Source organism: Ranitomeya imitator, chromosome 1, assembly GCF_032444005.1.
Source record: "Ranitomeya imitator isolate aRanImi1 chromosome 1, aRanImi1.pri, whole genome shotgun sequence".
Lineage (NCBI taxonomy): Eukaryota > Metazoa > Chordata > Amphibia > Anura > Dendrobatidae > Ranitomeya > Ranitomeya imitator.
This window is the reverse complement of record NC_091282.1, coordinates 542,064,934-542,353,291: the sequence shown is the minus strand read 5'-3', so window position 1 is coordinate 542,353,291 and position 288,358 is coordinate 542,064,934. Positions and strand designations below refer to the sequence as shown.

The window sequence follows — 288,358 nt, the reverse complement described above, 5'->3', positions numbered from 1 at the left end:
TTAACAAGAAACTGGAGTTTCCGTCTTGAAACACGAGAATCCAAAATATTCTCCACAATATACTCCAACTCCCCCTCCACCAAAACCGGGGCAGGAGGATCAACAGATGGAACCATAGGTGTCACGTATCTCCGCAACAATGACCTATGGAATACGTTATGTATGGAAAAAGAATCTGGAAGGGTCAGACGAAAAGACACAGGATTAAGAACCTCAGAAATCCTATACGGACCAATGAAACGAGGTTTAAACTTAGGAGAGGAAACCTTCATAGGAATATGACGAGAAGATAACCAAACCAAATCCCCAACACGAAGTCAGGGACCCACACAGCGTCTGCGATTAGCGAAACGTTGAGCCTTCTCCTGGGACAAGGTCAAATTGTCCACTACATGAGTCCAAATCTGCTGCAACCTGTCCACCACAGTATCCACACCAGGACAGTCCGAAGACTCAACCTGCCCTGAAGAGAAACGAGGATGGAACCCAGAGTTGCAGAAAAACTGCGAAACCAAGGTAGCCGAGCTGGCCCGATTATTAAGGGCGAACTCAGCCAAAGGCAAAAAGGACACCCAGTCATCCTGATCAGCAGAAACAAAGCATCTCAGATATGTTTCCAAGGTCTGATTGGTTCGTTCGGTCTGGCCATTAGTCTGAGGATGGAAAGCCGAGGAAAAAGACAAGTCAATGCCCATTCTACCACAAAAGGCTCGCCAAAACCTCGAAACAAACTGGGAACCTCTGTCAGACACGATATTCTCTGGAATGCCATGTAAACGAACCACATGCTGGAAGAACAATGGCACCAAATCAGAGGAGGAAGGTAATTTAGACAAGGGTACCAAATGGACCATCTTAGAGAAACGATCACAGACCACCCAAATGACTGACATCTTTTGAGAGACGGGAAGATCTGAAATAAAATCCATATAGATATGTGTCCAAGGCCTCTTCGGGACCGGCAAGGGCAAAAGCAACCCACTGGCACGAGAACAGCAGGGCTTAGCCCGAGCACAAATCCCACAGGACTGCACAAAAGTACGCACATCCCGCGACAGAGATGGCCACCAAAAGGATCTAGCCACTAACTCTCTGGTACCAAAGATTCCAGGATGACCAGCCAACACCGAACAATGAACCTCAGAGATAACTTTATTCGTCCACCTATCAGGGACAAACAGTTTCTCCGCTGGGCAACGATCAGGTTTATTAGCCTGAAATTTTTGCAGCACCCGCCGCAAATCAGGGGAGATGGCAGACACAATTACTCCCTCTTTGAGGATACCCGCCGGCTCAGATAAACCCGGAGAGTCGGGCACAAAACTCCTAGACAGAGCATCCGCCTTCACATTTTTAGAGCCCGGAAGGTACGAAATCACAAAGTCAAAACGGGCAAAAATCAGTGACCAACGAGCCTGTCTAGGATTCAACCGCTTGGCAGACTCGAGATAAGTCAAGTTCTTATGATCAGTCAAGACCACCACGCGATGCTTAGCTCCTTCAAGCCAATGACGCCACTCCTCGAATGCCCACTTCATGGCCAGCAACTTTCGATTGCCCACATCATAATTTCGCTCAGCAGGCGAAAACTTCCTGGAAAAGAAGGCGCATGGTTTCATCACCGAGCAATCAGAACTTCTCTGTGACAAAACAGCCCCTGCTCCAATCTCAGAAGCATCAACCTCGACCTGGAACGGAAGCGAAACATCTGGTTGACACAACACAGGGGCAGAAGAAAAACGACGCTTCAACTCTTGAAAAGCTTCCACAGCAGCAGAAGACCAATTGACCACATCAGCACCCTTCTTGGTCAAATCGGTCAATTGTTTAGCAATACTAGAAAAATTGCAGATGAAGCGACGATAAAAATTAGCAAAGCCCAGGAACTTTTGCAGACTTTTCAGAGATGTCGGCTGAGTCCAATCATGGATGGCTTGGACCTTAACAGGGTCCATCTCGATAGTAGAAGGGGAAAAGATGAACCCCAAAAATGAAACCTTCTGAACACCAAAGAGACACTTTGATCCCTTCACAAACAAAGAATTAGCACGCAGGACCTGAAACACCGTTCTGACCTGCTTCACATGAGACTCCCAATCATCCGAGAAGATCAAAATGTCATCCAAGTACACAATCAGGAATTTATCCAGGTACTCTCGGAAGATGTCATGCATAAAGGACTGAAACACTGATGGAGCATTGGCAAGTCCGAATGGCATTACTAGATACTCAAAATGGCCCTCGGGCGTATTAAATGCAGTTTTCCATTCATCGCCTCGCTTAATACGCACAAGATTATACGCACCACGAAGATCTATCTTGGTGAACCAACTAGCCCCCTTAATCCGAGCAAACAAATCAGATAACAACGGCAAGGGGTACTGAAATTTAACCGTGATCTTATTTAGAAGGCGGTAATCTACACAAGGTCTCAGTGAACCATCCTTCTTGGCTACAAAAAAGAACCCTGCTCCTAATGGCGACGATGACGGGCGAATATGCCCCTTCTCCAAGGACTCCTTCACATAACTCCGCATAGCGGCGTGCTCAGGCACAGATAAATTAAACAGTCGACCTTTTGGGAATTTACTACCAGAAATCAAATCGATAGCACAATCACAATCCCTATGCGGAGGTAGGGTATCGGACTTGGGCTCATCAAATACATCCCGGTAATCAGACAAGAACTCTGGAACCTCAGAAGGGGTGGATAACGAAATAGTCAGAAATGGGACATCACCATGTACCCCCTGACAACCCCAGCTGGACACAGACATGGATTTCCAATCTAATACTGGATTATGGACTTGTAGCCATGGCAATCCCAACACGACCACATCATGCAGATTATCCAACACCAGAAAGCGAATAACCTCCTGATGTGCAGGAGCCATGCACATGGTCAGCTGGGTCCAGTACTGAGGCTTATTCTTGGCCAAAGGCGTAGCATCAATTCCTCTCAATGGAATAGGACACTGCAAGGGTTTCAAGAAAAACCCACAACGCCTAGCATACTCCAAGTCCATCAAATTCAGGGCAGCGCCTGAATCCACAAATGCCATGACAGAATATGATGACAAAGAGCAGATCAAGGTAACGGACAGAAGAAATTTTGACTGTACCGTACCAATGGTGGCAGACCTAGCGAACCGCTTAGTGCGTTTAGGACAATCAGAGATAGCATGAGTGGAATCACCACAGTAGAAACACAGCCCATTCAGACGTTTGTGTTCTTGCCGTTCAACTCTGGTCAAAGTCCTATCGCACTGCATAGGCTCAGGTTTAAGCTCAGGTAATACCGCCAAATGGTGCACAGATTTACGCTCACGCAAGCGTCTACCGATCTGAATGGCCAAACACATAGACTATTATTATTATTATTATTATTATTTATTATTATAGCGCCATTTATTCCATGGCGCTTTACATGTGAGGAGGGGTATACATAAACTCATTAAGACCAGCAGGCATAGGAAATCCCACCATGACATCCTTAAGGGCTTCAGAGAGACCTTTTCTGAAAATAGCTGCGAGCGCACCTTCATTCCATTGAGTGAGTACGGACCACTTTCTAAATTTCTGACAATATACCTCTATCTCATCCTGACCCTGACACAGAGCCAGCAAATTTTTCTCTGCCTGATCCACTGAATTAGGTTCATCGTACAGCAATCCGAGCGCCAGGAAAAACACATCGATATTACTTAATGCAGGATCTCCTGACGCAAGAGAAAATGCCCAGTCCTGAGGGTCGCCACGTAAAAAAGAAATAATGATCCTAACTTGTTGAACTGGGTCACCAGAGGAGCGAGGTTTCAAAGCCAGAAATAGTTTACAATTATTTTTGAAACTCAGAAATTTAGTTCTATCTCCAAAAAACAAATCAGGAATAGGAATTCTCGGTTCTAACATAGAATTCTGAACCACAAAGTCTTGAATATTTTGTACTCTTGCCGTGATCTGATCCACACATGAAGACAGACCTTTAATGTCCATTGCTACACCTGTGTCCTGAACCACCCAAATGTCTAGGGGAAAAAAAAGGCAAAACACAGTGCAGAGAAAAAAAAATGGTCTCAGAACTTCTTTTTTCCCTCTATTGAGAATCATTAGTACTTTGGGCCTCCAGTACTGTTATGATAAGGTAATTCAGTACCACAATGGACATAGAGGTCAGAGCACATACAGTGACCTGACAATAACCCAAAAACATAGAACGAGCTCTGAGACGTGGGAACTCTGCTGACCGCAATCCCTAATCCTCTCCAACCACACTAGAGGCAGCCGTGGATTGCGCCTAACGCTCCCTATGCAACTCGGCACAGCCTGAGAAACTAGCTAGCCTGAAGATAGAAAATAAGCCTACCTTGCCTCAGAGAAATACCCCAAAGGAAAAGGCAGCCCCCACATATAGTGACTGTGAGTTAAGATGAAAAGACAAACGTAGAGATGAAATAGATTTAGCAAAGTGAGGCCCGACTTTCTGAACAGAGCGAGGATAGGAAAGGTAACATTGCGGTCAACACAAAACCCTACAAAAACCACGCAAAGGGGGCAAAAAGACCCTCCGTACCGAACTAACGGCACGGAGGTACACCCTCTGCGTCCCAGAGCTTCCAGCAAGCAGGAAAAAACAAATAGACAAGCTGGACAGAAAAAAACAGCAAACAAAATAGCAAAGCAGAACTTAGCTATGCAGAGCAGCAGGCCACAGGAACGATCCAGGAGGAAACAGATCCAATACTAGAACATTGACTGGAGGCCAGGATCAAAGCACTAGGTGGAGTTAAATAGAGCAGCACCTAACGACTTCACCACACACCTGAGGAAGGAAACTCAGAAGCCGCAGTACCACTTTCCTCCACCAACGGAAGCTCACAGAGAGAATCAGCCGAAGTACCACTTGTGACCACAGGAGGGAGCTCTGCCACAGAATTCTCAACAGGAATGGAGCCTCGTGTGTTAATGTGTGTGGATGGAGCCTCGTGTGGTAATGTGTGTGGACGGAGCCTCGTGTGGTAATGTGTGTGGACGAAGGCTCGTGTGGTAATGTGTGGGGATGGAGCCTCGTGTGGTAATGTGGGGGGATGGAGCCTCCTGGGGTAATGTGGGGGGTGGGATTATGTATGGTGATGTGGGGGGGGCGGGATTATGTGTGGTGATGTGGTGGGGGGTGGGATTATGTGTGGTGATGTGGTGGGGGAGCGGGATTATATGTGGTGATGTGGGGGGGCAGGATTATGTGTGGCGATGTGGTGGGGGGAGGGATTATGTGTGGTAATGTGGTGGGGGGCAGGATTATGTGTGGTGATGTGGGGGGGCGGGATTATGTGTGGTGGTGGGGGGCGGGATTATGTGTGGTGATGTGGGGGGGTGGGATTATGTGTGGTGGTGGGGGGCGGGATTATGTGTGGTGATGTGGTGGGGGGTGGGATTATGTGTGGTGATGTGGTGGGGGGCGGGATTATGTGTGATGATGTGGTGGGGGGGTGGGATTATGTGTGGTGATGTGGTGGGGGGGCAGGATTATGTGTGGTGATGTGGTGGGGGGTGGGATTATGTGTGGTGATGTGGTGGAGGGGCAGTATTATGTGTGGTGATGTGGTGGGGGGGCGGGATTATGTGTGGTTTTGTGGTGGGGGCGGGATTATGTGTGGTTCTGTGTTGGGGGGTGGGATTATGTGTGGTGATGTGGTGGGGGCGGGATTATATGTGGTGATGTGGTGGGGGGCAGGATTATGTGGGGTGATGTGGTGGGGGGCAGGATTAGGGGTGGTAATGGGGTTGGGGGGCGGCTTTATGTGTGGTGATGTGTTGGGGGGTGGAATTATGTGTGGTGATGTGTTGAGGGCAGGATTAAGTGTGGTGATGTGGTGGGGGGCGGGATTATGTGTGGTGATGTGTTGAGGGCAGGATTAAGTGTGGTGATGTGGTGGGGGGCAGGATTATGTGTGGTGATGTGGTGGGCGGTCAGGATTATGTGTGGTGATGTGGTGGGGGCGGGATTGTGTGGTGATGTGTTGGGGGCAGGATTATGTGTGATGATGTTGTGGGGGTGCGGGATTATATGTGGTGATGTGGTGGGGGCGGGATTATGTGTGGTGATGTGGTGCAGGGCGGGATTACATGTGGTGATGTGGTGAGGGGCGGGATTATGTGTGGTGATGTGGTGGGGGGCGGGATTATGTGTGGTGATGTGGTGGGTGGCGGGATTATGTGTGGTGATGTGGTGGGGGGGCGGGATTATGTGTGGTGATGTGGTGGGGGGCGGGATTATGTGTGGTGATGTGGTGGGGGTGGGATTATGTGTGGTGATGTGGTGGGGCGGCGGGATTATGTGTGGTGATGTGGTGGGGGCAGGATTATGTGTGGTGATGTGGTGGGGGGCGGGATTATGTGTGGTGATGTGGTGGGGGGTGGGATTGTGTGTGGTGATGTGGTGGGTGGGCGGGATTATGTGTGGTGCAGATGTGGTGCAGATTGTGTGTGGTAATGTGGTGGGGGTGGGATTATGTGTGGTGATGTGGTGGGGGGCAGAGCTACTGTGCAGGGGGCGGGATTAGCGAGTAATCACGATGCCTTTTATATATATATATAGATGAGTTTCACTTTTTGTGTTGAGGAACTGAAATAAATTAACTTTTTGATGATATTCTAATTTTGTGAGGAGCACCTGTAATTATATCATACATTTTTGTACTTTTATTGACAAATACAGTTGCTCTCAAACGTTTACGTACCCCAGCAGAATTTTTGCTTTCTTGGCCTTTTTTCAGAGAATATGAATGATAACACCAAAACTTTTTCTCCACTCTTGGTTAGTAGTTGGGTGAAGCCATTTATTGTCAAACTACTGTGTTTTTCTTTTTAAATCATAATGACAACCCAAAACATCCAAATGACCCGAACAAAAGTTTACATACCCCATTTTTTAACCCCTTAATGACTGCCAATACGCCTTTTAATGGCGTCAGTTAAGGGTACTTAAACCACAGCGCTGCTTTTTAACAGCGCTGAGTTTAAATTTATTATTAGTAAAGGTATTGGCCTGTACTCACTCTGTCGTATGGCGTGGTGCTGGTGTATTACCCTTAGTCCATTCAATGAAAATTCACCGCACACTCTGTATTTTTGTGGTGATGCCAAAAAATAATATTTATTTACAGTTCGTGGGAACAGAAAAAATAAAAATAGGCAAAGCGCAGGAAAAATTCTAAAACGACTATATTTGAGTGGAGTTTCGACCTGTCCAAGGTTTTATTCAATACGTCGTTGATAATTCCTTATTCGTGGAGATGAAGATAGATGCAGTTTGTATGGGGCTATTTCCCTGATCAGGGTAATGTGCAAAGTGAGCTGTATAGTCCCCAAGATGAGAAAAATATGGCACTATGCTTTAAATTACCTTACTGGTGGCGCTCCGGCACCTTGTCTGGCCTCCTGCTGCTGGTGTGACACAGAGAAGGTGCTATTTTTTCTGTTCCCACAAACTGTACATAAATATTATTTTTTGGCATCACCACAAAAATACTGAATGTGCGGTGAATTTTCATTGAAAGAGTTTAAGGTTATAGCGACCCCCAACATAGGAATTCCTCTGGGGTCTTGGCTGCCTGGGGTAGCTGAGACCCCCAGAGAACATGATTCGGGTCGGTTTTTACTGACCCCGGTGTTGCGATCGCTGTTATTAATGGTATAACGGCGACCGCAAAATAAAAGAAAGTGTGATTTTCCATTAAATTTCTCTCTCTTCTGTGATCGCACATCAGAGGAGAGAGAAATAGGGTCCCCCGATCACCCCCCATGTACCTCTGGAGTCCCTTCCATCCGCCTGTGATGTCCCGCCAGAGTCTTCTTCCAGGAGAAAATGGCTGGCGCACTGGGCATGATCTCCCGGCTGGCACCCGGCAACAACAGGACATTTTTCCTATTGGTTCATTTTGATCACTGTGATAGACCCTATCACAGTGATCAAAATGAAAAAAAAAAAATAGTAAATAAAACCCCCTACTATCACCCCCTTAGTTAGGGAAAAACTAATAAAATAAACCAAGTATATTTATTTCCATTTTTCCATTAGGGTTAGAGTTGGGCTAAAGTGAGTTGGGCTAAAAAATTAGGGCTAGGGTTGGCGTTAGCATTAGGTTTAGCATTAGGGTTAGGTTTAGCGCTAGGTTTAGCGTTAGGGTTAGTGTTAGGGTTAGTGTTAGGGCTAGCGTTAGCGTTAAGGTTAGGATTAGTGTTAGGGCTAGGGTTAGTGTTATGGTTGGGATTAGGATTAGGGGTGTGTTAGGGTTAGGTTTGTGGCTAGGGTTATGGTTAGGGTTGGGATTATGGTTAGGGGTGTGCTGGGGTTAGATTCGTGGTTAGGGTTATGGTTGGGATTAGGGTTAAGGTACCTTCATACATAACGATATTGTTAACGATATCGTTGCTATTTGTGACGTAGCAACGATATCGTTAATGAAATCGTTCTGTGTGACAGCGACCAACGATCAGGCCCCTGCTGGGAGATCGTTGGTCGCTGAACAAAGTCCAGAACTTTATTTCGTCGCTGGACTCCCTGGAGACATCGCTGGATCGGCGTGTGTGACACCGATCCAGCGATGTCTTCACTGGTAACCAGGGTAAACATCGGGTAACTAAGCGCAGGGCCGCACTTAGTAACCCGATGTTTACCCTGGTTACCATGCTAAAAGTAAAAAAAAACAAACACTAGATACTTACCTACCGCTGTCTGTCCTCCAGCGCTGTGCTCTGCACTCCTCCTGTACTGTCTGTGAGCCGGAAAGCAGAGCGGTGACGTCACCGCTCTGCTTTCCGGCTCACAGACAGTACAGGAGGAGAGCAGAGAAGCAGAGCGCAGCGCTGGAGGACAGACAGCGGTAGGTAAGTATCTAGTGTTTGTTTTTATTTTACTTTTAGCATGGTATCCAGGGTAAACATCGGGTTACTAAGCGCGGCCCTGCGCTTAGTTACCCGATGTTTACCCTGGTTACCGGCATCGTTGGTCGCTGGAGAGCGGTCTGTGTGACAGCTCTCCAGCGACCAAACAGCGACGCTGCAGCGATCCGGATCGTTGTCGGTATCGCTGCAGCGTCGCTTAATGTGAAGGGGCCTTTAGGGTTGTGGTTAGGGTTAGGATTAGGGTTAGGGGTGTGTTGTGGTTAGTGTTGTGATTAGGGTTGTGGTTAGGATTGGGACTAGGGTTAGGGTTGTGTTGGGTTAGGGTTGGAGCTAGAATTGGGGGTTTCCACTATTTAGGTACATCACGGGGTCTCCAAACGCGACATGGTGCCACCATTGATTCCAGCCAATTTTGCGTTCAAAACGTCAAACGATGCTCCCTCCCTTCTGAGCCCTGCCATGCACGCAAACAGTGGTTTAACCCCACATATGGGGTGGCAGCATACTCAGGACAAATTGCACAACAACTTTGAGGGTCTAATTTCTCCTGTTACCTTGGGAAAATAAAAAATTGGGGGCAAAAATATCATTTTTGTGTTAAAAAATATAATTTTTTTATTTTCACAGCTCTACTTTATAAACTTATGTGAAGCACTTGGGGGATCAAAGTGCTCACCACACATCTAGATAAGTTCCTTTGGGGGTCTAGTTTCCAAAATGGTGTCACTTGTGGGGGTTTCCACTGTTTATACACATCGGGAGCTCTCCAAACGCGACATGGCATCCGATTTCAATTACAGCCAAATCTGCGTCAAAAAAGTCAAACGGCGCTCCTTCCCTTCCGAGCTCTGCAGTGTGCCCAAGCAGTGGTTTACCCCCACATATTGGGTATCGGCGTATTCAGGAGAAGTTTAACAACTTTTGTGGTTCATTTTCTCTTTTGACACTTGTGAAAATAAAAAAAATGGTTCTGAAGTAAAATGTTTGTGAAAAAAGTTAGATGTTCATTTTTCTTCTTCCACATTGCTTTAGTTCCTGTGATGCACCTAAAGGGTTAATAAACTTCTCGAATGTGGTTTTTAGGACATTAAGGGGTGCAGTTTTTAGAATGGTGTCACTTTTGGGTATTTTCTGTCATTCACACCCCTCAAAGTGACTTCAAATGTGATGTGGTCCCTTGAAAGCCATCATCCATGTGGACTTTGGAGAAGCTGAGGGTCAAGATCAGACTCTTCGAGAATAATTCATAGAAGGTGTGTTCGACAAGACTTTGAAGTTTCAACTAAAAATGCTGTTCGTACCTCTTTCCTGGAATTCAAAAAATTGGCTATAAAGGTCCTGGAGGAGAAGCCTCAGTCTGAGACCTAAGAAGATTCTAGGGTTTTGACTGACTCTGAGTTCTCCCTTTTAAGTCATATTTCTGAGCATCTTCATAAGATGAAGCCACCCTGGCTGGTCAAGTCTCTGGTCTCGCTGCAAATCTCGAAAAGGTGAGGAAGCAGTTGGAGAGACTGGAGTATCCCTCTAAGAGGGGAAGAGAAGATTCCCTAAGATTAGATCGGGAAAGGCCAACTCCAGGACCAAGAGAGAACAGACGCCGATCCCCAGAGAGGTCTTCAGATATTTCATACAAGAGTATCCAAAGGCTAGAATGCACATACTGCAATCGATATGTGCACCAAGAAGAGTATTTCTGGCAGCTAAATGATTATCCCATGAGGCAGAGGGACATCACTCACGAGGAGAGGCCTTATGTCCCATAGATCTAGCCTGGATGTTGAAGTACATGGGCTCTCGCCCCATGGTTGAAGTCAGAATTAATGGAGTGAGTTTCCTTGCCTTGATTGACACAGAGTCTCAAGTGACCACTATCTGGCTTACAACAATTAAAAAGTGCAGAAAAGGAGCCCAGCTGATACAGCCTCCAAAGGCCTGGCTCCGCATTATAGCTACCAATGGAAAGTCAGCAGCCATACGTGGCTACTGGGAACACCTGCTTTAGATTGGAGAGACCGAACTCTCATGTCAAGGAGTAGCAGTGATCTAAGTCCCAGAAAGTACAACTTTCCTGGGATTCTAGGCACTTATGTTCTCCAAAACTGCTATACCAAAGTGCTGGAAGCCTTACGACAGGCCCTGCCATAAGTAACCAAAGACTCTCAGAAGGCTATCCATGAGACTGTGCAGGTGTTAACAGCTCAACAGAAGTTTATCAACAAAAGAGGGGAAATATGTCGCGCCCACATCAAGGATGCCCAACCTGTCCGGTTACAACCTGGAACAGACAGACTCTGGTGTGGTGCACAGCCTGCATGGGAGTGCAGGGAAAAGACTACCAGGCCCTTGTTGAGCCTTTCTTGCTTTCCCTTCACTTTTCTTCATGTCCTCTTTGTTTACTCTGCCTGTGATATGTCCTGCATCTGGCTCAGTTCTACCTATTTAATGAGCACATACCTCTTCCATTTGCTTCACACCTGAATGCTTTCGTTAGCAATTATAATGTGAGTAGTTTGTCTGCATGACGTAGTCGTCCCGTGCACCATCTAAATGCAACACTTAAGTGTACTGAAATGAATTAGACCAGAATTTAACCAGAAGGGAACTGAATACAGTATAACTGGATAAACAGTCATAGTAAACAATGTTTCTGTTTTCACTCTCACCCCTATAATTCTCCACTTTCTACTAACCCCCCTAATCCATACACACAGTAATGAACTGATCATCTCCCCCTCCATCTTCCCCATCCATCACACCTCCTCAGAACTGTTCCACAACATAAAATCCTCTGTCTCCAAACACACACAGCCACCTTATGCTCTCTCTCCTGCTCCCACCTACTAAACACTGTCTCTGCTCCTCCTCACTGGCGGCAATATGTCTCAAAATCTTGGTCTTCCTCACCATATCTACCTCCCATCCAGGATCTATCACAAATTTCCACAACTTTTCTAGCCTCGGATAGAGGAGTCTCTCTCAGCTTTAGGGGCTTGCGGCCTACTTCTCCACTTTAGACCTGACTAGTGGCAACTTGCAAGTCCCTATGGCCCCTAAATACAAAGAGAAAACTGCCTTCAAAACACCAATGTTGCCTCTTCGAATACCGTTAGGGCTGTGCAATGCTCCAGGGAAGTTTTAGAGATAGATGGAGTGGTGTCTTGGACACTGGAATGTTGAAACATTTTTTCTATACTTGGATGATATAACAGTGTGCTCCAAGTGCATGAGGAACATCTGAAACATCTGGTGGGAGTATTCCAGACCCTGGCCTAACATGGATTGAAGATAAAACCTACTAAGTGCTTCCTCCAGAGGCGTAGCTAAAGCTTTTGCCACCCGGGGCTGCTCCCGAGTTTGGCGCCCCCCCCGCTCAATACACGCAAAGTTTACCAAAAATAGTTTTCCTGTTTTGTAGAACTTAAACTGGGCCTAATGGTGTCACCCTCACATGCCAAACCTGTGACTTTTAATTAATTAATATCAGAGAGAACAAATGACCGCCATACACAACAGAATCCACTATACCAAGACCAATAATATCACATACAGGAAGAAACACCACCACACCATGACCAGACCACATAGTGACCGAATAATACTATATACAAGGGACAAACACCGCCTCACCATGACCAGATCACATATTACCACCACTTGGTGACCAAATAGCACATACAAGGGACAAATACCACAACACCATTTCCAGACCACATATTACCACCACATAGTGACTAAATACTACAATACTGATCAGTAATAAAAAAAACAAAACACAATACTATCACCATAAGTGCCAGTATTCACAGGAGATCTGTACTTAGTATGCAGTGTCTGTGTAGAGGTAATACAGAAATCACTGGTGGTATTACACACAGGAGCTCTGTATATAATGTATAGGTAATACAGTGATCACTGGTGACATTGTACACAGGACCGCTGTATATAGTATACAGTGTATAGTGTCAGTGTATAGGTAACACTGACTCACCAGTGACATCTCTAGATGAAGTCCTTCATTCATCTTTCATCCAGCACAGACCGCCATCATTTCTCCCAGCCAGCACTCGTTTCTGCAGGAAATAACAGTTATCTCGAGCTCCGCTTGCAGAACACATTACTTAATTTTTAACAACTTCTACATTACACCACATGAAGAAAAAAAGGTGATATAGTGTCACTCTGCACACTAACAGGACCGCCCCCCCATTTAAAACAGTATACTCAAAAAATTAAATAAATACATCACTGCAGTAATAGCATCCCTTAATTAGCCCCTATGGTAATATTATTCCCACCCTGGCCCCGTTTATCTCATTCCTGGCTCCAGCCATATGTTCTCGCATCCTGCCCTCATGAGTATCCATTCTACCCCATATGATCTCCCCATCCTGCCCCATCTGTCTCCATCGTATCCATCCTGCCCCACGTCTTTCATTCTGCCCCGTGTCTCCAATCATGCCCCGTATCTACATTCTGCCCATGCCTCCAGTCCTGCCCCCAGTGTGTCCAGCATATTACCCCCAGTGTGTCCAGCAACCTGCCCCAGTATGTCCAGCAACCTGCCCCAGTATATCCAGCATATTGCCCCAGTGTCCAGCAATCTGCCCCAGTGTGTCCAGCATTGCCCCCAGACAGTGTGTCCAGCAATCTGCCCCAGTGTGTCCAGCAATCTGCCCCAGTATGTCCAGCAATCTGCCCCAGTATGTCCAATTGTCCAGCACTGCCCACAGTGTGTCCAGAAATCTGCCCCAGTGTCCAGCATTGCCCCAGTGTGTCCAGCATTGCCCCCAGTGTGTTCAGCAATCTGCCCCAGTGTGTCCAGCATATTACCCCCAGTGTTTCCAGCAACCTGCCCCAGTATGTCCAGCATATTGCCCCAGTGTCCAGCAATCTGTCCCAGTTTGTCCAGCATTGCCCCCAGACAGTGTGTCCAGCAATCTGCCCCAGTGTGTCCAGCAAGCTGCCCCAGTGTGTCCAACATATTACCCCCAGGTTGTCCAGCAATCTGCCCCAGTGTGTCCAGCATATTACCCCCAGTGTGTCCAGCAATCTGCCCCAGTGTGTCCAGCAATCTGCCCCAGTGTGTCCAGCATTGCCCCCAGTGTGTCCAGCATTGCCCCCAGTGTGTCCAGCATTGCCCCCAGTGTGTCCAGCATTGCCCCCAGTGTGTCCAGAAATCTGCCCCAGTGTGTCCAGCATTGCCCCCAGTGTGTCCAGCATTGCCCCCAGTGTGTCCAGAAATCTGCCCCAGGGTCTCCAGCATTGCCCCCAGTGTGTCCAGCATTGCCCCCAGTGTGTCCAGCATTGCCCCCAGTGTGCCCAGCAATCTGCCCCAGTGTGCCCAGCAATCTGCCCCAGTGTGCCCAGCAATCTGCCCCAGGGTCTCCAGCATTGCCCCAGTGTGTCCAGCATTGCCCCTAGTGTGTCCAGCAATCTGCCCCAGGGTCTCCAGCATTGCCCCAGTCTGTCCAGAAATCTGCCCCAGTCTGTCCAGAAATCTGCCCCAGTCTGTCCAGAAATCTGCCCCAGTCTGTCCAGAAATCTGCCCCAGGGTCTCCAGCATTGCCCCAGTGTGTCCAGCATTGCCCCCAGTGTGTCCAGCATTGCCCCTAGTGTGTCCAGCAATCTGCCCCAGTGTCCAGCATTGCCCCAGCGTGTCCAGCAATCTGCCCCAGTGTCCAGCATTGCCCCAGCGTGTCCAGCAATCTGCCCCAGTGTCCAGCATTGCCCCAGTGTCCAGAATCTGCCCCAGGGTCTCCAGCATTGCCCCAGTCTGTCCAGAAATCTGCCCCAGTCTGTCCAGAAATCTGCCCCAGTCTGTCCAGAAATCTGCCCCAGTCTGTCCAGATATCTGCCCCAGTCTGTCCAGAAATCTGCCCTAGGGTCTCCAGCATTGCCCCCAGACAGAGTCAGACAAAGAAAAAAAAAAAAAGTAAAATCCTCACCTCTCCCGTTCCCAGCGCAGGTCCGGTGCATTCAACGTCTCTCTGGGTCTGCAACGCTCAGGACAGAGGCTGAGCGCGCAGTGATGACGTCATCGCACCCTCTGCCCTGAGACGTCGCAGAGTCAGAGAGCGCTGAAGACGCTGCAGCTACCGCGCAGCCGCAGGAACCAGGAGAGGTGAGTATTAGCGCTGGCAGGGGGGGGGGGGGGCGCCCGAAGATTTAAAGGGCACACATTTTTTTTTTCCCTCCTCCTGCAGCGCCGGCCGTGACCCGCCCCCCGCAGTGTGCCGTCCGGGGCGGCCCGCCCCCCCGCACCCCCCTTCCTACGCCACTGGCTTCCTCCTGAAGCCCCAAGTGAAGTATTTAGGCCACAATATGAGTGTTGCCTGAATCCAGCCGCACCCAGAAAAAAATAGATGCAGTGAGAGACTGGCCTGCTTCCACCACAATCAAGGAAATGAACACTTTCCTGGGATTTGCCAGTTGGAGATTGATCCCGACATTTTCCCAGATAGCGGGTCCCCTCCAAGAGCTCCTAAAGGTGCAGTCTAAAGGCTGACAGAAGTCCAGACTCCTGGTGGATTGGACTGCTGACAGAGAAGCAGCACTCCAGTTACTGAAAGAAAAGCTCATTCAGCCATCGGCGCTGGGGTATCCAGATTACAGTTTACCCTTTAAACTATACACGGTTTCCAGCAAAAAAGTCTTAGGAGCAGTGATTTTGCACATGCAGGAAGAAACTGAAGAGGTTATTGCTTTTGCCAGTCATTCAGTAAGAGAACCCAAGCAAAATGATGAGAACTGGGCAGTAACAGAAATTTAAGGACTATCTAGCATTGTCACCCTTCACCGTGTACACGCACAACAACCCGTTGGTGCATTTAAATTCAGGCTGTCTGGGAGCTTTGGAGCAGAGATGGCCCTCTTGATTGGCCAACTTCAGCTGTACTATAATATACAGGCCGGCAAGGCCAAAGATAAAGAGGATGCCTTGTCTAGGCTGCCTGCTCGGATGGAACTCAAATCCCCAGACAATCAGTGGGAACATACCCACTTCTTACACCCGGTTCACCGGCAGGACGCCCTACAGATCAGACTGAAGATTCCTAGGACTATTAGTGCTTTAAAACCATATGATTTTCAGCCTCCAGTTGGAAAAAAGTTCTGGCAGAATCACCAGGCAGAGTCATTAGTCACTGGAGAACTACTGGATTACGTTTCCAGTGAGTGGGTGCCAGAAAGAATCCATAGGAAGAGAGCTGATGCAGAGCTGGGACATCACTGGTGACAGAGAAAGCAGTTCTTCCTCCAGCAGGGCCTATTGCATCAAAGAACCTTGGATCCAGTCACTTATGAGAGAATCTTCCAAGTGGTGGTTCCCTGAAGAGATGCTAAAATGGTTCTGGATATTTATCACAACCAGTCTGGTCACTTTAGGATCCAAAAGACAGAGCCTCCATCATGCAACTGCTTTATTGGATCAACATTAGAGCTGACATTGAGGCTTGGTGTCAAGAGTGCCCCACCTGTGCTGTGGCCAGGGGTGAAAGGCATAATCAGCGTGCTCCTCTTCATCCCATCATGAGCAAGAGCCAGTTGAAGCTGGTACGATTCTCCATGTCAAACTCAGGGTATACGAATGCTATGACTGTCATTGACCACTGCGCGAAGTTCGTGGTGGCTGTCCCCATGAAAGACCTTACCACCAGGACCTACGTGGCCAACTTGTGGAAAAGTTTCATCTTACCCTATGGAAGCACTCGAAAGATTCTCAATAATCAAGGGTGGCCTTTGAGTCTCAGTTGTTTCAGGAGCTGTGTGCACTATATAATTGCAAGAAGCTGAGAACTGCAGCCTATCATTTGCAGGGAAATGGTCTGGGTGAGAAAATTAACCTAATCAGCATGCTCAAGGCAATTCGCTCACAAAAGCAAACGGACTGGCCAAAATTTCTCTTGGAACTGGTGTATCTCTATAATAATACCACACACTGCTCTACCAGATACACCTCTTACCATCTGATGTTCGGGAGGCATGGACGCTTGCCTGGTGACGTTGCTTTGAATATCTCTGGACCTTGCACAGTGTGATTGGGTGAAAATGCACCAGAGATGCTTGGAAGATGACAGAGGAATTGTGGACTCAAGAATTAAAAAGGCCCAACAAAGACAGAGGCAATCCAAGTGTGGCTAAAGAAAAATTACCCTATCAGTAAGCTAGATAGCAGATGGGAGTGTGAGCCATATGTAGTTAGGGACAGTCTCTCTCCTGAAGTCTACCTGATTTATCGTTTGAGGCAGTGACCAGTGTCACATATGAGGGGTCGCTGTGTGTTCCCCCAGGATGCACACAGAGGTGTATTGAGGCCATGGGAGCGCATTACAGTCACAGGTGTAGCTGTGATTGCAATGCAGAATAAAAGTGAGTATACTGTAGTTCTTGGGCAAGCTATTTGTCCAGGGCAGATTTAAGAAAGCCTGCTGGGCTTTTATTCTTTAAATGGACTACAGGATATTAGTGGGGCAGTACGTTTCCTCCCCTGGCCTGGGTTTTCCATGTGGCCCATGGCCACAGATTCCAGTCAAAAAACCCTGCAGCTAAGGGTTTGGGTGTGTCAGGGTCGGTGTCAGTGTCAGTCTCGTTTTTGCAGGAGTGCAGAGCAGGCTCTGCAGAGATCCACCTGTGTGAGGCAACACAGACAAGCAGAGCCAAACAGCCAAGGGAGCTGAAAGGCCTGGCAAGCAAAGCATACACAGCGGATCAGTCACCCATGGCAACCGGTCTTGGAGGTGGACTGGCGAGTTTATTGGCTGCAGTCCAGAGGATATGGTTACCGTCTGAGATCCGGAGGATATCGTGTGCTGTGTTTTTCGGACTTGAACATTAAATAGACGTTTTGCTTTGAACTTTCCTGGGTCACTGTCTGTCTATCACACTGCACCAACCCCGCTGCACTACAATCGAGAGGACGGAGGTACCCAAAAAGCCCACCATAACCAGCTGAAAAGGTGCCTGCAAGAGTCTATTCCTATCTAGCTATCAAGAGAAAGTGAGCCAACTGGGCCATCATATTATTCAAGGGGGTCTCTCTTCGACAGGTCTCTTCTACCTGACCTGCTTCAATTGTCCTTGGTGCCCTAGATTCTGGTGAGGATACCTATCCTGGCAACCACTGTTCGGGTGGGGTCTCGGCATAAACCTCTTGCCCCTTCTCCATCTTGAATTGAGGATATTATCTCCAGAGAACTGGGTTACTTCGCCTAGAGACTCTGAACCTGAAAGAAGTCCATTTCTGGTGGAGAATTCACAGGACACTCGGCAAAGGTCTCAAAGGGAGAACAAGAGACTTCTTCCCTCCTATCTGCACAGTTATGAGCTGTACCAAGAGGGGAAGAAAGTTCCTCTTCCTCCAAAGCTTAGACCAAAAGTATAAAGTCACCTCTTCAGCAATAAGTACCCCACCCTACTGTAGTGTAACGTTTGAAGCCCTGTGCCCAGGTTAAGGACTCAGATGAATTCTTAAGCTCCCTGTTCGTGGTATTTCTGGTTTTACACGTTGTTATTATTATTATTATTATTATTATTATTATTATTATTATTATTAATAATAATTATTTATTTATTTATATAGCACCATTGATTCCATGGTCCTGTACATAAGGGATTACATCAAAATACAAATGTCACTTACAGTAAACAAACTAACAATGACAGACTGGTACACAGGGGAGAAGACCCTGCCCTTGCGGGCTTACATTCTACAGGATTATGGGGTAGGAGACAGTAGGTCTAGGGTTGCAGTAGCTCTGATGGTGTTGAAGTGGCCGTGTGGTCATTACAGGCTGTAAGCTTTCTTGAAGAGGTGGGTTTTCAGGTTTCTTTTGAAGGATCCAAATGTTGTGGATAAATGGACGTGTTGGGGCACAGAATTCCAGAGGATGGGGGATATTCGGGAGAAGTCTCGGAGGCGATTGGGTGTTAACCCCAGTTATTCTGTTTAAGTACTTGTGCCCATTGTGTGGACTCCTTCTGCTGTTTGGGATCCTCAATGTGATGGTTCTCAAAATCTATTGCACTTCACGAAAAGATGGAACTCATTGCTCTTAAAAATATGGACTCTTTGCTAACTATGGGTTTTGTAGACTAGATAGGCTTTTCAGGTCCTAAAGAAGATGAAACCATCGTTCCAGTGCTGAATGTCTCAAGTGTCCCAGAAAGCTACTTCCACAGAAAAGCCAGTCTCTGAGGATCAACATGTAATGGTTTTATTTCACTATGTTTTTAGAATCCTAGGAAATTTACCTATGTTGCATATACTCTTAAAAGGAACCTGTCACCCCCCCCCCACCCCCCATGCCTATTAAGGTAAAAGAGACACCTTCTGCAGCACTAAGGCTGCATTCTGTGAAGGTGGCTCTTATGTTTTTGATCCCTAATAACGTTGATATTTTCACTTTTATAAATTGCGTGCCATACCTGTATTGAGTCCGGGGGGTACGTTTTCTCCCCGACTCAACCACCTCGCAGCCGTCCATCATCCCCTCAATGCACCGGGCGCTGCCTCCTCTGTGTTTCCTCACGTCACCGGCGCCTGTGCTGTGCTCTCATTTTTCGGGCATGTGCCGTGCACACTGCCCTGGAACTCACATCAAGTGATGTACTGATATCGCACCTGATGTAGCGGAGGCCCGAGATCCCGCCCCGCAGTGTGTTATGATTTATTCACACTGTGGGGCTGGGAATCTGGCGCTGTGTGCAGGCACGATCTACTTACATCACTTGATGTAAGGTCCAGGGCAGCGCGTACGGCGCATGCCCAAGAAATAATTTCAGATCACAGGCGCCGGTGACGGCACAAGACAGAGAGGAGGCGGTGCCCGGTGGGATGATGGACTACTGCGAGGCGGCTAAGTCAGCGGGAGAAAACATACCTCCCTGACTCAATAGAGTTATGGTGCGCAATTTATAAAAGTGAATACTTCAGCGTTATTAGGGATAATAAACATAAGAGCCACCTTCCCAGAATGCAGCGTTAGTGCTGCAGAAGGTGGCTCTTTAACCTTAATAGGCCCTGGGGGGGTGACGGGTTCCCTTTAACCAGAGGTCTCCTTAAATGGAGCTGGAGCAAGCAGATGATTTGAGTAAAATGTGTTGCGCACCAGTGAGACCTACACACTAGGTCACATGCAGGCACAAATATATACTAGAAGGCATCACGTTGATGAAGCTTTCGGAGTAATTACAGGCATTGATGGACTTGAGGGGATAACTGTATCATGACACCCTTCTAAAGGTAAATTGGTTCAAATGGTTACGTGGTTGGGATGACAATGTCCCCACACTCCTTGTGTTCTTAAGAGCTCAAAAACATGAGGAGTCTGCTAAACTAATCTTTGTCATATAGTACGAATAGTAGTAGGAAGGAAAATACACTTTATTCAAAGTCTAGTCAGGGAACTGGGTATGAGTCAGTGGTACTTAGCATACATGGGAGCTGCAAGCAACATGAACAGTAGCCACGTGATCTCAAGTCAGGTTCTAGAAGTTAGAACACTAGTAACCAGAATACCCTAACGTTACACTACAATAGGACAAAGTCATTCTTTTAACCCCTTCCCGACCTTTGACGCACCGTATGCGTCATGAAAACCTGTGCCATTCCGACCTGTGACGCAGCATATGCGTCATGGCCGGATTGGGCTCCTGCAGGCCGGGTGAAAGGGTTAACTGTAATTTCACCCGGCCTGCAGGGACAGGAGGAGTTATACTTTAGCCCAGGGGGGTGGCTTCACCCCCCCCATGGCTACGATCGCTCTGATTGGCAGTTTCACTTTCAACAGCCAATCAGAGCGATTTGTAATATTTCACCTAAAAAACTGGTGACATATTACAATCCAGCCATGGCCGATGCTGCAATATCATCGGCCATGGCTGGAAACACTGATGTGCCCCCACCCCACCGATCGCCCCCCCAGCCCCCCGATCTGTGGTCCGCTCCCCTCCGTCTTGTGCTCCGCTCCCCCGTCCTCCTGTCCGCTCCCCCCGTGTTCCAATCCCACCCCCGTGCTCCAATCCAACCCCCCTGCACTCCGATCCCCCCCACGCCATCATACTTACCGAGCCTCCCGGGGTCCGTCCGTCTTCTTTCCTGGGCGCCGCCATCTTTCAAAATGGCGGGCGCATGCGCAGTGCGCCCGCCGAATCTGCCAGCCGGCAGATTCGTTCCAATGTTAATTTTGATCACTGTGATAAAACCTCACAGTGATCAAAATAAAAAAAAAAAAAAACAGTAAATGACCCCCCCCTTTGTCACCCCTATAGGTAGGGACAATAATAAAATGAAGAATTTTTTTTTTTTCCACTAAGGTTGGAGTTACAACTAGGGTTAGGGTTAGGGTTTCGGTATGTGCACACATATTCTGGTCCTCTGCGGATTTTTCCGCAGCGGATTTTGATAAATCCGCAGTGCTAAACCGCTGTGGATTTATTGCGGATTTACCGCGGTTTTTCTGCGCATTTCACTGTGGTTTTACAACTGCGATTTTCTATTGGAGCAGTTGTAAAACCGCTGCGGAATCCGCAGAAAGAAGTGACATGCTGCGGAATGTAAGCCGCTGCGTTTCCGTGCAGTTTTTCTGCAGCATGTGTACAGCGATTTTTGTTTCCCATAGGTTTACATTGAACTGTAAACTCATGGGAAACTGCTGCGGATCCGCAGCGTTTTCCGCAGCGTGTGCACATACCTTTAGAATTAGGCTATGTGCACACGGTGCGGATTTGGCTGCGGATTCGCAGCAGTGTTCCATCAGGTTTACAGTACCATGTAAACATATGGAAAACCAAATCCGCTGTGCCTATGGTGCGGAAAATAGCGTGCGGAAACGCTGCGTTGTATTTTTCGCAGCATGTCAATTCTTTGTGCGGATTCCGCAGCGTTTTACACCTGTTCCTCAATAGGAATCCGCAGGTGAAATCCGCACAGAAAACACTGGCTATCCGCGGTAAATCCGCAGGTAAAACGCAGTGCCTTTTACCCGCGGATTTTTCAAAAATGGTGCTGAAAAATCTCACACGAATCCGCAATGTGGGCACATAGCCTTAGGGTTAGGGTTGGAATTAGGGTTGTGGTTAGGGGTGTGTTGGGGTTAGGGTTCTAATTAGGGTTATGGCTACAGTTGGGATTAGGGTTAGGGGTGTGTTGGAGGTAAAATTGAGGGGTTTCCACTGTTTAGGCGCATCAGGGGTCTCCAAACGCAACATGGCGCCACCATTGATTCCAGCCAATCTTGTATTCAAAAAGTCAAATGGTGCTCCCTCACTTCCGAGCCCCGACGTGTGCCCAGTGGTTTACCCCCACATATGGGGTATCAGTGTACTCAGGAGAAACTGGACAACAACTTTTGGGGTCCAATTTCTCCTGTAACCCTTGGGAAAATAAAAAATTCTGGGCTAAAAAATTATTTTTGAGGAAAGAAAACGTATTTATTATTTTCATGGCTCTGCGTTATAAACTTCTGTGAAGCACTTGGGGGTTGAAAGTGCTCACCACATATCTAGATAAGTTCCTTTCGGGGTCTAGTTTCCAAAATGGGGTCACTTGTGGGGGGTTTCTACTGTTTAGCCACATCAGGGGCTCTGCACACGCAACGTGACGCCCGTAGAGCATTCCATCAAAGTCTGCATTTCAAAACGTCACTACTTTACTTCCGAGCCCCGTCATGTGCCCAAACAGTAGTTTACCCCCACGTATGGGGTATCAGCGTACTCAGGAGAAACTGTACAACAACTTTTGGGGTCAAATTTCCCCTGTTACCCTTGGGAAAATAAAAAATTGCGGGCTAAAAAATCATTTTTGAGAAAAGAAATTTTTTTTTTATTTTCATGGCTCTGCGTTATAAACTTCTGTGAAGCACTTGAAGGTTCAAAGTGCTCACCACACATCTAGATTAGTTCCTTTGGGGGTCTAGTTTCCAAAATGGGGTCATTTGTGGGGGATCTCCAATGTTTATGCACACAGGGGCTCTCCAAACGCGACATGGTGTCCGCTAATGATTGGAGCTAATTTTCCATTTAAAAAGCCAAATGGCGTGCCTTCCCTTCCGAGCCCTGCCGTGCGCCCAAACAGTGGTTTACCCCCACATATGGGGTATCTGCGTACTCAGGACAAACTGGACAACAACACTTGGGGTCCAATTTCTCCTATTACCCTTGGCAAAATAGGAAATTCCAGGCTAAAAAATCATTTTTGAGGAAAGAAAAATTATTTTTTATTTTCATGGCTCTGCGTTATAAACTTCTGTGAAGCACCTGGGGGTTTAAAGTGCTCAGTATGCATCTAGATAAGTTCCTTGGGGGGTCTAGTTTCCAAAATTGGGTCACTTGTGGGGGAGCTCCAATGATTAGGCACACAGGGGCTCTCCAAACGCAACATGGTGTCCGCTAACAATTGGAGCTAATTTTCCATTCAAAAAGTCAAAAGGCGCGCCTTCCCTTCTGGACCCGGCCGTGTGCCCAAACAGTGGTTTACCCCCACATGTGAGGTATCGACGTACTCGGGAGAAATTGCCCCAAAAATTTTAGGATCCATTTCATCCTATTGCCCATGTGAAAATGAAAAAATTGAGGCGAAAAAATTTTTTTGTGAAAAAAAAGTACTTTTTCATTTTTACGGATCAATTTGTGAAGCACCTGAGGGTTTAAAGTGCTCACTAGGCATCTAGATAAGTTCTTTGGGGGGTCTAGTTTCCAAAATGGGGTCACTTGTGGGGGAGCTCCAATGTTTAGGCACACAGGGTCTCTCCAAACGCGACATGGTGTCCGCTAACGATGGAGATAATTTTTAATTCAAAAAGTCAAATGGCGCTCCTTCCCTTCCGAGCCTTACCATGTGCCCAAACAGTGGTTTACCCCCACATGTGAGATATCGGTGTACTCAGGAGAAATTGCCCAACAAATTTTAGGATCCATTTTATCCTGTTGCCCATGTGAAAATGAAAAAATTGAGGCTAAAATAATTTTTTTATGAAAAAAAAGTACTTTTTCATTTTTACGGATCAATTTGTGAAGCACCTGGGGGTTTAAAGTACTCACTATGCATCTAGATAAGTTGCTTGGGGCGTCTAGTTTCCAAAATGGGGTCACATGTGGGGGAGCTCCAATTTTTAGGCACACGGGGGCTCTCCAAACGCGACATGGTGTCCGCTAAAGAGTGCACCCAATTTTTCATTCAAAAAGTCAAATGGCGCTCCTTCCCTTCCAAGCCCTGCCGTGCGCCCAAACAGTGGTTTACTCCCACATATGAGGGATCAGCGTACTCAGGACAAATTGGACAACAACTTTCGTGGTTCAGTTTCTTCTTTTACCATTGGGAAAATAAAAAAATTGTTGCTAAAAGATCATTTTTGTGACTAAAAAGTTAAATGTTCATTTTTCCTTCCATGTTGCTTCTGCTGTTGTGAAGCACCTGAAGGGTTAATAAACTTCTTGAATGTGGTTTTGTGCACCTTGAGGGGTGCAGTTTTTAGAATGGTGTCACTTTTGGGTATTTTCAGCCATATAGACCCCTCAAACTGACTTCAAATGTGAGGTGGTCCCTAAAAAAAATGGTTTTGTAAATTTCGTTGTAAAAATGAGAAATCGCTGGTCAAATTTTAACCCTTATAACTTCCTAGCAAAAAAATTTTGTTTCCAAAATTGTGCTGATGTAAAGTACACATGTGGGAAATGTTATTAACTATTTTGTGTCACATAACTCTCTGGTTTAACAGAATAAAAATTCAAAATGTGAAAATTGCGAAATTTTCAAAATTTTCGCCAAATTTCCGTTTTTATCACAAATAAACACAGAATTTATTGACCTAAATTTACCACTAACATGAAGCCCAATATGTCACGAAAAAACAATCTCAGAACCGCTAGGATCCATTGAAGCGTTCCTGAGTAATTACCTCATAAAGGGACACTGGTCAGAATTGCAAAAAACGGCCAGGCCTTTAAGGTCAAAATAGGCTGGGTCATGAAGGGGTTAACGTGTACATTACCACATACCTGGGGGGTACAAGATAATGCGCCATCATCTATCTAGCAGAGACCTCTTAGGCAAGCCAGGAGCGGCTTGGTTCTTCTTCAAGGGAGTATTATGTAATGACCAAAAGGGGCCATTACAAATGTTTCTGCATTCAAAGGAGCCTGTGAAATGATTCATGCTTTGGTGTATTGAGTAGTGTCATTCTGCCATGTTAAACGTAAGTTGTTGCTCTGTAATACTGTCATGACCACAAGGGTCGGTCCAGCGGACAGCACAACAAACACCAGCAACGGGATGGGAAAAGGGGAAGGATGGCCCTAATAGTAGGGAATGAGGGATGGGGCACCTCCTAACTCAGCCTGTGCCTATCCCTAAGCTCCCCTAACGCCCTATGCGGGTCTTACCTCCCACCGCCGTCACGAACCTAGTCCCTAGCTGTCACCTCAGTAAACCCTGGCTAGTGCACTCATTGGCAAGGACGTTAGCTCCACAACTGCAGATGGTACAAACATAGGGGATAGTGACAAGCACGAGACAGACAAGGTAAATAAAAAAGTAACTTAGCTCCAGGCACCGCTGCCAAGCTCCACACCGCAGGATACAGAAATAGGACCCACATACATAGAAAACTCTATTACCAACAGTCAACTGATGCGTCACGTGACTTTTTAAAGGATGGTGTTGAGTAGTCACCACCCACATCAGTTGACCTAGCAACTCAGCAGCTTGCAGCAAGGAAAACTGAGATTAACCCTTGATGGCACAAAAGCAAAAAACAAAGTTTAAACTAAAGCATAGCCAGAGCTGTCACGAATCCAAAAATGGATAGTGACTAGTGATGAGTGAGTGTACTCGTTGCTCGGGTTTTCCCGAGCACGCTTGGGTGGTCTCCGAGTATTTGTAACTGCTCGGAGACTTACTTTTCCTTTCCTCAGCTGCATGATTTACAGCTGTTAGCTTGAATACATGTGGGGATTCCCTAGCAACCAGGCAATCCCCACATGTATTCAGGCTGGCTAACAGCCGTAAATCATGCACTTGCGTCAACAAAAACTAAATCTCCGAGCAGTTACAAATACTCGGAAACCACCCGAGCGTGCTCAGGAAAACCCAAGCAACGGGTACACTCGCTCATCACTAATAGTGACAAATACTACTTAAGACCAGCAGGTGGCGTTATAAGGGTCAGCAAGTGACCGTATTGGAGAATGTCTGATCAATGTCCTCTATAGTCTGGTCACTATTGTGACAAAAGTTGTTGGCAGTTAGAGAAGGTCAGGCCCGACTAGAGGTGAGAAGTAGGGTACAAGGGCTGCTTGGATTGAGTACCTTACTAGCCTTTTCAGAGCCCTGACAACCCAGTGTCAACAACAGGAGAAATATAAAAGCATGTTCCTGCCTTATGCAGAGAATCTAAATAAAGAACCCAAAGAGGATTGGACAATGGCGAGTGGCACTTAGCATTCTGCCTGCTATAGTAGGTAGTCCAAGAGACTGGGGGTATAATCCAAAAGCTACAGAGACCATTGCAGCAAGGTCAAACCTCAATAAGGCTAGTTTCACATTTGCGTTTAAAAACGCAGCGTTTAAAATGCAAACGCAGGTGGTGAAAAAAACGCATGTAACATAGTAACATAGTAACATAGTTAGTAAGGCCGAAAAAAGACATTTGTCCATCCAGTTCAGCCTATATTCCATCATAATAAATACCCAGATCTACGTCCTTCTACAGAACCTAATAATTGTATGATACAATATTGTTCTGCTCCAGGAAGACATCCAGGCCTCTCTTGAACCCCTCGACTGAGTTCGCCATCACCACCTCCTCAGGCAAGCAATTCCAGATTCTCACTGCCCTAACAGTAAAGAATCCTCTTCTATGTTGGTGGAAAAACCTTCTCTCCTCCAGACGCAAAGAATGCCCCCTTGTGCCAGTCACCTTCCTTGGTATAAACAGATCCTCAGCGAGATATTTGTATTGTCCCCTTATATACTTATACATGGTTATTAGATCGCCCCTCAGTCGTCTTTTTTCTAGACTAAATAATCCTAATTTCGCTAATCTATCTGGGTATTGTAGTTCTCCCATCCCCTTTATTAATTTTGTTGCCCTCCTTTGTACTCTCTCTAGTTCCATTATATCCTTCCTGAGCACCGGTGCCCAAAACTGGACACAGTACTCCATGTGCGGTCTAACTAGGGATTTGTACAGAGGCAGTATAATGCTCTCATCATGTGTATCCAGACCTCTTTTAATGCACCCCATGATCCTGTTTGCCTTGGCAGCTGCTGCCTGGCACTGGCTGCTCCAGGTAAGTTTATCATTAACTAGGATCCCCAAGTCCTTCTCCCTGTCAGATTTACCCAGTGGTTTCCCGTTCAGTGTGTAATGGTGATATTGATTCCCTCTTCCCATGTGTATAACCTTACATTTATCATTGTTAAACCTCATCTGCCTCCTTTCAGCCCAAGTTTCCAACTTATCCAGATCCATCTGTAGCAGAATACTATCTTCTCTTGTATTAACTGCTTTACATAGTTTTGTATCATCTGCAAATATCGATATTTTACTGTGTAAACCTTCTACCAGATCATTAATGAATATGTTGAAGAGAACAGGTCCCAATACTGACCCCTGCGGTACCCCACTGGTCACAGCGACCCAGTTAGAGACTATACCATTTATAACCACCCTCTGCTTTCTATCACTAAGCCAGTTACTAACCCATTTACACACATTTTCCCCCAGACCAAGCATTCTCATTTTGTGTACCAACCTCTTGTGCGGCACGGTATCAAACGCTTTGGAAAAATCGAGATATACCACGTCCAATGACTCACCGTGGTCCAGTCTATAGCTTACCTCTTCATAAAAACTGATTAGATTGGTTTGACAGGAGCGATTTCTCATAAACCCATGCTGATATGGAGTTAAACAGTTATTCTCATTGAGATAATCCAGAATAACATCCCTCAGAAACCCTTCAAATATTTTACCAACAATAGAGGTTAGACTTACTGGCCTATAATTTCCAGGTTCACTTTTAGAGCCCTTTTTGAATATTGGCACCACATTTGCTATGCGCCAGTCCTGCGGAACAGACCCTGTCGCTATAGAGTCACTAAAAATAAGAAATAATGGTTTATCTATTACATTACTTAGTTCTCTTAGTACTCGTGGGTGTATGCCATCCGGACCCGGAGATTTATCTATTTTAATCTTATTTAGCCGGTTTCGCACCTCTTCTTGGGTTAGATTGGTGACCCTTAATATAGGGTTTTCATTGTTTCTTGGGATTTCACCTAGCATTTCATTTTCCACCGTGAATACCGTGGAGAAGAAGGTGTTTAATATGTTAGCTTTTTCCTCGTCATCTACAACCATTCTTTCCTCACTATTTTTTAAGGGGCCTACATTTTCAGTTTTTATTCTTTTACTATTGATATAGTTGAAGAACAGTTTGGGATTAGTTTTACTCTCCTCAGCAATGTGCTTCTCTGTTTCCTTTTTGGCAGCTTTAATTAGTTTTTTAGATAAAGTATTTTTCTCCCTATAGTTTTTTAGAGCTTCAATGGTGCCATCCTGCTTTAGTAGTGCAAATGCTTTCTTTTTACTGTTAATTGCCTGTCTTACTTCTTTGTTTAGCCACATTGGGTTTTTCCTATTTCTAGTCCTTTTATTCCCACAAGGTATAAACCGCTTACACTGCCTATTTAGGATGTTCTTAAACATTTCCCATTTATTATCTGTATTCTCATTTCTGAGGATATTGTCCCAGTCTACCAGATTAAGGGCATCTCTAAGCTGTTCAAACTTTGCCTTCCTAAAGTTCAATGTTTTTGTGACTCCCTGACAAGTCCCCCTAGTGAAAGACAGGTGAAACTGCACAATATTGTGGTCGCTATTTCCTAAATGCCCAACCACCTGCAGATTTGTTATTCTGTCAGGTCTATTAGATAGTATTAGGTCTAAAAGTGCTGCTCCTCTGGTTGGATTCTGCACCAATTGTGAAAGATAATTTTTCTTGGTTATTAGCAGAAACCTGTTGCCTTTATGGGTTTCACAGGTTTCTGTTTCCCAGTTAATATCCGGGTAGTTAAAGTCCCCCATAACCAGGACCTCATTATGGGTTGCAGCTTCATCTATCTGCTTTAGAAGTAGACTTTCCATGCTTTCTGTTATATTTGGGGGTTTGTAACAGACCCCAATGAGAATTTTGTTACCATTTTTCCCTCCATGAATTTCAACCCATATGGACTCGACATCCTCATTCCCTTCGCTAATATCCTCCCTTAAAGTGGACTTTAGACAAGACTTTACATAGAGACAAACCCCTCCTCCTCTCCGATTTTTACGATCCTTTCTAAACAGACTGTAACCCTGTAAGTTAACTGCCCAGTCATAGCTTTCATCTAAAAGCGTAAAAGCTTTCATGTAAACGCGTGCAAATGCTGCGTTTTGTTAGACACATGCGTTTTCGCATGCGGTTAAAAAAACGCGGCGTTTTTACGCGTTTACATGCGTTTTTCCTGCGTTCGCGTTTTTGGTATGCATGATGAGAAATTTCACAAGAGAAAAATCAAGATCCAGACACCGCCAATGGGACTACAGAGGGCGTGTGACATGACTCTGTGGACCAAAATATGGAAAAATTGTAGCTCTCAAAATGTGGTAACGCAAAAAATATTTTTTGGAATAAAAAGCGTCTTTAGTGTGTGACAGCTGCCAATCATAAAAATCAACTAGAAAACCCACTATAAATAGAAATGGCTAGGGTTAGGGTTAGGGTTTGGATCCCTAGGGTTAGGGTTTGGATCCCTAGGGTTAGGGTTGGGGTTTGGATCCCTAGGGTTAGGGTTAGGGTTTGGATCCCTAGGGTTAGGGTTAGGGTTTGGATCCCTAGGGTTAAGGTTAGGGTTAGGGTTTGGATCCCTAGGGTTAGGGTTAGGGTTTGGATCCCTAGGGTTTAGGGTTAGGGCTTGGATCCCTAGGGTTAGGGTTTGGATCCCTAGGGTTAGGGTTTGGATCCCTAGGGTTAAGGTTAGGGTTTGGATCCCTAGGGTTAAGGTTAGGGTTAGGGTATGGATCCCTAGGGTTAGGGTTAGGGTTTGGATCCCAAGGGTTAGGGTTAGGGTTTGGATCCCTAGGGTTAGGGTTTGGATCCCTAGGGTTAGGGTTTGGATCCCTTTATCACCTTGATGGTGGGGGGTGTCTTATCAGTGTGTAGACTTGTTTTTTTCTATAAAAACGCATGAGTTAAAAAACGCAACCAAACGCATGTGCTTAAAAACGCATGCGTTTACATAGACAGCAATACTTTTTTTGCCGCAAAAAACGCATGCGTTTTTTTGCGGCAAAAAAATGCCTCTAGAAATTACTACATGTTGCATTTCCGCAACAAAACGCAAGCATAGAAACGACGCATGCGTCGTCAAACGCGGCAAAACGCATACAAAAAAAACGCATGCATTTTTAATGTTAAATATACTAAAAAAAAGCATGCTTTTTTTGCGCTAAAACGCAGCGGTAAAAAACACAAATGTGAAACCAGCCTTATACGAGTGGATATGCCATATCAGAGTATGGGCAAGTTCACACTGGCCAACTTTGCTGCGTTTTTTTCTGCAGCAAAAACCTGATTTCTTGGCAGGAAAGAAGCTCTGGCAAAAAAGCATGTTTTGGTGTGCTTTTGTTTGCGTTTTTGCTGCGGTTTTGGGGCTATCTTGTGCATGCTAATAAAGTTGAGTGTCCCCAGAGAAAAAAAAAAAACACTTCCTGTAGAACCATACCTCTAGATCCTTTGATATGCCGGCAATTCATGTGCCACATACAGTAAAATCACACTGACAGGTTAGAATAGAATAGATAGAATAGATATATACACATAGAATACATAGATATATAGATGTCAGTGACACATAAATATAATATATATATATATAATGGAAATAAATAAACAAATGAATAGATAGATAGAAGAAAAGTCAGGAATTCATGTGAATAGAATAGATAGAGTATATATATATATATATATATATATATATGTATATAAATATATATATATATATATAAATATATATGTATGTATATATATATATATATATATATATATATATATATATATATACATAGAAAACATAAATATATATATCCAGTACAGACCAAAAGTTTGGACACACCTTCTCATTTAAAGATTTTTCTGTATTTTCATGACTATGAAAATTGTACATTCACACTGAAGGCATCAAAACTATGAATTAAAACATGTGGAATTATATCCTTAACAAAAAAGTGTGAAACAACTGAAATTATGTCCTATATTCTAGGTTCTTCAAAGTAGCCACCTTTTGCTTTGATGACTGCTTTGCACACTCTTGACATTCTTTTGATGAGCTTCAAGAGGTAGTCATCGGAAATGGTTTTCTTGCCTTATAAATGGGGTTGGGACCATCAGTTGTGTTGTGCAGAAGCCTGGTGGATACACAGCTGATAGTCCTACTGAATAGACTGTTAGAATTTGTATTATGGCAAGAAAAAAGCAGCTAAGTAAAGAAAAACGAGTGGCCATCATTACTTTAAGAAATGAAGGTCAGTCAGTCTGAAAAATTGGGCAAACTTTGAAAGTGTCCCCAAGTGCACTGGCAAAAACCAACAAGCGCTACAAAGAAACTGGATCACATGAGGACCGCCCCAGGAAAGGAAGACCAAGAGTCACCTCTGCTTCTGAGGATAAGTTTATCCGAGTCACCAGCCTCAGAAATCGCAGGTTAACAGCAGCTCAGATTAGAAACCAGGTCAATGCCACACAGAGTTCTAGCAGCAGACACATCTCTATAACAACTGTTAAGAGGAGACTTTGTGCAGCAGGCCTTCATGGTAAAATAGCAGCTAGGAAACCACTGCTAAGGACAGGCAACAAGCAGAAGAGACTTGTTTGGACTAAAGAACACAAGGAATGAACATTAGACCAGTGGAAATCTGTGCTTTGGTCTGATGAGTCCAAATTTGAGATCTTTGGTTCCAACCACCGTGTCTTTGTGCGACGCAGAAAAGGTGAATGGATGGACTCTACATGCCTGGTTCCCACTGTGAAGCATGGAGGAGGAGCTGTGATGGTGTGGGGGTGCTTTGCTGGTGACACTGTTGGGGATTTATTCAAAATTGAAGGCATACTAAACTAGCATGGCTACCACAGCTTCTTGCAACGGTATGCTATTCCATCCGGTTTGCGTTTAGTTGGACCATCATTTATTTTTCAACAGGACAATGACCCCAAACACACCTCCAGGCTGTGTAAGGGTTATTTGACCAAGAAGAAGAGTGATGGGGTGCTATGCCAGATGACCTGGCCTCCACAGTCACCAGACCTGAACCCAACCGAGATGGTTTGGGGTGAGCTGGACCACAGAGTGAAGGCAAAAGTGCCAAGTGCTAAGTATCTCTGGGAACTCCTTCAAGATTGTTGGAAGACCATTCCCGGTGACTACCTCTTGAAGCTCATCAAGAGAATGCCAAGAGTCTGCAAAGCAATCATCAAAGCAAAAGGTGGCTACTTCGAAGAACCTAGAATATAAGACAGAATTTCAGTTGTTTCACACTTTTTTGTTAAGTATATAATTCCACATGTGTTAATTAATAGATTTGATGCCTTCAGTGTGAATGTACAATTTTCAGTCATGAAAATACAGAAAAATCTTTAAATGAGAAGGTGTGTCCAAACGTTTGGTCTGTACTAGAGTTGAGCGACCTTGACCTTTTTAGAGTCGAGCCGGGTTTTGCGAAACCCGACTATGTCCAAAGTCGGGTCGAGTGAAATCGGCCGATTATGACGTAAAGTCGGGATCGACCGAAACACGAAACCCAATGCAAGTCAATGGGGCAGCATAGTCGGCAGTGAGTGGGGGCCAGGAAAACACCTAGAGTGGCCATTTTAATGTCAAAACCATCCATTCTTCTTAATGAAGCTTGTCAAGCGTAATTTACCTTATAATAATTGGAAGGCATTTGAAATTGGGGGTCATTTGGCTAAAGTTGTGGGGGGTAGGGCTGGTTCAAGTAATTAGTGGGCCCAGGAAATCTGGACCACGTCACGGCAGTGGAGCAGGGAGAGGTAAGTATTTCAACTTTGCAAGTGCTGTGAACCTGAGCAAGCAGGGGGGGCCCACTCGTTGGCATTGGCACTGGCACAGGGCCCCTCAAAGTACAGCGGTGTGTTTGCACGGCGGGGGCGCCTCCCACCGGCAGCAACACTTTTGCGTACTATGAGAGGCCCTGTGCCAGTGACGTCGCCAACTAGTATTCCTCCCCCCACCTGATGAAGGAACCTGCACTTTCATCTGCACCTTCCTCTTTGTCCCCGTGTAAGGTGGTATGGTATGCGGGAAGAGCAACCTGACTTTCAGCAGGGTCACAATGTTGTTGTGTAGCGTGCACGGGGAATGTTGCGTTATGGGTCAATGTACCAGCAGACTCATCTATCACTGGCTGGGCAATGGGCACGATGAAGTGGAAACACAGATATAGGCCCAAAGAAGAAAGTGGGCTAAATGCAGTTCAAAATTGGTAACACAGGAATAACCAGGGGGCATTGCAGTGGAGGACAACTGGAATGAGAGGCTGACACAGAGAGTAGGGCCAAATCAGTAAGTAGTCGAAATGCAGTTCAAAATTGGCAACCGTAGTAAACAGGCGGCACAGCTTTGTTCAGTGGAGGAGAACAGCAAGGAGTGGCAGACACCGATAGTAGGCCCCAAACCAACTAGTACGCCAAATGCAGTTGTTCCATTTAACCACAATTTAATGAGAGCCTGAAGATAGAAGCTCAGGAAAGGCAACCTGGGGAACACCTTGGAGTGTAACACACCATCTCTCTCCACCCCATACCCATTTTGTATGGCCTAATGCAGTGTACTTTTCTACAACTACTAAACGAGAGTCGGAAGACCGAAGCAATGGCAAGGAAACCTGGGGAACACCTTAGAGTGTAACACACCCTCTCTCTACACCCCATACCCAATTTGAAGGCCTAATGCAGTGTAGTTTCCAAGAACTACTAAACGAGAGCCGGAAGATCGAAGCTCAGGAAAGGCAACCTGGGGAACACCTTGGAGTGTAACACACCCTCTCGCTACACCCCATACCCAATTTGAAGGCCTAATGCAGCGTAGTTTCCAACAACTACTAAACGAGAGCCGGAAGATCGAAGCTCAGGAAAGGCAACCTGGGGAACACCTTGGAGTGTAACAAACCCTCTCTCTACACCCCATACCCAATTTGTAGGCCTAATGCAGCGTAGTTTCCGACAACTACTAAACGAGAGCATGAAGATCGAAGCTCAGGAAAGGCAACCTGGGGAACACCTTGGAGTGTAACACACCCTCTCTCTACACCCCATACCCAATTTGTAGGCCTAATGCAGCGTAGTTTCCGACAACTACTAAACGAGAGCCGGAATATCGAAGCTCAGGAAAGGCAACCTGGGGAACACCTTGGAGTGTAACACACCCTCTCTCTACGCCCCATACCCAATTTGTAGGCCTAATGCAGCGTAGTTTCCGACAACTACTAAACGAGAGCCGGAATATCGAAGCTCAGGAAAGGCAACCTGGGGAACACCTTGGAGTGTAACACACCCTCTCTCTACACCCCATACCCAATTTGAAGGCCTAATGCAGTGTAGTTTCCAAGAACTACTAAACGAGAGCCGGAAGATCGAAGCTCAGGAAAGGCAACCTGGGGAACACCTTGGAGTGTAACACACCCTCTCGCTACACCCCATACCCAATTTGAAGGCCTAATGCAGCGTAGTTTCCAACAACTACTAAACGAGAGCCGGAAGATCGAAGCTCAGGAAAGGCAACCTGGGGAACACCTTGGAGTGGAACACACCATCTCTCTACACCCCATACCCAATTTGAAGGCCTAATGCAGAGTAGTTTCCAAGAACTACTAAACGAGAGCCGGAAGATCGAAGCTCAGGAAAGGCAACCTGGGGAACACCTTGGAGTGTAACACAACGTCTCTCTACACGACGGAAGGGCTGATTCTTAGGAAGGAAGGCTGTTGGAAATAAGCATTGCGCGTCCGAGGGTGATTATATTCTTATTAGGTATATACTCACCCTCGGACGCGCCCTGCTTCTTTATTTGGAATGAATGTTTATTTGCAATGTGGTGTTGACTTTCTCTATTATTTTGGTAATTAATGATTTTATTATTTTCATTATTTTGCATCTTCTCGGCAATAATATAAAGAAGACGCGACAGGACAACACTCGGTGGATGCCATATGTGTGTTTTCAATTTAAAAAAACTTTCAGTTAACTACTTGCAGGAGAAAGTAATTGTAGCTGGTGGCCATTTTTAGTACTGTACCAGATTAGAGTTGTGTGTTTGTTTTTAATGTTAAAATGTCTGCATTTGATATCTCACCAGTATTTTCTTTTTTATAAGCAAAATACTTATTTTTATATTTTCTGATGTTGGTTCCAGGGGTACACGGCCAGCAGTGCCCTGGTCAGTGTAGTAGTAGTTGAAAGAATGGACCGCAGACAGGCATCGAAGGCCTAAAATAATAACACATGGCTGTAGGCAATTTTAAATTGGTTCCAGGGGTACACGGACAGCAGTGGTGTGGTCAGTGGAGGCCTAGTGGAAGGAGTGACCGCAGACAGGCATCGAAGGCCTAAAATAATAACACATGGCTGTAGGCAATTTTAAATTGGTTCCAGGGGTACACGGGCAGCAGTGACCTGGTCAGTGTAGTAGTAGTTGAAAGAATGGACCGCAGACAGGCATCGAAGGCCTAAAATAAAAAAATTGGGCTGGCTGTAGGCAATTTTAAATTGGTTCCAGGGGTACACGGGCAGCAGTGGTGTGGTCAGTGGAGGCCTAGTGGAAGGAGTGACCGCAGACAGGCATCGAAGGCCTAAAATAATAACACATGGCTGTAGGCAATTTTAAATTGGTTCCAGGGGTACACGGGCAGCAGTGACCTGGTCAGTGTAGTAGTAGTTGAAAAAATGGACCGCAGACAGGCATCGAATGCCTAAAATAATAACACATGGCTGTAGGCAATTTTAAATTGGTTACAGGGGTACACGGACAGCAGTGACCTGGTCAGTGTAGTAGTAGTTGAAAGAATGGACCGCAGACAGGCATCGAAGGCCTAAAATAAAAAAATTGGGCTGGCTGTAGGCAATTTTAAATTGGTTCCAGGGGTACACGGACAGCAGTGGTGTGGTCAGTGGAGGCCTAGTGGAAGGAGTGACCGCAGACAGGCATCGAAGGCCTAAAATAATAACACATGGCTGTAGGCAATTTTAAATTGGTTCCAGGGGTACACGGACAGCAGTGACCTGGTCAGTGTAGTAGTAGTTGAAAGAATGGACCGCAGACAGGCATCGAAGGCCTAAAATAAAAAAATTGGGCTGGCTGTAGGCAATTTTAAATTGGTTCCAGGGGTACACGGGCAGCAGTGACCTGGTCAGTGTAGTAGTAGTTGAAAGAATGGACCGCAGACAGGCTTAGAAGGCCTAACATAACAAACTTGGGCTGGCTGTAGGCACTTTTAAATTGGTTCCAGGGGTACACGGGCAGCAGTGGTCTGGTCAGTGGAAGTCTAGTGGAAGGAGTGACCGCAGACAGGCTTCCAAGGCCTAACATAACAAACTTGGGCTGGCTGTAGGCACTTTTAAATTGGTTCCAGGGGTACACGGGCAGCAGTGGTCTGGTCAGTGGAAGTCTAGTGGAAGGAGTGACCGCAGACAGGCTTCCAAGGCCTAACATAACAAACTTGGGCTGGCTGTAGGCACTTTTAAATTGGTTCCAGGGGTACACGGGCAGCAGTGGTCTGGTCAGTGGAAGTCTAGTGGAAGGAGTGACCGCAGACAGGCTTCCAAGGCCTAACATAACAAACTTGGGCTGGCTGTAGGCACTTTTAAATTGGTTCCAGGGGTACACGGGCAGCAGTGGTCTGGTCAGTGGAAGTCTAGTGGAAGGAGTGACCGCAGACAGGCTTCGAAGGCCTAACATAACAAAATTGGGCTGGCTGTAGGCACTTTAAATTGGTTCCAGGGGTACATGGGCAGCAGTGTATGGTCAGTGGAAGTCTAGTGGAAGGAGTGACGGCAGACAGTCTTCGAAGGCCTAACATAACAAAATTGGGCTGACTGTAGGCACTTTTAAATTGGTTCCAGGGTAACACGGCCAGCAGTGGCCTGGTCAGTGTAGTAGTTGTAGAAAGAAGGGACCGCAGACAGGCTTCGAAGGCCTAACATAACAAAAATGTCAAAACAATGGTATTGTCAGTGCCAGGCATTGAAGGATGTCAGCGGCTAGACTACACATTGGTGAAGCTGTGAGAGATAATTTTGCTAGTGGTAGAGCACTGTTTGAGCTGGGGGGGGGAACTGTCTTGTGGCCGGCGGTACAGGCACAGGGCCCCTCATATTACAACGGTGTGTCTGACGTTGGGTGCGCACCACCACCGCCAGAGACACTTTATTGTACTATGAGGGACCCAGTGGCAGTGCCGTCGACCAAAAGCGGCCACACCCACCTCTTCAGACAAACAGCACTCTCAAGGGTCCAAGCGCAAAGTGGCGATAGCACGGCCCCGTGTGGGGAGTTTGGCCATTTCGTGAGGTGGAAACATGTCGTATGCTGGACAATCAGGTGAAGAAAATTACGAGATTGGAAAAGTCATTCAGAATAGTCCACAGGCAAGACCTTTTCATAGGAAAGCTAGGTGTCAGCCGGGCAGGGTGGGGCAAAAGATTTTGAAATCCAGTTGTGGTTCATTTTAATGAAGGTTAGATCATCTACATTTTGGGTAGCCAGACGAGTCCTTTTTTCTGTTAGTATTGAACCTGCAGCACTGAATACTCTTTCTGATAGGACACTAGCTGCCGGGCAAGCAAGCTCCTGCAATGCATATTCTGCCAATTCTGGCCAGGTGTCTAATTTGGATGCCCAGTAATCAAATGGGAATGACGGTTGAGGGAGAACGTCGATAAGGGATGAAAAATAGTTTGTAACCATACTGGACAAATGTTGTCTCCTGTCACTTTGAATTGATGCTGCAGTACCTGTCCTGTCTGCGGTCATAGAAAAATCACTCCACAACCTGGTCAGAAAACCCCTCTGTCCAACGCCACTTCTGATTTCTGCCCCTCTAACACCTCTGGTCTGCTGGCCCCTGGAGCTCGTGTGAGAACGATCACGGGCGCTGTGTGCAGGGAATGCCAGAAGCAAACGGTCAACAAGAGTTGATTGTTTTGTTGCTAATATTAGTTCCAAGTTCTCATGTGGCATAATATTTTGCAATTTGCCTTTATAGCGAGGATCAAGGAGGCAGGCCAACCAGTAATCGTCATCGTTCATCATTTTTGTAATGCGTGTGTCCCTTTTGAGGATACGCAAGGCATAATCCGCCATGTGGGCCAAAGTTCCCGTTGTCAAATCTGCGGTTGTGCTTGGTTGAGGGGCAGTTGCAGGCAAATCTACGTCACTTGTGTCCCTCAAAAAACCAGAACCCGGCCTTGCCACGCCACCAATTTCCCGTGCCCCCGGGAAAGCTTCCTCATTAAAAATATACTCATCCCCATCATCCTCCTCATCCTCCACCTCCTCTTCGCCCGGTACCTCGTCATGTACACTGCCCTGACCAGACAATCGCTGACTGTCATCAAGGCTTTCCTCTTCCTCTGGTGCAGACGCCTGATCCTTTATGTGCGTCAAACTTTGCATCAGCAGACGCATTAGGGGGATGCTCATGCTTATTATGGCGTTGTCTGCACTAACCAGCCGTGTGCATTCCTCAAAACACTGAAGGACTTGACACATGTCTTGAATCTTCGACCACTGCACACCTGACAACTCCATGTCTGCCATCCTACTGCCTGCCCGTGTATGTGTATCCTCCCACAAAAACATAACAGCCCGCCTCTGTTCGCACAGTCTCTGAAGCATGTGCAGTGTTGAGTTCCACCTTGTTGCAACGTCTATGATTAGGCGATGCTGGGGAAGGTTCAAAGAACGCTGATAGGTCTGCATACGGCTGGAGTGTACAGGCGAACGGCGGATATGTGCGCAAAGTCCACGCACTTTGAGGAGCAGGTCGGATAACCCCGGATAACTTTTCAGGAAGCACTGCACCACCAGGTTTAAGGTGTGAGCCAGGCAAGGAATGTGTTTCAGTTGGGAAAGGGAGATGGCAGCCATGAAATTCCTTCCGTTATCACTCACTACCTTGCCTGCCTCAAGATCTACAGTGCCCAGCCACGACTGCGTTTCTTGCTGCAAGAACTCGGACAGAACTTCCGCGGTGTGTCTATTGTCGCCCAAACACTTCATAGCCAATACAGCCTGCTGACGTATGCCAGTAGCTGCCCCATAATGGGAGACCTGGTGTGCAACAGTGGCAGGTGCGGATGGAGTGTTTGTGCGACTGCGGTCTGTGGACGAGCTCTTGCTTCTGCAGGAGGACGAGGAGGAGGAGGAGGAGGGGGTGCGAACGGCTACAGACAACTGTTTACTAGACCGTGGGCTAGGCAGAACTGTCCCAAACTTGCTGTCCCCTGTGGACCCTGAATCCACCACATTTACCCAGTGTGCCGTGATGGACACGTAACGTCCCTGGCCATGCCTACTGGTCCATGCATCTGTTGTCAGGTGCACCTTTGTGCTCACAGATTGCCTGAGTGCATGGACGATGCGCTCTTTAACATGCTGGTGGAGGGCTGGGATGGCTTTTCTGGAAAAAAAGTGTCGACTGGGTAGCTCGTAGCGTGGTACAGCGTAGTCCATCAGGTCTTTGAAAGCTTCGCTTTCAACTAACCGGTAGGGCATCATCTCTAACGAGATTAGTCTAGCTATGTGGGCGTTCAAACCCTGTGTACGCGGATGCGAGGCTAAGTATTTCCTTTTTCTAACCATAGTCTCATGTAGGGTGAGCTGGACTGGAGAGCTGGAGATCGTGGAACTAGCGGGGGTGCCGGTGGACATGGCAGACTGAGAGACGGTGGGAGATGGTATTGTTGCCGCCGGTGCCCTAGATGCAGTGTTTCCTACTACGAAACTGGTGATTCCCTGACCCTGACTGCTTTGGCCTGGCAAAGATACCTGCACAGATACAGCAGGTGGTGCGCTAAATGGTGGTCCTACACTGCCGGAAGGGATGTTGCGTTGATGACTAGCTTCATTGGCCGAGGGTGCAACAACCTTAAGGGACGTTTGGTAGTTAGTCCAAGCTTTCAAATGCATGGTGGTTAAATGTCTATGCATGCAACTAGTATTGAGACTTTTCAGATTCTGACCTCTGCTTAAGGAAGTAGAACATTTTTGACAGATGACTTTGCGCTGATCAATTGGATGTTGTTTAAAAAAATGCCAGACTGCACTCTTTCTAGCATCGGATACCTTTTCAGGCATTGCAGACTGAGCTTTAACCGGATGGCCACGCTGTCCTCCACCAGGTTTTGGCTTTGCCACGCGTTTTGGGCAAGATACGGGCCCGGCAGATGGAACCTGTGGCGATGTTGATGCCTGCTGCGGCCCCTCCTCCTCCTCTGCTTCAGAACTGCTGCCGCCTGCACCCTGTTCCCCCAATGGCTGCCAATCGGGGTCAAGAACTGGGTCATCTAATAACTCTTCTTGTACCTCCTGCGCAACTTCGTCTGTGTCACCGTGTCGTTCGGTGGTATAGCGTTCGTGATGGGGCAACATAGTCTCATCAGGGTCTGATTCTTGATCAGCACCCTGCGAGGGCAATGTTGTGGTCTGAGTCAAAGGACCAGCATAGTAGTCTGGCTGTGGCTGTGCGTCAGTGCACTCCATGTCAGATTCAATTTGTAATGGGCATGGACTGTTAACTGCTTCACTTTCTAAGCCAGGGACGGTATGTGTAAAGAGCTCCATGGAGTAACCCGTTGTGTCGCCTGCTGCATTCTTCTCTGTTGTTGTTTTTGCTGAAGAGGACAAGGAAGTGACTTGTCCCTGACCGTGAACATCCACTAACGACGCGCTGCTTTTACTTTTACCAGTTTCACGAGATGAGGCAAAAGAGCTAGAGGCTGAGTCAGCAAGATAAGCCAAAACTTGCTCTTGCTGCTCCGGCTTTAAAAGCGGTTTTCCTAATCCCAGAAAAGGGAGCGTTCGAGGCCTTGTGTAGCCGGACGACGAACCTGGCTCCACAGCTCCAGACTTAGGTGCAATATTTTTTCCCCCACGACCACCTGATGCTCCACCACTACCACTACCCTCATTACCAGCTGACAATGAACGCCCCCGGCCACGACCTCTTCCACTAGACTTCCTCATTGTTTTAAAAACGTAACCAAACTAACGTTATTTGTTGCAGTCACACAACTTACACGGTGAGCTATAACTTCAGTATGATTTAGCTACCCCTTTACAGGTTGGTGAGACCACAGCGAAAATCAGGCCCAATGTTACACACTCTTTTTTTGGTGGCTGCAAATTAGAGAGATGCCCCACACGCAGGACTGTCACTGAAGCACAAATGTTAATATTAATGTCACACTATTATTTTTTTTTTATTTTTATTTTTTTCAGGAACACTTTAGAAACCCCCCCCAAAAAAAAAAATAGATTTTTGCAGGGAGAATTTAGAAAACAAATGTAACAAACTATATGCTTTCTATGGGCCACTGAGTGAGAGATGACGCACACAGGAATCAGGAGTGGCACACAAGCCCAGAGGCCAATATTTTTCTACCAATGATTGATGGAGTTATTTTCTCTGGTAGATTTTGGAACCCAAATCAAGGAAAAAAAATGTAGGCTTTCTATGGACCACAATTGGAGAGAGAGAGAGAGAGAGATGGCACACCCAGGAGTCAAGACTGGCACACAAGCAGAAAGGCCAATATTAATCTCCCACTGTTTTTTTTTTTTTTTTTTTTTCAGGGAGACTTTAGAAAAAAAAATAATAAAAAAAATATGATTTTATCAGGAAGAATTTAGAAACCAAATAAAATAAAATGATTTTTTCAGGGAGAATTTATAAAACAAATAAAACCAAAAATAGGCGTTCTATGGCCCACTGACTGAGAGATGACGCACCCAGGAGTCAAGACTGGCACACAAGCAGAAAGGCCAATATTAATCTCCCACTGTTTTTTTTTTTTTTTTTCAGGGAGACTTTAGAAAAAAAAATAATAAAAAAAATATGATTTTATCAGGAAGAATTTAGAAACCAAATAAAATAAAATGATTTTTTCAGGGAGAATTTAGAAAACAAATAAAACCAAAAATAGGCGTTCTATGGCCCACTGACTGAGAGATGACGCACACAGGAGTCAGGAGTGGCACACAAACCCAGAGGCCAATATTTTTCTACCAATGATTGATGTAGTTATTTTCTCTGGTAGATTTTAGAACCCAAATCAAGGAAAAAAAATATAGGCTTTCTATGGACCACAATTGGAGAGAGAGAGAGAGAGAGAGAGAGAGAGAGAGAGATGGCACACCCAGGAGTCAAGACTGGCACACAAGCAGAAAGGCCAATATTAATCTCCCACTGTTTTTTTGGTTGTTTTTTTTTTTTTTTTTTCAGGGAGACTTTAGAAATAAAAATAATAAAAAAAATATGATTTTATCAGGAAGAATTTAGAAACCAAATAAAATAAAATGATTTTTTCAGGGAGAATTTAGAAAACAAATAAAACCAAAAATATGCGTTCTATGGCCCACTGACTGAGAGAGAGAGAGAGATGGAACGCTTAGTACTGGCACACAAGCCCAAAGGGCAATATTAATCTCCCTTTTTTTTTCCAGGGAGAATTTCTGAAACCCAAAAAAAAAATAAAATAGGCTTTCTATGGCCCACTATTTGTGAGAGAGATGGGACGCTCAGGACTGGCACAGATGGCACGCTCAGGACTGGCACAGAAGCCCAGAGGCCAATATTAATCTCCCTTTTTTTCTGGGAGAATTTATAAAACCAAAAAAATATTTAAATAGGCTTTCTATGGCCCACTATTTGTGAGAGAGATGGCACGCTCAGGACTGGCACAGATGGCACGCTCACAACTGGCACACAAGCCCAGAGGCCAATATTAATCTCCCTTTTTTCAGGGAGAATTTCTAAAACCCAAAAAAAAAATAAAATAGGCTTTCTATGGCCCACTATTTGTGAGAGAGATGGGACGCTCAGGACTGGCACAGATGGCACGCTCAGGACTGGCACAGAAGCCCAGAGGCCAATATTAATCTCCCTTTTTTTCTGGGAGAATTTATAAAACCAAAAAAATATTTAAATAGGCTTTCTATGGCCCACTATTTGTGAGAGAGATGGCACGCTCAGGACTGGCACAGATGGCACGCTCACAACTGGCACACAAGCCCAGAGGCCAATATTAATCTCCCTTTTTTCAGGGAAAATTGATAAAACAAAAAAAAAAATTAAATAGGCTTTCTATGGCCCACTATTTGTGAGAGAGATGGCACGCTCAGGGCTGGCTGGCACAGATGGCACGCTCAGGACTGGCACACAAGCCCAGAGGCCAATATTAATCTCCCTTTTTTTCTGGGAGAATTTATAAAACCAAAAAAATATTTAAATAGGCTTTCTATGGCCCACTATTTGTGAGAGAGATGGCACGCTCAGGACTGGCACAGATGGCACGCTCACAACTGGCACACAAGCCCAGAGGCCAATATTAATCTCCCTTTTTTCAGGGAAAATTGATAAAACAAAAAAAAAAATTAAATAGGCTTTCTATGGCCCACTATTTGTGAGAGAGATGGCACGCTCAGGGCTGGCTGGCACAGATGGCACGCTCAGGACTGGCACACAAGCCCAGAGGCCAATATTAATCTCCCTTTTTTTCTGGGAGAATTTATAAAACCAAAAAAATATTTAAATAGGCTTTCTATGGCCCACTATTTGTGAGAGAGATGGCACGCTCAGGACTGGCACAGATGGCACGCTCACAACTGGCACACAAGCCCAGAGGCCAATATTAATCTCCCTTTTTTCAGGGAAAATTTATAAAACAAAAAAAAAAATTAAATAGGCTTTCTATGGCCCACTATTTGTGAGAGAGATGGCACGCTCAGGGCTGGCACAGATGGCACGCTCAGGACTGGCACACAAGCCCAGAGGCCAATATTAATCTCCCTTTTTTTCAGGGAGAATTTATAAAACCAAAAAAAAAAATAAATAGGCTTTCTATGGCCCACTATTTGTGAGAGAGATGGCACACTCAGGACTGGCACACAAGCCCAAAGGCCAATATTAATCTCCCACTGTATTTTTATCAGGGAGAATTTATACACCCCACAAAAAAAAATACAGAAAAATGAAAAGGCTTTCTATGGCCCACTATGTGAGAGAGATGGCACACACAGGGATGGCACTCTAGCAGAAATGCCAAATTGCCAATCTTAATCTCCCACCAAAAAAAAAACAAAAAAAAAAACAGGGAATGTCCTACAATTACTATCTCCCTGCCTGCAGTAATCTCAGCCAGGTATGGCAGGCAGCTACTATCTCCCTGCCTGCAGTAATCTCAGCCAGGTATGGCAGGCAGCAATAAGGAGTGGACTGATGCACAAATGAAATAAAAAGTGTGGACAAACAAAAAAGATAGCTGTGCAGAAAGGAAGGAACAAGAGGATTTGTGCTTTGAAAAAAGCAGTTGGTTTGCACAGCGGCGTACACACAGCAATGCAGCTATCAGGGAGCCTTCTAGGGCAGCCCAATGAGCTACAGCGCTGAGGGGAAAAAAAAAAAAAAAAAAACTTCCACTGTCCCTGCACACCGAGGGTGGTGTTGGACAGTGCAAATCGCTGCAGCACAAGCGGTTTTGTGGTTAATGGACCCTGCCTAACGCTATCCCTGCTTCTGACAAAGCGGCAGCAACCTCTCCCTAAGCTCAGATCAGCAGCAGTAAGATGGCGGTCGGCGGGAACGCCTCTTTATAGCCCCTGTGACGTCCCAGACAGCAAGCCAATCACTGCAATGCCCTTCTCTAAGATGGTGGGGACCAGGACCTATGTCATCACGCTGCCCACACTCTGCGTTTACCTTCATTGGCTGAGAAATGGCGCTTTTCACGTCATTGAAACGCGACTTTGGCGCGAAAGTCGCGTACCGCATGGCCGACCCCGCACAGGGGTCGGATCGGGTTTCATGAAACCCCGACTTAGCCAAAAGTCGGCGACTTTTGAAAATGTTCGACCCGTTTCGCTCAACCCTAGTCTGTACTGTATATATATGCCAGTGACACACATATATATATATATATATATATATATATATATATATATACTGTAGATATGTATATTTTGCATCAAAAAGAAGAAAAGGAGGCACTCACCGATCTGTAATGTTCTCTTGCTTTATTGAATTTCCATAAAAAATTCATGGCCGGGAGAGTGAGGGAAGGAACTCGTATGGGCAGTACTTGACGACGGCCGTTTCGCGCTCTCTCCGCGCTTCCACGGGTCAATTGACCCGTGGAAGCGCGCCATGAATTTTTTATGGAAATTCAATAAAGCAAGAGAACATTACAGATCGGTGAGTGCCTCCTTTTCTTCTTTTTGATGCAAGTGAATTACCTGTGGTTTTCTGGAAGAGCACCCGGAATCTTTGAAGTACAACGTAACCGTTCTTATAGATGAGTACAGCTATGGGACATACAGGCTGAGGGTCTTGCCTGGGGCAGTGCCGTCCACAACTCTTTTTCTTTTCACTCAAATATATATGTATATATATTACATACAGTGGGTACGGAAAGTATTCATACAACTTTAAATTTTTCACTCTTTGTTTCATTGCAGCCACATGGTAAATTCAAAAAAGTTCATTTTTTTCTCATTAATGTACACTCTGCACCCCTTCTTGACTGAAAAAAACTGAAATTTAGTAATTTTTGCAAATTTATTAAAAAAGAAAAACTGAAATATCACATAGTCATAAGTATTCAGACCCTTTGCTCAGTATTGAGTAGAAGCACCCTTTTGAGCTAGTACAGCCATGAGTCTTCTTGGGAATGGTGCAACAAGTTTTTCACACCTGGATTTGGTGATCCTCTGCCATTCTTCCTTGCAGATGCTGCCCAGTTCCATCAGGATGGATGGTGAACGTTGGTGCACAGCCATTTTCAGGTCTCTCCAGAGATGCTCAATTGGGTTTAGGTCTAGGCTCTGGCTGGGCCAGACACGAATGGTCACTGAGTTGTTCTGAAGCCACTGATTTGTTATTTTAGCTGTGTGCCTAGGGAACCTTGAGCCAAGTCTGAGGTCCAGAGCACCCTGGAAGAGATTTTCATCCAGCATGATGCTGCCACCACCATGTTTCAAAGTTGGGATTGTATTGTTATTATTATTGAATTATCACCGAAAAGGTCTGTCTTTGTCTCATCAGACCAGAGAATCTTATTTCTCATAGTCTGGGAGTACTTCATGTTTTTTTTTTAGCAAACTCTATGCGGGCTTTCATACGTCTTTCACTGAGGAGAGGCTTCCATCGGGCCACTCTGCCATAAAGGCCCGAATGGTAGAGAGCTGTAGTGATAGCTGACCTTGTGGAACTTTCTCCCATCTCCCTACTGCATCTCTGGAGCTCAGCCACAGTGATCTTGGGGTTCTTCTTTAACTCTCTCACCAAGGCTCTTCTCCCACGATTGCTTAGTTTGGCTGGACGGCCAGGTCTAGGAAGACTTCTGGTGCTCCCAAACTTCTTCCATTTAAGTATTATCGAGGCCATTGTGCTCTTAGGAACCTTGAGTACTGGAGAAATTCTGTTGTAACCTTGCCCAGATCTGTGCCTTGCCACAATTCTGTCTCTGAGCTCCTTGGCCAGATCCTTTGACCTCATGATTCTCATTTGGTCTAACATGCACTCTGAGCTTTGAGGTTTTCTAGACAGGTGTGTGCCTTTCCAAATCAAGTCCTATCAGTTTCATTAAACACAGCTAGACTCCAATGAAGGAGTAGAATAATTTCAAGGAGGATCACAAGGAAATGGACAGCATGTGACTTAAATATGAGTGTCTGAGCAAAGGGTCTGAATACTTATGACCATGTGATATTTCAGTTTTTCTTTTTAATTAAATTTGCAAAAAAAATTCTATATTTCTGTTTTTTTCAGTCAAGATGGGGTGCAGAGTGTACATTACTGTGAAAAAATGAACTTTCTTGAATTTACCAAATGGCTATAATTAAACAAAGAATTAAATTTTTTTAAAGGGGTCTGAATACTTTCCGTACCCACTGTAGATAGATAGACAGGATAGAAGAGATGGATTACACATAGTAAATACATATATAATAGGTATATATACCTGTATCTGATAGATATGTGTGTCAAATACAATTAGTACAGTGTGTGTGCAACTTACAGTACATGTATTTAAAGGGAACCTGTCACCTGAATTTGGCGGGACCGGATTTCGGTCATATGGGCGCCTTGCACAGGCGTGTACTACGGAGGACATAGAATGAACTTCAATCCAATATTGCGGCCAGCATGCAGCCAGTGGGTAAGCTGCGAGCTTACATTACTAGCCTAGGAAGCGACCATGGATAATGCCCTTCCCCCAAGGCTAAAAACATCAGCTCTCAGCTGCCCCAGAAAAGGCGCATCTAAAAGGTGTGCCAATTGTAGCACTTAGCCTTGCTCTTCCCACTTGCCCTGTAGCAGTGGCAAGTGGGGTGATAGTGGGGGAGGGTTGACGTCACCTTTGTATTGTCAGGTGACATCAAGCCCCGAGGTTAGTAATGGAGAGGCGTCAATAAAAATGCCCCCATTACTAACCCCATAGTCACATTGTATGGAAACACAGACTCCCAGAAAAAAAGGCCTTTAATTGAAAGAAAGACAAAGACTCCTTTAATAATCTTAATTAAACCATACTTACAACCTCGCCTAATTCCACCGAAGCCCTTGTTCTCCTGTAATAAACCAAAAATAGAAAACAACAATATCCCTCACCTCTCCGTCATTCTGTCCCAAGCCATATTCCATGTCTGGGGGATAAATAGTGTTCAACCTGGATGGTGCCAAGCTGCAACCGTTGAGGCTGAGAACCAGTGGCGAATGAGCTGCTGCGAGGACAGTGTCAGTGACCGGTGGTGACATCATCGAGGTTTACTCTGGTCACTGAGGCTCCGTTCCCAGCCGGGCTAAACTGTGGTGAGATCCCCTCTAGCACCGTGAGAAAGTCACATGGTGCAGAGGCGAGGTCACTGCAGTGAAATTCTCCCATTCAAGTCAATGGGTGAAAAACGCTGAAAGAAGTGACATGCTCTTACCTCAAAAAAAAAAAAAGCTGCTAAGCACAAAATCCTGATGACAAAAAAAATAATGTGTGTGCATCAGATTTCTGAAATCTTATAGGCTTTGTTAGTATTGTAAAAAGCAGCTGAAAATTTGAATAAAACATGCAGCAAAAAACGCCCAGTGTGAACTTACCCTATCAGTCCCCTGGCCATCCAGCCGGGACCTGTATCGAAATCCAGTGAATCATTGATCTGTTATCTAGTAAACCATTTGAATTGTTCATACCAAGATCTTGTCTGCCTTCCTCTTACTTCTAAATATTCTAGATATATCCAGGAAATGGGCCTGGGTTGGCAGGAACAAGGTAGGAGCACCGTCACACCCTAAACTGCACAACACCGCAGAATGGCCATACTGACGCTTGGCACCTACGTCTGGGCCTAATTGTGTCTCCTGGCCTTACTACTCGGGTGTGGCATACATTACAGATGCAGCTGGACATTGGCACCTGAATTTTTTTAAATCAACCTCTTAATAACTAGACATTTTTTTAAATTTTGTATGTGCTCATTCAACAGTGAAACATTTTTGATTTTTGTGACTACACAAGTGCATACCTCTCAACTTTTGAAGAAAAGAAAGAGAGACACACAGGGTCGGTCTGGGGCCCACCAGGAGAAAGGACTCTAGGGGCCCATCCTACAGCTATATGCAAATATCTGTAACCCCATTATAGTGGAGCATCGACTGTAAAACACAGGGGGCTCCTGCACATCTACTGTGCGCCCCCATAACTGGGATGTATAATTACTGTATTTTACATTAGAGGTTCTATGGTTAAAACAAGTTATCACTGATCCATGGGCTTCACAGGATAAGTGATCGCTTAGGTCCGACCATTAGAAACTGCACTGATCAGAAGAATGGGGAAGTTTTATCCATGACAGGACAGTATTTTACATCAGTATTTCTCAGCCAAAACCAGGAGTGGGTGATAAATGCAGAAGTGGTGCATATGTTTCTATTATACTTTTCCTCTATTTGTTCCACTCCTGGTTTTGGCTTACAAATACTGATGTAAAATACTGACCAAATACTGCTAGTGTGACGGCAGCCTAATAGGGATAAAAGTTCCACATTCTGGCGACTTGGTCCCAGCAGTCAGACCCTCCCAACACCATCAATCAATACGTTATCACTAATCCTGTGGAGAGGTGATTACTTTTTTCACAGGAGGACCCCTGTAAGTGCATCTCTGATGCTGTGATCCAAGTATCTAATCTCTAATGGAAATAAAAGAATCTTCTCCTAATTAATATCAAAGAGAACAGATGACTGCCATACACAACATAATCCACTATACCAAGACCAATAATGCCCCATACAGGGAAGAAATACCACCACACCATGAACAGATCACATAGTGACTACATATTACCAGCATATAGGCACAGAAAAATACCACATACAAGGAGAAATACCGCCACACCATAACTAGACTACATATTCCACCACATAGCGAATAATACCACATACAGGGGATAAATACCGCCATACCATGACCAGACCACAAATTACCACCACATAGTGACCGAATAATACGACATATAGGGGATAAATACCACCACACCATGACCAGACAACATATTACCATCACATAGTGACTGAATACTAGAATATTGACCATGAATACAAACCACAATACTAACAACACTGTTATTACCACCAGTAAAATTATGCACAGGAGCTCTGTATATAGTGTCAGTGTACAGGTAATACAGTGATCACCAGTGACATTATACACAGGAGCTATATATATATAGTGTTGGTGTATAGGTAATACAGTGACCACCAGTGACATTATACACAGGAGCTCTGTATATAGTGTCAGTGTATAGGTAATACAGTGAAAACCAGTGACATTATACACAGGAGCTCTGTATATAGTGTACAGGTAATACAGGGATCACCAATGACATTATATACAGTAGCTCTGTATATAGTGTCAGTGTATAAGTAATACAGTGACCACCAGTGAAATTATACACAGGAGCTCAGTATATAATGTACAGGTAATACAGTGATCACTAGTGACATTATACACAGTAGCTCTGCATATAGTGTACAGATAATACAGTGATCACCAGTGACCTTATACACATGAGCTCTGTATATAGTGTCAGTGTACAGGTAATACAGTGATCACCAGTGACATTATACGCAGGAACTTTGTATATAGTGTATTGTGTGCAGGTAATACAGTGATTACCAGTGACATTATATATAGGAGCTCTGTATATAGTGTCAGTGTACAGGTAATACAGTGATCATTGGTGACATTAAACACAGGAGCTCTGCATACAGTGTCAGTGTACAGGTAATACAGTGATCACCAGTGATATTGTAGACAAGAACTCTGTACACAGTATATAGTGTATAGTGTGAATGTACATGTAATACACTAACAGACTGGTGACGTCTCTAGTTGAAGTCCTTCTTCTTCGCTTTTCCTCTTTAGCCAGCACAGACCGCCATCACTTCTTCCAGCCAGGACTCAATAGCTGATCACTTCCAGAGCACTTTGCCCACTTTTTCCCTGACTTCTACACTATGTGAGATGAAGAAAAAATGCACAGTAACAGAACCTCCCCTTTTGTTCCCTCTATGGAAAACAGGTTCCTAAAAAGTAAATTATATTACAGTAGTAATAATGTCTCTAATTGAACTCTAAAGAAATTGTGCTTGTGCTGTTCCATGTATGTTCTTCAGTTTCTATGTATGTTGTTATATTTTACTCTGCTGCCACCCAATGGCCTTTTTACATATGGCAGCTTGTTATTCATTATTTCTTGTGGGCATGTCTTTCACTTCCGGTTCAGGGGTCAGGTCTTCTCTTCCTCTGGCAGCCATTTCATTTTCAGTTTTCTTGCTGTTGTGAGAGGACACGTTTTAACCGGGCTAAGGAAGGCATCAGTCTTTCGACCTCTTGCTGCTCACACTTGCAGTCATACTTGGTGCTACATCTTACTGTACCCTGTCTACACCTGCATTTCTGGAGAAAGTACTGTATTACCAGTTATACGCTGTATGTCCAGATTTCCAAATAAACAAGTCTGGATTGCACAATCCCTGGTGTGCATCATCTCTTCGGACGCTGAGCAGCAAAGTTCCTGTCTGCCCTAAAGCGAGGAAATACTGAAGGTACGATTTTCTCTCTCACAACCCTTAATAGTCAACTACACATCCATTCACCTCATGTGGGGACAGAACAGTCAAAAGACTGCCTTGAAGCCCGGCCAGAATCATCCTTATATCCTTATCCATGTGCCCACGCTCTGCCTGCTCACATACTGCAGCCCTGCTCTAGTAAGAAATCTTCTGCAGCATCACCTCAGACCGCATTGCTCATAAAGACTCTCTGTGTATTATACCATATCGCTGCAGACTGTCGGACTGCAGAACCCCACAATTCTCCAAAAACACCTTGGGAATCTTATCAGGGGGTCGCAACTAAGCTGCACCGTGATTTTCAGCCCCCAATTCAAAAGTTCAGTTTCTTAAAGAGACAGCGCATCTTAAATCAAAATGGCCAAAAAGGACCTTACGCAGTTCCCCAATGCTGAAGACTGGGAAGCAGAGCTCGCTTCCACAGCAGACCCAGATGCAGGACCAGTACGCTCCCACAAGTCAACACTAAAGGTCCTCGAAAATTATCGTTCCACAAGGGATGAGTTCAATGACAACCTGGATGACGTATGGGAACGATTTGCCTCCCTCATGTCAAGCGTCCAATGCCACAAAGATGATGCAACGAGTTTACAGGACACTATAAGACAGGTTGACACGGCTCTCGGCAGATACAAGCGACTGTCCGCAAAGCACGCCGCCTTCCTAAAAGACTCTAAAATTGACGAAGCCCTATCAGACTTAAGCAAGGCAGACTCCACAGACAGAGAAAGGGACGCCGCCGTGCAAGTCACCAAAGATAAAGCGGAGCTTCGTATCGCTGCAAGAAACTAGATTGCACAGGTCTGCCTCGTCTAAACACTCTGTTCGGTCATATAAATCATCCTGCTCAAGAACTTCACCCCTCAGCGCCAGAATCCTAGAGGCCCATTTAAACGCAGAGCAGTCCAAACTAAGATGTTCATACACAGAAAATAAAGCAGAAGCAGAGGCTAAAGCAGAAGCAAAGAAAGCAGAAGCAGAGGCTCCAGCAAAGATTCTTCAAACAGAAGCAGAAGCAAAGAAAGCAGAAGCAGAGGCTAGAGCAAAGATTCTTCAAACAGAAGTAGAAGTGAAGAAAGCAGAAGCAGAGGCTCAAGCAAGGATTCTTCAAACAGAAGAAGAGGCTAGAGCAAAGATTCTTCAAACAGAAATGGAGGAAGAAATCGCATTAGTCAAAGTAAAAATACTCGAGCAAGCATTGAAGCATAACTTCGACCCAATTTGCCTGCCACCACAGGAAGAAGACGACCCAGCTGTTTGTACCAGCGACTATATGCAGAAACAGACACCTGCAGTGCACACCTTCTCCAGCGACGTTCAACCCAACATTGCGGAAACGTCCAAGTCAGCCGAACCTATGGTGCCAGTATCGCCCACAGCCCCTACAGAGACCCAAGACCAACGCCATGATGCACCCCCTCAGGAGCAGTCATCACCGCAAGATGACCGCAAGGCACACTCCAGCCTGCCTCCACAGTTCAAGCAGCAGTCATCAGAATCTCCAGAGGTTAAACCACAGCTCTACCCTGCAGCGACATCATTCTACCCGGGAACAATTCACCCTTCCAAGCCACACAGCTTATACGCCCGAGGGGCACCCCAAGCTAACACGGTAACAAGGAGTGAAGGATCAGATATGTCTGAGTTTGCCAGGTTCATGGTGAGCAGGGAGCTAATCGACACCAGCCTCTCAAAATTCGATGACCGTGCAGAGAACTACAGAGCCTGGAAAGCAACCTTCAAGGCTGCCATTGCTGATCTCAACCTATCCACAGAGCAGGAGCTCGACCTCATGATAAAATGGTTGGGTCCTGAATCCACAAATCATATTAAGAGTTTTAGAACCGTCTATGTGGGGCAAGCCGAAGCAGGTCTCGCTGCGGCCTGGCAGAGACTCGAAAGAACCTAAGGTAGCGCTGAAGCCATAGAATCATAGATCAACCTTAAGGAAGCCCACAAACTTCTTGACTTAAGTGATCTGCTTATGGAACAGGAACTTGCTAAAAGAGACCCTCATCTGTCTGGACTGTGCTACCTGGACACTGCTCATGGGGTGAACCCAATCGTCTCAAAGCTGCCACATAGTCTGCAAGAGAAGTGGGCAGTGTGCGTCTCCAGGTATAAAAGGTCACATGATGTCACCTTTCCTCCGTTCATTCACTTCTGCAAGTTCATTGACGAACAAGCCCAAATGAGGAACGACCCTAGCCTCGACTTCCTGGAGTCTAACACTGCAGCTCCAGCAACACCTTTATCAAGGTATGAAAGCGTCGCATATAGACGCAAGGACTCGAGGAACAGTGTAAGCATCAGAAAGGCTAACCTGCCATCACCTGCAGTACCTGCCGATAAACAGTACACTATTTTGTTGAGGGATAAGTCTTTCAATCGTGAGTGTCCCATTTACAAAAAACCACACTCACTGAACAAATGTAGAAGCTTCAGGTCCAAAACCATGCAGGAGCGCAAGAAAATCCTCAGCGAACTTAGGGTATGTTTCAAGTGCTGCGCTTCATCAGAACATATGGCCAAGGACTGTAAATCTGCCATTAAGTGTGAAGAGTGTCACAGCGACAGACACCCATCAGCCTTGCACCCAGCCAGGGGTGGATTAAGGGTAGCCAGGGCCCCGGGCTGTTCAGACACTGTGGGCCCCCCGGTCATGTGACGGGGTCATGTGACGGGGGTCATATGACGGGGGTCATGCGATGGGGGTCATGATATACCCGAACCAGATTATTCCAGAAAAATGGATGGGCCCTACTCTACTGTAACCTATTAAATATTTGTTAAAATCTGCAATACAATTTAGGTATATTTTGACCAATAATATCACATACAAGGAACAAATACCACCGCACCATGACCAGACCACAAATTGCAACCACAGTGATCGAATAATATCACATACAAGGAACAAATATCACCGCACCATGACCAGACCACAAATTACAACCACAGTGATCGAATAATATCACATACAAGGAACAAATACCACCGCACCATGTCAAGACCACATATTACCACCACTTGGTGACCAAATAGCACATACAAGGGACAAATACCACAACACCATTTCCAGACCACATACTACCACCACATAGTGACTGAATACTACAATACTGATCAGTAATAAAAAAAACAAAAACACAATACTATCACCATAAGTGCCAGTATTCACAGGAGATCTGTACTTAGTATGCAGTGTCTGTGTAGAGGTAATACAGAGATCACTGGTGGTATTATACACAGGAGGTCTGTATATAATGTATAGGTAATACAGTGATCACTGGTGACTTTGTACACAGGACCTCTGTATATAGTTTACAGTGTATAGTGTCAGTGTATAGGTAACACTGACTCACCAGTGACGTCTCTAGGTGAAGTCCTTCATCTTTCATCCAGCACAGACCGCCATCATTTCTTCCAGCCAGGACTCGTTTCTGCAGGAAATAACACAGTTATCTTGAGTTCCGCTTGCAGAACACATTACTTAATTTTTCACAACTTCTACATTACACCATATGAAGAAAAACAGGCGATATAGTGTCACTCTGCACAGTAACAGTACCGCCCCCCCCCCATTTAAAACAGTATACTCAAAAAATAAAATAAATACATCACTGCAGTAATAATATCCCTTAATTAGCCCCTATGGTAATAATATTCCCCACCCTGGCCCCGTTTATCTCATTCCTGGCTCCAGCCATATGTTCTCGCATCCTGCACTCATGAGTATCCATTCTACCCCATATGATCTCCCCATCCTGCCCCATCTATCTCCATCGTATCCATCCTGCCCCATGATCCAATCCTGCCCCATGTCTTTCATTCTGCCCCGTGTCTCCAATCATGCCCCGTGTCTGCATTCTGCCCATGCCTCCAGTTCTGCCCCCAGTGTGTACAGCAATCTGCCCCAGTGTGTCCAGCATATTACCCCCAGTGTGTCCAGCAATCTGTCCCAGTATGTCCAGCATATTGCCCCAGTGTCCAGCAATCTGCCCCAGTGTGTCCAGCATTGCCCCCAGTGTCTCCAGCAATCTGCCCCAGTGTCTGACTCCAGCATATTGCCCCCAGTGTGTCCAGCAATCTGCCCCAGTGTGTCCAGCATTGCCCCCAGATAGTGTGTCCAGCAATCTGCTCGTGTGTCCAGCAATCTGCCCCAGTGTGTCCAGCATATTACCCCCAGTGTGTCCAGCAATCTGCCCCAGTATGTCCAGCATATTGCCCCAGTGTGTCCAGCATTGCCCCCAGACAGTGTGTCCAGCAATCTGCCCCAGTGTGTCCAGCATATTACCACCAGTGTGTCCAGCAATCTGCCCCAGTATCTCCAGCATTGCCCCCAGTGTGTCCAGCAATCAGCCCCAGTATGTCCAATTGTCCAGCATTGCCCACAGTGTGTCCAGCAATCTGCCCCAGTGTGTCCAGCATTGCCCCAGTGTCTCCACCATTGCCCCAGTGTATCCAGCATTGCCCCATTGTGTCCAGCATTGCCCCCAGACAGTGTGTTCAACAATCTGCCCCAGTATGTCCAGCATATTGCCTCAGAGTATCCAGCATTGCCCCCAGTGTGTCCAGCAATCTGCCCCAGTGTCCAGCAATCTGCCCCAGTGTATCCAGCATTGCCCCAGTGTGTCCAGCATATTACCCCCAGTGTGTCCAGCAATCTGCCCCAGTTTGTCCAGCATTGCTGTCAGTGTGTCCAGCAATCTGCCCCAGCGTCTACAACATTGCCCCAGTGTCTCCAGCAATCATCTGTCCCAGTGTGTCTAGCAATCTGCCCCAGTGTGTCCTCCAGCATTGCCCCAGTGTGTCCAGCATTGCCCCAGTGTCTCCAGCATTGCCCCAGTGTCTCCAGCAATCTGCCCCAGTGTGTCCTCCAGCATTACCCCAGTTTGTCCTCCAGCATTGCCCCAGTGTGTTCAGCAATCTGCTCCAGTGTCTCCAGCATTGCCCCAGTGTCTCCAGCAATCATCTGCCCCAGTGTGTCCTCCAGCATTGCCCCCAGTGTGTCCAGCAATCTGCCCCAGTGTCTCCAGCATTGCCCCAGTGTCTCCAATATTGCCCCAGTGTGTCCAGTAATCTGCCCCAGTGTCTCCAGCATTGCCCCAGTGTCTCCAGCATTGCCCCAGTATGTCCTCCAGCATTGCCCCCAGTGTGTCCACCGTTAGGTTATCAAAAAACAAAACAAAAAAAATCAAACCGAGTTCTCCTCACCTGACCAGCGCTCCAGGCGGCGAGCTCCCTCCAGCAGCGCACACTCGCCGGCGACTGACAATGACGTCAATAGGAAACCGCCGCAGCGCCGGAAGGGGCCCGGTGAGCAGATGAGACGAGACCCGATGCGGGCCCCCTTTCTCTGCTCACCGGGTCCGGGGGCCCATAAATGCCGGCAGGCATTCACAGTCACACTCAGGGGCAGATTATCAGAGGGTCAATCTGTGCGGTAGCCCAGGGCCCCCCCACACCACTGGGCCCTGGGCTACCGCCCATATTGACCCTCTGATAATCCGCCCCTGCACCCAGCCTCAGCCACCAGCGATCCAGCAGTCGCAGTTACCTCTAGTCCCGCTACAAGCCATGGCCGGGAGCCACAGAATCACGCCAAGTCCACCACAGCTGCTTCCTGCTCATGCTCAGAGGTATGTGGGGAGAGTCAAAGTGCTAAATGCTGTGCCAGGATATGCCTAATCAGAGTTTATCCAGAAAGGCAACCAGAGAAGGCAGTAAAAATGTATGCCATCATTGATGATCAGAGCAATCGATCCCTAGCTGGACCTAAGTTCTTTGATGCCTTTAGAATTAAGGGACCAGCAATGCCCTACATTCTAAATACTTGCTCGGGGCGCATAGAGACTAGCGGCAGAAGAGCACAAGGTTTCATTGCTTCTCCCGTCAATGGAGACGTAGAAATACCCCTACCTATGCTAATCGAATGCGATCAAATACCAGACCAAAGGGATGAGATTCCTACCCTGGAAGCTGCTTTCCACCAACCACACTTAGGGCACATAGCCAGCGTTATCCCACCTTTGGACACAGACGCCGAAATCCTACTTCTGCTCGGCAGAGATAATTTAAGGATACATAAGGTCTGCCAACAGTGTAATGGTCCTGACTATGCCCCCTATGCCCAGAGACTTGACTTGGGGTGGGTAGTCATAGGAAATGTATGCTTGGACCGAACAGGAGTCCATTCCTTTAAGACCTACGTACGCCGAGACGGGCGCACTATTTTCTGCAAACCATGTCCTCATCACTATGAGGTGAAGGAAAAGCTTCCAGATCCTGTACAGCTGCCTGATGTTATCCCTTCTCCCTATGCAGACGACTTGGGAAGATCGGTGTTTTGTACAACTAAGGATGACAACAAAGTAGCCCCGTCTATGGAAGACAAGGAATTCGTCAGGATAATGGACAATGAGTTCCTTAAGGACGAGACCAATCACTGGGTTTTTCCCTTACCCTTCCGAGCTACCAGGGTAAGGCTCCCGTACAATCGTGAACAAGCCTTGTCCAGATTCAACTCTCTCCAGTGCACACTAAGCAATAAACCGGAGATGAAAGAACGCATCATCACCTTTATGGGTAAAATATTCCATAATAACCATGCGAAGCCAGTGCCTCCCTTAAAGGAAAACGAGGAGTGCTGGTACCTACCCTCATTTGGAGTATATCACCCGAGGAAACCTAAGCAAATTAGAGTTGTCTTTGATTCAAGCGCCAAACATCAAGGCATATCTCTCAATGATGTCCTCCTCACAGGTCCTAATCTGACAAACAACCTAGTAGGAGTGTTGATGAGGTTCAGGAAAGAGCCCATTGCCATCACTGCCGACATTGAACAGATGTTCCACTGTTTCATAGTCAGAGAGGACCACAGGAATTTTCTCAGGTTCCTGTGGTATAAGGACAATGACCCCAGCAAAGTGATGGTGGAGTATCACATGCAGATGCACGTATTCGGGAACAGCTCTTCACCCGCAGTGGCAACATATGGCTTACGGAAAACTGCACTAGAAGGAGAGTCCGAGTATGGAACAGATGCCAGAGACTTTTTAGAGAAAGACTTCTACGTAGATGATGGACTAAAATCTCTACCCACAGAAGAAGCGGCAATCGACCTTCTTAAAAGGACCCAACGTATGCTGTACCAAGCTAAGCTTAGACTGCACAAAATTGCTTCAAACAGCCCGGCTGTCATGAGAGCCTTTGAGTTAAGTGACCACACACCTGGATTCAAGGACATAGACCTGGGACCAGACCGTCCGCCTGTGCAGAGAAGCTTAGGTCTGAGGTGAAATCTGTCAGCTGACACCTTCGGTTTCCAAATCAACTGTGCAGACAAACCATTCACTAAACGCGGTGTCCTGTCAGTGGTAAATAGCCTATATGACCCACTGGGATTCGTAGCACCAATTACCATACAGGGTAAATCCCTTCTGAGACAGCTTTCCGAAACCGTCAAGGACTGGGATGCCCCACTACCTCCTGATAAGGAACCAAAATGGGAAACCTGGAAGCAGTCTTTGTGTGCCTTGGATAAAATCCATATACCGAGATGCTACGCTGGAATCTCACTTGCTGCTAGCACTAGGACGGAACTCCACGTGTTCTCGGATGCATCCACGGAGGCCGTTGCAGCTGTTGCCTACCTGAAGGTGACGGGATCCGACAATCAAGATCATGTTGGTTTTGTTTTCAGCAAGGCTAATTTGGCTCCCAAGCCTGACCACACTATTCCCAGGCTTGAACTCTGTGGGACCGTGCTTGCAGTAGAACTTGCAGACTTTGTTCAGCATGAGCTGGACACTCACATAGATGACATACAATACTACAGTGACAGCAAAGTCATCTTAGGTTACATCTACAACCAAACAAGGCGCTTCTACGTGTATGTCAGTAGCCGCATTGAGAGAATAAGAAGGTCTTCCAAACCTGAACAGAGGCCCTATATCCCATCTGATCTTAATCCAGCTGACCATGCCACTAGACCTATGTCTATAAATTCTTTTGCTAACTCTTCTTGGTTTTCAGGTCCAAAGTTCCTGCTGGAACAGAGGGGAAGTAAATGCGTCCAGGAAGTCTTCAGCCTCCAGGATCCGGATGATGATCCAGAAGTCCGCTCCGAGGTCAGTGCTCTAGCAACGAACGCTAAACCAACCTACACCCTCGGTTGCCAGCGCTTCGAACGCTTCTCCAATTGGATGAAACTCATTAAGACTATGGCAAGGTTAGTCCACTTTGCGAGATCTCATCACAATTCACATGGAGACAAAGACTGTCACGGTTGGCACGTCTGCCAAAAACCACTCTCTGCTGAGGACATTTCTCACTGCGAGTCCCTTATAATACTTTATGTCCAGCAGAGTGTATTCAGTACCGAATGGGAATGCTTATACCACAAACAGCAGATCCCTCTGAAAAGCCCCATTGCCCATTTGAATCCACTAATGGACAGCTTCGGTTTGTTGAGAGTCGGTGGTCGATTAAGTCGAGCCAAGCTAGAGTCTTCAGAGCAACATCCTTGCATCATTCCCAGTAGACATCACTTCACCGATCTACTGATTCGGCACTTTCATTGTTATGATCTGGTGGCCTAGGAGCAGCATGAGACGTACTCTGGAGAAGGTGGTACATGTACTGACCGCAGACCCTGAACTTAGCACCGCAACTAGAAGTAGCCGTGGGATGTACCTAACACTCCCTAGACACCTCGACACAGCCTAAGAACTAACTTCCCCTAAAGAGAGAAACAGGAAAACTATCTTGCCTCAGAGAAAATTCCCAAAGGATAGACAGCCCCCCATAAATATTGACTGTGAGAGAAGAGGGAAATGACAAACGCAGACTGAAATCAGGATTTAGCAAAGGAGGCCATTCTAGCTAGCATGTGGACTGCAAAAACAAAGCCAGAACTTATCTTTGTTGAAATGAACAGCAAAACAGGAGAGACCAGGTAGGGATGTGAATCCTCCAAAAACAATGGACAACTGGCACTGACTAAAGAATCAAGCAAGACTAAATAGCCCAGTCCAAATTGCAACAAGTGGACACACCTGATGAATGCTGCGATCCAAAGACAGCAGCACTACCACTCATAACCACCGGAGGGAGCCCAAGAGCAGAATTCACAACATTTCATGAAAAAACCGAACACCAAGGCAGGCAGATCACAGAGGGCAAGTTACGGTCTGCAGGACTTTGGATTATAGGCATGAAAAGACGTGTAGCGGGATCAATACATCGCTGTGTGCAATGTCGCAAAACTAGAGGAAAACAGGTGAATCAACAAATGGCCGACCTACCCTTCGACAGACTGAGTGCCGAACCGCCTTTCACCTACGTTGGCCTAGACGTCTTCGGGCAATGTATGGTATCTGCATGCATTACTCGAGGAGGTCATGCCAACAGCAAATGTTGGGCTGTACTATTCACTTGCATGAGTGTCCGTGCCGTTCACATAGAAATGATAGAAACTATGGACACATCCAGCCTGATAAACGCTCTTTGGCGGTTTCTAGCGATCAGAGGACCAGCGAAACAGTTAAGGTCCGACCGCGGAAGCAACTTCATCGGTGCATGTCGAGAGCTGGATATTGACAGCAAGCCAATTCAGGATCAACTGGCAGAGAGGTTGCACCTGGATCTTCAATCCTCTGCATAGTTCTCACATGGGAGGTTCCTGGGAAAGGATGATCGGGATCTCACGCAACATCTTGAACTTTATGCTTATGGACATCAACTCTTCAAGACTTACGCATGAGACTTTGGTTACTCTTCTGGCTGAAGTTTCTGCCATAATCAACTCAAGACCCCTTGTCCCAGTGTCAATGGATCCAGAAATGCCAACTATTCTTACGCTGGCTACTCTTCTTACCCAAAAGATCGGGAACCCGCTAACAGTCAGTGGAGAGTTTACTCACGCAAACTCCTACCAGAAGCAGTGGAAACGCATACAGTACCTCGCCAATTACTTCTGGAACCGGTGGAGAAAGGAGTATCTTGTGGTTCTGCAAGGAAGAAGAAAATGGCGACAGAGTAAACCGAACTTGAAAGAAGGAGATATCGTGTTAATGAAAGAACAACAAGCTCAAAGGATCGACTGGCCTATGGGAATCATTACAGAGACTTTCCCTAGTGAAGACGGTAAGGTCAGTAAGGTGGAGCTGAAAGTCCTTAGGAAAGGTGAACCTAAGATATTTCAGAGGCCAATCCACGAGCTCGTATTGGTACTACCGATCGAGGACATTCCGGTAGGATAAACCATGAACAGAACACTGCAGTAGCACTTGTCCATTGGATTACAGTTGGGTCGGAGATAGTTTGGCCTAGTGCGGCTTCTCTGATCTGAAGATGGGTTTTCCTTTGGATTATCTCAGGAACGAACTTATTTTAATGTCTTATCTTGTTTAAAGTTGTTGTTATTGCATTGCATGCATGTTTGGTTTCATTTTCTAGGTTGTTAGACTTTATTTCAAGGACATTAATATAGTGAAATCCCTTATGGAATTTCAGATGGGGAGTGTGCTGTTCCATGTATCTTCTTCGGCTGCCACCCAATGGCCTTTTTCCGTATGGCAGCTTGTTATTCATTATTTCTTGTGGGCATGTCTTTCACTTCCGTTTAAGGGGTCAGGTCTTCTCTTCCTCTGGCAGTCATTTCATTTTCAGTTTTCTTGCTGTTGTGAGAGGACACGTTTGAACCGGGCTTAGGAAGGCATCAGTCTTTCGACCTCTTGCTGCTCACACTTGCAGTCATACTTGGTGCTACATCTTACTGCACCTTGTCTACATCTGCATTTCTGGAGAAAGTACTGTATTACCAGTTATACGCTGTATGTCCAGATTTCCAAATAAACAAGTCTGGATTGCACAATCCCTGGTGTGCATCATCTCTTCGGATGCTGAGCAGCATTGTTCCTGTCTGCCCTATAGCGAGGAAATACTGAAGGTACGATTTTCTCTCTCACAACCCTTAATAGTCAACTACACCTCCATTCGCCTCATGTGGGGACAGAACAGTGCTCCCCACTTTTCACCATAAACTAATATAGCATGTTCCTCATTCTGGCCCCCAAACAGTAATTAAGTCCCTTATCCTCGCCCCCTTTATTTAATAATCTTGCCCAGCCTGGCCCCCTTTATTTTATAATATGCCCCTCCTGGCCCCCAGATACCCATCCTGCCCCAGCTATCCATACTGGCCCTCATATGTCCCTTGTTCTGCCCCCTAATAAATCCATCCTGGCCCCCCTTTATATCCATCCTGGTCCCAGATATATATTTATCCTGGCTCTCCAATATAGCCATCCTGGCCCCCCATATATATGCATCCTGGCTCCGCCATATATAACCATTCTGGCTCCCCCATATATACATATTATCTGCATCCTGGCTCCTCCATGTATATGTATGCATCCTGGCTCCACCATATATATCCATCCTGGCTCCCTCATATATATCCTTCTTTGTCCTGCCCCCCATATATCTTCCTGGCCCCACATATATTGATCTCTCCCCCCCCATATATAAGCATCCTGGCTTTACCATATATCCATCCTGGTCGCCCATATAGTTAGGTCCATATATATTTGGACAAAGACAGCATTTTTCTAATTTTGGTTATAGACATTAACAAAATGAATTTTAAACAAAACAATTCAGATGCAGTTGAAGTTCAGACTTTCAGCTTTCATTTGAGGGCATCCACATTAAAATTGGATGAAGGGTTTAGGAGTTTCAGCTCCTTAACATGTGCCACCCTGTTTTTAAAGGGACCAAAAGTAATTGGACAATTGACTCCAAGGCTATTTCATGGACAGGGTGGCACATGTTAAGAAGCTGAATCTCCTAAACCCTTCATCCAATTTTAATGTGGATACCCTCAAATGAAAGCTGAAAGTCTGAACTTCAACTGCTTCTGAATTGTTTTGTTTAAAATTCATTGTGGTAATGTCTATAACCAAAATTAGAAAAATGTTGTTGCTGTCCAAATATACAGTATATGGACCTAACTGTATATCTGCATTCTGGTCTTCCACATATATGCATCCTGGTCCTTTGTCCTGCCCCCCCATATAAATATCCTGGCCTTCCCATATGTATCCATCCTGGCTCCCCGTGCCCCATATGTATCCATCCTGGCCCCACATATATATCCATCCTGGTCCTTTTTTCCTGCCGCCCCACTTATATCCATCCTGGTCCTTTTTTCCTGCCCCCCATATATCCATCCTGCCACCCCCCTTATATCCATCCTGGTCCTTTTTTCCTGCCGTCCCCCTTATATCCCTCATGGTCCTTTTTCCCTGCCCCCCATATATCCATCCTGGTCCTTTTTTCCTGCCCCCCATATATCCATCCTGCTGACCCCCTTATATCCATACTGGTCCTTTTTTCCTGCCCCCCATATATATATAACTGCAGTTTTTTACATGCATTCTTTTAGACTCCACATAGAAGACAAGATACAAGAAAAAAAGCACCAAAACCGTACAGCTCAGCAGCGCAGTTTTCATGAAATTACATCCACTTTGCTTGGACAGTTAAACAGCAGAATTTTTGTGCAAAATAGCAGCAGAAAATACACAGCATTTACACTACATGTGAACACGGTCTAAATTTCCAAGCAAAGTGGATGTGATTCCATGAAATCTCCACTCTCTGTGATATGAAGACACTGCTGAACTCTGCCGTTTTGGTGCATTTTTTCTCTATAGGCTTCTTCTGAAAGAAAACACATGAAAAAAAAAAAGATGTTGCATATTTAAGTTCAGAATCAAAATCAGAATTAAAAAAGCTTTAAAAACTCTCTTTCATATCTGCCCCAAAATTGCATCAAATAAGCAGGAAAAAAAATACATAAAAGAAATGCGGCAAACACGCAACAATCAGAGAAGATTGATATTGCGTTATAGAAAGAACACAGCATTTACACTGTTCTCCCCATTACATCATCAGAGCTTGTGGCTCAGTAGCTTAAATGCCTACTTGTAATGATAAGGTTATGGGTTTGAGACCTGGGGAGACTCGTAGGGAAAAAAAAAATGAATTTTTTTATAATAGCTTATTTCTTTACTTATTTTTTTAGGAAGCAAAAAAAAAATCTTTTTCTTCCTCTAAGTATACAGGAACAATAGAAATACATTGATATATATCTTAACATATACTTACCTTGTAATGTCTTTGTGGCACCCCAGAGTCCGGTTGCCATGGAGACATTGCCTCCCTCTAAGGGGTGATGTCATGCCTGGAGGCAAGAAGGAAGGTCCTCATGCCAGGTAACACCGTGTACATGCCAATTCCTGCTCCAGGCCAGAAAGGGGAGCTTGCTTAAAAATTCTGGCCAGCAGGTGGGGATAGTGAGTCAGAAAGAAGTCAGCTGAGAGAGTAAACGGGAGTTGTCATGGAAATAGGAGAAAGCTGGAGCTGGTGACAGGACAGTGAGAGAGGAGAGTTGGCAGTTGGTCTGTGGAGAGGGAAGGGACAGGAGCCGAGACAAGAGCTCAGGGGAATAATAACTGTGTATAGGTGACCCGGAGCACTGAAAAAAAGGGACGCCAGAGTCCATGGCTGGGCGGGTGCTGTACGCCCTGACAGCCGAATCTGGAGGGCGGGGACTGCAAGTTCCCTGGCCACACCGAACACCTGAAGGCACGGTAGCAGACCAAGAGCCCCGGGGCTGACAGTGAAAAGGACAGTGCCGGTGAAATAGGCTCACGCTGTCTGCCATACCGGTTAGAAATCATCACATAGGAGAGGGCCGCAGCTTAGCTACAAGCAGCAGGGACCCTAAAAGAGAGCGCAGAAGGAAGGTCCCCAACCCCACCTGGCAGGGTGGGTCCCCTGAAAGCCTCCAGGCAAGCCGGACTCAATCCGTCATCTGTAATTGGTGCCCCAGATTCATCTATTTTCAAGTAAAAGGTAAAGAAACCTGCTCCTCTCTGTGTCCTTCACTTATTCTCTGCACCCCAACGTTCACCACCGTCTGAACAATCAAATATATTTGCCCTGGGGCCCCGCTCTACCCGTGGGGAGCTGAACCATCTTTGCTGCGTCACCATCAGCCCTAGTGGATCTAAACCGCAGCGTCGGCCACCCATTGCAAAACACCACAGGTGGCATTAGAGCGCGAGCCATGGCCTAGGGGTACTCGGTACCGGGTTCGGTGGTCATTAAAGGGGAGGTCATGGTGGCAGCGACCCGGTCCGTGGCCCTGGGTGTTCAAATAAAAGGGACTGTCTTTAAAGGGGTTTTTAGAATAAGAAATGTTCGTGACGCCACCTGTGGTATTCAGTCAGGGTTGACTGACGCTGTTTAAAGGGGTCCTCTGGGGGTGATGACACTGCAGCAAACATGGTATGGCTTCCCACAGGTGAAACTGGGGTCCCCAGGGCTCCCGGTGTAGTAGGGACAGGTGGTAGGTGGTGGAGAAAGAACCATAGGACACAAGTTGCAGTCTCTTTACCTCTTTACTGTTGCAAGGCAGCCACAGTCCAGGGTCCAAATCACGAGTGCTGTTGTGGTCTGGCCGGCCTGGAAGCAACTCAGGAATCCCCCTAACCAGGTGGGGTTGGAAGCCTTCCACTATGTGCTGCGTTATAGTCCCTTGCTGCCTTAGGCCTCACACAAGGTCCTCATGTTCTCTCTGTCCCCCTGGTGGGTAGGACACTACCCGCATGACAGGTAACTCAAGCCTTTTTACAGGGTCTCTCAGATGACTCCGGGCTCTATCTGCTACTGTGTCTTTGGGTGTTACTGGTGGACAGGTGACTTGAAATCCAGTTGTCCGCTAGTTTCTGCTGTGGGGCATGAAATTACCCTCCACAGCCTCGGTCTTCCGGCTACCGGTATTCTGCGCTTCAGCTTAGAAAGGAGCCCAGTCAGAGCTCCCTTCCAGTTTCTCAGTTTTTCCTGCGCTTCTCTTCCCCTTCCAGTCTCTATAGACTGTTCTGCTGCTCTTTCTTTCAAGGAGCTGCAGCACCACATGTGGCTGCACGGCCCAAGCTTTCCTTTCTCTCCTCTCTCCTTTACTGTCTGCTACCGACTCCTTCTTCTCTGGTCTCCCTGGACCAACTCCCTAACTCCTCCCCCAGGTCAGAATATATATTTATATCTAGGAAAGATCCCCTGAAACAGGGTTCAGAGCTCCAGCTTCTGGCCTGGAGTCAGAACAGTGTTGTATGTGCTGATTACCTGATAAAGGGATCCTTCCTCGCTTCCAAACATGACATCACTCTCCCCGTGAGGAAAGCAATGCCACTGTAACAACCAGTTACCTGGGGAGTTACAGCATTATGACCAAACACCACATAATTGTCCTCTATTTTATGACACGGCCAGGTCCACGGAAACAGATCACAGCCCCGTGACCTCCCCCATAGAACTCTCCAGTCCAATTCCAGGTACCCTACGGCCCTGGCGGGCTCGTCATTTTGGCGTCACGTACAGGATTTTCGGAGCCAGGCATAGCCAGGTACTGTGTGCCAGAGACTTTATTATATTGGTTGCCAGAGCCTTTAATGAGCTTTAAAATCACTGCCATAACTGTGTCACATAGTGCACGTGAGCAGAGAGGGGCGTGCCGTCATGGGCGGAGCCAGAAAAAAAACAAGAAGCAAAGCCCTGCCCGCGCTCTGACATCAGCGGGCGAAGTGAAGCGGGAGCTGCACTCGATTTTGAGCGAGTGAAAAGCAGGAAGTCCCAACTTGGAGACCAGAAGGAGCTCAATCCAGCCCATCGGAGAGCAGCTACTTATAACGATAAAGGTAAACGGAGCTTGGCTGAGGTTCACTGAAGGGGAAAGAAAATGCCCAACTAGGGTGGAGATTCAGCGGCTGTCGCAGCCGCAGCCCCCATAGTGCAGCAAGATCCAGCGGCAGCCGCAGCCACAGTGCCCATAATGCTGTTATCAATGCAATATATACCAGGAGCGGCCTGGTTACCACAGTACTCAGGAGAGTCGCACACCCTGAGCGACTTCAAGGAAAGACTATGTAGTTTTTTCAAAGTGTACCCCCTGTCTGAAAGTAAAAAAGTCAGTAACCTCATTGGCCAGTTAACTGGTGCGGTCCAGAGGGAAGTAAAGTCCTGGCTGGACACTAATAAAGAACTGTCAAACAAATCTTGGCCAGGCTGAAGGACACTTTTGACACCCGCACTGCACCAGAGATAAAAATGAGATTCTTTGGGTGCAAACAAAGGGTGCAGGACAGTATACAGGACTATGCTCTTAACCTTCAGGAGGCGCTACTGGCCGTAAAGTAGGTTGACCCTGACAGCGTGCAAGATGAAGATAGATTACTAACGGAGCAGTTTATAGAGGGACTCCAGTCTAACAATCAAATGACACAGCTGCGCATAATGGCCCTACAAAATCCTGAACTGGACTTTACACACTTTAAGGATAGGGCCATCCGGGTGCTGCGTGAACCAAATCCTAGCGGCACAGAGCCCTCTAGGTGACCAGCAATTACATACCAGCAGGAGGCAGCATCTTTTCCCCAGACCCCTATTGAGAGAGACACGCTGGCCAAAGATGATGACTCTGCTGCAGACCTACGTCTCCAGGTCAAGGAACTGACCAAAAGTGCGGCTGCACTCACAAAAACTGTTCAGTCCATGTAAGTGGCTCCAAAGAAGAAGATCCAGCTGGCCTCCAATCTAGATGACGTCCCATGGTGACAGCAGAAGAGAAGCCCACCGACCAGAGGGAGAGATAGTAATTGTTACGACGATGATGGACAGCTCATCTGTCGTCGCTGCAACAAGGTGGGACACATTGCAAGATTTTATTATTTAAACAAGCAACCCCTGGGGCAAAGGGCCGACACTCAGGAGTAAGATGACCTGGCCTACCAAGTTAGCGAGACAAGTACGTGGGAGGACGGCCGGTGCTGCCCGTCGTGATTAATGAATTCCCGATGAATGCCTTACTGGACACCGGCTCCCAGGTGACAATGATGCCATATGTCCTCTTTAAGCGGTACTGGGCTGATTCAGACATTACTCACAGCCCAGATAAAAACCTTGCCATCTTAGCCAGTAATAGTCAGCCCTTGCCTCAGATGGGATATAAAGAGGTGACCATCAAGATTGGCCAAGTAGTATTGCAGTCGCAAGGTTTGATTATAGTTGATATTGACAAATGAGAATGCCATCCTATGATCACTTTAGGCACTAATGTAATTGAAAATTGTCTTAGAGAAATCATTGTTTTGTTACAACAGGTAGCTGAGACCGCCAGCTCAAGTCAGTAGCGGGTCCTGCAAAAGGAGATCAGAGCAATGATTCAGAGACAACAGGTAGAGCTCTCTGGTGGAGAGGTCGGCAGTGTCAGAGTAAGTGATCCGGAAAGGATCCGGAAAGGATTGCAATACCCCCTAGAGTGAAATGTTAATCTGGTGTCGGGCAGCAATAGGCCTCAGGGGTCAAGACTACCAAGCCCTGGTAGATCCCATGTAATCTGATAGTAGGTCCACTATCCTGACAGCCAGAGGGATAGTTGATGTCCGCAAGGGGAGAGTACCAATACGCATCTTGAATTGTGGGGAGAGAGAGGTCCATTTACCCCGGTATGCCACCCTTGCTAAACTGTTCACTGTCAGAAACAATGCAATAGAGGCAGTAGAATTCTTGCTTCCGTCCGATCAGGTGGAAGACAATGTCTCTGAAGGGCAGCTGGACGATTGGTGTCAGCAGCTACACGTAGGCACTGACTCCACCTCTTCGCACCAAAAGTATGGGGCTTACCAGGTGGCTTGAGAATTTGAACGGGTCTTCAGCAAACATCCTCTAGACTTTGGACAGGAAAAAGGGGTCCAACACCATATCCCCACCAGAAATCATCCACCCATTAAAGAGAGGTATCAGCCTGTACCTCCAGCACACTAACAATGTGTCAAGCGTATGTTATGAGAGATGAAGGAGGTTGGGGTAATCAGAGATAATTGTAGCCCCTGGGCAGCTCCGTTAGTCCTTGTTAGAAAGAAAGATGGCACCATGAGAATGTGTGTTGACTACAGGTGAATTAACAGCATTACACGCAAGGATGCCTACCCATTACCTAGAATTAAGGAGTCACTAGCTGCACTGAGATCCACTGACTATTTCTCCACCTTAGATCTCACCAGTGGGAATTGGCAGGTTCCCATGATGGAGGCGAATAAATAGAAGACCGCCTTCACGACACCAATGGGCCTCTTTGAGTTCAACTACATGTCATTCGGGCTTTGCAATGCTCCAGGGACATTCTAGAGGATGATGGAATGTTGCCTCGGACACAAGAACTTTGAAACCGTTCTGTTGTACCTGGATGATGTCATCGTCTTCTCCAAAACCTATGAAGACCACTTGAAGCACCTGGCCAAGGTATTCGAAGCCCTGTCCAACTTTGGTTTGAAAGTAAAGCTGTCCAAATGTCACCTTTTGAAGCCCAAGGTGCAGTACCTACGCCATATGGTAAGCGCGAAAGGTGTGGCACCAGACCCTGACAAAGTCACCGTTATCCGGGACTGGCAAAGACCCAGCACCATTCATGAAGTAAGGCAGTTTCTTGGGTAGGTAGGCTACTGCCGGAGATTCATCAAGGACTTCACCAAAATAGCTGCACCCTTGCAAGATCTTCTAGTGGGCGTATCCAAGAAGGCCAAGGACAAAAGTCTTCTGTTTGAGTTGAACAAAAGGATAGAAGAGTCCTTCATCAGGTTAAAATTGGCCCTCACCAGAGATGAGGTCCTGGCCTACCCTGACTATGACCAACCATTTTTACTTTACACGGACTGGGAGCAGTGCTGTCACAAGTGCAGAAAGGCAGAGAGAGTGATTGCCTACGTCAACAGGAAGCTTCATCCCACTGAAAGGAACCCCGACAATTACAGTTCCTTTAAACTGGAGTTCCTCGCCATAGTCTGGACGGGAATGGAGTGCTTCAAGCACTGCCTGGCTTCAGCGAAGTTTAACATCTATACGGACAATAATCTGTTAACCCACCTTGAAACGGCAAAGCTAGGTGCACTTAAGCAGCGATGGATGGCCCGGCTGTCCAACTATGAGTTTTACCATCAAGTACTGAGCGGGACATAAGAACGCTAATGCTGATGCGCTGTCCAGGATGCCCAATTCACCAGATGGGTGAGAAGAACCAGAAGAACTTGAAGAAATTGAGTTACCAGCCTTCCACCATACAGTTGCGTCCCAGTGCTCCCAAGGGGTGAGGAATAAGCGCTATATCGTTAATCGTGAATGGGCCACACAGGAATAGTTAGGTTAATGCGTTGAGGTGGTAGGCCAGTCTGAACAAATGAGTTTTTAGGGCACACTTAAAGCTGTGTGGATTGGGGATTAATCGTATTAACCTGGGTAGTGCATTCCAAAGAATCGGTGCAGTACGTGAAAAGTCTTGGAGACGGGAGTGAGAGGTTCTGATTATTGAGGATGCTAACCTCAGGTCATTAGCAGAAGGCATGGGTAGGGTGGTAGGCTGAGACGAGGGAGGAGATGTAGGGTGGTGCTGAGCCATGGAGTGCTTTGTGGGTGAGGGTGAGGGTAATAAGTTTGTACTGGATTCTGGTCTGGATGGGTAACCAGTGTAATGACTGGCACAAGGTAGAGACATCAGTGTAACGATTGGTGAGGAATATGATCCTGGATGCAGCATTCAAGACAGATTGGAGAGGGGAGAGTGGTAGAAATTTTCATGACATATCCACACCCAGTCCCAACCATTTTGTCGAAGCTGACTGAGACTGGCACAAAAATTAAGTTAAGCAAAAATATTGTCATATTTGAAGGTGTTTTACACAAGAAAACTGTCCAAAAACACCTTTATGAATGGAGTCATAGTCCTTAAATGGGTTGACATTTTCACTTATAATACATATGGTTTTAAGAATCCTATTGGCTGAGTAAGTGGTGGTTTTTATGCTTTATTTATTTATTTTTAACGCTCCTCCCTCAGTAACTCTGATCTCTCACAATACTGGTGTGGGTCTGACATACTTTGCGACTTCCAACATGGAGGATAAACTGACTACAGAGAATCATGTATTAGGACATAGACAGAACCGTGTTGTCACCATCAACTGGGCACTCACAAAGTCACATGTCTCACACAATGGGGCACTTCGAAAGGGTTCGCTCACATCTGCGTATAATATTGTTGAGTGCAATGTGAGAAAAAAAATCACATTGCACTCGTTCCAATGTTATTCAATGAGGTAGTGTTCATCTGTAAATTGTTCCTCACCTGGAACTGGGTTGAGAAACAAAATCGCAGCATGTTACTTAATGGCTGAGACTCACCAATGCAAGTGAGTGGATGTAAGAAAAAAAACGAACAGCACAGGGATCATGCATGTGCCGTCCAATTTTCATGCACCCATCTCAAGGGAAGCCGGACATTTCAAAAGCCAAGTACAGTATATTCCCAGAACTGTCAAAATAGAATATATACATAGAAATATGTCAGCAACATATATAAACAGTGCTTTGCGTGTGTAATTTACTGTACATGTATTTAGCTAATAAAAATGGAGCGCCCCCAGACACAGGGCCACGAGTTCTCGGTACCGGGCCTCTCTGGTTCGGTTCTGAGGCTGTCACGGTGGCTAGACCCGGTCCGTGACCCTGCTAAGGGGCGTCCAGACAAGGGATTTGTACAGTCAGTCAATGGTTCGTGATGCCACCTGTGGTGTTCGGTCAGGGTGACCGACGCTGCTGTGGGGTCCACTGGGGTGATGAAATGGCAGCTGGATGGTATAACTTCCCACAGGTGAAGTATGTCCCCAGGGCTTCCCAGTAAGGTGGATGGTGATGGTGTAAGGCGCAGTCAATAACGAGGACACAAGGTTGCAGTCTCTTTACCTCTTTACTGAAGGCTTCAGGAGTTTAACAGGGCTCTCAGAGACCGGCCGGTCCGATGGGCACATCCAGAGTTTCCCTCGCAGATGGAAATCGTTGCCTACCAATAGCGCCTGTGTGTTGTAGTCCTACCCTGCTGAGCATTCGGAATAGTCCTCACAACTGCTGTTCTTGTCCGTTCGTTCTCTACAGCTCTCTCTCTCTCGTTCCAGATGTTGCTAATTTCTAACGTCCCCCAGATATGTTATGGCTAGGACGCCACCCGTTTGACGGGAAGGCTTGGAGGTCTTCCGGGACCCTAGAGACGCCCCTCTCCCAATGTTGCCCCCTATGTCTTCATAGGTGTAGAAGGTAGACAGCCAACCTATAATCAACTGTCCAGCGGAATTTGAAGTAAGGCCTGAAGTCAGTTACTCCTACGGTGATCCGGCCACCGACTACGCGCCTCAGTAAGATGTTGCCTTCCTCTCTCGGCACGACTCTTACTGGCTCTCCTTTGTGCTGATCTCGTTTACACTGTACCACAATATTCTTCCCCTCTTGTCTCTTTCTTAGGATACCGCCGCAAGGTGTGCAGGTGCGGTTCCGTTACGTTCTGTTCTGTCGCTAGGCACCTGCCAGGTTCCCACGCCTGACAGGGATCCCCCTGTGCCTTCTCCCTGCAACACCCCCTGCCACGGGATGTTGCCAGGTTCCAACCCAGTCAGCTTCTGACTAACTTCCTCCCCAGCCTCTAGTTTTACCAGTGTGAGGAGTGGCCCAATAAATAAAGCCTTTTGCTCCCCCTAGTGGCCGGAGTGTGAAGTGTAATGTGTTCTGGTGATACCTGGTCAGGAGAACTCTTTAGTGCCATCGGACGTACAGCTACTCGCCTTGGGGCCATACTGCAACGACCAGGTCTCTGGGGCGTTGCAAAAATAACTGGAAAAATGGCATGGGGTCTCCCATATTTTTAATACCCAGCCGAGGGAAAGCAGACAGCTGTGAGCTGGTGTTATTATTCTGGGAAGTGGCCAATATTCATGGATCTTCCCAACCTATTAATATCACCTTAAAGTTGTCTGCGTAGCCTTTACTGATTATTAAAAAGGGGGAACCCCCCAAAAATGTGGGGTCTTCCTTATTTTTAATAACCAGCAAAAGCTAAGCAGACAGCTGTAAGGTGATATTAATAGGTTGGTAAGGCCCTTCCCAGACTAATAACACCAACCCTGAGTCGCCCCAGAAATGACGTATCTATTAGATGTGCCAATCCTGGCGTTAAGCCTCAGCTCTTCCCAATTGCCCAGATGCGTTGGCAATCCGGGTAATGTTTTTGGGGTTGATGTCAGCCGTGTAATGTCCACTGACATCAAGCCCAGGGGTTAGTAATGGAGAGGCGTCTGTCAAACATTTTATTGCTATGGATGGCATATGGACGTAAAAAACGGGCATGCACATGGTATACGGAAGTAAAAAAGACACATGATGTGGGGATATAAAAACTGGTCACATGGATGGCATATGGACGCAGAATCTTCAATTTTTTTTACTGGATGAAAACCAGAAAATGTTGCATTTATTTGTCCTAACCCAGGAATAAAGTGTTTGACCTCTAACAAGATGTGCCAACTCCACCCCACAGCGTGCCAACCGGTGAAAGTGGCTCCACACCAGCCTGCCCCGACTACATTCGTGGCAGAACCTGCCAGCCATTGTATTGGAAACTTTATGGTGTTACTGAGAAGGTCCTCAGACAGCTGGCATTGCCCTGGGGCATCTTCTTCCACCCGGATAACGCCATTGCTTGCACCATTCACCACACAGGATGCCACCCTCACCCTGTAATCCCAGAGGGCGAGCTGAGGTGTGCAGGAGTGGCAGACATGTGCCGCCTGTCCTCACACCTCTCCTCCTTCTCTCCTGCATAGAGGAGGCCAATCCCCTCCTCCTCCTCCTCCCCGTGCTGTCCTCCCCCATCCGCTAGGCGCAGGCGCAGCTCACAGATTCGGCTCTCCTCGGCACCATTCGGCTATTTCCGCCTCTTTGTTTTAAACTCCAACCGGAATTTTTTTCCTCCTCATTTTTCTGTCTTCTTATTTTAACTAAGGGGGGACTCATTGGGATCACGGGAGCCCCCCTGCCCCCATCTCCACCCCCCTCCTTGGCTCTGCCCGCTGCACAGCCAGGCTTCTCCTCTTGCCCTGTGTGTCTGTGCTGTGCCCGGTGGTGAGAGCCCCTCCAGCAAGGAGCAGCGGCGGCAGCAGCAGCTTCACCTCCAGAGACACCAGACCCAGCAAGTCCGGCAGCAGCTCCACCACCACCACAGTGGGAACTGCAGCAGGTCAGTGAGAGGAGCTCCCCCATGAGATGGCACATCATGCCCCTGCATGTGGGAGCCAGGAGTGTGCCATGCCTGCAGCCCTCATGGCTCCTCAGTCCTGTACTGTCTCAGCCTGTCCTTTATCCCACTGCTCCCCCTCCCCTTCCTACTTTCAGTCCTTTCCAGGGACCCCCTGGCTCATGGCCTCCAGGGGGCATTCTGCTTCCCCCACCTCTAGTCATGGCATTGCCCCTTTACCCTTCACCCACCTGCCATTCCTAGAAGTTCTCCTGCACACAGCCCTCCTCAAGGTCTAGGTGCACTTTTAGGCTCTAGGATACCCATGATTCCTACCTTGCTTCATTCTAACCTGTCACTTTTTTTTTTCTTCCACTAGTACCACAGATTTGGGTTCAGGCAGCCTAGGTTACTCTTGGTGGCACAATTTTGCCAGCCTACATGCTCCTGGCGCATTTCACGTCCTTACCACTCCAGTCCAGTTCTGCCTTACTGAACCAGCACAATGAAATGTTCTAGGTAGACCTTGTTGGAGCCTGTCCTGCTGATGACCAGCCACCTGTCACCACCTTATGTATGTGGCCACTGTGTCCCGGTGTTGGACCCCAATGCCCCGCGTTTACCACCTATGACCAGTTACACCTCAACATTGGCCGCGTCCATGTGCTATACTCTACCAGCCCAGTATACTCTACATTCATGGCCAGTGGTTTCTGTTAATTTTCCATTATTTTGTCTTTGCATTGTTCTCTGGAAGTTCCTGCAGGCTGTTCATACTTTATTCCCCCATCCCTAATGGCACCCTGCCCTGGTACTTTTTCTACTATTTCTACTTCTAGCTTCTCTCATTTTCTCTTGGTCTGTAAATGTGCCTTTAACTTCCCTTTTATCATTAATTTATATATATATATATTTTTCCTGTTTTTATTTTCCCATGGTTGTTACTGACTGCTTACTCCATTAAAAGCTTCCGCAATGGTAGATGAGTGATGCTGATGACCCTTGTGTGCTTACCTGCCAGGACCTACGTGTGCCAGCTGCTCCATACCTGCTGATCATGCATGGTGTCCTGGCCAGTACGTACTATGGCAAGGCCATCAGTGGCTCTAACCTCTGGATGTGAGTGCCTCTCGATTTAGGTGTCCTGAGCATGAACTCCATTTCCCTCTTAAGTCATTCTTGCAGGGGTCTAGGGTTTACACTGATTTTTGCGAGGGTTGTTTTGAAGGGTAGCTGCTCCAAAATCTACACCTCAAGAAATGCTTAAAATACTCCATTTATTTGAAAAATCCCCTTTGCTGTTGTACGGCAAGTTCTTTATTTCCAACGAGTTGTTGCAAACCCTCCAATAAAAAAAGTGAAATGTCTCTTGGAAGTGCAAAGTCATGTGGGGGGTGAAAAAACATTCAAAACCAGTTTAAAACGCCTTAAAAATGCTTCAGGGTAAGAAAGACCCCTCCAAAAACCAAAATAAAGCTATGTGCACACAACACCTTTAAACATAGGTGAATATGACAGGTTTTTGGAGCAGAAGACACTTTAGGAAACTTTTTTTTTTCCCCCTGAATTGTCTTAGGGTTTTTTTAGTCGTTTTCTGACAGTTTTGGCTGCTGACATATTTTGGAGGGTATTATCATGTTTTTTGTTAATTCTTTTTAATGTAGTTTTCAGGTTGTTTTGTTCACTACATGGAATAATAAAGAAACTGTTTTCCTAGTATCTTTTGAGCTTTCCCAGTGACTTGTCTAGGAAAGTACGGGGTGTCTTCTGAGTGGAAAACGCCAGAAGAATGGTCAGGGCGCTTCTTGACACTTCTAGAAAAGTGGTTAAAAGACGTTCACAAGCCCAGCAAGTCCTTTTTGTATAGAAATGCTTGTGTTCATTTTTGATAGGTTTTTCAGGTGAAAAAGATATTGTGTGCATACAGTCTTAGGCTACGTTCACACTAGCGTTGTGCGCCGCTGCGTCGGCGACGCAACGCACAACACACGCAAAAACGCTGCGTTTTGCGACGCATGCGTCGTTTTTTGCCGAAATTTGGACGCAAGAAAAATGCAACTTGTTGCGTTTTCTTGGTCCGACGCTTGCGGCAAAAAAGACGCATGCGTCGCACAACGCAGCACAAAAAGACGCATGCGTCCCCCATGTTAAATATAGGGGCGCATGACGCATGCGTCGCCGCTGTGTCGCCCGACGCAAACACGACGCAAAACCGGAAACGCTAGTGTGAACGTAGACTTAGGAGGCTTTCCTGAAGTGGATTCCTCTTGAAAAACTTGTTGGCTTTTTTCCTCCTCCTGAAAGCCTTGTTGAGGGCCTATGGTTTATGGCGCCGTTTTATAGGGTCTTTACACTTATACTGTGTTTATGTAGTGGACATGGTGCTCACAGGACACTTCATGTTTCTGAACATGATTTCTAAATTCTCCAGTAGGAAGGTCCATCTAGGCAGCACAGTACAAACCTGATGAAGAGTCGTGGTCAGTCTCGAAAGCTTGCTATTTGTGATCCTCTCTACAGTTAGCCATCAAACGATAGCAGCTACTGAACAACTCTCACTTTTTATCTTTTCTGTCTTACTGACTTTCTCGACACAGATATTCAATCCTAGCATCAGATCCCTGCAATTATGACTTATAAAGGGAGGGGGACCCGGCTCATGAACTTTTGACAGCAAACTTGTGACCTTCTCTGAGTTGTGTCTGAGTCAGATGGTTGATTGCAATAATTTGTAGAAAAACCTGTAATTTTAGGTGTGGGTAGGGCCCGGTTTTAAGTCATACACACGACCACCTGTTACTTATATGCCCTGTCTGAGCTTGGCACCGCATTCCTATCACTGCTACAGAGTGTATTTGGAAATCATAAAGTGACATGAGAACGGTCTGTTACTTTGCTGGTCAGTTTCTAGTTCGAGGCACCATCTTTTGATTAGATTTGCTGAATAATGAGTGATCTGCACCCACCACCCATCTGTTTCTGAATACTATAATGGTCGTATTGAGTCTGATGCCTTGTTAGCGCTCATACTGTTTCTTGAGATTGGCATGGAGATTGTAACTATAAGTATTGTTACTGAAGCTGAGCTATTCTTCGCCTCCAGGTGGTAGCTGAACAAACAGAATTACTGGTTTATTGAGGCTATTGTACAATCTTCATACAACAGTATTTGTTATTGTTTCAAATATGTCATTAAAGCCCATATAGAAATTATCCTCTGTACTCCTTATTAATGTCACTACCATACTATATTGGATTAGCTTTGCATAGGGACCATCATGTTGTGTAATCAAGGCAACGTTGAGCCTTAAGGTACCGTCACACATAACGTAGCAGGGCCGCGCTTAGTAACCCGATGTTTACCCTGGTTACCAGCGTAAACGTTAAAAAAACAAACACTACATACTTACCTTCAGCTGTCTGTCCCCGGCGCTCTGCTTCTCTGCACTCCTCCTGCAACCTGTGTCAGCGCCGGCCAGCCGGAAAGCACAGCGGTGACGTCACCGCTCTGCTTTCTGGCTGCCCGGCGCTGACAGTGCAGAGGAAAGCAGAGCGCCGGAGGACAGACAGCTGAAGGTAAGTATGTAGTGTTTGTTTTTTTTAACGTTTACGCTGGTAACCATGGTAAACATCGGGTTACTAAGCGCGGCCCTGTGCTTAGTAACCCGATGTTTACCCTGGTTACCGGGGACCTCGGGATCATTGGTCACTGGAGAGCTGTCTGTATGACAGCTCTCCAGCGACCAAACAGCAACGCTGCAGCGATCAACATCGTTGTTGGTATCGCTGCAGCGTCGCTTAGTGTGACGATACTCTTAGGCTGCCATCACACTAGCAGTATTTGGTCAGTATTTTACATCAGTATCTGTAAGCCAAAACCAGGAGTGGAACAATCAGAGGGAAAGTATAATAGAAACATATGCACCACTTCTGTATTCATCACCCACTGCTGGTTTGGGCTTACAAATACTGATGTAAAATACTGACCAAATACTGCAAAAAAATACTGACATGTCCGTTTTTCACATTGTTTACATCTGAATAAGCACTTGGTCTTTAGCTTCAAAACTGCATAAAAAATCTTGGACGTGGAAGCATACTCTAAGGCTATGTTCACACATTGTGTTTTAGCAGCTTTTTTTATGCAACATAACTGTTACAGTAACAGCAAAAGCTATGAGATTTCAGAAATGTCATACACATGCTTGTTTTTTTTTTAAATTTGCATGTGACTTCTTTCAGCATTTTTGCAACTTATTTTTTATTTTTTCACCCACAGACAGCAGAGAAAGGTGAGGGGGAAAAAAAGGTTGCAAAACGGCATGTTTCACGGTGTTTTTGATGAATAAAACTAACTTTACTAAACATGTACTGTAGACAAAGTACACATGTAATCTGCACACGAAAAATAGGCATTGTGAACTTAGAGGTTTTTCTTATTGTCCTGAGGCTTTGTCTGCGGAAATAAACACATAAAAAAAACTAGTCGGTGAAACAAGGATCGTGCTGCAACCACAATACATGGTCTTATTCCTTGGTCTCCTGACCTGATCTATATTTCTGAATCTAGATGAGGTGGTCAACTTGAGTCAGGAGACCCTATGGTCCCAAGTGCCGGCGGCAGTTCCAGGTATTGACGCGAGAAACTTGCGTGAGTTTCTCGCATTGTACTCGCAAGTGTGACCCCGGCCTTAGATGCACCAATTCTGGCGCTTCACCTGGCTCTTTTCACTTTCCCTGTGGCACTGCCAAATGGGGTTCATATTTGTGGGGTTGATGTCACCTTTGTATTGTCCAGTGACATCAAGCCCACGGCTTAGTAATGGACAGACGTCTATAAGAAGCCTCTCCATTACTAATCCTATAGTTGTATGGTAAATAAACACACAGCCAGAATAAAGTCTTTAATTTGAAATAAAAACAAAACACAGTTTTCCTTTATTTAAAAATATCAAACACAGTTAGGCCGGGATCACACGCAGTGAGATACAGCCGAGTCTCGCAGGTTAAAACCAAGCTCTGGCACCGGCACTCTGGAGCGTGCAGCCACATAGCAATACATGGAGCCGCACGCTCCGGAGTGCCGGTGCCAGAGCTTGTTTTTAACCTGCGAGACTCGGCCGTATCTTGCTGTAGTGTGACTCCAGCCTTATACTCACCTAATGCTCATTCCATTGAAGCTCTCATGTCTTTTTAATAAGACAAAAATAAAAAACAACAATATCCCTCACCTGTCCGTTGTTCTGTCCCACGCCGTAATCCATGTCTGGGGATAAATTGTTTTCAACCTGGACGGTGCCAAGATGCCACCGTCCAGGCTTAGAACCACTGGGAGAATGAACTGCTGCAAGTGCAGCCTCAGTGACCAGCGGTGACATCATTGAGGTTACTGCCTGTCACTTAGGCTGCGTTCCCAGCCAGGCTGAACTGCGGTAATCTCAGCACCATGAGAAAAATCAAAAATACAGGGGAACCCACACTGTTTTTATTTATATATTGCGCAGGCGGCGGCTGATTATTACTCTGATCAGCTGCCGCCTGCTCTTGCTGTTATCAGTTGAATACAACTCTCATCTAGGTATGAGCTAATAGCTTCGGATAACTCCTTATCCAACTAGCTATAGCACTAACCGAATAGCTGCATCGGGAACCCTGATACCTGAAGCGCTCCCGATAGTCAGGTGTCCGGTGCTGCAGTTGCATGTCTCTCGGCTGTGTGACAGTCACAACACATGCATAGAGAGCCTGTTTGTTGGGCTCTCCATGCATGTGTTTTGACTGTCACACAGCCGAGAGACATGCAGCTTTGGCCCCGAACACCTGATTATCGGGAGCGCTTCAGGTATCCGGGTTCCCGATGCAGCTATTCGGTTAGCGCTATAGCTATTTGGAGAAGGAGTTATCGAAGCTATTCGCTCATCCCTATTCTCAACATTCTCCCCTGCAAGTGCTGATCGCGGCACGCTTCCCAGGTGCCGGTACACACGGACACTGAAATCTCCGGAATTGTTTTTTCAGATGCCGGAAATATCAGGACATGTGGAAGAGCCCTTACCTAGGGACATGTGTTGCTGACAACAATATTTGACTTTTAGGCAGCATACACTATGCAATTGCACGAGCCAAGGATAGGGAACGAGACTGTGTATGAATACTTGTTTGGACAAGTATCGACTGGCCCATAGTAAGGATTAATTATAATTTATATTTTCTACTCCATCCGTTTCCTTTACTTCTTTATTAAGTTCATACCTTAAGTCTGGTTTGGGCAACCCATTTTTTTTTTTAATTGAATGGAGAGGTCCTGCCTCTTGGCTATAACCATACTATGATCAGCCAGTATGATACTTTGTTGCTTGAAATAAGTTATTCATATGCAAGCTGTATTTATTTATTTATTTTTTAAGGGTTTGACCTTCACTATGAAGAGCTTTTCCAGGGGCATAACTACTCTTTGATTAACCCCTGAGGGTACGTTCCCGCGGTCAGTAAACGCTGTGGGTTGGACGCTGCGTACATCTGCAGCGTCCAACCCACAGCGTCCAGATGTTACAGCATACTGGATGGGATTTTCAGGAGTCCCATGCCCACTATGCGTGCACCGATTCCCGTGGCTCTCCCGTGGAGACGGATATGCGGCACGTCTTTCCTGACCGCCACATGTCAATTTAGTCTCGTGTCTCCGCTAGATAAATATCAATCGTACAGTGTATTGGACGCAGTGATTCCACACAGATCAATGGAATAACCTGCGTTCAAAAGCCGGCAGGCTTTGGATGCAACGGACGTGTGCTGCGTTCAAAGCGCTGCAGATTACTGACCGTGGGAACGTAGCGTTAAGATATGAGCCACTTTGTGTGTTAATGACCATTTTGCAATTTTCAAATTTTACATTTTTATGCACTAAGGCTACTTTCACACTAGCGTTTTCTGCAATCCGTCACAATGCGTCGTTTTGCAGAAAAAACGCATCCTGCAAAAGTGCTTGCAGGATGCGTTTTTTCCCCATAGACTTGTATTGACGACGCATTTGCGACGGATTGCCACACGTCGCATCCGTCGAGCGACGGATGCGTCGTGCTTTTGCGGACCGTCGGGAGCAAAAAACGCTGCATGTAACGTTTTTTGCTCCTGACGGACCGCTTTTTCCGACCGCGCATGCGCCGCCGGAACTTCGCCTCCACCTCCCCGCACCTTACAATGGGGCAGCGGATGCGCCAGAGAAATGCATCCGCTGCCTCCGTTGTGCAGTACGTTAAACGCTAGCGTCTGAATCTCTCCCCGACGCATTGCGACGGGGAGATTCCGACGCTAGTGTGAAAGTAGCCTAATATCAGATAATTATACCATACAAAATAGTTAATAATTAACATTTCCTATATGTCTCATTTACATTTGTAAAATTTGTTTTTAAACAATTTTTTGTTAGGAAGTTAGAAGGGTTCAAAGTTGATCATCAATCTCTTATTTTCCAACAAAATTTACAAAACCATTGTTTTAAGGACCACATCAAAGTTACTTTTGAGGGTTTTTTTTGTGTTTTTTTTTTTTTTTACAGAGAATACCCAAATGTAGACACCATTCATAAAACTGTACCCCTCAAAATGCTCAAAACCACTTTCAAGAAGTTTATTAACCATTTCAGGTTTTTCATTTTTTTCATGGATTAAAGGAATGTGGAAGGAAAATAATGTGTTGTTGTGTTTTTTGTTTTTTTTATTGTTTTTCACAAAAATGTTACTTTAGCCCCCAATTTTTTTATTTTCAAAATGGTAATCTGAGAAAATGGACCTTACAATTTCTTGTGTAATTTCTCCTGAGTACGCCGTTAACACCATCTGTGAGGGAAAACTACTGTTTGGTGCATGGCAGGGCTTGGAAGGGAAGGAGCACAGTTTGCCTTCATTTTCCAAATGCTACATGGAGTAGAGGGAGAGCCCCTGATGTGCCTAAACAGTGGAAACCCCTCCACAAGTGACCCATTTTGGAAACTCCTCCACAAGTGACCCATTTTGGAAACTAGACCCCTCAAGGAATTTTATCTAGATGTGTTGGGAGCACCTTGAGCCCCAAGGTGCTTCACAGAATTTTATATTGTTGAGCTGTGAAAATCAAAGATCACCTTTTTCCCACAAAAATGTTGTTTTATCTTCAATTTTTTTCATTTTCACAAAGGTAACAGGAGAAAATTGACCATACAATTAGTTGTGCAATTTATCGTAACTACACTGATGGCCAATATGTGGTATAAAACTACTTTTTGGGTGCACGACAGGGCTCCCAAGTGCCGGCGCCAGAGCTTGCTTTTCACATGCGAGACACGGACGTGTTTCTCGCATGTGTGACTTCGGCCTTATAGGGCATCTCCAGTTGGGGTTCCATCTGAATCGTGCATGGAAAACTCAGTGTAAACGCTCAGCGCAGAGCACAGGATAAAAGGATAAATATGCGCCGAGCCTTACTGTGATCAACCAACAAATCAACAGCAGGTGAATAGTTGGGTTTTAACAGCCAGGGGTATTTTTGGTTTTGCACTTTCATCTTTTGCCCCCTTCTTCCCAGAGCCATAACATTTTTATATTTTGGTCAAAACAGCCATGTGAGAGCTTGTTTGTTGTGTGTGTGTTTTTTTTTTTTTTAATTTGCAGGACGAGTTGTACTTTTGAAAGACACCATTGGTTTTACCATGTTATGTAATAGAAAACGGGCTTTTTTACTAGGTTCACGAAATGCTAAAACTGACCTGCCATTATGATTTTCCAGGTCATGAGTTCATAGACACCAAACATGTCTAGGTTCTTTTTTTTTATCTAAGTGGGGAAAAAAACTTCCAAAGTGTGTGTATATATATCTATATCTATATATCTATATCTCTCCGAGACCCGTAGCATTTTGATGAGGGCTTATTTTTTGCGTGCCGAGCTGATGTTTTTAATGATACCATTTTGGTGCAGATACGTTCTTTTGATCGCCTGTTATTGCATTTTATTGCAATGTTGCAATGACCAAAAAAAGTGCTTCAATTTTTTTTTTCTTGCTACGCCATTTACCAATTGGATTAACTCCTTTTATATATTGATCAGGCGATTCTGAATGCGGTGATACCAAATATGTGTATATTTGTTTTTTTTTTAATTTTTTTATATTGTTTTATTTTGAATGGGATAAAAGGGGGGTGATATGAACTTTTATATTTTATTTTTTTAATATTTAAAAAAAAAAATATATATTTTTTACTTCAGTAGTCTCCACGGGAGACTAGAAGCTGCACTTGTCCAATCGCCTCTGCTACATTTTTTTCAAAATTGCTACCAACAATCATGTGAGGGCACACAAATTCTTTCATCACTTCCTATTCCAATTTTTGGGAGGCAGAATGAACAAAAACCAGCAATTCAAGACTTTTATTTGTATTTTTTCAATGTGTGGTAAACTTGATAAAACAGATGTATTCTTCTGGTCAGTACTATTGCGGGGATACCACATTTGTTTTGGCGCTTTAACACAATGAAAGCAATTCTAAGGGAAAAATAATTTTTCCATCGCATTATTCTGAGAGCTATAATGTGTTTTTTTTTTTTTTTTCTTTTTTTTTTCCGTTATCGATATGTATAGCTGCTTGTGATTTTTTTTTTTTGCTAGAGAAGATAACGTCAACAGCAATACCATTTTCATTTACATTGGTCTTTTTGATCGCGATTTATTCCACTTTTTGCCAGCAGTATGATGAAAAACATTATTTTTTTTTGCCACTATTTTTTTTTTTTTTTTCTAAACTCTGTTCACTGATGGGGTTAACTAGTGGGGCAGTTTTATAGGTTGGGTCGTTCCGAACTCAGTGATACCAAATGTATGTACTTACATTGTTTGTTTCTACATAATGCATTGTTTTGCACCAGCACTGCAATGCATGAGACCTGACGAAGCATTAGTGAAACACGCGTCGGGTGTTTGGTGGGTGAACTCATTATATGATATAGGTACTGAACCTTGGATATGCTCTTTAACCCCTTAAGCCCCGAGGGTGGTTTGCACGTTAATGACCGGGCCAATTTTTACAATTCTGACCACTGTCCCTTTTATGAGGTTATAACTCTGGAACGCTTCAACGGATCCCGGTGATTCTGACATTTTCTCGAGACATATTGTACTTCATGATAGTGATAGCAAACAAATCTATTACCTGCGTTTATTTGTGAAAAAAACGGAAATTTGACAAAAATTTAGATAATTTTGCAATTTTCGAACTTTGAATTTTTATGCCCTTAAATCACAGAGATATGTCACACAAAATTCTTAATAAGTAACATTTCCCACATGTCTACTTTACATAGAAAATACCCAAGTGTGACAGCATTCTAAAAACTGCACCCCTCAAGGTGCTCAAAACCACATTCAAGAAGTTTATTAACCCTTCAGGTGTTTCACAGGAATTTTTGGAATGTTACATTATTCACAAAAAATTTACTTCAGCTCCAATTTGTTTTATTTTACCAAGGGTAACAAGAGAAAATGGACCCCAAAAGTTGTTGTACAATTTGTGTTGAGTACGCAGATACCCCATATGTGGGGGTAAACCTCTGTTTGGGTGCATGGCAGAGCTCGGAAGGGAAGGAGCACCGTTTGACTTTTCAATGCAAAATTGGCTGGAATTGAGATGGGACGCCTTGTTGCGTTGGGTAGCCCCTGATGTGCCTAAACATTGAAACCCCCCACAAGTGACACAATTTTGGAAAGTAGACCCCCTAAGGAACTTATCTAGATGTGTGGTGAGCACTTTGACCCACCAAGTGCTTCACAGAAGTTTATAATGTAGAGCTGTAAAAATAAAAAATATTTTTCCACAAAAATTATTTTTTAGCCCCCAGTTTTTGTTTTTTACAGGAAAAATTGGAACCCCAAAGTTGTTGTGCAATTTGTCCTGAGTGCGCTATGTGGGGGTAACCACCGTTTGGGCGCATGGCAGAGCTCGGAAGGGAAGGAGCGCCATTTGGAATGCAGACTTAGATGGATTGGTCTGCAGGTGTCACGGTCAGGTGTTTGCAGAGCCCCTGAGTACCTAAACAGTAGAAACACCCCACAAGTGACCCCATATTGGAAACTACACGCCCCAAGGAACTTATCTAGATGTGTTGTGAGAACTTTGAACCCCCAAGTATTTCACTACACTTTATAACGCAGAGCCGTGAAAATAAAAAATAATTTTTTTCCCACAAAAATGTTTTTGTAGCCCCCCAAATTTTTATTTTCCCAAGGGTAGCAAGAGAAATTGGTAATTTCATTATACACCGCGCTGAATTACCGGCTTTTCTAGAGAACACCGGTGCGTATTTCTCGCAAATCACACTTGCGGTCCGTGTGTAATCCGTATTTTTCTCGCCCCCATAGACTTTCATTGGCGTATTTTTTGCGCAATACACTGACAAACGCAGCATGCTGCAATTTTTTCTCAGCCCATAAAATACGGCCGAGAAATATACGGCTGATGGAAGCTGCCCCATGGAGAATCATTGGTCCGTGTGCACTGCGTTGTTTTTGCGCCTCTCATACGTCCGTATCCTAGCTAGTGTGACCCCAGCCTTACACTGATGAGAATGTCAGCCTAATTGCTCTGAGCGCTCTATTAGATTGCTCAGTGCGCATCATTTACTTTGATCTGCCTATGTAAACAGACTATTAAACAGTTTCCAGTCGGTAAAGGTTTACCCGATTGGTGGTCATACTGTGCCACCATTAGGCCCATGTAAATAGACCCTTAGGGGTATAAGACTTCACACATAACGATATTGTTAACGATATCGTTGCATTTTGTGACGTAGCAACGATATCGTTAATGAAATCGTTATGTGTGACAGCGACCAACGATCAGGCCCCTGCTGGGAGATCGTTGGTCGCTGAACAAAGTCCAGAACTTTATTTCGTCGCTGGATCTCCCGTGGACATCGCTGGATCGGCGTGTGTGACACCGATCCAGCGATGTCTTCACTGGTAACCAGGGTAAACATCGGGTAACTAAGCGCAGGGCCGCGCTTAGTAACCCGATGTTTACCCTGGTTACCATCCTAAAAGTAAAAAAAAACAAACACTACACACTTACCTACAGCCGTCTGTCCTCCAGGGCTGTGCTCTGCACTCCTCCTGTAATGGCTGTGAGCGTCGGTCAGCCGGAAAGCAGAGCGGTGACGTCACCGCTCTGCTTTCCGGCCGCTGTGCTCACAGTCAGTACAGAGAAGCAGAGCGCCGGGGACAGACAGCTGAAGGTAAGTATGAAGCGTTTGTTTTTTTACTTTTAGGATGGTAACCAGGGTAAACATCGGGTTACTAAGCGCGGCCCTGCGCTTAGTTACCCGATGTTTACCCTGGTTACCGGCATCGTTGGTCGCTGGAGAGCTGTCTGTGTGACAGCTCTCCAGCGACCAAACAGCGACGCTGCAGCGATCCGGATCGTTGTCGGTATCGCTGCAGCGTCGCTTAATGTGAAGGGGCCTTTAGACAATTGGATTTTCGCTACCTTACCCCTGAAAACAGAAGCCTATGTAATGTCTGGCAACAGCTTACTCCACTCTTCGTGCTGGCAGCCGAGTATGGTTCCTCAGGCCGAGACCAGGAGAGATGGCTTGCAACCAAACAAGCCATTTGCCAACAGATATTTCTTGTGCATGGCTTAATGTGTATGCATTCTCCTGCATCTCACCAACCTCCTCTTTCCCATACTGCAAATTTTGATTTTCAGCAAGCCCAATCCTTTGCTATATAATCAGGCAGGTGCTTATCACTCATTACAAGAGTAAGTGACTAAAAGTACCGTCACACTAAGCGACGCTGCAGCGATACCGACAACGATCCGGATCGCTGCAGCGTCGCTGGAGAGCTGTCACACAAACCGCTCTCCAGCGACCAACGATGCCGGTAACCAGGGTAAACATCGGGTTACTAAGCGCAGGGCCGCGCTTAGTAACCCGATGTTTACCCTGGTTACCATCCTAAAAGTAAAAAAACAAACGCTTCATACTTACCTTCAGCCGTCTGTCCCCGGCGCTCTGCTTCTCTGTACTGACTGTGAGCACAGCGGCCGGAAAGCAGAGCGGTGACGTCACTGCTCTGCTTTCCGGCCGCTGTGCTTACACAGGGCAGAGAAGCAGAGCGCCGGGGACAGACAGCGGAAGGTAAGTATGTAGTGTTTGTTTTTTTTACTTTTACGCTGGTAACCTGGGTAAACATCGGGTTACTAAGCGCGGCCCTGCGCTTAGTAACCCGATGTTTACCCTGGTTACCAGCGAAGACATCGCTGAATCGGCGTCACACACGCCGATTCAGCGATGTCAGCAGGAAGTCCAGCGACAAAATAAAGTGCTGGACTTTCTGCAGCGACCAACGACATCACAGCAGGATTCTGATCGCTGCTGCCTGTCAAACTGAACGATATCGCTAGCCAGGACGCTGCAACGTCACAGATCGCTAGCGATATCGTTTAGTGTGACGGTACCTTAATCCCCTAATGCAGGGTTTGGGGAACCTCAGGGCCATTTACGGCCCTCGATGATCTTTTATCAGGCCCCGGGCAGATTCTCAAGGACCGCATACTTGGGCAGGGAGCTGTACTTTGATTACAACCAGCTCATGAATTTCTTCTTGCTCTGTTAGCACACACAGTATTCACTACTGAACACTGAAGGGCATGCAATGAAAGATTAAGTCCTGAAACCAGTGCCAGAGTCAGGATGTGCTTTGTGGGCGGAGTTTGTACAGCCCCAGAATAATGGTATAAATATCCAAGTGGCCCTTGGCAGAAAAAAGATTCTCCACCCCTGGGCTAATGTATGTCTGGTTCTAGATTCAAAAGTCATTTTAAGGCTATGTTCAAAGCGCGGCGGATTTTACTGTGGATCTGCAGTGTTTCCACAGCTGTGGATCCACAGCGGTTTCCCATGCGTTTACAGTACAATGTAAACCTATGGGAAACACAATCCGCAGTGCCCATGCTGCTGAAAAAGCCACGTGGAAACGCAGCAGTTTACATTCTGCAGCATGTCAATTCTTTGTGCGGAATCCACAGCGGTTTTACACCTGCTCCATAATAGAAAACCGCAGGTGTAAAACCGCAGTGGAATCCGCACAAAATCCGCAGTAATTCCGCAGGTAAAAAGCAGTGCCTTTTACCTACGGTTTTCTCAAATCCGCTGTGGAAAAATCCGCAGACCTCAAGAATACGTGTGCACATACCCTAAGGGTTTTTTTTTTCTCACCATTTAAAATTGCATATAGTTTATTATTTACTGATTGCTGGGGTTAGACCACATTTCTCAATATTTGTTCTCTGCAGTGCCCTCTCTTAATGAAGTAGGAGGGGTCAAGCATATGTATCTGCCCTCCATTCATTGCCTATGAGACTGCTGGAAATAGCCGAGCACTATAATCTGGTATCTCCGATAGTCTCATAGTCCATAAATTGAGCAGAAGTTCGCATGCTTAATCTTGGCTCCATTGAGATGGGATTCAGAAGAGCCCCAATCTTGGGATTGGTCTGGGACCCAGCAGTTGGACCCTCGACCTTCAGCCAGTTATCACTGATCCATAAGACAGGGGATCACTTTCACTTTTGGGACGATCCCCTTACTGAATGTCAGAAAATGATTGCTTGATTACTGCAATAAAGGCTTTTCCCGGCAAGACATCCCTGGTCCATATGCTCTATTCAGGCATAAGGATATGGTGGAAAGTCAGAGGTCCTTCTGTTAGCCAGAGCAGAGGTTCTTACTTTATTTTTATCTTGCTAACAGATTTAACCCCTTCTTGACTTGTGACATATCCATATGTCCAGGTTGGTGAGTACCGACCTTGGACGTACGGATAGGTCATATCCTTAATGCAGCATTAAGGTGCCTGCTGAATGTTGCAGCAGGGCACAGGGAGCCGTTATCCCGGAGATTGGCGCTGTTCCCTCGCAGCTAGAATAGCTGTAATTGGCTGTTCAATTATGAACAGCCAACCACAGCGTTTTCAACAATTCAGGCAATGAAATTGTATTAAACTGTTGTCGAGCCCATGATCAGTGCTGTATGAGCACCGATCATAGGCTGGAGCCTAGCAACGACTGTGTTACCGACCAGGTCCAGCTCTGATTGGTGCGATCGGACGATAACGCAGATTGCAATTCGATTGGTGCACAGAGGCAATCTGACCTCTGGGTGACTGGCCTGCACTTCCTTATTGTAGCTTCAGACGTGTGCAGGATGGCCATACTGTCGTTCTGTCTCGCTGTTCTGGGCTTTGTGGTGCCATAGACTTTTTCAAGCCTGTGCCATCACTTTTCCTTGAGCTGCTGCTTTTGAAGAAAAATATGTTCCTGATCTTTTGTAATCCCACCACTTCTGCTGCCGAGCGCTGATCAGTACTTGATCGCTTTTTTTTTTTTCTGGTCGTGCATTCTTCCGTTGCTGAGCGCTAATCAGTGACACAAATCACTGATCAACATCCGTGCTCCCTGTTTTCCAGGTTTTTTGTCCCTAACTCCTCCCCATCTCCCTCTTTTGCACAACATTCTCGTGTGCATCCTACAGCCACCAATCAGGCGTACACCACTGATTGTCACCCGTGCTCGCTTTTGGAAAGGACTCCCCACCCCCCTTTGCACCAAATCCATGCTCGCGTCCTACAGCCGTTGATCGCTGGTCGGTGACACAAATCACCGGTTGGCCTCCAAATAGTGTAGTAAAATAGGCTTTTACTACAGTATTTTTTTCTTTACTAAATAAAGTAAGGATTAGGCCATGTTCACACAGTGCGTTTTTTACTGCGGAACCGCAGCGGTTTTGCCGCTGCGGTTCCGCAGCTGTTTTCCATGCAGGGTACATAACAATGTAACCCTATGGAAAACAGTCACTGCTGTGCACATGATCCGTAATTTCGTTTAAAAAGCCGCGCAGAATAGCTGCGGCAAAAAAGGAGCATGTCACTTCTTTTTCCTGAACCGCAGCGGTTCTGCACCCATAGACCTCCATTGTGAGGTCAAAATCGCAGTAAAACCCGCAGATCAAAAATATATCTGCGGGTTTTACTGCGATTTGATGTGCAGAACCGCTGCAGCAGGAAGTGCGGGGGAGCGGGCGGAAGTGCGTGGGCGGAGTGTGGCTGCCCCCCCGTGCTCCGATCCTGCCCCCCCGTGCTCCGATGCCCCCCCGTGCTCCGATGCCCCCCCAGTGCTCCGATGGCCCCCCCGTGCCCTAATCTCCCCCCCTTATACTTACCCGGTGTCCGTCCAGCCGTCTTCTCCCTGGGCGCCGCCATCTTGCAAAATGGTGGGCGCATGCGCAGTGCGCCCGCCGAATCTGCCGGCCGGCAGATTCGCTCCAAAGTGCATTTTGATCACTGAGATAGGTTATATCTCAGTGATCAAAATAAAAAAATAGTAAATGACACCCCCCCCACTTTGTCACCCCCATTGGTAGGGACAATAAAAAAATTAAGAATTTTTTTTTTTTTTTCACTAAGGTTAGAATAGGGGTAGGGTTAGGGGTAGGGTTAGGGGTAGGGTTAGGGGTAGGGGTAGGGTTAGGGTATTTTCAGCCATTTTAGCCCTAAAAAGCTTCCTAGGAAACACACAGTCTCTGCATAGAAAACTGCATAAAAAAACGCATAAAAAAACGCATCAAAAAACGCATCAAAAAAGGACAAAAAAAGGACCAAAAAAAGGACCTGCGTTTTCTGCCAAGAGCTGCAGTTTTTTAAAAAAACTGTCCTGAAAAAAAAAGGATGGAAATCCTGAACGTGTGAACATACCCTAAGTTTCAGATAGTCTCAGTAATTTTTTTTTTTTTTTTTTTGCTGACGTCCATTTAGTTCCGAAGGTTTGCTTGTTTTTTTTTATTTTATTTATCTTAAATGTTTATTTTTTCTAGATTTATTTTTTCTCTGTTTAAATAAAGTTTACACGCACGCACACACACACATACACACTTTGGTACAGACACCGCATACGTAAAAAAAATGTATTGCTTGTCCCAAACCCAGTATTTCGTGGAGGAGGCATATTCCTTTTTTGCATCCGAAACTAATAGTGAGGGAGAGGATGCTGCCTTCCTTTATTTTTCCTTTATTTTTCATCCTGCTCCTCCTATTTCTCAAGTGATACTGAACCGTCATGCAGAAATTGAACCAGCGCCCACAGTTATGAGCCACTGATCCCTGATTTTGTGGCGCAATCGGGGAAAAAAAATTGACACCACCAGCCTCCCAGAAATAGACTTTTTCAAAGTCTTTTTCTCTGAGGATTTTATAACATTCTTGGTGGCCTAGACAAATTTGTACGCCCAGCAATTTTGGGGACAAAACCTCTTCATCATTTTCTAACTGGACCCCTGTAGACGCAGTAAAAATGGTGACGTTTTGGGGCCTTGTCCTTCACATGGGGTTAGTGACGAAGCCAGAACTTCGGTAATATTGGAGTATTGATGTCTTATACAATACTTCACTGTTCCGCATGGATATGACCCGTAAACGATTGTAAGGCATGCCAAAAATGTTTTGTGTTACAGTGATAATGAACAATGTCCTTCCAGAGATGACCCAAACTTTGGCCAACTTTTCAAAGTTTGGCTGGTCATTGAGCACTTCAGCAACAAGTTTGTTGAGGTGTATGTTCCCCAAAGGGACATCTGCATGGATGAGTCCCTAATACATTTAAAAGAAGGCTCAAATTGTAACAGTACCTACCCCGTAAGAGGGCCAGGTATGAAATGAAGTTCTACAAACTGTGCGAGAGTACCTCAGGGTACATCCACAGGCTTACTGTTTATGAAGGATGGACACCTGGATTGAACCCCCTATTCTGGGAGTGAGTGGGAAGATTGTGTGGGACTTGGTGCATTCACTGCTGGATCCGGGTTATCACCTCTATGTATATAACTTTCAAACTAGCATCCCTCGCTGCGCGAGCTACCGTACCATGCGATACTGTCTGTAAAAATCAGAAAGGCCTCCCTGAGACACTAATTGGGCAGCTGCTCAGAAAGGGTGAGCGCAGAGCCAAATGTAGCAACCTCCAATGCTGGTGGTCAAGTACAAGGACAAGAGGGATGTCCTTTTCTTGACAATTATACATAGTGATGGTAGCACCCCCACTGTTGTGTAAGGTACCTCTACACAGGACACCAAACCAGACTGTGTACTGGGGTACAACAAGATCATGGGGGGCTAGTTGATCTCTCTGAATAAGTCCTCCAGCTGCACAGGTCCATGAGAAAAGCCAAGGTGTGGTACAAGACGCTGGCTGTGCACATCGTACAGATGGTAGTGTCCCATGCTTTTGTGCTGTCATGATGTGTAGGCCAGACCAGTACATACCTTCAGTTCTAGGAGGTAGTAATCAAGGCCCTAATCTTTGGAGGTCAGGAAGGAGTGGGCCCCAGTACTTCCGAAGCTGAAGGTGCTCGTATCATACCAGACCAACATTTACCTAGTGAGGTCCCTCAAACCAAAAAAAGGTATGTCGCAAAAGAGGTGCCAAGTGTGTTATAGAAGGGGGAATATGCAAGGACTGTACTTATGAATGTGACACCTGGCCCTGTGTATAAAAGAATGCTTCAGACTGTGCCACACATCCATGGACTAAATTCATTTCTGAACAATACCAAATAGGTAGCCTAGGTTAATGGCACTTCCATCAAATGAATTCAACCTATAAACAAAAGGAAGTCGTATGCCAAGGGTAAAAATTATAATGACATCTTTATTAATACATACGGTACATAAAGTTAAAAAAAATATATTTTTGGAGGGTGGATACAAATACAAAATTAACTGCATTCATGGCGTGTACTAGAAATGTATCCGTAGTTGAAAGAATCTATAGGTTTACATATACGTAAAAAATGGAGGTATCAGCCCAAAACAATTCCGAAAAGAAAGAGAGGGGTCACAAGGTGCTAATAGTACATAAAGTGCAAAAAAATATGTATTGGCTGTAAGTAAGGGTACCGTCACACTATACAATTTACCTACGATCACGACCAGCGATATGACCTGGCCGTGATCGTAGGTAAATCGTAGTGTGGTCGCTGGGGAGCTGTCACACAGACCGCTCTCCAGCGACCAAGATGCCGAGGTCCCTGGGTAACCAGGGTAAACATCGGGTAACTAAGCGCAGGACCGCGCTTAGTTACCCGATGTTTACCCTGGTTACAAGCGTTAAACTAAAAAAAAACAAACAGCACATACTTACATTCTGGTGTCCGTCAGGTCCCTTGCCGTCTCTGCTTCCCGCACTGTGACTGCCGGCCGTAAAGTGAAAGTGAAAGCACAGCCGCTGTGCTCTGCTTTCACTTTACGGCCGGCAGTCACAGTGCTGGAAGCAGACTGCAAGGGACCTGACGGACACCAGAATGTAAGTATGTGCTGTTTGTTTTTTTTTAGTTTAACGCTTGTAACCAGGGTAAACATCGGGTAACTAAGCGCGGTCCTGCGCTTAGTTACCCGATGTTTACCCTGGTTACAAGCGAACGCATCGCTGGATCGCATCGCTAGATCGCTAGATCGGTGTCACACACACCGATCTAGCGATGACAGCGGGAGATCCAGCGATGAAAGAAAGTTCCATACGATCTGCTACGACGTACGATTCTCAGCAGGATCCCTGATCGCTGCTGCGTGTCAGACACAGCGATATCGTAACGATATCGCTGGAACGTCACGAATCGTACCGTCGTAGCGATCGAAATGTTATAGTGTGACGGTACCCTAAGTCAAGTGCAGGTCAAGTGCCTTATGATGAGGTCTGATAGTGAACGTAGTTAGCAGCATATCACCTAGGTTGTAGCAGCACAATGCCACTGAAGGTAAACACACACTTTATGTACTATCAGCACCTTGTGACCCCTCTTTTTCTTATTGGAATTGTTTTGGGCTGATGCCTCCATTTTTTTTTCTGTGTGCTGCTAGTACATATGATATGCTTCTAACGACCCTTACTATAAGGCACTTATATTTAATTTATTTGCAGCAGACATAGCTATTTGCACTGTACGCACTTTTGTGATATCTACTTGACTTTTCTACACTTGTCATATATAATCCTGTAAATGATTCCATAAGATCAACTGGGTAATCATGTAAACCTATAGATTCTTTCAACTACGGATACATTTCTAGTACACCCCGTGAACGCAGTTAATTTTGTATTTGTATCCACCTCCAAAAAATATATTTTTTTAACTTTTATGTATGTATTAATAAAGATTGGCATAAGACTTCCTTTTGTTTATAGGTTAAATTAATTTCTGACTTGCACAACTCACGTATGCCAACCTGATGTTCACTGTACGACTCGCCTATGTCACTTCGTCCTGAAATTGACATACCAGGAAATACAGGGTCACTTGTGGGGGGTTTCCACTGTTTAGGCACATCAGGGGCTCCCCAAACGCGACATGGTGTCCCCTCTCCACATCATCAAATTTAGGAGGGTGCTCACACCTATGTAACCATATTATGTAGTTGTTTTCCTTTTTATTTCCCCTCGCTAATATGATTTGTTTCTGAATGGATTTGTACAGATTATGGGTGACAAGGTGGAAAAAGTTTGGAAATAATCCTTCTTGGTATTATTATTTTTTTTGCATGACAAAAGCTTGGCATTTTAGAATAGGTCTGTAAACTTTTTATATCCCCTGTATTTGTAAAAATTAGATGCAAAACGAATGTTCTATATGGGGTCCCACATTGTCCCCCCCGCCCCATAGGCTTCAATGCGCAAGTCTCATCCGATGTACAAAAGAGAATAGTGCAGGGTGCGAGTTTTCCTCATATAATACGCTTGCCAGAATGAACCCTTACATAAACCATATATTAGCAGTATGAATAATGATTGTTAGGGGTTGTCTGGTCTTAAGTCTTCAGTCACTTTCTATCACACATTCTGATTAGATGTTCACGGTCTTGCCCAATGAACGTGTGTTGAGTGAAGCTGGAAACAGTCCAGTCAGATTGTGGCTGGGAGTATGCATATCGAATACTTTCAGTCGTCTGACTGCCTGTTCGTGGTGCCAGTACTGAGAGTCCTCCCAGCATGCGATGTGAGGCATCACAAGTTTGTAGTCATATACTTCAGACATTTAGCTTAAAGGGAATCTATCAGCACGTTTCTGCTATGTAATCTGAGGGCAGTATGAGGTTGGGGCTGAGAAACTGATTTCAGCGATGTGTCAATTGTTTGGCTGTCTGCTGTTGTTTCACTACAATGAATGTTTTATCACAAGGAGACTATCACTGCATGCCCCCTCCTCTGATAAGCAGTTCACTGTCAGTATACAATGTACATAGAAAGCTGTGGTGTGAGGAGGGTTATCTTATTGAGCTCTACTACATGATGCATCTCTAAAGGTACCTTCACACTGAACAACTTAACAACGATATCGCTAGCGATCCGTGACGTTGCAGCGTCCTGGATAGCGATATCGTTGTGTTTGACACGCAGCAGCGATCTTTTTTGCTAGGTTCACTAAATGCTAAAACTGACTTGACATTATGATTCTCCAGGTCAGTACGAGTTCATAGACACCAAACATGACTAGGTTATTTTTTATCTACCGGTAAGTGGTGAAAAAAAATTCAAAACTTTGCTAAAAAAAAAAAAAAAAAAAAAAAAATTGCACCATTTTCCGATACCCGTAGCGTCTCCATTTTTCGTGATCTGGGGTCGGGTGAGGATTTATTTTTTGCGTGCCGAGATGACGTTTTTAATGATAGCATTTCGGTGCAGATACGTTCTTTTGATCGCCCGTTATTGCATTTTAATGCAATGTCGCGTCGACAAAAAAAACGTAATTCTGGCGTTTTGAATTTTTTTCCCGCTACACTGTTTAGCAATCAGGTTAATGCTTTTTTTTAGTTGATAGATCGGGCGATTCTGAGCGCGGCGATAACAAATATGCGTAGATTTTATATATTTTTTATTGATTTATTTTGATTGGGGCGAAAGGGGGGTGATTTAAACTTTTATATTTTTTTTATTTTTTTAACATTTTTTTTTTCAACTTTTTTTTTTTAACTTTTGCCATGCTTCAATAGCCTCCATGGGAGGCTAGAAGCAGGCACAGCACGATCGGCTCTGCTACATAGCAGCGATCTGCTGATCGCTGCTATGTAGCAGAAATGGAGGTGTGCTGTGAGCGCCGACCACAGGGTGGCGCTCACAGCTGTCGGGGATCAGTAACCATAGAGGTCTCAAGGACCTCTATGGTTCCAATGGAGAAGCATCGCCGACCTCCGATCATGTGACGGGGGTCGGCGATGACGTCATTTCCGGCCGCCCGTCTGCGTTTGACAGCGGCATTTAACTAGTTAATAGGTGCGGGCAGATCGCGATTCTGCCCGCACCTATTGCGGGCACATGTCAGCTGTTCAAAACAGCTGACATGTCCCGGCTTTGGTGCGGGCTCCCCGCGGAGCCCTGCATCAAAGCAGGGGATCTGACCTTGGACGTACTATCCCGTCCGAGGTCAGATGGGGGTTAATTCTTTTTTTTTTTTTTTTTTTACACAAATATGGTTTCCAGGGCCTGGAGGAGAGTCTCCCCGGGTATAACCCGCACATTATCCGCTTACTTCCCGCATGGTGGGCATGCATTCCTATGTGTGCAGAATCGCTGCGATTCTGCACAAAGAAGTGACATGCTGCGGATTGTAAACCGCTGCGTTCCCGTGCGGTTTTTCCCGCAGCATGTGCACAGCGTTTTCGTTTTCCCATAGGTTTACATTGAACTGTAAATTCATGGGAAACTGCTGCGTATCTGCAGCTGCAGAAACGCTGTGGATCCGCAGCAAAATCCGCACCGTGTGCACATACCCTTATACTACGGAGTCCAACTCTGACTCCTCCAAAATGGATAGTTTTTTCCCCCCCCCCAAAGTGGAGCTTACTTTTTGCCACATGGTTTTTTTTTGCCTTCCTCTGGATCAACATGTTAGGGCATGTTAGGTTAAAGGCCCCGTCACACATAGCGATGCTTAAGCGATCCTGACAACGATACGACCTGTCAGGGATCGTTGCTGCGTCGCTATGTGGTCGCTGGTGAGATGTCACACAGTGCGATCTCCCCAACGACGCAGCAGCGATGCGGCGACCTGTAGCAACCTGTAGAACGATGCTATTTCATGATGATTCAATGGGACGTCCTGTCAACGAGGTCGTTGGTAAGGTGTCAAACACAGCGATGTGTGCTACCCAGCGGGACCTCAACGATCAAAAAATGGTCCAGGCCATTCCGACACGACCAGAGATCTCACAGCAGGGGCCTGGTCGCTGCTACGTGTCACACATAGCGAGATCGCTACTGAGGTCGCTGTTGCGTCACAAAACTTGTGACTCAGCAGCGATCTCACTAGCGATCTCGCTATGTGAGACGGGGGCTTTAGGCTATGGGTTGAACTAGATTGACTTAATAGTCTTCCTTCAACCTTAAAAACTATGTTACTATGTAACATATGCTGTATATAAGCCCCTGATGCCGGTGGCCGCAGCTTATATGTGAAAAATGAGGTGACAGATTCCCTTAACTATTTTATGCTCCTTATTTTAAAAAATAACCTATTTTACTTGATGGGTGCAGAAAATCTGGAACATAAAAAGCGATTTGTGGGAACGTAGTCGAATTTAGTCGTAACTGCTGCGCCCAGTAAACTTAAGTGATACATTGTTGGAATCGGGGTTTCTTTTCTTAAATTATGCTGCTCTCAGATGAAGTAGGAAAAAATGTGACAGATTCCCTTTAAATACCCGACAACCCGTTTTAGGGCCCTTTAGATGAGCCGATTATTGCCGATGGTACAGTGTAGGAATGCTTGTCCCCCATTATCCGTGTGAACATGCTGGAGATCATCCGAAGAAAGATTCCAATTGAATGAGCCATTTACAGTCACACTCTTCTGAGGGCATTTCTCCAATGCTTTATTTCTTGTAGGCAGCAGTGCTGTTTAGATATACTCATAAGAATGACCACCACTCCATTCACACAGGGGCTCTGTGAATATTCAGGTTTGTTTTTTTTTAATTAAAAAAAACTGCCATATGGTTCCAGTGGGGCAACGAGAACCTCATAAGAGCAAAAACTGCCTGTCCCAGGTCCTTTTTAAATGATGTGTTGCTTAGCAGCCGCTTTGCCAATTGATTCCCAAAACTAGTAGTCTGACAGGATTCACGTTTCATCATACTCACCTGTGTCCCTGGGTCCTCCTGCTGCTCCTCCTGGCCGCCGGCAAAAGAAAATGGTGGGCGCATGCGCAGTGCGCCCGCCATCTGTCTCCATCTGCCGGCCGGCAGGAGAACAGCAGTTGGGGCTAGGGTTAGGGCTAGGGTTGGGGCTAAATTCAGGGTTAGGGTTCTTTCACACGTCGGTACGGGGCCGTCGCAATGCGTCGGCCCGACATACCGACGCACGTTGTGAAAATTGTGCACAACGTGGGCAGCGGATGTAGTTTTTCAACGCATCCGCTGCCCAATCTATGTCCTGGGGAGGAGGGGGCGGAGTTACGGCCACGCATGTGCGGTCAGAAATGGCGGACGCGACGTACATTAAACGTTTTTTGTGCCGACGGTCCGCTAAAACACAACTGATCCAGTGCACGACGGACGCGACGTGTGGCCATCCGTCACGATCCGTCGGCAATACAAGTCTATGGGCAAAAAACCGCATCCTGCGGACACATTTGGAGGATCCGTTTTTTGTCCAAAACGACGAATTGCGACGGATGCCAAACGACGCAAGTGTGAAAGTAGCCTTAGGGTTAGGATTGGGGCTAAAGTTAGGGCTAGGGTTGGGGCTAAAGTTAGGGTTAGAGTTGGGATTAGGGTTAGGGTTTGGATTAGGGTTGGGATTAGGGTTAGGGTTGGTATTGGGTTACGCTTGGGATTAGGGTTAGGTTTGGGATTAGGGTTAAGGTTAGGGTTGAGATTAGGGGTGTATTGGGATTAGGGTTAGGTTTGAAGTTAGGGTTGAGATTAGGATTAGGGGTGTGTTGGATTTAGGGTTTTGATTAGCGTTATGGTTAGGGTTGACATTAGGGTTGTTTTGGGGTAAGGGTTGTGATTATCGTTAGGGTTAGTGATTAGGATTATGGATCGGGTTGGGATTAGGGTTAGGGGTGTGTTGGGGTTAGAGTTGGAGCTAGAATTAGGGGGTTTCCACTGTTTAGTTACATCAGGGGGTCTCCAAGCACGACAGCCAATTTTGCACTCAGAAAGTCAAATGGTGCTCCCTCCCTTCTGAGCTCTGCCGTGCGCCCAAACAGTGGATTACCCCCACATATGGGGCATCAGCGTACTCAGGATAAATTGGACAACAACTTTTGGGGTCCAATTTCTCCTTTTACCCTTGTGAAAATAAAAACTTGGGGGCTAAAAAATCTTTTTTGTGGAAAAAAATAAATATTTTTTTATTTTCACGACTTTGCATTCTAAACTTCTGTGAAGCACTTGGGCATTCAAAGTTCTCACCACACATCTAGATAAGTTCCATGCGGGGTCTAGTTTCCAAAATGGGGTCACTTGTGGGGACTTTCCACTGTTTAGGCACATCAGGGGCTCTCCAAACGCGACATGGCGTCCAATCTCAATTCCTGCCAATTCTACATTGAAAAAGTAAAACGGCACTCCTTCTCTTCCAAGCTCTGCGGTGTGCCCAAACAGTGGTTTACCCCCACATATGGGGTATCGACGTACTCAGGAGAAATTGCACTACAACTTTTGTGGTCTAATTTCTCCTGTTACCCTTGTGAAAATAAAAATTTGGGGGCAAAAAGATAATTTTTGTAGAAAAAAATACGATTTTTTTTTTTTTTTTTTTTTTATTTTCACGGCTCAACGTTATAAACTTCTGTGGGGTTCAAAGTTCTCACCACACATCTAGATAAGTTCCTTAAGGGGTCTAGTTTACAAAATGGTGTCACTTGTGGGGGGTTTCCACTGTTTAGGCACATCAGGGGCTCTCCAAACGCGACATGGCGTCTGATCTCAATTCCTGCCAATTCTACATTGAAAAAGTAAAACGGCGCTCCTTCTCTTCCAAGCTCTGCGGTGCGCCCAAACAGTGGTTTACCCCCACATATGGGGTATTGGCGTATTCAGGAGAAATTGCATAACAAAATTTATGGTTACATTTCTGTTTTTATACTTGTGAAAATAAAAAAAAATGGTTCTGAATTAAAATGTTTGCAAAAAAAAGTTAAATGTTCATTTTTTCCTTCCACATTGTTTCAGTTCCTGCGAAGCACATAAAGGGTTAATAAACTTCTTGAATGTGGTTTTGAGAACCTTGAGGGGTGTAGTTTTTAGAATGGTGTCACACTTCGTTATTTTCTATCATATAGACCCCTCAAAATGACTTCAAATGTGATGTGGTCCCTAAAAAAAAAAAAAAAAGGTGTTGTAAAAATGAGAAATTGCTGGTCAACTTTTAACCCTTATAACTCCCTAACAAAATAAAAATTTGTTTCCAAAATTGTGCTGATGTAAAGTAGACATGTGGGAAATGTTATTTATTAAGTATTTTTTGTGACATATCTCTCTGATTTAAGGGCATAAAAATACAAAGTTTGAAAATTGCAAAATTTTAAAAATTTTCGCCATATTTCCGTTTTTTTTTCCATAAATAATAGCAAGTAATATCGAAGAAATGTTACCACTAACATGAAGTACAATATGTCACGAAAAAACATTCTCAGAATCAGCGGGATCCGTTGAAGCGTTCCAGAGTTATAACCTCATAAAGTGACAGTGGTCAGAATTGCAAAAATTGGCCTGGTCATTAAGTACCAAATTGGCTCTGTCACTAAGGGGTTAAAAGGAGGCTGGTGCTTGGTATCATTGTTTCTCTTCAGTTAACCATGGTTATCTCTAAAGAAACACGTGCAGCCATCATTGCACTGCACAAAAATGGCCTAACAGGGAAGAGTATCGCAGCTACAAAGATTGCACCTCAGTCAACAATCTATTGCATCATCAAGAACTTCAAGGAGAGAGCTTCCATTGTTGTCAAAAAGGCTACAGGGCGCCCAAGAAAGACCAGCAAGCGCCAGGACCGTATCTTAACACTGTTTCAGCTGCGGGATCGGACTACCAGCAGTCCCGAGCTTGCTCAGGAATGGCAGCAGGCTGGTGTGAGTGCTTCTGCACGCACTGTGAGGCGGAGACTCTTTGAGCAAGGCCTGGTTTCAAGGAGGGCAGCAAAGAAGCCACTTCTCTCCAGAAAAAACATCAGGGACCGACTGATATTCTGCAAAAGGTACAGGGAGTGGACTGCTGAGGCTTGGGGCAAAGTCATTTTCTCTGATGAATCCCCTTTTCGATTGTTTGGGACATCTGGAAAACAGCTTATTCGGAGAAGAAGAGGTGAGCAATACCACCAGTCTTGTCTCATGCCAACTGTAAAGCATCCTGAAACCATTCATGTGTGGGGTTGCTTCTCAGCCAAGGGAATCGGCTCACTCACAGTCTTGCCTAGAAACACAGCCATGAATAAAGAATGGTACCAGAATGTCCTCCAAGAGCAACTTCTCCCAACCGTCCAAGAGCAGTTTGGCGCCCAACAATGCCTTTTTCCAGCATGATGGAGCACCTTGCCATAAAGCAAAGGTGATAACTAAATGGCTCATGGAACAAAACATAGAGATTTTGGGTCCATGGCCTGGAAACTCCCTAGATCTTAATCCCATTGAGAACTTGTGGTCAATCATCAAGAGACGGGTGGACAAACAAAAACCAACAAATTCTGGTAAAATGCAAGCATTGATTATGCAAGAATGGACTGCTATCAGTCAGGATTTGGTCCAGAAGATGATTGAGAGCATGCCAGGGAGAATTGCAGAGGTCTTGAAGAAGAAGGGTCAACACTGCAAATATTGACTTGCTGCATTAACTCATTCTAACTGCCAATATAACCTATTGGTACTCATAATATGATTGCAATTATATTTCTGTATGTGATATAAACATCAGACAAACACTAATAAAAACCACAGGGCAGCAGATCATGTGAAAATATAATTTTGGTGTCATTCTCAAAGTTTTTGGCCATGACTGTAGTACCAGTGGTCAGCTCTGTGCTGGTAGTGTGGGGGAGACACTGGTGCACAGCCTAAGTGCACTGCACATTACCTTAACATGCAGGGTACATTGTATGCTTTAGATGCCCTTCACCCTGGCAAGCTTCTCGCCATCTTGACCCCCTCTCTGTGACCTTGCATTGGTTGCTTGATGGTAAATGCTGCTGTTGGATTTCGGTAGGTGTTTTTCCAAATAGAGCTGAATTGTTTTTTGTCATTGAAAACCTAATCTAATAATGAGCTACTCCCTTCCCCGGAGAATGTGTTACACTATGTGCGGCCTTGGGTTTCATTCACACAGATGAAAGTCTATGATTTGCAACAAGCTTTATAAAACCATTTGCATGCGCATTGTGGTTCTCTGTCCTGGCTGTTCAGGGTTGTTGCATAAGCCATAGCGTAGAAAGTACAAATCTGAAGGTCTTTCCATAACCAGAGTAATTAGACATATACAACTTCCCTGGGATGCGACATGACTTCTGGGACCCTCATCTATCCTGTACAGTACACACTTCTGTTAATGAATCATGGGCGTCTGAAAAGTGGTGTGCACCTCTGTGCACCTTGCCACAAAGCTTTCTGGGGTATGGTATCCACGGATTGTCATGAATTACATGAGCTGTGCTTTGTCATGCCCCCCTGCCCCACTCCCATCTCGGGACGGTGAAACTCTGATGAGCAAGGGTGCTTGTTTTTACAGACATACAATAACTCATGGATGATTAATAATGCAGGGAATCATAGAATAACAGTCAAAGTGCAATATATACTAGATGGTGGCCCGATTCGAACGCATCGGGTATTCTAGAATATGTATGTAGTTTATTTATGAAGTTTTCAGAGTAATGCAATGAATACACAGGATTCGGCCAGACTGCGCCTGTTGCTGCAATCAGTGAAGCCAAGGCCGGCTCCAGGGCCCCGGGCGAAAGACTCTCAGTGGGCCCCCCTCTTTAACACATGCCACGATTCATGATGCACAGATACAGCAGAGAAATATTACACAGCCCACGTATTATATAGCCCAGCCACGTAGTATATTGCCCAACCATGTAGTATATAGCACAGACACGTATATTGCCCAGCCACGTAGCATATAGCACAGCCCATATAGTATATAGCACAGAGATGTAGTATATAACACAGCCCACGTAGTATACAGCAATGTGGGCATCATATCCCTGTTAAAAAAAAAAAAAAAAATTAAAATAAAAAATAGTTATATACTCACCCTCCGTCGGCCCCCCGGATCCAGCCCAGGCGTTTACCGACGCTCCTCGCGACGCTTCGGTCCCAAGAGTGCATTGCGGTCTCACGAGATGATGACGTAGCTGTCTAGCGAGACCGCTACGTCATCATCTCGCTAGAACGCAATGCATGGATCGGTCACTGGAGCGTCGCGAGGAGCGGGAAAGGCCTGGGCTGGATCCGGGGGCCGACGGAGGGTGAGTATATAATGATTTTTAATTTTTTTTAATTGTTTTTAACATTAGATCTTTTTACTATTGATGCTGCATAGGCAGCATCAATAGTAAAAGTTGGTCACACAGGGTTAATATATATATACACAATACAGACCAAAGGGTTAATGTGTGTGTGTGTGTGTATGTATATATATATATATATATATATATATATATATATATATATATATATACATATATACACACACAATACAGACTGATGGTCCGAACCCCATTTATAAGGCAAGAAATCCCACTTATTAAACCTGACAGGGCACACCTGTGAAGTGAAAACCATTCCCAGTGAATACATCTTGAAGCTCATCAAGAGAATGCCAAGTGTGCAAGGCAGTCATCAAAGCAAAAGGTGGCTACTTTGAAGAACCTAGAATATAAGACATATTTTCAGTTGTTTCACACTTTTTTGTTAAGTATATAATTGCACATGTGTTAATTGATAGTTTTGATGCCTTCAGTGTGAATGTACAATTTTCATAGTCATGAAAATACAGAACCTATACATGGGAAGGTGTGTCCAAACTTTTGGTCTGTACTGTGTGATAGATATATATATATATATTATAATATATATTTGGATTGCACTTGTTCGTTGTTCCGCAGATGAGTATGAGCCTTTATACAGAGCTCAACATTCGGAGAACTGGTAGCTCTGCAGCAGATAAAACAGACTACAGCACACAGCCCATTAAGTCCATGCTTCATATTTCATTTGCGTTTTTTTTTTCTTTTTGCCATGCCCCCACAAATATATATGAAGGTTTTACTTGGTGTGTCCATATTGTAAAGCTGACATAAAGGCCTCTGTTGTACCTCTGTATGCTTGCGCTTCCATACTATTTTTTCTCTTTAATTCCATATCAGTATGACAGAAAACAAGCATCACCTACTAGTACCATTTGTACAGTGATATTCTCCCCTAGAGGAATTACTGTTATTAATCATGTCACAAGGGTCAGGATGATCCAGATGACAAATGAATATACTTTAGAAAAAGCAAAACAAAAAGCTGAACCAACTGCGATCTAAAATTGTAGACTCTGGGGCCGATACCTAAAGACTGGCTTTGTACGTGCCACTCATAATGAAGGGGCATGGTGGAGTAAGATGTGTGAAATTCATTAATCTTGCCTTATAAATAATTGTGCACACCTTCACAGTAGGCTGCGCCTCACCAGAAATGCTACTCCAGTCATGGACTAGAGTAACCCTACTGGCGTAAGTTATGATGTAACTTTTGATGAATACGGCGGGTGGTCTGTGTCTTGTGAAAACACCAAAAGTCTTAACCCCTTAGTAACAGAGCTATTTTTGTACTTAATGACCATGCCAATTTTTAAATTCTGACCACTGTCACTTTGAGGTTATAACTCTGGAACGCTTCAATGGATCCTGATGATTCTGAGATGGTTTTCTCGTGACATATTGTACTTTATGGTAGTGGTAAAATTTCTTCAATATAACTTGCGTTTATTTATGAAAAAAATGGAAATATGAATTTAGCGATTTTCAAACTTTGAACTTGCCCGCGGTGGCTGAGACCCTGGAGATTTTCCGGCGCTGGGGGTCACTATACTCTTATTTCTCAGCGCCGATAGAAAGCGCAGCTGAGGAATAAGTTTCCTTAACTACCGCTGTCGTTAACCCCTTTCTGACATTAGACGTACTATCCCGTCGAGGTGGGGTGGGCCCGTATGCCCACCGACGGGATAGTACGTCATATGCGATCGGCAGCGCTCACGGGGCACTATGGCACTATGTGCCAGGAGCGGTCACTGACCGCCCCCGGCACATTAACCCCTGGCACACCGCGATCAAAGATGATCGCGATGTGCCAGCGGTATAGGGAAGCTTCCCGCAGGGAGGGGGCTCCCTGCGGGCTTCCCTGAGCCCCCCGCAGCAACGCGATGTGATCGCGTTGCTGCGAGGCTCTTGCCTCCCTCCCTGCCTGCTCTAGCCCCGGATCCAAGATGGCCGCGGATCCGGGTCCTGCAGGGAGGGAGGTGGCTTCACAGAGCCAGCTCAGAGCAAGCACTGTGAATCCTGCAGCGCTGCATGTCAGATCGGTGATCTGACAGAGTGCTGTGCAAACTGTCAGATCATTGATCTGTGATGTCCCCCCCCCCCCGGGACAAAATAAAAAAGTAAAAAAACAATTTTTCAAATGTATATAAAAAAAAATAAAAAAAAATATTCCTAAATAATGAAAAAAAAAAATATTATTCCCATAATTACATTTCTTCATCTAAATAAAAAAACAAAACAATAAAAGTATACATATTTAGTATCGCCGCGTCCGTAATGACCCAACCCATAAAACTGGCCCACTAGTTAACCCCTTCAGTAAACACCGTAAGAAAAAAAAAAAGAGGCAAAAAACAACGCTTTATTATCATACCGCCGAACAAAAAGTGGAATAACGCGCGATCAAAAAGACGGATATAAATAACCATGGTACCGCTGAAAACGTCATCTTGTTCCGCAAAAAACGAGCCGCCATACAGCATCATCAGCGAAAAATAAAAAAGTTATAGTCCTGAGAATAAAACGATGCAAAAATAATTATTTTTTCTATAAAATAGTTTTTATTGTATAAAAGCGCCAAAACATAAAAAAATATAAATGAGGTGACGCTGTAATCGTACTGACCCGAAGAATAAAACTGCTTTATCAATTTTACCAAACGCGGAACGGTATAAACGCCTCCCCCAATAGAAATTCATGAATAGCTGGTTTTTGGTCATTCTTCCTCACAAAAATCAGAATAAAAAGCGATCAAAAAATGTCACGTGCCCGAAAATGTGACCAATAAAAACGTCAACTCGTCCCGCAAAAAACAAGACCTCACATGACTCTGTGGACCAAAATATGGAAAAATTATAGCTCTCAAAATGTGGTAACGCAAAAAATATTTTTTGCAATAAAAAGCGTCTTTCAGTGTGTGACAGCTGCCAATCATAAAAATCCGCTAAAAAACCCGCTATAAAAGTAAATCAAACCCCCCTTCATCACCCCCTTAGTTAGGGAAAAATAAAAAAAATGTATTTATTTCCATTTTCCCATTAGGGCTAGGGTTGGGGCTACAGTTAGGGTTGGGGCTAAAGTTAGGGTTAGGGTTTAGATTACATTTACAGTTGGGAATAGGGTTGGGATTAGGGCTAGGGGTGTGTCAGGGTTAGAGGTGTGATTAGGGTTATTGTTGGAATTAGGGTTAGGGGTGTGTTTGGATTAGGATATCAGTTATAATTTGGGGGGTTTCCACTGTTTAGACACATCAGGGGCTCTCCAAACACGACATGGCGTCCGATCTAAATTCCAGCCAATTCTGCGTTGAAAAAGTAAAACAGTGCTGATTCCCTTCCGAGCTCTCCCATGTGTCCAAAGAGGGGTTTATCCCAACATATGGGGTATCAGCGTACTCAGGACAAATAGGACAACAACTTTTGGGGTCCAACTTCTCCTGTTACCTTTGGGAAAATACAAAACTGGGGGCTAAAAAATAATTTTTGTGGGAAATTTTTTTTTATTTTTTATTTTCACGGCTCGGCGTTATAAACTGTAGTGAAACACTTGGGGGTTCAAAGTTCTCACAACACATCTAGATAAGTTCCTTGGGGGGTCTAGTTTCCAATATGGGGTCACTTGTGGTGGGTTTCTACTGTTTAGGTACATTAGGGGCTCTGCAAACGCAATGTGACGCCTGCAGACTATTCCATCTAAGTCTGCATTCCAAATGGCACTCCTTCCCTTCCGAGCCCTCCCATGCGCCCAAACGGTGGTTCCCCCCACATATGGGGTATCAGCGTACTCAGGACAAATAGGACAACAACTTTTGGGGTCGAATTTCTCCTCTTACCCTCGGGAAAATACAAAACTGGGGGCTAAAAAATAATTTTTTGGGGAAAGTTTTTAGTTTTTTATTTTCACGGCTCTGCGTTACAAACTGTAGTGAAACACTTGGGGGTTCAAAGCTCTAACAACACATCTAGATGAGTTCCTTAGGGTGTCTAGTTTCCAAAATGGTGTCACTTGTGGGGGGTTTCTACCGTTTAGGTACATTAGGGGCTCTGCAAACGCAATGTGACACCTTCAGACCATTCCATCTAAGTCTGCATTCCAAATGGAGCTCCTTCCCTTCCGAGCCCTCCCATGCGCCCAAACAGTGGTTCCCCCCACTTATGGGGTATCAGCGTACTCAGGACAAATTGTACAACAACTTTTGGGGTCCAATTTCTTCTCTTAGCCTTGGGAAAATAAAAAATTGGGGGCGAAAAGATAATTTTTGTGAAAAAATATAATTTTTTATTTTTACGGTTCTGCATTATAAACTTCTGTGAAGCACTTGGTGGGTCAAAGTGCTCACCACACCTCTAGATAAGTTCCTTAGGGGGTCTACTTTCCAAAATGGTGTCACTTGTGGGGGGTTTCAATGTTTAGGCACATCAGGGGCTACCCAACGCAACATGGTGTCCCATCTCGATTCCAGTCAATTTTGCATTGAAAAGTCAAATGGCGCTCCTTCGCTTCCGAGCTCTGTCATGCGCCCAAACAGTGGTTTACCCCCACATATGGGGTATCGGTGTACTCAGGACAAATTGTACAACAATGTTTGGGGTCCATTTTCTCCTGTTACCCTTGGGAAAATAAAACAAATTGGAGCTGAAGTAAATTTTTTGTGAAAAAAAGTTAAATGTTCATTTTTATTTAAACATTCCAAAAATTCCTGTGAAGCACCAGAAGGGTTAATAAACTTCTTGAATATGGTTTTGAGCACCATGAGGGGTGCAGTTTTTAGAATGGTGTCACACTTGGGTGTTTTCTATCATATAGACCCCTCAAAATGACTTCAAATGAGATGTGGTCCCGAAAAAAAATGGTGTTGTAAAAATGAGAAATTGCTGGTCAACTTTTAACCCTTATAACTCCCTAACAAAAAAAAATGTTGCTTCCAAAATTGTGCTGATGTAAAGTAGACATGTGGGAAATATTACTTATTAAGTATTTTGTGTGACATATCTCTGTGATTTAATTGCTTAAAAATTCAAAGTTTGAAAATTGCGAAATTTTCATAATTTTCACCAAATTTCCGTTTTTTTCACAAGTAAGTGCAGGTACTATCAAAGAATTTTTACCACTATCATGAAGTACAATATGTCACGAGAAAACAATGTCAGAATCACCAGGATCTGTTGAAGCATTCCAGAGTTACAACCTCATAAAGGGACAGTGGTCAGAATTGTAAAAATTGGCCCGGTCATTAACGTGCAAACCACCCTTTGGAGTAAAGGGGTTAAGGTTCGAACATTTTTGCAGAACAACTTGAAAATGTTTAACACCAGAAACCCAGAGAAAGAATGTGTATACATAAAGGATTAGTGGCTGATTCATCAAACTGTCCCTTATTGTATGCTAGTAGGCTTCTGCAGGTTAGGGTCCTTTCACGTGGGCAGATTTTCTGCCAATAACTCGGGCAGCTGATAGAAAGGGCAGGTTTCCCCGGACAATGATTCGGAGCGAAGATGCCTATTAACATTTATCTGAGTAGTCATGAGAAGTACCGATACCTGAAGAAGGGATCCGTCTGTGCAGGATTGGTTTGGTGTCTGTTATTATGGAACTAGATGGTGGCCCGATTCTAACGCATCGGGTATTCTAGAATATGTATGTATGTGTATAGCAGCCGCATGGTATATAGCACAGGCCACGTAGTATATAGGAGCCATGTAGTATATAGCAGACAAATACTACGTGGCCTGTGCTATATACTATGTGGCTGCTATATACATACATATTGTAGAATACCTGATGCGTTAATACAGGCCATGCAGTATATAACACACAGCCCACATAGTATCTAACAATGGCCACGTAATATATAGCACAGGCCACGCAGTATAGAACACACAGCCCACATAGTATCTAACAATGGCCACGTAATATATAGCACAGGCCACGCAGTATAGAACACACAGCCCACATAGTATCTAACAATGGCCACGTAATATATAGCACAGGCCATGCAGTATAGAACACACAGCCCACATAGTATCTAACAATGGCCACGTAATATATAGCACAGGCCACATAGTATATAACCCAGCTCACATAGTATGTAACAGTGGCCACGTAGTATGTAACAGTGGCCACGTAATATATAACAGTGGCCACGTAGTATGTAGCAGCCACACGGTATATAAAACAGCCCGCTTAGTATATAGCAGTGTGGGCATCATGTCCCTGTTAACCCCTTCCCGACCTTTGACGCCACGTAGGCGTCATGAAAGTCGGTGCCAATCCGACCTATGACACCTATGTGGCGTCATGGAAAAATCGTGTCCCTGCAGATCGGGTGAAAGGGTTAACTCCCATTTCACCCGATCTGCAGGGACAGGGGGAGTGGTACTTTAGCCCAGGGGGGTGGCTTCACCCTCCCCCCCCCCCCGTGGCTATGATCGCTCTGACTGGCTGTTGAAAGTGAAACTGCCAATCAGAGCGATTTGTAATATTTCACCTAAAAAAATGGTGAAATATTACAATCCAGCCATGGCCGATGCTGCAATATCATCGGCCATGGCTGGAAACACTGATGTGCCCCACCCCACCCCACCGATCTCCCCCCTAGTCCTCCGATCTGTGGTCCGCTCCCTTCCCCCGTCCTCCTGCCCGCTCCTCCGTGCTCCTATGCCACCCCCCGTGCTCCGACGCCCCCCCGGTGCCCCGATTCCCCCCCCCCCCCTTATACTTACCGAGGCTCCCGGTGTCCGTCCGTCTTCTCCATGGGCGCCGCCATCTTCCAAAATGGCGGGTGCATGCGCAGTGCGTCTGCCGAATCCGCCGGCCGGCAGATTCGTTCCATGTACATTTTGATCACTGTGATAGGTTTTATCATCAGTGATCAAAATAAAAAAAAAGTAAATGACCCCCCCTTTATCCACCCCCATAGGTAGGAACAATAATAAAATAAAGAAAAAAATTTTTTTTCCCACTACAGCTAGAACTAGGGTTAGGGTTAGGGAATGTGCACACGTATTCTGGTCCTCTGCGGATTTTTCCGCAGCGGTTTTTATAAATCCGCAGTGCAAAACCGCTGCGGATTTATCGCGGATTTACCGCGGTTTTTCTGGTGATTTCACTGCAGTTTTCTATTGGAGCAGTTGTAAAACCGCTGCGGAATCCGCAGAAAAAAGTGAAATGTGCGGAATGTAAACCGATGCGTTTCCGCGCAGTTTTTTCCGCAGCATGTACGCAGCATTTTTTGTAAACTCATGGGAAACTGCTGCGGATCCGCAGCGTTTTCCGCATCGTGTGCACATACCCTTAGAATTAGGCTATGTGCACACGGTGTGGATTTGCTTGCGGATTGGCCGCTGCGGATTCGTAGCAGTTTTCCATCAGCTTTACAGTTCCATGTAAACCTATGGAAAACCAAATCCGCTGTGCCCATGGTGCGGAAAATACCGCGCGGGAACGCTGTGTTGTATTTTCCGCAGCATGTCAATTCTTTGTGCGGATTTCGCAGCATTTTACACCTGTTCCTCAATAGGAATCCGCAGGTGAAATCTGCACAAAAATCACTGGAAATCCACGGTAAATCCACAGGTAAAACGCAGTGCCTTTTACCCGTGGATTTTTCAAAAACGGTGCTGAAAAATCTCACACGAATCCGCAACGTGGGCACATAGCCTTAGGGTTAGGGTTGGAATTAGGGTTAAGATTAGGCTTGTGGTTAGGGTTATGGTTAGGGGTGTGTTGGGGTTAGGGTTTGGATTAGGGTTAGGATTATGTTTAGGGTTGGGATTAGGGTTAGGGGTGTGTTGGGGTTAGGGCTGTGGTTAGGGGTGTGTTGGGATTAGGGTTGTGATTAGGGTTATGGCTACAGTTGGGATTAGGGTTAGGGGTGTGGGGGGTTAGTGTTGGAGGTAGAATTGAGGGGTTTCCACTGTTTAGGCACATCAGGGGTCTCCAAACGCAACATGGCGCCACCATTGATTCCAGCCAATCTTGCGTTCAAAAAGTCAAATGGTGCTCCCTCCCTTCCGAGCCCCGACGTCCGCCAAAACAGTGGTTTACCCCCACATATGGGGTACCAGCATACTCGGGACAAACTGGGCAACAACTATTGGGGTCCAATTTCTCCTGTTACCCTTGTGAAAATGAAAAATTGCTTGCTAAAACATCGTTTTTGAGGAAAGAAACATTTTTTATTTTATTTTCACGGCTCTGTGTTGTAAACTTCTGTGAAGCACTTGGGGGTTCAAAGTGCTCACCACATATCTAGATTAGTTCCTTAGGGGGTCTAGTTTTCAAAATGGGGTCACTTGTGGGGGGTTTCTACTGTTTAGGCACATCAGTGGCTCTGCAAACGTAACATGAAGCCCGCAGACCATTCCATCAAAGTCTGCATTCCAAAACGTCACTACTTCCCTTCTGAGCCCCGACGTGTGCCCAAACAGTGGTTCCCCCCCACATATGGGGTATCAGCGTACTCGGGACAAACTGGACAACAACTTTTGAGGTCCAATTTCTCCTGTTACTCTTGTGAAAATAAAAAATTGGGGGCTAAAAAATAATTTTTGAGGAAAGAAAAATGATTTTTTATTTTCACGGCTCTGCGTTATAAACTTCTGTGAAGCACTTGGGGGTTTAAAGTGGTCACCGCACATCTAGGTTAGTTCCATGGGAGGTCTAGTTTCCAAAAAGGGGTCACATGTGGGGGAGCTCCAATGTTTAGGCATACAGGGGCTCTCCAAACGCGACCTGGTGTCCGCTAACGATTGGAGCTAATTTTTCATTCAAAAGTCAAATGGCGCTCTTTCCCTTCCCGTGTGCACAAACAGTGGTTTGTGACCACATATGAGGTATCGGTGTACTCAGGAGAAATTGCCCAATACATTTTAGGATCCATTTTATCCTGTTGCCCATGTGGAAATGAACAAATTGAGGCTAAAAGAAATTTTTTGTGAAAAAAAAGTACTTTTTCATTTTTACGGATCAATTTGTGAAGCACCTGGGGGTTCAAAGTGCTCACTATGCATCTAGATAAGTTCCTTGGGGGGTCTAGTTTCCAAAATGGGGTCACTTGTGGGGGAGCTCCAATGTTTAGGCACACAGGGGCTCTCCAAACGCGACATGGTGTCCGCTAAAGATTGGAGCCAATTCTTCATTGAAAAAGTCAAATGGCGCTCCTTCCCTTCCGAGCCCTGTCGTGCGCCCAAACAGTAGTTACCACATATGGGGTATCTGCGTACTCAGGACAAATTGTACAATAACTTTTGGTGTCCAGTTTCTCCTTTTACCATTGGGAAAATAAAAAAATTGTTGCTAAAAGATCATTTTTGTGACTAAAAAGTTAAATGTTCATTTTTTCCTTCCATGTTGCTTCTGCTGCTGTGAAGCACCTGAAGGGTTAATAAACTTCTTGAATGTGGTTTTGAGCACTGTTATGTTTGCTAATGACAGGTGTTATGAAGGCAATCCAGAAACACAGTGTGCTTAGCGATCAGAGCGCACACAGTGATCTGACAAATACCCAAAAATACAAGAACGAGCTCTGAGACGTGGAAACTCTGTAGACTGCACACCTGATCCTATCCTAAACACAACTAAAAGCGGCTGTGGATTGCACCTAACAACTACCTAGGCAACTCGGCACAGCCTAAGAAACTAGCTAGCCTGAAGATAGAAAAATAGGCCTGACTTGCCCCAGAGAAATTCCCCAAAGGAAAAGGCAGCCCCCCACATATAATGACTGTGAGTAAGATGAAAAGACAAAACGTAGGGATGAAATAGATTCAGCAAAGTGGGGCCCGATATTCTAGGACAGAGCGAGGACAGTAAAGCGAACTTTGCAGTCTACAAAAAACCCTAAAGCAAAACCACGCAAAGGGGGCAAAAAAAACCCACCGTGCCGAACTAACGGCACGGCGGTACACCCTTTGCGTCTCAGAGCTTCCAGCAAAACAAAAGACAAGCTGGACAGAAAAAAAGCAACAAAAAAAACAAAAAGCACTTAGCTATACAGAGCAGCAGGTCACAGGAACAATCAGGAGAAGCTCAGATCCAACACTGAAACATTGACAAGGAGCAAGGATAGCAGCATCAGGCGGAGTTAAGTAATGAAGCAGCTAACGAGCTCACCAGAACACCTGAGGGAGGAAGCTCAGAAGCTGCAGTACCACTTGTGACCACAGGAGTGAATTCAGCCACAGAATTCACAACAGTACCCACCCCTTGAGGAGGGGTCACCGAACCCTCACCAGAGCCCCCAGGCCGACCAGGATGAGCCGCATGAAAGGCACGAACAAGATCGGAAGCATGAACATCAGAGGCAAAAACCCAGGAATTATCTTCCTGAGCATAACCCTTCCATTTAACCAGATACTGGAGTTTCCGTCTAGAAACACGAGAATCCAAAATCTTCTCCACAATATACTCCAATTACCCCTCCACCAAAACCGGGGCAGGAGGCTCAACAGATGGAACCATAGGTGCCACGTATCTCCGCAACAACGACCTATGGAATACATTATGTATGGAAAAGGAGTCTGGGAGGGTCAAACGAAAAGACACAGGATTGAGAAACTCAAAAATCCTATACGGACCAATAAAACGAGGTTTAAATTTAGGAGAGGAAACCTTCATAGGAATATGACGAGAAGATAACCAAACAAGATCCCCAACACGAAGTCGGGGACCCACACGGCGTCTGCGATTAGCGAAAAGTTGAGCTTTCTCCTGGGACAAGATCAAATTGTCCACTACCTGAGTCCAGATCTGCTGCAACCTATCCACCACAGAATCCACACCAGGACAGTCCGAAGACTCAACCTGTCCTGAAGAGAAACGAGGATGGAACCCAGAATTGCAAAAAAATGGAGAAACCAAGGTAGCCGAGCTGGCCCGATTATTAAGGGCGAACTCAGCCAACGGCAAAAAGGACACCCAATCATCCTGGTCTGCAGAAACAAAACATCTCAGATATGTTTCCAAGGTCTGATTGGTTCTTTCGGTCTGGCCATTAGTCTGAGGATGGAAAGCCGAGGAAAAGGATAGGTCAATGCCCATCCTACCACAAAAGGCTCGCCAGAACCTTGAAACAAACTGGGAACCTCTGTCAGAAACAATATTCTCAGGAATGCCATGCAACCGAACCACATGCTGAAAGAACAAAGGTACCAAATCAGAGGAGGAAGGCAATTTAGCCAAGGGCACCAGATGGACCATTTTAGAAAAGCGATCACAGACCACCCAAATGACTGACATCTTTTGAGAAACGGGAAGGTCAGAAATGAAATCCATCGAAATATGTGTCCAAGGCCTCTTTGGGACCGGCAAGGGCAAAAGCAACCCACTGGCACGAGAACAGCAGGGCTTAGCCCTAGCACAAATCCCACAGGACTGCACAAAAGTACGTACATCCCGTGACAGAGATGGCCACCAGAAGGATCTAGCCACTAACTCTCTGGTACCAAAGATTCCAGGATGACCAGCCAACACCGAACAATGAAGTTCAGAGATAAGTTTATTAGTCCACCTATCAGGGACGAACAGTTTCTCTGCTGGACAACGATCAGGTTTATTCGCCTGAAATTTTTGCAGCACCCGCCGCAAATCAGGGGAGATGGCAGACACAATGACTCCTTCCTTGAGGATACCCGCTGGCTCAGATAAACCCGGAGAGTCGGGCACAAAACTCCTAGACAGAGCATCCGCCTTCACATTTTTAGAGCCCGGAAGGTACGAAATCACAAAGTCGAAGCGGGCAAAAAATAACGACCAACGGGCCTGTCTAGGATTCAAGCGCTTGGCAGACTCGAGATAAGTCAAGTTCTTATGATCAGTCAATACCACCACGCGATGTTTAGCTCCTTCAAGCCAATGACGCCACTCCTCGAATGCCCACTTCATGGCCAGCAACTCTCGATTGCCCACATCATAATTACGCTCAGCGGGCGAAAACTTCCTGGAAAAGAAAGCACATGGTTTCATCACTGAGCAATCAGAACCTCTCTGTGACAAAACCGCCCCTGCTCCAATCTCAGAAGCATCAACCTCGACCTGGAACGGAAGAGAAACATCTGGCTGACACAACACAGGGGCAGAACAAAAACGACGCTTCAACTCCTGAAAAGCTTCCACAGCAGCAGAAGACCAATTAACCAAATCAGCACCCTTCTTGGTCAAATCGGTCAATGGTTTGGCAATGCTAGAACAATTACAGATGAAGCGACGATAAAAATTAGCAAAGCCCAGGAACTTTTGCAGACTTTTCAGAGATGTCGGCTGAATCCAATCCTGGATGGCTTGGACCTTAACTGGATCCATCTCGATAGTAGAAGGGGTAAAGATGAACCCCAAAAATGAAACTTTCTGCACACCGAAGAGACACTTTGATCCCTTCACAAACAAAGAGTTAGCACGCAGGACCTGAAAAACCATTCTGACCTGCTTCACATGAGACTCCCAATCATCTGAGAAGATCAAAATGTCATCCAAGTAAACAATCAGGAATTTATCCAGATACTCACGGAAGATGTCATGCATAAAAGACTGAAACACAGATGGAGCATTGGCAAGTCCGAACGGCATCACTAGATACTCAAAATGACCCTCGGGCGTATTGAATGCAGTTTTCCATTCATCTCCTTGCCTGATTCTCACCAGATTATCCGCACCACGAAGATCTATCTTAGTGAACCAACTAGCCCCCTTAATCCGAGCAAACAAGTCAGATAACAATGGCAAGGGATACTGAAATTTAACAGTGATCTTATTAAGAAGGCGGTAATCAATACACGGTCTCAGCGAACCATCCTTCTTGGCCACAAAGAAGAACCCTGCTCCCAGTGGTGATGACGATGGGCGAATATGTCCCTTCTCCAGGGATTCCTTCACATAACTGCGCATAGCGGCGTGTTCGGGCACGGATAAATTAAATAATCGACCTTTAGGGAATTTACTACCAGGAATCAAATTGATAGCACAATCACAATCCCTATGCGGAGGTAGAGCATCGGACTTGGGCTCTTCAAATACATCCTGATAATCAGACAAGAACTCTGGGACCTCAGAAGGGGTGGATGACGAAATCGACAAAAATGGAACATCACCATGTACCCCCTGACAACCCCAGCTGGATACCGACATGGAATTCCAATCCAATACTGGATTATGGGTTTGTAGCCATGGCAACCCCAACACGACCACATCATGCAGATTATGCAACACCAGAAAGCGAATAACTTCCTGATGTGCAGGAGCCATGCACATGGTCAGCTGGGCCCAGTATTGAGGTTTATTCTTGGCCAAAGGTGTAGCATCAATTCCTCTCAATGGAATAGGACACCGCAAAGGCTCCAAGAAAAACCCACAACGTTTAGCATAATCCAAATCCATCAGATTCAGGGCAGCGCCCGAATCCACAAACGCCATGACAGAAAACGACGACAAAGAGCATATCAAGGTAATGGACAGAAGGAATTTGGACTGTACAGTACCAATGACGGCAGACCTAGCGGACCGCTTAGTGCGCTTAGGACAATCAGAAATAGCATGAGTGGAATCACCACAGTAGAAACACAGACCATTCAGACGTCTGTATTCCTGCCGTTCAACTCTAGTCATAGTCCTATCGCACTGCATAGGCTCAGGTTTAACCTCAGGCAGTACCGCCAAATGGTGCACAGATTTACGCTCGCGCAAGCGTCGACCGATCTGAATGGCCAAAGACAAAGACTCATTCAAACCAGCAGGCATAGGAAATCCCACCATGACATCCTTAAGAGCCTCAGAGAGACCCTTTCTGAACAAAGCTGCCAGCGCAGATTCATTCCACTGAGTGAGTACTGACCATTTCCTAAATTTCTGACAATATACTTCTATATCATCCTGACCCTGGCACAAAGCCAGCAAATTTTTCTCAGCCTGATCCACTGAATTAGGCTCATCGTACAGCAATCCGAGCGCCAGGAAAAACGCATCGACACTACTCAATGCAGGGTCTCCTGGCGCAAGAGAAAATGCCCAGTCTTGAGGGTCGCCGCGCAAAAAAGAAATAATAATCAAAACCTGTTGAATAGGATTACCAGAAGAATGAGGTTTCAAGGCCAGAAATAGCTTACAATTATTTTTGAAACTTAGAAACTTAGTTCTATCTCCAAAAAACAAATCAGGAATAGGAATTCTTGGTTCTAACATAGATTTCTGATCAATAGTATCTTGAATTTTTTGTACATTTATAACGAGATTATCCTTTGAAGAGCACAGACCCTGAATATCCATGTCCACACCTGTGTCCAGAATCACCCAAATGTCTAGGGGAAAAAAAAAAAAGTGAACACAGAGCAGAAAAAAAAAAAAAAAATGATGTCAGAACTTTTTCTTTCCCTCTATTGAGAATCATTAGTTTGGGCTCCTTGTACTGTTATGTTTGCTAATGACAGGTGTTATGAAGGCAATCCAGAAACACAGTGTGCTTAGCGATCAGAGCGCACACAGTGATCTGACAAATACCCAAAAATACAAGAACGAGCTCTGAGACGTGGAAACTCTGTAGACTGCACACCTGATCCTATCCTAAACACAACTAAAAGCGGCTGTGGATTGCGCCTAACAACTACCTAGGCAACTCGGCACAGCCTAAGAAACTAGCTAGCCTGAAGATAGAAAAATAGGCCTGACTTGCCCCAGAGAAATTCCCCAAAGGATAAGGCAGCCCCCCACATATAATGACTGTGAGTAAGATGAAAAGACAAAACGTAGGGATGAAATAGATTCAGCAAAGTGGGGCCCGATATTCTAGGACAGAGCGAGGACAGTAAAGCGAACTTTGCAGTCTACAAAAAACCCTAATGCAAAACCACGCAAAGGGGGCAAAAAAACCCCACCGTGCCGAACTAACGGCACGGCGGTACACCCTTTGCGTCTCAGAGCTTCCAGCAAAACAAAAGACAAGCTGGACAGAAAAAAAGCAACAAAAAAAACAAAAAGCACTTAGCTATACAGAGCAGCAGGTCACAGGAACAATCAGGAGAAGCTCAGATCCAACACTGAAACATTGACAAGGAGCAAGGATAGCAGCATCAGGCGGAGTTAAGTAATGAAGCAGCTAACGAGCTCACCAGAACACCTGAGGGAGGAAGCTCAGAAGCTGCAGTACCACTTGTGACCACAGGAGTGAATTCAGCCACAGAATTCACAACAGAGCACCTTGAGTGGTGCAGTTTTTAGAATGGTGTCACTTTTGGGTATTTTCAGCCATATAGACCCCTCAAACTGACTTCAAATGTGAGGTGGTCCCTAAAAAAAAATGGTTTTGTAAATTTTGCTGTAAAAATGAGAAATCGCTGGTCAACTTTTAACCCTTAACTTCCTAGCAAATAAAAAATTTTTTTTCCAAAATTGCGCTGATGTAAAGTAGAAATGTGGGTAATGTTGTTTATTAACTATTTTGTGTCACATAACTCTCTCGTTTAACAGAATAAAAATTGGAAAATTGCGAAATTTTCAAAATTTTAGCCAAATGTCCATTTTTTTCACAAATAAACAGAAAAATTATCGAGCTAAATTTACCACTAACATGAAGCCCAATATATCACGAAAAAACATTCTCAGAACCGCTAGGATTCGTTGAAGCGTTCCTGAGTTATTACCTCATAAAGGGACACTGGTCAGAATTGCAAAAAGCGGCCAGGTCATTAAGGTCAAAATAGGCTGGGTCATGAAGGGGTTAATATAACTATTTAAAATAAAAAATAGTTATATACTCACGCGCCGGGATCCAGCTAAGCTGTGCCGATACGCGCGCGGCTGCTGCCATCATCCATTCCCAGGATGCATTGCGAAATTACCCAGATGACTTAGCGGTCTCATGAGACCGCTTAAAGTACCTTCATACATAACGATTTCGTTAACGATATCGTTGCTTTTTGTGACGTAGCAACGATATCGTTAACGAAATCGTTATGCGTGACAGCGACCAACGATCAGGCCCCTGCTGGGTGGTCGTTGGGGAATGATCAGGACCTTTATTTGGTCGCTGATCTCCCGCTGTCATCGCTGAATCGGCGTGTGTGACGCCGATCCAGCGATATGTTCACTGGTAATCAGGGTAAACATCGGGTTACTAAGCGCAGGGCCGCGCTTAGTAACCCGATGTTTACCCTGGTTACCGTTGTGAAAGTTAAAAAAAACCAAACAGTACATACTCACATTCCGATATCTGTCACGTCCCCCGGCTTCAGCTTCCCGCACTGACTGTCAGCGCCGGCCGGCCGTAAAGCAGAGCACAGCGGTGACGTCACCGCTGTGCTCTGCTTTACGGCTGGCGCTGACACAGTGCAGGGAAGCTGACGCCGGGGGACAGACACCGAAATGTAAGTATGTACTGTTTTTTTTTTTTTTAACTTTTACAACGGTAACCAGTGTAAACATCGGGTTACTAAGCGCAGCCCTGCGCTTAGTAACCCGATGTTTACCCTGGTTACCCAGGGACTTCGGCATCGTTGGTCGCTGGAGAGCTGTCTGTGTGACAGCTCTCCAGCGACCACACAACGACCTAAATAGCAACGCTGCAGCGATCGGCATCGTTGTCTATATCGCTGCAGCGTCGCTAAATGTGACGGTACCCTAAGTCTTCTGGGTAATTTCGCAATGCATCTCTGGGAACGGAAGCTGGCGGCTGGCGAGAGCTCATCGTCGGACTATGGAAGGTGAGAATAGCAGTTTTTTTTTTTTTATTATTATTTTTAACATTAGTTGGTCACACAGAGTTAATATCGGCATTAACCCTGTGTGAGCGGTGACTGGACAGAGTATGAAGTGGGCAGTGACGACAGGAGAGTATGGAGCGGGCGCCAGGCACTGACTGGACTGAAGTAGGGAGGGACTAATTCTCGGCCTGACTGTGCCTGTCGCTGATTGGTCGCGGCAGCCAGGACAGGCAGCTGACGAGACCAATCAGCGACGCGGGATTTCTGAGACAGAAAGAAGGAAGTACCCCTTAGACTATTATATATACGGCATATAGATATTAGGGCTTCTTTCTTTGTGGACTTCATTTATATTGAATTTGTGGACAATTTGGCTGTAAAAAGCACCTTTTGCCGATCTACAAAATGCTGTAGATAAGCCCCTGATGGCGGTGGCCGAAGCTTGTAGGGCCAAACTTAGGTGACAGATTCCCTTTAAAGGAATCTAGAGAAACCCTTCATTTTAGAGGTGTTCAATTCAATATTTAGGCGAGTATAATGAGAGAAATTCTGCCAGACTATGTGATCAATCAGTTGTCATATAGTTTGGCAGGTTGCTTGTCTACATAGCTACACAAGCACACATCTTCTAAGGCCTCATTCCAGTGTCCTTTTTTTTCGTAGTGTAGTCTATGGGGCTGTTCACATGGCTGATTTTTTTTTTTCCCATCTCACCAAGTAGTCTGCATTAAAGCACAGAGACTTTCCCAATATTTTTTTGCGTTTCAGATAAAGATCTGCAATGCAAATCTACAAGTCCGCTGGGAAAAAATTGGATTGGACAGCACTCAGATGCCATCTGTGTGCTGTCTGTCACTGCGTGTGTATGTTTAATATATAGAATATAATTACAGCCTTAATCTTTCTGTAAAGGTACATGTGCACAGCCTTTTTCAGAAGGATTATGGAAAAGCACTGCAGAAGATAAACATGCACAGCAATATAGAAATAACATTGCTGCGCACACATTTAGCGTTTTGTCATTCCTTCCCTTTAACTGTCGCAAGGTTCAGAAATTGTGTAGAGATTAAACCTTGTTCATTCTTCAGGTGGATTCATTTGGAATGCGATTTTGATTTAAAAAAAAAAAAAAGAAACACATCTGGATACTTTTCTGACAACAAATAATAATTTATTTATAATAATTTGGCATTATGGCATATACATAAGCTACTGATAAAGAATGATTGTGGAGTGGAGAAAGGTTAAACTTGATGGTCCCATGTCTCCTTTTTCACCCTATATATCTATGTAAGTGCTTGCTTAGAGCATTTGCGCTCTGTGTGAAGGTATTGTATACTCCCCTCCAGACATGTATGTGTGTGTGTATATATATATATATATATATATATATATATATATATATATATATATATATATACACACACACACACACACACACACACACACACACACACACACACACACACACACACACACACACACACACACACACACACACACCAGCACATGTGCATGAATCTAGGCCATGTGAAAACACAAACAAATATTCAATATGAATTATACTTCTCAAAAATATTTTCTCATAAATTTTTTCCCAAAGATTTTCAGTAATAGAAGAAATGAAGATTCTTAGCGCATAAATTGGCCAATTCATGTGTGCCCATTAACCACGGCAAGGTGATCTCCCTCTGATGGGTCCTACTCTACCGTACATGCCACCCTTGGGCCACCAGCCTACAACTATGGACAAAACATGTCACTCTGGGCTAAACCTATAATTTCTGGGCAGGTAGAGGGAGATACATTTTTTTTTTAATTAATTAGCCACAATAGGTAGTCACAAATAGAGAAATATGTTCAGCTCACCTCCCGTAAACGATTGATCCGTGTAAAGTGCACATATAAAGTGTTGTGGATGGAAAAGGATAGAATGAATGTAGAAAAAACAGGGAAGAAATATCTAGTACTTTTAGTTTTTCAATGATGTCCTGTTTTTATCATTCTTGGAAATGAACATTGGCCTACGAGTTTCAATCTGGTTCTTACTCATGGCATAGACCAAACTACTCCTGTGCTGCTGTCACTTTTAACTATTGAGAGCACAGATCCTAGCAAGAAGAGAAGAAAAATCACTTTTATTATACTCACCTGCAGGGGCGGTCCAGTCCTAGGGGTGTCGCTCTTCTTGGTCCGGAGCCTCCCATCTTCTTGCGATGCCATACTCCTGCTTGCTTTGTGTGGATGACGCATCCCTGCATCATCCACACATTCTCCTCGGCACCGTGCTCCTGCGCAGGTGTACTTTTCTACCATTTTGAGGACAGAGCAATGTACTACAGTGCGCAGGTGCTGGAAAAGGTCAAAGAGCCCCGACATCTGTGCAGGAGCGTGGTGCCGGGGCGAATGTGTGGATGACACAGGGACGCATCATCCACACGAAGCAAGCAGGAGGACGGCTTTGCAAGCAGATATGAGGTGCCGGACCAAGAAGAGCAACATCCCTTGGACCGGACCACCCCGCAGGTGAGTATAAGAAGTAATTTTTCTTCTCTTGCAGGTCTGGTTGGGGGCAGATATACAGCATTATAGAATGCTGTATATCAGCCTGGAAAGGTGATGGCCGTATCTTATATCGGCCAAAACTGGTGACAATGTGTCACTGACTGCCTTCTGGACATCTGTCAAGTCAGCAGTCTTCCCCATGATTGTGGAGCCTACTGAAACAGACTAAGAGACCTTTTTAAATGCTTAGGAAGCCTTTGCAGGTGTTTTTTGTTAATTCTAATTTACTGAGATAATGACTTTTGGGTTTTCATTGACTGTAAGCCATAATCATCAACATAAACAGAAATAAACACTTGAAATAGATCACTCTGTAATGACTCTATGTAATAGGAGTTTCACATTTTGTATTGAAGAACTGAAATAAATTAACTATTTTGATGATGTTCTAATTGTGTGAGAAGCCCCTGTATACCTTCCTTTGTTCATTTCAGTGGGGAGATGTGAAAGGATCAGGTATGCATAAAATTGAATGGATGTTGACAAAGGAACATACAAAAGTAGTTTTTGTATATTTTTTCTTTTTTCATTACAATTCTCAAAGAGCTGACGCTGTTTTCTCCATTCATATACATTGCTGGATCTATTCATTCATTCCCAACTCTCCTGTTTTTTGCGTCGGTCATTGGTTTAGCTTCATTTCACTTTTAGGCTACGTTAATATGAGTATTTGGCGAGTTTTTGATATTGCAATATTTCTGTACCCATTATGTAAATTTGGTTACTTTTGTTATTTTACTTGCGGTTTTTGACCTTTTTTCTCTCTGTTTTGGTAGGTTTTATTTTAAAATAAAGCTGCTTTATTTTTGATGCTTCCTAGTATTTGTTTCTGATGTAATTTTATTAATAGCTATGTGGGGGATTTGTTGCGTTTTTTTTCCCCTGCTGCATATGCAATTTAACCTGTAGATTATAAGCATCTAATGTGGTGTCTGTGAAAAAGTGAACAGCACTCAGACTGATGTTATTAATTAGCAGTGTAGATGAGTGTTTTTTTGTTTTTATGGACCGAATATGCTTGTGAAAAAAAAATTGCAGCATGCACTAGTTTCTTCTGTGTTTTGGATGAAACTCATCCATTCAATCTTGGAGTGTGCAGAAAAAAAAATGGATCTCCTGCTGAACATCTGCATAGCATCCATTTTTTTTTACTGATGCATTACAGTTCATAAACGCAGGAAACGAAGTGGTCTTGTAAATTATTAACGGATACTGTAAAAAGGATTGCACTCAGATGACAAGTGAGGAAAGAATGTTCCTACTGGAATCCTTCCTGGATTGGTCCTACGCACTTACACTCCATGAAGTCCTAGATAGTCAGGTCCGTTTCACCCCAGCACCTATGGTACAGTCCTGCAGCTTTTACACTGCAGGAAGGGCTAAGTGACAGGCTGCCCATATATCCTCTACAGAAAACACACTAGCCTATGCTTTTGCTACCCGCAGCCACCGCTAGAAGGAGCATGTTAACCCCTTCATGACCCAGCCTATTTTGACCTTAAAGACCTTGCCGTTTTTTGCAATTCTGACCAGTGTCCCTTTATGAGGTAATAACTCAGGAACGCTTCAACGGATCCTAGCGGTTCTGAGATTGTTTTTTCGTGACATATTGGGCTTCATGTTAGTGGTAAATTTAGGTCAATAAATTCTGCGTTTATTTGTGATAAAAACGGAAATTTGGCGAAAATTTTGAACATTTCGCAATTTTCACATTTTGAATTTTTATTCTGTTAAACCAGAGAGATATGTGACACAAAATAGTTAATAAATAACATTTCCCACATGTTTACTTTACATCAGCACAATTTTGGAAACAAAATTTTTTTTTGTTAGGAAGTTATAAGGGTTAAAATTTGACCAGCGATTTGTCATTTTTACAACGAAATTTACAAAACCATTTTTTTTAGGGACCACCTCACATTTGAAGTCAGTTTGAGGGGTCTATATGGCTGAAAATACCCAAAAGTGACACCATTCTAAAAACTGCACCCCTCAAGGTACTCAAAACCACATTCAAGAAGTTTATTAACCCTTCAGGTGCTTCACAGCAGCAGAAGCAACATGGAAGGAAAAAATGAACATTTAACTTTTTAGTCACAAAAATTATCTTTTAGCAACAATTTTTTTATTTTCCCAACGGTAAAAGGAGAAACTGAACCAAGAAAGTTGTTGTCCAATTTGTCCTGAGTACGCTGATACCTCATATGTGGGGGTAAACCACTGTTTGGGCGCACGGCAGGGCTTGGAAGGGAAGGAGCGCCATTTGACTTTTTGAATCAAAAATTGGCTCCACTCTTTAGCGGACACCATGTCACGTTTGGAGAGCCCCCGTGTGCCTAAAAATTGGAGCTCCCCCACAAGTGACCCCATTTTTGGAAACTAGACCCCCCAAGGAACTTATTTAGATGCATATTGAGCACTTTAAACCCTCAGGTGCTTCACAAATTGATCTGTAAAAATGAAAAAGTACTTTTTTTTCACAAAAAAATTCTTTTCGCCTCAATTTTTTCATTTTCACATAGGCAGTAGGATAAAATGGATCATAAAATTTGTTGGACAATTTCTCCCGAGTACGACGATACCTCATATGTGGGGGTAAACCACTGTTTGGGCACTCGGCAGGGCTCGGAAGGGAAGGAGCGCCATTTGACTTTTTGAATGGAAAATTAGCTCCAATTGTTAGCGGACACCATGTCGCGTTTGGAGAGCCCCTGTGTGCCTAAACATTGGAGCTCCCCCACAAGTGACCCCATTTTGGAAACTAGACCCCCCAAGGAACTTATCTAGATGCATATTGAGCACTTTAAACCCCCAGGTGCTTCACAGAAGTTTATAACGCAGAGCCATGAAAATAAAAAATAATTTTTCTTTCCTCAAAAATGATTTTTTAGCCTGGAATTTCCTATTTTGCCAAGGATAATAGGAGAAATTGGACCCCAAATATTGTTGTCCAGTTTGTCCTGAGTACGCTGATACCCCATATGTGGGGGTAAACCACTGTTTGGGCGCACGGCAGGGCTCGGAAGGGATGGCGCGCCATTTGGCTTTTTAAATGGAAAATTACCGTAGCTCCAATCATTAGCGGACACCATGTCACGTTTGGAGAGCCCCTGTGTGCCTAAACATTGGAGATCCCCCAGAAATGACACCATTTTGGAAACTAGACCCCCAAAGGAACTAATCTAGATGTGTGGTGAGGACTTTGAACCCCCAAGTGCTTCACAGAAGTTTATAACGCAGAGCCATGAAAATAAAAAAAAAAAATTATTTTCTCAAAAATGATCTTTTAGCCTGCAATTTTTTATTTTCCCAAGGGTAACAGGAGAAATTTGACCCCAAAAGTTGTTGTCCAGTTTCTCCTGAGTACGCTGATACCCCATATGTGGGGGTAAATCACTGTTTGGGCACATGCCGGGGCTCGGAAGTGAAGTAGTGACGTTTTGAAATGCAGACTTTGATGGAATGCTCTGTGGGCGTCACGTTGCGTTTGCAGAGCCCCTGATGTGGCTTAACCGTAGAAACCCCCCACAAGTGACCCCATTTGGGAAACTAGACCCCGAAAGGAACTTATCTAGATGTGAGGTGAGCACTTTGAACCTCCAAGCGCTTCATAGAAGTTTATAATGCAGAGCCGTGAAAATAATACATACGTTTTCTTTCCTCAAAAATAATTATTTAGCCCAGAATTTTTTATTTTCCCAAGGGTTACAGGAAAAATTGGACCCCAAAAGTTGTTGTCCAGTTTCTCCTGAGTACACTGATACCCCATGAGTGGGGGTAAACCACTGTTTGGGCACACGTCGGGGCTCAGAAGGGAAGTAGTGACTTTTGAAATGCAGACTTTGATGGAATGGTCTGCGGGTGTCACGTTGCGTTTGCAGAGCCCCTGGTGTGCCTAAACAGTAGAAACCCCCCACAAGTGACCCCATTTTAGAAACTAGACCCCCCAAGGAACTTATCTAGATATGTGGTGAGCACTTTGAACCCCCAAGTGCTTCACAGACGTTTACAACGCAGAGCCGTGAAAATAAAAAATCATTTTTCTTTCCTCAAAAACGATGTTTTAGCAAGCATTTTTTTAGATTCACAAGGGTAACAGGAGAAATTGGACGCCAGTAATTGTTGCGCAGTTTGTCCTGAGTATGCTGGTACCCCATATGTGGGGGTAAACCACTGTTTGGGCACACGTCAGGGCTCGGAAGTGAGGGAGCACCATTTGACTTTTTGAATACGAGATTGGCTGGAATCAATGGTGGCGCCATGTTGCGTTTGGAGACCCCTGATGTGCCTAAACAGTGGTAACCCCTCAATTCTAACTCCAACACACCCCTAACCCTTATCCCAACTGTAGCCATAACCCTAATCACACCCCTAACCACAACCCTAATTCCAACCCTAACCCTAAGGCTATGTGCCCACGTTGCGGATTCGTGTGAGTTATTTCCGCACCATTTTTGAGGAACAGGTGTAAAACGCTGCGGAATCCGCACAAAGAATTGACATGCTGCGGAAAATACAACGCAGCGTTTCCGCGCGGTATTTTCCGCACCATGGGCACAGCGGATTTGGTTTTTCATATGTTTACATGGTACTGTAAACCTGATGGAACACTGCTGCGAATCCGCAGCGGCCAATCCGCAGCCAAATCCGCACCGTGTGCACATAGCCTAATTCTAAAGGTATGTGCACACTGCGGAAAACGCTGCAGATCCGCAGCAGTTTCCCATGAGTTTACAGTTCAATGTAAACCTACGGGAAACAAAAATCGCTGTACACATGCTGCGGAAAAACTGCACGGAAACGCAGCGGTTTACATTCCGCAGCATGTCACTTCTTTGTGCGGATTCCGCAGCGGTTTTACAACTGCTCCAATAGAAAATCGCAGTTGTAAAACCGCAGTGAAATGCGCAGAAAAAAACGCGGTAAATCCGCCATAAATCCGCAGCGGTTTAGCACTGCGGATTTATCAAATCCGCAGCGGAAAAATCCGCAGAGGACCAGAATACGTGTGCACATACCGAGACCCTAACCCTAGCCCTAACCCTACCCCTACCCCTAACCCTACCCCTAACCCTAACCCTAACCCTATTCTAACATTAGTGGAAAAAAAAAATTCTTTATTTTTTTATTGTCCCTACCTATGGGGGTGACAAAGGGGGGGGGGGGGTCATTTATTATTTTTTTTTATTTTGATCACTGAGATATAATCTATCTCAGTGATCAAAATGCACTTTGGAACGAATCTGCCGGCCGGCAGATTCGGCGGGCGCACTGCGTATGCGCCCGCCATTTTGGAAGATGGCGGCGCCCAGGGAGAAGACGGACGGGACCCCGGCTGGATCGGTAAGTATGATGGGGTGGGGGGGACCACAGGGGGGGGGGATCGGAGCACGGGGGGGGGGGGGGGGAAAATCGGAGCGCGGGAGGGGTGGAACGGAGCACGGGGGGCGTGGAACGGAGCACGGGGGGGCTGGAATGGAGGAACGGAGCACCGGGGGGGGGGGGGGCTGGATCGGAGTGCAGGGGGGGTGATTGGAGCACGGGGGGGTGATTGGAGCACGGGGGGAGCGGACAAGAGCACGGGGGGAGCGGAGCACTGGACGGAGGGGAGCCGGAGCAGTGTACCGGCCAGATCGTGGGGCTGGGGGGGCGATCGGTGGGGTGGGGTGGGGGCACACTAGTATTTCCAGCCATGGCCGATGATATTTCAGCATCGGCCATGGCTGGATTGTAATATTTCACCAGTTATAATAGGTGAAATATTACAAATCGCTCTGATTGGCAGTTTCACTTTCAACAGCCAATCAGAGCGATCGTAGCCACGAGGGGGTGAAGCCACCCCCCCTGGGCTACACTACCACTCCCCCTGTCCCTGCAGATCGGGTGAAATGGGAGTTAACCCTTTCACCCGATCTGCAGGGACGCGATCTTTCCATGACGCCACATAGGCGTCATGGCTCGGATTGGCACCGACTTTCATGACGCCTACGTGGCGTCATGGGTCGGGAAGGGGTTAAAGGGAACCTGTCACCCCGATTTTTCAGATTGAGATAAAAATACTGTTAAATAGGGCCTGCGCTGTGCGTTACAATAGTGTATGTAGTGTACCATGATTCCCCACCTATGCTGCGAAATACATTACCAAAGTCGCCGTTTTCGCCTGTCAATCAGGCTGGTCAGGTCGGGTGGGCGTGGTGACATCGCTCTTTTCTTCCCCAGCTTTCCGTTGGTGGCGTAGTGTTGTGCGCATGTCCAAGTGCCGAATCCACTGCGCGCAGGTGAAGAAAAAGCGCGCGATCTGCGCTATTACCCTTGTCATCGGTTGGGGCGGCCATCTTCCTGAGGCCGCGCGTGCGCAGATGGAGTGCTCTGCTGCACGGGGCTTCAGGAAAATGGCCGCCACGATCTCCATCTGTGCACGCGCGGCATTCCGCCCCCACCGATGACAAGGGTAATAGCGCAGATCGCACGCATTTTCTTCACCTGCGCGCAGTGGATTCGGCACTTAAACATGCGCACACCACTACGCCACCAACGGAAAGCTGGGGAAGAAACAGCGATGTCACCACGCCCACCTGACCTGACCAGCCTGATTGACAGGCGAAAACGGCGACTTTGGTAATGTATTTCGCAGCATAGGTGGGGAATCAGGGTACACTACATACACTATTGTAACGCACAGCGCAGGCCCTATTTAACAGTATTTTTATCTCAATCTGAAAAAACGGGGTGACAGGTTCCCTTTAAGTTGTTTTTCTTTTTTGTACTTTTGTTGCTCTGTAAGGACCCTGTAGTGGTTTTTTTTTTCTTCTACAATTGATTGTTTAACCCCTTAGTGACAGAGCCAATTTGGTACTTAATGACCAGGCCAATTTTTGCAATTCTGACCACTGTCACTTTATGAGGTTATAACTCTGGAACGCTTCAACGGATCCCGCTGATTCTGAGATTGTTTTTTCGTGACATATTGTACTTCATGTTAGTGGTAACATTTCTTCGATATTACTTGCGATTATTTATGAAAAAAACGGAAATATGGCGAAAATTTTTAAAATTTTGCAATTTTCAAACTTTGTATTTTTATGCCCTTAAATCAGAGAGATATGTCACGAAAAATAGTTAATAAATAACATTTCCCACATGTCTACTTTACATCAGCACAATTTTGGAAACAAAATTTTTTTTTGTTAGAGAGTTATAAGGGTTAAAAGTTGACCAGCAATTTCTCATTTTTACAACACCATTTTTTTTTTAGGGACCACATCACATTTGAAGTCATTTTGAGGGGTCTATATGATAGAAAATAATGAAGTGTGACACCATTCTAAAAACTACACCCCTCAAGGTTCTCAAAACCACATTCAAGAAGTTTATTAACCCTTTACGTGCTTCACAGGAACTGAAACAATGTGGAAGGAAAAAATGAACATTTAACTTTTTTTTGCAAACATCTTAATTCAGAACCATTTTTTTTATTTTCACAAGTGTAAAAACAGAAATGTAACCATAAATTTTGTTATGCAATTTCTCCTGAATACGCCAATACCCCATATGTGGGGGTAAACCACTGTTGGGGCGCACCGCAGAACTTAGAAGTGAAGGAGCGCCGTTTGACTTTTTCAATGCAGAATTGGCTGGAATTGAGATCGGACGCCATGTCACGTTTAGAGAGCCCCTGATGTGCCTAAACAGTGGAAACTCCCCACAAGTGACACCATTTTGGAAACTAGACCCCTTAAGGAACTTATCTAGATGTGTGGTGAGCACTTTGAACCCCCAAGTGCTTCACAGAAGTTTATAACGTAGAGCCGTGAAAATAAAAAATCGCTTTTGTTTACACAAAAATGATCTTTTCGCCCACAAATTCTTATTTTCACAAGGGTAACAGGAGAAATTAGACCACAAAAGTTGTTGTGCGATTTCTCCTGAATACGTCGATACCCCATATGTGAGGGTAAACCACTGTTTGGGCGCACCGCGGAGCTTGGAAGGGAAGGAGTGCCGTTTTACTTTTTCAATGTTGAATTGGCTGGAATTGAGATTGGACGCCATGTCACGTTTGGAGAGCCCCTGATGTGCCTAAACAGTGGAAACCCCCCACAAGTGACACCATTTTGGAAACTAGACCCCTTAAGGAACTTATCTAGATGTGTGGTGAGCACTTTGAACCCCCAAGTGTTTCACAGAAGTTTATAATGCAGAGCCGTGAAAATAAAAAATATTTTTTTTTTCCACAAAAAAGATTTTTTAGCCCCCAAGTTTTTATTTTCACAAGGGTAACAAGAGAAATTGGACCCCAAAAGTTGTTGTCCAATTTGTCCTGAGTATGCTGGTACCCCATATGTGGGGGTAAACCACTGTTTGGGCGCACGGCAGAGCTCGGAAGGAAGGAGCGCCGTTTTGGAATGCAGACTTTGATAGAATGGTCTGCGGGTATTATGTTGCGTTTGCAGAGCCCCTGATGTACCTAACCAGTAGAAACCCTCCACAAGTGACCCCATTTTGGAAACTAGACCCCCCAAGGAACTTATCTAGATGTGTGGTGAGAACTTTGAATGCCCAAGTGCTTCACAGAAGTTTAGAATGCAGAGTCGTGAAAATAAAAAATATTTTTTTTTCCACAAAAAAGATATTGTAGCCCCCAAGTTTTTATTTTCACAAGGGTAACAGGAGAAATTGGACTGCAATAGTTGTTGTCCAATTTATCCCGAGTACGCTGATGCGCCATATGTGGGGGTAAACCACTGTTTGGGCGCACGGCAGAGCTCGGAAGGGAAGGAGCGCCTTTTTGGAATGCATACTTTGATAGAATGGTCTGTGGGCATTATGTTGCGATTGCAGAGCCCCTGATGTACCTAAACTGTAGTAACCCCCCACAAGTGACCCCATTTTGGAAACTAGACCCCCCAAGGAACTTATCTAGATGTGTGGTGAGAACTTTGAATGCCCAAGTGCTTCACAGAAGTTTAGAATGCAGAGTCGTGAAAATAAAAAATATTTTTTTTTCACAAAAAAGATTTTGTAGCCCCCAAGTTTTTATTTTCACAAGGGTAACAAGAGAAATTGGACCCCAGAAGTTGTTGTCCAATTCATCCCGAGTACGCTGATGCCCCATATGTGGGGGTAACCCACTGTTTGGGCGCACGGCAGAGCTCAGAAGGGAGGGAGCACCATTTGACTTTTTGAGCGCAAAATTGGCTGTCGTGTTTGGAGACCCCCTGATGTACCTAAACAGTGGAAACCCCCCAATTCTAGCTCCAACCCTAACCCCAACACACCCCTAACCCTAATCCCAACCTGATCCATAATCCTAATCACTAACCCTAACCATAATCACAACCCTTACCCCAAAACAACCCTAATGTCAACCCTAACCATAACCCTAATCAAAACCCTAAATCCAACACACCCCTAATCCTAATCTCAACCCTAACCTCAAACCTAACCCTAATCCCAATACACCCCTAATCACAACCCTAACCTTAACCCTAATCCCAAACCTAACCCTAATCCCAAGCGTAACCCTAATGCCAACCCTAAGCCTAATACCAACCCTAATCCAAACCCTAACCCTAATCCCAGCTCTAACCCTAACTTTAGCCCCAACCCTAGCCCTAAGGCTACTTTCACACTTGCGTCGTTTGGCATTCCGTCGCAATCCGTCGTTTTGGACAAGAAACGGATCCTGCAAATGTGCCCGCAGGATGCGTTTTTTGCCCATAGACTTGTATTGCCGACGGATCGTGACGGATGGCCACACGTCGCGTCCGTCGTGCACTGGATCAGTTGTGTTTTGGCGGAGCGTCGGCACAAAAAAACGTTCAATGAAACGTTTTTTTGTACGTCGCATCCGCCATTTCTGACCGCGCATGCGTGGCCGTAACTCCGCCCCCTCCTCCCCAGGACATAGATTGGGCAGCGGATGCGTTGAAAAACTACAGCTGCTGCCCACGTTGTGCACAATTTTCACAACGTGCGTCGGTATGTCGGGCCGACGCATTGCGACGGCCCCGTACCGACGTAAGTGTGAAAGAAGCCTAACCCTAAGTTTAGCCCCAACCCTAACCCTAAATTTAGCCCCAACCCTAACCCTAAATTTAGCCCCAACCCTAGCCCTAGCCCTAACCCTAGCCCTAACCCTACCCCTACCCCTACCCCTAACCTAACCCTACCCCTACCCCTAACCTAACCCTACCCCTAACCCTAGCCCTAACCCTAGCCCTAACCCTACCCTTAACCCTACCCCTACCCCTAACCCTACCCCTAACCCTACCCCTAACCCTAATTTTAGCCCCAACTGCTGTTCTCCTGCCGGCCGGCAGATGGAGACAGATGGCGGGCGCACTGGGCATGCGTCCGCCATGTTCTTCTGCCGGCGGCCAGGAGGAGCAGCAAGAGGATCCAGGGACCTAGGTGAGTATTGTAGGGTCCCCGAATCCCCCTATTTCTCTGTCCTCTGATGTGCGATCACATCAGAGGACAGAGAATTACACTTTACTTTTTTTTTTTTTTTTTTTGCGGTCGCCGGTAAACAGTTAATTACCGGGGATCGCAAAACAGGGGTCGGTAATACCGACCCCGATCATGCTCTTTGGGGTCTCGACTACCCCCGGCAGCCGAGACCCCAAAGATTCTCCCGGTGCCGGCCGGCGGGCGCACTGCGCATGCGCCCGCCATTTTAAAGATGGCGGCGCCCACCGGGAGACACGAGGAGCATCGGGGAGCTAGGTGAGTATTGGGGGGCCACCTGGGACCCCTTTTCTCTGTCCTCCGATGTGCGATCACATCGGAGGACAGAGAAATTAAAAAGAGATCGCTTTTTTTTTTTTTTTGCGATCGCCGGTAAACGGTTAATTACCGGCGATCGCAAATGCGGGGTGGGTTAAAAACCCCCGAATCATGTTCTCTGGGGTCTCGGCTACCCCCGGCAGCCGAGACCCCGGAGAAAATCGGCCTCTGGGGGGCGCTATGGACTTTTTCCACAGCGCCGTTAATTAACGGCGCTGTGGTTTAAGTACCCTTAGCGGCCGCCGTTAAAAGGCGTATCGGCGGTCGCTAAGGGGTTAAACAGATTGTCCACTCTTAATAATATTTTTGAAAAACCTATCCTAGCATGTTCAAAAATAAAAGAAACCAGCCTCTTCAGTCCCGCAATTGTTAAGGCTATTTTCTCATATTTGGTTTCTTTTCTTCCGCCATCTCTTAACTTTGTTGATTTATGATGCACAATTTTTTTTTCTATTTTTTTTTTAAAGTTTGAACAGTTTAAAAAAAATACACACATTGTATTGCTATGTTTGTAAAAGTTCGATTTATCAAAATATAAAATTAACCCAATCGGTAAATGGTATAACGAGAAAAGTCAAAATAACAAAATGTCAGTTTTTGGGATGCTCCAACTCTATACACAGTACAATGAGGCAAGCAAAACATTGTATCTACCCCCCAAATTGTAACAATAAAAACATCAGTTTGCCCCTCAAAAAACAAGCCCTCATGTAGCCCCATCACCTGAAAATGTTGTGGCTCTTGGAAAATAGCAACGCAAGCAATTTTTTTTTTTTTAAATATATATATATATATATATATATATATGTATATATGTATGTAAGTTTCCAATTTTTTTTCACCACTGTTTGATATCACTGTAATCCTACTGATCTGGAGAATGTTATTTTTCAGGTCATTTTTATCATATAATTATCATTGTAAAATAAAATCAGATTTGCACTTTTTTTTGCTGTTTCGCCACACTTAAATTTTTTTCCCCTCTTTCCAATATCTTACATTATAAAATGAATGGTGTCATTCGAAAGAACTACTTGACCTACAAAAAAAACAAGCAAGGGGAGGAAAAAAACGAAAGTGGAAAGTTGCTTACCCGGGAAGAAGTTAACAAATGCCCCGCATCTCTGCGCAATTCTCCTCTATGTCGCTGTCACTACTGACAGCAGCTTCAGATGGGTTAAATGCCTGCGATCGGGATGTCGGCTCTCGAACAGAGATGACACCTTCACCCGATCACCGCGGCGCTTACTGTGCGTGCAGTCATGCCACCGTACATGTACTGATGTACTGCTCTGCGGATGCTGCGCTCCTGCAAACATGCACAGCGCATGTCGGGAAGTGGTTAAAAGACGTGGACACTCTGGGCGCTTTTTTTTTTTTTTACATAAATGTATGTACTTTGGATTATAAATATATATTTTTTAAAATTTATTAAGAGATGGCACCCATTGCCTTTTCTAGCTATTGCGCTGTTCTGTCTGCTGCTGGATGCAGAATGAATTACCGTATATATTTGTGTATAAGCGGACCCACCTAATTTTGCCACAAAAAAACTGGGAAAACGTATTGACTCAAGTGTAAGCCGGGTATGCATTGTCCCCTAATCCCTATTCTGGTATGCATGGCTCCTCATCCCCATCCTTGTCTGCATGGGTCTTCATCCCCATCCTTGTCTGCATGGCTCCTTATCCCCATCATTGTCTGCAAGCCTCCTTTTTCCATCCTTATCTGCATGGCTCCTTATCCCTGTCCTTGTCTGCATGGCTCCTTATCCCCATCCTTGTTTGCATGGCTCCTTATCCCCATCCTTGTATGCATGGCTCCTTATTCCCATCCTTGTCTGCATGGCTCCTTATCCCCATCCTTGTCTGCATGGCTCCTCATCCCCATCCTTGTCTGCATGGCTCCTCATCCCCATCCTTGTCTGCATGGCTCTTCATCCCCATCCTTGTCTGCATGGCTCCTTATCCCCATCATTGTCTGCAAGCCTCCTTTTTCCATCTTTATCTGCATGGCTCCTTATCCCTGTCCTTGTCTGCATGGCTCCTTATCCCCATCCTTGTTTGCATGGCTCCTTATCCCCATCCTTGTCTGCATGGCTCCTTATCCCCATCCTTGTATGCATGGCTCCTTATTCCCATCCTTGTCTGCATGGCTCCTTATCCCCATCCTTGTCTGCATGGCTCCTCATCCCCATCCTTGTCTGCATGGCTCCTCATCCCCATCCTTGTCTGCATGGCTCCTTATCCCCGTCCTTGTCTGCATGGATCCTTATCCCCATCCTTGTCTCCATGGCTCCTTATCCCCATCCTTGTCTGCATGGCTCCTTATCCCCATCCTTGTCTGCATGGCTCCTTATTCCCATCCTTGTATTCATGGCTCCTTATTCCCATCCTTGTATGCATGGCTCCTTATTCCCATCCTTGTATTCATGGCTCCTTATTCCCATCCTTGTATGCATGGCTCCTTATTCCCATCCTTGTTTGCATGGTTCCTTATTTCCATCCTTGTCTGCATGGCTCCTTATCCCCATCCCTGTATGCATGGCTCCTTATCCCCATCCTTGTCTGCATGGCTCCTTATCCCCATCCTTGTCTGCATGGCTCTTTATTCCCATCCTTGTCTGCATGGCTCCTTATCCCCATCCTTGTCTGCATGGCTCCTTATTCCCATCCTTGTATGCATGGCTCCTTATTCCCATCCTTGTTTGCATGGTTCCTTATTTCCATCCTTGTCTGCATGGCTCCTTATCCCCATCCTTGTCTGCATGGCTCCTTATTCCCATCCTTGTTTGCATGGTTCCTTATTTCCATCCTTGTATGCATGGTTCCTTATTCCCATCCTTGTCTGCATGGCTCCTTATCCCCATCATTGTATACATGATTCCTTATCCCTATTCTTGCATGCGTGACTCCCCAAGAGGAAAGCTTAAAAAAACAAACCATCCTACTTACCTTCCCCGTGTGCCCTCGCTGCATCTCGTTCTGGTGCCATCAGCTCCTGTGGCCGGGTGATCACGTGTCCTCGCTCATTAAGGGAATGAATATTCACCTCTCTCCATGCCTTTGGGAGTGGAGAGAGGTGAATATTCATTACCTTAATGAGCTTGCACCCGTGATAGCCCCGCAGTTGCTGGTAAGGCCCCTTTCAAACATCAGTTTTTAGCCGTCAGTCACAATTCGTTGGCTCGACGGATCCGTCACAGATTGTGAAAAACTGATGCAACGGATTCGTTTTTTTCGACGGATCCAACTAGCCGACCTGGCTAAATAAGTCGGAGCATGCTCAGTTAAGAAAAAACGGAATCCGTCACCCATAAGCTTCCATTTGAGCAAACGACAGATGGCGATGGATCCGTTGCTGTCCGTTTTCTCGACGTACGCAAAAAACTTTACTTTGTCCGTTGTCTCCGGCCACCAGACAAAAGGATCCAGTGAGCAACGGATGAAACATGAGGTCATCCGTCGCAATTCGTTGCTAATACAAGTCTATGAGAAAAAAAGGATCCGGCGGCATCAGTCACCAGATTCATTTTTTTTCAAAATTCGACAGATTACGACTGATAACAAAAAACTGATGTGTGAAAGGGGCCTAACCGGCGGCTGGGGCTATAAGAGAAATGAATATTCATTGCCAGTGCAGTGAATATTCATTTCTCTTTGGCAGCGGACACAGTTACAGCCACCGACTCCTGCCTCTGTGACCCATTGCTCTGTCGCTCCCCTTCCACTGCCGTCTTCTGGGACAATGACTCGGGTATAAGCCGAGGATGGAGTTTACAGCACAAAAAACATGCTGAAAAAATCGGCTTATACACGGTTAGTAGTAAGAATCTAGCTAGTTAGCTGGTCAGACATTTGAAACTCTTATCTGTCTCTTGTTGATTTATGATAATATCAAAGTTCATTGCTCCTTTCTTGTGGTTTTTGATCATAAACTAGCTGTGAAATTGAAAAAAGAAAAAATAGTTACAAACACCTGATGAGCTCGCTGACTGATTCTTTGTTTCTCTGCACGCTGAAAAATTCTAATTTAACAGACTTAAAAGCCAAAGGTGATTTATTTATAGTGAAAATCAAATATGAACAGTTCATTACCGTTAGTGTGTATGTGTGTGTATATATAATCTATACAGTCATGGACAAAAGTATTGACACCCCTGCAATTCTGTCAGATAATACTCAGTTTCTTTCTGAAAATGATTGCAAACACAAATTCTTTGGTATTGTCATCTTCATTTAATTTGTCTTAAATGGAAAAACACAAAAGCGAATGAAGCAAAAAGCAAAACATTGATCATTTCACACAAAACTCCAAAAATGGGCCAGACAAAAGTATTGGCACCCTCAGCCTAATACTTGGTTGCACAACCTTTAGCCAAAATAACTGCAACCAACCACTTCCTGTAACCATCAATGAGTTTCTTACAATGCTCTGCTGGAATTTTAGACCATTCGTCTTTGGCAAACTGCTCCAGGTCCCTGATATTTGAAGGGTGCCTTCTCCAAACTGCCATTTTTAGATCTCTCCACAGGTGATCTATGGGATTCAGGTCTGGACTCATTGCTGGCCACCTTAGAAGTCTCCAGTGCTTTCTCTCAAACCATTTTCTAGTGCTATTTCAAGTGTGTTTTGGGTCATTGTCCTACTGGAAGACCCATGACCTCTGAGGGAGACCCAGCTTTCTCACACTGGGCCCTACATTTTGCTGCAAAATTTGTTGATAGTCTTCAGACTTCATAATGCCATGCACACGGTCAAGCAGTCCAGTGCCAGAGGCAGCAAAGCAACCCCAAAACATCAGGGAACCTCCGCCATGTTTGACTGTAGGGACCGTGTTCTTTTCTTTGAATGCCTCTTTTTTTCCTCCTGTAAACTCTATGTTGATGCCTTCGCCCAAAAAGCTCTACTTTTGTCTCATCTGACCAGAGAACATTCTTCCAAAACATTTTAGGCTTTTTCAGGTAAGTTTTGGCAAACTCCAGCCTGGCTTTTTTTATGTCTCGGGGTAAGAAGTGGGGTCTTCCTGTGTCTCCTACCATACAGTCCCTTTTTCATTCAGACCACGACAGATAGTACGGGTTGAGACTGTTGTACCCTCGGACTGCAGGGCAGCTTGAACTTGTTTGGATGTTAGTCGAGGTTCTTTATCCAACATCCGCACAATCTTGCGTTGAAATCTCTTGTCAATTTTTCTTTTCCGTCCACATCTAGGGAGGTTAGCCACAGTGCCATGGGCTTTACACTTCTTGATGACACTGCGCACGGTAGACACAGGAACATTCAGGTCTTTGGAGATGGACTTGTAGCCTTGAGATTGCTCAAGTTTCCTCACAATTTGGTTTCTCAAGTCCTCAGACAGTTCTTTGGTCTTCTTTCTTCTCTCCATGCTCAATGTGGTACACACAAGGACACAGGACAGAGGTTGAGTCAACTTTAATCCATGTCAACTGGTTGCAAGTGTGATTTAGTTATTGCCAACACCTGTTAGGTGCCACAGGTAAGTTACAGGTGATGTTAATTATACAATTATTATTAGAGTGTATGGTATGGAATTATATCCAATTTGGCTTTAGGACAATTCTTTTTGTGTTTTTTCATTTAAGACAAATTAAATGAAGATAATAATACCAAATAATTTGCGTTTGCAATCATTTTCAGGAAGAAAATGAGTATTATCTGACAGAATTGCAGGGGTGTCAATACTTTTGGCCATGACTGTATATTCTCCCCCAAAGGTGTCCATAGTCTTCAGTAATCCCCTCTTCTTTGATGAGAAACATTGCGTTTCGTAGTATCCTGGGGATGTAATTTGTGGCTATAGTTGGAATGCCCTTTAGTTACTAAAGTGCCAAGCTGTATCATAGTGCACATGCTTTAATGTATATTTACATATGATGCTAGAAATAATTTATTAAGATTCACTGCTTTAGACTGTGTTCTCCTTAGCATTGTTGGCCTTCATTCCAGCTCCAGATGTATAGTTAATGTTAAGTGGAGACTGTGATGGATGGCATCCGTCACCCACAGACTATAATTACATCCATTCATTGGATCCATCATGAACTCTTCAACAGCTTTTCATGATGTACCTGCTAAATGCACTGCATGGGTAATGGATGCTACCGTATAATCTCCATCATCCATAGCCTATTATATTGGTAACCATGTAACATCCATTAGGCATCCATTAGGCTTCCCTCAGATATCTGCGAGTCACGTCTGTGCTATACCTGTGGTTTACCTAGAACACATACCCATTATAGCATATGGGACACTACAGCATCACCGAGACATGGACCATACGAGTCTATAACCCCGATTCATCAAGGTAATTTCACCAGAATTTGAGCAGTTGCACAATTTTATTTTACATTTTTACTCCAGTTTCTTCCAGCTCTGCCAAAATGGGTGGCGTTTGAGTGGGAGTACGGTGGGGGGCCTGGAGTAAGATTTCTTATGTGGTACACGGAGGCGCACACCACTTGTCAGATGGTTCCGATTCATGAAGAGGTCGCACCTCTTAATAAATCAGCTGCGTCAGACTCCTACATGCCCCTCATCAAGACCCAGGAGAAGATTGCTGGTCTTGATGATGAATTTTGTCTTCTGGATTTGTGAAAACCTTGGCCAGCATAAAGATACCAGCAGTGTGTAATCCGTGTGCTGTCCATGATTAACACCGCAAAAAATAAACTGCATGCTTTTCCTAATACATTACATACATGAAAATCACTGATGAAACGCTGATGGTATAAACTGACACATTGACCATATAATGACGAGACTCACTGCATTGGTAGATAATTCCCAAAGGGGTGTACTTTCCATAGCGTGGACACTTGGGGGGGGGGGGGGGGGGGGGAGAGGGGGAAGGGAGATGGTTGGGGATTGTGCTCTTCTGGCACATATGGAATCTGCAAACTAGTCTACAATAATTTTGTTCTCCAAGAGTTAAATAGTGCTCCGTCCCTTTCGAATCTTGTTGTGTGGCTAAGCAGTACAGTACTGCCACATGCGGGGTATTTCCACATTCAGCAGAAATTGTGTGACACATTTTGGCATCACTTTTTTGCCCATTTCTCCATGTAAAAATGTAAAATCTGGGGCTAAATCTATTTTTTATGTGATAAAAGTGTAATTATTTTTTCTTCACTGCTCAATAGTATAAAATTCTGTGACCCCCCTGTGGTGTTAATATGATCACTGCACCCCTAGATGAATTAATTGAGGTGTAGTTTGTAAAATGGGGTCACTTACTGGAATTTCTGCAGTTCTTGAACCCCAGTGGCTCTGCCAATGTGACATGGCCCCTTTCAAACCAGTGCAGCCAAATCTGCGCTGTAATTGCTCTCCTTCCCTTCTGAGCTTTGCACTGTGCCTCAAAGTAGTTTTCAATCACTTATAGGGTATTGGTGTAGTCGGGAGAAATTGCGTAACCAATTGTACTGTTCGTTTTCTCCTATTACCCCTTTTGAAAATTGCACTTGGGGTTTAACCCCTTTCTGACATTAGACGTACTATCCCATCGAGGTGGGGTGGGCCCCTATGACCACCGACGGGATAGTACGTCATCGCAGCCGACATCCGGCACTATGTGCCATGAGCGGTCACGGACCGCTACCGGCACATTAACCCCCGACACAGCGATCAAACATGATCGCGATGTGCCGGCGGTACAGGGAAGCATCGCGCAGGGAGGGGGCTCCCTGCGGGCTTCCCTGAGCCCCCCGCAGCAACGCGATGTGATCGCGTTGCTGCGAGGGTCTCTCTACCTCCCTCTCTGCTCCAGACCCGGATCCAAGATGGCCGCGGCATCCGGGTCCTGCAGGGAGGGAGGTGGCTTCACAGAGCCTGCTCAGAGCAAGCACTGTGAAGCCTGCACTGCTGTAAGTCAGATCGGTGATCTGACAGAGTGCTGTGCAAACTGTCAGATCACCGATCTGTGATGTCCTCCCATGGAAAAAAGTAAAAAAGTAAAAAAAATTTTTCCCAAATGTGTACAAAAAAAAAAAAAATCCTAAATAATGAAGAAAAAAATATTATTCCCATAAATACATTTCTTTATCTAAATAAAAAAAAAGCAATAAAAGTACACATATTTAGTATTGCCGCATCCGTAACGGCCCAACCTATAAAACTGGCCCACTAGTTAAACCCTTCAGTAAACACCGTAAGAAAAAAAAAAACGAGGCAAAAAACAACGCTTTATTATCATACCGCCGAACAAAAAGTGGAATAACACGCGATCAAAAAGACAGATATACATAACCACGGTACCGCTGAAAGCGTCATCTTGTCCCGCAAAAAACGAGCCGCCATACAGAATCATAACCAAAAAAATAAAAAAGTTATAGTCCTGAGAATAAAGCGATGCAAAAATAATTATTTTTTCTGTAAAATAGTTTTTATCGTATAAAAGCGCCAAAACATAAAAAAAAATGATATAAATGAGGTATTGCTGTAATCGTACTGACCCGAAGAATAAAACTGCTTTATCAATTTTACCAAACGCGGAACGGTATAAACGCCTCCCCCAAAAGAAATTCACGAATAGCTGGTTTTTGGTCATTCTGCCTCACAAAAATCAGAATAAAAAGCGATCAAAAAATGTCACGTGCCCGAAAATGTTACCAATAAAAACGTCAACTCGTCCCGCAAAAAACAAGACTTCACATGACTCTGTGGACCAAAAGATGGAAAAATTATAGCTCTCAAAATGTGGTAACGTAAAAACAATTTTTTGCAATAAAAAGCGTCTTTCAGTGTGTGACGGCTGCCAATCATAAAAATCCGCTAAAAAAAACGCTATAAAAGTAAATCAAACCCCCCTTCATCACCCCCTTTGTTAGGGAAAAATTTAAAAAATGTATTTATTTCCATTTTCCCGTTAGGGTTAGGGCTAGGGTTGGTGCTAGGGCTAGGGTTAGGGCTAGGGTTAGGGTTAGGGCTAGGGTTGGGGCTAGGGTTAGGGCTAGGGTTGGAGCTAAAGTTAGGGTTGGGGCTAAAGTTAGGGTTAGGGTTTGGATTACATTTATGGTTGGGAATAGGGTTGGGATTAGGGTTAGGGGTGTGTCTGGGTTAGAGGTGTGGTTAGGGTTACCGTTGGGATTAGGGTTAGGGGTGTGTTGGGATTAAGGTTTCAGTTATAATTGGGGGGTTTCCACTGTTTAGACACATCAGGGGCTCTTCCAAACGCGACATGACGTCCGATCTCAATTCCAGCCAATTCTGCGTTGAAAAAGTAAAACGGTGCTTCTTCTTTTCCGAGCTCTCCCGTGCGCCCAAACAGGGGTTTACCCCAACATATGCAGTATCAGCGTACTCAGGACAAATAGGACAACAACTTTTCGGGTCGAATTTCTCCTCTTATCCCCGGGAAAATACAAAACTGGGGGCTAAAAAATAATTTTGGGGGGAAAGTTTTTTTTTTTTTTTTTTTTTTTTTTAATTTTCACGGCTCTGCGTTACAAACTGTAGTGAAACACTTGAGGGTTCAAAGCTCTCACCACACATCTAGATAACTTCCTTAGGGGGTCTAGTTTCCAAAATGGTGTCACTTGTGGGGGTTTCTACTGTTTAGGTACATTAGGGGCTCTGCAAACGCAATGTGACACCTGCAGACCATTCCATCTAAGTCTGCATTCCAAATGGAGCTCCTTCCCTTCCGAGCCCTCCCATGCGCCCAAACGGTGGTTCCCCCCACATATGGGGTATCAGCACACTCAGGACAAATTGGACAACAAATTTTGGGGTCCAGTTTCTCCTGTTACCCTCGGGAAAATACAAAACTGGGGGCTAAAAAATAATTTTTGTGGGAAAAAATTTTTGTTTTATTTTTACGGCTCTGCATTATAAACTTCTGTGAAGCCCTTGGTGGGTCAAAGCGCTCACCACACATCCAGATAAGTTCCTTACGGGGTCTACTTTCCAAAATGTTGACACTTGTGGGGGGTTTCAATGTTTAGGCACATCAGTGGCTCTCCAAACGCAACATGGCGTCCCATCTCAATTCCTGTCAATTTTGCATTGAAAAGTCACACGGCACTCCTTCCCTTCCGAGCTCTGTCATGTGCCCAAACAGTGGTTTACCCCCACATATGGGGTATCAGCTTACTCAGGACAAATTGTACAACAACTATTGGGGTCCAATTTCTTCTCTTACCCTTGGGAAAATATAAAATTGGGGGCGAAAAGATAATTTTTGTGACAAAATATGATTTTTTATTTTTACGGTTCTGCATTATAAACTTCTGTGAAGCACTTGGTGGGTCAAAGTGTTCACCACACCTCTAGATAAGTTCCTTAGGGGGTCTACTTTCGAAAATGGTGTCACTTGTGGGGGGTTTCAATGTTTAGGCGCATCAGGCGCTCTCCAAACGCATCATGGTGTCCCATCTTGATTCCAGTCAATTTTGCATTGAAAAGTCAAATGGCGCTCCTTCGCTTCCGAGCTCTGTTATGTGCCCAAACAGTGGTTTACCCCCACATATGGGGTATCGGTGTACTCAGGACAAATTGCACAACAACTTTTGGGGTCCATTGTCTCCTGTTACCCTTGGTAAAATAAAACAAATTGGAGCTGAAGTAATTTTTTTGTGAAAAAGTTAAATGTTCATTTTTATTTAAACATTCCAAAAATTCCTATGAAGCACCAGAAGGGTTAATAAACTTCTTGAATATGGTTTTGAGCACCTTGAGGGGTACAGTTTTTAGAATGGTGTCAGACTTGGGTATTTTCTATCATATAGACCCCTCAAAATGACTTCAAATGTGATGTGGTCCCTAAAAAAAAAAATGGTGTTGTAAAAACGAGAAATTGCTGGTCAACTTTTAACCCTTATAACTCCCTAACAAAAAAAAATTTTGGTTCCAAAATTGTGCTGATGTAAAGTAGACATGTGGGAAATGTTACTTATTAAGTATTTTGTGTGACATATCACTGTGATTTAATTGCATAAAAATTCAAAGTTGGATAATTGTGAAATTTTCATAATTTTCGCCAAATTTCCGTTTTTTTCACAAATAAACACAGGTACTATCAAAGAATTTTTACCACTATCATGAAGTACAATATGTCACGAGAAAACATTGTCAGAATCACTGGGATCCGTTGAAGCGTTCCAGAGTTATAACCTCATAAAGGGACAGTGGTCAGAATTGTAAAAATTGGCCCGGTCATTAACGTGCAAACCACCCTTGGGGGTAAAGGGGTTAAGCAACATTTTAGTGGAAAAAAATAGTAATATTTCATTTATTCAGCCCAATGTTATGCAAGTTTGTGAATTTCCTAAGGGTTAAAATCCTCGCAAGTCCCCTAGATGAAATGCTTGAGAGGTGCAGTTTACAAAATGGGATCACTTGTGGTGGCTTCTGCTGTTTTGGCATGTCTGGGTCAGGGGATCTTTAAATGTGATATGGTATTCGCAACCTATTCCAGCCAAAATAGCACTGCTTCCCTTTCCAGCCGTGCCCTGCCCCCCAGCAGTAATTTTCCAACAAATATGGGGTATCGGCATACTCAGGAAAAATTGCATAACAAATGTTGGCATCCATTTTCTCCTATTACCTTTGTGAATATAAATTGGGGTTAAAACATTTTTTTGGGGAAAAGTGTTTTTATTTATTTTTATGGCTTAACATTATAAAATTCTCTGGACTCCCTGAGGGTTCAAAGTGCTCATCAAACATCTAGATAAATTCCTTTAAGGGTGTAGTTTCCAAAATGGGGTCATTTGTTGGGGGCTTGCACTGTTTAGGCACACAGGGGCTCTCCAAAAGATACGTGGCGATTTTGTATTCCTAAAGTCAAATGACGCTTCTTCCCTTCCGAGTTCTGGTGTGCACCCAAACAGTAGTTTTCCTCCACATATGTAGTGTTGGCGTACTCAGGAGACATTGCACAATTATGGGGTCCTTTTTTTTTTTTTTTCTTGCTACCCTTGCAAAAATAAAAAAAATTGAGGCTAAAATAAAATTTTTCTGGGAATAATGTACTTTTTACTGCTCAACATTATAAAATTCTTTGAAACCCCTGAGGCTTCAAAATGCTCAACACACATCTAGGTACATTCCTTGAGGGGTCTAGTTTCCAAAGTGGGGATATTTTTTTTTTTGGGGGGGGGGGGGGTTTCCTATGTTTAGGCACATGAGAGGCTATCAAAACAGTGTGGCGTCCACTATCAATTCCAGCCAATTTCGCATTCCAAAACTCAAACGGTGCTCTGTTCCTTCTGAGCCCTGCCGTGTACCCAACCTGTAGTTTTCCACCACTTGTGAGGTATTGGCGTACTCGAGATAAATTGCACAACAAACTTTTATGGTGTATTTTATCTTGTTAAATATATTCCCTTTTCCATGAATTCCTATGAAGCACCTGAAGGGTTATTAGACTTCTTGAAACTGTTTTTGAGCACCTTTTAAGGGGTGCAGTTTTTAGAGTGGTGTCACTTTTGGGTACTTTCTGTCATATAGGCCACTTCAGTGTCACTTAAGTCACTTCAAATGTGATGTGGTCATTAAAAAAATGGTGTTGTAAATTTAATGGTAAAATGAGAAATTTCTGGTCAACTTTTAACACTTGTAACTTCGTAACAAAAAAAAAGTTTCAAAAATTGTGCTGATGTAAAGTAGACATGTGGGAAATGTTATTTATTAACTATTTTGTGTGACATAACTTTCTGGTTTAAAGGCACAAAAATTAAAAGTTTGAAAATTTCTCACAATTTCCAATATTTTTATAAATAAACCCAAGTTATATTGAACTAATTTTACCACTAACATGACATGCAATATGTCACGAGAAAACGGCCTCAGAATCAGTGGGATAGGCTGAAGCGTTCCAGAGTTATTAACTTGTAAATCGACACTGGTCAGAATTGAATTTAAAAAAATGGTCCGGTCACAAAGGCGAAAATAGGCTCTGTCACGAAAGGGTTAAAGTTTATTGCTGTCAAAAGTAGATATGTAAAACTTTGTGGTCTTTTACTACCATCTAGTGGATAGAGCTGTGAACTGCTGGAAACTTGTTCTTTCTTTAGAATTTGGTGCTTAGTGTTTAATGTGTTTTGTTTGTTTTTTTTCCTGCGCCTTCATGCTCAGTGATACATCTAGTTACATCTACAGATGTTCCATAATATATGTACAGTATATTTCTGTTTGTGTGTGTGTATATATTGTACTATAGTATATATTCTAATCTATTATAACGTGTGTACTAGTGGACACACATGCTTGTTTCATTAAGTAGTCCTGTTTAGTTTTTAATAAACTACATAATAAAAGGCATGGTAGGGCTTCAGTGCCTTATATGTTTCCATATACAGAAGAAGCGGCCATGCATCACATATGTTGGCTGCAAGGCTCCGTTTGCTAAGCACCAACACATTTTGCGTTTCTACATCCACTGCTGCCTTATTAATAGGTTACCTTAAAGCCATGTTCCCCAATGATTACATAGCTGTAGTCAATTGTAGTTACTGCAATAGCGGCAACTTATAAAAAAAAGTTACAAAAAAGTCATAGTCCAAACTTTGCGTATACCGTAAATAATTGTGTATGCATGTTTTCTGGCTATACATTGCGGTCTTGTCAAAAATGTCCATCATTGGTGGCTATTGTGCCACGGATCTCGCATTCTGTTCTAGTTTACTATGGATGATGAAAATAGCGAATATCTTCCTTTGGACCCTCTCAGGTTTGGCAATAATAAAAAGGGTCACTTAAGGGAATATTCACTTTAGGGGTCTCCAGAGAAGATCAAAGAAAAAATATTAGAGGAAAAAAGTTTAGGGTTACCCAGACAATTTTGTGTTTTCAATGAAAACTCATACCTTTATTAATCAAATGACTTGCCAAATGAATTAGAAATCTAGTCCAGACATTGACGAGGTTCGAAAAAAGATTTTTATTTGGAATAATAATTTTCTCCTTCAAACTTTGCTTTTGTCAAAGAATGCTCTCTTTGCAGCAATTCCAGCATTGCAGACCTTTGGAATTCTAGCAGGTAATTTGCTGAGGTAATCTGGAGTAATTTCACCCCATGCTTCCAGAAGCCCCTGCCACAAGTTGGTTTGGCTTGATGGGCACTTTTTGCGTACCATACGATCAAGCTGCTCCCACAACAGCTCAATGAGGTTGAGATCTGGTGACTGCACTGGCCACTCCATTACAGGCAGAACACCAGCTGCCTGCTTCTTCCCTAAATAGTTCTTGCATAATTTGGAGGTGTGCTTTGGGTCATTGTCCTGTTGTAGGATGAAATTGGCTCCAATCAAGCACTGTCCACAGGGTATGGCATGGTGCTGCAAAATGGAGTGATAGCCTTCCTTAGTCAAAATCCCTTTTACCTTGTACAAATCTTCCACTTTACCAGCACCAAAGCAACCCCGGACCATCACATTACCTCCACCATGCTTGACAGATGGCGTTAGGCACTCTTCCAGCATCTATTCAGTTCTGCGTCTCACAAATGTTCTTCTGTGTGATCCAAACACCTCAAACTTGGATTCGTTTGTCCATCACACTTTTTTCCAATCTTCCTCTGTCCATTGTCCCTGTTCTTTTGCCCATATTAATCTTTTCCTTTTATTAGCCAGTCTCAGTTATGGCTTTTTCTTTGCCACTCTGCCCTGAAGGCCAGCATTCCAGAGCCGCCTCTTCACTGTAGATGTTGACACTGGCGTTTTGCGTGTACTATTTAATGAAGCTGCCAGTTGAGGACCTGTGAGGCGTCGATTTCTCAAACTGTAGACTCTGCTGTACTTGTCTTGTTGCTCAGTTGTGCAGCGGTGCCTCCCACTTCTCTTTCTACTCTGGTTAGAGCCTGTTTGTGCTCTCCTCTGAAGGAAGTAGTACAACACCGTTGTAGGAAATCTTCAGTTTCTTGGCAATTTCTCCCACGAATAGCCTTAATTTCTAAGAACAAGAATAGACTGTCGAGTTTCACATGAAAGTTCTTTTTTTCTGGCCATTTTGAGAATTGAATGAAACCAACAAATGTAATGCTCCAGAATCTCAACTAACTCACAGGAAAATCAGGTTTATAGGTTCTCTAATCTGCCAAACTGTTTTCAGCTGTGCTAACATACCTGCACAAGGGTTTTCAAGGGTATTCTAACCATCCATTAGCCTTCTTATACAGTTAGCAAACACAAAGTACCATAAGAACACTGGAGTGATGGTTGTTAGACTTGGGCCTCTGTACACCTATGAAGATATTGTATTACAAACCAGACGTTTGCAGCTAAAATAGTCATTTACCACATTAACAATATAGCAACAAAAAACCACAGATGAAGATACCGTACCCAAAACCTCCACCATGCTCACATCCCAAGTGGGGGAGCTACCCAGGGGGAGGTTTGATACCGTTAGTATAGATGGACACTCCTATCAATAGCAATAAAGAAGAAACCGTGGAGTTACAGTCCAAAAACCAAGTTTTATTCAACAATAGTGGGCAACCATAGCCAGAACAGTATACAAAAATCCTAATTTAATTAAACACAACATATACCTGAAAAGGAGAGTAGAAGGTAGCAATAGATGGAAATACACACCACGTAGGTATTCCTGGCACCAATTGAGTATTAATAAAGTGCATAGTGCCATATAATAATTGGGAAAAGGATCAAATGGTATACTGGTACCCCTATAAATCTATACTTCACGGCTAAGTATACATGTGAGTAGCCCTGCGCATAGGCTACGTGACCACTACATCCGGTCATTCATCATGAGCCAAAAAGAAGTAAAAAAGGAAGACACCATATAAAGTTACTAATGAACCTTACCCAAGGTTTGGTGGCCAGGATAACCCACGTGGTGGCCCCAACGCGCGTTTCGCGTCAGCTTCGTCAGGGGGCGCCTATGCGCAGGGCTACTCACATGTATACTTAGCCGTGAAGTATAGATTTATAGGGGTACCAGTATACCATTTGATCCTTTTCCCAATTATTATATGGCACTATGCACTTTATTAATACTCAATTGGTGCCAGGAATACCTACGTGGTGTGTATTTCCATCTATTGCTACCTTCTACTCTCCTTTTCAGGTATATGTTGTGTTTAATTAAATTAGAATTTTTGTATACTGTTCTGGCTATGGTTGCCCACTATTGTTGAATAAAACTTGGTTTTTGGACTGTAACTCCACGGTTTCTTCTTTATTACCACATTAACAATGTATAGAGTATATTTCTGAATCATTTAATGCTAGCTTCATTGGAAAAAACTGTGCTTTTCTTTCAAAAATAAGGAAATTTCTAAGTGACCCTAAACTTTTGAATGGTACTGTATCTTTCCTTTTTTTAAATTTCTTTTTTTTTTTTTTTTGCAGACACCAAAGATGTTGACTCGGAAGATAAAACTCTGGGACATCAATGCTCACATTACATGTCGCTTGTGCAATGGATATTTCATCGATGCTACTACTGTGACGGAGTGCTTACATACCTGTATGTATTACGCAGCCTGCATTCAGCTTTATAGTTCTTTTTTTTATATGATATATTTTGGACAAGATTTTAATTGGTGCAAAAAGGATTTTTTGCTTTGTGTAAAACCGCACAGGATGTTTACCATGAGCAGCGGACTAAAGGTCCTCAAACACATTAGACTAAAGTGAGCTGAACCGATAATGCGGGAATCAGCTGACAGTGTATGGGGCTTCCCGGGCTCTCCCCCTGACAGATTAGCCCTAGCCGATCCCATTATTGCCCCTCGAGCTAAGCCACTGGCGGGGGCCCGCTCATGGAAAACACCACAGCATTTGGCTGACTGTCCTGTGTGGAATAACTTCATTTTTGCCTTAGTGTACATTGCATGTAAAATGTTTCCTACTAATTTACACACACACACGTGTGTACACACACACACACACACACACACACACTTATACACATGTGTGTTTATATGCGTTTATATATGTGTGTTTGTTTTTATATACACGTGCATATATGCACACACATGTATATATGTCCACGTGTGTGTGTGTGTGTGTGTGTGTGTATATATATATATATATACACACACACGTATATAAACGCTTATAAACACGTGTATATACACACACACACGTATATAAAAATGCGTATAAACACACATTTATATATACACATGTATATAAATACACACACGTGTATATAAAAACATATAAACACACACATTTTTGGTTTTGTGTATTAAAACTTAGCAAAAAATCATTAACAATCAAGATGTACAGACTAGAGTTGAGCGACTTTTACTTTTTTAGGATCGTTTCGGGTTTCGCGAAACCCCACTTTCTCAAAAGTCGGGTCGGGTAAAATCTGCCGATTATTGCGAAAAGTCGGGGGTCGGCCGAAACACGAAACCCAATGCAAGTCAATGGGGAATCAAAGTCGGCAGTGAGTGGAGGACAGGAAAACACCTACAGTGCCCGTTTTAATGCCAAAAACAGGGGCTCATTTGGCTAAAGTTGTGGGGGGGTTGTGGGGTTCTGGCTCAAGATTTTCATGGGCCCGGGAAACGCGGAATATGTCACGGCGGTGGAGCAGGGAGAGGTAAGTATTTCAACTTTGCAAGTGCTGCGATCCTGAGCAAGCAGGGGGGGCCCACTAGTTGGCACTGGCACAGGGCCCCTCATAGTACGGCGGTGTGTTTGACAGCGGGCGGCGCCTCCCACAGCCAGAGACCCTTTTGCGTACTATGAGGGGCCCTGTGCCAGTGCCAACGAGTATGCCCCCCCCCCACCTGATGAAGGAACCTGCACTTTCATCTGCACCTTCCTCTTTGTCCCTGTGTAAGGTGGTATAGTATGCGGGAAGGGGAACCTGACTTTCAGCAGGGTCAGATTCTGGCTGTGTAGAGTGCAAGGTGAATGTAGTGGTCTGGGTCAACCTACCAGCAGACTCATCTAGCAGTGGCTGGTCAATGGGCAGGATGTGGAGAAAACACAGATATAGGCCCAAATAATAAAGTAGGCTAAATGCAGTTCAAAAGTGCTAACAGGACTAAACAGGCGGCATTGCTTTGTTCAGTGGAGGACAACTGTAATGAGTGGCAGACACAGTTAGTAGGCCCAAGTAATAAAGTGGGCCAAATGCAGTTCAAAATTGGTAACAGGAGTAAGCAGGCGGCTGAGCTTTGTTCAGTGGAAGAGAAAAGCAAGGAGCGGCAGACACCGTTAGTAGGCGCAGCCAAACAAGTAGGCCAAATGCAGTTTAATATCCGAAACAGGATGAAAATTGAGGCTCAGCTTTGTACAGTGGAGGAGAACAACAAGCAGCGGCAGACACTGTTAGTAGGCTCAACCAAACAAGTAGGCCAAATGCAGTTTAATATCTGAAACAGGAGTAAACTGGCGGCTCAGCTTTGTTCAGTAGAGGACAACTGTAATGGGAGGCAGACACTGTTAGTAGGCCTAAATAAGTAAGTAGGCTAAATGCAGTTCAAAATTGGTAACTGGAGTACACAGGCGGCATAGCTTTGTACAATGGAGGACAGCTGTAATGAGTGGCGCAGACAGACTTAGTAGGCCTAAAATAAAAAAGTAGGCTAAAAGCAGTTCAAAATTGGTAACAGAAGTAAACAGGCGGCTTAGCTTTGTTCAATGGAGGACAGCTGTAATGAGTGGCGCAGACAGACTTAGTAGGCCTAAAATAAAAAAGTAGGCTAAAACCAGTTCAAAATTGGTAACAGGACTAACCAGGCGGCATAGCTAGGTACTGGGGTGGGCTCCTCTGCTGAGTAGCAGACAGTGGTAGTAGGCACAAAGTATTAACTGGTCTAAATGGAGGCCAGGGCCCCTGTATATTGTAATTATCATCTATCATTTCAACAAATTTGTATTGGCAGTGCCATTGAAGGATTTAACAGCACAGACTACACAGTGGTGGAGCAGGGAGAGGTAAGTATTGCAAGTGGTAGAGCACTGTTTGAGCTGGGGGGGAACAGTCTCTCGTGGGCGGCGGTACTGGCAAAGGACCCCTCATATTACGACGTTGTGTCCGACATTGGGTGTGCACCACCACTGTCAGAGACACTTCATTGTACTATGAGGGACCCTGTGCCAGTGCCGTCGCCCAAAAGTGGGCACACCCACCTGTCCAGGCAAACGGCACTCGCACGTGTGCTTGCGCCAAGTGGTGACCACGGCCCTGTGGGGGGAGTCAGCCCATTTAGGGAGGTATAAAAATTGCCTATGGTGGACATTCAGCAGCTGCAAATGGAGGAATTGGAGCAGTCAGTAAGAGGAGGCCAAAAGCAAGACATTTTTCAGGCAAGCTACGTGTCAGCAGGGGAAGGTGGGGCAAAATAATTTGAAATCCATGATTGGTTCATTTTAATGAAGGTTAGATCATCAACATTTCGGGGAGCCAGACGAGTGCTTTTTTCGGTCAGTATTGAACCAGCAACACTGAAGACTCTTTCTGATAGCACACTAGCAGCTGGGCAAGCGAGCTCCTGTAATGCATATTCTGCCAATTCTGGCCAGGTGTCTATTTTTGATGCCCAGTAATCAAAGGGGAATGACCTGTGAGGGAGAACATCGATAAGGGAGGAAAAATAGTTTGTAACCATACTGGACAAATGCTGTCTCCTATCACTTTGAATCGATGCAGCTGTACCTGTCGTGTCTGCGGTCATTGCGAAATCACTCCACAACCTGGTCATAAAACCCCTCTGTCCAATGCCACTTTTGATTTGTGCACCTCTAACACCTCTGCCATGTTGCCCCCTACAGCTTGTGTGAGAACCATCACCGCCGCAGTGTGCTGGGAATGCCTGACCCAAACGGTCTACAAGAGTTGCTTGTTTGGTAGCCAATGTTTGCTCAAGGTTTTCATGTGGCATGATATTTTGTAATTTCCCTTTACTTTATATTGTGGATCCAGGAGGCAGGCCAACCAGTAATCGTCATCGGTCATCATTTTGATAATGCGGGGTTCCCTTTTTAGGATACGCAAGGCATAATCAGCGATGTGGGCCAATGTTCCAGATGTCAATTCACTGCTTGTGCTGGGTTGAGGAGCACTTTCTTGCAAATCAACATCACTTGTCTCCCGCAAACACCCTGTACCTGACCTTGCAACGCCACCAGTTTCTATTGCCCCCTGAGAAGCATCCTCCTCCCATAAATATTCATCCCCATCATCCTCCTCCTCCTCCTCTTCGTCCGCCACCTCGTCCAGGAGAGTTCCCTGAGCAGACAATGGCACCTTCAGGAGCAGGGCTGGTAATCCCGGATAATTTTTCAGGAAGCACTGCACCACTAGGTTCAAGGTGTGAGCCAGGCAAGGTATGTGTTTCTGTTCTAAAATGGCTATGGCAGCCATAAAACTCCTTCCGTTATCACTGACTACCTTGCCTGCCTCAAGATGTACACTGCCCAGCCATGACTGAGTTTCTTGCCGCAAGTTCTCTGCCAGTACTTCCGCGGTGTGTCTGTTGTCGCCCAAACACTTCATTTCCAACACAGCCTGCTGACGCTTACCACTAGCTGTTCCATAATGTGACACCTCGTGTGCAACACTGGCAGCTGTGGATGGAGTGGTCGGGCGACTGCGCTCTGTGGACGAACTTTCGCTTCTGGAGGAGGAGGAGGGGTGTCGAACGCCTACTGCCAACTGTTTCCTAGACCGTGGGCTAGGCAGAACTGTCCCACTATGGCTGCCCCTGTGGACCCAGCATCCACCACATTAACCCAGTGCGCCATGATGGACACGTAACGTCCCTGGCCATGCCTACTGGTCCATGCATCTGTTGTGAGGTGCACCTTTCTACTGACTGATTGCCTGAGTGCATGGACAATGCGGTATTTGACATGCTGGTGGAGGGCTGGGATGGCTTTTCTTGCAAAGAAGTGTCGACTGGGTAGGTCATAGCGTGGTACTGCGTAGGCCATCAGGGCTTTGAAAGCTTCGCTTTCAACCAACCGGTAGGGCATCATCTCTAACGAGATTAGTCTAGCAATGTGGGTGTTCTAACCCTATGTACGCGGATGAGAGGATGAGTACTTTCTTTTCCTAACGAGAGTCTCTTGTAGGGTGAGCTGGACTGGAGAGTTGCATATGGTGGAACTAGCGGGAGTGGTGGTGGACATGGCAGATTGAGAAGGTTGGTGATGGTATTCCTGATGTTGGCCTACATACAGTGTTTCCTACCAATAACCTTGTGATTCCCTGACTGCTTTGGCCTTGTGACGATACCGCCACATTTGCTGTTGGTGGTGTCCTAACCGGTGGGCTTACAGTGAAGGAAGCAATGTAGCGTTGCTGACTATCTTCATTCTGAGCGGGTGCACCAACGGTACGGGAAGTTTCGTAGTTAGTCCAGGCTTGCAAGTGCATGCTGGTTAAATGTCTACGCATGCACGTTGTATTTAAATGTTGGACATTCTTCCCTCTGCTAAAGGTCTTTGAGCATTTCTTACAGATAACTTTGCGCTGATCATTCGGATCTTGGTTAAAAAATTCCCACACTGCACTCTTCCTACTATCGAATACCTTTTCAGGCATTGCACGCTGTTCACCTTTCACTGGATGGCCACGCTGTCCTAAAAGTGTTTTTGGTTTTGTCAAACGTTTTTGGCCAGATACGGGACTGCCAGATGAAAGCTGTTGCGATGTAGATGCCTGCTGCGGATCATCCTCCTCTGCTTCAGAGCTACTGGCAGCGGCACCCTGTTCCCCCAATGGCTGCCAATCTGGGTCAACAACTGGGTCATCTATCACCTCCTCTTCAATGTCATGTGCACCTTCCTCTGTGTCACCGTGTAAGGTGCTATAGCGTGCGGGACGTGGCACCATAGTCTCATCAGGGTCAGATTCTGGCTCCGTACACTGTGAGGGCAATGTAGTGATCTGAGTCAATGGAACAGCATAATAATCTAGCTGTGGCTGTGCATCTGTGCACTCCATGTTCGATTCATCTTGTAATGGGCTGTTAACTATTTCCCTTTCTAACACTGGCACGGTATGTGTAATGAGCTCCATGGAGTAAACTGTAGTGTCGCCTGCCGCATCCTTCACTTTTGCTTTGGGTGAAGGACACAAGGAAGCGACTTCTTCCTGACCGGGAGCATCCACTGACTTCTCGCTGCTTTTATATTTTGAACTTTCTGAAGAGGAGGCGAAAGAGCTAGAGGCTGAGTCAGCAAGGAAAGCCAAAACTTTTTCCTGCTGCTCCGGCTTTAAAAGTGGTTTTCCTACTCCCAGATAAGGGAGCCTTCGAGGCCTTGTGTAGCCAGACGATGACGCTGGCTCAACACCTCCAGCCTTAGGTGCTATTTTGCTTTTCCCACTACCACCAGATGCTCCACCACCATCAGTACCAGCTGGCAACGACCGCCCACGGCCTCTTCCACCAGACTTCCTCATTTTTTGGGAAAATCTAACCAAAATAACAACCATTATATGGTACTGTTAAACAAGGTAGAAGGTGTATATAAACTTGTTGTCAATTTAAATCTCCCTTTTTTTTGGGGGGAGACTGCAGTAAAAAACAGGCCCTGTGTATTACACTACACAATGTAAGTGGCACAACGTGGCTGGAAGATATATAAAAAAAATACAAGGGCTGTAGTACAATTTCAATCTCCCTACAATGATCAAAGGACAAGTATGGCAGCAATAAAAGGACTGCTGCACACAAAAGTGTGGACAAATAAACAAGAGAACTGTGCAGAAAGGAGCAACAGGATTTTTGCTTTTAAAAAAGCAGTTGGTTTGCACAGCGGCGTACAAACAGCAATGCAGCTATCAGGGAGCCTTATAGGGCAGCCTAATAAGCTACAGCGCTGATGCACAAAAAAAAAAAAAAACTCCACTGTCCCTGCAAAGAAAGGGTGGTGTTGGACAGTGATAATCGCTACAGCAAAAGCAGTTTTGGGGTTAATCTTCCTTCCCTAACTATATCCCTTCTTCCGATGAAGCAGCAGCAACCTCTCCTATGCTAAGATTGGCAGAAGTAAGATGTCGTTTGGCGTGCACGCCGCTTTATAGCCCCTGTGACGCTGCACAAAGCAAGCCAATTGCTGTAATGCCCTTCTCTAAGATGGTGGGGACCGAGACCTATGTCATCACGTTGCCCACACTCTGCGTTCTCCTTCATTGGATGAAAAATGGCGCTGAAAGTGTAATACGAAACGCAACTTTGGCGCGAAGATCGTTGACCTCATGGCCGATCCCACACTAGGGTCGGGTTTCGTGAAAAGTCGGTAATTTTTTAAATTGTCCGATCCGTTTCGCTCAACCCTAGTACAGACGCATTGAAAAGCCAAAACTGGCTCCTAATCTTTTCTAAGTGATACTACACGGACTACGAATGTGTACACACAAGTGGGATTTCCTGTGACCTGTATATGAATTCCAATACAATAACATCCCACCTCCGCAGGTTCAGAAATAGTACTGAAAGCGCCAGACCACCTAAAGTGTTGTGCCTCTAGTATGATACTCGCCACCCACCATCTGCCTCCGTTATCCGCACCTCTCCAAACTTTTTTTGCAGGTTGGATCTCTCCAGTGTTTGCTGGAAGTCACAACTCGATGTAAATGTATAAGATCCAGAAGTTTTTTCCCTCTCTGTAACACAAGGGATTCTGGCCCTACCGCAGTAGCTTCTTCTTAGGCCGTATTCAGGCGCCCGTGTACAGACTGGAATCCTTGGACTGTCCGCAGGTCTTTTCATGCGTATATATGATGCCAACACCACACCAGCTCAGTGAAAAAATAAATCTCTGAAGAAAGTGAACACAAATGTATATTCTGTTTCTCTAGTCACCTTCCACGACGACATACGGAGGTTGCCTCTTTGCCCTAATGGGGAACAGGAAATACGGAGAGGTTATGAGGCCCTCCCACTTGCCAGTGTCTTTCCTGCTCCCCATGGGACAGAGAGGTTCCGTGTACTGTGGTGGCCGGCGACTACATGACCTGATCGGCTTTGCCTCACTAAAGCTGGGCATAATGGATCGTGTCTCACCTCGCTCTGGTGTGCTGCTCCCGTCGCGCCGCTTTGCGGTGTCCTCGGGACCATTCCCTGGCCTTCCCTCACCCCCTAGAGGGTAAAGCAGGCCAGTGATCCCGACCGGAGTCCTCTCCGAGCGTCACTTCCGGTCTCTTCTGCCGCTCAATGCAGCACTTCCGCCGGCAGCGCCTTGTGCAGGATGCCGTTCCTCCACCCAGGACCATGGAGGGGAGGAGGGGAATCCTTCTCTGGGGGCAGAAATTTTACTTCAGTATAAAAACCTGCCTGAAAACATCGCAGGTAAGACTGTCCTGATAGAAGGCAATACCTGCCCTGCGCCTGCAGAGCCCAGCGCTGCCCCTGCCACAGTAAGTGTTGCAGGGACGGGGGTCCTTAGGCTGGGTTCACACTGCGTTGTGTGAACCCGTTTAACGGACTACGTTACACCGCGGCATAACGCGGTGTAACGTAGTCCGTTATCGCCGCCATTACAAGTAATGGCGAGCGCATCGCTAACGCACGCCCACAATGGGCGTGCGCTAGTGATGCGCCGTCATTGAGTGCCGGACCCGAGACGCCGCCTGCAGCGTTTCCGGGTCCGTCACTGCTAGCTCGCCGCTAGCGCAGCTGGAGCTAGCAGAAGCTCCATCTGCGCTAGCGCTGTGCAAGTGCCGGCACTTGCGTTAGTGCAGTCCGTTTAACGGATATGTTGAACGGACTGCACTAATGTAGTGTGAACCAAGCCTTAGATAGGTGACCTAGGGGAACTTTATTTTTTCTGACACTTCTTTCCCTCTCGTTGCAGGGAGACAAGTCTACCCCTAAAACCTCTATTAAAAGAAAATGTGCCATCTGCAATATTAAATTGCCCCCATTATGGGAGAAAAAACTCTGCAGATCATGTACTGACAAAATAGTCACAGCAGAGCAACCTTCCCTATTAGAAGAAATCCGCTCGCTAGTCAAGCAAGAGGTGCAGTCTTACCTGGCGGCCTTTACCCCTCCACCCCCACCACCACCACCACTTTCTCCAGCAAAGAAAAGGAAAATTCAGGACGAGGATTCTGAATCACACCTCTCCTATGCCTCATCCTCAGGTAGACGGGGAGAACCTATGTCCCCTATGACCTCTGAAACCAGGAAATATCTGTTTTCCTCAGATTGGATTGAGGATTTAGTATCTGCCGTACGCAGTACTGTGGGGCTGGAGAAGGGGTCAGAACCCCAATCCATACAGGACCAGATGTTTGGTGGAATAACCAAGGGGAAACGTGTAGGATACCCGGTTCACTCTAATATAACTGACATTATTAACCAAGAGTGGGATCTGCCAGAAAAACGCCTCAGCATTCCCTCTGAGATGAAGCACAGATTCCCCTTAGAAGGAGATTTGGCCAAATGGGATATCCCCAAGGTCGACTCACAAGTAGCAAAAGTGGAAAAAAGAACGGCTCTACCATTCGAAGACTCCTCGCAATTAAAAGATCCAATAGACAGGAAAATAGAAAGTCTATTGAAAAAATCTTGGGAGACTTCTACGGTAGCCCTCAAAGCCAATATTGCTTCGACTTGTGTAGCTAGAGCCCTTTTCCGCTGGTTAGAGGAACTAGAATCCCATATATCACAGGGTACTTCTAGGGGCAAATTGCTGGATTCTCTACCCAGTCTTCTTAGAGCTACTGGGTTCTTGGCGGATGCCTCCATGGAGACCGTCAGAGTTGCCGCCAGATCATTAGTTCAAACTAATTCAGCTAGAGCTCTCTGGCTCAATATGTGGTCTGGCGATATCACCTACAAGGCCAAATTATGTGCTATACCATTTAAAGGTGACTACGTTTTTGGGCCTTCTCTAGATGAAATATTGGAAAAGGCAACTGAGAAGAAAAAAGCTCTTCCAGAACAAAAAACCCCTAAGAAAAAGTTTTTTCGTCCCTTTCAGCCCCAAACCTCTCAAAGAGAGGGGAAAAATATCCTTATCCCTCAGCAACAACAGCAGTCCCAACAGGAGAAGCGGTGACTTCGACCCGGTGGGGGGGGGGAAACTCTCAAATTTTTTCCTATAGTGGCAAAATATCACCAATTGCCCCTGGGTCCTCAATTTCATCAAAGAGGGCCTTTTAATGGAGTTCATCTCCTCCCCTCCACGGGGTCTAAAAGTCACCTCCCTTCCGTCCTTAAAAGACCAGACAATATTGAAAGCGGGCCTCAGAGATTTAGCAAAATCAAATATCATATCTCAAATTCCGGAATCAGAAAGAGATCTGGGACATTACTCCCGTCTATTTCTGGTACCCAAACCTTCAGGCGAGTCACGTATTATTATAAATCTGAAAGGACTCAATCAACATGTGAAATACCGAAGATTCAAAATGGAATCGGTAAAAACTGCCATCCCTTTGATAAGTCCTCATTCCTTCATGGTGACTATCGATCTGAAGGATGCATACTTCCATATTCCGATTCACCCAAAACATCAGAAGTATCTCAAGTTTGCGGTACAAAGGGATTGTCTGATAGAACATTTCCAGTTCAATGTCCTTCCGTTTGGAATCTCCTCTGCTCCAAGGTTTTTTTTTTCCAAGATAATGGCGGAAGTAGTCTCCTTTATCCTGAAGCAAGGTGTCTGTATAGTACCTTATCTAGACGACCTACTGATAGTAGCCTCCACCAAAGTGATCCTGGAGTCTCATGTCTCAAAGACTCTCAATATTCTGACGTCTCTAGGGTGGGTCCCGAATCTGAAAAAATCACAGCTTCGGCCCTCCAAATCCAAGGAATTCCTGGGAGTCCTCCTAAACTCTGCAAGGCAAATGACCTTTGATATCAAGGTTAGACGATGGTCCTCTGGAAGAAAGGACAAGACTTTTAGGGATTTGAGATCTCCTACGATCAGAGAGGGCATGTCACTTCTAGGATCTATGACAGCCTGCATTCAATTGGTGCCATGGGCCCAGGCCCACTCCAGAATTCTTCAGGCACATATTCTGCAGAATTGGAATGGTCATCCGAGTTCATTGAACAAAAAACTATACACGCCGGGTCGAGTCAAAGCCTCCCTGGCATGGTGGGTAAACCTGAAGAATCTTCAAAAAGGGGTCAATTGGACTCAGGTCCCATTGACTATAATTACAACAGATGCCAGCAAGAGAGCCTGGGGGGCCATGATAAACGATATCCCCTACCAAGGGCTCTGGGATCGGGCAACAAGCAGAAAGTCATCCAACTACAGAGAACTAAAAGCTATAGAGGAAGCCCTTCTAATAGGTGGTCAGCTCATCAGGGGACATCACGTTTGAGTATATTCAGACAATATGACTGCGGTTGCTCACATCAGACACCAGGGCATTTCAAAGAACAACAACTTAAAAGACATATCTACACGAATATGTTCCTGGGCAGAGAGATATCTACTATCTCTGACGGCAGTTTACCTGAGGGGCTCTTCCAACATCCAGGCCGACTATCTGAGTCGCCAGGATATACAGCCAGGAGAATGGAGCCTGAGCAACCGGAGCTTCAAGATGCTTGTAAACAGGTGGGGTCTTCCGGAAATCGACCTCTTTACATCTCGCCAAAACGAAAATCAAAGCCTTCTTCTCCCTAAATCCTAGGGATGGCTCCAGAGGGGTGGATGCTCTAGCCCAGAGGTGGAACTTTCGCCTCGCCTATGCGTTTCCACCAATCCCAATTTTGGCAAAAGTCTAACGGAACATCCGAGAAGAACAAACACCAACTATATTGGTAGCCCCGTTGTGGCCAAAAAGGAGCTAGTACAACCTGATCGTGGACTAACAGGTAGACGGCCCGGTCAAGTTTCCAGTAGGAGACGACTTACTCTCACAGGGACCAATTCATCTCCTAGATTCTCACAAATGGAATCTGGTGGCATGGTTACTGAAGCCCAAATGTTGAGAGCTAAATGACTATCAGACTCAGTAGTTTCTACACTTCAAAAATCAAGGAAACCAGTAACCAATGCCATATACAATAAAGTTTGGAAGAAATTTTCATCTTTCTGTCGTCCTGAATTACCAGATCCCTTCAATCCGAATTTATCTCAAATTCTAGATTTTCTACAAAAAGGCTTAGAAATAGGCCTCAGGCCTAGCACTTTAAAAGTCCAAGTCTTCGCCCTCAGTTCTATTTTTGACCAGGATCTGGCAAATCATCGCTGGATTAAGAGGTTCATGATATCCGCCTCTAGGATAAACCCTAAAACACAAATGAGGGTGCCCCTATGGGACCTTTATTTGGTGTTACAGGGGCTTATGGGTCCACCCTTTGAACCGTTATCCTCCTGTTCTCCAAAAAATCTTATTTACAAAACAATTTTTCTGGTAGCCATAACCTCAGCAAGAAGAGTAGGAGAACTACAGGCCCTCTCATTAAGAGAGCCCTATTTGTTCATTAGAGAACTCCATAGACTCCATAGTGCTGCGTCTCGACCCTTCTTTTCTTCCAAAAGTTGTCTCACAATTCCACCGCTCCCAGGAAATTATTCTACCTTCCTTTTGCCAAAATCCAGCAAATCCAAAAGAAAGTTTTCATACTCTTGATGTCAGACGTATTGTACTATATTATTTAGAGCAAACCAGCTCTTATAGAATTGATCAAAATCTATTTGTCCATCCCTCCGGGTAAAATAGGGGGAAAAACGTAGCAAAGAGTACTATTGCTAACTGGATTAAGAAAGCTGAAGCTTATCTTGCTCAAAACAAAACACCCCCAGTGGGGATTAAGGCCCACTCTACCAGATCTACTTCAGTCTCCTGGTTAACCAAAAAAGAGGAGGGCTTCAAATTATAAGCTCATCCATAAATGAATAATTATAACCCAAAACAGAAAAATGGATCACAGAGCAATAAAAATGTATAAGTTTTATTGATGATTATATTAAAAAGACAATTTCATCATCATTTTAATAAATAGATACATAAAAAAACATGAAAAACAGAAAAAAACGGGTTAAAGTGACACCAAGTGACATGTCCAATAGGTGGTCAAAACAATCCAAAGGGCATACTAAAAATTAATAAACAACAAGGCTGATCATAATATTGAATGATATTAATATATAACAGGCCATAAGCTACAGGAACATATATGTGCAAAAAAGGCTAATAATGAACACAAATATAAAGTAACCTGCACACAATTGCTAACTGCAAGAAATTTCAAAAGGGCCCCCTATGTAATTTAACAATAAAAACCGCAAATGCAGAATATACTGGGCACCCGATCAAAAAAAAAAAAAAAAAAAATATATATATATACATATATATATACACACACATATATATATATATATATATATATATATATATATATATATATATATATATATATATATATATATATATATATGTAATGCAGATAAGTCACAACATAGCCAGCCAGATATTAAGGGATTCAATTGTAATTGAACTCCCTAAAAAAGCATGCTGAAGATTAGAGATCAATCAAAAATGCCCATAGTAGACCAATCTTGAGAAGATGGACGTGGAAAACAACCCCTTGGGCAGAAAGAGCAGGAGCATCAGCAGAACAAATCTGCAGGGCAGCTACTTGGTCTTCATTACATACCTTCTCCAAACATTATAGATTGGACATAATGCCCAACAAGGATTTAGTCTTCGGCCGGAAAGTTCTCCAGGCCGTTGTCCCTCCCTAGCACCAAATTAGTTGGTATTCCTCCGTATGCCGTCGTGGAAGGTGACTAGAGAAAATAGAATTAGACTTACCGGTAATTCGGTTTCTAGGAACCTTCCACGACGGCGCTAGTTCCCTCCCTATACTCCTGGATTAAAATCTGAGATTCAAGGTAAACCAGTGCTAAGGTTTTCAGTTATAAGTCACTGGGAGGTGGGAGGGCCTTTTAACCTTTCCGTATTTCCTGTTCCCCATTAGGGCAAAGAGGCAACCTCCGTATGCCGTCGTGAAAGGTTCCTAGAAACCGAATTAGCGGTAAGTCTTCTGTAATTCTATTTTCTTTACTGAAAATTGTCAAGTAAAATGGATATAAAAAGGGGAGTACATGTATAACGGTCCAATGGTATGCAGTTATTAGGAGAATCCCGGCATTGTCTTTATAGCAATATCTAGGTTTCCATCCATAAGTAGGTATAAAGGTACCGTCACACATAACGATATCGTTAACAATATCGTTGCTTTTTGTGACGTAGCAACGATATCGTTACCGAAATCGTTATGCGTGACAGCGACCAACGATCAGGCCCCTGCTGGGAGATCGTTGGTCGCTGGGGAATGATCAGAACTTTATTTTGGTCGCTGATCTCCCGCTGACATCGCTGAATCGGCGTGTGTGACGCCTATTCAGCGATGTCTTCACTGGCAACCAGGGTAAATATCGGGTTACTAAGCGCAGGGCCGCGCTTAGTAACCCGATGTTTACCCTGGTTACCATTGTAAATGTAAAAAAAAAAACACTACATACTTACATTCCTTTGTCTGGTCACGTCCCTCGCCTTCAGCTTCCTGCACTGACTGTGAGCGCCGGCCGGCCGTAAAGCAGAGCACAGCGGTGACGTCACCGATCTGCTTTACGGCCGGCGCTTACACAGTGCAGGGAAGCTGAAGGCGAGGGACGTGACCAGACACCGGAATGTAAGTATGTAGTGTTTTTTTTTTTTTTACATTTACAATGGCAACCAGGGTAAACATCGGGTTACTAAGCGCGGCCCTGCGCTTAGTAACCCGATGTTTACCCTGGTTACCCGGGGACTTCGGCATCGTTGGTCGCTGGAGAGCGGTCTGTGTGACAGCTCTCCAGCGACCAAACAGCGACGCTGCAGCGATCGGCATCGTTGTCTATATCGCTGCAGCGTCGCTTAATGTGACGGTACCTTAAGACCACCCTGGTAATTTATTGATAAAAAGTCCGGGATGGGCTGAGATGTCTATGGATTTGTTTGATTGCAATAAAACAGCTACTACTCAATGCGAGAGTGCCGGGATTCTTTGCCTTCCCATTTATACTTCCTTACTGACAAATCAACATTATCAACCCAAATGGACATACGGTTATGACCTAATTGCAGTGCCAGAAAGCTGTACAAGTGCGACTTATGTGGAAGCCTCTCTTTGATTGACAGCTAGGCTTGCATTCTCATGACAAATGGGTTACCATGGCAATGAGGGGCCAAACAAAGGCACTTGGGTCTGCCAAAGGTATAGCCTTGTAGATGCCCAGTCAGAGACTATGCAAAATAGCTAAAAAAAAAAAACTGTTTGGATTTTTTTTAACGACCTTTGGCTCAGTCTGGAATCATGACGATTATAATTTTTATCTTTATTGAGTTTTACAAAATAGAATTCAAACACAGGACAATAATTGTGTCATAAATATTGAGTCAAACAAGGCCACTTGAAAATAACAAGCAGTATTTCCATAGCATTTAAAACATGATAAAGAAAAGTAAACACAATGAAAGGTAGAATTATTGGTTGTACATTGGTTCAACGTGTTAGAGAATATACCAGCATAGGTGGCTCAGATTTAAAAGGCAACCTGTCACCAGATTTGGCCAATGTGAAGTAAGACCACCACCATTCTATAATGCTGTATATCTGCCCCCAACCCGACCTGAAAGAGAAGAAAAATAACTATTATACGCAGCTGCGGGGCGGTCCAGTCCGAGGGGTGTCGCTCTTCTTGGTCCGGAGCCTCCCATCCTAATATGATCGCCGTCCTCCTGCTTGCTTCGTGTGGATGACGTGTCCCTGCATCATCCACACAGGCTCCCTGGAATCGCTCTCCGGCGCAGGCGTACTGATTTGCCTTGTTGAGGGCAGAGCAAAATATTGCAGGCCTCTCTGACCTTTCCCGGCACCTGCTCACTGCAGTACTTTGCTCTGCCCTCAACAGGGAAGACAAAGTACACCTGCGCAGGAGCGCAATGCCAAGGAGACGCGTCATCCACACGAATCAAGAAGGAGGACGGCGATCGTAAGAAGATAGGAGGTGCCAGACAAAGAAGAGCGACACCCCTCGGACTGGACCGCCCGCAGGTGAGTATAATAAGTTATACAGCATTATAGAGTGGTGGTGGCCTTACTTCACATTGGCTAAAACTGGTGACAGGTTGCCTTTTACTTCTTAGTGACCAGAGGTATTTTTTGCCATAACTTTTTTTATTTTTTGGTGAAAATGGCCATGTGAGGGCTTGTTGTTGGTTTTTTTTTTTTTTTTTTTTTTAATGGGGGTGATTTGACCTTTTTTATATTTTTAATTTTTTTTTTAATATTAATTAACCCCTCTGTGACCTTAGACGTACTATCCCGTCGAGGTGCCCTGGGCTTATCTGACCCTGGACGGGATAGTACGTCATAGCCGATCGGCCGCGCTCACGGGGGGAGCGCGGCCGATCGCGGCCGGGTGTCAGCTGCTTATCGCAGCTGACATCCGGCACTATGTGCCAGGAGCGGTCACGGACCGCCCCCGGCACATTAACCCCTGGCACACCGCGATCAAAGATGATCGCGATGTGCCGGCGGTGCAGGGAAGCACCGCGCAGGGAGGGGGCTCCCTGCGGGCTTCCCTGAGCCCCCCGCAGCAACGCGATGTGATCGCGTTGCTGCGAGGGTCTCCTCACCTCCCTCCCTGCTCGAGCCCCGGATCCAAGATGGCCGCGGATCCGGGTCCTGCAGGGAGGGAGGTGGCTTCACAGAGCCTGCTCAGAGCAGGCACTGTGAAGGCTGCAGCGCTGCATGTCAGATCAGTGATCTGACAGAGTGCTGTGCAAACTGTCAGATCACTGATCTGTGATGTCCCCCCCTGGGACAAAGTAAAAAAGTAAAAAAAAATTTTTCCAAATGTGTAAAAAAAATAAAAAAAAATATTCCAAAATAATGAAAAAAAAAAAAAAATATTATTCCCATAAATACATTTCTTCATCTAAATAAAAAAAAAAAAACAATAAAAGTACACATATTTAGTATCGCCGCGTCCGTAACGACCCGACCTATAAAACTGTCCCACTAGTTAACCCCTTCAGTAAACACCGTAAGAAAAAAAAAAAAAAAAACGAGGCAAAAAACAACGCTTTATTATCATACCGCCGAACAAAAAGTGGAATAACACGCGATCAAAAGGACAGATATAAATAACCATGGTACCGCTGAAAGCGTCATATTGTCCCGCAAAAAAAGAGCCGCCATACAGCATCATCAGCAAAAAAATAAAAAAGTTATAGTCCTGAGAATAAAGCGATGCAAAAATAATTATTTTTTCTGTAAAATAGTTTTTATCGTATAAAAGCACCAAACCATAAAAAAATGATATAAATGAGGTATCGCTGTAATCGTACTGACCCGAAGAATAAAACTGATTTATCAATTTTACCAAACGCGGAACGGTATAAACGCCTCCCCCAATAGAAATTCATGAATAGCTGGCTTTTGGTCATTCTTCCTCACAAAAATCGGAATAAAAAGCGATCAAAAAATGTCACGTGCCCAAAAATGTTTTCAATAAAAACGTCAACTCGTCCCGCAAAAAACAAGACCTCACATGACTCTGTGGACCAAAATATGGAAAAATTATAGCTCTCAAAATGTGGTATTGCAAAAAATATTTTTTGCAATAAAAAGGGTCTTTCAGTGTGTGACGGCTGCCAATCATAAAAATCCGCTAAAAAACTCGCTATAAAAGTAAATCAAACCCCCCTTCATCACCCCCTTAGTTAGGGAAAAATTAAAAAAAATGTATTTATTTCCATTTTCCCATTAGGGCTAGGGTTAGGGCTAGGGTTAGGGCTAGGGTTAGGGCTAGGGTTAGGGCTAGGGTTAGGGCTAGGGTTAGGGTTAGGGTTGGGGCTACAGTTAGGGTTGGGGCTAAAGTTAGGGTTAGGGTTTAGATTACATTTACAGTTGGGAATAGGGTTGGGATTAGGGTTAGGGGTGTGTCAGGGTTAGAGGTGTGGTTAGGGTTACCGTTGGAATTAGGGTTAGGGGTGTGTTTAGATTAGGGTTTCAGTTATAATTGGGGGGTTTCCACTGTTTCGGCACATCAGGGGCTCTCCAAACATGACATGGCGTCCGATCTCAATTCCAGCCAATTCTGCGTTGAAAAAGTAAAACAGTGCTCCTTCCCTTCCGAGCTCTCCTGTGTGCCCAAACAGGGGTTTACCCCAACATATGGGGTATCAGCGTACTCAGGACAAATTGGACAACAACTTTTGTGGACCAATTTCTCCTGTTACCCTTGGGAAAATACAAAACTGGGGGCTAAAAAATAATTTTTGTGGGAAAACAAAAAGATTTTTTATTTTCACGGCTCTGCGTTATAAACTGTAGTGAAACACTTGGGGGTTCAAAGTTCTCACAACACATCTAGATAAGTTCATTGAGGGGTCTAGTTTCCAATATGGGGTCACTTGTGGGGGGTTTCTACTGTTTAGGTACATTAGGGGCTCTGCAAACGCAATGTGACGCCTGCAGACCAATCCATCTAAGTCTGCATTCCAAATGATGCTCCTTCCCTTCCGAGCCCTCCCATGCGCCCAAACGGTGGTTCCCCCCCACATATCGGGTATCAGCGTACTCAGGACAAATTGGACAACAACATTTAGGGTCCAATTTCTCCTGCTAACCTTGGAAAAATACAAAACTGGGGGCTAAAATATAATTTTTGTGGAAAAAAAAATATTTTTTATTTGCATGGCTCTGCGTTATAAACTGTAGTGAAATACTTGGGGGTTCAAAGTTCTCACAACACATCAAGATGAGTTCCTTAGGGGGTCTACTTTCCAAAATGGTGTCACTTGTGGGGGGTTTCTACTGTTTAGGTACATTAGGGGCTCTGCAAACGCAATGTGACGCCTGCAGACCATTCCATCTAAGTCTGCATTCCAAATGGCGCTCCTTCCCTTCCGAACCCTCCCATGCGCCCAAACGGTGGTTCCCCCCCACATATGGGGTATCAGCGTACTCAGGACAAATTGGACAACAACTTTTGGGGTCCAATTTTTCCTGTTACCCTAGGGAAAATACAAAACTGGGGGCTAAAAAATAATTTTTGTGGGAAAAAAATTTTGTTTTATTTTTATGGCTCTGCATTATAAACTTCTGTGAAGCCCTTGGTGGGTCAAAGTGCTCACCACACATCCAGATAAGTTCCTTAGGGGGTCTACTTTCCAAAATGGTGTCACTTGTGGGGGGTTTCAATGTTTAGGCACATCAGTGGCTCTCCAAACGCAACATGGCGTCCCATCTCAATTCCTGTCAATTTTGCATTGAAAAGTCAAACGGCGCTCCTTCCCTTCCGAGCTCTCCCATGCGCCCAAACAGTGGTTTACTGCCACATATGGGGTATCAGCGTACTCGGGACAAATTGGACAACAACTTTTGAGGTCCAATTTCTTCTCTTACCCTTGGAAAAATAAAAAATTGGGGGCAAAAATATAATTTTTGTGAAAAAATATGATTTTTTATTTTTACGGTTCTGCATTATAAACTTCTGTGAAGCACTTGGTGGGTCAAAGTGCTCACCACACCTCTAGATAAGTTCCTTAGGGGGTCTACTTTCCAAAATGGTGTCACTTGTGGGGGGTTTCAATGTTTAGGCACATCAGTGGCTCTCCAAACGCAACATGGCGTCCCATCTCAATTTCTGTCAATTTTGCATTGAAAAGTCAAACTGCGCTCCTTCCCTTCCGAGCTCTCCCATGCGCCTAAACAGTGGTTTACTGCCACATATGGGGTATCAGCGTACTCAGGACAAATTGGACAACAACTTTTGAGGTCCAATTTCTTCTCTTACCCTTGGAAAAATAAAAAATTGGGGGCAAAAATATAATTTTTGTGAAAAAATATGATTTTTTATTTTTACGGTTCTGCATTATAAACTTCTGTGAAGCACTTGGTGGGTCAAAGTGCTCACCACACATCCAGATAAGTTCCTTAGGGGGTCTACTTTCCAAAATGGTGTCACTTGTGGGGGGTTTCAATGTTTAGGCACATCAGTGGCTCTCCAAACGCAACATGGCGTCCCATCTCAATTCCTGTCAATTTTGCATTGAAAAGTCAAATAGCGCTCCTTCCCTTCCGAGCTCTCCCATGCGCCCAAACAGTGGTTTACTGCCACATATGGGGTATCAGCGTACTCAGGACAAATTGGACAACAACTTTTTGGGTCCAATTTCTCCTGTTACCTTTGGTAAAATAAAACAAATTGGAGCTGAAGTAAATTTTTTGTGTAAAAAAGTTAAATGTTCATTTTTATTTAAACATTCCAAAAATTCCTATTAAACACCTGAAGGGTTAATAAACTTCTTGAATGTGGTTTTGAGCACCTTGAGGGGTGCAGTTTTTAGAATGGTGTCACACTTGGGCATTTTCTATCATATAGACCCCTCAAAATGACTTCAAATGAGACGTGGTCCCTAAAAAAAAATGGTGTTGTAAAAATGAGAAATTGCTGGTCAACTTTTAACCCTTATAACTCCCTAACAAAAAAAAAATTGGTTCCAAAATTATGCTGATGTAAAGGAGACATGTGGGAAATGTTACTTATTAAGTATTTTGTGTGACATATCTCTGTGATTTAATTGCATAAAAATTCAAAGTTTGAAAATTGCGAAATTTTCAAAATTTTCGCCAAATTTCCGTTTTTTTCCACAAATAAACGCAGGTACGATCAAAGAAATTTTACCACTATCATGAAGTACAATATGTCACGAGAAAACAATGTCAGAATCACCAGGATCCGTTGAAGCGTTTCGGAGTTATAACCTCATAAAGGGACAGTGGTCAGAATTGTAAAAATTGGCCTGGTCATTAACGTGCAAACCACCCTTGGGGGTAAAGGGGTTAAAATATTTTTATATTTAATATTTTTTTTTTAACTTTTGGCATGCTTCAATAGAAGCTGCCATAATCCGATCAGCCCTGCTACATTCAGGCAGTGATCAGATTGCCTGCATGTAGCAGAATTGTTTACTTGCTATGAGTACTGACCACCGGGCGGTGCTCATAGCAGTCCGGCAGTGACAACCGTAGAGGTCTGCTGGACACCTCTTGTTGGCGTGCCAACCTATCGGTGACCCGCGATCACGTGATGGGGTCACCGATGGGAGGGATTTCCGGCGCACTTGCCGAAACCGCGAGATAAGTGCCGTTGTCAAAGATTGACAGCAGCACTTAACTAGTTAACAGCATCACGATTCCACCCGGGGCTGTTAGAGGCACATGTCAGCTGTTCAAAACAACTGACATATGCCGGAAAAGATATGGGCTCAGCGCTGGAGCCCACATCAAAGGGAGGGAGTCCGACATCAGCATACTATTGCGCCTGATGTAAAGGGATTAAACATTAAGTCATTACATTCTCAGGTAGATGAACAAAGGGAGATAGGAAAGAAAAAAAGCAAGAGCAGAATATAAACCAAAAACTCAAATGCACACAAAGACAGAGCGGTGAGGTGGAAGAAATGTATTGTAAGAAGGGAGAACGGAACGTCAGAGAGGCTCCTAAAGAGTGGACTTGGTTTTCCCCTATGAGGTCAAGGTAGTCTGAGGAAGATTTAAACTCCAGCCAATAAACATGTTTTGTAGAATTTGTCATGGGAGTTATTGATCATGATCTCCTCCATTAACATAATCTTTTTTATTTTGGAAAACGAGAGTGAGCTTGTAGGGACAGTATCGCTTTTCCATAATAAAGGAATGGACGCTCTAGAAGACAATCAAATGTCTCAGTATCAAGTTTTTAAAGAGATATAACTGTGATGGAGAAGGACGAGAATCACTAGTTATACTTTTCTCAAGTAAGTAGAAAGGAGTTTGCAGGTCCAGAAAATATGTAATATGTGACCCTCTTCTTCTCCACATCTGCAAAACATGGGACTAGCATCTGGAGATATAGAGTGCAGGTGAGTTGGGACCCGATACCACGCAGATAGTAGTAATTTATACCCTGCCTCCTGGAATCGAGAGCTGATGGATGATTCATGTGTCAGGGTGAAGATACGCCCCCACTGATCCCTCATCAAGGTGCAACCCAGATCTCTCTCCCTTTGGGTCTGGAAGCGTGTTTTAGACTGGTCCAGGGGTTCAATCGGGAGGGAATATGAGAATGATAAAGTATGTCTTAAGGGGCCAGTGTTCGAACATTGAACCTCAAAAATTGTGTTATCTTTTTTATAGAAGGCACTAGGTGGGAGAGAGTGAAGAGAGGTAGAAAGTTGACCAATTCTTCAGTGTCCTAAGGGTGAAGGCGTTACAAGGCCCTTAACCCATTATCTACCAATGTCCTTTTTTTTGGGACGCCTAATCTTTAGCTGCTAGCAACTAAGATTTTATAATTTTTGTAATTAGGTCCAATTTTTTGTGTTGTTTGTAAAATGAATGTTTTCAAAATAGGAAATCATGTCATGGTCATTTTTAAATGAATAATGGGACGCCCTTTTCTGAAAAATCCGTACTTGTAAAAATTTTAATTTGGCAAGTAATGGGTTAAGATATTCCTTTAAAGGCCATAAGTTTCCTTGTACAAAATGTGTCACTCTAAAATAGCCATTGTTAAACCTGGAGTGAAAATGTCATCCTCTATTACAGGAGGGAAAGTGGATTACCCCAGATGGGGGTATAAATCAGAATATAGTAGCAGAATTGATGAACGAACAGAGGGATCATTGCACAAAGCAAGGGAGGCCCCAATCAAAGGATGGGTTGGGAGTAGACACCGTCGATCGATTTAGCCAAGGGATAGTTGTTAAGGGATGTTGGTAAAACTGTGTTCAATCCTAACCCGTGCTTTCCCAGACCCATTCCTAGACCGATCCAAAACACTAGAAAGGTGAGAGGCAATGTAAAAAGATTTGAAATCAAGTCGCACTATGGCCCTTGAGGACTTTGGACGATGCAGTGTGGCCCTACCGATACGTGGAGGACTACCCGACCACTTAAATAAGGACGAGGGAATGCCAACCAGGATCGCCTGAATGGCTTTTCAGATATGAGGGAGAATTTTCATTTAAAAGATTGCACTTCTGCCAAACCAAGTAAAGGCATTCCACATCCATCTTGAGCAGTTCTCATCCACACATTTAAGTAGCTTTGAAAAATTGAGAGAGTATGTCAGTTTGTCATATTTAGTAACCATATTCTTAAAATATTTTATAGCTGAATTAGCCCATTTATTAAAGCTAAAGACTTTTTTTCAGGTGTGCTAGGACAGAATGGGGAATATTGGTGTTTAAGGGTAAGTTCACACTGGGAGTGTTTTCAGCGTTTGTTTCTGCAGCAAAACCTGATCTCTTGGTAGGAAAGAAGCTTTAGAAAAATAGCATACCGTATATTCCTTGTTTTTCCTTGCATTTTTTTTTTTTGCGGCGGTTTTGGCATGCTCATGCTAGATTTGTCTCTTGTGCATGCTGATAAAGTTGTGTTGAAAAAAAAAAACAATGCAAAACATGATACCTGCATTTTTGGTGCTTTTTTTATAGCGTTTTTTTTCTCCACCCATTCAAGTCAATTGGTAAAAAATGCTGAAATAAGTGACATTCTCTATGTCCAAAAAAACAAGAAAAAATCCTGATGACCTAAAAACCAATGTGTGTGTTTGAGATTACTGGAATTGATTGTTGTATAGAAGGCATGAGAGTTAGAATAGAAAGGAAAGTCTCTATCTGCCGGGTGGAGAAGTCTTCAGGAACCCTCAATTGATGTTCCTGCAGACTTTTCAATATACGTCATCGTGTGGGGCGCAAAAGCGAGGATTCCCCCATGGAGTTATCCATAGAAGGGTCAAAGGCTATATTGAAGTGACGCCCCTCCCCTACTATCCATATTCCTTCTGCAAAAATCGCCGCTTGGTCTAGATATCCACTTGTCCTGTCCGGAGTTGGGAGGCAAACACAGCCTTAGTAGAACCTATGAGACCTTTGTCCATTAGAAGATGGCCTTCTCCATCTGTACTAGATTCCGTGAACGCCATAGTACCGAGCGGGAAATGAGTATGCAGGACTTGGAGACAGGAGAAGGCCTCTGGTAAACCGTAGGAAACCTAGAATGAGTAATCTTGAGAGATTTATTTTGACAGTAAAGTGTTTCTTGCTAGAAAGCAATGCCCATTTTCCTTTTTATAAAAAAGATTTAATATACTAGCAGAGCTCTGACCAAATTAATTTTATTCTGCGCCTCCACTGTGAATTTATTAGGTCTGTGGGCATAAGAAATGCATCTATAATGGGATTACAAGGTGCATACATGTTTACATCCCTTTACCTCAGAAGGATTCATCAAGCACCTGTCCATTCTAGAGTGCAAAACATGTCACTTTTATGAACCTTCCATTTGCAGACTTTATTACCATGGAGTGACTTAGTATGTGACTGTGACTATCAGTGTTGTGCAGATGAGACAGTGTGAAAACCTCCGAAACAAGCAGTCGCTGCATACATTTTTAGAGATCGGTGTCTTTTCTTTATTTCTGGAGTGGAAGCGAGTAGAGAATTTTTTCAATTTGGTTGTGCAAACTGTATTTTGCTATACAATCTGTATGTACTGTTTTGGCAAGCTCTGAAAACTTGTGGATAAAGATTGTTTTATACGATTTACCTGCTAATTCGCACTTTAATTTCTTAACCCCTTTCTGCCCTCGGACGGAACAGTACGTCCAACGACAGTATCCCCCGCTTTGAGCTGGGCTCCATCGGTGAGCCCGCATCAAAGCTGGGACATGTCGGCTGTTTTGAACAGCTGACATGTGCCCGCAATAGGCGCAGGCGGAATTGCGATCCACCTTCCGCTATTAACTAGTTAAATGCTGCTGTCAAACTCTGACAGCGGCATTTAACAAGCACTTTCGGCCATCTGGCCGGAAATGTGCACACCAGTGACCCCATCACATGATTGGGGGTCATCGGTGCGTCGGCATGACAACCAGAGGTCTTCTTGAGATCTCTATGGTTGTTGATGCGAGATTGCTATGAACGGCACCCTGTGGTCGGCGCTTATAGCAATGCTGCAATTCTACCACATAGGGGCATTCTGAGCATTGCCTCTATGTAGCAGAGGTGATCAAGTTGTGCCAGCTTCTAGCCTCCCATGGAGGCTATTGAAGCATGACAAAATAAAAAAGAACGTTTTTAAAAATATGAAAAAAATATAAATAAAAAATGTTTAAATCACCCCATTCAAAATAAAACAATAAAAAAATCAAATATACACATATTTGGTATCGCCGCATTCAGAATCGCCCGATCAATAAAAAAAAAGGGTTAACGCCAGAATTACGTTTTTTGGTTGCTGCGACATTGCATTAAAATGCAATAATGGGTGATCAAAAGAACGTATCTGCACCAAAATGGTATAACTAAAAATGTCAGCTCGGCACGCAAAAAATAAGCCCTCACCCGACCCCAGATCACGAAAAATGGAGAAGTTACGGGTAACGGAAAATGGCACAATATATATATATATTATTTTTTAACAAAGTTTGGATTTTTTTTTTTCACCACGTAGATAAAACGTTACCTAGACATGTTTGGTGTCTATGAACTCGTAATGACGTGGAGAATCATAATGGCAGGACAGCTTTTGCATTTAGTGAACCTAGCAAAAAAGCCAAACAAAAAACAAGTGTGGGACTGCACTTTTTTTGCAATTTCACTGCACTTGTAGATTTTTTTTTTCCCGTTCTCTAGCACACAACATGGTAAAACCAATGATGTCGTTCAAAAGTAGAACTCGTCTTGCAAAAAATAAGCCCTCACATGGCCATATTGACAGAAAAATTAAAAAAGTTATCGCTCTTGGAAGGAGGGGAGTGAAAAATGAAAACGCAAAACCGAAAAAAGCTCCAGGGGTTTAGGGGTTAACGTGCAAACCACCTTTGGAGGTAAAGGCATAGTAATCTTAGTGTATGTAAACTTTTGACTTTGCAGTAAGTAATAAAAATGCCTTAAACATTTTCTCTCTCATTATTCTGGTATTTGGCAAATAGGTCAATTAGGATTACCATAATTCTTCATAAAACGGGAAAGGTTTATTCTGATTTCATGTCAGATATTGAGAAAAACGTGCAGATGTGTCTGTTTATGTAGTGTATGTAAACTTCTGGTTTCATCTGTATATGGATTATAACGAAGACTAATTTTTTTTATTTTTTTTGTATTGCACAGACTTACTTATTTCTGAAGATGTATGTGATGTGGTTTTTATAACCTAAACTATGCGTGTGACCAGCAGATGGCACCATTGTATTGTAAATGTGAGAACCTGCAATGTTACAGTTCCGTTTAATAAAATATACAGATGGTGAAGCAAGAAAAGGAACAATGTTAATTGGAAAAGTGTGTTTATTAGACTTTTGCAGTCAGAAAGTGGAATTGAGAAACACTGGAAAAAATGCATCCAGGCTTTAATGAAGTGTATTAAAAAGAAGGCAGCTATTGACATTTCACGTGCTTTAATTAAAAGACTTCAGAAATAAATTTATAGATTTCTTTAATTTATCTTTCACAGTTTGTAGAAGTTGCTTGGTGAAATATTTGGAAGAAAATAACACATGTCCAACATGTAGAATTGTCATCCATCAAAGCCACCCTCTACAGTATATAGGGTAAGTGAGCGTTCTGTAGATCATCTTCTAGTTTCTGTTCATGATGATATGCTAATCCCCGCCGATCAGTTGTTCTCAGTGCATATGGCAGCTGCCTCCTGCCAGAACTGCTCGCTTGCGGAGCTGATCAGTCTTGTGGTAGTGGCCGTGCCATGGTACTGCACATACGCCTTGTATTCAAATCAATAGCTAGTGGATGTACAGTACCCTGCCGCGGCCACTACTTGAAGATCAAGCAGCTTTGGCCAGCAGCCGCAGATGCTGTGAACAGCTGATCGGCGGAGATGCCGGGTGTCGGACCCCGACCGATCGGACATTGATGACATATCCTAAGGATGGGTCATCAATGAAAAGTAGTGGACAACTTCTTTAAATGCATCACTGCTATTTTGTAATAATGTCACAGGACAGGAAAGGGTTAACCTTTCGAATATTTAATCTCTAATAGAAATAAATAATCTTTTCCTATATTACTGTTAGAGAGAACAAGTGGCCATGGATACAGTCAAATCTACAAATCTAGCTATTATAATTTTGCCATACATACCATTGGCATAGTTACCTTAGTTATAAACGTTGAAAAACTTTTTTTCCATTAGTTATTCATTCTCTATAGCTAGATTATGTATATCCTACAATGCCATTTGTTGTAAGCAGAGCATCAAGCTCTTTTTTAAAAGCAGGTATATTGTCTGCCCTTACTACTAGAGTTGGGCGGACACCTGGATGTTTGGGTTTGGTGGGTTTGGCCGAACAGTTACAAAAAGTTCGGGTACCAGAACAGTACCCAAACTTGGGCCCCATTCACTTGATGCGTTGTCATGTGCATGACAGTGCGGAAAACACCGCTTCTGATGGTTTTTCTCACGGTTCTAATGGGGATATCACCGAGGTTACGACAGCTCAGCCTGGCTGGGAACACAGCCTCAGTGATCGGAGGTAACCTCGATGACTTCACCGCTAGTCACTGAGGCTGTGCTCACAGCTGCTCATTCACCACTGGTTCTCAGCCTGGATGGTCGCATTTTGGCACCATCTAGGTTGAAAACTATTTCTCCCCCAGACATGGATTACGACGTGGGACAGAACGACGGAGAGGTGAGGGATATTGTTCTTTTTTTATTTATTTTAGTTTTATTGCAGGAGAACGAGGGCTTCGGTGGAATAGGCGTTTAGTGAGTATAACTGTGTTTGTTATTTTTAAATAAATAAGGAAAACTGTGTTTTGTTTTATTTCTAATAAAAGACTTTATTCTGGCTGTGTCTTTATTTACCATGTAGCTATAGGATAAGTAATGGATCGGTGTCTTATAGACGCCTGTCCATTACCAAGCCATGGGCTTCAGGTCACCTGACAATACAAAGGTGACATCATCCCCACAAATATGAATCCCACTTGCCACAGCTACAGGGCAAGTGGGAAGAGCCGGACAGAGCACCAGAATTGGCGCATCTAATAGATGTGCCTTTTCTGGGCAGCTGTGGGCTGCTGTTTTTAGGCTGGGGGGCCTATATCAATGTCCTCTTACCAGCCTGAGAATACCAGCCCCCAGCTGTGAGCTTTAGCAAGGCTGGTTGTCAAAAATGGGGGGGACCCACACGCCAGTTTTTTAAAATTTATTAATTTAAAAAATATGGCTTTGGGACCCCTCTATTTTTGATAACTAACCCTGCTGAAGCTGACAGCTGAGGGTTGCAGCTCCCAGTTGTGAGTTTTGCCTGGCTGCGTAGCAAAAATACAGGGGAACCCACAATGTTTTTAAAAAATTTTTATTATTATTTAGTTACAGCGCAGGAGCCGGCTAGCAGTTGTCCCATCAGCTGACACCAGTAAACGGAGGTAAACTTTATACCTCCGATCACAGCTCAGTGCTCATGCTGTCTTTTGACAGCCTGGCAACCGTGGCTCTCTGACTTGCGGGGATAGTTTCACCGCCAATCAGAAGCTGTGTTTTTCACTCTGTCATGCACATGACGGCATGACAAACCCCCGGTGTTCAAGCAGCCTAACCCGAACAGTAACACGGACTTCCTGGTAGGTGTTCCGCCTCTGGGTGGCAGACACCACATGGAATTTAGCTGCCCAGAGGAGTCAAGTTCGCCGAGGATTATCAGAGCTAATAAAGGATGAACTTGCAAGGATCGAGACCCCTCATAACTTGGAGGACTTTATTCAACTATGCATCTGAATTGATCAGAGACTGACCGAGCGAAGAAAGGAAAGACTGCGAGTATTTGGAAACATCCCTAACTACTCCTTTACTCAATCGACATTAAAAAACCAACAGGAAATGGAAAGTGTGCCTGAACTTGTGCAAATTGATGTAATCCGAAAACCTCTCTCAGCAGTACAGATGGAGAGGTGGTGTACAGAGAATTTGCCTCTATTATGGGGTCTCTGGACATTTTGCCATTAATTGTCCTAATAAAAGGGCCATATCCTTCACAAATGCCGAAGCTGCAAAAATTTAGACCTTTCTGAACGGCTAGATCCTATTATGCAGACCATCTCATCTGTAATGCAGGATAAATGCAAAGAACGGTCACCATCTTCTCATTTTGTTGTTCCCATACAGGCCATAATTGGGAGCCAAAAATACAATGCTCTGCCTTGTTAGATTCTGGAACAGGAGTGAATTTCACGGACTTAAAATTTACACTTGATAATAATATTGCAAGTAGGACTAAATTCATGCCAATCGATATGGAAACTGTGGATGGATCACCCTTATCAACTGGACCTGTTACTCATCAGACAATTAAAGGGAACCTGTCACCTGAATTTGGCGGGACCGGTTTTCGGTCATATGGGCGGAGTTTTCGGGTGTTTGATTCACCCTTTCCTTACCCACTGGCTGCATGCTGGCCGCAATATTGGATTGAAGTTCATTCTCTGTCTTACGTAGTACACGTCTCCGCAAGGCAGCGGATTTTCCACAAAGTGTGCACAGCATTTTTGTTTTCTCATTGATTTACATTGTACTGTAAATCAATTGCGGATCTGCAGCGTTTCTGCACCTCAAAAAACGCTGCGGATCCGCAGAGAATCCGCAACGTGTGCACATACCCTTACAGTACAATGTAAATCAATGGCAAAAAAAAATTCTGTGCTAATGGTGCAGAAAAATCTGCACAGAAAACGCAGCAGATTCAAAAAAGGACCATGTCATTTTTTTGCAGATCTGCTACATTTCTGCACCCATTCCATAATAGAAATCTGCAGGGGTAAAAAAAGGAAGAAATCTGCACAAAAATCTGCAATGTGTGCACACACCAAAAAAAGGAGCAGATTCTGACCTGCGTTTTCTGCCAAGAAATAAAAAATTTGCACAGAAAATTCCACAGTCAAATCGGCAACATGTGCACATAGCCTAAGGGTATGTGCACACGCTGCGGATCTGCAGCATTTTTTGAGGTGCAGAAACGCTGCAGATCCGCAATTGAGTTACAGTACAATGTAAATCAATGAGAAAAAAAAAATGCTGTGCACACTTTGCGGAAAATCCGCTGCGGAAACGCTGCGGTTTAAAAGAAGTAGCATGTCACTTCTTTTTTGTGAATCTGCAGCGTTTTTGTTCCCATTCCATTATAGAAAACCGCAGGGGTAAAAAAAGCAGCAAATCCGCAAGAAAACCGCAGCAAAAACGCACAAAAAACGCTGTGGAACCGCACAAAAAAACGCGACAAATCTGCAGGTGCGTTTTCTGCCAGGAGAGGCAGAATCCGCACCAGAAATTCCTAAGCCTAATCCGCAACGTGTGCAGATAGCCTAAATCGTATATGATGCATAGTGTACAGGTAAACCTAGTGATCACCGGTGACATTATACACAGGAGCTCTGTAGATCGTATATAGTGCCATACTGTACAGCTAAATCCAGTGATCATCAGTGACCTTATACACAGGAGCTCTGTAGATTATATATAGTGCACAATGTTCAGGTAAATCTAGTGATCACCAGTGACATTATACCCAGGAGCTCTTTAGATCGTATATAGTGCCATACTGTATAGGTAAATCCAGTAATCATTGGTGACATTATACACAGGAGCTCTATAGATCGTATATAGTGCATAATGTACAGGTAAATCTAATGATCATCGGTGACATTACACAAATGAGCTCCGTAGATCGTATGTGGCTCCAACAAAGTGTTAATCCGCACAGCGGGGAAGCCCACTCAGTGCACAGGTAATTGCATGAACTGATGCTGCAAGCATGTATACAGCAGTAAGTGCTCCGTGAGCCGGGGTGCCACTCCAAAGAAAATAGCCACAATAGACACAAAAATTGAAAGGAACGGATGGCACTCACCGGTGAAAAAACCTCTTTATTCCAATACTTTAAAACATCGGCGTCGGGAGGATGGGAGCAGGAGTGGAATGGACGACAGCCATTTCGCGCTGCAGTGGCGCTTCTACTGGTCCACCAGTACTGGTGACCAGTAGAAGCGCCACTGCAGCGCGAAACGGCTGTCGTCCATTCCACTCCTGCTCCCATCCTCCTGACGCCGATGTTTTAAAGTTTTGGAATAAAGGAGTTTTTTCACCGGTGAGTGCCATCCTTTCCCTTCAGATCGTATGTAGTGCCATACTGTACAGGTAAATCCAGTAATCACTGGTGACATTATACACAGGAGCTCTGTAGATCGTATATAGTGCCATACTGTACAGGTAAATCCAGTAATCACTGGTGACCTTTTACACAGGAGCTTTATAGATCATATATAGTACAGGTAAATCTAATGATCATCAGTGACATTTATACACAGGAGCTCTGTATATAGTGTCGGTGTACAGGTAAATCCAGTGATAATCCGTGACATTATACACAGGAGCTCTGTAGATTATATACTGTACAGTTCACAATGTTCAGGTAAATCTAGTGATCACCAGTGACATTATAAACAGGAGCTCTGTAGATCATATATAGTGCCATACTGTACAGGTAAATCCAGTGATCACCGGTGATATTATAAACATGCGCTCTGTAGATTGTATATAGTGTACAGGTAAATCTAGTCATCACCGGTAACATTTATACAAATGAGCTCTGTAGATCGTATATTGTGCATAGTGTACAGGTAAGTCCATTGATCACCAGTGACCTCTCCAATTCAAGTAATTTATTTTCACTCTTCCTCTTCATCTGTAGTTGCACAGACAACTATAACCGATCACTTTTATAGCATGGTCCTTAATTCCTCCCCCCCCCCCCTCGAACTTAAATACACTACAAGATCAAGTAGAAAAGTTCAGTAGTGCAACTCTGGAGCCCTGCACAGTAACAGTACCTCTTTTGTCTCCCTCCCATGCAGAAAAAAGAAGCCCTAAAAGGAAATTCTAATACAGTAATGATGTTCCTTTCTGTGACCCCGTACTTTAGAAATATCCTCCTCCTCTGTTGCCCCCGTACAGTATTAATGCATTAGTCCCCTTTTATTGCCTCAATTACAGCCGTAATGCTCCCTCCCCAGTGGCACCCATACCTAGTGACATGCATTATTCTGTTTACATACAGTAAGTGCACACTTTTATACCTCCATACAGTTGGAATGCCCCAAATTGTGGCCACAGAAGTTAATTATAATGCATGCAGCCACAAGGAGGCCATTATTAATGTCTCCTCAATACAGTTCGAATGTCCCAAATTGTATTCAGACAAATTAATAATCATGTATGAGGCCATTATCAATGTCACCTGTTGTGGCCCTATACATTAATAAAGTTCTCAATTCCTCCCCCATGAAGTAATAATGTTCCCTAACTTGATCGATGAAATAATAATGTCCTCCAATTGGCCCCAATATAGTGGTAGTAATCCCCATTTCTCTATCGCCTCATTGGGGGACACAGGAACCATGGGTGTATGCAGTATACACCCTACCGACAAGAAGTAGGATATTCAGTTTAGCTTAGTGTCAGTAGGAGGTGGACATGGGTCTTTCATTAGACCCTTATCGAACTCAATGTGCTTCGTTTTCTTTCAGGTTTTCCGGAGGGATACAGGGTGAACAGCCACACCTATAATCCCACTTTATGGACTATGAGTACGGCGTGTACTGCCACCCCGTATCCTCATAGATCCGATAGCAGGACCATGATCCTAGCACACAAGCGTGCTTAGAAGTTCGGTCCTAGCTCAGTCCCCAACCCACTCGCCCACCAGAGCCTGTCGGTTGGAGGAGACGAGGACGTCCACCATCAGCTCCATGAACGTCTGACACCTTTCTCGGCTTAAGGTTAGTAACGGACGGCGTGGGAGTTTTTGAGGTGAGTATTTCCACCACCCGTCCCAGTTAGGAAATCAAAGGAGAGGGATCCCTCTGGGCCTTTTTATTATACTAAGGACTGCTGTTACCAGGCTACCTTGTCCTGTTTTGTTCGGCAGGTCCCACGGGCAGGGATCGTCGCTGCACTGCAGTGTCCTTGCTGGCACCTCTCTTCCCCTCCTTGTTCCTGTGGGCCGCCCTATCTTCCTCCGGCGCGGCGACTTTTCAGCTGCGCTGCCTTTTATTCCGGCGGCGGGCGGCCGCTCTGCCTTCTTGCTCTGGCATTGCGGTATCTACAGCCCCACTGCCTACTTCCTCGGACGGGCACGTTCCTCTGTCGTCTGACGCGGCGACCTTGGTGGCAGTCACGCCATCCCCCTTTCCGCCGGCCTCTAATTTAGGTACCAGTTCTGCCCGGGCCTTTTCATCGGGCAGGCTTTTTTCCCGCCCCGTCACTCTCTCTCTACCTCTTCCTGCGCAGGGTGCTGGCTCCGCCCACTACACTCATCCTTCCCAGTCGCCCTGGGATTGCCACCATCTTGCTCCTCCGGACCCGGTGGCTATCACACCCCCCCCCAACTTCTGAGAGTGGGTCCTTTTCCCCAGTGCACGCTCTCTCCGGCTGGGTTCCCCGCACCTTTGGTTGCCATCTGCCTGCTGGTGCCCTGGACCTGTGCCATGATGTCGGTCGCAGCTACAGCTGGGAACAGACTACAGGACTATACTTCTGCTGTGAGAAGCTCGGCTTAGCAGCCCATTACTCCCCTCTGCATCTCACCCGTTCCCCTAACCTTCGGGCATCATTTAGTGGGTCTGCTCACCATGCCTAATCCTAAAAGGAGAGCGTTCTCGTCCTCCTGCTTCCTCTTGTCAGGTGCAGCAACTCCACTGTATCACACCGTCCAGGAGTCCCTAACCCGGGTGAGACCGAGATCCCTATCCCTGGGTGGGCTTTCCTTCTGTCTCCGTCTGTGGCAGACCTCACTAGGATGTCATGACCCTGGTGTCCGTGCTTGACCGCAGTTGCCAGTGGGTCACAGGATTCTCCATCCGGCCTTTTCAACACAGGGCACAAAAGATCCAGACAGGAGCGAAATTCTAAGTTCCCTTCCTGCTCCATCTCGCCCTCTGGTCTGGAATGGTGAGATCCCTCTTCCAGATCCTCCTCTCCCGAGTCAGACGGGCATCATCGGTCATGCTTGCAGAGGAAGTTTCAGACTTTGTTTCACTACAGGCCTCTAGCATGAGTGGTAGGCTACATAGCCTTATTGTTGCAATCAACCAGACCTTAGGCATCATGGATACCTCTACGGAACCCGCGGAATAGGCGGTTTCATTTAGACGGTCAAAACAAACTTCAAAGGTCTTTGCCCCACACACTGAATTGGTGGTGGTACTTGCCAGGGAAAAGGTGAACCATACCAGATGCTTTCAGTCAGGGAAGCGTCTCAGCATCCTATATTCCTTCTCCCCTGAGCTCATCACTAACTGGACTGATTCCTCAGCAGGAAGAGGTCAATTCTAGACTCGTCAGTCCCCAGACTGTCTATCAACTTGATCTTTCCACTTTCCAATGCAGCATCCCTCATGGATTCCAAGGATACAATTATAGAATCGCTGGATAAATCAGCCTTTGAAGCGGCTGCTTATGCTTTGTGCCTCTGCCATTGCCTCTATCTGGGTCTCAAGGACCATAGCTAGATGGACCAAACAGCCGTGTAAGGGCACCCCGGCTGGAGCTCCTCCGGGGGAGCTAGCCGACCTGACGGACCAGATTTCCTATGCAGGAAAATATTTGGTTTCTGCCTCCCTAGATGCACGGCTTGTGCAGCTCAGGCATCCTGCAATATGGTTGGCCATCCGGCGGAATATTCGGCTCTACACACGGTAGGCGGACTTGCCTTCAAAGGACTCCCTTACCAACCTCCCCTTCCAGGGGGCCCGTCTCTTTGGCTACATGCTGGAACCAATTATTAAGGACGCCACGGGAGGCACGAGTTCCCTCCAAGCCTCGCCGGCCTCCCCTGAAATGGCAGTTCAGCTCCCTTTTGTCCTTTCGCTGTTTCGCGGCTTCGGAAGATTCCTCTAGCTAACACAGACCGCGGTCTCGTCTGGCTAGAGAAAAGGCTTCCTTCAAGCCTACCCCTTCCTGGCGTTCCCGCAACTCCCATGGTAGGTCCACTAGGCCTAGACCTGGCAGATCTTCCTCGGGCTAAGGGCCCAGCGTTCCTCAGTTTGGGCGGGCGTCTCCTGTTTTTTTTTCAGGGATGTTTGGCTGGCCTCGGTGGAGGACGCTTAGATCAGGGAGGTGGTATCCTCTGGATACAAGATCAGGGCCGCGAAGCGAACCCTGAATCGCTTCTTCGAAGTCCGCCCTCTAAAAAATCCTACTCTGATCCCAGGTTTCTTTGCGTCCATTACCTTCCTTCTTTGTTTGGAGGATTTGTACGGTGTTTTTATGATACCTGAAGAAGGATATATACTGTATCCGAAACGCGTTGTATCTCTTCTATTTTAAGTTATGAAATAAAAAAATATGAAATATCATCTTTGAATGTGAGTCCTGGGAAGCGCTGCCATTCATGGGCTGGATGTGCTTTTCTTGAACTTCTTTGTTTGGAGGTTATCGTTTCCGTCCCACAGCAGGAACACTTCACAGGTTTCTATTCAAACCTGCTTGTACTGCCGAAGAAGAGCGGCGCAGTTCGACCCATCCTGGCTCTGAAGTTAGTGAACAGAAGGTTCCGCCTGCGGCATTTCGGGATGAAGTTCCTCTGTTCAGTTCTGGCTTCCATGGAACCACAGGAATTCCTGTGCTCCATAGATATCCAAGATGCCTATCTCCATGTTCTGATTTTCCCAGCACAACCTAAGTTTCCTGCGTTTTTTGGCGCAGACGAGTCATTTCCAGTTTGTCGCCCCGCCGTTTGGTCTTGCGACTGCTGCCAGTTTCTTCATGAAGATCATGGCTACATTTATAGCCATTTTGAGGATCAGGGGCCTAGTGCTCATTCCATACCTCGAAGACATCCTCATCAAGGCTCTGCCCATCTCTCAGGCCCAGGAGAGTCTGACCATCGTCCTCGACTCCCTGTCCCGTTTCTGGTGGCTGGTCAACAGAACAAAGTCTTGTCTTGTTCCGAGTCAGCGCCTCATCCTCTTAGGCATGCTGTTCGACGCTCATCAGTCAAGGGTTTTTCTTCTCGAAGAGAAGCGGGCAATTCTCCAGGACGGAGTTCGCTCTCTGCAAGGCCCTTGGCTGCCTTCCTTCCGTTCAGCAATGAAGGTCCTGTGATGCATGGTGACAGCATCGGAAGCGTTCCCTTTTGCGCTGTTCCACTTGAGACCACTTCAGCAGGCCATCCTTTCTCAGTGGGACAGGTTTGTGCTGTCTCTGGATCGTCCGATTCGGCTTTCCGTCCGATTCTAATTGTCTCTCAACTGGTGGCTGTCATCTCCTCTCATTCCCCAGGTCTGGTCCTCCCTTCTCGCCCATGGCAGGTGGGGACGACGGTCACCAGCATTCCCGGCTGGGGCGCGGTTTCTCGCTCTTGGTCAGAGCAAGAGTCCTCTCTGCCGATCAACACCCTTGAGATAGGGGCAATTCTTCTGTCCCTGACTCACTGGGAAAGGCTTCTCAGAGGTCTGCCAGTCAGAATCCAGACGTCCAATGCCTCGGCTGTGGCATATGTCAATCACCAGGGAGGAAATCAGAGTCTCTTGGCAATGGCAGAGGTATCCAAGATCCTCCTCTGGGCAGAGGCGACGGTTTCGACACTATCCGCAGTGCATATCCCCGGCGTGGACAACTAGGCTGCAGTGTTTTTCTCTGTCGCGAGGGCCTTTCGGCAGGAGAATGGTCCCTGCATCAGGAGGTCTTCCTTCAATTTTGCCTTTGATGGGGAACTCCAGACACGGATCTGTTGGCATCTCGACTGCTTAGGAAGGCTCCACCGTTTCCTACCAGGTTTGCGATCCTCTTGTTGTGGATACCGATGCTTTGGCCATTCCTTGTTCGCAATTTGTACTTCCCTATCTGTTTCATCACTTTTCTTTTCTTTTCAGGCTGTTGAAGATCAACGCGGAAGGGGTGCCGGTCATTCTGACCGCACCAGATTGGTCCAGAAGGTTCTGGTTCGCTGAGATCGCCAATCTCCTCGCAGACTCCCACTAGAGGCCCCCAGACAGGCCAGTTCTTCTGTACCAAGGACCGATCTGCCACAGAGTTCTTGGTTGCTCAATTTTGAAACCTTCCATTTCGGCCGTTTTCTCAAGGCGGGACTTGATGCTGGCCTTGCCCTTAGTTCTTTAAAGGGTCAGGTAGCAACCCTTTCCATTCTCTTTCTGAAGTCCCTTTCAGAAGTCCTTAGCTACTGGCTATCACAGTACAAAGATTTATATCCGTCTCGCTCTCAGATCAGAACTTTTCTTCATGGCGCATGCGGCTCTCCCGTACCAGACTCCCGTGGATCCCTGGGACCTCAATCTTGTTCTGGAGGCTCAGTGGGGTTCCCCCCTTGAACTTCCCGATGAGGCCTCACTATCTGTTCTGTCCCGCAAGGTGGCGTTTCTGGTGACCATCACTTTCATTAGGCGCGCCTCGGAGTTGGTGGCTCTCTCCTGTTGCCCCGTTTTTTGGTTCTTCACCAGGATAAGGTAGTTTTACGGCCTTTGTCGCCTTTTTCTTCCCAGGGTGGTGTCCTCCTTTTACTTGAATAAGATCGTCCTTCCCACCTTTTGTCCTGCTCCGACCTATTCTCTGGGGCGTTCGATGAACAGGCTAGACCTGGTCAGGGCGGTGAGGATCTATTTGTCTAGGACCGCCTTCTTTAGGAAGACTGACTGTTTATTTGTCATTCCAGACGGTACGTCAAGAGGCCTGCCGGCCTCCAAGGTTACGATTGTTCTCTGGATCAGACTTGCTATTCTGGAGGCTTACTGGGTCAAGAACAGAGTGACTCCTCCTGGGATTAAGACTCACTCTGCCCCGGGCAGTGGGCGCCTCCTGGGCAGTACACCATGGGGCATCCGCCCTACAACTTTGCTAGGCGGCAACCTGGTGTTCCATTCACTCATTTGCCAAATGTTATAAGCTCCATACCTACGCTTCGGCAGTTGCCAGCCTAGGCGGAAGGATCTTGCAGGTGGCAGTGGTGAGTCCTCCGACCTGAATAGAGTTTTTTTCTGCTGTTCCCACCCCAGGGACTGTTTTGGGACGTCCCATGGTTCCTGTGTCCCCCAATGAGGCGATAGAGAAAACAGGATTTTTGGTTGCTTACCGTAAAATCTGTTTCTCGGAGCCTTCACTGGGGGACACAGCACCCTCCCAAGTTGAACAGCTCTGTTTTATTGTGTTATATTGTTAGTTTGAGTTTTCAATCTTTTACATGTTGCATCTCCTACTGCTTTCTCACTAACTGAATATCCTACTTCCTGTCGGTAGGATGTATACTGCAGAGGAGGAGCTAACTTTTTTATTTGCATAGTGTCAGCCTCCTAGTGGCAGCAGCATACACCCATGGTTCCTGTGTCCCCCAATGAAGGCTCCGAGAAACAGATTTTAAGGTAAGCAACCAAAATCCTGTTTTTGGCCCCGATATAGTGGTAGTAATCCCCATTTTGGCCCCAATATAGTGGAAGTAATCCCCATTTTGGCCCCAATATAGTATTGATGTCCACATTTTTGGCCCCCAAAGTAGCACTGGCTGATTCAAAAAGGATAGTGAAAAATGATACTCTGTATTCATGACGAAAGATTATAGCACAAATTAATTAACATGGATTATCTCTCCAAGTTTTATCTATACACTACAAAAGTTCAAAGTAATTTAAATTGGTGACACAGCAGATGTGTAGACAGTAGTCCAGTTCTGTGCAAATGCGTGCCAGCAGATCCTCTAATACGGACTTCACTGGTTCAATGATGTGTAGTCTCAGGTCAATACACCAATATTGCAGGAGAAGGAGGTCTGGGAGCTTCAACGGGATCCACAGGCAGCACCAAATGGGTAGGGCCAAATCGGAAGGCAGGTGGGTGCTCGCAAGGCTGGTGAGCACAGCCAAACAGGAAAATATAGGAGGCCACCAATATTGCGCTGGCCTCCATGATTGCCGGATCTAACACCCTGTGACTTCATTCTGTGGGGCCACCTCAAAGACTGCCCCCAGGCCACAGGCTCTGACCAACCTGAGAAAAGGCATCACTGAAACAGTTGAGTCCATATCCGGGGATATGCTGGCATGCATCTGAAAAGAAGTAGACTACCGCAAGGAGAATTGCCATGTCACCAATGAAAATCACTTTAGACATTTGTAGTATAGAGATAGGTTTCACATTAATAAATTTGTGTTCTCTGTTATGAATACCTAGGTTATAATTATGCATCATTGTTTTAGATTCATACTTTAGTAATATTCCCCATTTTGATGCTCTTCACAGAGATAATTCTTTGTTTCTTAATTTCTAAGGTTATTTACACCACATACTTGGGCAACCCCTTTAAGCCAATGGTTAGCCTCTGAAGTCCATTTAATAATTGACATTAAGTGGCTGTCGGACACTTAGTGGTCAGTAGATAGACTTGAAGTAATGCTTTAGTACATATATGACTAAAAAGGATTAGTTGGCCAGGACAGATTGATTGTGAGCAGCTGATGAGTTGGGAGAGACTGCTGCTCACCATATCTCCACCTCTATATGTGGTTCACTGTGAAAATTGAGAACTGTATCACACATGCCTGTGTGTATGGAGATGTGCAGATCTCCTGGATTATTATTATTATTATATATTGTTGTAGTGCCGTTTATTCCATGGTGCTTTACATGTGAGGAGGGGTGTATATAATAAAAACAAGTACAATAATCTTAAACAATACAAGTCATAACTGTTACAGGAGGAGAGAGGGCCCTGCCCGCGAAGGCTCATAATCTACAAGGATTGAATACCTTTGCTAATGGACTAAGGCTTGGTATCCACGATCCGGAAATGTTCACTGTGTCCAAAGTGCTGCCCTCTATTGCACGCAGGCAAATCCGCATGTGTTCACTGAGCCATGCGGATTTACCGCATTCAATACATTTCTATTGATGTAATTTCTGTTGCAGAGACTAGTTTATCCGCAAGAGAAATTGACATATTGCGGTCTGTCCATCTCCACGGGCATCTGTAGATGCATAGTGGACATGGGATTTCTTGAAATCCCATTCATTATGCTGTAATATTCCATGTGTCTGCTGGCCACTGCCTTGTCCTGGGTCTGCACATGCTCAGGGCATGCTGGGAGTCGCACGCCCTGATGACGAGCGCATCAGTGACTTTTGACCTATAAACATAACTTCACTTCTGGGGGGTCTGGAGGAGGCGTACACGTGGAGGGAGAAAACTGGTCCCTCATTTATAGGGTGCTCTGACCACCAGAGAGCAAGTTTCGCTCCGGCTCACCTTTCCACTGTGGTTATGGAGCAGAAGCAACAACAGATGCAGCACCAGCATCAGAGTAGGTGCAGCAGTGGCAGTTGCACAAGGCCAGCCAAAGAAGCAGACTGGATTGTGATGGATCCACCGACTCCAGGGTAGAAGAAACATGATTTGACCCCGCCTCCAAATCCAGAACCTTTACTAAGCGACTGAGTGATGAGTGATATTTGTGAAGGTTCACCATGGTAATAATGTCCTTTTTCTTGTTTAATTACTAGGTAATGTAATGCCCTGAAACTGACATCTCTGCTATCTGTCCAGCTAGATCTATAATATAGCCTACAGCCTGCAGTGATCCTCAACCTACTGAACAGCCGCACAGCCAGCTCTTCCCTCTCCTAGTGTATCCTCACCCAACCCCTGCAGACTGTGAGCCCTCGCGGGCAGGGTCCTCCCTCCTTATGTACTTGTTTGCCTTGTTATCTGCTCATGTTTAATGTATTTGTCTATATTTGCCCGTATTCACATGTAAAGCGCCATGGAATAAATGGCGCTATAAAAATGTATAATAATAATAATCTGGTGTGAACTGGAGGGTCAACTAAGGGATAAAGTTCTGAGAGAAAAGATCATGGACAATTTACCACTAACGCCGGGAACAGCAGCATTTCTTGGAGATACCTTGGTACACTTGCTGAGGTTGGCAACCAGATCAACTTGCCTTTCTAACGCTGCTCGTATGGCGCTATAATTAAAATGCTGGCTGGGGGATGTCCAATCTAAAACCAAATTATGTTCCATCCGATGTGATGAAGACTGTTTGTCCAGGATGTCATCCAGAACCTGACTAAACAAAGCTGATGATTGAAAGAATGGATTTCCCATTTTGTCCAACCCGGAGAATATTTATTCCTTTCGGCAGAGTAGATTCTGCCAGAAAAGACCTCCCAGTGATCAAGATAAATGGGAAGACAAAAGAGGTCTTGGAAGAAATAGTTAGCCCTGGAAGCAGAAGTTACAGATCTGGTTTAGAAACAGGTTCTCATTGAAGTACCAGTCCAGGAGAGAAAAAGGAATTCTATTCAACCCCCCTTGATAAATAACCCAGATGTCACCTTTAGGACCATCATAATTTTGAACAATCTGAACAAATTCCTGATGTATTGACCTTTCAAAATGGAGTAAAATAATCTGCTCTAAAACTTCTGTTCCCAGACTGTTACATGAGTGTGATGGACCCGAAATATGAATACCAACATGTTCTGATTCATGCAAAAGAACTAAAATTATGAAGGGGGGCCCTATCCATAAGCAAGCAGGTCAGGCCTTGCCCTTCGTTCTATCCATGGCCCCAATGGTTTTCATGAACATTGTAGTGGAAATAAGAGCGCATCTTCGGGATACTCTAATAATTCAATAACTGATTTTTGGCTGATTGGTAGAACACTGCATCTTCCAGCTAGCAAGGGTCAGAGGCACTCTAATTCCACCAATGTTCCTTTTTTTTAAGCCTTCTCTTGAACTCAGTGAGTCAGACTTGTTTCCTACCAGGAGAAAGAAAGCACAAAGTTTCAGGCCTGCTATCAATGGCAGTAAGCAACCCTAACATGGCGCTCAGAAAAGCAAGTTTTTTGTTGGGCACCCTGACTTCATGTATTCCTCTAGTACTATGGGCTCAATTGTATTCCAGACAATTGCAGCAGGAGATACTGATAGGTTAAAGAATGCTGAGAGGGTGTTTGAAAGGAAAATTTAAATCTTTCTTAAGTGGCACCAAATGCCCTCTAATGGTGGCTAAGCAGAGCGAATCTGTCAGCAGGGGTTTCATGGGTAAATCAGGTATACAGATATCATGGCTACAAATGCAAGCACAAGTGGATGGGAAACACCTCTGAGAGACTGTGTAGTCCATGGTGTTTGGTCAGAACACGAAGTTCCTCCAACATGAAAGAACGTCTGACAGTACAATATGTGAAGAATTTTATTTATCTCTCCAAAGCCATCATGTTCATATCCTGTCAGACAATCGAACACGGGTGGCTTACATCAACCATAAAGGGGAACAAGATCTTGCTCCTTGATGGCAGCAACAGAGGAAATTTTCCTGATGGCAGAAAAGCATGTCTCATCATTAAGGTAACGTTCACACTAGCGTTTCCCGTTTTGCGTCGTGTTTGCGTCGGGCGACGCAGCGGCGACGCATGCGTCATGCGCCCCTATATTTAACATGGGGGACGCATGCGTCTTTTTGTGCTGCGTTGTGCGACGCATGCGTCTTTTTTGCCGCAAGCGTCGGACCAAGAAAACGCAACAAGTTGCATTTTTCTTGCGTCCAAATTTCAGCAAAATACGACGCATGCGTCGCAAAACGCAGCGTTTTTGCGTGCGTTTTGCTGCGTTTTTGCGTGCGTTGTGCGTTGCGTCGCCGACGCAGCGGCGCACAACGCTAGTGTGAACGTAGCCTAACAACGTTGCACATAAAAAGGAAAGAACGACTTTGCAGACTTCATAAGTCTGATCGAATAGGATCTAATACTCTGAAATGCTTTTGCATTGCAGGGCACTAGACCAGTGTTTCGCAGGGAGCAGAAGCATGCAAGCCACCGTCCCTGGGTGACCCTGCATCCATTTTTCGGCCTGGGGTCCCCATAAAGACTGTTGGCACAACTATTGAAAGCAGCTTCAGAGGGGTTAAATGCCCGCGATCCATTCTAGCACCCATCGTGGGCATTGCATTCTGCAGGGTGTCAGCTCTCATATAGAGCCAACACCCTCATTTAATCGCTGTGGCACTTGGCGTGAGCCCGCGCAATCATCACTCAGTATACATAGAGTGGTTTGCGGGAATTCACCTCCAGCATCACCGTGCATATATGGTGCATGTTGTGAAGGAGATAATGCCCCATTTACACAGATTTTAGAAGATAGTTATTCTAGGACCAGGTCCATCCTACCTTCCAAAAGTAGCCATGAAATGTCATAGGAGTCAGGAGATTATTTTTCTCTCCTTTTCACTGTTCCTAGAAATCCAAAGAGGAAAAACTTCACACTCTGGACATTGGTAGTTCTTTAATAACTTACATATCAGTAAAAAAAAATATGGAGGAACAGCCAGTTGTTGGTTTACTTCCAGGGCCATAGGAAAGGCCTAAAAGTCTCTATGGGTTTCCTAACTAGATGGATTAGGGAAGTCATTAAGTTAGCCTACTCCTCTAGTGGTAGTCCCAGAGAACATAAAACCTCATTCTACTCCAGCTGTCGTGACTTCCTGGGCAGAGGGCGGAGGTGTCTATCGACCAGATATAGAAGGCAGTAAAATTGTCCTCTACTTCAACCTTCTATAAGCACTATAGGCTTGATCTGCCCTTTTTTTGCTGATCTGTCCTTTTGGAGCAGTGTTCTACAAGCGGTGGTCCTTCCCTAGGGTGGATTTCTTTTCTCCGTAAATCTCTTGTGTGGTTTTGTCATGGGGGGGGAGGAGAATACTAATTTTTTTTTACCTGTAATTGGATTTTCCAGAGCCCATGACAGCACCCTAACACCCCCGTCACTGGTATTGGTGTGCACTAAAAGAATTTTAGGTGTATAGTTCAGATGGTGTTGTAGCTTATGGTATATACAGAACTGTCTTATAGGTCCTCTCATGCTCTGTAACCCAACTGATGTGGGGGAGAAGTTACCCCCTTTTTATTCAGTAGGTTCCTCTCCTTGATGGGTGGATCTCCTCTCTCGTGTGGTGATGTTATGAGCCATGGAAAATCCCCTTAAAGATAATTTCATCTATCTGATGAAAGAAATTATTTCTCCTTGTGACTGTTCCAAAATAAGAATAGGTTCTTGTGGGGAGGTCAGTTTGAAACCTGCTCTCTTCTTGTCTGTGTGCCAGTCATGTATTAAAGAAAGCAAGGCTAGGGCTGCTAATTATGGTATTAGTAAAAAAAAAATCTACGGATTAACATGTGCATCTAGATATACAAGCACACAATTGTTTTTGCTGTTATTTATATAATCCTTTTTTTCCAGTCATGATCGAACAATGCAAGATATCGTTTACAAACTGGTGCCAGGTCTCCAAGAAGGTAGGCAATATCTTTGCAGATGACATGGGGTAAAGTAAATGTTGAAAACCGTATAGCAATGCTCTAGATATCTGCATTTCATCAGTTATCCATTTTTGTGAGTCATTGTGTTGAAATGGTTTATACAATAGTAGAACTGTAAAATGGTAGCATTCAGTTTACCAGTCTGCCAGGGATGGTTTCATTTCTTTCCGTTTCAGTTTCCATATTTGCAGATGTCCTCTATCTTTTGTATGGGTATTTTATTATAAAATAACTAGATGGTGGCCCGATTCTAACGCATCGGGTATTCTAGAATATGCATGTCCACGTAGTATATTGCACAGCCCACGTAGTATATTGGCCAACCACGTAGTATATTGCCCAGTTACGTAGTATATTGCCCAGTGACGTAGTTTATTGCCCAGCCACGTAGTATATTGCCCAGTGACGTAGTATACAGCACAGAGCCACGTAGTATATTGCCCAGTCACGTAGTATATTGCCCAGTCACGTAGTTTATTGCCCAGCTACGTAGTATATTGCCCAGCCACGTATGTAACAGGTTAAAAAATAAAAAATAAACATATACTCACCTTCCGAGGGAGCCCTTGTAGTCATGTCGCCTGTGTGCGGTGCACTCGGCAGCTTCCGGTCCCAGGGTTGGAAGCGTAGGACCCGTGATGACATCGCAGTCACATGACCGTGATGTCATGGCAGGTCCTGCTCGCGCAGGCGAGCAGGACCTGTGAAGAGGTCTGGGTCACATGACCGTGACGTCATGGCAGGTCCTTGTCGCATACCATCCTTGAACCTGGAACCCGGAATCTGCCGCTTGCATGGAGCGGTTACCGGAGCGTCACGAGGAGCGGGAAAGTTCTCACTCCTTCACTGTGAAAAGGTCTATGATAGTTTTGGGATCCCTTGCTGCAGGTTAAAATTCCATAACCTGAAAGTTCGGCCCAACGTTTGCTAGAAACTTGGACCATTTTGGGGGCATTAGAGACTTTTATAAAATATTGTAAGAATTGCTCATATTGGGTAAAATGATCAGTCTGGGGTTGCCCACTCTTAAATAAAGGGAACCCCCATATTGGTTATAGGTACTCTTTTTAAAAGGAACCTGTCACCAGCTTTTTTCCATATAACCTACGGCCACCACCTTTTAGCTCCAAGTGACAGCATTTTAAAATGTTGTGTATATGACTCCATTTTGCCAGGTAAGTAAACAAAAAAACAACCTTTATTATACTCGTCTACAGGGCGGTCCGGTCCGCTGGCCATTACTGGTCTTCAGCCTGCATCTTCTCCCTTCTTGCGATCCATCCCCCATCCCTCGTGTGCATCCTATGTAATCCACAGTTTTCCCCCTTTGCACTCCTGCACAGGTGCACTTCTCTCTGTTCTGCTGAGGGCAGAGCATAATACTGTAATGTGCTGGCGCTCTTTCGCCTTTCTCCACGCATGCGTAAAACAGTACTTTGCTCTTCCCTTGGCAAGACTGAGAGAAGTGCGCCTGTGCAGGAGTGTGGATGATGTAGGACACATCAGCCACATGAAGCAGAGACAGTGGACGGCATCTCAAGAATAGAGGAGGCACTGGCCCAAGACCAGCGACAAAAATTCCTCCTGGCGTGCGCAAACCTCATCACGTACAAAAAACATTCGATTGCTGTGCTTGCCAACAAAGGTTTTGCCACCAACTATTAAGTCTTGTTTGCCAGAGTGATCAAATCCTTATTTTTCATTGCAAAATGCAAATAATTTTATATACTTTATACGACGTGGTTTTCTGGATTTTATTTTTGACATTCTATCTCTAAGATTAACCAACCCTTAAAATTATAGACTGTTCATGTTATTGTTAGTGGGCAAACTTACAAAATCAGCAAGGGATCAAATAATTATTTCCTTCACTCGTATTTTTTGGACTATAAGATGCACCTTTTTCTCTTTAGCATCCTGGTCTGATTGGCCCCCATCCCAGTCCTAGTATGCAAGGCCCCATCCTTATGATTGGCCCCCACCCACTGTCCCCCATCCTGGTATGCATGGCCCCATCAGAAAACATAAAAAAACAAAACATTACACTTACCTTCCCGGTGCTCCCTCGCAGCGTCCTGCTCCGTTGCCACCAGCTGCTTTATGCTTTTAAGCACCGTATGGCAGGGATGTCATGCGCTGCTCGCAAGCCAAAGGGCACGTACCAGAGTATTCCCTGCTCTTCACGACGGGACTGTGTGTGCAGAGAGCAGTGCGTATTCATTGCTCTTCAGTAGCGTGCACAGTGTCAGCCCACTGGAGCCTTCCTGCAGCTGCCCGGCTCTCTCTTGTGTCTCTACTTAAGAGAAAATAATATTCAACTCTCTGGGCGTGGAGATAAGTGAATATTCTTTTCTCTTAAGTAGCGGCACACGTGACCGCCAGCAGCAGCAGGAAGACGGCGGCTGACACGTTGCTACTGAAGAGCAGTGAATACTCACTGCTCTCTGCACGCACAGTCCCAGCGTACAGAGCAGTGAGCATTCTAGCAGCTGTGCTGTGCTTGTGAGCAGTGCATGACATCCCTGCCATGCGCTGCTTACAAGCATAAAGAAGCTGCTGGCACTGGAGCAGGACGCTGCGACGTAGCGCTGGGAAGGTAAGTGTAATAGTTTGGTTTTTTAATGTTTTCTGATAGGGCCATGCATAACAGGATGGGGGTGAAGTTCAGTTATAAGGATGGGGCCATGTATATCAGGACCGCGATGGGGGCCAATCATATCAGAATAGGGATGGGGCCATGCATACCGGGATAGGGCCATGCATACTAGGATGAGACAGGGCCCTGCATACCAGGATAGGGATGGGGCCATGCATAATAGGATGAGATTGGGGCCCTGCATACCAGGATAAGGATGGGGGGCCATGCATACTAGGATGAGATGGGGGGGGCCCTACATACCCGGATAGGGATGGGGGCCCTGCATACCAGGATAAGTATGGGGGCCATGCATACTAGGACGAGATGGGGGCCCTGCATACCAGGATAGGGATGGGGCTATGCATACTAGGACAAGATTGGGGCCCTGCATACCAGGATAGGGATGGGGCCATGCATACCAGGATGAGGCCATGCATAATATGATGAGATGGGGGCCCTGCATACCAGGATAAGGATGGGGGCCATGCATACTAAGACGAGATGGGAGCCCTGCATACCAGGATAGGGATAGGGTCATACATACTAGGACAAGATGAGGTCCCTGCATACCAGGATAGGAATGGGGCCATGCATACCAAGATAAGGATGGAGGCGCTGCATACCAGGATAGGGATGGGGCGATGCATACTAGGATGGGATGAGGGCCCAGCATACCAGGATAAGTATGGGGGCCATGCATACTAGGACGAGATGGGGGCCCTGCATACCAGGATAGGGATGGGGCCATGCATACTAGGACAAGATGGGGGCCCTGCATACCAAGATAAGGATGAGGGTGATCATTCCTGCCAGGATAGGGATGAGGAGGATCATTCTTACCAGGATAAGGATGAGGGATCCATGCATACCAAGATAGGGATAAGGGGGCCATGCATACCAGGTTAGGAATGAGGGGGCCACGTGTATAAGAGTGTGGATGAGGGGACCATATATACCAGGAAAGGGGATATTAAGTACAGAATTGACCACATTTTTTTTGCTTCAAATTTTTTCCCTAATTTCCTCCTCTAAAACCTATGTGCGTCTAATGGTCCTGGGTGCATCTTTTAGTCTCAAAAATATGGTAGATATAGCTTTAGACATCTAGCTTCTATCAATAACTAGCTAAAATAACCCATCCTGACTGCAGACTTCTTCAAAGGTTATCCATACAGATCACTGGCTACCCATCCACTCCAGAATCCAGTACAAAACTACTACCCTCATCCACAAAGCACTCCATGGCTCAGCACCACCCTACATCTCCTCCCTGGTATCAGTCTACCACCCTACCCGTGCCCTCCGCTCCGCTAATGACCTCAGGTTAGCATCCTCAATAATCAGAACCTCCCACTCCCGTCTCCAAGACTTTACACGTGCTGCGCCGATTCTTTGGAATGCACTACCTAGGTTAATACGATTAATCCCCAATCCCCACAGTTTTAAGCGTGCCCTAAAAACTCATTTGTTCAGACTGGCCTACCGCCTCAATGCATTAACCTAACGATCCCTGTGTGGCCTATTTATAATAAAAAAAAAAAAAAAAAAAAGGTTCCTCGCATCATGTTCTCATACACTTTATGCAGTTAATAGCCCTCTGTGTCTGTACTGCTACATACTTAGGCAGTTAACTGGTTCATGCAGCTTTACATGAACACCCGAGCCTTACACTATAGCTGGTCCAAATAACTAAAGCAATTGTTACCATCCACCTCTCGTGTCTCCCCTTTTCCTCATAGTTTGTAAGCTTGCGAGCAGAGCCCTCATTCCTCCTGGTATCTGTTTTGAACTGTATTTCTGTTATGCTGTAATGTCTATTGTCTGTACAAGTCCCCTCTATAATTTGTAAAGCGCTGCGGAATATGTTGGCGCTATATAAATAAAAATTATTATTATTATATTATTATCACGATTGAGAAATTTTGAAATTCAAAACTAATTTCAAGCAATTGTCTACTAAAGAGTATGAACAATTTTAAAATCTTTACTATAATTGAATTATGTATGTAAAATCAAGTTTTGCGTTCACCATCTTATACTGGCATATTCATTTCTATACTTAAAGGGAATCTGGCAGCAGGTTTTTGCGTTTTAAACGGAGGGCAGCAATATTTTAGGGACACACAGACTTTTTACAGTGATGTATCACTGCTGCTTATTGTAGTTTCAATAAGATTGGTGTTTTGTCAGCAGAAGATTATGACTAGAGGACTTGTTGTCTTCTGCAATGTAGTTCTTTTCCGCACCATTTGTTCTCTCCATGAATTTCAACTGTATATTAATTCTCTCCTTATAATTGTTATTTTGGACCTATCTTTTACTTGTAGCTGAAATTCGTAAACAAAGAGAGTTCTATCACAAACTCGGAATGGAAGTGCCTGGTGACATCAAAGCGGAACCTTGTGCAGCTAAGCAGCATGTAGAGACTGTTCGAAATGGTATGATTCTCTTTCATTAAAGGTCAATGTTTTACATCTCATGTAATGCTGTTCTCCAAGATGGCAAATATGTGGCCTATTCTTAGGATGGGCATTCAGTCAGATCAGTATGGAACAATCAGCTGATTGAAAGAACCAAGATATTTCAGGTTTTTTTTTTTAATAAATTTGCAAAAAATTTAAGATGGGGTGCAGAGTGTACATTAAGAAAAAAATGAACTTTTTTGAATTTACCAAATGGCTGCAATGAAGCAGAGTGAAAAATTTAAAGGAGTCTGAACACTTTCCGTATCCACTGTAAATAAACATGGTACCGCTGTAAACTTCATCTTGTCCCATGAAAAACAAGCCGCCATACAGCTCCCTCAGCGGAAAAATAAAAGTTATATGTCTCAGAATAAAGTGATGCAAAAATAATAATTTTTTTATAAAATAGTTTTTATTGTACAAAAGCACCAAAACATAAAGAAATTATAAATGAGGTATCGCTGTAATCGTACTGACCCGAAGAATAACTCTGTCTCATCAATTTTACCACACACGGAACAGCATAAACTCCCCCACCCAAAAAAATAAATTGATGAATTGCTGCTGGGTTTTCTTCATTCTGCCTCCCAAAAATCGGAATAAAAAGCGACCAAAAAATGTCATGTGCCTGAAAACGGTACCAATACAAACATCAACTCGTTCCGCAAAAAAACGTCGGACAAAATATGGAAAAATTATAGCTCTCAAAATATGGTGATCCAAAAACCATTTTTTTTGCAATAAAACGCACCTTTTAGTTTGTAACAGCAGACGAACATAAAAACCCGCTATAAGGTCTCTTTCACACGTCCTGATATTTCCGGTACTGGAGATGTCAGTGTCTGTGTTTGTAGCACGTGTGGCAACTGTGTGCTGCATCAGTAGCAAATGGACGGGAGCCCGGGAAGAAGCGTTACAGTAAGTGCTGATCCCTGGTGCCGGGTGCTGAACACAGCTCTCATCATTCTTCCCTGCTCTGCCGGCGATCGGTGCGAGCAGGACAGAATGATGAGAGTTATATTTAAGTAATAAAAGAGACAGCAGGCGGCAGCTGATGGGACTATTACTCCCATCAGCCTAGCCCTGCTGCTGCTAATAACAGTGACAGCAGGAGCGGAGGATGGGAGTATTCATCAGCCGCCACCTCTGCGGTAATTAAAAAAAAAAAAAAAACGCCGTGGGTTTCCCCCTATTTTTGATAATCAGGCAGACAAAACTCACAGCTGGGGGCTGCAACCCTCAGCTGTCAGCTTCAGCAAAGTTGGATATCAAGAATAGAGGGGTCCCCATGCCATATTTTGTAATTATTTAAATAAATAATAAATAAAAAAGACCTGGGGTCTCCGCCATTTTTGACAACCGGCCTTGCTAAAGCTTACAGCTGGGGGCTGATATTCTCAGGCTTGTAAAGGGCCATGGATATTGACCCCCAGCCTAAAAATAGCAGCCTGCAGCTGCCCAGAAAAGGCACATCTATTAGATGCGCCAATTCTGGTGCTTTGCCCGGCTCTTCCTGCTTGCCCTGTAGTGGTGGCAAGTGGTGACATCAAGCCCACGGCTTAGTAATGGAGAAGCATCTATAAGACCCCTACCCATTACTAATCCTATAGTTGTATGCTAAATAAAGACACAGCCAGAATAAAGTCTATTATTTTGAAATAAAATAAAACAAAACACAGTTTTCCATTTTTATTATTACGCCTAATTCCAGTGAAGCCCTCGATCTCCTGTAATAAAAGTAAAATAATAAAACAACAATATACTATACCTGTCTGTCGTAATCCATGTCTGGGGGATAATTTGTTTTCAACCTGGACGGTGCCAAGATGCGACCATGTGGAAACACATGTGCACAGGCCCATTCACTTGAATAGGCAAATAGTGCTCCGTTCCGCCGGAGTCTCTCCGTATGGCTAAGTAGCACTGTATAGCCACATATGGGGTATAGCCACATATGGGGTATTGCCACGTTCAGTAGGTCAAATTTTGTTGCCATTTTTACCCACTTCTTGTGTGAAAATGTAAAATCTTTGGCTAAAACAAGATTTTGGTGGTAAAAATGTAGTTCTTTTGTCCTCACTGCCCAATGATATAAAATTGTGACAGACCCATGGTGTCAATACTCACTGCAGCCCTACATGAATTAATTGAGAGGTGTGGTTCATAAAATGTGGTCACTTATGGGGGGTTCTGCTGTTTTGGCACCTCATGGGCTCTCCCAGTGGGTCATGGCACCTGCTAACCATAACCGTAAAATCTGGCGCTCCTTAACTTCCGAGCTCTGCCTTTCGCCCAAACAGTGGTTTACCCCCACATATGGGGTATCGGTGTACTCAGGACAAAATGCACAACTTTTGGGGTCCAATTTCTCCTGTTACCTTTGGTAAAATAAAAAAAATGTATGTCTGACTTAAATTTTGGTGAATAAAAGTTAAATGCTAATTTGTTTTTTTAAAACATTCCAAAAATTCATGTGAAGCACCTGAAGGGTTAATAAACATCTTGAATGTGGTTTTGAGCACCTTGAGGGGTGCAGTTTTTAGAATGGTGTCACATTTTGGGTATTTTCTATCATATAGACCCCTCAAAGTGACTTCAAATGTGATGTGGTCCCTAAAAAAAAAAAAAAATAAATAAAATAAAATAAAAATGGTGTAAAAATGAGAAATCGCTTTTGTTTAACTTTTAACCCTTATAACTTCCTAGCAAAAAAAATTTGGGTTCCAAAATTGTGGTGGTGTAAAGTAGACATGTGGGAGATGTTACTTGTTGAGAATTTTGTGTGACATATTTCTGTGATTTAAGGGCATGAAAATTCAAACTTGGAAAATTGCGAAATTTTCAAAATTTCCGCCAAATTTCCGTTTTTTTTTTTTTATACAAATAATCTTAAGTCATAGCAAAGAAATTTTAACACTAACATGAAGTACAATATGTCACGAAAAACAATGTCAGAATCACCGGGATTCATGGAAGCTTCCAGAGTTATTGCTTCATAAAGGGACAGTGGTCAGAATTGTAAAAATTGGCCCGGTCAGTAACATGCAAATCACCCTCGGGGGTAAAGGGGTTAAGTGACGGTGGTTAGAACTGTAAAAATTTGGCCTGGTCAGGAAGGTGAACACAGACTTCGGGGTGAAAGGGTTAATTATAACAAAAGTCAGTTGGAAAATTGTGCCTCTTAATACATTTTGCACATCTTTCAGCTGCCATGCACTTTGGCATACAAAATTCGCCAATGAGGCACTGGTGTATTTCTTTGAGAGAGAGATATATATATATTAATTATATATTTTATATTTTTTTTTAAACCGCTGAAATAATAATTAAAATAATATATTCAAATGTATTACCATATTTCTTCACACCTAGTGAATGCCGTAAAGACAAATCACAAAATACAATGGAATGATGAAATAGTTTTTTCACCAATTCATCAAACTTCAACTTTTTTCTTCCCCTTATTCAGCACATTCTATTGAAAAATGAATGGTAAGATTCAAAACTACAACTTGTCCCACAAAAAAAAAAAAAAAAAAAAAAAACAGGGCCTCATATCATAGGGTTTTGTCTATGGAAAAATAAAAAATTCTTGCTATTGGAAGGAGGGGAGGAAAAAAAGAAAGTGCAAAAACCCTCAATTGTAGTCATGATGGAGTTAATCCACAGTAATATGTACAGAAGTTGTTTTTTTTTTTCCTACATCATAATTTTACAATAACATTCAGTTTAGTTACCCTTGTGTGTTACTCTCCTATATTCTAGGTGAAGCAAAACCTGAGGAAAACACAACTAAAGATGCAACAGAAGAAAAACAAGAAGAAGACCATGACTACCATAGAAGCGATGAACAGGTACACACAGCAATACGTTTCATGTTCTTAACTATTTCACTTCAAATCTGGGGATAAAGGCGAGAACACAGTGGTTGTAGTTTGTCCATGATTTTGACAATTTATTAAACTCTGTGCACACATTGGTTTTTGGTGAAAACAAATCTGCTTCAAATGCTCATTGTTGGCAGGAAAACACTGCTCAAAATATGCATTTTTTGTATGTGTGTTTACTTGCATTTTTCTTATTTTTTTACATGGGTGAAAAATGCTGCAAAAATGCTAAAAGAATTGGCATGCTGCCGATTTCAGAAAACTCTGAAGGAGTAAATATATATATTATTTTTTTTTTTTTTTCCAGTGATGGGTATGAACCTTAAAACACACAGAACAAACAGGAAAAAATTCAGCACTTCGTAAGAAAATAGCTGAGTGTGTAGATCATTGCGATCTGAAAGGGTTGGTTATTGTACTCTTGCACATGGTGGTTACCAGCTAGAAGTTTTCAAGGGTGACTCAATCCAGTTGAACGTTTGGCAATTGTAGGCCATATGTTCCTTTGCGGATAACCTATAATGGCTTTTTATGGACAGCTGAGAAATTGCCAATAATCTATCCCTGTCTAAATGGTAGAAAAAATATATATTTTTACTCTAACCCCAAAATGGCAGTAATGTTTTTTTTTCTCTAATTGTTAAGCTGATCTGAGGATGCGTCCATCTCCTCTTCCTTATCTTCTGACCCATGTATTCAGTGCAGACTGACATAACTAATCTAATACTGGCTAAAAGGATTGAAAGATGGGGCATGTGTATAATGAGCTGTAGGGAGACACAATGCAGGATGACATTTGTGTGACCTATGTATTTGTTCACGCTGAGCGCTTTCATTCAGCAGCTTTCTATATATAGCTGATGCTTTGAGGGCTGTAAAGATGGATTTCATTAAAGACATTGATTTTGGCACAAAAGGCGAGTGTGCATGGTTTGGCCAGACTGTTTGCTACAGTGCCTCAGTGTTTCTGCGTTGTAGCTTGAAATTGGTAAAATACACAAAGGAAAGTGTTGCGATGTCACCGAATCTAAGAAGCTGACTCCCAATTTAGACCTGGACAAGTCCTGAGTTTCAGCGTAATGTACTAAGTGACCACTGCTCGCACGCCTACAGCTGCTTGAAGGGTTATTTTCATCTGTTAGGAAGCAGAACAGTAGGGGTGCCACTCTGTCAGGTCTGGTTTACTTCTTCCCGTTCTTAAGTGGCACTGCGTTAAATCTGGGATGGCAGTGTAAATTATTAAGTTGTGTGTCTTCTGTGCTTTCTTTCTCCCTTTCTAAAGGTCAGTATATGCTTAGAATGCAATAGCAGCAAATTACGTGGACTCAAGCGAAAATGGATACGGTGCTCGGCCCAAGCAACAGTTTTACATCTGAAGAAGTTCATTGCCAAGAAACTCAATCTATCATCTTTTAATGAGGTAAGACCTAGCAGTGAACCTTTTAATTTCATAAAAGGATTGCAATTGGACAGGAGTGTTAGTTAACAAGCACAAACATAAAAAAAGCAATTTGTTAAAAAGGTTTTAAGGGACTTTTATGTTGATGGACTTTTCTTAGTATACGTCATCAGTATCTGATTTGTTGGGGTGCGACATCTGGTACTCCGCCGATCAGCTGTTCCAGATGCCAGCAGCAGCCGGAAGATCTGAGCTGTGGAGCTCCATGGCAGAGCTCTGTCAATGCAGTTGTGACTGCTAGTCTACCCTTTATTCAAATTAGGAGGTTGCGGATGGGCAGTACCTGACCAAGGCCACTATGCACTAGTTCTGTGCAGCTCTGCACCGCTGGCAACAGGAACAGCGGATCGTCAGGGGTGCGGGTGTCGCACCCCACCCATCATATATTGATGACTTCTACTAAGGACATATTGTGGTTAAATAGCTCATATTCTATCCTCCTTTCTCATTGGATGCAAATCCTAAATCTTATGTACAAAGGTCGGGACAGCCTCCGTACTTTTGTCTTATGAGGATTTTTGGCGTCGTAGAACTGAACGGCTCTTGCTGTGGATTCCTTTGTTTTTAATCCGCACTTTTATTTGCTGCCTTATTTTGCTCAGTCACTAGCTAAACTACCGTATATTTTTTAGTTGGTGGAAAATACTTCCAAAATTTACATTTGTGTTCTTTTATATTTTTTCTTGATGAAATATTTAGAATCTGGTCAAATGTTTGCAGATGGTTCACCTGTTTTCCCATGTAAGATATTTTTAATTTTGTATTTCAGTTGGATATATTATGCAATGAAGAAATCCTGGGCAAAGATCACACACTTAAATTTGTTGTTGTCACAAGATGGAGGTTTAAGGTAATATTTGTACCTCCTATTATGTAGGAAATGTTCCCATAACTCCCTTTTGGCTTTAACTTCGATTATTCTTCATAAATTTAAATTCATGCAAAATTTTAACTAAGAACACATATGGTGGGTGGGAATATTGAATACCCTCAATAACATATCAACATTTTATGAAAGTTATGGGGTTAAATAATAAGTTATTTTATAACCATAGCTTAACAACCGGAGGTATTTCATTTTTTGCGGTTTCTAATTTTTTTCTTATTACGCTGTGTAGTGATCAGGTTAATTATTTTTTATATTGATAGATCTGGTGATTCAAAACACGGCGATACCCAATATGTGTAGATTTGATTTTTTTTTTTTTTTATTTTGAAAGGGGGGTGATTTGAACTTTTATATTTTTAAAACGTTTTAAATATGTTTAAGAAACCTTTTTTTTCTTCACTTTTTGCATGCTTCAATAGTCTCCATTTGAGACTAAAAGCTGCAATACTTCAATCGACTCTACTACACACAGACGATCAGATTGCCTGTGTGCAGCAGAAATGCTCACTTTCTGTGAGCGCCTTCCATGGGGTGGCGCTCATAGCAATTTGGCAATGACAGTCATAGAGGTCTGCTTAAGATCTCTGGTTGTCAAGCCAACCCAATGGTGACCCACGATCATGTGACATGGTCACTGATTGACGGGATTAGCAACGCGCTTCCGGTAAGCACGAGTTAAATGCCGCTGTCCAAAACTGACAGCTGCATTTAACTAGTTAACAGCCCTAGGTGGATTGCAATTCCACCCATGGCTGTTGCGGGCACATGTCAGCTGTATAGATCATCTGTCATGTGCCCAGAGAGGTGTTTGATCAGCGCCGGAACCTGCACCAAACAGAGGGAGTCCGACATTGATGTACAGGTCCTTCTCAAAAAATTAGCATATAGTGTTAAATTTCATTATTTACCATAATGTAATGATTACAATTAAACTTTCATATATTATAGATTCATTATCCACCAACTGAAATTTGTCAGGTCTTTTATTGTTTTAATACTGATGATTTTGGCATACAACTCCTGATAACCCAAAAAACCTGTCTCAATAAATTAGCATATCAAGAAAAGGTTCTCTAAACGACCTATTACCCTAATCTTCTGAATCAACTAATTAACTCTAAACACATGCAAAAGATACCTGAGGCTTTTATAAACTCCCTGCCTGGTTCATTACTCAAAACCCCCATCATGGGTAAGACTAGCGACCTGACAGATGTCAAGAAGGCCATCATTGACACCCTCAAGCAAGAGGGTAAAGGTACTGTCACACTAGACGATATCGCTAGCGATCCGTGACGTTGCAGCGTCCTCGCTAGCGATATCGTCCAGTGTGACAGGCAGCAGCGATCAGGCCCCTGCTGGGAGATCGCTGGTCGGGGAAGAAAGTCCAGAACTTTATTTCATCGCTGGACTCCCCGTAGACATCGCTGAATCGGCGTGTGTGACACCGATTCAGCGATGTCTTCACTGGTAACCAGGGTAAACATCGGGTAACTAAGCGCAGGGCCGCGCTTAGTAACCCGATGTTTACCCTGGTTACCAGCGTAAAAAAACAAACAGTACATACTTACATTCAGCTGTCTGTCCCTTGCCGTCTGGTTCCTGCACTGACTGCTGGCCGTAAAGTGAAAGCAGAGCACAGCCACAGCGGTGAGTCACCGCTGTGTGACTCACCGCTGTGCTGTGCTTTCACTTTCACTTTACGGCCAGCAGTCAGTGCAGGAACCAGACGGCAAGGGACAGACAGCTGAATGTAAGTATGTACTGTTTGTTTTTTTACGCTGGTAACCAGGGTAAACATCGGGTTACTAAGCGCGGCCCTGCGCTTAGTTACCCGATGTTTACCCTGGTTACCGGGGACCTCGGGATCGTTGGTCGCTGGAGAGCGGTCTGTGTGACAGCTCTCCAGCGACCAAACAGCGACGCTGCAGCGATCCGGATCGTTGTCGGTATCGCTGCAGCGTCGCTAAGTGTGACGGTACCTTAAGACCCAGAAAGAAATTTCTCAACAAATAGGCTGTTCCCAGAGTGCTGTATCAAGGCACCTCAATGGTAAGTCTGTTGGAAGGAAACAATGTGGCAGAAAACGCTGTACAACGAGAAAAGGAGACCGGACCCTGAGGAAGATTGTGGAGAAGGACCGATTCCAAACCTTGGGGAACCTGAGGAAGCAGTGGACTGAGTCTGGTGTGGAAACATCCAGAGCCACCGTGCACAGGCGTGTGCAGGAAATGGGCTACAGGTGCCGCATTCCCCAGGTAAAGCCACTTTTGAACCATAAACAGCGGCAGAGGCGCCTGACCTGGGCTACAGAGAAGCAGCACTGGACTGTTGCTAAGTGGTCCCAAGTACTTTTTTCTGATGAAAGCAAATTTTGCATGTCATTCGGAAATCAAGGTGCCAGAGTCTGGAGGAAGACTGGGGAGAAGGAAATTCCAAAATGCCTGAAGTCCAGTGTCAAGTACCCACAGTCAGTGATGGTGTGGGGTGCCATGTCAGCTGCTGGTGTTGGTCCACTGTGTTTCATCAAGGGCAGGGTCAATGCAGCTAGCTATCAGGAGATTTTGGAGCACTTCATGCTTCCATCAGCTGAAATGCTTTATGGAGATGAAGATTTCATTTTTCAGCACGACCTGGCACCTGCTCACAGTGCCAAAACCACTGGTAAATGGTTTACTGACCATGGTATTACTGTGCTCAATTGGCCTGCCAACTCTCCTGACCTGAACCCCATAGAGAATCTGTGGGATATTGTGAAGAGAAAGTTGAGAGACGCAAGACCCAACACTCCGGATGAGCTTAAGGCCGCTATTGAAGCATCCTGGGCCTCCATAACATCTCAGCAGTGTCACAGGCTGATTGCCTCCATGCCACGCCGCATTGAAGCAGTCATTTCTGCCAAAGGATTCCCGACCAAGTATTGAGTGCATAACTGAACATTATTATTTGTTGGTTTTTTTGTTTGTTATTAAAAAACACTTTTATTTGATTGGATGGGTGAAATATGCTAATTTATTGAGACAGGTTTTTTGGGTTATCAGGAGTTGTATGCCAAAATCATCAGTATTAAAACAATAAAAGACCTGACAAATTTCAGTTGGTGGATAATGAATCTATAATATATGAAAGTTTAATTGTAATCATTACATTATGGTAAATAATGAAATTTAACACTATATGCTAATTTTTTGAGAAGGACCTGTACTATTGTGCCCGATGATGGAAAGAGGTTAAATCAGGTTGTCGTGTATCTGTAGAAGTTATGTCTGCCAGATTTGTGCCTGACTTAAAGGCAATGTATCGACAGTAGGTGTTGTATTTAAACAAAAAAAAAAAATTATAATTATTATATTTCAGCTTTCACACTGGCCATGGTGGCTTTTTAGACTCTTAACTAGACATGAACAAATAACGTAGGATCCCTCCTTATTCGGCTTTCTAAGCTAGAGCTTACAGAATATCTGCAATGGGAACCCGGATAGCTGGAGCGCTCCCGATAATCAGGTGTTCGGCGTCGCGGCTGTGTGTGTCGCGGCTGTGTGACAGTCACAACACATGCATGGAGAGCCTGTGTGTTGCAGCTGCAGCGCCGGACACCTGATTATCGGGAGCGCTCCAGGTATCTGGGTTCCTGCTGCAGCTACACGGTAAGATCTATTAGCAAGCTGAATAAGGAGGGATCCGACGATATTCGCACATGTCTACTCTTCCTGTTACAGTCAGATACAACACATGTACATAGCCATGTTGAGCAGACTTTGACCATATCATTTCTATTGAAGCATCTATTAAGTCTCTGTGATGGGAGGGGAGCAGGGTCAGTGATGACCTAATTTATTGTGATTGATGGATCCTGTGTTAACAGCGCTGTATAGTTGTTTTACCCTTCGTGCCTTCCTGCCTCTGACGATAATAAGTTTTGCTGAAAACGCTTCCTAAGTCATATTGCACGACTCGTTAAAGGGTTGATTGTGACTTGTAGGATCGCTACTTCCAACAGGTGGCGCTATAGAGTTTAAAGGTACCGTCACACTAAGCGACGCTGCAGCGATACCGACAACGATCCGGATCGCTGCAGCGTCGCTGTTTGGTCGCTGGAGAGCTGTCACACAGACAGCTCTCCAGCGACCAACGATGCCGATAACCAGGGTAAACATCGGGTTACTAAGCGCAGGGCCGCGCTTAGTAACTCGATGTTTACCCTGGTTACCATCCTAAAAGTAATTAAAAAAAACCACTACATACTTACCTACCGCTGTCTGTCCCCGACGCTGTGCTTCTCTGCTCTGGCTGTCAGCGCCGGTCAGCCGGAAAGGAGAGCGGTGACGTCACCGCTCTGCTTTCCGGCCGCTGTGCTCACAGCCAGTACAGGAGGAGTGCAGAGAAGCAGAGCGCCGGGGACAGACAGCGGTAGGTAAGTATGTAGTGGTTGTTTTTTTTTACTTTAACGATGGTAACCAGGGTAAACATCGGGTTACTAAGCGCGGCCCTGCGCTTAGTAACCCGATGTTTACCCTGGTTACCAGTGAAGACATTGCTGAATTGGTGTCACACACGCCGATTCAGCGATGTCTGCAGGAAGTCCAGCGACGAAACAAAGTTCTGGACTTTCTTCCCCGACCAGCGACATCACAGCAGGGGCCTGATCGCTGCTGCCTGTCACACTGGACGATATCGCTAGCCAGGACGCTGCAACGTCACGGATCGCTAGCGATATCGTCTAGTGTGACGGTACCTTAAGTCCTCTTTTTCTCAGAAGAGGCAATTTGCATATCCTAATAGGACAGGAAGTGAAAACTGTCTAAAGAAAAAAAAAAAAAAAGCCACAGTGACCAGTGTGAAAACTGCAAGATTGCTGATTAATATTTTTTGTATCGCTAGGTTATGAGGGGGGCCTTAGGAGCAGGAAGTTGAGATCAGATTTTAGCCTTGGGTCTTAAATATGTAAAGGAGATAGGAATTGTGATCCCAGGATATTAAAAGCCAACAGATAATATTATGCCCAATCCTGAAGCTTCCATCTTCTTATGTCCTATTGGTAGCAGGAAGGGTTTCTCCCGATTGATTGTAGGACGTGAATCTAGGACATGCTGAGTTTACATTGCCCGAGTAAAAAAGCATGTCTCCAGCATACAACAAGACTTGTTTTCTGGTTTAGGTCATTAGAATGATCTACAACATGAGCGTGATTAGAAAAGATTCCTATCAGTGGCTGGACAAATTATCAGGGAGACAGTGGGCGCTCCTGTGCTTGCAGTTTTAAAGAGTCCATGGTAGGGCGGTCTCCAGCATCAGAGACAAAAAAAAGGTTAACATATATTTCTTAAAAGCATAGGATTAAAAAGAATGTTCAGAAATGTGCTTAGTTTAAAAGAAAAAAGCTATCCATTTGGCTTGCACGTTTTGGGTACACAACTACGAATAAGGGTTCTTATCCTGAAACGCATAAGCCAGGAGACGCTGGAGACTGTCCTAATTGCGGACTCTTTTTGAAGCGGTTTGACCTGGGAGCCGGTTTATTGTGTATGTTGCTCACTTTGTGCACCACACTCGGACCACAGACTGCTTGAAAGTTTTTCTAGGATCTCCACTTGGACTTTTTGAGCTGTGAGCGTGTACCCTTGTTGTAGTAACATGCCAGAAGTATTGATTGAAGAGAATTTTCGGTCTTTGACCCTATCCGATGGCTGAAATGAAGCATAGCACCTAACTGAGCACTTTTACCCTTTCATCATCTGTTTTTGGCTTTCTTTGGAGATCCAAGCAAAGCATTGTATTTTCTAGGACTGCATACACTCTCTTTAAATATCAGCCGATCTAAGAGGAACACAGCTGATGGGGCACAGAGTTTAGCGGAGTGCTCTGCCTCTTTGTTTGGCCTCACTTAAGAAAACTTTTGACATGTCTATATTCTGTCAGTTTCCTGAAACTGAATAAACAGTTTTAAGATGTTTAAAAAATATTTATCTTTGCAGAAATGCGGTCAACATCTGCATTTAAAGGGAACCTGTTAACGTGAAAAACAAAATGCAATTGACCTGCAAATATGGGGTTAATCTGCAGCATGGGTTCATTCATCACTCTGTTTATAGAGAATGGTGGCTGTGGACTGCCTGCTTTTAAATGAGACACACAATTACCGTATATTATAAATTCCTAATATTTCCAAATATGTCTTTTTTTTTAAAATTAATTTCTAGCTAAGTTAGTTTATGAATGTTCGGACATTTACAATATAGAAATTTTGCTATTTCAGAAATCGCCACTATTGCTACATTACAGACCGAAAATGGACTTGCTGTAAAAGAACTTAATTGTCCAGTCTGGACAAGGTTTTTGCAGAGACTATCATGGGCACCACCACAGTGCACCACTCGTGACATGGGACCTGTACCAGCGGATTCAAGCCAGAAGATTGTAGCGGAACCACAGGAGAACCTCTTCACTTCAAAATGTCTCTCTTGCGCATCACAATTACCAGAATTCTGGACAGGAACAAAAATATTTCTACTTTTTTGTACAAAAAGAGATAATTTTTCACAACTCAAGACACTACCAGCATGGCGTTTACAAATACTGAACACTTTTCATAGATAATTCATGTCTTTGCTGCAGACTACATCCAGGTTTGTTTTTGAGATGTATTGATCGTCGTATATATTAATAAATATATATATATATATCTATATATATATATACATAGAACAGATAAAAAAAAGATTGACACCAAATTACCTTAGATTGCTTTTTAATTGTGAAAAGGTTTTATAAATCATTTCCAATTAAAACCCTCTTAAGTTTACTTTGTAGATACTTTAAAAGAAAATGTTTAGGCTGGTGGCCCAGTGCAGACATTTGAGCCATCATAGTTGTAAAACCAATCCGGGGAGTTCAGAGAATTTCTTGCTTGGTGGGAAATATCACTTGCACAGATTAGTGATTGGATTATGCATATTGACTGGTGCTTACATTTGTGATTTTTGCCACAGTGCACTTTTGGCCTTTTGCTGCAATATTATTAGAAGCCCCTCTTCTTGCGCCATATGGTTGTACACCCGTTCCCGCTTATCACGTTAGTGCAGGCCTGTTTTGGTCTCGGACAGCATCATTCGACATCACGATGATCAGTTCCGATTTGAGACCTTGGTGCTAACTTTATAATATATTCACATGGTGCAGTACATTTGGTCAGTGAAGAACACAAGGAAACTGGCTGACATGTGCCTGCTGGTGTTTCATGGTTCCTCTTTGATTGGGAGGTTTAAAGCGAGTCTGTCACCCCCAAAATCGTATATGAGCTGCGGCCACCGGCATCAGGGGCTTATCTACAGCATTCTGGAATGCTTTAGATAAGCCCCCGATGTATCCTGAAAGGTAAGAAAAAGACGTTAGATTATACTCACCTAGGGGCGGTCCCGCTGCGGTTCGGTCCGATGGGCATCGCGGTTTGGTCCGGCGCCTCCTATCTTCATACGGTGACGTCCTCATCTTGTCTTCCTGCAGCGGCGCCGGCGCAGGAGTTCTTTGTCTGCCCTGTTGAGGGCAGAGCAAAGTACTGCAGTGCGCAGGGATAGGTCAGAGAGGCCCGGCGCCTGCGCACTGCAGTACTTTGCTCTGTCCTCAACAGGCCAAATCAGAACACCGGAGCCGCAGCGTGAATACAAGAAGAGGACGTGATCGTATGAATATAAGAGGCGCCGGAAAGTGACGCCCATCGGACCCGGACCACAGCGGGACCGCCCCTGGTTGAGTATAATCTAACCTGTTTTTCTTACCTTTCAGGTTACATCGGGGGCTTATCTACAGCATTACAGCAGCTCTTATACGATTTTGGGGTGACAGGTTTCCTGTAAAGTGAACCACGTAACTGTAAAAGAATGTATTACATGAAAACTGAATGCGTCTATTCAAGAAACAATCCACAATTTTTGCTACTATCTATTGGATCACTTGAATTTGATATGGTGCTACAAAGAACCCTCTTGCTGAAATGAATGATCTAGCTGTACAGGCCGGCAGCTCCCAATTGGATGAGCATGTAGTGTTCCCTACTAAAGTGATCAAACTCAACACTGTATAGCTATGTGTTAACCTAACGACCTCAGCCGTAAAATACCATGCTTCTTTGTTTTTAATTTTGTCGAATGCCATGCCACAAAGTCTACTACCCCCTCTCAATCCGCCATTGTCTGGTCCCTTTTTTTTTTTTTTTTTTTTTAGTAAGTTGGAAGCAAAAAATGAAACAGGCTAGTTTTGCACTGATCGAGCCAACATTCTGCAGATGGGGACACATGAAGGAGATGTATTGGATTAATGGAAGCCTCTGTGAGGTGCATTGTAATGTTGCTCCTGGAACTTCAAAGTAAATGTTACATTTAAGAATGGGCGAAGAAGCACTTTTTTGTCAGATTTTATTTGATACATCTGTGCTGTTCTCACAAGCCACACTTGGCCTATCGTATCGGAACTGTTTTTTTTTTTTGAAGGTAGGCAATTGTTTTTCAGTGAAAGGGGTTTTCCAACTTCTTTTACTGCACTGTGTCTGCAAAAATAATATTTATATGTCTTCTCTGTATCCTGCAACAGTGAGGCGAAAGGTAGCCAGGTATACATGCGTTTTTGTTTAATATAGTTCATATGGAAAAATAGTAAATTCTGACAGAATATATGAGAAAATTTAATAAGGATTGGTGGGGTTGAAAAAATAAGTTTATAAAATTATTTATTCTATTTTAAGCTTTCTATATTATTTTACCATTGAAAAGGTTTAAGTGGCCAGCTTTATTTACGGGCATATAAAATTGTGAAATGTTTAACAAGCTTCATTTTTTTTTCTTCATCAAACCAGAACAGTCAAAGCATCAGGAATGCAAATGTGCAATAGACTTGCAAAATGCCTAGTTTTAAGTAAATGTTTGTCTTCAGCGCTGTGAAAATTTAGGATTTCTTTCCTTTTCCTCTCTTGATATAAAGGGTGACTGTCACCCCCCAAAATACACTGTAAATTGTCTATACAGTGTTGTAAGGGACTTGGCCCATATAAAAACCATACTATCGCTGTATCGGTTGTGCCTGAGACATTTTTTTTTAAATTCATATGCAAATGAGGGAGCAACAGTGCACCCTATTGCCTTCTCATTTGCATATTAGGGCCTTTTCCCTGCTTCTGATGGACAGTACTCGCTTCCCAGGCGCATTCCCCTTCCCGTCTTCTTTCTGCTGATGCCATTCGCTACACTAATACAGCCAGAAGTTTGGGGAGCAGCTTTAGAGAGTTGTATGAAGCCGCTCGCTACACTTCCGGATGTATTGGTACAGTGAGTGGCACCAGCAGAAAGAAGACGGGTAGGAGAAGGCACCCGGCTGTGTACATGCAGTGCGCATGCATACACAAGCCGGTAGCGTCCAGACAGTGCTCGCTTTGGGAAGCGAGCACTGTCAATCAGAAGTGGGGGAAAGCCCCTAATATGCCTATGAGGGGAGTAATGGTGCACCCAACTCTTGGTAAAGGGTGCCCCGTCGCCTTTTTTTCAGGCTCTGTACCAGTAACGGGTACAGTGCTAGTATGATTTTTGTAGGCGCTAAGTTGTCTATAACACTGTATCCATTTAAAATGCATTTTGAGGATGAGCGGCTCTTTTAAAAGGGTTTTCAGGGACTAATCTACTGATGAGGATAGGTCATTATGGGATTGGTGAGGGCTCAACACCTGGCACCCCACTAATCAGCTGATTTCTTCTGATGTGGTGGGTGGAATACATTGTACTGCCATTTGAATGGGAGACCAACTATAGCATTAGGCAGCGGCCAGAAACCAGTGTATGGAACAGCTGTATTCCACCCACCACATTGCTTACTTGAGACTGTCAGCTGATCAGTGAGCCCAACTGATGTCATACTAATGGATAGGCCATCAATAGCTTAGTCATGGACAACCCCTTTAAGCAATAGTAAAGAAGTTTTTTTCAGTTTTCATTGTCCCTCATGAAAATATATTCTAAGAGAGGTCTCTCCTGATTTATCTGTTCCAGTAAATACTCTTTTCTTGAAATAACGGTGGAGTGTTCCTTCTCTGTTATTGGTCCTGTAAATGTATACATCAACGAAGTACTGGATGTTGCCGCTCTTCGGTAGTGTATATCCCTACACAGTCTGGCACTGTCATTACAAACTGGATAGCGACAGGCCTTGCAGGTCCGCACCTCACGGACAAGAGGAATGGTAACTCCTTTTTATTAATTAATTTATACAATTCCAGGCAAAGTAGCACAATCTAATGGTATTCCACAGAGTTTTGCGAACATATATGCTCCAGAATAGATATTTACGAAAACAGACACATCAGGTCTGCTTTAAAATGTGTTTTTTGGGGGGCTTTTTTAAGATTTTTTTGTTGTTGTTGTTGTAACTATCATAGTTTATCATAGAATAATTTGAGATCCTTTTTTTAATTAAGACTACTATAATGTCATGTTAAGCTTAGTATGGTGCTGTTCAAAATATTCCACCCTATGTTTCTTTACCATTGCGTTACACCTTTGTGTGTAATTCTAAGGTTCATTCCCCTACATGATATTTACAGAATTCAGTCACATGAATGAGAATAGGCTTTGTAATACACCTCCGTTTTTATACTCTAGGGTGGGTGATTAGTTCACAATTTGCGCTGCCATCTATCTGTGCATAAATAATGTCAGACTGTTAAGTAGAGACATGTTCTTGTCTCCCTGAAGGCAAAAAATACCGTAGATCCGGTACACTTTTCAGGTTTCAGCTAATGTACATGGCCCTCAAATATAATGCCGTACTTGAGGTTTTTGCGATGGCTGTATTATTGGATTTTATTCTCATTTGTACGTATAGTATCGGAGGGGTTGTATTTCTACCTAAGTCTACTTTAGGTAAGCTCATTGTGAATTTTCAATTTTTGTCCACGATGTATGTTTTGGTGTCATTGACACTACACTGAACACATCACTGATTCGATTCCAGTATTAAAGTGTATTAAGAAGAAAAATACTATTGCTTTCAAAAACATTTAAAAGCCTGAAGAATTTCATGTACTTAAATAAACTTTAAAAAAAAAAAGTTTATTTGATGCAAATGTTTTGCTCTTTTTCCTAAAAGTTTACATTTTTTTAAGTTTGTGTTACTGTGCAAAAAGATGTATCAAATATAGGGGTTTTGTCCATAATGCCTTTGGGTAAGGCTATATTGCTTAATGTTTTGATTTCCTACAGTGAAGCTTGTATTCTGTGTTTTGCCAATTAATATTATATGCTTGTAATAAAAGCTAATACAAAAACTCTTAAAAGTCTAAAGAAATGTTATTTTTCCTTTTTTCTTTTTTTTTTAGTTGAGTTTAAGGCATAAGAGGCTTTTGCTTTCAAAATATTTTATTAAATTTTTTAACTTTAACCGGTAAGGATAAATTAGGAAGGGGGAGGAGGGGAAGGGGTGGGGTATGGAGGTAGGGAAAAAAAACAAAAAAAAAACAAACCCCCTAACAATGGGGGAAACTGGTGTTCATACAGTAGAATTGTATAAAACAAAATAAGATAACAAATATTATGTACAATTTCGCTCAAACGTAGCAATAAACGACTTGGAGTGTAACCACATATGGAAAATAGAGCAACATATAAACAAGAATCAAGATTATCTCTTTATGATTAATAAATGGAGCATGAACTTGTCTAACACTTCATGTAATCGGGGTAGGGAATATTTGATCCCATCTGGACCATTTCTTCGTGAATTTCGAACATTGGTTATTTGCTATTGCAAAATGTGACTCGTGATCTGTGCTGAGAAACTCTTGATATAATATCTTTTATTGATGGTATCTGTTGACTCTTCCAATGAAATGCAATATAGTTTTTCACCACTAGACATATATGGATTATAATTAATTTCAAGTTATGGTCGAGCTGGTCAAGTCCAATAGACAGCAGAGCATTTTGAGGTTGTAAAGTGAAGGGAACATTGGTGAGTTTGCTGATGACTTCTCTAGAAATTTTTTTCCAGAGAGGGTTTACCATTGGGCAACTCCAGAAAACGTGTATCATGTCTCCTCTTTGGCCGCAACCTCTCCAACATTGGGAGGAGTTTATGGATCTTATGTGTGCTAGCCTGCTTGGGCATAAGAGGCTTTTGAATGAAAGTTGCAAGAAATAAAAAATAAAAAAAATTACTAATTTTTCACAGGCCAAAGGCTGACACCACATTTCAGTTTGACTCAACAAGGGTGATGTTATGTACGCCAGTCTTGATGAAGAGTCTTGGTTAAGAAGCATATTTTTCTTGACCAATGGTACTTTGTTACTGGTAAATTTTACATAAAAATAAGATGTATTTTTTTATGATAATATTTAAAATCTGACAAATTTAGAAACCTTTCCCATTTTTAAATTTCAAATGTATATGCCCTTAAAACTGTCATATCACACAAAATAACATGTCTACTTTAAATCAACATAATTTATATGACTTGTTGTGAAGGTCTAGAAAAGAAATAAAAAACAATATATGTAAATATTTTTTTTTCTTACAAAAATTTTGATTTGGCAACAAATTTTTTATTCCACCTGAGTATGTTGTTAGCCCATATGTGGTTGGAAACTACTGTTTGAGCGGAGCTCAGAATCGATGAAGCGCGATTTTGATTTTTGGAACCCAAATTTGACTGGAATAGATTGCAGATGCAAAGTCACATTGTCAGATCCCCCAAAGTGCCAAATCAGCAATAAAACTCCAATTTTTTAAACATATTTTTTTTTGTTAGGAAGTTAGAAGGGTTAAAAGTTGATCAGCAATTTCTTATTTTTCCAACAAAATTTACGAAATAATTTTTTTAGGGACCAAATCACATTTGAAGTGACTTTAGGGGGCCTATGTGACAGAAAATACTCAAAAGTAACACCATTCTAAAAACTGCCCCCCTCAAGGTGCTCAAAACCACATTCAAGAAGTTTTACCCTTGGGAAGCTCCACAGGAATATAATGTAATGTGAAAGGAAAAAAATATTTTACTTTTTTTCACAAACATTTTACTTTAGCCCCTAACTTTCTATTTTCACAAGGGTAACGAGAAAATTCACTGTAAAATTTGTTATGCAATTTTCTCCTGAGTATGCCGATACCTCATATGTGGAGGAAAACTACTGTTTGGGCGCATGGCAGCTCTATGAAGGGAAGACGTGCCATTTGATTTTTTTTTTTTAAATGCATAATTAGTAGATGTCATGTCATGTTTGGAGAGCCCCTGATGTGCCTAAACAGTGGAAAACCCTCACAAGTGACACGATTTTGGAAACTAAACCCCTCAAGGAATGTATCTAGACATGTGATGAGCACCTTGAACTAAAAAACTCATTTTTCCCACAAAAATGTTTTTTTTAGAGCCAATTTTTTCCCCAAACGGGTAACAGGAGATAATGAAACTGAAAATATGTTGTGCAATTTCAACTGAGTACACAGATACCCTATATATAGGGGGGAAACTACTGTTTGGGCACACAGCAGGGCTCAGAAAGGAAGAAGTGACATTTTGGAATGCAGACTTTGGAATGGTCTGCGGATGTCAAGTCACATTTGGAGAGCCCCTGATGTTCTTAAACAGTGGAACCCCCCCACAAGTGACACCATTTTGACATTTTGGAAACCAGACCCCTGAAGGAATTTATATAGCCATGTGGTGAGCACCTTGAGCCCACAGATGCTTCACAGAATTTTACAATGTTAATCTGTGAAAATAAAAAAAAATCCCACAAAAATGTTTTTAGCCACAATTTTTTTAATTTTCACAAAGATAGCAGGAGAAAATGGACCTAAAAATTTGTTGTGCAATTTCTCCTGAGTACACAGATACCCCATATGTGGTAGAAAACTACAGGCACAGTGAAAAGATCAGAAGCGAGTTTTTCCAGATTTTGCTTAAATTTGTTTTGAGCCCCTGAGGTGCCTGAACAGCAGAAGCCCTACATAGGTGACCTCATTTTACAAACTACATCCTTTGATGAATTCATCTAGGGGGGGGTGCAGTGATCATATGGACACCACAGGTGGGTCACACAATTTTATACCATTGGGCAGTGAAGAAAAAATGATTACATTTTTACAGCACAAATTTTATTTTAGCCCCAGATTTGACCTTTTCACACTGGAAAATGGGTAAAAATTACTTTAAAATGTGTCCCATAATTTCTGCTGAATGGAAAAATTTATAATATAAGGCTGGGAGCGTCACTCTGTCCGAAGCCTTTATAGACGGCGCAAGCGCCGGCGCAGTCTGAACCCCACAGAGTGACGCTCCCAGGAGATCGCGGTATGCGTAAGCACTAAACGCACACCGCGATCTCCAACGGAGAAGCAGGGACGTGCCAGGAGGGGGAGTATGCTATATTCACCTGGGCCTGATCCAGCGCTGCCCGCCGCTCCATCTTCCGGGTCCTCTGCCTGTGATGTTCAGAGGGCGCGATGACGCGCTTAATGCGTGCCGCCCTCTGACTGAACAGTCACAGCCAGAGGACCCGGAAGAGAGCAGCACGCAGCGCTGGATCAGGGCCAGGTGAATATAGCTAGTGTCGGGGGCCTGAGCTAGCGGCGACTCCGGCACCTGACCCCCACAGCGCGCCGGTGTCCCCGCCTGCTCAGGCCCCCCAGCACTCGGCGCCCAGAGACGATTGGTATGTTATTTTTTATATATATATATATATATATATATATATATATATATATATATATATATTTATATCACAGCAGCATACGGGGCATATAATACAATGGAGCATCTTATGGGGGCCATCAACATTTATGGAGCAGTGTACAGGGCATATACTATGGAGCATTTTATGGGGGCCATAAACCTTTATGAAGCAGCGTACGGGGCATATACTATGGAGCATCTTATGGGGGCCAAAGACCTTTATGGAGCAGCACACGGGGCATATACTATGGAGCATCTTATGGGGGCCATAAACCTTTATGGAGCAGCACACGGGGCATATACTATGGAGCATCTTATGGGGGCCATAAACCTTTATGGAGCAGCGTACGGGGCATATACTATGGAGCATCTTATGGGGGCCATAAATCTTTATGGAGCAGCGTACGGGGCATACACTATGGAGCATCTTATGGGGGCCATCAACCATAATGGAGCAGCATATGAGGCATATACTATGGAGCATCTTATGGGGGACATCAACCATAATGGAGCAGCATATGAGGCATATACTATGGAGCATCTTATGGTGCCATCAACTTTTATGGAGCAGCGTATGGGGCATATGGATGGGAGCAGCAAATTACAGAACGGTGGCGCAGGATGAGGGCAGCACATGACAGAATAGGGCAGCACATGACAGAACGGGGGTGCAGGATGGAAGCAGAACATGACAGGATGGGACGCAGGATGGGAGCAGCAAATGACAGAATGGAGGCGCAGGATGGGTGCTGCACATGTCAGAATGGAGGTGCAGGATGGGTGCAGCACATGTGAGAATGGTGCAGGATGGGAGCAGCACATGTCAGAATTGGGGCGCAGGATGGGAGCAGCACATGTCAGAATGGGGGCGCAGGATGGGAGCAGCTCATGACAGGATGGGGACGCAGGATGGAGCAGCACATGACAGGATGGGGACGCAGGATGGAGCAGCACATACCAGGATGGAGACCATATACCAATATAAATGCTCGCCACCCGGGCGTAGAACAGGTTCAATAGCTATTACCCAATATTTGGCTGTACAGTACTGCTTAGCCGAACAGCGAGACTCAGGAGGGACGGAACACTATGTGTCTCCTGGAGAGCAGAGTTTTCTAGAATAGTTTGTGGATGTCATACACAGAACCCCCAAGTACTAGAAGAGCAGAATTCCCCCCTCAAGTGACTCCATTATGGAAATTATACCTTTTGGTAATGACGATTTAGACTGCATTGGCAGGAGCAGTGGATGTTGCTGAGTGAAAATTGCAAACTGCTATTGAAGTGCCCAGTACATTGTAGTCCCCATTGCTTCTGCAGACGCGCAACCGTAAATTTGTAGAGCTCTCATTGCTACAGAAATGCCTAGCATGTGGACGCTAAATGTGGTTTAGGCACACGGGCTCAGAATGGAGGGGGTATTTGGATTTGCATAACATTTGGGATCACATTTATCCGGTGACTACGCTGAGTACTTACAGCGGGGTTTCCATCTAAATCTCAGATTGAGGTGATTCAGATGAAACCCCCGAGGCATCCATTCACTATAATGAGGCAGCAATTTTACTCTGGATTCCGTGTGGCCTCTGTTCAGTCGTGTACTTCTTTTCAAAAGTACACAAAACTGTGGCCGACTACACTTTTATGCATGCCTAAAAAAACCAACACCGCTGGATCATAGTCTAGACAGTGTCCACAATTTCACCATATGCCTCATTATAGGGAATCTTGTGCCTGGGTGTTATGCCCGACTAGCTGAACAGAACGAGGATAGGGAAGATAACTTTGCGGTCAGCACAAAAACCTATAAAAAACCACGCAGAGGGGACAAAAAGACCCTCCGCACCGACTAACGGTACGGAGGTGGTCCCTCTGCGTCTCAGAGCTTCCAGCAGGCGAGAAAAACCAATAAAGCAAGCTGGACAGAAAAATAGCAACAAAATAACATAAGCAAAACTTAGCTTTGCAGAGCAGCAGGCAACAGGAATGATCCAGGGAAAAAACAAGTCCCACACTGAAACATTGACAGGAAGCATAGATCAAAGCATCAGGTGGAGTTAAGTAGAGAAGAAGCTAACGAGCTCACCAGATCACCTGAGGGAGGAAACTCAGAAGCTGCAGTACCACTTTCCTCCACAAACGGAAGATCCCAGAGAGAATCAGCCGAAGTACCACTTGTGACCACAGGAGTGAACTCTGCCACAGAATTCACAACAGTACCCCCCCCCCCTTGAGGAGAGGTCACCGAACCCTCACCAGAGCCCCCAGGCCGACCAGGATGAGCCACATGAAAGGCACGAACAAGATCGGGAGCATGGACATCAGAGGCAAAAACCCAGGAATTATCCTCCTGAGCATAACCCTTCCATTTAACCAGATACTGGAGTTTCCATCTTGAAACACGAGAATCCAAAATCTTCTCCACAATATACTCCAATTCCCCCTCCACCAAAACCGGGGCAGGAGGCTCAACAGATGGAACCATAGGTGCCACGTATCTCCGCAACAATGACCTATGGAATACGTTATGTATGGAAAAAGAATCTGGAAGGGACAGACGAAAAGACACAGGATTAAGAACCTCAGAAATCCTATACGGACCAATAAAACGAGGTTTAAACTTAGGAGAGGAAACCTTCATAGGAATATGACGAGAAGACAACCAAACCAGATCCCCAACACGAAGTCGGGGACCCACACGGCGTCTGCGATTAGCGAAAAGTTGAGCCTTCTCCTGGGACAAGGTCAAATTGTCCACTACCTGAGTCCAAATCTGCTGCAACCTGTCCACCACAGTATCCACACCAGGACAGTTCGAAGACTCAACCTGTCCAGAAGAGAAACGAGGATGGAACCCAGAATTGCAGAAAAACGGTGAAACCAAGGTAGCCGAGCTGGCCCGATTATTAAGGGCGAACTCAGCCAAAGGCAAAAAGGACACCCAGTCATCCTGATCAGCAGAAACAAAGCACCTCAGATATGTTTCCAAGGTCTGATTGGTTCGCTCGGTCTGGCCATTAGTCTGAGGATGGAAAGCCGAGGAAAAAGACAAGTCAATGCCCATCCTACCACAAAAGGCTTGCCAAAACCTCGAAACAAACTGGGAACCTCTGTCAGAAACAATATTCTCTGGAATGCCATGCAAACGAACCACATGCTGGAAGAACAATGGCACCAAATCAGAGGAGGAAGGCAATTTAGACAAGGGTACCAGATGGACCATCTTAGAAAAGCGATCACAGACCACCCAAATGACTGACATCTTTTGAGAAACGGGAAGGTCAGAAATAAAATCCATAGAGATATGTGTCCAAGGCCTCTTCGGGACCGGCAAGGGCAAAAGCAACCCACTGGCACGAGAACAGCAGGGCTTAGCCCGAGCACAAATCCCACAGGACTGCACAAAAGCACGCACATCCCGCGACAGAGACGGCCACCAAAAGGATCTAGCCACTAACTCTCTGGTACCAAAGATTCCAGGATGACCAGCCAACACCGAACAATGAAGTTCAGAGATAACTCTATTCGTCCACCTATCAGGGACAAACCGTTTCTCCGCTGGGCAACGATCAGGTTTATTAGCCTGAAATTTTTGCAGCACCCGCCGCAAATCAGGGGAGATGGCAGACACAATTACTCCTTCCTTGAGGATACCCGCCGGCTCAGATAAACCCGGAGAGTCGGGTACAAAACTCCTAGACAGAGCATCCGCCTTCACATTTTGAGAGCCCGGAAGGTACGAAATCACAAAGTCAAAACGGGCAAAAAACAACGACCAACGAGCTTGTCTAGGATTCAAGTGCTTTGCAGACCTGAGATAAGTCAAGTTCTTATGATCAGTCAATACCACCACGCGATGCTTAGCTCCTTCAAGCCAATGACGCCACTCCTCGAATGCCCACTTCATGGCCAGCAACTCTCGGTTGCCCACATCATAATTACGCTCAGCAGGCGAAAACTTCCTGGAAAAGAAAGCGCATGGTTTCATCACTGAGCAACCAGAACCTCTCTGCGACAAAACAGCCCCTGCTCCAATCTCAGAAGCATCAACCTCGACCTGGAACGGAAGAGAAACATCTGGTTGACACAACACAGGGGCAGAAGAAAAACGACGCTTCAACTCTTGAAAAGCTTCCACAGCAGCAGAAGACCAATTGACCACATCAGCACCCTTCTTGGTCAAATCGGTCAATGGTTTAGCAATACTAGAAAAATTGCAGATGAAGCGACGATAAAAATTAGCAAAGCCCAGGAACTTTTGCAGACTTTTCAGAGATGTCGGCTGAGTCCAATCATGGATGGCTTGGACCTTAACAGGATCCTTCTCAATAGTAGAAGGGGAAAAGATGAACCCCAAAAATGAAACCTTCTGCACACCAAAGAGACACTTTGATCCCTTCACAAACAAAGAATTAGCACGCAGGACCTGAAAAACCGTTCTGACCTGCTTCACATGAGACTCCCAATCATCCGAGAAGATCAAAATGTCATCCAAGTACACAATCAGGAATTTATCCAGGTACTCTTGGAAGATGTCATGCATAAAGGACTGAAACACTGATGGAGCATTGGCAAGTCCGAACGGCATCACGAGATACTCAAAATGACCCTCGGGCGTATTAAATGCAGTTTTCCATTCATCACCTTGCTTAATTCGCACCAGATTATACGCACCACGAAGATCTATCTTTGTGAACCAACTAGCCCCCTTAATCCGAGCAAACAGATCAGATAACAATGGCAAGGGGTACTGAAATTTAACCGTGATCTTATTAAGAAGGCGGTAATCTATACAAGGTCTCAGCGAACCATCCTTCTTGGCTACAAAAAAGAACCCTGCTCCTAATGGCGACGATGACGGGCGAATATGCCCCTTCTCCAGGGATTCCTTCACATAACTGCGCATAGCGGTGTGCTCAGGCACGGACAAATTAAACAATCGACCTTTTGGGAATTTACTACCAGGAATCAAATTGATAGCACAATCACAATCCCTATGCGGAGGTAGGGTATTGGACTTGGGCTCATCAAATACATCCCGGTAATCAGACAAGAACTCTGGGACCTCAGAAGGAGTGGATGACGAAATTGACAGAAATGGAACATCACCATGTACCCCCTGACAACCCCAGCTGGACACCGACATGGATTTCCAATGTAATACTGGATTATGGGCTTGTAGCCATGGCAACCCCAACACGACCACATCATGCAGATTATGCAACACCAGAAAGCGAATAACCTCCTGATGTGCAGGAGCCATGCACATGGTCAGCTGGGTCCAGTATTGAGGCTTATTCTTGGCCAAAGGCGTAGCATCAATTCCTCTCAATGGAATAGGACACTGCAAGGGCTCCAAGAAAAACCCACAACGCTTAGCATATTCCAAGTCCATCAAATTCAGGGCAGCGCCTGAATCCACAAATGCCATGACAGAATATGATGACAAAGAGCAGATCAAGGTAACGGACAGAAGAAATTTTGACTGTACAGTACCAATGGTGGCAGACCTAGCGAACCGCTTAGTGCACTTAGGACAATCAGAGATAGCATGAGTGGAATCACCACAGTAGAAACACAGACCATTCAGACGTCTATGTTCTTGCCGTTCAACTCTGGTCAAGGTCCTATCACACTGCATAGGCTCAGGTTTAAGCTCAGGTAATACCGCCAAATGGTGCACAGGTTTACGCTCACGCAAGCGTCGACAGATCTGAATGGCCAAAGACATAGACTCATTCAAACCAGCAGGTATAGGAAATCCCACCATGACATCCTTAAGGGCTTCAGAGAGACCCTTTCTGAATATTGCTGCCAGCGCAGATTCATTCCATTGAGTGAGCACTGACCACTTTCTAAATTTCTGACAATATACCTCTATCTCATCCTGAGCCTGACAAAGAGCCAGCAAATTTTTTTCTGCCTGATCCACTGAATTAGGCTCATCGTACAGCAACCCAAGCGCCAGAAAAAACGCATCGATATTACTCAATGCAGGATCTCCTGACGCAAGAGAAAACGCCCAGTCCTGAGGGTCGCCGCGCAAAAAAGAAATGACGATCCTAACCTGTTGAATTGGGTCACCAGAAGAGCGAGGTTTCAAAGCCAGAAATAGTTTACAATTATTTTTGAAACTCAGAAATTTAGTTCTATCTCCAAAAAACAAATCTGGAATAGGAATTCTCGGTTCAAGCAAAGAATTCTGGACCACAAAATCTTGAATATTTTGAACTCTTGCCGTGAGCTGATCCACACATGAAGACAGACCTTTAATGTCCATTGCTACACCTGTGTCCTGAACCACCCAAATGTCTAGGGGAAAAAAAAGACAAAACACAGTGCAAAGAAAAAAAAATGGTCTCAGAACTTCTTTTTTCCCTCTATTGAGAATCATTAGCACTTTTGGCTTCCTGTACTGTTATGCCCGACTAGCTGAACAGAACGAGGATAGGGAAGATAACTTTGCGGTCAGCACAAAAACCTATAAAAAACCACGCAGAGGGGACAAAAAGACCCTCCGCACCGACTAACGGTACGGAGGTGGTCCCTCTGCGTCTCAGAGCTTCCAGCAGGCGAGAAAAACCAATAAAGCAAGCTGGACAGAAAAATAGCAACAAAGTAACATAAGCAAAACTTAGCTTTGCAGAGCAGCAGGCCACAGGAATGATCCAGGGAAAAAACAAGTCCCACACTGAAACATTGACAGGAAGCATAGATCAAAGCCTCAGGTGGAGTTAAGTAGAGAAGAAGCTAACGAGCTCACCAGATCACCTGAGGGAGGAAACTCAGAAGCTGCAGTACCACTTTCCTCCACAAACGGAAGATCCCAGAGAGAATCAGCCGAAGTACCACTTGTGACCACAGGAGTGAACTCTGCCACAGAATTCACAACACCTGGGGTTCCGTCTGAATCACGTAGAAGAATTGGTTTTATTTTTACGCCATTCCTCATGCGGTACAAGTGATTAGTTGACTTTATTCTTTGGGTCGGTGTGATACCATATCTATCTAGTTTTTTTGGTTTAGCTGCTGTAACACACTAAAAGATGCTTTTTCTTATTGCTTGCATTGCCATTTTGTGAGGGCTGTAATTTTTCCATATTTCCATATATGCTGTAATGTCTATTGTCTGTACAAGTCCCCTCTAAAATGTAAAGAGCTGCTGAATATGTTTGCGCTATAGAAATAAAATTATTATTTGATATACATTTCTTTTTTCCTTTTAAACAAGTGATTAAGTTCTGTGTTCATCCACCCTCGTCTTTTTAGATGCTTCCAATTCTTCCTTCTTCTCAGGACTGTTACTGATTGTGCGGTGAGAATTTCATTCAGCAAAATCTCCCATCCTTTAGAACATCCAGCCATTGAACCTTTCCTACCCTCTTTCTGAATCCATTAAAATCTGCCTTTCTGAAGTCCAACCTTAAAGGGAACCTGTCACCCCCAAAATCGAGGGTGAGCTAAGCCCACCGGCATCAGGTGTTTACCTACAGCATTCTGGAATGCTGTAGATAAGACCCCGATGTATCCTGAAAGATGAGAAAAAGAGGTTAGATTATACTCACCTGGGCAGGCGGTTCGATCCGATGGGCGTCGTGGTCCGGTCAGGCGCCTCCCATCTTCATGGGATGACGTCCTCTTCTAGTCTTTATTCTGCGGCTCCGGCGCAGGCATACTTTGCCCTGTTGAGGGCAGAGAGGCCCGGCACCTGCGCACTGCAGTACTTTGCTCTGCCCTCAACAGGACAGACAAAGTACGTCTGTGCCGCAGCATGAAGACCAGAAGAGGACGTCATCTGATGAGGATAGGAGGCACCGGATCGTGACACCCATCGGACCAGGACCGCTGTAACAACTCTGCTGGCATCACGGCATGGCCTCACATCTCTCACACAATCTTACCCACTGCTCCAGGCCATGATGTGGTTTCTGTTTCATGCCAGCTCCATGTTCTGTGTCTCTGCTCTCTGCATGCCTCATGGCTATGTGTATAGGGGGCCGGCGCCTGAACTCTCTGGTTCTTATAGGAATCAGGTGCATCTGTCTAATCAGTTCCTGACCAATTATCAAGAGGCCTCCTGTATATAGTGCAGCTCCACCTTGCTCTGAGTTACTCCCTCTCTGGAGGCTTTTCTCTGTGCTATTGCCTTGATCTTGTAGTCCGCCCTCCAGGAGGCAGAATATCCTGGTCCCTGTGTCTTTGTCCCTGTGTCTTGTTCCATTGCCTTGTCTGTACTTTGTCTTTTCTTGGTCTCCTTGTCTGTGGCTTCCTTCCCTGCTTTGTCTTTCCTTGTGTTCTCAGTCTGCTTACACTCCGCACTCTTGCGGCTCTGCACTCAGACCTTGCTTCGCACTCTCTGGCTTTACTCCGTGGCTCCGCTCTTTGCGGTTCTATCTGGCTCCGCTCTTTGCGGTTCTATCTGGCTCTCCCTCCTGTGTTTCTGCACTTGGCTCCGTCTCTGCTCTTGGCTCCGCCTCCAGCGTCTCCGCTCTTGGCGTTACCTCCAGCGTCTCCGCTTTTGGTTCCGCCTCCAGCGTCTCCGCTCTTGGCTCCGCCTCCAGCGTCTCCGCTCTTGGCTCCGCCTCCAGCGTCTCCGCACTTGGCTCCGCCTCCAGCGTCTCCGCCCTTGGCTCTGCCTCTTGCGGCTCCGCCCTTGGCTCTGCCTTCTCCTTCTCTTCTCTTTGCTCCACCTTCTACTCGTACTCAGCCTCCTGCGTTGCTGTTCTTGGTTCTAGCTCTTGTGCTTTCGCTCTGCATCCGCTCTTGCGGTCTTTCTCTACTTGTTACTTAGTCCTCCTGTCTGAACAGGTTCCAACTTGTTTCACATACCTGCCTGCAGACCGGTCCCTACCGGTTCTTCCTATGTTCCAGCCGTACCCGCCTGCCTACCAGAGAGCCAGCCGTGTCCGCCTGCCCGGCAGTGTCTCTGTTGTACCCGTCTGCCTGCCTGTGTGCCAGCCGTGCCCGCCTGTCAGCCAGAGTGCCAGCCGTGCCCGCTCCGTTCCTTAGTGGGATCAGCAGCCACAGCCAGACATCACCCTGGAGTGGCACAAGGTAGCTTCCTATTGTACAAGTCTGACCTCACCATCAGAGGCTCCAGCGAACACCTAGGAAGCTACTTAGTTACGCCCCTTCCAGGGAAGTTTGGTCTGTGGTCCAGTGGGGCCACACCCCCGTATGCCCGCGCCAACCAGTCTGGGCGCGTGCGTGACAACCGCCCCTGGGTGAGTATAATCTAACCTCTTTTTCTTTAAGGATACATCGGGGGCTTATCTACAGCAATCCAGAATGCTGTAGATAAGCCCCTGATGCTGGTGGGCTTAGCTACTTCATCCTCTTGTAATCCAAAATTTGAAAATAGCATGATTGCTGCCTCCTAAATTCCCAGCCATCTTTACTTCCTCAGCCATGTTGGTTAGAATTAGTTTCAAGATTGCAGATCCTCTTGTTTTTTCTTCTACCTTTTGAAAGATAAAGTTGTCAGCAAAAGAAGATAAGAATTTTTTGGACCCAGTACTTTTGCCTGAGAGAGATTCCCAACAAGTATCTGGATAGTTAAAATCTCCCGTGATCACCATGTCATACTGTTTTGAGAACAGAAACACCTGATGTAAAATGATTTCATCCATATCTTCAGTCTGACCAGGTGGCCTATAGTAAACACCTACAATAGTGTCCTTTCTGTTCTTCTCTCCTTGAATTCTTAGCCAGTTTCTGCAGTGCTGCCAGTCTCTGAAGCTCGGATCTCTGTGGAGATATGTTTTCCTAACATACAATGCAACACCTCCTCCCTTCTTGTTAATCCTGTTTCTAATAAGTTGTAGTCTTCAAGGCTTGTATTCCAAACATGTATTTCATCCCACCAAGCTTCAGTGATGCCTATGACATCATATCTCTCTTCCTGTGTTAGCAGCTCCAATTCTCCTTGTTTGTTTTGCATTCTCTGTGCATTTGTGCAGACACATTTTAGTTTGTCATCTTCTCTTGTTCCTCTATTTTCATCCAGAGTTTGTTGTGTTTGTTCTTCCTTTCCACTTCTCTTAGCAGGGTTCTCGAAAGCATTCATTAGCTGCATATTTCTTCCTGGCTGAATATTTCCCTTCCCATATTTCTCTAGTTTAAAGCTCTCCTGATTGAATGTAGCAAGCCATCTACCAAATATGTGTTTTCCTGTTTTGTAAGATGCAAACCATTTCTAGCAAGGAGTCCATCATACAGGTAATTCACTCCATAGTAAAAAAAAAAAACAACTTTCCAGCCTAGGTCTTCAAAGTCTTTGCCTATAGTTTCCAGGTCCTTTCTTGCTGTGCCATTAGTTCCTACGTGTGTTAATAGGTATAAGTAGTTGTCTTTAGTACTTAGAATTTGGTATTTAGTATTTGCTTAGGTTCCCTCTTATTTGGCAAGCTATAGCACTTGCCAAATGAGCTGCAGAGGGAACCCGGCTTCCTGGATTGAATGTAATGGCCACCTCAAAGAAAATACAAAAATAAGTTTCTTTTCTGCATATTTTTTATGCATTTCTCCCTGTAACGGGGTCTACTGTGCTGTAGTACCTCTTTCAGCACCCCCCGTGTTTCAGGAGGTCCACTCTGCTTTTGCTGGATTCTGAATGAAGGACGCTGGCTGGAATTCCTTGATTACGTGAGAGCATATAAAAGCTGACTGCTACTCCACGTATTTCCAGTCTAAAAGAACACACTTTAGTCATAGCACAGAGAATATATAACACAGATACACAGGGCAGGCCAATAGAAAAAGCAGGCCAGACATGCATTACAATAGCCACAGGGGGCCGGAGCCTGCTGATATTTACTGTGGGAATTAGAAAGGTGGGGGAGGTCAGAAGGAGAATATCTTGTCCCCTCTGACCAGGGGCGCAGCCTGTGGACTGATGCATTTCACATGGAACCTATTATACATAATATATACTGCATAACATATTCTTGGTGCTGGGGGTTCTGTAACACTCCCATCTAAAGTGTGGCAAATAATATTTGATACACTGCCGATTTTGCAAGTTTTCCCACCTACAAATGGAGAGGTCTGTAATTTTTATCATAGGTACACTTCAGTTATGAGAGAATCTAAACATAAATACCAGAAAATCACATGGTATGATTTTTAAATAAATTGCATTTTATTGCATAAAATAAGTATTTGATCAGCTAACAACCAGCAAATATTCTGGCTCTCACAGACCTGTTAGTTTTTTTTAAAGAAGACCTCCTGCTCTGCACTCATTGCCTATATCAATTGCATCTGTTTGAACTTGTTACTTGTATAAAAGACATGCACTGTCCGCACACTCAATCAATCAATCAACCACACTTTAACCTCCCCATCATGGCCAAGACTGAAGAGCTGTCTAAGGACACCAGGGACAAAATTGTAGACCTCGCACAAGGCTAGGATGGACTACAGGACAATAGGCAAGCAGCTTGCTGAGAAGGCAACAATTGTTGGCAATTACTAGAAAGCTAGATGGTGGCCTGATTCGAACGCATCGGGTATTCTAGAATATGTATGCATATATGTATGTACGTCGCGCCTAACACAGCCACGCAGTATATAACACAGGCCACGTAGTATATAGCACAGCCCACGTAACACAGACAGCCATGTAGTATATAGCACAGCCACGTAGTATATAACACAGGCCGCGTAGTATATAGCACAGCCCACGTAACACAGACAGCCACGTACTATATAGCAGCTACGTAGTATATAACATAGCCCACGTAATATATAGCACAGCCCACGTAGTTTGTAGCAGTGTGGGCACCATATCCCTGTTAAAAAAAAAAAAATAATTAAAATAAAATATAGTTCTATACTCACCCTCCGGCGTCCAGTGAAGCTGTGCCGATGCGCGAGACTGCTAAGTCATCTGGGTAATTTCGCAATGCATCACTGAGAACGGAAGCTGGCGGCAGCATCGGTGGACGGCGGAAGGTGAGAATAGCACAATTTTTTATTTTTCAAAATTATTTTAAAATATCTTTTTACTATTGATGCTGCATAGGCAGCATCAATAGTAAAAAGTTGGTCTGGGATGGGGATACACACTGGGGCTGACTGGAGGGAAGTAGGGAGGGGGCACTGACTGGAGGAGAGTAGGGAGGGGCCAATTCTTGGCCGGACTAAGCCTGTTGCTGATTGGTCGCTCAGCGACGAGGGATTTCCATTTCAGACAGACAGATGGAAGTACCCCTTAGACGATTATCTAGATAGATGGAAGAAACACAAGATAACTGTCAATCTTCCTCGGTCTGCAGCTCCATGCAAGATCTCAACTTGTGGGGTAAGGATGATTCTGAGGAAGGTTAGGATCGGCCCAGAACTACACGGGAGGACCTGGTCAATGACCTGAAGAGAGCTGGGACCACCGTCTCAAACATTACCTTTAATAACACACTATGCTGTCATGGATTAAAATGCTGCAGTGCACACAAGGTTCCCCTGCTCACGCCATCACATGTCTAGGCCCGTTTGAAATTCATCAATGACCATCTGGATAATCCAGAGGAGGCATGGGAGAAGATCATGTGGTCAAATAGAACTTTTTTCTATCAACTCCACTTGCCATGTTTAGAGGAAGAAGGATAACTACAATCCCTAAAACACCATCCCATCCGTGAAGCATGGTGGGGGATACATCATACTTTGAGGGTATTTTTCTGCAAAGGGGATAGTATGACTGCACCATATTGAAAGGGGATGGGGTCATGTATCGTGAGATTTTGGCCAACAACCTCCTTCCATCAGTAAGAGCATTGAAGATTAGTTGTGGCTGGGTCTTCCAGCATGACAATGACCTGTAAGGGTATGTGCACACGTTGTGGATTACTCTGCGGATTTTTCCAGATTGATTTTGGTAAATCCGCAGGTAAACCGCACTGCAGATTTCCTGCGCAATTACTGTGGATTAACCGCAATTTTTTTTTGCGAATTTTGTGCGGATTCCACCTGCGGTTTTACACCTGCGGGTTCCTATTATGGAGCAGGTGTAAAAGAATTGACATGCTGCGGAATAAACAATGCTATGTTTCCGTTCGTTTTGTTCCACAATATGTGCATTTTGTTTTCCATAGGTTTACATGGTACTGTAAACTCATGGAAAACTGCTGCGAATCCGCAGCGGCCAATCCGCTGTGGATCCGCAGCAAAATCCGCAACGTGTGCACATACCCTAACACACAGCCAGGATAACTAAGGAGTGGCTCCATAAGAAGCATTTCAAGTAGCGATGAGCGAGTGTACTCATTGCTCGGGTTTTCCAGAGCACGCTCGGGTGGTCTCCGAGTATTTGTAACTGCTCGGAGATTTAGCTTTTGTTGACACAGCTGCATGATTTACGGCTGCTAGACAGCCTGAGTACATGTAGAGGTTGCCTGATTGCTAGGGAATCCCCACATGTATTCAAGCTGTCTATCAGCTGTAAATCATGCAGCTGTGTCAACGAAAACGAGCATTTACAAATACTCGGAGATCACCCGAGCGTGCTCGGGAACACCCGAGCAACGAGTATACTCGCTCATCACTAATTTCAAGGTCCTGGAGTAGCATAGGCTGTCTGGGATTGTCTGTCTCTCCACTCTTCCTCCTATTGTGGAGTATCCACAATCAATGACACCAGACCCAACAATGCCGATGAGCTGGAGGCTGCTATCAAAGCAACCTGGGCTTCCATAACACCTCAGCAGTGCCACAGACTGATCGCCTCCATGCCAAGCCGCATTGATGCGGTAATTGATGCAAAATTAGCCCCGACCAAGTATTGAGTGCATTTACTGAGCATACATTTCAGTAGGCCAACATTTCGGATGTTAAAATCATTTTTTCAAGCTGGTGTTATAATATATTGTAATTTACTGAGATAATGAATTTTGGGTTTTCATTGGCTGTAAGCCATAATCCTCAACATTAACAGAAATAAACACTTAAAATACATCACTCTATTTGTAATGACTATCAAATATATGAGTTTCACTTTTTGTATTGAGGAAATGAAATAAATTAACTTTTTGATGATATTCTAATTTTGTGAGATGCACCTGTATGTTGATCGTTTTTGTTTTCACTAGGGATGAGTGAGCACTAAAATGATTGGATACTCGTTACTCGAACCGAGGAATTTAATGCTTGGATGCTCATTTCTATTAACGAGTATAATGGAAGTCATTGGGACATCAGAGCATTTTTTCCAGCAGACCCTACAAGGAGTTCTGGGGCAGTGAAAATGTTTAAAGGGATTCTGTCACCTGAATTTGGCGGGCTCTGTTTATGGTCCAATGGGCGGTGTTTTCTGTTCTTTCATGCACCCCTTCCTTTCCTGCTGGCCGCAATATTGCAATATAAGTTTTCGCTGTGTTCCGGGACATAGTGCGCCGGCACATGCGCACTAATGCTTTTCGGCTTTGCCCGCAGTTGGGCAAAGCATACTGCGCATGCTCAAGGCAAGATTGCATTGTGCACGCGTGTACTGTGGAGGAAACCTGATCAAATTCAAGACAATATTGCGGCCAGCGGGAAAGGAAGGGGTGCATGAAAGAACAGAAAACACTGCCCATCGGACCGTAAACAGAGCCCGCCAAATTCAGGTGACAGGTTCCCTTTAAATAGATGCAAAAAGTGTTTAATGGAAGGCGAACAGCATGGGGAAGAACCTAGGAAGTATCTCCGACTGCCAAATCACTGCTGAGAACAATGGTGCCACACTTTTATTCCACTTTAAAGACTGACAAAACATTCAAAATCAACGAGAAACTGGAGTTTACAAGGAAAAACATTCTTTCATGTATAATGACTTGTATATAAGGCAAAATTTTAAAAGTATTTAAAAAAAAGTAAAGTAAATTAAAATTAAAATTTTTATTTAAACATTTTACATTTCAGTGTAATTTATGAAGGAAGCAAGACCTGCCAAACATTTTATAGAAGAAGAACTGAAATGCACCCTGTATTAGACATAAAGGAGGGCCTCATAAACATTCTGTTCAAATTGTAATGTAGTGTTATTTCTAGACTCATAAAGACTATGCACTAATTTCAAAGCCTACGAAAAACTAGAAACCGGGTCATCCATACACCCTTGAAGGCACCAAACGTGCCTCATTCACATACTGTGAACAAAGTGTAGTTGCGGTACTCCCACCCTCATAAAAGCTCTGCACACGGTGCAAAACCTGCCAAAAATTACAAGCAGGATCATCCATACACCCTTGAATGCACTAAATATAGTTCTTCATTCAAATATTAAGAAAGTGTAGTTGTGGTACTTCCATATTCGTAAAGGCTGTGCAGAAAGTGCAAAGCCAGAAAAAAATATAAATAGGGTAATACAATCCTGCATAGACCCTTGAAGGCTACAATTGTCAAGCCTCATTCAAATATTGAAGATAAAAAAAAACGCTTTATGTGCTGCTGTCATGTGGTGGTGTGGAAAAGTTGAGGCTAATCCTGGCTTTGTTAATTTTTTATCAAAGTGAGCCTGTTAGCATTTTCTGTTGACAGTTGAAAGTTCCTGTCTGTTATGACCGCCACTAAAAACCCGCTCAAACAAGATGCCAGCGGCAGGGCAGCAAAACATCTCCAAGGCATAGAGGGACAGCTCATGCCAGGTGTCCAACTTTGAGAGCCAATAGTTGAAGGTTGCAGAGAAATTAGGGAGTACGCTGGTTTTGTCAGACAAGTATTGCTTGTAAACAGCAATTATAGTAGAATGTCAGACTCACCCAAATTGTCAATCACTATAGCAAATAAGTGAGAATTCTATTAAAATCAAATATTATTATAAATCTATTACAATTTTGCAAACCCAGACAGACAAAAAGACAAAGGTTGGATACTAGATTAGATTGTACCACCCCTTATAGGGTTACAATATGTAGCAGCGTCTACTTATATTTACAGCACAAGACACATGTGCAGTATTAGTCTGTACTGTATATCAGGAGGACATCACCATCACTGATCCCAGTTACTCCAGATTTGTAATGGACACCTCATATATTAGAACTGATGGTGTCCCAATAATCACAAGCAGCAATCCAAGCTATATAGATAGCAATGTACATGTGTCAACAGTGGTTCACACATCTATTAGCTTATTTGCTCCAAGCCAAAAAAAGCCCATCAACAGCGGTCAAATAGGACAGCTTATCAAAAGTGATCATATGTCAATTAACATCTCAGAAAATTGCACTAGTGTCCATCTGAATATAACAATGTGCTTATTTTACTGTGAGACAAATGTACCTTCAACAGTGGTCAACAGGACAGTTAATCAAGACTAATCCATATCAAAAAAGAAGACAGAGCCACAACGGTTTATCAAGCAAAGGTCATTGTACCGAAACGTCGCCGCAGATGGCAGATTAAATCTGTAAGTTATTTTTCACTGACCATTGTGGCACTGTCTTCTTTTTTTATATGGATTGGACTTTGTAGCTGGGCTGACCCCCTGGCAGTGACGTGCGCCACTAAGCCTGTGAAGGCCGTATGGGTATAGGGTGCGGTTTAACACATTTTTTTGAGTTAATCAAGACTAGTCATATATCCATATAGAATCATATAGACCCAGCAAAAATCTTTAATATTGTCAATATTGAGGCTGTTCGTGGGGAGGGGGTTATGTTAATTCTTAGTCTTCTGGGGACAATCCTGTTCTTGATATAATTCTCTAGGGTTCTAATCTCCCACCAAGATTTGAGAAATGCCTTATATCCTACATACACCTCATTAAAGGTGTTTTTCAAAGTGATCGCCCCTGTACTTGATTCCTGTGTCCTGTCAATATTGAAGGCCTGGATTGCATCCTCCAACCAGAAATCTTGATTAATTGGACCTGCCAGAAAGCTAGCCATGCTACCCTATACCAAAATACAGAATCTCTCAAAATATGATATATAAAAGGGTTTATTTTAAATATAGAATCATATAGACCCAGCAAAAATCTTTAATATTGTCAAATTAAAATGCCACCAACCTGTGGCTGCACCAAAAAAATATAGAAAAAAGCACACAAAAAAACACTGTGAAAAAACTAGGGTGGGGGTACAAGCAATCCCTATATGGTACCTGAATTGCACCTGCCTGCCAGCGGGGGTTGGCACCCTATGGGAAACGTTATGGTGCCCCCGCTCCACGTCGGCTAGCCCTAGGGTCCCTGATAAACCCTAATAGTCCCCAAGGGGTCCCTCTGCCCACACAATGGTGTACTGAAGGTACCCCTCAAAACTAAACAAATAGCAACTCACACTAGGGAAGCCTACAACCCCACACCTGTGTATTAAAAACAATAGGAGAACATGCAGAGGGCTATTAACGGCTGCCTATTTGCCATTGTCACGTATAATCCGTGACCTAGAAGGCAATGCCTCACTTCAGCGGATGATGCTGCATACACTTCTACTGATAAATAGGGAGGCCAGGTCTGCCAAATGACACCATACCATCAATGATGCTGACAAATGATCTGTGCCTTATAGTCCTACATACATAAGGATCCTATTCCCAGATACAGGCATATACATAGAAGTCGATACTCATCATTAGATGGTGCGTCGTCTCCCCCCTGTTCCTAAATAGCCTCAACGCGTTTCGCCTCGCGGGCTCATCAGGAGGCCCGATTTAAAGCTCATGTGTCTCGATGGTGCAAGATATATAAGAATTGCGATGAAGATTACCTCCGTTTTAAACAGTGCCCGCCGGAAAAAGAACGCCACCAAACACTTCCTGTATCAATCCGGAAGCCCAGTTGGTGCACGTCCCTGATTGGTGAACCGCAGCGCTTGTACTGCGATTGCGCTGGGTGACACACAAGCTGCGTGTCAACAAATGCCGTGCCCGAAGGCGGGTCTCTGAAGATTATGGAAGCCGCCCAGTTAGATCACTGCGGCTGCGTGCTTCCGAGGCACGTAAACCCCATTGGTGGAGCGATAAGCTCTCAATGCTCTTGCGCCGCTCGAACCGCACACTGCGTGTCACCCGGTCCTTGGGGAGAGGTGGGCGTGTGCAAAGCTAGAAGCGCCGCTCACCTATCTTACTGTGATTACGCAAATCTGCAGCGCCTAGATCGCCCCCTCGCCTGTGGCTTAATGCTCTTCTCTTTATATGAGATAGTCCTCTACTGCGCATGCGCCATGTTTCCAAAACCCAAGATCAATGATGCAGGAAATTAACAGTACACCATCCATAAACCTCTCAGAAAATTATTCATGTACTCATCTGAATATAACAACATGTTTATTGTACTGTGATACAAAATAAATGTACCTTCAACCAAATTGTACTGTGTATTGTCGAGATGAAACCAATGATCACACTTCAATGGTTGGCACCCTCACAGATATACAACGACAGGAATGAGTTGCTTGCATATGGAATCTGACAGGGAATATTTGCATGCTGTCTGGCCCTAGATCCCAAAAATTCCTGCCCTTACAAGGGCCGTCCATAGCTGCCCCTAAAACACTACTTTGATTCTTGAAGTTCTCTATGCACCTTCAAGAACACTGAACTGCTGAATGAAAGACTTTATCTTACCATCCCTTATGGACTAATCCATTCATACCAGCTAAAGAATCTATGATGGAGGAAACACATCTGGAGGTGCATAGGGAACATCAAGAATCCAAGCAGTATTTTAGGGGCAGCTGTGGACTGCCCTTGTAAGGGCAGAATTTTGTGGGATCAGACGGCATGTAAGTATTCCCTGTTTGAAGCCAGATGCAAGCAACTCCTGTTGTACTGTATATCTGTGAGGGTGCCAACCATTGAAATGAGATCATTCATCTCGACAATGTATAGCTTGTTTGAAGGTACCGAATATACTCGAGTATAAGCCAACCCCCCTAATTTTGCCACAAAAAAACTGGGAAAGCTTAATGACTCGAGTATAAGCCTGGGATGGGAAATGCAGCAGCTACCGGTAAATGTAAAAAATTAAAATAGATACCAATAAAAGTAAAATTAATTGAGACATCTGTACGTTAAGTGTTTTTGGATATCCATATTGAATCAAGAGCCCCATATAATGCTCCATACAGTTCATGATGGGTCCCATAAGATGCTTCATACAGTTCATGATGGGCCCCAAAAGATGCTCCATACAAAATATGCCCCATATAATGCTCCATAGAGTTTATGATGGGCCCATTAAGATGCTCCATATTAAAATATGCCCCATATAATGCTGCACAAATGTTGATTATGACCCCATAAGATGCTCCATAGAGACATTTGCCCCATACAATGTTGCACAAATGTTTATTATGGCCCCCATAAGATGCTCCATAGACACATTTGCCTCGTATAATGCTCCACAAATGCTGATTATGGCCCCATAAGATGCTCCATAGAGATATTTGCCCCATATAATGCTGCACAAATGTTGATTATGACCCCATAAGATGCTCCATAGAGACATTTGCCCCATATAATGCTGCACAAATGCTGATTATGGCCCCATAAGATGCTCCATAGACACATTTGCCCCATATAATGCTCCACAAATGCTGATTATGGCCCCATAAGATGCTCCATAGACACATTTGCCCCATATAATGCTCCACAAATGCTGATTATGGCCCCATAAGATGCTCCATAGACACATTTGCCTCGTATAACGCTCCACAAATGCTGATTATGGCCCCATAAGATGCTCCATAGAGATATTTGCCCCATATAATGCTGCACAAATGTTGATTATGACCCCATAAGATGCTCCATAGAGACATTTGCCCCATATAATGCTGCACAAATGCTGATTATGGCCCCATAAGATGCTCCATAGACACATTTGCCCCATATAATGCTCCACAAATGCTGATTATGGCCCCATAAGATGCTCCATAGACACATTTGCCCGATATAATGCTCCACAAATGCTGATTATGGCCCCATAAGATGCTCCATAGACACATTTGCCTCATATAACGCTCCACAAATGCTGATTATGGCCCCCATAAGATGCTCCATACAGACATTTGCTTCGTATAACGCTCCACAAATGCTGATTATTGCCTCATAAGATGCTCCATAGCCACATTTGCCTCGTATAGCGCTCCACAAATGCTGATTATTGCCCCATAAGATGCTCCATAGACACATTTGCCTCATATAACGCTTCACAAATGATGATTATGGCCCCATAAGATGCTCCATAGAGATATTTGCCCCATATAATGCTGCACAAATGCTGATAATGGCCCCATAAGATGCTCTATAGAAATATTTGCCCCGTATAATGCTGCACAAATGCTGATTATGGGCCCATAAGATGCTCCATAGACACATTTGCCCCATATAATGCTCCACAAATGCTGATTATGGCCCCATAAGATGCGCCATAGACACATTTGCCCCATATAATGCTCCACAAATGCTGATTATGGCCCCATAAGATGCTTCATAGACACATTTGCCTCGTATAACGCTCCACAAATGCTGATTATTGCCCCATAAGATTCTCCATAGACACATTTGCCTCATATAACGCTCCACAAATGCTGATTATGGCCCCATAAGATGCTCCATAGAGATATTTGCCCCATATAATGCTGCAAAAATGCTGATAATGGCCCCATAAGATGCTCTATAGAAATATTTGCCCTGTATAATGCTGCACAAATGCTGATTATGGGCCCATAACATGCTCCATAGACACATTTGCTCCATATGCTGTTGCTGCAATTAAAAAAAAAAAATCACATACTCACCTCTCGTCGCTCAGGCCCGCGTCACTTGCTATAGTCACCTGTCCGCGTTCCACTGCTGGGCGCAGCTGCGTCTTCCGCGTCCTCTGCACTGACTGTTCAGGCAGAGGGCGGCACGCACACTAATCGCGTCATCGCGCCCTCTGCCCTGAGCGTCACTGCAGAGGACGCGGAAGACCGAGCGGCGCTTGACATTGGAACGAGGGACAGGTGAATATCGTGCACTGCCCCCGTCATATTTACTTGCTCCTGGCGCGGTTCCTGCACGTCCCTGGTTCTCCGGGCGTTGACAGCTTCCTGTATTGAGCGGTCACATGGTACCGCTCATTACAGTAATGAATATGCGGCTCCACCCCTGTGGGTCCATATTCATTACTGTAATGAGCAGTACAATGTGACCGCTCAATACAGGAAGAAGCTACAGGGAACCAGGGACCTGCAGGGACCGCGCCAGGAGCAGGTGAGTATTATTAAACAGCTGCTGCTCCCCATCCCCTGCCGACCCCTGGGTATGACTCGACTATAAGCCGAGATGGGCAATTTCAGCCTAAAAAAATGGGCTGAAATTCTCGGCTTATACTCGAGTATATACAGTACATTTATTTTGTCTCACAGTAAAATAAGCACATTGGTATATTCAGATGGATACATGTGCAATTTTCTGAGATGTTTTTGATATATGATCACTTTTTGATAAGTTGTCGTATTTGATCACTGTTGTTGGGGTTTTTTTTGGCTTGGGGCAAAGAAGTTAATAGACGTGTGAACCACTGTTGACACATGTACTTTAGTATCTATATAGCTTGGATTGTTTCTTGTGATTATTGGGACATTTCTGATACAGTGAGGTGTCCATTACAAATTTGGAGTCAATGGGATCTGTGATGGTGATGTCTTTCTGATACACAAACTAATACTCCACATGTGTCTTGTACTGTAAATATAGGTAGATTGAACTACATACTGTGATCCTGTAAGGCAGGGGTGCCCAACCTGTAGCTCGGGAGCCACATGTGGCTCATGGTCCCATGAACTGTCGCTCGCAGCTCTCTGCCAGCTTTGTGCATTAGCTACAGATTTAGGAAACTGGTATGAAGAGCACATCTGAAAATGGTGAATTTTTTGAGCAGCCCTGCACAGAAGAGCAGATATGGGTACACATATACTGGTCTTAGGGGTTTTGAGATGATTTAAGTATAGTACGCTGGAGACAGGATGATACTACCGGTCAGAGGAGGTGATTGAAGCTGGATGTGACCATCGTGCTGGGAACCCCTGGATCTTGGTACACTGCCTCAGGGGGATTTGTGTGGAAAAGCTTTGGTTATCATTATACCCATAATGGGGTCTTTGATTGCCACTACCATGAGAGGAGCAGGAGCTGAATGTGGCTCGCGACCCTCTTGCAGAGCTGAATGTGGCTCTCAAGGTCAGAAAGGTTGGGGACCACTGTTTAAGGCCTATGTCTAACAGCAATGATGAAAAAAACCCTGTCAATTGTTATGGCAGCATGGCGAAAGTGATGATGACTATGGACAGGGATTTATGCTGTTAAATTTAAGGCCCATCCCTTGACAATGTCATCCCTAGACAATGTTAATTGCCTGAGTAGATGTACTCTTATTTGAATAATATTATTTTTAACAGTTTGAACTTTCTTTTGAATTCAATAAAGTGTTATTTAGGTTGTGTGTGGCCTACAGAAGACTTGTTTAATGGTATTGGGGTTTGTAAAGCCATCTTTGTATGGCCTCCTGGTACTCTGTCCTTTTGTAGCACCTCTCACTCCCTACTAGGCAGTAAGAACTTTAGCTTGCTTGTAGCTGTATTCACATAGCTGCGAGTGAGTTGCCTGAAAGACAAGGCATGAGCCCTAGTGCATGCACTGTCATATTATCCAGAACCATTCTACTTTCATCTCCTTTTTCTGGCCTGTGACGAGGACATCACATATGGGATATGAAAATGAGAATAACCTCATCGGACACAATGGGTACACTTGCATTCTATAACCTCAGGTCACATTGTGAGCAGGTTGCGGGATGCAGTAATGGACAGGAGGCAGGGGTTAACATATTTACTCTTAACAGGTATATCCTCCACGCAGAGAAAAAGGTGGGGAAACAGGAGTATTAAGAGGTAAAGGATATGCAGTTTGGGGAAAATGCAAGTTACAAGAATAATAACAGTTCTCAAGGTGTGACTTATCCGGTCCTGACGACGTCTAGCATGCAATAAGGGATAGGGGATGGTGCCAACAATGGTTAGTGTGTGGTGCATCCGGTGTAGTCCTGGTGACATTGATTAGCAGAGTCCCAATGATGACGATTAGTCTCCGGTGTCTTTTGTGGGCTCTTTGGTCCGGGATCCAGTAAAGGGAGCGTAGCACAGTTCGCAGCACTGCCAGAGCCTAACGTGACTCAACAGACATGCATCAGGGAGTCAGAGTACAGTTCACGGTATCACCCCCGGTCTTTCTTAAGAGCTATGCTCATGGTACTCATGCGGCTGGAGCGTTTGGCACCTTGCTTTGCGGGAGCCAATGGGCACTCAGCACATCTCTGGTCAAAGTATCTGTGAGTTCAAGCGGGTAATATGCAGCACGGGCCTGCACTGCTGTGGTGCTTGAGTAACAGAGCACTGCCTTCTTCTTGCTGCACGCTGTCTGTTCCTGCCGACTCTGACCGCTTCCACGTGCGATGTGGCTGTTTTAGCTTAGCCCTGCAGACAAGTGCAAAGGTTGGTCCGGTTCCCTAAGCTTTCCCCTTGACAACAGAGGAGACAGCCCCGACAGTTACGGACCTGGCACAAGAGAGGTACCCCCCGGTCCAGTTCTTCTTACAACATGGTCGTCTCATCACTAAGGTCATTTATCCGTTGCGGAAGTGTCGGGCTGCTAAAATACCCTGTGGACTTTTTATACTGTGAATGAATGTGGTTTTGAAAACAGCATTCGTTTATATCGTAGTATATACTGCTGCAAATTACAGAGTAAAGTAAACATAATATTAATGTCACATGCTGACATGGACTTTTTATATTTATATATCACCACTATACTATAGAATAGGGAACAAAACCAAAGCAAACTTCATTTTATTTAGAGAAACAAACATAATAAAACTACACTGCTCAAAAAAATAAAGGGAACACTTAAACAACAGAATAAACAAGTAAATCAAACTTCTGTGAAATGAAACTATCCACTTAGGAAGCAACACTGACGATCAATTTTACATGCTGTTGTGCATGTTTCACATGCTGTTGTGCAAATGAAATAGACAGCAGATGGAAATTATTGGCAATTATCAAGACACACTCAATAAAGGAGTGGTTCTGCAGGTGGGGACCACAGACCACATCTCAGTACCAATGCTTTCTGACTGATGTTTTAGTCACTTTTGAATGTTGGTTGTGCTTTCACACTCGTGGTAGCATGAGACGGACTCTACAACCCACACAAGTGGCTCCGGTAGTGCAGCTCATCCAGGATGGCACATCAATGCGAGCTGTGGTAAGAAGGTTTGTTGTGTCTGTCAGCATAGTGTCCAGAGGCTGGAGGCGCTACCAGGAGACAGGCCAGTACACCAGGAAACATGGAGGGAGCCGTAGGAGCGCAACAACCCAGCAGCAGGACCGCTACCTCAGCCTTTGTGCAAGGAGGAACAGGACGACCACTGCCAGAGCCCTGAAATATAACCTCCAGCAGGCCACAAATGTGCATGTGTCTGCACAAATGGTTAGAAACCGACTCCATGAGGATGGTCTGAGTGTCCGATGTCCACAGATGGGGTTGTGCTCACAGTCCAACACCGTGCAGGACGCTTGGCATTTGCCACAGAACACCAGAATTGGCAAACTCGACACTGGCGCCTGGTGCTTTTCACAGATGAAAGCAGGTTCACACTGAGCACATGGGACAGACGTGACAGGGTCTTGAGATGCCGTGGAGAGCGATCTGCTGCCTGCAACATCCTTCAGCATGACCGATTTGGCAGTGGGTCAGTAATTGTGTGGGGTGGCATTTCTTTGGAGGGCCGCACAACCCTCAATGTGCTCGCCAGAGGTAGCCTGACTGCCATTAGGTACCGAGATGACATCCTCAGACCCCTTGTGAGACCTTATGCTGGTGCGGTTGGCCCTGGGTTCCTCCTAATGCAGCACAATGCCAGACCTCATGTGGCTGGAGTGTGTCAGCAGTTCCTACAAGATGAAGGCATTGAAGCTATGGACTGGCCTGCCTGTTCCCCAGATCTGAATCCGATTGAACACATATGGGACATCATGTCTCGCACCAACCACCAACGTCACGTTGCACCACAGACTGTTCAGGAGTTGGCGGATGCTTTAGTCCATGTCTGGGAGGAGATCCTTTAGGAGACCATCTGCTGCCTCATCAGGAGCATGCCCAGGTGTTGTAGGGAGGTCATACAGGCACGTGGAAGCCACACATACTACTGAGCATCATTTCCTTGTCTTGAGTCATTTCCACTGAAGTTGTATCAGCCTGTAACTTCATTTTCCACTTTGATTTTGAGCATCATTCCATCTCCAGACCTCCGTGGGATATTAGTTGTGATTTATGTTGATAATTTTTAGGTTTTATTGTTCTCAACACATTCCACTATGTAATGAAAAAAGATTTACAACTGGAATATTTCATTCAGTGATATCTAGGATGTGGGATTTTAGTGTTCCCTTTATTTTTGTGAGCAGTATGTATTTGGTCTTATTCCCGTGCTTTACAGCAATAGCATAGCTACCTTTCTCCATCTTCATTATTGCCGCTTTGTGAATCAGCATCCAAACTGGGGAGTAAAGAAAAATTTAATCAATATTGCACAGTGCAGCATTCTGCATAGTGACAGTGTCTGGTATGGCACGTTGGTGACATATTGTCACCTACTAAAATATTGTACATTATATACTATAATTGAAGATGTTTTTAGGCTGTGAGTCAAATCACAATAGTAGCAGATAGCAATGGAGATAAGAGTTGAGGGCTGTAGAAAACTTTGCTATGTGGAGTTTGTTCATTTTATTTTATAAAAATGTAATGTCTACCCCTCTGCATAGCAATGTTTTCTACACAGCAACTCTTATCTCCTTTGTTATCTGGGAGCTTCTGAGATTTCTGTGCCTGCAATCAAAAGGGTTGAGTGCAGACAACCTGGCTGTGAAGATGTGCAAGTACACTGTGTGCAGAATTATTAGGCAAGTTGTATTTTAGAGGATTATTTTTATTATTGATCAACAATTATGTTCTCAATCAACCCAAAAGACTCATAAATCTCAAAGCTTAATATTTTTGGAAGTTAGAGTGGGTTTTTGTAGATTTGGCTATCTTAGGAGGATATCTGTTTGTGCAGGTAATTATTACTGTGCAGAATTATTAGGCAACTTCCTTTCCTTTGGCAAAATGGGTCAGAAGAGAGATTTGATGGGCTCTAAAATGTCCAAAATTGTGAGATGTCTTGCAGAGGGATGCAGCAGTCTCAAAATTGCCAAACTTTTGAAGTGTGATCACCGAACAATCAAGCGTTTCATGGCAAATAGCCAACAGGGTCGCAAGAAGCGTGTTAGTCAAAAAAGGCTCAAAATAACTGCCCGTGAATTGAGGAAAATCAAGCGTGAAGCTGCCAAGATGCCATTTTCCACCAGTTTTGCCATATTTCAAAGCTGCAATGTTGCTGGAGTAACAAAAAGCACAAGGTGTGTGATACTCAGGGACATGGCCAAGTTAAAGAAGGCTGAAAAACGACCACCTTTAAACAAGAAACATAAGATAAAACGTCAAGACTGGGCCAAGAAATATCTTAAGACTGACTTCTCAAAGGTTTTATGGACTGAAGAAATGAGAGTGATTCTTGATGGGCCAGATGGATGGGCCGGAGGCTGGATCAGTAAAGGGCAGAGAGCTCCACTCCGACTCAGATGCCAGCAAGGTGGAGGTGGGGTTCTGGTATGGGCTGGTATCACCAAAGATGAACTTGTGAGGCCTTTTCAAGTTGAGGATGGAGTGAAGTTCAACTCCCAGGCCTACTGCCAGTTTCTGGAAGACAACTTCTTCAAGCAGTGGTACAGGAAGAAGTCGGTATCGTTCAAGAAAAATATGATTTTCATGCAGGACAATGCTCCATCACATGCCTCCAACTACTCCACAGCGTGGCTGGCCAGTAAAGGTCTCAAAGAAGAAAAAATAATGACATGGCCCCCTTGTTCACTTGATCTGAACCCCATAGACAACCTGTGATCCCTCATAAATTGTGAGATCTACAGGGAGGGAAAACAGTACACCTCTCGGAATAGTGTCTGGGAGGCTGTGGTGGCTGCTGCACGCAATGTTGATTATAAAGATATCAAGCAACTGACAGAATCTATGGATGGAAGGCTGTTGAGTGTCATCATAAAGAAAGGTGGCTATTTTGGTCTCTAATTTTGGGGGGGTTTGTTTTTGCTTTTCAGAAATGTTTATTTCTAAATTTTGTGGAGTTATATTGGTTTACCTGGTGAAAATAAACAAGTGAGATGGGAATATATTTGGTTTTTATTAAGTTGCCTAATAATTCTGCACAGTAATAGTTACCTGCATAAACAGATATCCTCCTAAGATAGCCAAATCTAAAAAAAAAAACACTCTATCTTCCAAAAATATTAAGCTTTGATATTTATGAGTCTTTTGGGTTGATTGAGAACATAGTTGATCAATAAGAAAAATAATCCTCTAAAATACAACTTGCCTAATAATTCTGCACACGGTGTACAAGCAGGACACCACTTCTCAACGAGGCTTCCTGCAGGACCTTCAATGACGTTGGAGAAAAACTGATCTCTGACGCCGTTGAGGGTCCTGAAGTACTGCAGGAAGCCTTTGTCAGCAGCGGCAGCATTCAGGTGAGTGTTTAACCCTTTCAACGCTTTGGTATATGACATGTGGTGAAATGTCATATACCGGAGTGTGGTACAAACCTCTTCACAGTGCTAGTGCAGTGCAGCTAAGAGGCCTGAACAGTTCCCCAGCCAGTGTGCTAATGAAATACTGGCCGGAGCATGAACTCAGCGGAACAAAACAAACCTGCATGATCTGAACGACTGATGGACTACCATTTAGTGTCCGGTGTGTGGCCGTGCACAATTGGAATGATAGTCGCTCATCAACAACTACTGAGCGACAGTGGCTTAGTAGATGTTGAGTGTAAAGTCACCTGAAGCTAAAATCTAGTGATGGGCGAGCACTAAAATACTTGGGTTTTCGTTGCTCGGGTCGAGCAAATTGGAATACTCGGGTACTCGGCCAGAACAACGAACCCAATGTAAGTCTATGGGAGACCCGAGTATTTTTACCGCGATCCCCCCGGGGGTCCTTTTAAGGTCTAAAAACGTCTGAAGATTATGGAAACACTGCTCAAATGACACAGGGACCTCATGGCGATTGCCCCTGGAAGCATTCCTGACTCCTAAGTCACAGCTTTAATCATTTTTTTCCGAGATTAATGCCATTTTTCCCGATGCCACAAAAGACACATTAAAACGAAACCAAAACGGGTTTTGCTTAGAAATATGTCAAGGTACATCCTTTGCAGGGTAATGACTTGCCTGTAAGGCCAAATATTTAACCCCAGACCGAACATTTCCTCTCCCACTTAGGCTTAGTTCAGATGCAATGTTTTTGAAGCGTTTTTCAACTTTAACATTGCTTTAAACCACTACAAATGCATTCACTGGGAAATGTCATTGTAACATTTAACAACCCTAGCTGGCCAAGTGGTGTGTGACACATAAGCAGACCCATCTTGTTTCATTTACGAAGGAGGGACTCTTAAAGTCACAGAGCCTATTTTTACTGGTGCATCAGGCGGCATTAATCTTTTTAAAGGGCCATTATGAAACAGTGGGTCTCCTAAGCTGTTGTAGCCTATGCTGTGAGTGAATGGGCTGCCTAGAATTACGACACACCACAATACCCTTGTCATAAAATGTCCAGGGGGACTCCTGAAAAAGTGTTGCATTTAATTCAAGGCCAGCCCTGCTACCAATTCATATGCACCCCAATAAGCCTTTGAACCCACATAGTGGATGGGCCCATTAAAATCCACTTCACAATATGCATTTTGTACTCCGTTCTCCTTTGTTTTACACATTGGCGGCAAGGCCAGCCCAGCTGCATAGTCATATGCACCCCATTAGGCCTTGGAACCCACATAGTGGATGTGCCCATGAAAATCCAATTCCCAATATGCATTTTGTACTCCCGTATTCCTTTGTTTTACACATTGGCAGGAAGGCGAGCCCTGCTGCATAGTCAGTCATATGCACCCCATTAGGCCTTGGAACCCACATACTGGATGGGCCCATGAAAATTCACTTCACAATATGCATTTTGCACTCCCATACTCCTTGGTTTTACACATTGGCAGGAAGGCCAGCCCTGCTGCATAGTCATATACACCCCATTAGGCCTTGGAACCCACATAGTGGATGTGCCCATGAAAATCCACTTCACAATATGCATTTTGTACTCCCGTACTCCTTTGTTTTACACATTGGCAGCAAGGCCAGCCCTGCTGCATAGTCATATGCACCCCATTAGGCCTTGGAACCCACATAGTGGATGGGCCCATGAAAATCCACTCGTATTTTGTAATGGTATGATGGGTCCCTCTTTGCACAATTATTTACAGGAGAATTTGGCAATTTTGTTTGCCATTTTGTTAACACTAAGGTTCAGATACGGCTTTTAAAAAGGCTAATACTTGCAATACAACGCAATTTTATTGCTAACAACAAAATTCAAGGAATAGTATGATTGAATAGTGTGAGTGTGTACACTTTTGCATATGTTAACATACAAAGGTTAATAAGTACATTTAAGGATGAAATAAATATAGTGATTACGTATATATGAAGATTAACTACATACAATATAGTTGGATCATCACCAAGAGAAGCAACCCCAAGACAGAGAACCCCTGAGAGATTATCTACACTGCATGGGCATCCCCAATTATGCAGGTATCAGCACACTGTACATGTACAGGTACCCCAGTTTTGGTATCTGTCTTAGTCATGTTTTCCTTATATAGTGATTTACAATATGTAGTAACTCTAGGTTCACCCAGACCTTCAAGTGTCCACTTTCAAGGTTGGATGAAACTGAGATATCATAGAGTCATCAGACGAGGCGCCATAAGCCCCTAGAAAATAAAAGCCACAAGGATTTAGATCAAACCACCACTGACATAGTTTCAGTAAACCTTAATGTTTTACAATGACAAACAGCAAACATATAGAGGCTTATAACTGTTTGTGAAGTGAATAAACAAACATTTATCAAGATTGTGTCACTATGTGCATTCTGTCACATCTGTAAATTTTTTACAAGAAATGCAGCTATGTGATTGTCTGAATGCGTTCGGAAAACAGTCTTTAAATCTTGGTTACAAATCGCCATTTGTATATTTGCCATTTGTACATTTGAGGCAGCCAAACTTATGGCTCTCAAGGAGAGAAACTAATGTAGTCGACAAAGAAATATTTTTTAATGTACTACTGAACCAAACTAACAGCATTGCTTTATCAAATTTATATGAAGTGTATTGTGTCCAATGTGAGCAACCAGGCAACACAAAAAGGAACTTTGTAAGGGAGCTCTTTAAGGTACACAAATGTTATGAAGTCTTTGCCAACAAGGATGTGTTTTCACCAATGTGGAGTACCTTTTTAAAACATATACTAGTGCCATCGCAGGCCCCTTGCCCAAAATTCTGTGGCCTATAAGAGTTCAGAGCACGTCAACCCTGGTGATCTACTGGCAGTTAAAGGACACATTGCAGGAGACTGAGTCAAGAAGTAGGCCCAATGGAATGCCCTGCCCAATTCCCCAATGTGGGGTCCTTTTTGGACTTATTAAAATAGTGCCATCACAGCCCCCTAGCCCAAAATTCACTGGCCTATAACAGTTCAGAGTACGTTCACCATGGTCATCTAGTGGCAAATAAAGGACATATTGCAGGAGACAGGTTAAGAAGTAGGCCCAATGTAGGGGTGTGGTGTCTGACACTTGTAATGGAGTGCATGGCCTGACAAGCAATTGCTCATAGGGGTAAATGTTTAAAAAAAATTTCATGGGGATCATAGACACCCTTGCCCAAAAATTGACATTAAAACCTATTCCCAATGTAAAGGAGCAGGTCTCCTACACTTGTCATCATAATTTATAAACACCTTGCAAAACTGTAAATTGGTTTCCTACACAGTTGCTGCTGGGAAGGTTCATCTTTTTACTAAAAATATGGAGGACGAATCGTTGGATGAAGTGATGAGGAAAAGGGGCCTGGGGATGACAGGAATGGGAACGTACATGATTAATAACAGTTGTGACTATGGGAGGTATGAGATCCAGAATACAGCCTTCAATGATTAGTCATTTAGCCACCACAAATTACCATAATGTGTTTCATGCCCGTCAGAAGTTCTGTGTAACAGATGCGCGTGTTAGACTCAGCCTAAAAAATTCCTGTCAAAAATATTTTGCAAAAGACGCATGTGTCTATCTAAAGGGCAAAGTGCAACATGTTCGAGAGATGCTGAATTAGAGAAAGCAGATCAGTGTGGTAGGAAAACCAAACAAAATGTTGGATGCTTGTGAAAAACAAAGTTTAAAGAGCAGTGCATCGTCAATAACTATAAACACACCCGTGGCACAAGCTTCTTCATCTTCACCCATGCATATTACCAATAATATCCAAATGTCACAGTCAACAATTCTGTTTTCTAGTGTAACAAACACTGTTAAAAGAATGCCACAAAATGTACATAACCACGACTCTGGAAAACACCAGATTTCCTTTTTCCGAGATATGGACGATGATGGTATTAATGAACACTTTGAAATTTACTACATCCACACCAAGACGATGAAGATCACAGCTGCAAAAAATGTGCAAAAAAGGCCGTGAATGTCTGGGAAATCATTTTCTCTTGGGCAAACTTTCCCTCTTATTAAAGTGGTACCGAATGATGCGTACACAGCTCTCATGTCTATTTAGCGTGAGATGGTTGAAAGATGATGTATTCTGTTTGGTCCATGTCCACTTTTTGAAAGCGAGCACAAAAGAAGGATGAATTAGTGGGAAGACGTGTGATTTTGGATGGTAAGGAGATGATGTCAGGTACAGATAGGTAGATACGCGTGTCATCGGCGTACTGATGAGATTGCAAACCGTGCCATTATATCAGCTGGCCCAGGCCAAAAATGAAGATGGAGATGAGTAGGGGTCCTACAACTGTGCCTTGGGGAAAATCAAAAGACCGGGGTCGAGGTGAGGAGGTGGTGTGGTAGAGGGAGACACTGAATGTCCCCGTAACAGCCTGGTTGTTTTTTAAAAACTCTGCCGATAACCCCAAAAAGGCCATTTGCACCACCGGCCATGCCCGCATCAGCAGGGGTAGCAAAACTCCCATCCTAACTACCACAAGCATGATCAGGCACATAGCAGGAAAGCACCCAACTTTGTGGGTTGAACACAAGGCTCCATGAACAATGTGTGTGGGTGATGCCACTGCTTCTTCCGATGTTGTGCGTGCAAGCCAATCCCCTGTCCATGCTGCATGCAAACATGCCTCATGCCCTGCATCTGCAGTTGCGCACAAACTCAACTACCACCATCAACAAGCACGTCCTTGTCCCAGCGCAACGTTCAGTTGTCCATACCCCAGTTCTTGGTACGCAAGTGGAAATACGCAGGCAACACCACAGTACTAAATTCACACATTTCTCGTCTGCAGGCGCTCAAAATGTTGCATTTTAGGCCCATGTGAGGCCTAAGCTTTCAGCAACCTGATGGCGGTGACAATCACAAGGTACTCGCTACCCAGCCGTCACGACATTACACAAGCAACGACATGTCCCACAACATTACCCGGGCCCTCAACAATGCTGTTACAGGGAAAGTCCACCTAACCACGGACACGTGGACAAGTGCTTGTGGGTAGGGATGGTACACCTCGCTGACAGCACACTGGGTTAGAGGAAGCCATGACCCAGTTGGACATTAGGAGACCATGTTACAGATGTATGGAGACAGGTTGTGGAAGGCTTTCCATGTCATAGTTAGGGTTTTGATTTTGAAATGTAGCCTCTGGGCAATTGAAAGTCAGTGAAGGGCCTTGCAGAGAGGAGAGGCCGGAGAATAACCGAGGGACAGTTGGATTGCTCGGTCATCAGACTTTAGGATAGATTGGAGTGGTGCAAGAGTACTAGAGGGGAGGCCAGACAGAAGTTTGCAATAGTGGAGGCAGGAGGTCGTGAGCGCATGCACAAACATTTTTGCAGTTTCTTGGAATGTACGGATCCTGGAACTGTTTTTGAGTTGTAGTGGGCAGGAGGAGGCAAGGGCTCTATGTATATCTATGTATATTGAAAGAGAGGGCAGAGTCGAGGATCACCCCGAGGCCACGAACATGTGGGACTTCTCGTGCCCATGTGGCGTCCCGGCATTACACAGGCACGTGTCCCAAAATATTACCCGTGCCCTCCAAGATGCTGTTATTGGCAAAGTTAACCTAACCACAGACACGTGGACAAGTGGTTGTGGTCAGGGACAGTACATTACACTAACAGCACACTGGGTTAACATAGTGGAAGTCGGGACCCAGTCAGACCTTGGGATGGTTCACGTCCGACCAACCACGAGTATTGCGGGCCCGTAGTCAATCTGGGTTGCCCCCACAGTTTTCAGCTACTACACCTTTTCCTCTTCAGCCTCCATTTCTGCAAGTAGCACATCAGTCGCGAGCTGGAAGCACTGCAGCATTGCCTCAGCCAAGTCGCAACAGGCTGTGCGGAAGCTAAAATGCTTTGGTGACAACCCACACAATGATGAAGATTTGTGGACACTGGACAGCTCTGAAAGAGCAGGCTGATCTGTGGATGACACCGCTGAACCTACAGCCAGGCATGATCATGTGGGACAATGCCCGGAACCTGGTGTCTGCTCTGTGTCGAGGCGGGCTCACACACGTGCCATGCCTGGCCCATGTGCTTAATCTCATTGTTCAACATTTTATGAAAAGCGACACAGAGGTGCCAGATCTGCTAGGAAAAGCTTTGACGTGCTTCTGCAGCATTTGCAGCTTATGTCTCACTGACTGTTGTGTTATATCCTCCCCATGCATTGAAACTCTACACTGCATATCTTGGAAAGGATTTGTGAGCGGAAAAGGGCAGTTGTTGACTACCAGCATCAACAAGGCCATCGGTGTTCAGTTCAGAATTCACACATAAGATCTCATGAGTGGACATGGATGTCAGACATATGTACCATCCTCCAAAACTTTGATGAATTCACCAAGATGGTGAGCGGCAATGACGCCATAATTAACATCTCCATCCTGCTTCTCTGTGTTCTAATATTAATATTTTTAGTTATTTATATAGCATAAACATATTTACAGTTTCAAACACAACAGTCCTAAGTAACAATGATAATAATAATACAATAATTAAACAGAAATAAAACTACCCTGCTCGTGACAGCTTAGAATCTACGCTAACTTATAACGATAACAATAATTAAAATAGAAAAAAAAAGGTGACAACACTGACAACTTAAAATCTACAATAACGTTGGGGAAATAAAAACTACAGGGGAATGTATTTACAATGATGTATTTACGATGATATTACTGAGTTTTGTCGAAAGTAGTGGAGGCCTGAGGACAAGGAGGAGGGGGAGACCATGGTCAGTTGTGCTTTTGGTGAGGACACCGAAGTATCTACTGTTTGCAGTCTATGACGCATGGCTGAGTTTAGGTTACGCTGCCTTTCCCATCACCCTCACGTTGTCCAAATTTTGGGTCACAGCCAATACGGATTGGTGTTGTTGACACTTCTAGACCCACGCTACAAGGAGAACTTTATATCTCTTATTCCAGAGGCAGACAGGTGTACTACAATACAAAAAAGCACAGTAAAACCAAAAACACACTGTTGCAAAAAAATCACAGTGGACAGCAAGTGCTAGTAAAAAGATGGAAAAAACAGGGTATTTGGTTGATACGCTTTTTGCAAAAAATGTATATTAAGCCGCTCTACCAAACGTCAAGGTATACCCATATCAGAGCAGTCCTAACTAATGTATGTAATCCCTATCTGATGTATTTAAAACCTGGTCATATGTACAATACCTGTATGAGCAGGATTCAGAAAAGGAATGTCCATGTGGATACGCTGGACAGAACGGCTCCTGTGCGCACAGCTCAAAAAACAGGGGTGGAGGCCTCCCCAGTCTTGTGGACACAAGAAAACAATTATATGAAACCAGAACACATGAGCTGCGCACACAGTGAACAAGCCCGTAGAGACATGTTCACACCACCAAGAGACTTGAAAACACAAAAAAGCACAGTAAAACCAAAAACACACTGTTGCAAAAATCGTATCAACCAAATACCCTGTTTTTTCCATCTTTTTACTAGCACTTGCTGTCCACTGTGATTTTTTTGCAACAGTGTGTTTTTGGTTTTACTGTGCTTTTTTGTGTTTTCAAGTCTCTTGGTGGTGTGAACATGTCTCTACGGGCTTGTTCACTGTGCGCGCAGCTCATGTGTTCTGGTTTCATATAATTGTTTTCTTGTGTCCACAAGACTGGGGAGGCCTCCACCCCTGTTTTTTGAGCTGTGCGCACAGGAGCCGTTCTGTCTAGCGTGTCCACATGGACATTCCTTTCTGAATCCTGCTCATACAGGTATTGCACATATGACCAGGTTTTAAATACATCAGATAGGGATTACATAAATTAGTTAGGACTGCTCTGATATGGGTATACCTTGACGTTTGGTAGAGCGGCTTAATATACATTTTTTGCAAAAAGCGTATCAACCAAATACCCTGTTTTTTCCATCTTTTTACTAGCACTTGCTGTCCACTGTGATTTTTTTGCAACAGTGTGTTTTTGGTTTTACTGTGCTTTTTTGTGTTTTCAAGTCTCTTGGTGGTGTGAACATGTCTCTACGGGCTTGTTCACTGTGCGCACAGCTCATGTGTTCTGGTTTCATATAATTGTTTTCTTGTGTCCACAAGACTGGGGAGGCCTCCACCCCTGTTTTTTGAGCTGTGCGCACAGGAGCCGTTCTGTCCAGCGTGTCCACATGGACATTCCTTTTCTGAATCCTGCTCATACAGGTATTGTACATATGACCAGGTTTTAAATACATCAGATAGGGATTACATACATTAGTTAGGACTGCTCTGATATGGGTATACCTTGACGTTTGGTAGAGCGGCTTAATATACATTTTTTGCAAAAAGCGTATCAACCAAATACCCTGTTTTTTCCATCTTTTTACTAGCACTTGCTGTCCACTGTGATTTTTTTGCAACAGTGTGTTTTTGGTTTTACTGTGCTTTTTTGTGTTTTCAAGTCTCTTGGTGGTGTGAACATGTCTCTACGGGCTTGTTCACTGTGCGCGCAGCTCATGTGTTCTGGTTTCATATAATTGTTTTCTTGTGTCCACAAGACTGGGGAGGCCTCCACCCCTGTTTTTTGAGCTGTGCGCACAGGAGCCGTTCTGTCCAGTGTGTCCACATGGACATTCCTTTTCTGAATCCTGCTCATACAGGTATTGTACATATGACCAGGTTTTAAATACATCAGATAGGGATTACATACATTAGTTAGGACTGCTCTGATATGGGTATACCTTGACGTTTGGTAGAGCGGCTTAATATACATTTTTTGCAAAAAGCGTATCAACCAAATACCCTGTTTTTTCCATCTTTTTACACTTGCTGTCCACTGTGATTTTTTTGCAACAGTGTGTTTTTGGTTTTACTGTGCTTTTTTGTGTTTTCAAGTCTCTTGGTGGTGTGAACATGTCTCTACGGGCTTGTTCACTGTGCGCGCAGCTCATGTGTTCTGGTTTCATATAGGTGTACTACAATGTTGTAGGACCATAGGGCCCTTCTTGCTGAATTATTTCAAAAAAATCCCATCTGAAAACGCTGGCAGAAGAGGTTACAGGTCGTTGGCCAAGTAAGGAGTACAGGTGAGAGAGACACAACTCCAATCCAGCAGAGGCAGTGGAACACTAGCAAAGTTCAGGGAGAGTTTTTTCAGAGCCTCCCATCACCCTGGCCCTGAGGCATGGTGGACTCTCACAAGTAGTGCAAAGTTTGGGAAAATGCAGAGGGAGTACCTTGCTGACCGTAGCAACGTCCTCTCTGCCCTTTAATTATTGTTTAGCAAAGCTGAACACAGAGCATGAACTGTCTCTCTCTACTGCGAACGTGCGCTGTACTCACGTTCATGGAGCGCACAGTGCCTCGCTCTCTGGCGGTCATTGGGCACGTCTCCTCGCTTTATGGCAGTACCGCTTTTATTGGCGGGAGAAAACGCCTTCATAATACAGAGACAGAGTACAACACCGCCCAAGCGTTCACACTCTACTCCTCAGACTTTCTATGTGCGCAGTGACTGCCTGTAGGCCAGAAATGAGGATGGTAGTAGTAGTAGATGGAGCATTTAACACAGTCATGAAGCAGCCATAACAACTTCAAAGAGAAGTATTTTTAACGAGATACCACACTGTTCGATATGTGGCCTGTATTTTTTACTTTTTTAAACTAAAATAGTGTACTGAACTAGGGTAACAAACAGCAAATACTGTGTAAAAAAGGCCTAAAATGCAGTAACTTGGAGCAAGCAGATATATGAGTACTGTCACGGAAATAACACACTGCCAAATAGGTGGGGTTTTTTTAAATGCAAAATAGTGCTGTATATAATTAGAGTATCACACAGCAATAAAAGTGCGCTAACTTTTTATGCAAAATAGTGCTGCATAGAATTTGCGTATCACACAGCCAAAAAATAAGTACACTGGCCTCCAATGCCCAAACTTGGAGCACAGAGATACAGGTCCTTCTCAAAAAATTAGCATATAGTGTTAAATTTCATTATTTACCATAATGTAATGATTACAATTAAACTTTCATATATTATAGATTCATTATCCACCAACTGAAATTTGTCAGGTCTTTTATTGTTTTCATACTGATGATTTTGGCATACAACTCCTGATAACCCAAAAAACCTGTCTCAATAAATTAGCATATCAAGAAAAGGTTCTCTAAACGACCTATTACCCTAATCTTCTGAATCAACTAATTAACTCTAAACACATGCAAAAGATACCTGAGGCTTTTATAAACTCCCTGCCTCTTTCATTACTCAAAACCCCCATCATGGGTAAAGGTACCGTCACACATAGCGACGCTGCAGCGATACCGACAACGATCCGGATCGCTGCAGCGTCGCTGTTTGGTCGCTGGAGAGCTGTCACACAGACAGCTCTCCAGCGACCAACGATCCCGAGGTCCCCGGTAACCAGGGTAAACATCGGGTAACTAAGCGCAGGGCCGCGCTTAGTAACCCGATGTTTACCCTGGTTACCATCCTAAAAAGTAAAAAAAAAATGCTACATACTTACCTACAGCCGTCTGTCCTCGGCGCTCTGCTTCTCTGGTCTGGCTGTGAGCGCCGGGCAGCCAGAAAGCAGAGCGGTGACGTCACCGCTCTGCATTCCGGCTGACCGACGCTCACAGCCAGAGCAGGAGGAGTGCAGAGCACAGCGCTGGAGGACAGACGGCTGTAGGTAAGTATGTAGTGTTTGTTTTTTTACTTTTAGGATGCTAACCAGGGTAAACATCGGGTTACTAAGCGCGGCCCTGCGCTTAGTTACCCGATGTTTACCCTGGTTACCAGCGAAGACATCGCTGAATCGGTGTCACACACGCCGATTCAGCGATGTCTACGGGGAGTCCAGCGACGAAATAAAGTTCTGGACTTTCTTCCCCGACCAGCGATCTCCCAGCAGGGGCCTGATCGCTGCTGCCTGTCACCCTGGACTATATCGCTAGCGAGGACGCTGCAACGTCACGGATCGCTAGCGATATCGTCTAGTGTGACAGTACCTTAAGACTAGCGACCTGACAGATGTCAAGAAGGCCATCATTGACACCCTCAAGCAAGAGGGTAAGACCCAGAAAGAAATTTCTCAACAAATAGGCTGTTCCCAGAGTGCTGTATCAAGGCACCTCAATGGTAAGTCTGTTGGAAGGAAACAATGTGGCAGAAAACGCTGTACAACGAGAAGAGGAGACCGGACCCTGAGGAAGATTGTGGAGAAGGACCGATTCCAGACCTTGGGGAACCTGAGGAAGCAGTGGACTGAGTCTGGTGTGGAAACATCCAGAGCCACCGTGCACAGGCGTGTGCAGGAAATGGGCTACAGGTGCCGCATTCCCCAGGTAAAGCCACTTTTGAGCTACAGAGAAGCAGCACTGGACTGTTACTAAGTGGTCCCAAGTACTTTTTTCTGATGAAAGCAAATTTTGCATGTCATTCGGAAATCAAGGTGCCAGAGTCTGGAGGAAGACTGGGGAGAAGGAAATGCCAAAATGCCTGAAGTCCAGTGTCAAGTACCCACAGTCAGTGATGGTGTGGGGTGCCATGTCAGCTGCTGGTGTTGGTCCACTGTGTTTCATCAAGGGCAGGGTCAATGCAGCTAGCTATCAGGAGATTTTGGAGCACTTCATGCTTCCATCGGCTGAAATGCTTTATGGAGATGAAGATTTCATTTTTCAGCACGACCTGGCACCTGCTCACAGTGCCAAAACCACTGGTAAATGGTTTACTGACCATGGTATTACTGTGCTCAATTGGCCTGCGAACTCTCCTGACCTGAACCCCATAGAGAATCTGTGGGATATTGTGAAGAGAAAGTTGAGAGACGCAAGACCCAACACTCTGGATGAGCTTAAGGCCGCTATTGAAGCATCCTGGGCCTCCATAACATCTCAGCAGTGTCACAGGCTGATTGCCTCCATGCCACGCCGCATTGAAGCAGTCATTTCTGCCAAAGGATTCCCGACCAAGTATTGAGTGCATAACTGAACATTATTATTTGATGGTTTTTTGTTTGTTATTAAAAAACACTTTTATTTGATTGGATGGGTGAAATATGCTAATTTATTGAGACAGGTTTTTTGGGTTATCAGGAGTTGTATGCCAAAATCATCAGTATTAAAACAATAAAAGACCTGACAAATTTCAGTTGGTGGATAATGAATCTATAATATATGAAAGTTTAATTGTAATCATTACATTATGGTAAATAATGAAATTTAACACTATATGCTAATTTTTTGAGAAGGACCTGTATATGGCGGCTGTAACAGAAATACCACACTGTAAAATATGTGGCCTTTCAATTTTTTTAATGCAAACTAGTGCTGTATAGAATTTGATCAATTCACAAAACCACAAAAAAATCTCTATGGCACAAGGAATGTAAAATTCACCAATTTTATTCACAAAAAATACATATATCAATGATGACACCTAGGTACCTCAAAACAAACTAGAGGCCACCAAGAATTGAACACAATAAACATCAAATGCTGCACCGCCCACATAATGGCCCAGGTTTATGCAGAGTACTGAATGGTCTATGTGAACCTCAAATGCAACATCAAAAAAAGCCACTGACATTATAGCCTTAGTGGCAAAAAAGCTGAAAGGAACACTAATCCTAACTTTACGCAAAACCTAAACCATGTGGGAGCCGTGATTGTAAGTACATGTATGAGTATATTACCTGTGGCGTGCCCAAGTCCTGGTAAACGTCCGACCCCGACACGCGTTTCGCTGAAAAGGGCCTCATATATCTGCGTGCTCCAAGTTTGGGCATTGGCGCCCCCGGAAGAAGAACTGGCGAAACGCGCATCGGGGTGGGACATTTACCAGGACTTGGGCACGCCACGGGTAATATACTCCTACATGGATTAGGTTTTGCGTACAGTTAGGATTACTGTTCCTTTCAGCTTTTTTGCCACTAAGGCTATAATGGCAGTGGCTTTTTTTGATGTTGTATTTGAGGTTCACATAGACCATTGATTACTCTGCATAAACCTGGGCCATTATGTGTGCGGTGCAGCATTTGATGTTTATTGTGTCCAATTCTTGGTGGCCTCTAGTTTGTTTTGAGGTATCTAGGTGTCATCATTGATATACAGTATGTATTTTTTGTGAATAAAATTGGTGAATTTTACATTCCTTGTGCCATAGAGATTTTTTTGTGGTTTTGTGAATTGATATAGTTCTACGGAATGGGACCAAGCTGTTTCTAGCTTAGGTCAACAGGATTAATATGTATGCATTTGTATAGAATTTGAGTATCATACAGCCAAAAAATATGTACACCGGCCTCCAATGACCAAACTTGGAGCACAGAGATATATGACGGCTGTAAGGGAAATACCACACTGACAAATCTGTGGCCTTTCAATTTTTTTTTAAGCAAACTAGTGCTGTGTAGAATTAGAGTATCACACAGCCAAAAAATAAGTACACCGTCCTCCAATGCCCAAACTTGGAGCACGCAGATATATGAGGCCCTTTTCGGTGAATTTAAAACAACAAAAAAAAGTCAGCAATGAAAAAGAAAAAATAATCTCCAGCATGGATCTTCTAAAAAGTCAATTTATTGGAAACACTTTAAAATGCAAACATTTGCAAAAAAGAGATGGGGGTCCCAGGTGGTCAACGCCTGGGACCCCATCTCTTTTTTGCAAATGCTTGCATTTTAAAGTGTTTCCAATAAATTGACTTTTTAGAAGATCCATGCTGGAGATTATTTTTTCTTTTTCATTGCTGGCTCTGGATTACGCCCTTGACCAAGGCGGCTCCGTGCGTGGTCATCATTGCACTGTTGAGGTATTGGTGAGCTGACTTCTTCCCATTTTTTCCTTTTTCCCTATTTTTGTAACAAAAAAAAGTGGCACAAGGCTAGCACACACAACTATGCTACATGTGCCTGACAAACTATAACTTTTCAACAGGCCTCAGTCTGACAGAACAGACAATATATTTTTTGGGGGGGAGAATTTTTGAAAAAAAAAAAAGGTTTATAGACAGTAAAGAAGCTGCAGCAGCAGGCAGTTATGGAGCTTTGGGAGGGATGCAGAGGGACCAATGGACGCACATACAGTGCCTGCAGGCCTTGCACTGATGTGGATATGCAGTGCCCTGCCTACCTAGCGCTACAATATCGTGACTCACGAATTAGCCCTAAAAGGACTGTTGGTTTCTCAGGAGTTGTGGATGTAAGAGTTGCAGACCTACTCTAACTCTAAAAGCACGATTCTGACCCTATCTCTGCAGCAGCTCTCCCTACTCTCACTGAATCCAGAGCAGAATGCAGCGAGCAGGGCGGCGCCAGGTCTCTTATACTCGGTATGATGCTCTGCGGCCCATCCAATCACTGCACGACCACAACAAAGATGGCTGCGGCATTTCATGGCCTGGCAGACCATCCCTGCACCATGATTGGGTCTCTAAAGTCCGCCAAAAACGCTGGGTGGAGACACCAGTTACCGCTGAATAATCCCGGAAATGCTTAGTGCTCGCCGAGTACAGAGAGCATAGCGATACTCGGGCGAGTAACGAATAGTGGCGAACACGTTTGCTCATCACTACTAAAATCCCATTGACAATCGAGGTGCTAGATGTGGGTGATAGCCTGATAAATCATCCCTTATAAAACTACTTTTACAGGACTCTGTACCTACTGTTTCATCTGGTTTGCTTCATCCTGTTGTTCCAGGGCATCATTTATTATTTTTAAGATTCTGTACCGACATCGACATCTCACGAACAGAAATAGTACTGTGATTAAGAGGATGGAGAACAAATGGGAACGTGGATAAGTATCTGGGCAGGACATTACCTGCATGGTAAACACCTCTACCTCCCTGGAACACTTCTTTACTTGTTCATCATTTTCCACAGAAATAGCTGAACCCCAATATGAAATGCTATTGAATATTGCATGTGACACCACGGCCTCATGTTCTTTTATGATTCCAGCCACCTCTTTTTTGCATAAGAGGACCGATAATTGTTGAGGTGAAACTTTGGAGAACTCATAATTGGAGTGTGCAGAATCCTTGAATAAATAAAGAGACATCTTAATAAGGACAGGGAATCTGAGTCAAGTCGAATTGTACATCAATCAGAGCATGTGCCATTTTGAAGCCTCTCCGTAAACAATGCTGTAAATTATAGGAAGCATGCTCATCAACATATGTACCATTTGCCAGTACGTTTCTCTTACTATGCCATTCATTTATTACTTTGACAAATTTCATCTGCAAATTACCATATCGAGAGCTTTAACAGCTGGCTGATCCTCACATTCCTTACCGGGCTCTCGATCTTCACCCTCTTTTTAAGCCGGGCAAGGAACATGGGGAACAGTCTGCTGTTACCCGACCCTCGATATGGTAATTTGCAAGTGAAAAAAATGTCAAAGTCTTAAATGATTGGGATTCTTCATAGGTAGCTAAATGATTATATCTCTGTGGTTGATGCACCCAGCCACTAGATCTTTAACAGGGTGAGAGTACAAAGTCTCCCACAAATTTTAAAACCCCCGTCACCCTGCTGCGACTTGGGGTTCCAGAGAGATTCACCCAAAACAGTGACCACCCCTATCCAAACACTTTCCAATGCATGTCTATGAGAAAAACATGCCCAAACTCTGGGGTCACCCTGGACACTAGCCCTTTTAGGGGAAGAAAGCCTAAGGTCTGCCCTTCAAATAGACACCAAAACTGCTGATGCATGCACTTACAGGTTGTCTCTCAGCCATCTTTCCTTATAGGCAGTGTGAAAGCAAGTAAAGACATGCCCCATAGGCAAACCCTCACCTCAGCTTCCTCCTCCTCAAGATTGGCTGTGCTGTCACTACTCAAGTTTAAGAACACACCCCTTAAGAAGATAGAAAAAGAAATGATATTGAGTAAAACAGACAATAAAGGATTTGAACACTAGTCACTGCAAGCAAGAGTGGAAACACTACAGGTTGAGCCATCTAGATTCATGGTGTTAGTGTGTCCACATAATCACAGCGGGAGGCCGGGCCATGGAAATTACCATATCAGGAGCTGGGTAACAGCCGCCCATTTCCCCTTGTTCCTTACTGAGCTTAAAGGGAACCTGTCACCCCCCCCCCAAGGCGTTTTTAACTAAAAGAGCCACCTTGCGCAGCACAAATGTTGCATTCTGTCAAGGTGGCTCTTTTAGTTCGGGTCCCTGCAAACGCTGAAATAATCGCTTTTATAATGTGCCCCTCATACCTGAATTTGTCAGGGGGGCACATCTTTTCCCCTCTGACACAAGCGCCTCCCAGCCGTCACTCAGGACCTCCGTGCATCGCCTCCATTTCCTTCCTGAACATCCCCGATTCCTGCGCTGTAAGTTCGAAGGGCACCGTAAACTGCACATGCACAAAAAAAAAACTTACAGTGCAGGCGCACGGAGGCCCTGCGTGACAGAATGCAACATTAGTGCTGCAGAAGATGTCTCTTTTAGTTAAAAACGCCTGGGGGGGGTGACGGGTTCCCTTTAAAACGAGGGTGAAAAAAATCAAAGTCCTAAATGAATGGCGTCTCCATAGAGAGCAAATCGATCATATGTCCATGGTGGTGGCACGCCGCCACTAGATTTTTCAGAGGGTGAGAGCACAGAGTCTTTCCCATATTTTAAGACACCCCTCTTCTCTCTGGCACATAGATAGGAGGGAATATTGTTAATTTTTCCTGAAATGAAAGTGAAATGCTGCATTAAATTGAAAATGACTAACACCATGTAGAAAAAAGCACACCATTGTTTTTCTGGTGAAATTCTCTATATGATTGACATATCACAAACGTGGGGAAAAACGTTTCATAGCCTCCCATTCCCTGTCAAAATGGCCGACATTTTCATATTTTTGCTGGATAGCTTAGCAGTCTAAGCTCACAGCCACTAGCAATTTTTGGGAGGGGAAACCAAGGGAATTCTCCAGATTTTAAGACCCATTTTGCCAGCTTGCGACTTGTGGTTCCAGAGAATATGGGCCCTGATCTGAGGGCCACCATTCCTGTGCTGTATGCGCCAGACATTAGCTGTTTCCAGGATGGTTTGCTGAGAGTCTCCTCTTCAAACAGACACCAAAAGCCAGTTGCTGGGACTTGTGGTTCCAGAGAACCGTGAGCTCCCCTGTTCCATCCAGCCAGCAGTATCGATGGGTAATGAATGTTGGAAAGACACTAGATCTTTCAATGGGTGAGAGCACGGAGTACCCCCCACATTTTAGGACCCCACTCTTCTCCCTGGCACTTATTTAGTAGAGAATATCGTTCATTTTGCCTGAAACGAAAGTGAAATGCTGCATTAAATCGAGAACGACTAACACTATGTAGAAAACAAGTACGCCATTGTTTTTCTGGTGCAATTCTCTATACGATTGACATATCACATGTGTATGGAAGAAAGTATTATACCCCCCAGTTTCCTATCAAAATGGATGATATTTTAGAACAATATTAATTTTTATATAGCAACAACATATTCCACAGCGCTTTACAGAGGATATCATCAGTATCTCCTTCGGGACTGACAATCTAAATTCCGTATCACTATGTGTTTGGAGTGTGGGAGGAAACCCACACAGGCATAGGGGGAACATACAAACTCCTTGCAGATGTTGTCTTTGGTGGGATTTGAGCCCATGACCCCAGCACTGCAAGACTGCAGTGTTAACCACTGAGCCACCGTTATTTTGCTGCATAGCACTGCAGCCTAAGCTAAGATTCACTAGTCATTTTAGGGGGTGAAAGCCAAGGGAATTCCCACTGTGCTCTGTCCCCCTGACTGCATAGTCACAGCCGGACAGCAGCACTTGATCACAGGACATCCCTAGAGGTGGATGTCCTCAGGATCGACCCTGTCGTCTGTGGATAGATCATCAATGTCCAAAGTGAAAGCTGCAGGTTTCTGCATTGTCCGGTGTGTGACACATGTCACATACCAGACAATAATGAGTTAAAATCATCCTGTGCTGCTGGGGAAGGCATGCTATTTGTGTTGAAGTCATGGACTTGCCCTCTGATCTGGTCATATGACCGTTGGCATAGCAATCATGTGACCGGATCAGGGGTGGTTCGATGAGGTCCCACAGGTCCTTTTGCACAAAGAACATAGTTTGTACAGGACGCGTGAGTTTAGCTTGTTTTATGAATAAATAATGTCACGTTTGAGGAAATAACATCTGAATCTGTGTGAATATGAATAAAGAAGAAATAGACAATATTAGATACTAGATGGTGGCCCGATTCTAACGCATCGGGTATTCTAGAATATGTATTTATGTATGTATATAGCAGCCACATAGTATATAGCACAGGCCACGTAGTATATAGGAGCCATGTAGTATATAGCAGACAAATACTATGTGGCCTGTGCTATATACTATGTGGCTGCTATATACATACATATTTTAGAATACCCAATGCGTTAATACAGGCCACGCTATATATATAACAGTGGCCACGCAGTATATAACACAGCCACATATTATATAACACAGCCCACGCAGTATATAGCAGCTACGCAGTATGTAACACAGGCGACGTAGTGTATAACACAGGCCACGCAGTAAATAACACTGGCCACGTAATATATAGCACAGCCAACGCAGTGTATAGCAGCCACGTAGTATATAACACTGCCCATGCAATATATAGCAGCCACGTAGTATATAACACTGCTCACGCAGTGTATAACAGTGGCCACGTAATATATAGCACAGCCCACGCAGTATATAACACTGCCTATGTAGTATATAGCAGCCACGCGATGTCTAACACAGGATCCACCGAAGCTCTGGCGATACGCGCACGGCTGCCGCCATTTTCCGTTCCCAGGATGCATTGCGAAATTACCCAGATGACTTAGCGGTCTTGTGAGACCACTAAGTCTTGTGGGTAATTTCACAGGTTTTTGCAGGTTTTTTGTTTTTTTATTATTTTTAACATTACATTTTTTTACTATTGATGCCGCATAGGCAGCATCAAAAGTAAAAAGTTGGGGACACACAGGGTTAATAGCAGCGGTTACGGAGTGCGTTACCCGCGGCATTGCGGTCCATTACCACCTCCCATAGGGGTGGAGCCGCATATTCATCACTGTAATGAGCGGTACCACGTGACCGCTCATACAGGAGAAGCTGCGGCGAGGAGAGAAAGCAGCGAGGGAGCCGGGTAAGTATGTTATTAACAGCTGGGGGGGGATGTGTGTCAAAGGTCCATTGTTCTGGAGCTACACACAGGTGCCGTGTAGCACATTCTACATACAATTGATCTGTGACTTGTATGCAATTTCTATCGTGCTGCACCTATCACACCTGCACTTGGGCTGTTCCATCTCCAGCCAAGGAGCATAGGTGTTGCATACAACAGGTGCCGCATCCAAAAAAAAATCAAAACTCTGTCCACTATTGGACTGTTGTGGTGTCACTGGTTGCATAAGGGTATGTTTCCACGTTCAGGAAACGCTGCGTTTTTGACGCTGCGTTGAGCCGCAGCGTCCAGATGTTACAGCATAGTGGAGGGGATTTAATGAAATCCCGTTTCCACTATGCAGTAAAAAACGCATGCGGCGCGTCTTTTAAGAACGCAGCATGTCCTTACAGTGCAGAAAGAACGCAAGGACAACGCAGGTGACCTGCCAGTGACCTCAGGTGCAGATTTGGTCAGGATTCTACCTGCATAAAATCCTGACCAAATCCTGAAGCAATCCTGAACGTGGACACATACCCTGACAGTGCTACAGACTAACCTCGTCTGCAACAGTCATGCAAGACCATACCAGCCTTGCCACGTGATGAGTGTTGCCATGTACCCTAGCCTGACCGATCATTCATGGTTTTCAGGTCTTTGTGAAGAGATGGGAGAGTAAGCTGGTGGGACCTGATGCTAAGGAGGCTGCAGCCCCTGGTTTGCATATTGTACCTAAGGCCAATGATGATAGCTGTGAGGACACTGAACCAGTACCTTATGAGGGTTATGACCATTACAGGCAGGTAACATTAGGCCCATGTAGCCATCCACCTTTCCATTTGTCTGCCATATAGCTAACCCAACTTTCTGCAGGAAGCTTACCAAAATTATCTGAACTTGAAGAAAGCCTGGTTAGAAAGGTGGCATCAGAAAACTCAAACAGTGGAGGAAGCGGGGGAGTATTCCGCAAGTACAGCCAAGGTAAGAATGCTGCTCATATGCAAAGTCAGTTTTCACTTGTGGTAGGGCTACACTGGTGTCACAAGTGCAAAATCTAAACAATCTCTATGGTGTCACGCTTGAAACTGAGACGCTCACAAAAGTCACATCATTGTTGTAACATGACTTGTGCAGTTTATGCCTGTTAGTTATCAGCGTCTGTCACAAGTTATGTTCCATAAGAACCACGTCTTTCTGTTGTGTGCAACTTTTATGATGACTCATGGAGTAGAACCATACCTCCTGTCTATGTAGCTTTAACGTTTGCACCCCAGTCTCTCTTGCAAATTACCAGCTTCTTAAATTGTATTCTGGCTAGTTATTCCTTATAAACAGAATAATGGATAACTAGTAGTGTTGAGCATTCCGATACCGCAAGTATCGGGTATCGGCCGATACTTGCGGTATCGGAATTCCGATACCGAGATCTGATATTTTTGTGATATCGGGTATCGGTATCGAATCAATAGGGATGTGTAAAATAAAGAATTAAAATAAAAAATATTGATATGCTCACCTCTCCGGCGGCCCCTGGACTTCACACTGCTAACCGGGAGGCTTCTTTTTTTAAAAAGCGCGCCTTTCGGACCTGTGAATGACGTCCCGGCTTCTGATTGGTCGCGTGCCGCCCATGTGACCGGCACGCAACCAATCAGAGGCCGCGACGTCATTCGCAGGTCCTCAATTCCTAAAATTAGCAGTTTTGTGAATGAGAATGACGTCGCGGCTCCTGATTGGCCGCGTGCCGGTCACATGGGCGGCACGCGACCAATCAGAAGCCGGGACGTCATTCACAGGTCCGAAAGGCGCGCTTTTTAAACAAAGAAGCCTCCCGGTTAGCAGCGTGAAGTCCAGGGGCCGCCGGAGAGGTGAGCATATCAATATTTTTTATTTTAATTCTTTATTTTACACATCCCTATGGATCCCAGGGCCTGAAGGAGAGTTTCCTCTCCTTCAGACCCTGGGAACCATGAGAATACCTTCCGATACTTGATGTCCCTTGATGTACTTGATGTACTTTCAAGTATCGGACGGTATCGCTCAACACTAATAACTAGATGATGGGTGCGAGTCTGACTGCTGGGACCCCCTAATGATCATCAGAAGGGTGAACCTGTGTTGTCCCCGTCCCCCTCCCCACAACCAACCATTCAATGATCATAACAAGGTTTGTGTGACCATGGTTTGTATTGGCCACTCCATTTATTTTGGTGAGAGCAGGAAGCACTCGTTGGTGGCTCACCAAAATGAATGACTGCCAGTCGGGCATGTGCATGGTGCTCCACGCATTCAGTGGCTACTAGGGGTACACATTGGACCCCCGTTCTGACAATCAGCAGGGAGGTGTTAAGTCAGACCCCCGATGAAAATCTAATTGTGCTATGTATAAGGGATAAAGTTAAAGGGACAGAATACGCCTTTAATATCTACTAGAGTAGTCCCATATAATTTTTCTTATTGGTATATATTAGGGAGTTGCTGTACATGAGAACTTCTTATGTTAAAAAAAATCACAAACAAAAAAAATTTTAAGTTTCCAAATCACTTTTTTTTTTTTGTCTTCTCTCTCCAGCCTCCTCCAATTGGGAAGAATGAGGGATGTAAAGAGTGTAATACAGTTTTGGACTATTTATGAGGAAAAAAAATGAAGATTTTATAATCCATTTGTTTACCTATAATATGTTCTTCATTGGATAAGTGTTTTCTTCAAAATCCACAGAATTTCCTCACCAAGTTAATAGATTTGACTCCACAGCATGAGGGCGCTTTCACAAGGGACTGTTTCCGAAGCCTATTGTGTTGTATGGGAGTTTGAAAACGGTCTTTCCCTTTGATGCAATCTTGATGTGGTTCTGCCTTGCGGTTGCCAAAGTAGATGTTCTCTGCTTGTCAGTGTAAAACTTATTGCATTGTCGCTTGAGATGTTTGACAAGTATCGGTGTTATAGCAGACCGGGCAGGTCATGGGCATCCTACACGACCTATTAAAATAGAACTGCAGGAGTGGAATTAAAGGCTGTCACATTTGTGATGCGTATTTTCCACCTTAAATTTTTTTTTTGGTGTGAATTTGCAGCGCCAGTGTAAGCGAATTCATGGAAAATTCACGTGTACATACCCTCTACTCCTGGCCACTGCTTCACTCTCCCCTGGTCAATGCGCTCCCCATCTCATTCTTCAAAGCTGATCATGTGACCAGCACCACCAGGATTCGTGGAGATTGCAGCAGCAGCATGTTCCCCTGCCCCTTGTAACTGAGTCCCTGATTCCTGGTCCCCACTATGAAGATTGGATATCAGGAGACCTACAAATTTGCATTAGATTTGTGAGCCCAGCCTCTCGAGAACTGCAAGTCGCAGCAACCCGTGCCATAACAATCAGTTTGCTCCTGTAATGACCAGAGGTCCGAATAAGATCCAGTGAGTCACAAACCAAGACTAAGGCAGAAATCTCCAACAGTGGTTTACTCAAAGGCAGAATAAGTAAGGTAATATGAGGAATACTCAGGCAGACGCACCCAAAAGATACACTAATTCAGCAGCAGCTGAAATCACTGTGCCACTCCAAGGTCTCCTGAGAACTGTATACTCCAACAGGCTAGAGATCAATTTACCTCACAGAACAACTCAATACAAGAACAAGCGTAAATTGAATGTAGTGTTATCAAGAGGAGCCCCTGGAATGACACACTGAGTATAACTTACACACATCTACTATGCGATACACCTCTAAAGTAACGATTAAACACTCTGCAAAGGGATACCCGGGTATCTATGACTATGGTACCGTTAACCTAGGATGAGGCTTCTCTCAGGCAGGATTCCACACAGGCTGCAGCCAGTCCAAGTCTTCGGCGCCAATAAATCACCGCACGCTTCTCCGTCTTGTCGGCCGATGCCGAGCCCAAACGCAGGGGACTTAGTTTAGTGGCCTAAAGAAGTTGTCTCTACTCCTGTAGTTCCTAGAAATGTTCTTACAACAATCCGTCCGTCTTTATATCAGCAGTCGGTCCAAACTTGTTTCTCAACTCAATGCACAGGGACTCCACAGACTCTCAAGTACGTACTGGGTTTTCAGTAAAGTCTCAATCTTCCAAAATGAAAGGTTAACTGTTCCCAGAAAAACGTTAGCAACAAAAACAAGTCTCTCACAGAGTTGATTCTTCTCGAAGCTTTTCTCCAACACGCTGGCAGCAAATTCACAGTCTTTCTATATCACTGCTGCTTCCTTCTCCCTTCCCGCCTTTTCTTCTCTGCCCCCACTTCCTTATGACACTTTACACACCCGACACCAGACCCCACCCACCAGCACACATAGTCTCCGGGGGCCTGGCAGTGTCTGTCCTTTGCTGCAGCAGGCAAAAACCACAGGGTCCTAGTGCCCTCTCAGTGGGACTACAGTTCACCCTCTTACATGCCACCCCACTAGAGGTTGGCGTCCTCGACATACCTTCCCACTCAAATTCATCCTGAGCATATTGCTGAGGCGGTATTCCAGCCGTAGATCGTGTAGTTCTCCTGAGTCCTACATCAACAGGTGCAACCCTAGAGGGAGCCAAAGTCACTTCTGAGGTCGTGTTAGCGGGCACAAGTGGAGTTGCCTCCCTCTGCGGTTCGATGTCCCGTGATACAGCGTCAGGACCAAGCAGTCGATCTGATGCGTTCTCCTCAACAGCATCCTCCACATCCTCAACATTCTCATCACACAAGACCAGATTGGTCAGAGGGGGCAAATAAGCAGGCGCAGGAACAAGCACACCATCAAACTCAAGATCATTCAGAGTTCCCGCCCCTTGGGACACGGCCTCTGGCTCTGGGGGAATAGGCGCCGAATCTTCAAACCAGCACCGTTGTAGCATGTTACGGTGCAAATTACGGGTTGGCCCCCCTGTCCCCACCGGCTCGACCTCGTACACGGGAATCTCAGGATTCACCTGTTTTTTTTATCAGATACGGTATCGCCTCCCATCGGTCACTCAGCTTTCCTGACCGTCGTTTTGTCCTCACCAACACTCTGTCTCCCGGAGAGAACAACTCTGTTTGTACGGGTCGCGTGTCCCTATGGACCACCTGGCGAAGGCGGTCGCCCACCACCTGATGCACCACCCTCAACCGCCGCCGATGCTCTCGTACCCACTCGGATGCAGTCCGAAGGGGGGAGGAGGAGGGATCCGGCATGTTCAAATCCTCAATGTCTCGGTCAGGTCTACCAAACATCAACATGTGGGGTGAGTAACGAGTAGTACTGTGCACCCTGTTATTGTAAGCCCACATCAATTCGGGGAGATACTCAGGCCAGCGTGTCTGTTGCTGACCCTCTAAGGACCTCAACATTTGCAACAAGGTCCGATTAAAGCGCTCACACGCCCCGTTACCCTGAGGGTGGTAAGGCGTTGTTCTCGACTGCTCGATACCATAGAGCTGGTGCAACTCCCTCATCAGCGTCCCCTGAAAGCAGGCCCCTTGATCTGAATGTACTCTCTGCGGACACCCGAACACTTGGAAGAAATGTCGACACACGGCCTCAGCCGCCGACTTGGCCGTCTGATCTCTTGTCGGCACCGCTACAGCATACTTGGTAAAGTGATCTGTCATCACCAGGCAATAGGAGTACCCTGACGTAGAGTACCCTATCAAAACGTAGTCAATCATGAGTAGCTCCAGTGGAGCTGAAGTCTTAATAGATTGTGTGGGAGCCCGCTGTTCAGGGCTTTTGTTGAGCCCACAAATTCGGCATTGCCGACATGCGTCGGCCACCATCCCTCCCAACTCAGGGCAATAGAGGACTCGCTGCAACCACTGAAGTGTCTTTTCACTTCCAAAATGGGCCTCCTTCTCATGCGCCTCACGAGCGACCACGGGACCCATCCCCACAGGAATTATCAGTTGGTACCGATGCTGCAGCTCAGATGGCAGGTACACCTTACGATACAAAAGACCTTCTTCCACACACAATTTATCCCATTGTCGAAGGAGTTTCATTCCTTCCATGGACAACTGAGACTTGTCCTCTGCACTGGGCCAGACCTTGTTTTGTACCCAATGACGCACAAGTGCAACGTCCGGACACTCATCCTGGACTTTTGTCCAATCTGAGGGTGTTTTACCCAGGACACAGGGCATTCCGGTGGCCACCCCACTTGAGTGTACCACACTTTGGAAGATAGGTATCTGCCGCAAGGCTGGAGTTTGTGTCCTCAAGTTGTTCGTCAACATCTTCCCCTGATGACCCAAGGGGCACTCTTGACAATGCATCTGCATTGCCGTTTTCTCGACCAGAGCGGAATTTAATGCGGTAATTGAACTTGGCCAGTCTGGCGACCCACCGCTGCTCCAACGCTCCCAGTCTTGCATTCTCCAAGTGAGCTAGCGGGTTGTTATCTGTCATGACTAGCACCTCAGCCCCTGTTAGATACTCGGCGAAGCGTTCTGTCATTGCCCACACCAGGGCCAGTAATTCCAGTCGGAATGAGCTGTAATCGGCCGGATTTCGCTCGGAGTCTCTTAAAGACCTGCTGCCATAAGAAATCACTTGCTCTCGGCCGTCCTGCACCTGTGCTAGTACTGCCCCCAACCCATGAAGACTACCATCGGTATACAACAAAAAAGGGGTGTCAAACCGGGCGTATGCCAGCAATGGGGCACTCGTGAGGGCGGTTTTCACTTCATCAAATGCCTTTTCCTGTAGGGGCCCCCATGGAATGGGGCGGTTTCGAGGACCCAGCGCTGTCCCTCTCAAAAGTTCATTCAAGGGACCCACCACTTGTGAGAATTTAGGCACAAACCGCCGATAGTATCCTGCTAGGCCCAGGAAGGCCCGCACTTCTCGCAGGTCACAGGGAGGTGGCCACTCTTGTACCGCCTTAATCTTACTGGCTATAGGTAGTACACCGTCCGGGGTCACCAGGTGTCCCAAATACTCAATCTGGTTTCGTAACAATTGACATTTTTTTGGCTTTACTTTCAGGCCGTAGGTCCAGAGCCGCCGGAGAACTTGACGCAGCTTCTCCAGATGATCTTCAAATGAGGTTCCGAACATCACAATGTCGTCTAGATATATCAGGACTGAATCAAAATTTAGATCACCTAAGCAATGTTCCATCAGGCGTTGGAAGGTTCCCGGGGCGGTTGTTGTGAATTCTGTGGTCAAGCTCCCTCCTGTGGTCATGAGTGGTACTTCGGCTGGTTCTGTCTATGAGCTTCCTCTGGTGGATGTGAGTGGGGCTGCGGCTTCTGAGTTTCCTTCCTCAGGTGACGAGGCTAAGTCGCTAGGTGCTGCTCTATTTAACTCCACCTAGTTCTTTGTTCCTGGCCTCCAGTCAATGTTCCAGTATTGGTCTTGCTCTCTCCTGGATCGTTCTTGTGGCCTGTCTGCCCTGCATAAGCTAAGTTTTGCTTGTGTTACTTTTGTTTGCTATATTTTCTGTCCAGCTTGCTATATTGGTTTTTCTTGCTTGCTGGAAGCTCTGAGATGCAGAGGGAGCACCTCCGTACCGTTAGTCGGTGCAGAGGGTCTTTTTGCCCCCTCTGCGTGGTTGTTTGTAGGTTTTTGTGCTGACCGCAAAGCTATCTTTCCTATCCTCGGTCTATTCAGTAAGTCGGGCCTCACTTTGCTAGAATCTATTTCATCTCTGTGTTTGTATTTTCATCTTAACTCACAGTCATTATATGTGGGGGGCTGCCTTTTCCTTTGGGAAATTTCTCTGAGGCAAGGTAGGCTTATTTTTCTATCTTCAGGGATAGCTAGTTTCTCAGGCTGTGCCGAGTTGCATAGAGAGCGTTAGGCGCAATCCACGGCTACCTCTAGTGTGGTATGATAGGATTAGAGATTGCGGTCAGCAGAGTTCCCACGTCTCAGAGCTCGTCCTATGTTAGTAACTATCAGGTCACTTTGTGTGCTCTTAACCACTAGGTCCATTGTGGTTCTGAATCACCTGTTCATAACAGGCGGTAGCGAGGCCAAAGGGCATCCGGTTGAACTCAAAGAGCCCCATTGGTAAGACAAACGCCATCTTGGCCCGATCTTTTTCAGCCATTGGGACCTGCCAGTACCCACTTGTCAAATCCAATGTTGAGAAATACTTGGCCCGACCCAGGGCCGACAGGGATTCTTCAATACGGGGTAAAGGATATGCGTCCCGTACGGTGTGGGCATTCAATTTTCGATAGTCCACACAAAATCGGAGTGTCCCATCCTTCTTGCGGACCAAGACTACAGGGGCCGCCCAGGGACTCCGGCTCTCTCGGATCACTTGGTTGTCCAGCATACTGGCCACCATGCTCTTCACCTCTTGATAGAGCGCCGGAGGGATTTGACGATATATTTCTCTAATGGGTGGAGTATCCCCCATTGGAATCTCATGCTCAATCGTCTGGGTACACCTGAAGTCCTCTCCATGTTGGGAAAAGGTCTCTTGATGCTCCCACAAAACTCTCTCCAACTGCACTGGGGTCAGCTTCTCCCGATCCACCCCCATCTGCTCCATGATCACATGACCATTCCATTCCTCAGTAGGATGTTCAGTCCGGCCTACCTCGACCGCAAATGTCCAGGATAACTGATCTGGTCGCAGTTCGAATCCTGCATTTTCCGGCACCTTCTCTGCTGGCACAAACAGTTCAGCCAGTATGGTCCCAGCGGGAATTGTAACAGCCTCATCTAAAACATTGATGCATCGGACCAGCACCCGTCCATTCTTCACAATCGCCAAAGACCGGGCCACATGTACTTTGGCAAATGAGGAACTCTCTTGGGCGGGCTCAAGTAGCACTTCAAGCCCATTCAATCTCTGTGCAGCTCCCACCGGCAGCATTAAGAGTTCCTCTTGTCTGGGTCCCAGCAGGATCGGGGCCCGCGATGGCACTCGGACCCGGCCCACCCAGCCACCTGGGACCACACTTTTCAGCAAGTCGCAACTCAGCACTAGACGGTGTAAAATTCTCTGTGTGGGTCAGTGTCTTGTCGCCCGGGCCCAGTATCGGGGTCCTTCACTGGCATACATCTGGTGATTCAAGTCTCGCAGCACGTTCATTCCGAGCGTCACCTCCATTCCTCTTCTGGGGGTTGATCCACCAGTACTATCCCTTTCTGCCCCAGCTCTTGACCAAACATTTTTAACTGCATCCACACGATCCCCTTGACTAACAGTTGACCATTATTTGCGGCGGTAAGTCGTATCACTCGGCCATCCTCTGGCACCACTAGTCGACTGAAGTATCTCTCATATACTTCTAGAGGCATTATAGTACATTCGGATCCCGTGTCAACCAAGCACCTCATCTTCCGCCCTTCAAACTCTGCTTCCATCACTGGACTACATGCAAACAAATCTTGCTCATCCCGTTGAGGGCTTTGTGTGGGTGGGGCCGCTGCTGCTTGCCCTCTCATGGCAGCGGCCGGAAGTTTAAAGCCGGCGACGGGGTTTCTGGGGCTGCAAGCGTCCGGCAGTAACGAGAGATGTGTCCCTGGCGCCCACACTTCCAGCAGGTAATTGTTCCTCGTGGACGAGGGCTTGACTCATTCTGATAGGGCGACCTGGCCATCTGTGGGGTCACCGTTCCAGGGGGTGGAGCAGAAGGCCCCCGTGAGGGGGTATAGGCGAGACCAACTGCCAGTTGAGACAATTTCAGCTTCAACTCCTTTACCTCCGCACGCAAAGCTTGTACCACGCTTACCAGCCCCTCTCCCCCTGACCCCGATGACCCACCTCCTCCAGCTGGGCACTGTTCACTGACCCCTCGGGCACATGGGCAGATTTCTCTTCCCTTTCCACTGCAGCTCAGTAAATCTGCCAGAAAGATAATTCTGGTGCAGCCCGGGCCATTTCCAACAGTTTGTCCCGGAGAAGTCTATTGACTAACCCGGTGATGAATTGATCCCGGAGCAAGCGGTCTACCTCCCGAAACGCCCCCATGGCCCCCGGGTCTAGTCGCTGCATCTCATTCAACGTCTCTTGCAAGATATTAGAGTACTGCATCAGGGACTCACACTCTCTTTGGGGACGATTAAAGAATAGGGACCGAAGCTGAGCCACACGCGCTCGGCCCCCCAAACTTCCCTCTAACAGTTCCAAAATCTTTTCTAACGTATCCCTCTCTGATTCTGGGCACACCATCACCATACACCTAATATCACCCTCCAGTGCATTTAATGCCAGCTCAGCGCGTAATGCGGGGGTCAAATTACACATGCGCAGAATACTCCGGACCCTCTCGGCCCAATCTTGCAACGCCATATTGCGCCCATCGTATTTTGGCATGTGCTGAAGTAAAGCTCCTACAGGCACATACCCTCCCGGAGTCGCCGCGGCTGCCCGGGGATCCTCAACCCCCGAGGAGGATGCGGATACAGCGGGGTCGTTTCTACCCTCGCCTTCGTCCATGACAAACACTGGATCCTGCCGACTACGCCAAAAATGTAATGATCAGAGGTCCGAATAAGATCCAGTGAGTCACAAACCAAGACTAAGGCAGAAATCTCCAACAGTGGTTTACTCAAAGGCAGAATAAGTAAGGTAATATGAGTAATACTCAGGCAGATGCACCCAAAAGATACACTAATTCAGCAGCAGCTGAAATCACTGTGCCACTCCAAGGTCTCCTGAGAACTGTATACTCCAACAGGCTAGAGATCAATTTACCTCACAGAACAACTCAATACAAGAACAAGCGTAAATTGAATGTAGTGTTATCAAGAGAAGCCCCTGGAATGACACACTGAGTATAACTTACACACATCTACTATGCGATACACCTCTAAAGTAACGATTAAACACTCTGCAAAGGGATACCCGGGTATCTATGACTATGGTACCATTAACCTAAGATGAGGCTTCTCTCAGGCAGGATTCCACACAGGCTGCAGCCAGTCCAAGTCTTCGGCGCTAATAAATCACCGCACGTTTCTCTGTCTTGTCGGCCGATGCCGAGCCCAAACGCCGGGGACTTAGTTTAGTGGCCTAAAGAAGTTGTCTCCACTCCTGTAGTTCCTAGAAATGTTCTTACAACAATCCATCCGTCTTTATATCAGCAGTCGGTCCAAACTTGTTTCTCAACTCAATGCACAGGGACTCCACAGACTCTCAAGTACGTACTGGGTTTTCAGTAAAGTCTCAATCTTCCAAAATAAAAGGTTAACTGTTCCCAGAAAAACGTTAGCAACAAAAACAAGTCTCTCACAGAGTTGATTCTTCTCGAAGCTTTTCTCCAACACGCTGGCAGCAAATTCACAGTCTTTCTATATCACTGCTGCTTCCTTCTCCCTTCCCGCCTTTTCTTCTCTGCCCCCACTTCCTTATATCACACTTTACACACCCGACACCAGACCCCACCCACCAGCACACATAGTCTCTGGGGGCCTGGCAGTGTCTGTCCTTTGCTGCAGCAGGCAAAAACCACAGGGTCCTAGTGCCCTCTCAGTGGGACTACAGTTCACCCTCTTACACTCTTAGGACAAGTGTTTTTCTCAAATACAGAATTTCCTCACCAAATTAATAGATTTGAGTCCACAGCATGAGGGAGCTCTCACAAGCGACTGTTTCTGAAACCTATTGTGTTCTATGGGAGTTTGAAAACTGCATCTGCAGATGCCGTTTTCCAAGTCCATTAGAACGAAATGGGCTGTGACATGAGCTGTGTAACCAGTAGAATCCTGTGTAAAAGCTCCCTGTCTCGAGATTATTGCAGATTGTTTTAACCAGGAGGCCACAAGTAACAAGATAGCTTTACAAACCCTGATACTATTAACAAGCATAAGCTGCCAATCACTAAAACTATAATAAATATAATTAAGCTACATTGAACTTAACAGAGAAAATGTATAACGAACTGTAAGTTTCAGACAACCGTAAAAGTCATAATTGATAAGTGAAAAAATGTCAACAGGCATAGATAATGTGTCTTGTAGGTGATGACTTGCAATGAAAGTATGATTGACACTACTCATTATTTATTTGATGGGCATGAGGTGCTCGGCCTGCTCGCTAATTTGCTGAGTAATGGGGGTGCTCGAACAACTCTTTACTCCCACTTGTGTCCGGATGTCAGCGGGACAAAAGCTAGAAACCTAGGGGATGCAGGCGTCTGATCAAAGCTCCAGCTTCCCCCTAGGTTGCTTGGCAACCTAGCATCTCATGTGCTGTGCTGTCCACATGAGAGCAAGTTCCCTCATCCGCTTCACACCAGACAAGAGGGCATCTACCCGTAAATAAGCTGCCACATTGAGCGACCTGCATTCCTTTACTGCTGTGGCTTTGGCCACAGTGTCTGTTCCTACTGCTGCTGGCACTGCTGCCCTTCTGGACTCAGACAGCTGGGCTTCTTGCTTCAAATGTTGCAGAGGCAAACTTACTGTACAGGCTCTAAGGCCCTTCTGGCTCAAAACAGGAAAAAAAATCCTTTCTTATTCACGTTTGTCTCCTTCTACATAACTATATATCCTAATGTGCTCCCATCTAGTGTCTGAACTGAGGTATTGCACTTTCCCTAACAATATTGTACAAATAGCAGCACTAGATACAGAATATTAACTACAATCACATATACACTGTTTAACAACGTTACAAGGAGGCAATATACATACAAAGCAATATATGCACTAAGACAAGTGGGGCATCCCACAGTCCCGGTGCAATCCCTTACACATGTATTAACAATAGGACCTACAACAGTCACGTACCAATCCCGGTGTACCATACTCAATCTGTGTAAACTACATGTAGTAATCCGAACTGCAGAGAATGTAAATGTGATGGACCAATTTAGCAACACTTAGTGATAGAGAGAGAAAACTACCATAAATTTATACATATGGTTATTTATGGCACATCGGATTGGCATGTGATTGTCATAGGTCCTATTGTTAATCATGCATGTACCACTCTTGTGATGGTCACTAATGATTTTGTGTGGTTTAAGGGTGGTGTTGTACAGTTGCGCTTTAGCTTTTAACAGAACTAATAAACGTAATATTTTAGTTCTTTTTTTTTTTTCTTTTTCTTTTTTTTTCTTGGTGATTCTACCGAAAAAAAAAGTATACAGACATTACAGCATGGGATTGGAAATCTTTCTTTGAGGTAAAGTATAGTTTTGTAAACTGGCAGAGAAAGGTAAAATTCACAAAAAGAATCAACTGTGATCCCGTGCTGTAATGTCTTTATACTCTTTTGTGTCCTCCCTTGGTCAGACACAGATATTACACATTATATATCAGGGACAAATAAGATTATCTCAGCACAGGAACATTTTTTTTTTCTAAACATATCCAATTTTGAAATTATTATTCCAAGATGTATTGATTAAAATCAACTTTAAAATGAACATTGTTCGTGGGAAAACCCCTTTAATGTGCAGAACGAACATTGTGTATATAATTTAAATATCGGGTGCACCACATTATAATCAATAATGATGCAATAATAACTGAGGTGACACAATGCATGGAGAAAACCTATACACAAATCAAGGAACAAGACCATTGCAGAAGAGCCTGTGCACACTCATAAAAACACTTCTTTATTATCACAAAAAAGCACACACCAAGTTAAAACACAAGTAAAAACAATGAATCCACACTCTTTCCATATGAAAACAGTCAATGGCGAAATACCCTATGTATATGCACAACCCCAAATCATGAAATGGTCATCTAGACCAGATAACCAGATTAATCAATAGTGCAATGAGTAGCATACTACACATGTATTTATATATTATCTAATAGTACCAATATTGCAAACAAGACAAAAATAACCTTGAACGTCAAGAAGTTAAAGGCAAGTAAAGGGCATCCCCATAGATGCTTATGAGTATCTCAAACATTGGACACATAAGCTGTGATAAGGGCCAGTTTTTCACATGCCACACTGTTCACTGCAGCATTTTCCTATAAGATCTATGCATTAGCTGTTCTGCTCCTTCCCCGAGTTGGTGCCTCATGATTCCGCAGTCAAACAGCAGCTCTGTCCCTGGCTGGAGATCTTTTTTTAGCAACAAAGAGGATTACCGGGTCCTTGCCTTCAAGGCATGTAGCTTCTGATTTAACATTGTTCATTTTCGTAGCATGATTCATAATTCTCCCAAAAGTAGATGGCACATTTGGGTGGCACAGGCAAGGCTCATCAGTTGCATTAATGCACATGCACTTCTCTTTGAAGAGAAAGTACATGTATCAGTTTCCGTCAATAATTGTCTGAACCTTTTCTGCTGCCTTTGCGTCCATAAGAACTCCATGATAGCTGCACACTGTCTCCCTTTTTAAATACATGGGTTAGTAGCTTCCTGCCGCCCTTCTCGTGGTCCTTTGTGATCGTCATTCCTCTCCATTCCTGCAATTGAGCCATATCCATGATGTACTTGCAACTGTCTGTTTCTTTTCTTGATTCGGGCTTCTACCAAGCATGTCTGACATTGTCTAGTCCTGGTAGGGTTTTGTCCACCCCTGACTTTCTACAGGTCCTTCTCAAAAAATTAGCATATAGTGTTAAATTTCATTATTTACCATAATGTAATGATTCCAATTAAACTTTCATATATTATAGATTCATTATCCACCAACTGAAATTTGTCAGGTCTTTTATTGTTTTAATACTGATGATTTTGGCATACAACTCCTGATAACCCAAAAAACCTGTCTCAATAAATTAGCATATCAAGAAAAGGTTCTCTAAACGACCTATTACCCTAATCTTCTGAATCAACTAATTAACTCTAAACACATGCAAAAGATACCTGAGGCTTTTATAAACTCCCTGCCTGGTTCATTACTCAAAACCCCCATCATGGGTAAGACTAGCGACCTGACAGATGTCAAGAAGGCCATCATTGACACCCTCAAGCAAGAGGGTAAGACCCAGAAAGAAATTTCTCAACAAATAGGCTGTTCCCAGAGTGCTGTATCAAGGCACCTCAATGGTAAGTCTGTTGGAAGGAAACAATGTGGCAGAAAACGCTGTACAACGAGAAGAGGAGACCGGACCCTGAGGAAGATTGTGGAGAAGGACCGATTCCAGACCTTGGGGAACCTGAGGAAGCAGTGGACTGAGTCTGGTGTGGAAACATCCAGAGCCACCGTGCACAGGCGTGTGCAGGAAATGGGCTACAGGTGCCGCATTCCCCAGGTAAAGCCACTTTTGAGCTACAGAGAAGCAGCACTGGACTGTTGCTAAGTGGTCCCAAGTACTTTTTTCTGATGAAAGCAAATTTTGCATGTCATTCGGAAATCAAGGTGCCAGAGTCTGGAGGAAGACTGGGGAGAAGGAAATGCCAAAATGCCTGAAGTCCAGTGTCAAGTACCCACAGTCAGTGATGGTGTGGGGTGCCATGTCAGCTGCTGGTGTTGGTCCACTGTGTTTCATCAAGGGCAGGGTCAATGCAGCTAGCTATCAGGAGATTTTGGAGCACTTCATGCTTCCATCGGCTGAAATGCTTTATGGAGATGAAGATTTCATTTTTCAGCACGACCTGGCACCTGCTCACAGCGCCAAAACCACTGGTAAATGGTTTACTGACCATGGTATTACTGTGCTCAATTGGCCTGCCAACTCTCCTGACCTGAACCCCATAGAGAATCTGTGGGATATTGTGAAGAGAAAGTTGAGAGACGCAAGACCCAACACTCTGGATGAGCTTAAGGCCGCTATTGAAGCATCCTGGGCCTCCATAACATCTCAGCAGTGTCACAGGCTGATTGCCTCCATGCCACGCCGCATTGAAGCAGTCATTTCTGCCAAAGGATTCCCGACCAAGTATTGAGTGCATAACTGAACATTATTATTTGATGGTTTTTTGTTTGTTATTAAAAAACACTTTTATTTGATTGGATGGGTGAAATATGCTAATTTATTGAGACAGGTTTTTTGGGTTATCAGGAGTTGTATGCCAAAATCATCAGTATTAAAACAATAAAAGACCTGACAAATTTCAGTTGGTGGATAATGAATCTATAATATATGAAAGTTTAATTGTAATCATTACATTATGGTAAATAATGAAATTTAACACTATATGCTAATTTTTTGAGAAGGACCTGTATATAAGCTGCCACCTCATCCTTTTTGGGCATATACCTGAAATGACCTGCAAGAAAAGGAAAAAACGTTCATTACATTTAGGTTGCTTTCAGAAGGCCGTGGTTTTCCAGGACATCCTTTCATGGTTTAATGCAGACTTAGAATTGCCATTAAAATGAATATATAAGAACTCACCAGCAACATCTGCAACTCTCAATTGATATTGGCTCCACCTCAACTTATCCCAGTAAAACTTTGCATTATTCTTGCTGATGACTTTTGCATATGCTTAATGTTGGAATAAGGTTGTTCAAATGAACGGGACATATTTTAAGTAATTTCTGATAGCAGCTATATTTTTCTCAGTTGACAGATTCCTTGTTGCGTTTTTTTTCCCCCCCCCCCATCTGTTGTGCTCCTCTCTTCACCACTGGAGATCTGTAAATTTAAGGGCAAGTAATTTACCATAAACTCACTATGTTGGTGTCCAAATTGACTATCCGTCCAAAAAATTGGGTACCAATCGTGTATTTTAGTCCATCATTACTTAGAGGAGGTACTTCGGCCAAAACAAGTTATCCCCTATCTTTCAGAGCCCTGTTCTGGTGATTGGTGGAGGTCGCAGTGGCAGGGCGCAACTTGCTGATAGAACCAATCAAGTTAAGGGCTAACTTGTCTCGAATGGAGTTCTACTTTAAATCTAATGCATTAAAACCTGGCATGTGAGGCTGCCTGCAAGAAGGTTAGGGCTCTTACCCTGCGGTTTCTGTTTCTCTTTCGGTATCTTCCTTAAGTCATCAAAATGAACATTCCGCTGACAAAATATGCCATATCTTTGTTCACATTTTTCCCTTTCGCCACGACAGCACCCCACTGGAGAGAGGGATCCGCCCCGCAGGAACAGGAAACCTACCGAGAAATAAAAGGGGGCGGTCCGCCTCTCCTCCTCAGTTTAGGTTTCCTGTTCCTGCGGGAACAATCCAGGAACGACAGGACGACCACAACATACCTGGGCTAGCATGCCGCCTGTGCGGTGTCCGTGAGAACGGCAGGGGCTGCAGCTCAGAAGCAGCGTCGGGGGAGTTCCGTTAGATGGCTCCCTCCTCGGCTGGTGGATCGAGCAGACGGCCGGGTCCGGGGAGGGCCGCCCGGCGTCTTCTCCTGCGTGCGGTGCGGCCAGGAGCCGGGTAAGATAACCTCCATTGCGGTCCGGCGCTGAAGCCCGGACCGCGCATGCGCCGACCGCCGCAATACTGGCTACCCCGTAACTGAAGGAGTCACTTCCGGGGCGCCTAGGCCGGATCTTAGGCGGGGGAGCCAGCGGCGACCCGTGCATGCGCATTGCGGGGAAGGAAAAAAAAAAAAAAAAAGGACGCACTATTTAAAAACGCCCAGAAACAATATTTCGGCGATGCAGAGATGTCATCCCCAGGTGCCATGGACCCCACAGCTGGAGATCCAGTGCCCCCCACCAAAGATCACACCAAAGGATCCTCGGAGTCCGCTCGTAAGAGTGACGGTTCCAGAACAGGATCTCGGCCTTCTGATCTGGTACTATTCGCTTCACTGGGTGAGTGTTAAAAACTCTGCCTATTAAGCTGACGTTGTCTCCCTATTTTTCTCTCTTTTCTCTCTCTCTCGCTACTTATTACGCCCAGTCTAAAAAACGACAAAAGTCCAAACATAAGGAATGTGCCTTGTGTAGCCAGCCCCTTCCGGACTCATACCCCAAAAAACTGTGCAAGGACTGTTTTAAGGAAACAACTCAGTGAGCGACAGTGTCCGTTACGGACTTACGGGCCATTATTAGAGAGGAGCTAAAAAATATGACCCAGGAAAAACCGCGTAAAGCTAAGTCCAGAACACCAACACTTATGTCAGACTCCGAAAGTGACCAGACTGTACTGTCAGAAGCCTCCCTATCATCATCATCATCATCATCTTCGTCATCAGAAATCGAGGGGCGTTCATGTTTCCCCTTAGACAGTGTGGACAACTTGGTAAAGTCAATCCGCAATACCATGGGGTGTGAGGAGGTAAAGGGTGCGCAAACCACGCAGGAAATTATGTTTGCGGGTTTGGCAGAGAGAAAGAGGAGATGTTTTCCGGTTATACCAGCGGTGAAAGCATTAATTAAAAGAGAGTGGGAGAAGCAGGATCAAAGAAGCTTTTTGCCCTCCGCGTCTAAACGTAAATATCCGTTTAGTGATGAGGAGCTTCTTACATGGACCAAAGTCCCTAAGGTCGATGCAGCCGTAGCTTCTACCTCCAAGCAATCCACTCTGCCTGTGGAGGATGCAGGACTTCTGGTCGATCCATTAGATCGTAAAGCTGAATCATCCCTTAAGCGATCTTGGGAAGCGGCTACAGGAATTTTTAAACCTGCAGTAGCCAGCACCTGCGCTGCCCGGTCAATGATCAGTTGGATTGATCAGTTGGACCAGCAGATCGAAAATAAAGTTTCAAGAGAGAAACTTCGAGCGGCCATCCTCTTAATACGTGGAGCAGCAGCTTTTATGGCGGACGCATCTGCCGACTCTCTTCGGTTAGCAGCGAGATCCGCAGGTCTTGTGAACAATGCAAGACGCGCACTTTGGATGAAAAGTTGGAAAGGGGACGCGCAGTCTAAATCCAAAATATGCGCAATCCCATGCGAGGGTGAGTACCTCTTTGGTAAAACCTTAGATGAGATACTCAAAGGCAAAGGACAGGAAAAAAGCTTTCCCTGATTCCTCTACTCCCTTTTACAGGAGAGCCTTTAAGAGGAGACCGTTTGGTAAAAGGAGGCAAACGGATAGGTCTACAACATGGACTGCTAAAGAGGACAGGCATAGAGGTACCATGTTTAGAAGACCCAACCCCCCAAAAGACAATAAAATCTGAGGATATACCAGTAGGGGGCAGACTGAAATTTTTCGCCACCCAATGGGAAAAAGTAACATCTAGCTCGTGGGTTTTAAACATCATCCGAGATGGAATTAAACTACAATTCTCTCGTGTTCCCCACGAGTCATATATTATAACATCCCTCAGCTCGCCCGCACAACAGCAGGCTCTAGAGCTAGAAATTCAAACCCTATTATCAAAGCGGGTTTTAGTCCAAGTCCCCGAGGGACAGGAAGGCAGAGGATTCTACTCTCCCTTATTCCTGATTTCTAAACCCGACGGTTCTTTCAGGACCATCATAAACCTTAAAAAGCTCAATTCATTTGTTAAAAACCATACATTTAAGATGGAATCCATTAGATCCACTATAAAACTCCTCTTTCCAAACTGTATGATGGGGGGGCATTGATTTGAAAGATGCTTATTATCATCTCCCTATCCATGACAGATACCAAAAGTACCTCAGAGTAGCAGTGACAATCAACGGCGAGATTCATCATTTCCAATATACAGCCATGCCCTTCGGCCTTTCAACAGCACCGAGGATCTTCACCAAGATAATGCTAGAGGTGATGGCCTACCTTCGCCAAAAAGAAACCTTAATTGTTCCCTATCTGGATGACTTTTTGGTCATTGGAAATTCAGTTACTCAATGTGCTGATCGTTTGGCTCATGCAATTTCCTCTCTACAGGATCTAGGCTGGATAATCAATACCAACAAATCCAGACTCACTCCGCTATCCTGTCAGGCGTTCTTGGGGTTCCATCTAGACTCCGTATCTCAAAAGTGTCTCCTGCCTCAGGTAAAAATACTACTGGTCAAACGCAAAGTCCTAGCGGCGATTAACAATCCACGTATATCCCTAAGACAAGCTATGTCCTTACTAGGATCTCTTATCTCTTGTATACCTGCGGTAAAATGGGCTCAACATCATACCCGTACACTGCAACACCAGATTTTACAAGAAGATAGACGGTTATCTGGTCACCTAAATGTGAAAATAACCTTATCTCAGGAAGTTTTAACTTCCTTAACGTGGTGGCTGAATTCAGACCATTTAATGAGTGGTGTTCCATGGATAATAATGCCATCTCATACCATAACCACGGACGCCAGTCCTCATGGATGGGGCGCTCATATGGGGAATAATTTTTGCCAAGGGTTATGGAACATGGAGGAAAGCTGCTACTCCTCTAATATTAAAGAATTAAATGCAGTAAAATACGCCTTATGCCATTTTCTCCCATAGCTACGAGGGAAAGACGTCAGAATCCTTTCCGATAACACCACCACAGTGGCGTATCTAAACAGGCAAGGAGGCACGCGATCAGAGACTCTCATGTCTTCTGCTACAGAAATCCTGAATCTAGCAGAAAGTCACCTAACATCCCTTACTGCACTGCACAAAAGAGGGGAAAACAACCAGCAGGCAGACTTCTTAAGTCGACACACCTTGAAACAAGGAGAGTGGTGCCTAAACCAGCAGATTTTTCAAGCTATAGTATCCCTATGGGGTCAACCTCAAGTAGATCTCTTCGCCACAAGGAGAAACAAAAAAGTCCGGAAATTTGCCTCCCTATCTCTAGCGGATCATCCGGACATTCTGGACGCTCTCCAAGCCCCTTGGCAGTTCAGTCTAGCATATGCTTTTCCACCGATCATACTACTACCCCAAGTCATTCGCAAAATCAGAACCGAAGGAGCGAGGGTGATACTAATAGCTCTATTCTGGCCGAAGAGGCCTTGGTTCTCGTGGCTGCAAACCATGTCGGTCTCAGATCCTTGGGTCCTCCCCTCAACACCCAATCTTCTCTTCCAGGGTCTGTTTTTCCACCCTCAAGTGGACAGTCTACATCTCACGGCCTGGAATTTGAGAGGCAGATGCTAAAATCAAGGGGGTTCTCGGAGGGATTGATAAACACGCTCCTCCAGAGTAGAAAACCTTCCACTACAAAAATTTACACAAAAATATGGAAGAAATTCCTACAATTCCATACATCTTCAAACACGTCAGAAATTCCGATACAGTCTATC

General features: G+C 44.7%; 1 protein-coding gene across 1 annotated transcript; it reads left to right on the top strand.

Moving 5' to 3' along the window:
- The first annotated feature begins 74,237 nt into the window (after positions 1-74,237).
- PCGF3 (polycomb group ring finger 3) lies at positions 74,238-213,220 on the top strand. The gene is made up of 9 exons (XM_069767664.1): positions 74,238-74,544; positions 150,516-150,633; positions 176,615-176,711; positions 194,424-194,479; positions 199,469-199,579; positions 203,372-203,460; positions 204,776-204,913; positions 205,722-205,802; positions 212,098-213,220. Exons 2-9 carry the CDS (start codon positions 150,525-150,527, stop codon positions 212,143-212,145), a joined length of 729 nt encoding a protein of 242 aa, XP_069623765.1. The 5' UTR covers positions 74,238-74,544; positions 150,516-150,524; the 3' UTR covers positions 212,146-213,220.
- The last annotated feature ends 75,138 nt before the right edge of the window (positions 213,221-288,358 follow it).

Bases quoted from the DNA above. Each gene is read 5' to 3' on its own strand.
- PCGF3 (XM_069767664.1), top strand. From the start codon at position 150,525: ATGTTGACTCGGAAGATAAAACTCTGGGACATCAATGCTCACATTACA. The intron at 176,712-194,423 runs GTAAGTGAGCGT...CTTTTTTTCCAG, and splicing joins CACCCTCTACAGTATATAGG to TCATGATCGAACAATGCAAG. The intron at 199,580-203,371 runs GTATGATTCTCT...CCTATATTCTAG, and splicing joins TGTAGAGACTGTTCGAAATG to GTGAAGCAAAACCTGAGGAA.